The following is a 288358-nucleotide window of genomic DNA, read 5'->3' as shown; positions in this document are numbered from 1 at the left end:
TCACAATTATGCACTTTACAATTGTCTTTTTTTTTTTGAAACACTTTATTTTCAATGTTTTGAACAACAGTTATCAGCAAGTATCCGTAACAATATTTCTCAGTGATAAAATAGCAGGTAATAAAAATCACAAGGTACAATCATGAGAATACTGCGCACAATACAGTTATAACCTTGTCGAGTGCAGTATACAAACTGATATAACATAAAGAGAAATAGAAGAAAGAAAAAGAAAAAAAAAGACAAAGAAAATCATATATGCAGGCTTAGGACGGTATTCCAATATCATATCTAAGAGGAGGGGCAGGTGGTCACTGTCGTGTCAGATACAGTGTGGGTCAATTTACAGGGAAGCAGGAGACCCAGGAACTCCATGTCTCGGTATATGTGGGCATTGAAGTATTACTGAGTGCCGAAAGGTACTCCATACGCTTTATTTCCACAATCTTATTCTGTAATTCCCCCATCGTGGGTTTGTTGGGTTGTTTCCATTTCTGGCAGAGCAATCTCCTAGCTGCAGACAGAATGTGATTCATCAACCTCCTGACTGGCTTAATAAATGTAGTATCGGGTTTCCCTAAGAGAAATGTCCAAGGGTCCTTCCTTACAGTCACCTGAAGGACCTTCCGGAGAAGCTCCCGCACCTCCTCCCAATAGGGGGTAATTACGGGGCAATCCCAGAGTATGTGTGGCAGAGAACCTAATTGCCCACAATTCCGCCAGCATCTATCTGATGTTGTGGGATACATTTTATGGAGCTTCTCTGGGGTATAATACCATTTGAACAGAATTTTATATATGTTCTCCTTGTATTGGACACAAATAGAAGATTTTTTCACATTGTCCCAAATAGCTTCCCAAGTGGTGAGACTCACATCTGCAGGGAATATGTTTTCCCAGTATGTCATGTAATCATGTTTGGGGAAATCTGTCGTAGGGAGACTTATCAACATCCCATAAATATTAGAAATAACTTTCTTTTGTCCTGGACCGTTCCGACAGATTTGCTCAAATGGTGTCAAACCTACTGCAGAGGACATTTTCATTTGGGACCTCAAGTAATGGGAAACTTGTAAGTATTGGTAAAGTGGGATAGTCGTGCCATCTGCTTTAGTTTGTAAAGTCATTAGGCCAAGAGGTTTGCGCTTAGCAACATCCCAGATACTATATAAAAAAAACTTTCGGATGGTCCCAAATACCTTTAAAGTCTGAGTTCTGGGCGGGCAAGAATCCCGGGTTCCCAAGTATACCACGCAGTGGGGAGGTTACAGATTGCAGAGCATGTTGTGATTGGACCACTTTCCATATTTTTCTCGTGAAATCTATTGTGTGTAACGAGCGCGAGACTCTTTGTATTTTCTGGTCAGAACCCCATATTAGGTTAGTTAAATGAAGGGGATGCACCGCTAAACCTTCTAATTCTGTCCATTTATTTGGAGGGTTCAGTGCCGTCAATGAACTATCTGCCGAAGCTGGCAGGCCCTGTAGTAATTCCTAACATCCGGGACTGAGAGACCCCCTTGTGCTGTATGTTTTAATAATACCCCCTTGGCTATCCTAGGCTTACGAGAGGCCCAAATAAATTTGGTGAACATAGATTGGATACAGTTCAATACAGCATTGGGTATTGGTATGGGAAGCGTCTCGAATAAATATAACAATCGCGGCATCACATTCATCTTTATCGTGGCCAGCCTCCCAAACCAAGACAGTGTTCCCTGGTTCCATTTGTCAAGATCTCTCCTGAGTTGTTGCAGTAAGGGGGGAAAGTTGCTTACATATAAACCCTCATATGTTTTTGTAATATTAATACCCAAGTACTTAATAGAGTCTAGTTTCCAAGCATAATTAAAATTTAATTGGAGTGTTTTTAACATAAGGGGAGGGAAATGGAGCGGCAGAGCTTCTGTTTTATGTGAATTTATCTGATAACTGGAAAGAATAACATATTCCTGAAGTGTTTTATGGAGATTTGGGAGTGAAGTGTATGGCTGTGTCAACGTTAAGAGGACATCGTCCGCAAAGAGGGACAATTTGAATGTTTTTTGGTGAAATTGAATTCCCTTAATATCAGGGTTAGTCCTTATAGCCAAAGCCAAGGGCTCTATGCACAAGGCATATAGAAGAGGCGAAAGGGGGCAACCCTGTCGGGTCCCGTTGGTAATCTGAAATTCCTTAGATAAGGAGCCATTCACTTTTACTGCAGCTGTGGGTACATTATATAAGGCTTCGACCGCCCTGAGGAAACTCCCACCAAAGCCCATAAGTTCCAATAGAGAAATCATGTAGTTCCAATCAAGACGGTCGAAGGCCTTTTCGGCATCAAGACTTAGAAGTAGAGTTGGTTGGGGTTCATTGTTGACAATGTCTACTAGGTCAATAGTCCTCCTGGTATTGTCCCCTGCCTGTCGTGTCAGTATGAAGCCCACCTGATCTTCATCTATAAGTCGGGGCATAAGGGGGGCCAATCTATAGGCCAGTATTTTGCTAAAGATTTTTAAATCTACATTAATTAAAGATATCGGCCTATAGTTGGGGTATTCAAGGGGATCCTTCCCCGGTTTGGGGATTAAAGTAATATGAGAAAGAGCCATAGATTTGGGAATGCTGTCACCAGCCAGGAAACCATTGTATAAGTCCTGCAGATGAGGGAGAAGGATATCCTTGAATGTTTTATAATAACCATAAGAAAAACCATCTGGTCCAGGTGTTTTTTTCCCAGTGGCATCTTTGATAATTTGCGCTATTTCGGTGTCGGTAATTACTCTGTTAAGGGGTGAGATATCCCTATCCTGTAGAGAAGGTAGCGTATTTTGCGGAAGCCATTTACTGATCTTTCTTTTAAGCGTCTCCCTGAGCTGAGTCAAATTTTCCCGTGAGTGGGGATCTAGGTTGTATAATGATTTATAGTATTGATAAATGGTGTCAGTTATCTTTTCTGTGGTATATTCCAGTTGGCCCTGTTTGTTTCTAATAGACATTATGCCCCTCGCCAACTGCTGATTTTTCAGTTTCTTGGCCAGTAGTGTGTGGGCCTTATTCCCAAACTCGTAATATGTGTGTTTAGTCCAAGACATCAATTTTTCCACGTGGGCTATGTCCAATTGTTTAATTTGATTTCTATAGTTTACAACTTTAGTTAGCAATGGGATGTTGGGCCTTTTGTACAATTGTGTCTCAGCACGTTTCAGGGCTGCTAGTAATTCTATTCTCTTGGCCGTATCGGTCGTAGCGGTCTTTTTATGATTAGTGGCTTGGGCTATGAACTCACCCCGAATCACGGCTTTATGAGTAGAGTAGAACGTATAAGTTTTATCTACTGGATGTTGGATACGCCAGGGGTCGTACAGTTTCTGGGACCTAATCTGTTTCCGAAAAGTCTTGGCCAAATGTTCTGCCGGGATTGTGGATTTAGTCCTATCCCTAATTGCCGACCAGGACATATTGAAATCCCCTGCCAAAATCAGCGGTATAGCCGAGGCAAAATTCAATTTTGCTAACACCTTCTCGAGATATTTATTCTGACTAACATTTGGGCAATAGACATTCGCTAAGATAATTTCTACCCCTCCCAGAATGCCCTTAATGATCAAGAATCTCCCTCTAGGATCCCTAATGATCTCCAATGGTGAGAAAGTTATGTTTTTGTTACATAACCACTCCCGCTTTTTTGGTTTGACCCGAAGCATAATAGACCTGGGGGTAGAGTTTCGAACAAATTTTATTCGTTTTTAAGTGGGAGAAGTGTGTCTCCTGTAAGAAGACCACGTCTGCACGAAGCCGTTTAGCCTCTCTCAAGGCCAAATAGCGTTTACGTGGTGTGTTGAGGCCCTTAACGTTCATTCAAATCAGCCGTGGCATAATTGAATGGCAAAAGGGGTGGGGAATCCCGCTTCCCCCAGGTCTATTAGAGCTCTTCCCTTAGCCATAACACCACAATTGTCTTTTTAATAATGTGGTTAATATTTTTACACATTTTTTTATATACGATTTTAACACACATCTGGATTTTTCTAATCAGTATTGCAGCTGTTGCTAACACTTAAATGATGAACATGTTCACTGTCATGTCATGACACTTTACACTGAATTTACACTGGATTTCTGTATTTATGTATCATGTGATGACCACTGGGTGCATCCTGACGACGGTTCAGAGAGAACCGAAACGCGTTGATGTGGGGTAGTTTGTAACACTCTAATAAAAGATACTTCTTTATCACTATACCCGTGAGTGCTCCTAACTGTATCTATCTATCTATCTATCTATATATATATATATATATATATATATATATATATATATATATATATATATCAACTAGCAGTTAGACAAAAAATTTAACATGATAGAAGTCTTTCTCTATATATAAACTGCATCCTTTTAATGTCATGCTATAAAGTTGACATGGTAATGTGGCACTTGAGATTGTAGACCCTGATGACTTAACCTCCTTTAAAGTAGACTGCCCATTTGTCACATCTGGGAAAATTGACACGGCATAAACAAAATCATATTTTGAAGTGTGGATTTATGCTTTAGCAGTAACAGTTGAATCGTTTTCTGAAATGTGTCCAAAAATGGTATGATTCTAAGATTGCATGCCTGGAAGTTGAGAGTTATAGACAATCGAAATGCGATATAGTCAGACTGTATGGAATAACATACACTGTAGCTTGGTACACTTCCAGGAATACAAGTACTGTCTACAAAAATGAGAAGTCTATCAAATTTCTTTAAAAAGCAAACACAGTATTTATGAAACGTTTATTTCAGCAAGACGTAAAATGTATTTCAAAGGAGATATTTCAAGCCTGCATATACCCTATGTACATATTATATAAAGTTTAAAAACTAAATATTGTTTTGCTAAATATGTCACAAAAAAGGAAAAAACTTAAAAACGAAGTAACAGATAACGCCCTATAAATTATTTGTTGTCACTTTTTACCAAAAATGCCTTCTTTTTGCTTTGTTCCATTTCCCTTTAAAGGAACAGTTCAGTGTAAATAGATAGGCTGTGCAAAATAAAACATGTTTCTAATATAGTTAATTAGCCACAAAAGTAATGTATAAAGGCTGGAGTGACTGGATGTCTGACATAACAGAACTTCCTGCTTTTCAGCTCTCTAGTCACTTTAAGGGGGGCATGGGAAATAACTGTTCAATTAGATTCAAAAGCAAATGGTTATGACCCATGTGGCACCCCCTCAAGTCACTGATTGGTAACTGCCTGGTAACCAATCAGTGGAATCCAAGAGAGCTGCAAAGCAGGAAGTTGTGTTCTGACTATTATGTTAGACATCCAGTCACTCCAGCCTTTATATATTACATTTCTGGCTAACTATATTGAACATTTTTTTGCACAGCTTATATATTTACCCAGTTTTTATTTTTATACTGAAAAATTCATTGAAAGGGACAGTATAGCCCTTTTTCACCATTGCTCCAATGACTGGTGCTTGTAAAGAACATACATACCTTTTGCCTATTGTTTCAATAGTCAGATTTTACTTCTTAGTCCCCATGAGCAGAGTCAAACAAACCAGCAGCCCACTGAGAATAACAAAAACCATATATATATATTTCTTTTTTAATTCTTAATTAAAACATCAGGCAAAAAGTTGACAAAAGTTGAAAAGCAGCTATACTGTCCCTTCAAAAGTCTTTGATCTGCCGCATTAAATTTTCTATTTGATAACACACAGTATGAACATGTACAAACACAATACCAGAACACATAATACTCTTATGTGTTTGATTCCATAAAACAGACAACTGAACAGAAAATATGAAGAGAAATTACATGATTCTGCAAATCCACTGCCAAGACTTTTATTCATTTGCTGCAACTTGTATGAATAGATATTTGCCAGAGTTAGAATTATTATCGATAAAAGATAACTTTTATTTCTCCACATTGATATTTCAAAAAGAATACTAAAATATCATTATGGAAACCAAAAACTCAGGGCTGCTAACTTTATTTAATATAAAGCCATGTATTTTAACTGTTTATATGTTGACAACGATATACACTTTGTCACCTGCAGAAAATCTCCTCATCTACGGGTGGAAAAGCACCTGAAAATACCCTTGGATTAATTGTAACCACCACCTGGAAAGGGTTTTGCATGCAGCAATACTGGCTAATTACACAATAATGCCTTCTTCTTGGTTGTTAACTAGTAATAGCACAGCACTCTGTACCTATATACATTGCACGCGTCTCTTTTTTTAGCTGACCATTCTACTCTTGAAAATAAGAGTTTATTTGAATCTTATTATACAGCTGTCACGGTCAGCACCCAACACCAGAACAGATGCCAAGCACCCTGGTCTCGGCTCGTACTTCACCAGTTAAGTGACCGCCTTTGGCTTCGGGAGGAGCCCTCGGCTTACTCAGATGCCACCTGGATTTAACGAGAGATGCAAGGCGTAAATTCTGGCAGGCAATGGGGTATGACTGTTTACAAGGATGCTGGAAGATAGGAAGCCACCAGGAAAAGTCAGACAGGCCAGAATCAGGATTAGAGATCGTAGAATAGTCGGAGGACAGGCCAAGGTTTCAGGATTGGAGAGATCAACGTAGTTTCTGGCAGGCAAGGTCAGGATTGGAGAGGTCAGAGTAGTAAGAAACAAGAGTGCGCGGAGCGCGCCTTAGAGGAAACCGGCAACAGGAAGGAAGGAGGAGCTGCGCAGTGGGCGTCCACGCCAAAGGAGCGGCGGTGGACCACGCTGCCCACTAGACCACCAGGGTAAGTCCTGAAATTACCCCCCCCCTCTAGGAGGGGCCACTGGACCCTCAAGCTTACCAGGAGACTTGGGATGGGACTGTCTCCTAAGGTGGTCTACCCTGGCATCAGACTTGACCAGACTTTTCACCAACACTGGAGTAGGACATGATTGTTGGTGGACCTGTATGGCTGGTTTTAAAACAGAAACATGAAACAGGTTAGATAACAGAAATATCTCGGGTAACTCAAGGCGGACAGAGGTTGGGTTCACAATTTCCACAATAGGGTATGAACCTATAACTTTGGGCCCCTGCTTAAGAGCTGGAATTTTAAGCTTAATATTCCCTGTGGATAGCCAAACCAAGTCCCCAACCTGAAATATGGATACTTCCCTATGGGACTTATCTACTGCTCTTCTTTGAGCGGATTTAACTGCCGATAAGGAACTACATACCCCAGAACGAGACTTAGAGCTATGCTCAACAGAAGGGAGTTTCTCTAAGGAAGTATCTGCTACCATTAGAGTGGAAGCTAGACATGAATCTTGGCACTTGGAACCACACTGAATTACCTCCCCAGTTACCCAGTCAATGTGAGGGTTGTGTACCTGTAGCCATGGTAACCTCAGAATTAAAGGGGACGAGGAACCATCGAGAACGTGAAAAGCTAATTTTTCTCAATGCATATTGTTCACACACATGCATAATGCCTTGGATTTTTGGGTTACCAAACCTGACCCCAGTGGGCTTTTATCACTAGCAGAAATCCTCATAGGAGGTGTGAGGGGAACAAGGGGAATATTATACCTTTCTGCGAAGGCAGCATCTAAAAAATTTCCCCCAGCCCCAGAATCCGCCAAGGCCGAAACTGTAACTGAACCCCCAGGCCAGTATAAAACTACAGGTACTTAGTTTTTTGAGGCGAATTGGGGAGAGGAAATTTCTCTACCCAAATGGAGCTTCCCTTCTCCACACAGCTTTCGAGAATTTCCAGGCCTCTTGGGACAATTTTTAAGAAAATGCCCCTTATCCCCACAATACATGCATAGACCCAGGGATTGCCTACGGGCCCTTTCCTCTGGAGACAAGCGTGTAGCCCCAAATTGCATGGGTTCTCCCTGAGGGTTAGGAAGGGAGGGAGTTGACGACTCGTCATTACATGTAGTAGGGAAATCAGTATCCCCCTCAGCTCGTCTTTCCCTTTGCCTCCTATCAATTTGGATGGCTAACCTCATGAGGTCATCCAAAGTGGATGAAGCAGGGTAATTAACCAGGCTATTTTTGACAGAGCTAGAAAGATCCACCCGGAATTGACTACGAAGAGCTGTATCATTCCACCCTGTCTCAACTGACCAGCGGCGGAATTCTGTACAATACTCCTCAATAATTCTTTTCGCTTGACGGAGTTTACGAATAGCGGAATCGGCAGAACTAGCACGATCCGGGTCATCGTATAACATGGCCATGGTATCAAAAAATGCTTCTAGGGATAAACGGGCAGGGTCAGAGAGGGGTAATCTTAGTGCCCAAACTTGTGGGTCACCTTGTAGTAAGGTCATAACGAACCTTACTTCATCCTCACCAGTAGGGAAGTTGTGAGGGAAAAAACTGAGGTATAACTTACATGTCTCTTGAAAAACAAAAAATATACTCCTATCCCCACTAAACTTATCAGGAAAGGGGATTTTTGGGTCATGGGAAAAACCTCTATTACCTGAAGTAACTGACGGAACAGACCCCTCAGGAATCTCAGATTGCTGTGCATCCAACCTCTCGGAAAGAGACCACAGACCTTGAATAATAAAGTTCTTCCCCTCTTGTTCATCAAGGCGCTGGAGGAGGGTCGAAAACAACAGTTCAGTAGTTTGCGGAATAACGGGAGCTTCTTCCATTTTCTTCCGTCTCATGGGCCCATTGTACTGACACGGTCGGCACTCAACACCAGAACAGATGCCAAGCACCCTGGTCTCGGCTCATACTTCACCAGTTAAGTGACCACCTTTGGCCTCGGGAGGAGCCCTCGGCTTACTCAGATGCCACCTGGACTTAACGAGAGATGCAAGGCGTAAGTTCTGGCAGGCAATGGGGCACGACTGTTTACAAGGATGCTAGAAGACAGGAAGCCACCAGGAACAGGCAGGCCGGGCCAGCACAAGCAGATAGAATAGTCAGACAGGCCAGAATCAGGATTAGAGATCGTAGAATAGTCGGAGGACAGGCCAAGGTTTCAGGATTGGAGAGATCGACGTAGTTTCTGGCAAGCAAGGTCATGATTGGAGAGGTCAGAGTAGTAAGCAGGCAGGTAAGGTAAGGATTGGAGAGGTCAGAGTAGTAAGCAGGCAGGCAAGGTCAGGATTGGAGAGGTCAGAGTAGTAAGCAGGCAGGCAAGGTCAGGATTGGAGAGGTCAGAGTAGTAAGCAGGCAGGCAAGGGTCAAACACAGTAGATCAAACAGGAATCACTCAGCAAAAACACCCAGGAACAAGCTAATTGAACCTAACAACGGGCAATAAGCTGAATACTGAATTCCCCTTTTAACTGTTTGAATTTGGCACCATTGCGCGCTGACGTCACACGCCAGCGTCACTGAGCCTTTAAGAAACAAGAGTGCGTGGCGCGCGCCTTAGAGGAAACCGGCAACAGGATGGAAGGAGGAGCTGCGCAGCGGGCATCCACGCATAAGGAGCGGCGGTGGACCCCGCTGCCCACTAGACCACCAGGGTAAGTCCTGACAACAGCAAATAGTTCTTAGGTGATTATGGAGAATTTTGTTGACACACAATTATTTTGTCTTTAATGACAGGTGTTACCTACAATGCAATGGACATTGTGTTCAGTGGATAGTGGAAATTAGATAATGAAAATGCAATGCTGGTATCATTACACAGATTATTCCTTTACTCTTTTGGATGGTACAACAGATAAACTTAATGTTTTTTTTTTTTTAAATATGATTACAACATCAGATTGACATACAGCTTTAACTTCACTTCAGTATATTTTATAAATATCACAATTAACAAGTCCAGATGTCTTTTTCCATAAAAACCCAGTAACTAATTCTACATTACATTTTAAGTGTCATCATATTTAGTCCACCAAACAGGCCATAAATGATTCTACGTACAGTAGTACAGGTTACCAAAGGGCCAACCATAGTTCACAACTGGAAACTTTGACATCTAAGAGTAATATATTAGAAACCTGAACTGTGATAAATGAATGGGTATTACGTTGAGCATACAAAAACATTGGCATGGGGTCCAAACAGACCCCCCCCCCTCCCAAAAAAATATATTTCAGTGACAAGCATTACTTATTCACAAGCTCCAAATTTAAAGGTACAAGGACATAAGCAGTGGTCTGGGCTTACAGAATATCAATGGCTTTATCCTTTAATTATTTTTTTTAAATATTATATTATTATATATTTGCTTATTTATTATTACACAACTGGAGTCATTTACAACCATATTTGCAGTGACAAAGCAAAATCGCAATGTTTTTTATCTCACATTCCAGCATGTTCAGTTAACATTTTCAGTTAATTGCAAGTGCTATTGCAGTTAAAAGCAGTGTTTGTTATTGTGTTCTGTTCTCTGGTTCTTAAGTAGCCAGTAGTGATTTGCGGGTTGACAAATTGCGCTCAATCAGCCCCCATCTCTGATGTCATGGGGCAGACATGTGCCTATAAATAGACGTTGCCAAAAGTGGCACACATTATGGTCGAAGGGCGGCAGGAAGAGCTAGGTCTGAACACATCTTTTGCGCATGTGTTGCCCCGAACCCGACCGATCCACAGGCCCCTGAAGTATCGGGCCAGCCTGCATATCACTGGTATTACATTTCATATTCATAAACTAATGTATACTTTTAAGTTGCTTAGAACTAAATTTTGTATTTTTATGAGGTTCCCCATTAAATCTCAGACCAAACTAATTTTCAAGAATTCGGTACATCCCTTCGTATTACTGTATCATCATTGTATCCTTCTTATTGAATGGATTATTAAACTAATTATTGCAACCTTAGTAATGTATAACCCTTTGATGTACTTAATTCAGTGTAATAATTTCTTCTTTGTGTAAGTAGCTTAATGACATTTGTATACTTGGGTAAAGTGATGTAACATCACATGAAGCTATTCATATATATCTTTGCCAGTTTTTGTATGCCAAGTCTTTTAAGGCTTCAGACAGTGCTGTTAATAAAGGACTGAGATTAAAGGACAAAGAATACCATTGAAAAATAAAAGCATCTACTGCATTGGCCAAAAACAAATCAATGCCTGTTATGATGACTTTCCCTAGTGGATATAGCAAAATCTTTTGAATTTTATGATGAAATGTTACAGTTTATGAAATTATGAAAGTATATGTATATATATAGCAACTTACCCTGGTGTTGGTAATAAGACTAAATAAAGTGACAGTACCGCACTCACCAGGAATCTATACACACACTCAATATAAACTGTATATATAAAGTAGCAACTCCCTCCTATATATTATACTTTTCTTTTATAATTAGACACTTAAAAGATCAGTTACTTATTTGAAGGAAAACATATAATACTTTTTTTTTTAAACTATACTCTGTGAAAGGATCTCTAGAAATGTTGCTTGCTTATTGTATACATTCTACTTCATTTTTTACATTTAATATTATACAGACCTTCTTACAGCTCTCCAAAGACTTAACAATCAGAATAGAACTTGGTTATTGGAAACTGCGCAGAGAATTTATTGTTTGCCTGCCTGGGTCACTTCCTCTCTACCTACATTAATTTAGCATATAGTGCATTGATTTATAATGTTTTCAGCATTAAAGGAGAACTAAAGCTTGACAAAGAAGTAGGCTACAATTACAAAACATCATATTTTGGGTTTCTTTACCAGTCTAAGATGACCATAGCCTTTTATCAGTGAATATTTTATCTTCTGATGATGTCCCCAGTAGAACCCCATCTCCATCATTCTTTATCTGGGCTGCTGTCAGTTGCCTAATCTTAGGGACATAAAGTACTTTCAATATACCATATAACCCTATCTTGGTTACACTTTCTTTTAAATATCGATTAACCCCTTGCAAACCAGGACCCTGAGTTCTCATTTCAAATGAAAGATACTGAAAACTAGTGGGCACTGAGGATCACGTCTGAGGGGAATTCCACTAGGAAAATAAAACACACAGTTTGCAGTAAACCAAGAGAAACCTTATACAGTATAAAGAATAAAGAAAAGAGTAGGCTAACACTAGGAAAATGTGGTTCTGTCTAGTAACTAGCACAGTTTCTCTCCAATCTGGAGCTCACAGAGCTCTTTATTCACCAGGTAGCGCTACTTGTCCTAATGTACCTCTCCTTTAGGAGATAGGCTGTAGCTCCCATGTGGCAGGCTCACAAGAAACACCTGTCCTCACACCAGGGACACACAAGGTTTGCAACTGCCATCCAACTGCTGGGCAGGGCAAACTTTCATTCTAGGCTGAAACTCAGATCTGGCTGCTGCAGCAGGGGCTCCTTTTATGAGCTCTGTCTCTAACCCTGTGCATTTGTCTCTAAAGTCAGGCACTCCCCAGGGTCCTCCTCCTCTCCCAGGGATGCACTGAGGCTCCCAGCCATTGGATGGCTCTCCAGCCTGTAACCGGGCTGGATGATGTCACAGACAGAAAAACAGGGGAAGGACTTATCTGATCCCCTACATAAATACATAATATAAAGATCTAAATATATATTCACAATAACATAGCAGCTCATTAAAGAGTGCATTCTGAATCATTATTGTTATTTCTGTTAGTACAAAGTTCTGAATGTAAAATACAGCATTTCTTACCATGTTCCTTTTTAGGTTTACTTCTCCTTTAAATCACATATGTGTTTATATACAGTGGATAGTACTGAAAATACTACATCAACTAATATTTCTGGTTTAATTGCTATATGCCAGTTTGTATATATTGAATAATTTTTATTGACTACAGAAGTCCTTATTAATACTGGTTGGATATGAAACTGATCATGGAAACAATATCAGTGCCAAATTATATTTAAAAGAAATCTGTATTTTATTGCAGGATTTTGTTCCTTCAAAAAATTCTATTATTTAAATTATTTATTTATTTTTTCTTGCATAACTGCGAATTTGAGTTGAAATAAAATTCAAGTCCAATTCAAGTCAACCCCTCCATATGATCCCCAGTGCATATCTATTATTTCCCTGACACCCAAAAGAGTTAAATCAAAAGCATTTGCAAAAGATTCTAACAGACTCCATTCTACATATGGACTTACTTTCCACTTTTGTTGCCAATGATTTTGGTTGTGCAACATTTATAATCCAAAAAAGTCAAAACATATGCAAAGAATGTTGGCATGATTATCAACACTGACTTCATTTATGAGAGGGCTGCTGGACAAATTACCATAGGAACTCCTTAACTGTAAATATTAACATTTAAAACAATCACATATAGCTAAGTCAAAATACTTTTAAAAGTAATCCTACCATTCAAAAAACCATAGCTTGATTTCACTGTAAACTTAACACAATTAATAGTGTTATGTTAATTCTAGAATTCATTATGCTGCCTCTTTTGCACGAGTGGCAAAAAACCATACTACCAGCCTAACATTTTTAGCACACAAGTCACATGGTTGCACTACCACACAAATTAGGCTTTTGTCTTGATTCATATGGCCTAGAAACATTGATAAATAAATCACTAAAAACCAGAAATAGAACAAACATCCCATATATACACATACTTAGAACTCGTTTACAAATTCACATATTTTTATTAATACATAATGTGATATATATGTCTACCTACCCACTGGCATTGCCAGGTGTAATTGCCATGTGCGTATGCAAGAGTATTACAGAGGATTTAAATAGGAGTGGCACACCAAGGGTATTATTTATCAAAATCCGATATTTTTTGAAAACCACTCCAAAACCACCCCAAATCCGCATAGACTTTCCCTCTCTATTAATCAATACATTTTAACGAAAATTTCTTGTGCGGGAAATGACTAGATTTTTTGGATTATCGTACCCAGGGTACTTTGAGAGCTTGGCTCTATTATTGCCAAACCTAATTTTTCAGGATTCATTGAGGTCTGGCACTGTACAGAGAGACTGGCAAATTACTAATGTGGTGCTGATATTCAAAAAGGCATCTCATTCTCAGCCTCAAAACTATAGGCTGGTTAGTCTGACATCAGTGTAAGGAAACCATTTTGAAGGTGTATTCAAGGGGAACAATCGTGAAAGTGAAAATTTAATATAAGCTTCCTCATACTGAAATAAGAAACTTTCTAAATACAATCAATTAAATATTCTGCATTGCTTCTGAAATAATCAAGTTTATGTTCACTATTCCTCTCTCAGAATCTGTTTCTCTTCATTCTGTCTTCATGCAGCAGTTGGGTGTCAGATGACAGTTAGATCCAATATACCTTATAGGGGGTGCTCCCTTTCCTAGCAGATGTATTAGAGCTCACTCAAATAATTGATTCCAGGACAAACAAAATCTAACATAATAACTGCACAAATTCTGCATGTAGAGAGACGTGATGGCTGATGATTTTAATTGAGTGAGCTCTAATACATCTTCTAGGCAAAATGACCCCCCCCCCTATAAGATATATTCTTCTGATACCCAACTCCTGAATGGATACAGAATGAGAAGAAACAGATGCCGAGAGATATAATAATATAATAATAATAGCAATAATATAAATGCAAGTTATACACTAAATGGCAGAGTGTTGGGAGTTTCCTTAACTGAGAAGGATCTAGGGATTTTTGTAGATAAGTTGTCTAATTTCACTGTGTCATTATGTGGCCACTAAAGCAAATAAAGTTCTGTCTTGTAAAGAAGGGCATAAACTCAAGGAATGAAAACATAATATTGTCTCCTTATAGGTCCCTGGTAAGGCCTCACCGAGAGTATGCAGTGCAGTTTGGGCTCCAGTTCTTTAGAGTGATATAAATGAGCTGGAGAAAGTGCAGAGATGTGCAACTAAACTGGTTAGAGGGATGGAAGACTTAAATCATGAGGGCAGACTGTAAAGGTTTAGGTTTTCTCTGGAAAAAAGATGCTTGAGAGGGATATGAATACACTTTACAAGTACATTAGAGGACATTATAAACAAATAGCAGGGGACCTTTTTACCCATAAAGCCATCCCTTCAGACTAGAGGAAAATAACTTTTATTTGAAGCAACGTAGGAGGTTCTTCACAGTGAGGGAGTGAAGTTGCGGAATTCCCTGTTGGATGATGTTGTGATGGCTGATTCTGTTAATGCTTTTAAGAGTGGCCAAGGCTATTGTTATAATAAAATCTATAGTTAGTGTATGAGTATATATAGTTTACGTGAGTGTATGGAGGGGTCAGTGTGTGTGTATCTATGGATGCTGGGTTTTATTTAGAGGGATTGAACTCGATAGACGGTCTTTTTTCTACCCAATTTAACCATGTTACTATGAAAAACCATTAAATCTTTGGATTATTGAAAAAAACCTAATGCACATCATGATATCTTCAAAATGTCAACAGGACATCTGCCATTGACTTCTACATAATTTTTGCAAGTGTGAGTTGGAGTACTTTTTTATTATGACTTTTAACAGCTGAGTTGAATAAATCACGAAAAAATCTCAGAAAACATTGTGTTTTTCCCATTAAAAGTCTGAACAGAAAAACATTTCCAGGGAACTATGTCAAAATGACACACATTCCATAAAAACTATAAATCTGGGAAAGCAAAAATGCAGTTTGTCTGAATGGGACCGTGACAAAACAGCATCAATTGTGGGAAACCATAAAATCATGGGTATGTAAAGTCAGGATTCTACTGTATATAAAAGTAGGGCATGCTTGTACAAAAATGTGGTCGAGTTTTTTTAGTGAAAAAAAAAATTATTTTTAGACAAAAAACTTACATTTATAGAGATTTCTTAAGCCCCAAAAGCATCAAAAAATCAGAATCTAAAAATATTTCAGATAAAATCTGTTGAATTAATGTAAATGTCAATAGCAGAGGTCCCTTTAAACATTTGAAGAAGTTTTTTGCCCTCAACATTTTTGGGTCTTTTTGGGTTTGACGCTGGTTTTCGCTCAAAAACCCGAATGGTTTTTGGGGCATCAAACTCTACAAATCGAGTTTGTTTGCGACAATTCAAAAAAGTCTCACAATTTGATGCTCTATTTTTTAGATTTTTTTTTGGATCCAAATGTATCGACCTCAGTTATTAGTAAATTAACCAAATTCCTGGGTGGGAGTTGGGTTGAGTTTGTTCTATTCAAATTATGGGAAAAGATTCAGTTTTAGCAAATAACCCCCTTAATGTGTGCTGAACAGTACATTAATACCCAATGCGCTTGGTACCCAATACACCCTGAATCTTTGTACACAGAGTATTACATTTCATACAATTCTTATTGGTGCTAATTTTTCATATATGACTTGTATTACATTTCCCTGTATTTATTTTTGCTAATTTTCAGTCCTATTATAAGCAAAACATTTAGAACCAAAATATCTGAATCTATGATTTCTGTTGTCTTCAAAATGTGATAAATGTGGTCTAATTCAAGGACCTCTTCAATGTTCTGTTTTTAACACAGAACAGAACTTTATGTGACATTATGCTGTATATAGAATTACAGCCCCTTGTTCCTGATATTCCTTGTCATCTAAGCTTTTTTTCCCCTTCTAGCTCCCAGAGACAAGGTACGACTATAGTGTATATATTTTCCCAAAAGGATGAGCAATGCAATAAATCTATGTCAGTAAAGGTATTCTTCTCACAACTTTGCTGGAAAATGTTAGTGTATAGTAATTCATTACTCATTATACCCTATACCTTTCTATACATTCTAGCACCTCACTGACACTAGTTTAATTCATTTGGTTATTTGGGCTGGCATAGGAAGTAAAGGCAGAAGCAGAGAAAAGCTGTAATTTATATAGCACCAACACATTTTCAATAGCACTTTACATATACACAAAGCAGGGTCAGTTTTATCATGTTCTCATGTACCTGCCTATATGTATATACAAACTTTTGCAGTGCCCAAGCCAGAATTAAACTTGAGCCTTAATGAAGTGCTGCCCAGCAAGCCACTCTGCTGCTTATCCAATAGGTTTGGCTTGATGGAGCTGGTAAATAAACTGTAGCTGCAAACAATGAACAAGATGCTGGGATCTTTGATGCTATGGAAATGTATTAAATGGATGGAAATGTATTAAAGGAATGGGGCAGATTTATCATCATTCGAGTTTTTACTGAAGTTTGATGTTTTTTTCTAAAAGGCAACATTTCAAGATTTATCAAGTGAAAATACATTTCAAAATTTCTAAGAGTTCATGTAGAAGTCAATGGAAGTTAAATGTTAACATTTCAAGCTATTTTGCAGTTTGGGTTTTTGGGATTGATACAAAAAATTGGCAGAACTATAAAAAAAATGAAGGGCAGGATGTGATTTCAGTTTTCGATTTTAAAATGTATGGCAGACAAACACTAAGGGGGTTATTTATCAAAGTCCGAATTTATCTCAATATTTTCTGAAAAAAACTCTGACCAAATCCGCACGGGTTTTTTCGCCTTATTTATTAATATACTTTCCTGAAAATTCTGTTTGCAGGGAAAAAAAACCAAAAATTTTGAAAAATGTATGATTTATTGGGATTTTCCACTAGAAAACTCAGATTTTTTCAGATTTTTGCCCAAAAACCCCGAAATCTACGGGTTATTTCATGAAACCCAGCGCAGATTAAAAAATCTTTGGGACTTCTTCCATTGACTTATATTCAACCTCGACAGGCCTGATATGCCGGATTTTCAGATTTGGGCTATTTTCATGCTTGTGGTATAATAAATGCAGAAACATTTTTGAAAAAATTCAGAATTTTTTTTTCCACTAAAAATTCTGATTTTATACTAAAAAACACAAATTTTTCAGGTTATTGGCATTTGGAGTTTAGTTAATAACTAAATTAAGGGTTCTATAATGCAAATGTCTTCTACTGGTCTCAAAATTGCATTCATATTTTATTACATAAACTTATGTTTCAATATTTTTAGTTTCTTTAGGATAGAGGCAAGTATATTGGCTTATAATGAATGAATGTTTCTGTATGTGTAGACACATATGAATTACATGCCTACCATCCTTAACACGTCTACTCTGAGATTTTATCATATACCTTATCTTTGTGCAAATTAAGTTCACATTTCTTTGATACTGTAAAATAAATCCCATCAAACAACAGCCATGCAGATCCGAGAACCAGTGATACCTTGCCAACATTCCAGCACAGACGTGGTTACATGATTGCCTCCTATTTGTAAGTATTTGAAAAGCCTCTTTGTGCTATAAAATGCAGTGTATTATTACAGGCTCCTTGTCTTCAGTCTTCACTTAATTTGAAAAGTTTGAAAGTCAGTGACAGGGAGCATTTTCTGTACACATATATACTGTGCAGGGTGTAAAGAATATGCTAAAATCATCCAAGTATTACTCAAGTAGCTCTTAAAAAGTCTGCTAGTGGAAGGAGAATGTTTAATGTCAGAACCATACACTGAATCTCACAAGAACTGGGATATTACCACATTCACATTCCATTTCATGTATAAAAGAATTCTGATTAAATGAAAGGTAAAGGACACTGCTCCTGAATTAAACTGATGAATTTCTTCTGGGAAATAGTGATAGAATAAAATATATTGAATAAATACTGTAATGTGCATGGATAAAAAATTAATCGAAACAAATAAAAGCACAAGAAAAATATATATTTGAAAAGCAGGCACATGCTTTGTGAATGTGATAAATTATGTTTCTATACACAAGTTTAAAAAAGTGTATCTGTGTAAGGAAGGAAATGTACTCTGCTGATGAATATCCCCTTTGATATACTTGCTGATTTATACATGCTTAAGACAAAGATCAAAATATAAGATAGAACTGCATATAATTTTTCTAATAAGCAGACAAATAACTTATTTAGTTAGCATCAAATAGGAACAGTTACTGTAAATTATCTCTTCACTAGGGGTATAGGGGCAGGGGATATGACACAGAACCAAAGTAGGTCCCTGGAAATAATTTCGACACATCCCAACAGAAAAAACAAAGAACTGCAGTGTGATAAGGCCAACATACAATCCAATATAAAGGATCTCAAGAGTTATGGTTGGCTAAAAGGGAGAATTCAAAACTGAAGTCCATTGAGTAATATGTTAAAATATGTGGAAAACTAAAGCTGAATTTTAACATCAAAGCCCAAGAATATTCAGTTAATCCCCTACCTGACACTTAGGGGCAGATTTACATAGGGTCGAATGTAAATCCTTCGACTTCGAATATAGGCTGTATACAAATGATGAGGTGGCTTGATGTCTTTGACCTTGGAACTCTTGGAAGCCTTTGATAACTGAAAGTGGTTTGTGGTGCTGCAGGTTTCAAAATAGATACACTGAGTTTTCACTCGCATTTTAAACGTTGCTTAACTACGAATGTAAAATTTGTTGAACCCTCATTGTAGCAGGTGCATAAAAATGTCAAACTCTTTAGGTGTCATTGACATTACCTATGACCATAGAGGCCTCCCTTACTACTCCCACATATCATACTGGTTTCATTATAAGAAACATACATGTGCACCCTCTGTAACCCTTAAAGACTTCTCATCCAAGGCCCATGTATAGTACAATATGTGTTTAAATATTACTGCTGTCCTCCAGGGGTCAGATTCTGACTGTGGAATGACTATGATGTTACATCATTTTTTCCCAGATAAAATAGTATTTCTTTAAAAGGCTACACTGTCTATGGGTTTAATAAAAAATAGTTGTAAGGCATTTTTTGCTGTGTAGAAAAAGGGCATTGCCATCTCATACAAAGACATGGGAGTGCTAAAATATCCTAGCTGAGCAAAAAATATGTCAACTATGTAATTCACACAGATAAACAGGTAAGAGACTGTGTGCAAAATAATCTGTCCACAAACATTTAACTGAAGATTTAGAAATATATAGGGGCAATTTACTTACCTTTGAAGTTGCGTCAGCGTTGGCTTCGCTGCACTTCGCCAGGCGAAGTTTTGCCAGGGCGCCGCTAATTCACTAAAATCCGAAGTTGCGCTCAAGGAGGCAAAAAATAGTGAAGTTGCGCTAGCGGTAATTCTTCAAGCAAAGTTACACTAGCGATACCTAATTTGCATACGGAGCCAAGGTCAAGTACAATGGATGTATATGTAGCAGCAAATACATTACACTACACAAGCCTGGGAAAGCTTCATATAATAAAATAGAGTTGTTCTTTTTCCCTATACATGTGCCCACTGTATAGTTTATGTGCCATATGTTAGGAAATGTAGGGGGGAAGGAGGGTGCCCCCAAAAAAATGTACGATCTTTTTCAGCCTATCACCCTTAAAAAAGAAAAAGACGCCAGCGTTTTTGGAACTTAGAAAAAATGTAAACTTTTTTTGAAGCAATCCCTATCTACTCTATTGCACTTTGCCTGGTCTGAGGTGGCGAAAGGCAAGTCTGGCGCAAGAGGTAACGTTCAGTAAAATCTGCAAGTTAGTGAATTAGCGTAGTTACGTCCCTTTCCCATAGCGCAACTTCACCTGGCATAAGGGTGCGAAGTAGCGCTAGAGTAGGTCCACTTCGCCAGCGAATTTACGCCAGTGCCCGTTAGTAAATTCCACTAGCGTTAGCCACTTCGCCATTTAGTAAATTTGCCCCATAGTGTTATTGAACATTACAGGGGTTATTTATCAAAATCCATTTTTTTCAGATTTTTTAAGTAAAAAAAGTCCGACCAAACTAGAATCCAAACTAAGCACAGACCATGATGTTTTCAAATTTGAAATGGGACCTTTGCCATTGACTTCTACAGGCTGGAGATAGAGTATTTTCGGATTCTAACTTTTAGCAGCCTTGGGGTATAATAAATAATGGGAAAAAATGAGTTTTTCGAGGTTTTGGCATCTTGACTTTAATAAAAAAAAACTACGTTCCTCAGTCAGTTCCTCTTTAATACATAAACTTTATGAAGTTTTTGCTTTCAATGAGTAGTTATTGCATTGGGAGTTGTCAGTTTTCAAGTTAAACCAGTTTTGTTTTTTCTGTACTGCCCTGCAAAAGCGTACAATATATGTTTTCCCTTTTTCCTTCATCCATGTCAGATGTGAATTGCTAATCTGGGTTATTAACAATGACACAGTTTTCTGATAATAAAATTCAGAAATCTACTCCACACACGTTTCATTTACAAATCACAAGATTTCATAAAGAAAGGCTAATGTTCTCATGGTGACAACATGAATCTTTTAGTACATCCATAACCTTATTAAAAATAACAGAAATTGTGCTCTTAGGCATCTTTATTACCTGTATCCATTTTAAAGGCAAACAGTATCCACACCATATAAAAAGACTGTACTGTTTTTGCCATGCAAGATTTCTTTACTTGAACAAATATGCGTTGCTCAGAGTTATATGTACACACAACCCTATATGGTTTGGCATGCCTTTCTGTGGAATGAATGCAATTTTATTCTGCCATGAAATGGAATACATCTCACAAATTGCTTGGAATATATCAAAGAAGTATATGTATAAAAATGCATTGTTCTATTATGTGCCAGTTTTTATAGGGATAAAGCATTAAGACTGGACAGTGATAAACGATTTAAAAAATGTTAAACGACTGCTTAAATGCAAGCTTTTCCTGTAATGCTGAACCCGACCAATAATTTAAAGCATTTGAGTTCAATATGTTACATAGATGTCCCCATTTGTAGGTCCTACTTCAGAGCAAACTCTGGTTACGCTTCAGAGAATGAAACTTTGTTCCCTCATTTAATGACTCTGCACTAACAAAGTCATTGAGGGTTGTTTAAGTTGGCTTCACCTAGAGCAGTGGTCCCCAAACAGTGACATTGTGCTCACCAACCCTTGGATGCTGCTGGCTTGGAGGCAAGTTTTGGTTGCATAAAAACCGCATGCACAGAGCCTCATGTAGACTGCCAGTCCACATAGAGGCTACCGATTGGCCAATTACAGCACTTGTTTTGCACTACCCAGGAACATTTTTCATTAATGTGTTGCTCCTCAAATCTTTTTACATCTTGGTTGGTAACCCCCACCATAGCACATATCAATAAATTGATATATTAAAGACTTGGCTCACTCAATATATAATGATATTTAATAAATCTAACAACAGATCTTAAGTGCAATTCAGCATATAACTCCATTTCCGGCATAGTTAGGTTTTAGTTTACTGACTCTGTGGATTATTTTAAAACACTGGCAGCCCCTGGAATCATGTGCTGTCACCAAAACAGGAAACAGAGATTATCACTTATTTTACACAGCATTTAGAGGTAATGAACCACCAAATTTGGTCATAAGAAATGTAAGGTTTCCACAAAATTACCTACATTGTGCAAGAAAAATGGATATTTCAAGTGACTAGTATTGCTGCAGGAGGCATAGCTGATGTTCTATCACTTAATTGTTGTCCTCATTATGCTCCTTATATAAAATGTGAAAGCAAATCAATTTTAGTTCCTTAGTCAGAAACAATGCTAAAGATCCATGTCGCTGTTATTCAAAATTATAATTTTTCTTCTTTCTATAATCAGCTATACAAATTGCCCTAGCCCCCAACAAGGCGTTAGCTGTTTTACTACCAATGGTATTTCACTAAACAGCCCCATAACTCAAAATATCTAATATATAATGGTAGATACAGACTGTAGTGCAACTAAGCAGGTATGGTAAGGGAACAGAGATTCAATCCTTTTTCAGTTACATAGTAAATTTTGGGTTTAACAAAGACCAATGTTCAAAAATACATGACTATTAAAAGAAAGAAATCTCTTCTTGGTTTTTAAGTCTCCAGTTTGTCCATTTCAATAATTACAGCTAACCAAAGTTCTACAGATCTATACAGTGGTTGCTCAAAGAATATTCTGTAAATTTGTACAGTAGCAAGGAAAATGTTAAGCAACTGGGATCATAATCCTACTTACTTTAGATCAGTGGCCCCCAAACAGTGGTTGCATGGAAAGCAGGTTTATGGCCAAACAGAGCCTCCTGGAGGCTGCCAATTCATATAGGGCTACCAAATAGCCAATCATAGTCCTATTTGGCACCCCCAGGAACTTTTTTCATGTTTGTGTTGCTCCCCATTTTATTTTTACTGTATATTTGAATGTGGCTCACAGTTAAAAAAAGTTTTGGGACCCCTGCTTTAGATCCTGACTTATTCATTTAGCTGCAGCTCTCCACATATAAAGACATGTTTCCAAGGGCACACATTTTCCACTTTAGGAAACAGATGCAGGCAGATCTTTTCACACAAGGTTACCTTGGAATTCATCCTGGTATTGGAGGGAACATTACAAAGGATAAACAATGTGTGCCTCATATTTCCCATTAGGTAAGATTCTTTAAGATGTCATTTAATATGATATAACCTTTTGCTTAAGTATTCATTTTCAGGGTAATGTTTACCTTTAATTCTTACTTTGGGTCAGATTTATCAAAGGTCAAATTTTGAATTGATGTTGATTTTTTTGGAATGTACTCACAACTTGATTGGGAGGTTATTTATGAAATAATTTGAACGTCTAAAATATGATAGAATTGTAACGGCCCAAAAATTCAATTTGTATTCTAAAACTCAAATTTCAGGAAGGCTTTTAACATCTTCAAATGGGTCAACTGAACTCTGCCATTGACGTAAATGGATTCGGCAGGTTTTAGGTGGTGAATATTCTAATTAGATCTTTTTCCATGGTCACAGTGTGATAAATCTCACATTCATATTTACATTTGAGATGGTGCTTTTAAATTCAGATTTGTGAGTTTTGACACAAAAATCTTTTCGAAAATTTGAATACGAATTTACCATTCAAACCTTAATAATAGACCCCTTAGTGTTATACGGTGAAAGTGAAGATTATTACAAAAAACGGGATGGGTAAAATACAGAAGAAGCCAATATTTTTCACTAGTAGTTAAATATTTATGTGATATTTTCCACAATTAAATGAACGTATTCTCTTGAAAATTATACAGATATTAAAAATATTAACAATGTGTAAACCACAGAGTACTGATTGTACAAAGGTCAATATTGCAATTTGCATCAGTAGCACAGCATGTATACAGTACAACTCAGGTTTGTTCTTCTCTCACGGAGAAACATCTGACATTTTCTTCAGTTCTGACCACTAGGGCTCAAAGTAATTATTCATGTCTTCTGATATTCTCAACAATTAAGAAACACTTTCCATATTTGTTTATGCAAGGTATAATAGTGATTGTCATTTTTTTGATGTGATAAAAATATGCATAAGATGTTGATACACTTTCAAACACAATCAATAAAATGAACAACCATCAACTTGCTGTTATGCAAAGATTATTTCTTTCAGAACATTTTTACGCCGTTATTCATCATCCCAGCATCAGAAAAACAAGGAACGATTTAAAACATTTAAGACCTTAATTGAGCCTTGCCAATGGAGAGTTAATGCACAAAAGTTATATTTCCTACATTTAAAGGACAAGGAAAGTCTAAAATAGAATAAGGCTAGAAATGCTGTATTTTGTATACTAAACATAAACATGAACTTACTGCACCACAAAGCCTAATCAAACAAATGATTTATGCTTTCAAAGTTGGCCACAGGGGCCTGTCATCTTGTAACTTTGTTAAACATTTTTGCAAGACTAAGACTAAGTGCACATGCTCAGTGTGGTCTGGGCTGCTTAGGGATTGTCATAAACAAAGCTGCTTGAGTTCTGCATGGCTGGTAAGTAAGGCGGGGGCTCCCCCTGCTGTTCATAAGTATGATTGTTTCCCTGCTCAGCAGTTAGGGACCGTCTGACAATTCCTATCCACAGCAGTAAATGAAGGGAGAATTTCACTGCATACAGTCAGGTTTCTTATATAGTATATTGGAGATAGGTTTATTTTTCATTAAAGAAAGTAAAAATGGGATTGTATTTTTTTGCCTTTCCTTGTCCTTTAAAGGGCCTGTAAAGGCAAAAAAATAAAATCCCATTTTTACTTTCTTTAATGAAACCTAAGGCTTGTGGTGCAGTAAGTTCATGTTTATATTTAATATACAAAATACAGCATTTCTAGCCTTATTCTATTTAAGACTTTACATGCCCTTTAAGACCTGAATTGAGCTTTGCCAATGGAGAGTTAATGCACAAAAGTTATATTTCCATAGTTTTCTCAGCAACGAAAAGGCTAACTATTGAAAATGTGACATCTCTCTATTTTAATGTGCTTAAAGTACACAAAGCTGAAGTGCCCTGAACTTTTTCAGGGCAACACGTGTTGGCCTATTTATTAACAGTCTTATTTTAGTGGTTTTAGAGGTTTTTGATACCACGACTAAACAATTTTTTTCTAAAAACACAAACAAAATTTTTTAAGTGATCCAAACTAAAAAAAACACAAACGGGAAAAGTCACAGAAAAGTCGCGAGAACCACAACTTTTTCGACTTGTCTCACAATAAGGATGACATATTTTCGCATAAAAGCCAGTGTCAAAAACACCAGAAAACATCTAAAACTAGGAAAGAAAGATCTTCCAGTTGTAAAAGGGACATCTGGCATTGGCTTATACATGATGTCAAAAGGTTTTAGCAGGAGTATTTTCAGATTCAGGAATTGTGACAGCAGTGCGCCTGGGCCTCACTGGTAATCACTTTCAATTTGGAGACCCTATTCTCAGATTTATTATATAATTGTCACCGTTTTGTTGCAAAATAAATCCTGGAAAAGTCACAGGTTTTTTTTCTGTGGATTTTAGACATCTAACAGCCCGACCTGAAAGTCACCCCCTTAAAGGGATACTGTCATGGAAAAACATGTTTTTTGCAAAACACATCAGTTAATAGTGCTGCTCCAGCAGAATTCTGCACTGAAATCCATTTCTCAAAAGAGCAAACAGATTTTTTTATATTCAATTTTGAAATCTGACATGGGGCTAGACATTTTGTCAATTCCCAGCTGCCCCTGGTCATGTGACTTGTGCCTGCACTTTAGGAGAGAAATGCTTTCTGGCAGGCTGCTGTTTTTCCTTCTTAATGTAACTGAATGTGTCTCAGTGGGACATGGGTTTTTACTATTGAGTGTTGTTCTTAGATCTACCAGGCAGCTGTTATCTTGTGTTAGGGAGCTGCTATCTGGTTACCTTCCCATTGTTCTTTTGTTTGGCTGCTGGGGGGGGGGAAATGGAGGGTGTGATGTCACTCCAACTTGCAGTACAGCAGTAAAGAGTGATTGAAGTTCATCAGAGCACAGGTCACATGACTTGGGGCAGCTGGGAAATTGACAATGGGGTAAATTTATCAAAGAGTGAAGTTCCGCCACTAGAGTGAAATTCCGCAGCTCCCAATTCATTTCTATGGGATTTTGAAAAGCGTATTTATCAATGGGTGAAAGTGAAAGTTCACCCTTTGATAAATACGCCTATAAAAATCCCATAGAAATGAATGGAGAGTGGTGGAATTTCACTTTAGTGGCGGAACTTCACTATTAACTTCACTCTTTGATAAATATACCCCAATATGTCTAACCCCATGTCAGATTTCAAAATTGAATATAAAAAAATCTTTTTGCTCTTTTGAGAAATGGATTTTAGTGCAGAATTCTATTAACTGATTCATTTTGAAAAAATATTTTCCCATGACAGTATCCCTTTAAAGTGAATAGTAATGGACCTCTAAACAAGATGAATATACCAAGAAGACTGTTGTTGATTCTGGAGCTTGCCAAAATTAATCTTTTTATTGTATGCAGATTATTAGATGCATATGATTAGGTTCAGGTCATCTTTAACATTCTGCAACATAAAACATATGTATTTATATGCTAGTAATTAATTTGTTTCAACCACTAATGTCATTATGGGATGGCAACTAGAAATAAGAAATAGAGGTTAAACTTTAAAATTATTTTTTTGGTCCCTTAACTTGGTGGCCCTCAATTAGTAGGAATACGTGCATCTCTAAGAGTCCAGATAATGTAATGACATAACCTAATTGACAGTGACCCCCACATGGATAAACCACAAATACCATATATATATATAAATAGATATCCTTCCGTCTTATGGGCCATAGTTTCTCTACTGGGTTAGAATCCCATTGGTCTACTTGGTGGGTTCAGGTTATGCTTTCTCTTTATTTACCTGTTGGTCAGGACATCACTGCCATTGTAATATTACATCAAGGTTACATGAAAAGCTTGCATCCCACAATCGGTCCAAGTATTCACTTCAGGTCTCACCATAACCAACCTCCAGAAATATTAAGGAAATAAACTAATCATTAACAGCAAGGGGGTTATTTATTAAAGTCCAATTTTTTTTTGCTCCGACTTTTAAATAGAAAAAAACAAAACATTAAACTCCAATGGTATTAAAAGTCTGAATAAAAAAGCACTCCAACTCAGACCTGCGGAGTTCATGTAGAAGTCAATGGCAGATGTCCCGTTGATATCCGGATCTGCGCTGGGTTTCGTTCAATAATATGAACATTTCGTCAAATCAAAAAAAGTCGCAGTTTAAATTTGTAGGGTTTGGATTTTTCCTGTCCAAGAAATTTTCGGAAAAATGTATTAATAAATGGGGGGGGGAGTTAGTGCAGATTTGGTCGAAGTTTTCAGAAAATAGTGAGACATTTAACCCGTCAAATATCCTAATTTGGAGACTGGATCTGCTAGGGGTGGCAGGCTAAAGGTTTTGGAACCTTTGCTTTTGTTTTATTCTACCACAATTGTGGATATAAACAGCTACATCAATCAAAAAAGATTGCAGTGAGCAGGATAAGAAATAACTGTTAAGTAATGAATCAGTAGTATGAATGAACAAAAAATCTTCAAAAACCAGTTAATATAGTAAGTCATTATCAACAGAACCTTGTCATAAAATGAAAAAATAAATAAATAAATAAAATAAAAAATTATATATATATATATATATATACATATTTTAATATATAATTATTTCATAAGTAATCTTGGAAACAAAAGTCATCCCACAGACAAAATAATATGCTTATTATGATTTGCTTTTACATTTCATATTACAGACACGTCAGTGGATAATATATCTGAACATATTGTTTTAATAAAGGTGGACTGGTTTACATTATCATATTATACACCAAAAAAGGAACCTTTTGATACATGACAAGATGGTCGCTCTTAAAGAAATCTTCTTGGGGTTGATTTTTTAGTAATGTGCAATACAGATCTTAATAATCCAATAAAGGTCTGTGCCAACGCTGCATCTCCTGTCTGAGAATTCTGTAATTCTCACAGTAAAGAAGTATCTCCCCTTTCGAAAAAAAATGCCTTCCCTCTAATGCTGTACTACCTCAGGTTGCCAAAAATAATCTCTTCTTTCTGGCACATGTACCTATTGAAATAAAAATGTTGTCACTTAACATATTTAAATTTCTTTTATGCTTTTGTGACTCCCCTACTCCACACAACATCGAGCCAGCAACTGTAAACTGAGCTGGGCCTCTTTTAGCACATTTATATTTTGATGTTTAATGGCATATTTCCCCAGTAGCCTTGGGATCCAGTGCAAAACTCCTTCCATATAGCAGCCTCTGACTAAGAAGAACATCTGTTTTCAAACACTCACAATGCTTTTATGGATTTCCAGAAGCATGATAGTGAACGAGGTGATATTCTTGTCTGAGTGCCTCCAGTATGGTTATTATATTAGAATATTATCATATCAGAATGTAGGCTCTAAAGGCCAGGGACGTGCTTCCATATGGCAGCAAATATTTGTAGTTGTATATATTTTTTTATTTATTGCATTGTCTGTAATGTTAATGTACTGTAAAATTGTACAGCACAATGTACAGTTTAAGTTTATATATATATATAAAATAAATATATATATATATATATATATATACACACCATACTTCACAAAAAATCTGCACTCTCAGGACTTATAAAATAATCATTTATTAACAGAACTTCAATCTGACGTTTCGGCCCTGTTCAAGGCCTTTCTCAAAGTGGATAGGGCCGAAATGTCAGATTGAAGTTCTGTTAATAAATTATTCTTCCTGAGAGTGCAGATTCTTCGTGAAGTATGGCGTAAATATTGATATTTCTGCACCCAGGCATACAAATTGTCGAGATTGCTGATAGCCCTTTGGAAATTGAATCAATAAAACATTTTTTATTGATTCAACGTTTCGGCAACCACACGTGTGCCGTCTTCAGGAAGGTGAAGACGGCACACGTGTGGTTGCCGAAACGTTGAATCAATAAAAAATTTTTCCTTTTTTATTTAAAGAAGACCTAGGAGTGCGGCTTTTTTGTATTGATAATATTTCTCTTTTTGACCTGCACCCAGGCGGTTGGCCATTGGGTTAAGAGTGCACTGGTTTGTGGATGTTTATATATATATATATATATATAATTTTTGGTTGTAGCATGGAGGGAGTTCTATTATTTCTGCACATTGATGAGCATTTCGTATCTATACATGGTGCTGTATATTGATGGACACATGGACGTCTGCGGAAAATTTTCCAGGGGGGCAAGGAATAAAACATATTACACAAATTACTTGTGCAACAACTTTTCTATAAATATATAAAGCAGTAACTGTTACACATGTATAGTATTGCCATTCTATTAGTGTCACAAACTCCTTGTTTGCCAGGACAGCACTTGGTATTTTCTACTTTCTTAGCACAATTACTAGCCAGCGGTTTTAGACTGTTATTCCCTCTAGAGTTCTAGTTACAGCTGGATACATACAGTGAAACCTCCATTTTACATACCCTAATTTTAAGCTTTTCCATATGTTATACCATTTTTTGTGGTCCCACCAATATATAATACATTTCCCTGACATTACACTATTTTTTCTGGTCCCTTAAAAAATGTAAAAGAAGAGTAAAAGTAGATTAACAACAGCAGGGAGAGATTGTGCACAACAACTAGTATATAATCTAGGAGAAAGCTGATTTGTTCCCAAAGTGACAGAAGGGTTAAAAGATAAGAGTTATCCAAAAATAAACGATGAGGTGGATACAAGACAGGAGCAGGAGAGGGGGGTGAGGTGTAAAAATATATATTCTAATATTATATATATATATATTTCTATCTATACAGATATATAGAGTGAGGCAGAGGGTTATTAGAGACAGAGAGGTGAGTCTGGGGGAGAAAAGAAAGGATAAACGGGGACAGAGAAAAGAGTGAGGCCATGGGTAGGTGGAGGATACAATGGAGCAGAGGGACAAGGGACTGTAGGGGTTAATGTGCTTTGTGGCAAACGCAGAGAATGGTTGTAGGCAAAACCCACAGCCAACGTGCACTTATACGATTCAATAATGAATGTAGTTACACAGCTATACACTGGTTAATTTATAGTCTCTATAACTCACACACAGTTTGTCAGACATTCTTAAACACAGTTGGCCTAGCAAACATTAACATTAAGGGGCAGATTTATTAAAGGTTGAATTGAAAATTCAATTTTTTGAATTTGTTTTTATGGTCAAAATTCTCAAAATCGAATTGTGAATTATCCAAACTCGATTCGAGTTTTAATTAGAATTAGAATTTCGAGGTTTATCACAAGCTGGCCCTTTGAAAACTTGCCGAGTTCATGTATAAGTCAATGGGAGAGGTCCAGGGACCAATTTGAACTAGTAGTAGAATAGTAGACTTCCTTACATTCAAGTTTTTTCCGAAGAAGAAACTTGATTCGGGTTTAGTCAAGTTCAATTCTAATTCGATTCGAGTTTTCGAGTTAGTGTAAGTTTAAGATATTTGATTTTTTTTATTAAATAACCCCCCAATCGAATTGCGAGTATATTCAAATTTAATAGAGTTAAAAAAACACACATGAATTCGAAATTCAACCTTTAGTAAATGTGCCTCTAACTGTTAATTTTACACATAGACACAGATTCCCACAAAGACACACACATACACTAGCATTCACACTTAGCACACCTGACAGATTCACACTAACTGCCCTGGGAAAAAAGCTGTTTCATGAGGAGGAGATTCTCTACTCTAATTCTCTCACTTCTCACCCTGTTGAGGAGCAGGAAGCTTCTCACAGAGGGAAGGGGTGGGGCTAAACCAGACTGCTGCTCAGAGCAGTAGGGATTGTCCATTATAAGATGTAAGCCTTTTATAAGCTTATTGTAGGTTCTTAATGGTAGTTTTAAGACATGTGTTCATATAAAAAAAAAAGAACACTATATATACATACAGCAGGAGAATAACCTAATCTGTGGACGCCCATGGATGGACATTTTAAAAGTAATAATACATCATATATAGCTGCTAGTTCTGCACCATATACTAAAGCTACAATGTGATGTAATGTATACATATCAGTGATTTTTGGGCTAATAAATATATGTCAGAGAAGGGTTGGCATTCGATGTTCAGGTGCTTGGCAACTGGTGTCCAACACTAGAAGAAAAAGTGAACTGAGAAGCAGCTTGGGTGTTATTCAGAGAAATGAAAGAACTGTTTACAGAACTGTTTCACTGGGAATAAAAATGTTCCCGTTTTAGATTTCCCTCCTGTATCATCACCAAAACCATAAAAACAGTTAGAAGATGAAACAATAACTGGGATAAATTTCATCAGCTTTCCATCAATGTTAACCACCTTATGGGTAACACAGGAAATTTGGGTTGTTTTGGTGCCTGTAAATTTTAGTAGCTTGGGAGCCAGTGCCAAAACACCTAGGGGGAAATTCACTAAAGGGCGAAGTGGCTAAAGCTGACAAAAAATCGCCAGCATTGTGTTATTTTGGCACTTCGGCGATTTACTAATGGGCGCTGCCGTAAATTCGCTAGCGAAGGAGATAGACTCTAGCGTTACTTTCGCACTCTATTGCCAGGCGAATTTTCTCTGGCGAAAGAGCATTACTATGCAAATCCAATAAGTTTTTGTTTTTACTCAACGTTACCTCTATTCCCAGACTCGCCTTCGCCACCTCAGACCAGGCGAAGTGCAATAGAGAAGATAGGACTTGTCAAAAAAAAGTTGAAAATTTTTCTAAGTCCCAAGAAACAGGGTGATAGGCTGAAAAAGATCGTAAATATTTTTTGGATACCCTCCTTCCCTATACAGTGGGCACATGTGTAGGGCAATATAACAACTCTATATATTATTATCTATTATTTTATTAAGGTTCCCTGGCTTCCCAAAGTTTCCTTGTGTAGTATAATGTAGTTGCTACAGCATATATGTCCATTTAACTTTAACTGCACGCCGTATGCTAATTAGGCATCGGTAGGATAACTTCGAACTGCTAATCGTATTATCGCAAACGCAACTTCGCAAGCGTTCGGTACCCTGTGTGCAACTTCGGATCTTCGTGAGTTAGTGTTGTCCAGTGTGTGCAATGTGTGCGAAGCCAGCACTGGCAAATTTTTGGAGGTAAGTAAATTTGCCCCGTAAATTGCTCCCTTTCATCTCTCCAGCAATTGCCTGCCTTGTCAGACTATTTTCCATTGGCCTGAAAATGCATCTGCCCTTGTTATAATATTCAAGTCCATCATCAAGAATCACAGGGCCCTTTGAAACATGGGAAAGTTATACCACAATATCACCTCTTGATAAATGACAGATGTTGGCACAGTGATTGCAGGGAATCTCTTCGCATGAAAAAAGAATGATTCTTCATGATTTGCCAATAATTATATATATCGATTATTATTAAGTATTGTTGTGTAACTGCTACATACTGAGATTACATTCAATTTATATTTCCTTCACAATATGAGTGCTATATGAGTAATAGGAGACCAATTAAACTATGGGAAACTTTAGTAATACTGTATTTAAAGGAAATAGTAATACTGTATTTTCTCATGGGAAAACATTTTTTTACAAAATGCATCAGTTAATAGCATTCATTGAAATATGTTTTTCAAAAGAGCAAACAGTTTTTTGTAATATATAATGTTGAAATTAGACATGGGGCTAGACATGTTGTCCGTTTCCCAGGTGCCCCCAATCTAGGGTTGCCACCTGTCCAGTTTTGAACCGGACAGTCGGGTTTTTACACCTGCTGTCCAGTTCGAATATACCTGCTCGGTTTTCAGAAGTCTGAAAACCGGGCAAGCCTGTTCCCTGCTTCCTGGGTGTTTTACCCCCTCCTCACCCCTCCAGCAGTTCATCATCAGAAAAATGGAAAGGTACCCAGATAACAGCGCCCTGACACCTGCATTGCTTAAAATTCCCACCTAGTGGTAGATACGAGAACAGCACAGTTTGAAAGCAGTTCCACTGTGCTGCTTCTTTTGAAAATCACTTGACCAGGCAAAATAACCTCAGATGGCTACCTACACACTAATATTACAAAAACACATTTATTACTTTAAGCTAGGATAGGATAAATAATGTGTACTGTGTACAGTGTAATTTAGTAATCAAAACTATACCATAATAATCATGACAGAATCTCTTTAACTAAATGTTTTTATTATCAATTATGTTTGTATATTGCTTGTGATATGTACTGCTTTTTTGATCACAGGGCCCCATACTACTAAGCTAACAGGGCACTCCCACCCAAGGACCTCAAAATATTAACCCTAGATGGAGGGCCCCAATAAAAAAATACAGATAGACAAGACCATGCCCTCGATCCACCCAAGTAACATCCATTATACTTAAACCCCACTTATGATACATGCAAGTCCTTCCCCTTCGCAGCCTGCAACACTCTCATCTGTTTGGGACCCCTGTGCCATGGAGCCCTTGACTTCTGTACCCCAATGATAGTGGCCATGGCAACAAGTATCTTAATAATCCAAAACAAAATGTATTTTATTTAAAGGCTTGTGCCAACACTACATCTCCTTTCACTCACATCTGCCTATCACTGCTCATAGATTTTGGCCTGAAAATGCCCAATTATGGGGTGAAATTTGATATAAGGTTCGTTGTGTCTATTTTATCTATAGATGCTGATTTACATTTCACATTAAGCATGTGTTGATATTACTAAACAGATTATGATATGCAGAAGCAACAACAATATGTTGAAGACCTAGGTAGACAATGAAGCAACCCATCAGAAAATGAGAGTGAGAGACCATTTTAAAGGAATTGTTCAGTGTAAAAATAAAAACTGGGTAAAATAAACAATGTTTCTAATATAGTTAGTTAGCCAAAAATGTAATGTATAAAGGCTGGAGTGACTGGATGTCTAACATAATAGCCAGAACACTACTTCCTGTGTTTCAACTCTCTAACTCTGAGTTAGTCAGTGACTTGAAGGGGGGCCACATGGGCACATGCAGCTCAGAGTCAAAAGCAAACAGTTATGACCCATATGGCCCCCCTCAAGTCTCTGATTGGTTACCCACTGGTAACCAATCAGTGGAAACCAAGAGAGCTGAAAAGCAGGAAGTAATTTTCTGGCTATTATGTTACACATCCAGTCACTCCAGCCTTTATACTGTACATTACATTTTTGGCTAACTATATAAGAAACATTTTTTATGTTGCACAGACTATCTATTTACCCAGTTTTTATTTTTTACACTGAACTGTTCCTTTAAGGGGCAGATTTAATAAAGGGGTTGTTCAACTTTGAGAAAAATTTTTTGTATGATGTAGAGCAGTGGTCCCCAACCAGTAGCTCGCGAGCAACATGTTGCTCACCAACTCCTTGGATGTTGCTCCCATTGGCTTCAAAGCAGATGCTTATTTTTTAATTCCAGGCTTGGAAGCAAGTTTTGGTTGTTTAAAAAACAGATTTACTGCCAAATAGAGTCTCCTGTAGGCTACCAGTCCATATAGAGGCTACCAAACAGCTAATCAAAGCCCTTTTTTGGCACCCCCATGGACTTTTTCATGCTTGTGTTGCTCTCCAAGCCTTTTTACATTTAAATGTGGCTCACGAGTAAAAAATGTTGGAGACCCCTGATGTAGAGAGTGATATTCTGAGACAATTTTCAATTAGTTTTCATTTTTTATTATTTAAGGTTTTTGCGTTATTTAGCTTTTTATTCAGCAGCTCTTCAATTTGCATTGTAAGCAATCTGGTAGCTAGGGTCAAAATTAGCCTAGCAACCATGCACTGATTTGAATAAGAGATTGGAATATGAATATGAGAGGCCTAAAAAGATGAGTATTGAGTATTGTGATGAGCGATGTCCATTTGAATGCTGCAAAGATTCAAAAGAAAAAGGCAAATAATTCAAAAACTATAAAAAAAATAAATAATGAAAACCAATTGAAAAGTTGCTTTGAATTGGCCATTCTATAACATACTAAAAGTTACCTTAAAGGTGAACCACCCCTTCAAGGGTGGAACTGAAAATTTGAATTAGAATTTTCGAGTTTTTATGGTCAAAACTGTCAAATTTGAATAGGGAATTATCCATACTCAATTCGAGTTTTTTAAAAAATTTTAATTCGGTTTTCACGATTTATCATGCTAACCTTTCAATTTGACTATTCGCCACCCAAAACCCGCCGAATTACTGTTTAAGTCAATGGGAGAGGTCCAGGGATCAATTTAGAGATGTTTGCAGCCTTCCTGAAATTCGAGTTTTTATAAAATTCGTTTGAGTTTTATCTATACCTTTTGGCAAGTCGAATTTCGAATTCATTCGAATTTAAGGGAGTTTAAAAAAACTTACATGAATTTGAAATTCGACCCTTGATAAATGTGCCTCTAAATATTGACATTATAGTTAAGATTTGCAAGTGCTCCAAGTCTGTACATATTACATCTGAAATCTTTTCTCGGTATTCACAATGCAAAGTATTTACAAGAACGACTGACTGATCATCACATCATAGTGGAATTTTGAACTAGGCACTATTAAGTGGGTACAAAATTTGTTACCTTTTACAACTCATCATGTTTTCAACATAACGGTCTTTTTGCCACAGTATGCAACAACAGGTTTATGCAATATTTTGTACAAATGTTCCCCTGACTTTCTCCATAGTGACTTGAATCATATAAAGATACTATTTTAATATTTTTTACTATCATATTCTGTGTGGGCAACACAATACTCTGTTTATTTAAAGAGGTTTATTTATGTAACAGTTCAAACTGCTCCACACATAAAAATTCTTTAATAAGGACATAACTATATAGTAGAATTTGCATGGACACAGATGCATGAATACCAGAGGTACAGTGGTGTCCTAAATCTTTCAAGAAACACATAAGAGTTTCTGAACTGTAAAAAAATGTGGGTGCCATCCTAAATGCCAGTTTTATACTCACTTCTTAAATAAATTTGACTATAAAACAAGCTTTCAACATTTTTAAACCAAAAAAGGTTTTCTGAACAGCCTGAGTTGTCTTGTATGTTTGCTATTCGGTCATGGGTGATGTTTTCATTTCTATAAATTCATGAACTCTTTGTAAGTTTTCAGTCAGCTGTAACTAGGCTATTTTCACAACTGCACAAATGCCTTTTTAATTATTATTGTCACACTTCCATCTCAAGAGACATTTATCCAAGCAGTGTTGCATCTACAAACCTTGTTATACTCATATCCATGTTATATTCTATACATTATGTACTATAAAATACATTTTATCATTACAATTTACTGGTCATAGATAACAACATATTTTATTTTGTGCTGCATTTCAGTAACAAAGTCCTTTGGGATTGCAAAAATGCTACACAGCTGGAACAGGGATAGGCAACAGCAATACAAGGTAACGGGATGGTATAATCGAGATTTTTTTACATTTATTACAAGATGATTATTTGGCTTTGCGAGGAGGATTTTGATATGTTTTAGACACAAAGAATCAGGGTCGGACTGGGGGCCCTGGGCCCACCGGGACTGCTGTCCAGGGCCCCCCTACGCAGTGCACATGCATCAAGGTGGCGCTTAGCGCGCATGCAAGTGAATGGCTCCTAAATGGCGCCTAAATTTTTTTTTTTTATAGAAACCGATTGTTGGGAGAAGGGGTCTTGCCTGACGTGGGCCATGAGGGTTGGGGCCTATAGGGTTTTTTTGTCGTTGTCCCACCGGGCCAGTCCGACCCTGCAAAGAATGAACTGCAACATTTATAATGATAAACAGTCAAGACTTAAATGGGTGGTTCACCTTTAAGTAAAATATTTTGTGAATACTTAATTCTCAGCAACTTTTCGATTGCCCTTCATTTTACTTTTTTTATAGTCTTTGAATTATTTGCCTTCTTCTTCTGACTCTTTCCAGGTTTCATATGGTGGTCACTGACCCCATCTGCTACACATATATTGTTATTGCTACTTTTTATTACTTATCTTTCTATTCAGGCCCTCTCCTAATAATATTCCTGACTATATTCCAATCCCTTATTCAAATCAATGCAAAGTTGCTAGGGTTATTTGGACCCTAGCAACCAAATTGCTAAAATTGTAGACTAGAAAGCTGCTGAATAAAAAGATAAATAACGTAAACCCCACAAATAATAAAAAATGAAAATCAATTGCAAATTGTCTCAGTATATCACTCTCTATTTCATACTGAAAGTTAATTTGAAGGGGAACAGTGCCTTTAAATTATAACTATTTCCAAAGGTGAATCAAAAAGCAAAAACAATACTCAACCCCTTTGAAACACTGTTGCTCTGCTTTTATTATAAATTGTGAAGGGTTTTGAGCTTTGTAAAGTGCTAAATGCAATCCCTTCATTGGTGAGCAACAACTCCCAGCAAAGGTTGCAGCATTGCAAGAATACTGAAATTCTAGCTAATGAGATAATAAACTGTCTACAACTCTCACAGCAACAAGTATATATGATCTTGGGTACAGTACTTATTATTCCTGCATACCTTCTCTCCTTTTATTAGCAAATTTCCACTTTTTGTGCACTGACAAAGTATCCAGATTAACACAACAAAATGTGTCCAAAGCAAATGTGGACATTTTGTTGTGTAAAATGTATAATGAAGAAATAGAATTCTTAATGAATCAGATAAAAAGTGAGTGTAGGACTGGCCAGATATGGGATGACTTTGACGTAGTTGGCCATCTTAAATATATTGCAATATATGGACAAACAATCCCTAAGGCATTTCTTAGTAGCATAAGGCACACAATGTCTCAATGTCTTAAATATATTGCTAATGGGTTGAGTTATTTGTCTGCACAAAGCAGAAATAGTAGCCAGGGAGAAAGTACAGTACATGAGGTGGAAAAACGAGGGCATGAGTTGGGTACAAATCTGAAAGAGAAAGTTACACAGCACAAATCCAGATGCACATTAAAAGGAAGATATATTTATTATATGTTTTGTTGTGATACTTTCCTGCGTGAAACTCTGAGGAAGGCTTTAATGTTGCAGTCAGCATGCTGCTTAAGCCTTTAATTGATCTTTATAACATGATATAATTGTAAAGGAAGCCTTTTCTCCACACCTTGCAACTTGAAGAAATTAAGGTAATTAATTTATTAAATCTATGGTATACTGCAGGAGCTGTAGAGTAGTAGGAAGGAAATAAACTTTGATGAGTCTCCTAAACACAAGTAAGGGCAGGAATGAGGTGACGGCTCATTACAATTCCAAAACCGATAGTTTTGAGCCTTTTAGGTTCAAACAACTATTTGAGATTTGGTCACGGCCCACCTTGTCTTATAACAAGGTTACAGAGATATGAAAATATTGCTGTTTCCCAGAATGGCATATAGTTGTACACTCCAAATCTTGATCTAATTGGGCTTCAGGTTGGGCTATCAGATGTGCAGTCTTGAAGAGACATAGGGGCAAATTTACTAAAGGGGCGAAGTTGCTAACTCTAGCGAAAATTCGCCAGCGTGACGTCATTTTGCCACTTCGCCGATTTACTAACGAGTGCTGGCATAAATTCGCTAGCGAAGTGGACCTACTCTAGAGCTACTTCGCACCCTTACGCACCCTTCGCACCCTTCGCACCCTTACGCACCCTTACGCACCCTATGGCAAAGGGACGTAACTACGCTAATTCACTAACTTGCGGATTTTCGTGAACGGATTTTCTCTTGCGCCAGACTACCTCGCCACCTCAGACCAGGCAAAGTGCAAATTTTTTATAAGTCCCAAAAAAACGCTGGCGTCTTTTACTTTTTATAGGGTGATAGGCTGAAAAAGATTGAATTTTTTTTTTAGGGTACCCTCCTTCCCCCCTACATTTGATAACATATGGCACCTAAACTATACAGTGGGCACATGTGTAGGGAATTAGAGAACATTTATTAAGGTTCCCTGGCCTTGTGTAGTTTAATGTGTTTTCTGCTGCATATATGGCCATTGTACTTTAACTGCACGTCGCATTCAAATTTCTGATCGCTAGCGTAACTTCGAACCGCTGATCGCTAGCGCAACTTCGCAAAAGATCGGTAACTTGTGCGCAACTTCGGATCTTCGTGAATTTGCGCAGCCCTGGCAAATTTACGCCTGGCAAAGTGCAGCGAAGCCAACGCTGCCGCAACTTTGAAGGTAAGTAAATTTGCCCCATAGGCTATTCTCCCCAAACTCTACTCTAACAGGCATTTTGTCTAGACACGGTCATATCTTAGAATTTATATGTGCACTGTATAGCCTTCATAAATGTCCTTTTGTGTATCAGTTGAATATAATTCAAACTGTTTGCCAACAAATCCAGGGAAGAAACACATTACCACATCAATAGATATCAATATTTTAAGAATCATACTGCTTCTTCTCATTTTTGGCAGACACAGTCCAGTCTGCTCCACAGGGGTGAATGCATCATACATTATATTTGAACATATTTGTGATAATGAGACTGAATGATGCCTAATCCTATTACTAAGTGACCCCTGAGCATTAATCACCGAACCACAGCTGTGTATAGCCAAAATATTACTGTTTGGTGTGAAAGTCATATTGTCAGATTAAATTTACTTTCTATAAAAATGACTGTAAAAAAAGATAAAGTTGCCTAATGTAAGTGAGAGTTAAAATGGTCAAAGTTGAACCTTGCCTTTAAAGCACTGAAAATACTTTCTGGTGATGATTCACATTAAGCAGAGATGCTTTCAAGTGCAGATTGGCTTCCGTTCAGTCACAGACTAATGGACTATGGAGAGGGAAGCTCAGCATGTTTCTCTGTGCCTCTTTGTACCTCCAAACAGTGCTGGATTAATTGTGCCTTCAGCCTGGAGCTGAGAAATAATGACTGGCTGGAATTCAAGGTTACAGTATGTAACAATGAATATCAATGCTGATTTACTGAAGAGTATCAAGAATCTTGCTTTATGTTGTGCATTATTTAGTCTTCATCCCTCTGCCTATTTTATCATTACTTCTCAGGTCACTCAAGGAGTTTGTCCTCATGGCTTGGGTGATGTGAAGTTACAGATAAAAGCCTAGTCTTGCCACAAGCAAAGTATATCAGAAACATAATGTCCTTGTGATGTCATTTTTTGAAACAGAAATTTTGCTGCTACCATTTGTGCCTGGAAATATGATGTGTCTAACCATTTTGTGTTATGTAACTTAAGAGCAAGGACAAGACAATGTCTCACAGTCCCAAGTTACTGGTAAAACCCCACAATACAGGTACCATACATTTTTGGGTCCATTGCTTGTCCTTTTTCTGTAATCAGCCTTGAAATCCAGCTCTCTTAGTGCCATTCTTGTTAAGTGCATACTCCCATAATTATAAAAAAGTAATGATACCACCTTCATGCAGCTACAGTGAACTACAATTTATTTAAAGAAGATAATGGCCAGGCCTTTATTCCACAAGAATACTGCTACAGCTATGGGATCCATTATGCAGAAACCCATTTCCAGAAAGCTCCAGATTACAGGAAGGCCATCTCCCACAGACTCCATTTGAAGCAAATAATTTCGATTTTTAAAACTGGTTTCCTTTTACACTGTAATAATAAAATAGTACCTTGTATTTGATGGTAACTAAGATATAGTTAATCCTGATTGGGTGGAAAAACAATCCTCTTGAGTTTATTTAAAGTGATACTGACACTAAAAGTTTTCTTCTACATTAAAAGTTACCTATAGGTCAGGTTATAGTTCTGATAGTTCTGCTTTTGTAAGTAATTGTTATTTGAAGTTCCTTAAAGTGGACCTGTCACCCAGACATATGTATAATAAAAGTCCTTTTCATATTAAACATGAAATCCATAACTGTAGTAAACTCTTTTAAAAATCTCAGCTGTCAATCAAATATTGTCTGCCCCTCCTCTATACCTTAGGCATAGAGGCGGGACAGACAATTACTTTCAGTTCTCTTCATCATTTAATTGTGTAGCCAGGGCATGGGAATGGATATCGGGTCCCCCATTCTGGTGCACAAACAAGATTCTGAGATGATGCAAGGCTTGCCTTAATAACAGTGTCCACAAAATGGCTGCCGCCTGCTTGCCATAATTATAAATTCCCAGACTGAAGGAAACAAGATTCAAATATTTTATATAGTTTATTTAAAGTTCATTTTGCATAACTGAAGTGATGAATTAGGATTTTGAATATTTTTTTTGGGTGATGGGTCCCCTTTAACCTGACTGTTTTGCCAACCTGACTGTCCCTTCTCAACCTGTCAGTTAGAGTTTCTAATGCTAATGGAATCCTACTGCACAATTATGGCAGCTGCCTCATAGAGGAACATGGGGTAAAAAAGGTAATGTAAAAGCATTTGGCAAATACTTTTATGACAAAATTATAAACAGTATACTATTATGATAGATGTATAAAAAAAGTTTTTTCTTCTGGTGTCAGTATCTAATGCTTCAATGATTTTTTTACCTACGTATGGTGATAAATTATGGAAAGCTGCATCTGATGCAATTGTGCATTTTGACAAATTGTCAGCTTTGACAATTTCAGAATCAGGATTGCATAGTTTCTGGCACTCACTGTCATAATAACGTCTGTGTATGATTTTTTAGGTGGAAGTCTGCTGTTCCTATTGACGCCAATTGCAGAGAAAAACCCTGAAATACTTATTGGGAAATAAAGGCCTAAACTACAAAGCCGTTTTGTTGATGGTTTCAGATCTACAAAATACATCCTACAAATCAGATGTTATCACATGGGTTAAAAAAATAATAGAACTGAAAAATCTATTGTGGAAGCTACATAGAAGATTTGCCATCTCATACAACAAGCCTGTAGGAAGGGAATGCATCTTCATGCAACGAGATTAACACTGATGGTGTCTGACAGACTTTTTCTTCTTATTGAAATACATTGATTGTTGGATATAGATGCATAAACAAAACACACCATCTGACGCTATCTGAACCAAAATGACATTACATCTGTGGGGATCAGAGTTTGTGTTTTATTGCATGGCAAGAACAGATACATTTGACCCACAAATCCTGATCAAAACCTCCCATGTTGTTTAGCCCTTAAAGGATCAAAGAACATCTGTGGGAGCGAGTACCTTTAATTTGAGGCATCAATTTGTGCCACATCTGTGCCACATCTTAATGGGGCTCGATAAAGGTTATGGCATTTCAAGTGACAAAGCAATTGTAGTAAATATTACTTGCCCTGGTGGTCCAGTGGTGCGGCGGGGACGCCCGCCGCGCCGCTCCGTGTCCGGCACCATCTTGGAGGCTTAAGGACGCGCGCGGGTGCCTCTACATCATTTAAAGGCGCAGGCGCGCTGGCGTGCTGACGCCAGCACGCAATGGCGCCAAATTTGAATAATTTAAAAGGCTCATTAGGGCTGTGAGACCTTGCCCGTGATAGGATCTTGTTCTTGGTGCTTTGTTTGTGATTCTGATACTGATTCTGATTTCTGATTCTGGTTTTGACCCCTGCCTGGCTTTATGATTATCCTGACTTCTATATCCTACCTTTGCCTGAATATCGACTATGCTTCTGCTTAACCCTCCTGTCTGATTGATTACCCGGTTTTGACCTTGGCCTGCCTGATTACGATTGACTTCCGCCTGCCCGACCCGGCCTGAACTGATTATGATTCTGTTTCCTGTTTTGTACCGTGACCCTCGGCCCAAAAGACTCTACTACTTGCCGTGCCCCTCTGCTAGCCAGAACATCTTGCCTTGTACCCCTCGTTAAGTCCAGGTGGCACCCAAGTAAGCTGAGGGCTCCTCCCGAAGCCCAACGGTGGTCACACTACTGGTGAAGCCGAGCCGAGACCAGGGTACCTGGCACCTGTTCTGGTATTGGGTGCCGGCCGTGACATTATCACGGGCCATGGAAGACGAAGGTCACGCCACTGCTGCTGCTCCCTCCACTACCACCTTGCTACAGCGCTTGGAGGACCACTGTAATGGATTCTAACTCACCTTCCAAAGATGGCGTCCAAGATGGCGACCCCCTGCCTCACCGCATGGTTCCTGATGGGCGCAGCTCCATGGTGTCATCGTCTTCCTGCTCCCGGATTGGCCGCCGGCGACGGAATGGACGCCGGCGTCAGAATGGGCGCCGGCGTCAGGACGTCAGCGTGGGGACACTGGCGTCTGCGTCTGACGCAAGCGCGTCAGCGTCTGACGCCAGTGCGTCAACTTTGGCGCGAAACTCAGAGACTACTTAAACCTCTCTCCCCTTCCAGTCCTTGCCCAACTATAGGTTCCTGTTCGTCTGTTCCTGGGTGTGATATACTGCTTTTGATTCTTGTGTACCGACTCTTGCCTGTTATTACGATTCCTGTTGTCTGCTGCCTGGTCTGATCTATTTGCCTGTACCTTGACGATTCTTTTGATAAACCCTCTTGTACCTCGAACTTGGTTTGGTCTCCTCTTTGGTCTACACTATTACTGCGCCTTCGGGCCCCTTACAGTATAGTTGGGCCATGGACCCTTTGGAGGAGACTCATGCTTCGCCTGATGTTGGTGAAACCATTCGAGCTTTGGCCTCCCGAATTGACTCTTATGAAGTACTCCAGTCTCACTTTGGTCAGGCCATTGGCGCAGTTCTGGAGAAAGTGTCTACCTTGACTCCCGTGGCACCAGTCGCTGTACCTGCAACCCCGCTCCAAGTCTCCGAGCCTCGCATCCCCGCACCTCCTCTCTACAGTGGTGATCCTGACGCTTGCAGAGGGTTCATTATCCAATGTGAAATCCAGTTTGCCCTGCTGCCAGGTCAGTTTGTCTCGGAGCGAGCCAAAGTGGGTTATGTTATCTCTCGTCTGCAGGGAAAGGCCCTAGAATGGGCATCACCCTTTTGGGAAAAGAAGGATCCTCTGATCGATAATGCCTGTACCTTTCTCCATGAGTTCCGGACAGTGTTTGATGCTCCTGGACGAGCCATAGCTTCTTCGGCTCGGTTGTTCCAGCTCCAGCAAGGCTCCCGCTCGGTTCCGGAGTATGCCATTGAGTTTCGCACCCTGGTAGCGGAGACGTCGTGGAACAATGATGGTTATCATGCTGCCTTCTACAACGGCCTGGCTATAAGAATAAAGAACGACCTCGTATCCCGGGAAATTCCTCCCCGTTGGGAAGAGTTGGTCGCCTTGGCCGTGAAGGTCGATACTCGCCAGAGGGAGTTCCAGGTCGAGCTAGACCGTGAGCATTCTAAGAGGAACCCTCGTTTCCAGCCTATCCTGGCCTCCCGCTTCCAGAGACCCCTGCTCAACAATCCTGCTTACTTCTCGCCCTCTCCACCTCCTGCGGCTTCTGCTTCTTCCTCTCCTACATCTGCTGAGGAATCGATGCAGATTGGACGGGCCCGTCTTTCCGAACAGGAGAAGTACTGGAGAAAGGCGGCGGGGGCAAAGCTCACTCCATCCTCGAGTGTCCTGTAAAGCCTGGAAAACGCCAATACCTCGGTAAGTTTGGGGAGACTTACCTGGGTGGAGTTTGTCCTTCTCCCCGACCGTCTGGTCATCGTTTCCTACTTCCGGCACAGATCCAGTTTGGCTCCCGGAGGATCCCGGTTCAAGCCTTCGTAGATTCTGGTGCTGCCGGGAATTTCATGGACAAGACTTTTGCCAGCCGACATGCTGTTCCTCTTCTTCCTCTGGCTATTCCTCTGCGAGCTCTGGCAATTGATGATCGTCCTCTGTCTTCTGCCATCATTTCACAGACCACCTCGGAACTTTCACTCAAAGTGGGCACCCTGCATTTGGAGAGACTGTCCTTTCTTCTTATTGATTGCCCTTCTACTCCTATTGTTCTGGGTCTTCCATGGTTATGCACCCATAACCCAGTCATTGATTGGTCTTCTTCACAAGTTGCCCGTTGGAGTCCACATTGCCAACAGAACTGTTTACCTGCTGTGCCCATTATCAAAGTTTCCTCTGTGTCTTCTAAGCCCTCTCTTCCAGTTGTATATCAATCCTTTTCGGATGTCTTCAATAAGGGCTCCGCTGAGACTCTTCCTCCCATCGACCCTACGACTGCCCAGTTGAACTCCTGCCTGGTTCCATGCCTCCTCGTGGCCGCACCTATCCTCTGTCTCCTTCTGAAACAGCAGCCATGAAAACCTACATTCAGGAGAATCTTCAGAGAGGGTTCATTCGTCCCTCATCGTCTCCTGCTGGAGCAGGTTTTTTCTTTGTCGAAAAGAAGGATGGCAGTCTGCGGCCCTGCATCGACTATAGAGGGCTGAATAAAATCACTATCAAAAACCGTTACCCTCTCCCTTAATCTCTGAACTTTTCGATCAGTTGAGAGGCGCTAATCTCTTCACCAAACTTGATCTTCGGGGCGCCTACAACCTCATTCGGATCCGAGAGGGCGATGAATGGAAGACCGCTTTCAATACTCGTGACGGGCATTATGAGTACCTTGTAATGCCATTTGGTCTATGTAATGCCCCTGCGGTCTTCCAGGAGTTTGTAAATGACGTTTTCAGAGATTTGTTGGGGCAATGTGTAGTCGTTTACCTGGATGATATCCTCATTTTCTCCAAAGATCTTCAGGAACACCGTTGTCAGGTGAAGGAAGTTCTTCTTCGTCTTAGAAAGAATAATCTCTTCGCCAAGTTGGAGAAGTGTTCTTTCGAGGTGCCTTCCATCCCTTTCCTTGGGTATATAATCTCACAACAGGGGTTCAAGATGGATCCAGCCAAGGTTACTGCAATTCTTGATTGGCCTCTACCCACCAGCGTCAAGGCTATTCAAAGGTTCATTGGCTTTGCCAATTATTATAGGCAGTTCATTAAAGGCTTTTCCTCCAAGATTTCTCCTATTCTTGCTCTTATCCGCAAAGGGGGCAAACCTCAGCACTGGCCCCCTCTAGCTGTGGAAGCCTTTGAAACATTGAAAGAGGCCTTTTCTTCTGCACCAATTCTGAGACACCCCGAACCTCTTCTGCCCTTTTTCCTTGAAGTGGACGCCTCTGATGTGGGAGCTGGAGCCGTTTTATCTCAAAGGTCTTCTTCGGATGGGAAGTTACATCAGTGTGCATTCTTCTCCAAAAAATTCTCTTCTCCCGAGCAGAATTATGACGTTGGGAATCGTGAACTGCTCGCGGTCAAATTGGCCCTGGAGGAGTGGAGGCATCTACTTGAGGGATCTTCTATTCCTGTGACCATCTTTACAGACCACAAGAACCTTGAATTTATCCAGTCCCTGAAACGTTTAAATCCTCGTCAAGCCAGATGGTCTTTATTTTTCTCCCGTTTTAATTTTATCATCACCTTCGTCCTGGCTCAAGAAATAGAAAGGCTGATGCGCTGTCCAGGAGTTTTGTTCCCGAGATTTCTTATTCTGAAGATCCCGAACCTATAGTGCCTCCTTCCAAGATTGTTGCTGCCTTGTTTCCCTCCTTGGCTTCTGAACTTCTTTCTGCCCAGGCCTCTGCTCCTGATAACATTCCCTTGGGGGTTGCTTTTGTTCCACCTGAGTGTCGCCAGGCCATCCTATCTCAAACTCACAATTCCAAACAAGCTGGTCACCCGGGGATTGAGAAGACCACTGAACTCCTGTCACGCTTGGTGTGGTGGCCATCGATGAGAAAGGACGTGAAAGATTTTATTTCTTCCTGTGCTACCTGTGCTGTCTCTAAAGCTAGTCATTCTTCTCCCAAGGGTCTTCTCCTGCCGTTGCCCATCCCTTCTCGCCCTTGGACTCATGTGGCAATGGATTTCATTGTCGATCTGCCCTTATCCTCCGGCCACACTGTGATCTGGGTGGTGATCGACAGATTTAGTAAGATGGCCCATTTTACTCCACTTCGGAAATTGCCTTCTGCCTCTGACTTTCTGAACTTTTTATTAAACATATTTTTCGCCTCCATGGTTTTCCTGCTGAGATTGTTTCTGATCGGGGTTCTCAATTTATATCCAAGTTCTGGAGGTCGCTATGCAAGGCCCTTAATATTTCTCTCCAATTTTCCTCTGCTTACCACCCACAATCCAATGGTGCTGCTGAACGGGTCAACCAGGCTTTGGAGCAGTTTCTGCGCTGTCATGTGTCTCTGTGCCAGGACGATTGGTCGGATCTTCTTCCTTGGGCTGAGTTCGCTCACAATAATGCGCTGCATTCCTCTTCCCTAAAGTCTCCCTTCTTCTGTGTTTATGGTCGGAATCCGTTGGCCTTTCCTCAAGATCTTCTTCTTACCAACGTTCCTGCGGCCAACGACCAAGCTGCTCACATGTTGGCTATCTGGGAGGCCACTGCCACTAATTTGGAGAAGAGTTCCCTGGCTCAGAAGAGGTTTGCCGATAAGAGAAGAGTTCCTGCCCCTCCATATTCTCCTGGTGACAAAGTTTTTCTTTCTACTCGTAATATTCGTCTGAAATTCCCACTCCCAAACTTGGTCCTAAGTTCATCGGCCCTTATCCTGTCGTCGAAGTCATCAACCCTGTGGCGGTCCGCCTTCAACTTCCTCCGGAGATGCGGATTCCAAATGTCTTTCATGTCTCGTTACTTAAGCCTGCTGTGTCTTGTCCTTCTTCTTCTTCCCCAGCTCCTGTCCTGGTTGATGGTCACCAGGAATTCGAAGTCAAGAGGATTTTGGACTCCTGTTTTTCCAGGGGTACTCTTCAGTATCTCATTGAGTGGAAAGGGTTCGGTCCGGAGGAGTGCTCCTGGGTGAGGAACTCGGACGTCCATGCGCCTGCCTTGGTCCGTAAGTTCCATAGACTTTTCCCTTCTTCTCCTAGTCTCGGTGGTCCTGAGGCCCCCCCTAAGGAGGGGGGTACTGTAATGGATTCTAACTCACCTTCCAAAGATGGCGTCCAAGATGGCGACCCCCTGCCTCACCGCATGGTTCCTGATGGGCGCAGCTCCATGGTGTCATCGTCTTCCTGCTCCCGGATTGGCCGCCGGCGACGGAATGGACGCCGGCGTCAGAATGGGCGCCGGCGTCAGGACGTCAGCGTGGGGACGCTGGCGTCTGCGTCTGACGCAAGCGCGTCAGCGTCTGACGCCAGTGCGTCAACTTTGGCGCCAAACTCAGAGACTACTTAAACCTCTCTCCCCTTCCAGTCCTTGCCCAACTATAGGTTCCTGTTCGTCTGTTCCTGGGTGTGATATACTGCTTTTGATTCTTGTGTACCGACTCTTGCCTGTTATTACGATTCCTGTTGTCTGCTGCCTGGTCTGATCTATTTGCCTGTACCTTGACGATTCTTTTGATAAACGCTCTTGTACCTCGAACTTGGTTTGGTCTCCTCTTTGGTCTACACTATTACTGCGCCTTCGGGCCCCTTACAACCACGAGCGGAAGCAAGACTATCTCATGCAAGGATTCCACAATCTGACTCGCCGGCTGGAGTCTCCGCAGCCTTTGCCTGGTCCAGTTGCTTCTCCTCCTGTGGTTTCTTCTGCTTTGATGGGTAACACCTCTAAAACCCATGAACCCAAAATTGTGTTCCCTGAAAAATTCAGTGGGGACAGAACCAAATTTTTTGTGTTTAAGGAGGCCTGTAAATTATACCTTAGTTTCTTTCCTGATTCATTCACATCTGGTGAGGAGAAAGTAAGGTTTGTTATGACCCTGCTTCAGGGTGACCCTCAAATTTGGGCTCTCAGATTACCCTCCACTGATCCTGCCCGCTTTTCCCTTGATTGTTTCTTTAACACTATGGCAATTCTATGACCCGGATCGTGCGTCTTCTGCCGACTCCGCAATTCGTAAATTACGCCAGGGAAAACGGGATGCGGAGGTATATTGCACAGAGTTCCGCTGGTGGGCAGTTGAAACTGGTTGGAATGACATGGCTCTTCGAAGCCAGTTCCGTATTGGACTTTCTGATGCTGTTAAGGATAGCCTAGTTAACTATCCTCTATCTTCCAACCTGGATGATCTCATGTCTCTTGCCATCCAGGTGGATAGAAGACAGAGGGAGAGAAGGGGTGAGAAAGGTTCTTCCTTTCAGTCTGGGTATACCAACACTAAGTCAAACTTTCCAAATGTGGTGACCAATGTTAAATTCCCTAATCCCTCTGTTCCTCTACCTCAGGAGGAACCCATGCAATTGGGTATATCTCATCTGACTCCTGAGGAAAAGGCCCGCAGGCGATCCCAAGGTTTATGCATATACTGTGGGGAGAAGGGTCATTTCTTGAATCAATGTCCTAAGAGGCCGGGAAACTTCCAAGCCTAAATGGAGAAGGGGAGCTCCATTTGGGTAAAGAAGTTTCCTCTCCCCAGTATTTCTCTAGGATTTTGATATCTGTTAAACTTACCTGGCCTACGGGTTCTGTCAGGGTGTCCGCTTTTGGATTCACTTTGAACTCTCCTTACATGCAACACAAAGGTTCTTAGGTTTTGCCAATTACTATCGTCAGTTCATTAAAAACTTCTCCCTGATAGTGGCCCCTATTACTGATTTGACTAAGAAAGGTGCTGATCCAAGCATATGGTCCCCTCAAGCTATCCAAGCTTTTGAATCTCTCAAAAAAGAGTTCAGTTCTGCCCCCATTCTTCGACACCCTGACACTGCACTTTCTTTCATTGTTGAGGTTGATGCCTCTGAAGTTGGGGCTGGGGCAATTCTTTCTCAAAGGCATCCGGTAAACAACAAAGTGCACCCCTGTGCATTTTTCTCTAAAAAATTCTCTCCTGCTGTGGCTAACTATGACATCGGAAATAGAGAATTGTTGGCTATCAAATGGGCCTTTGAGGAATGGCGGCATCTGTTGGAGGGCGCTAAGCACTTAATAACGGTCTTTAGTGACCATAAAAATCTTTTGTATATACTGTAGAGTCAGCCAAACGGCTGAATCCTAGGCAGGCTAGACCAGGTTTGATTTCGCTCTTACTTTTAGGCCAGGCTCTAAAAACACTAAGGCAGATGCACTCTCTAGAAATTTCGAATCCAACCCCACCGAATCTAGTGAGTGCATTTCCATCATCCCAAGCAAATTAATTGTGGCAGCTTTGGGATCTGACCTTAGTACTTTGTTATCTCATGCTCAATCTTCTGCCCCAGTTGAAACTCCCTCCGGGAGACTATTTGTTCCTGAGGATCTCAGGGAACAGGTTTTGGGTGAAGTCCACAATTCCAAAATGGCGGGACATCCTGGTATCACGAAGACAGTGTCCCTTTTATCCCGCAATGTGTGGTGGCCTTCCTATAAGCAAGATGCTAAAGCTTTCGTTAATTCCTGTCCCGTTTGTCAAAGGTCTAAATCCTCCAGGAATTTGTCGCAGGGATTGTTAAGGCCACTACCCATTCCTGACAAACCTTGGTCCCATCCCATCGATGGATTTTATTGTTGATCTACCCCCTTCTCAGGGGAAAACTGTGATTTGGGTGGTGGTGGATAGGTTTAGCAAAATGGGCCATTTTATTTCCCTTCCACACCTCCCGTCTGCCAAAACCCTGTCTGAATTATTCATTTCCCACATCTTTAAGTTACATGGGTTTCCGGTAAATATTGTTTCTGACAGTGGGGTTCAATTTGTTTCAAAGTTTTGGCGAGCCTTCTGCTCTTTGGTTGGGATTGAGTTGTCATTTTCTACCGCTTATCACCCCCAAACCAATGGTCAAACTGAAAGGGTTAATCAATCCCTTGAACAGTATCTGAGGTGTTATGTATCTGACAACCAATCCTCATGGGCTGAACTGTTACCCTAGGCAGAATTTGCCTACAATAATGCTACTCATTCCTCCACTGGTGAATCTCCTTTCTTTATTGTCCATGGTTTACACCCCAAAGCATTTTCATTTTCTGGTTCTTTGTCTCCTGTACCCTCTGTTAACTCCTCTGTCCAACAGTTTGCGAAGATTTGGTCTCAGGTGCATGACTCTCTTTCCGCAGCTACAGCCGCTCAGAAAAAGGCAGCTGATAGATCCCGTAGGGAGGCACCCAAGTATAAGGTTGGTGACTGTTTGGTTGTCTACTAAAAACATCAAACTCAAAGTCCCCTCTCTCAAGTTGGGTCCTAAGTTTATTGGTCCATATCCCATCTCAGAAATAATTAATCCTTCCTCTGTTCGTCTTAAATTACCAGTCAATTTTAAGATTTCTAACTCTTTTCACGTCTCTCTCCTAAAACCAGCTTCACAGGTCTGTCATCTACCAGTTCCTCCCCCAGTGTTGGTTGAAGGTCAGTCCGAATTTGAGATCCAAGAGCTCCTCGAATCCTGCCTGGTGCGTGGTAAGCTCCAGTATCTAGTTAAATGGAAGGGCTATGGCCCTGAGGAGAACTCTTTGGTCTCAGTTAGTGACATCAGGGCTGACCGTCTCAGGAGACTGTTTCATCAAAAATTTCGTGGGAAACCTGGGGGTCCAGTGGCCCCCCCTAGAGGGGGGGGTAATGTAGTAAATATTACTTGCCCTGGTGGGCCAGTGGTGCGGCGGGGACGCCCGCCGCGCCGCTCCGTGTCCGGCGCCATCTTGGAGGCTTAAGGACGCGTGCCTCTTCGTCATTTAAAGGCGCAGGCGTGCTGGCGTGATGACTCCAGCGCGCAATGACGCTTAATTTGAATAGTTTAAAAGGCTCATTAGGGCTGTGAGACCTTGCCCGTGATAGGATCTTGTTCCTGGTGCTTTGTTTGTGATTCTGATTCTGATTTCTGATTCTGGTTTTGACCCCTGCCTGGCTTTACTATTATCCTGACTTCTATATCCGACCCTTGCCTGAATATCGACTATCCTTCTGCTTAACCCTCCTGTCTGATTGATTACCCGGTTTTGACCTTGGCCTGCCTGATTACGATTGACTTCCGCCTGCCCCGACCCAGGCTGAACTGATTACGATTCTGTTTCCTGTTTTGTACTGTGACCCTCGGCCCAAAAGACTCTGCTACCTGCCGTGCCCCTCTGCTAGCCAGAACATCTTGCCTTGTACCCCTCGTTAAGTCCAGGTGGCACCCAAGTAAGCTGAGGGCTCCTCCCGAAGCCCAACGGTGGTCACACTACTGGTGAAGCCGAGCCGAGACCAGGGTACCTGGCACCTGTTCAGGTATTGGTTGCCGGCCGTGACAGCAATCAATTCTATATTTGACTATACAGGCCCGGACTGGCAATCTATGGGTTCTGGCAAATGTCAGACAGTATAGACAGTCACTATTTATTGGGCCTGTGGTGGGTCTGCTTGGGCCTCTGTGTACTTGGAATGCCAGGGCCTAGTGTGAATCCCAGTCCAGATCAGTTTTTAAACCCATGACTGTGCATATATTGAATACTACAACATTTGAAGGGTTTACTGAAAATATATTTTGAATGTCCTGAAAATGTCTGAAATTAAAAAATGCTGAACAAACACCTGCACTGGCATATCACGTTATAGCACCTGCCAATTACTGCTTGAATTTACATACAGTACAAATGAACCCTGGCTGTTTTAGTTATTGAATTCCATCATGTGAGCTTAACTTTCTGAAATGATGGAGCCCTCATTTAACTTAGTTTAAAGAACTCAATAACATACTTTTTATCTATTTAAAAAGGCAATTCACCAACTTTAAACTGCCAAGTATAAGGGCCATTGTTTTGAATGTTAAGATAGTTGGATGCCACAATGGTATTGATGTAAGCAGCAAAATTGTCTCATGTTTCTGGGGTTAGAGACCTATGTGGGTCTTATCAGGGGGACCTACCCTGGCCCTGACTCACTGATCCACTGACCTGTATTTTTAGTCACCTGGACTAGCTACCCAACAAAACAGCCTCATCCACAGCCCAGCCCACTACATCTCACCCATCATAAAAAAAGTATAATAATAAACTGGTGGTTCAGCTTCATAAAATAATGTATATATGACTTTCTCTGCATTAAAAGAGGCATTTTTGCAATATATATTAGTTACCAAATATAAAGGGTTTAGGAGATACTCTGCTGGATATTTTTCAATTAACTGCAATAAACATTTCTGAAAAATTGTTCAGAAGTAGGGCATTGCCGACACCTCTCGGGCCTCCTTATCAGCTTATATCACATGCAGTTTGGGCACAGCCTTCAAGTGCTGATTCTAATGTCCCCGTCCTTCATCAAACATACAGTATACAGTATGTTGCCATTCATTGGACCATATCAGCACTTGAAGCAGGTTGTGACAAAACTGTGAGCAAAACTGAGTAAAAACTGTTTTATGCTGCCTTACATTGCCATCATGGAGCCTTTGGATATACAGTATCATACACAAAGTAATACAGTAATGTATTTTTATGCCTGTGTGCCAACATTTCTACTAATCACATTAACTAATAATGCTCCACAATTATCTGGGAAAGTTTGTTCAAAATATGAAAAATACATACCTACCACGGAAAGACAAGAAACATAAGCTTTCATGAGTGAATAAACCTCCCTTTGATTCTGAGAATAGCATACATTTGTCTTACAACTGAATAAGTCAGGATATCAATGGTCAACAAATATGGCAATCCTGGAAAAATTTAAACCAGTTATGCAGTACTGCTAAGAAGGAACAGAAAATAAACTACCCTCTTTAGCAACTATAGTTGGTGAAGCTAAATGATATGGGGTGAAAACCCTAAAGAAAGATGAAAGACCACATAACTCATTATACAGGTGGAGCTCCTACAAACTGTTCATTTGGCACACAAAATTTAAGGCAGCTCCATCTGAAAACACTAGATCTAAACAGATGCCTCTTTTGTCCCTAAGAATGCTTTTGAATTTGAATGATAGACTTGAAGATGAGGGCCTGAATAGAAAGATAACTAATAACGTAACAGTGACAATAAAATTGTATCCTCACAGAGCAATATTGGTTCAAAATCAATAACAAATAAAAATTGAAAAGTTGCTAAAAATACGGCATTTCAAAACACATGTAAAGTTAACGTAAAGGTAATGTCATGCTTACCTCAACCAGAAGTCAGAGAGTTGGAGGTCTAAGTGAATGGAGCCTTCCCTAAACCTCCCACTGAGAAATCAGTACCTGGATATGATGACAGGGTGAGCTCAGATGAGGAGTAGCAGAGGTGCTAATAATGAAGCACAGATCTGTAGAGTCCGAAATCAGGTACAGGGGTCAGACAAATAATCAAATCCAAAAGCAGGTAAGGGTCGAGACAGGCAGCAATCAAAAGAACTCCAAAAACAAAGCCAAGGGTCAAGCCGGAGACTCCTGACAGGTCCTGCTGCTGCCTTTTTCTCTCAACTAAGAGAGAACAGGGTCTTCCATTTTATTATGGCTTCCCATAGGCAAATAATAATTTACAAAAGTAACTTTAAATGCCTTGTACCACCTGACTTGGTTTTGGCACTTATGAGGCAATGCCAAACACTGTACTTAACCTGCACCTGTTAACCTCTTGTTTGCATCTGTAGGTTAACACCCACTTAGATTTTAAGCTGTATGTGGTTTAAAAAGGATGAAGTCTCTGCCACAAATGCAAATAATTCCAATTTTCAAAAATGATTAGAAATTATTAAATTCCAGTTTAATAATTCCAAATAATTGCAATTTTTAAAAATGATTTCCCTTTTCTCTGTAATAATAAAACAGTACCGTACCTTGTACTTTATCCCAACTAAGATATAATTAATACTTATTGGAGGCAAAACTATTCTGCTGGGTTTAATTAATGCTTAAATGATCTTTTAGTAGTCTTAAGGTATGGAGATCCACATTATAGGACGATTCCTTATCAGGAAAACACCAAGTCAAAATCATTCTGGATAACAGGCCCCATACCTGTATTAATTTATATTATTGTATTGTTGCCCATTTGTTCCTTAAATGTATTGCTATAATATACAGAACTGCATATATAAATAGTGATACATTAATACAAATATACATGCAAGAGGGGTCCAGTGATGTGATATTTTGGGTGTCATGGGTGACCCTTAATTTAGGGTCTCCTGTGGGGGGGCCAAGAAAATAATATTTTGCGTAGGGGGGGCTAGGATGTCATAGTCCCACCGCTGCCATACTGCGCTTTGAGGTAATCAAAAGTTAGTAAAGTTATATTCGCAACTGCAATATATAAAGTTGGAAAAATGTTATTGTGTTAATTCATGGAAAAAAAATATTCATAGACAAAAACTTTTGTGTTAAAAAAATAGTTTGAATTTTAAAAATACATCTCTTACTGAGTTTATTATAAGCTCACCAGATTTTAGCTAGCAAATTTATTTTGTTTCAATGTCTTTGGTCAACTTAAAAATTCATGTTCAGAAAACTTTAATTCAAAAGAAAAAAATAATAAATAAATAGTACATTGGCATTTCTGATTCTTAAGGCACAAAAGGGTGGGTGCCAGTGATTACTAAAAACTTAAAGTCGACCCCAAAATAAAAATTTGCCTTATAAAAGAAAACATAATGCAAAGCAACTTTCCTATATACGTTTATTACACATTTTCAGTGTTTTATTTGTAAAAGCAATTGTTATTGAAAGCTACATTTGCTTAACTCCTCTTGGTCTTGGTTGCCCAGCAAAGACAGGTCTGTTCATCAGATGCCTTGTCTTACATTTTATCAACAGTCTGAGCCACTGAGACAGAGATTAGAAAGGGACAGACAAACATTGCTTTTAATAGCATAACATATACAAGTAACTTCTGAGGAAGCGTGGAGCACCACGTGAAACGCTTAGAAGAATTAATATTGTGGATTTGGCCTGAATATTTATTGAATGCTGTTTTAATTTCAAATCTTGTGAATATATCCGGTTGGGGTCTCTTTAATTCATAATTAAAAAGCTATACTTCACTATATGGTGTTCCTATCTTTGTTTTATCTAAGGTTGTGAAGATTGAATTAACTTTGTTTGGCCTATAAACCTCTTCAAATCTGGTTAACACGTATTATCTCCAGAGAGGTCTTTTACAGCGCTGATTGGACTTTTCTACTTCTAATTAGCCCACTGGGGTACACAGAGAAACTCCATGAGTGCGATTTCTTGTGGATTCCTCTGGCTCAAACGCCCCAGAATCAACCCGGCAACCATGATCTCTTATATACACCCACACCTGTCATTGCTCCGGTGTCAAGGATTAGGTAGGGGGTGCAGTTTGCAGCTGTCTAGTCTGGTAACTAGAGTCCAAATTTGCCTAGCTCTGATTTGAAAATGAGACTGGAATGCGAAAAAGAGAGGACCTGAATAATGTAACAATAAAAATAAATGCATATGCCTATAGAGCATTTGTTTTTAGATAGGATCAGTGACCCCTTTTTAAAAGAAGGTAAATAATTGAAAGAACTATAAATAATGAAGACCAATTGAAAAGATTCCATTCTATAACATACTAAGAGTTAACTTAAAGGCCCCTTTAAGTTGCCATAGAACAGGGTCTGCAGTTCAGAACAAATAGTGAAACAATGGCTCTTTGACTTTCCTTGAGTAATATGTGATAAAGATCACAAGCAAATCTTACTTGGTGTATTATCGTCCAGTAAATGATAGCTATTTCTGTGTAAGAGGTGCTGCAGGCATCATATTTTGCAGAGAACATGCAAATTCTGATGTTTCAAAAAAAATAACCGAAAAACCGTTGTGAAAATAAAATCAAGGAAATCATCAGCTGGCCTCTGTTTCTCCTTATCCCATTCTGTATCTTCTTTAGCTCATTTCACTAGCATGGTTTGTATTGCTAAGCTAAGCAATGGCTGGGCATTTGTTAACATGAAAATATAAGAACCCAGTTAGCCAAAAACCTGTTCAGTTTATTACACACTGGCATGAGTGTATCGAAAGCTGGAATATTTACATGGCTTTATACAGCTTCGTTACTTTCGCAAGCAGGGTACTGTTTTATTAATACAGAGAAAAAGGAAATCATGAGAAAGATTTTGGGATAAATAGCACTCTATGGAAAATGGCATTCTTGTATTTAAGAGCTTTCTAGATTATGGGTTTCTGAATAACAGATGATATATCTGTATATACGTGTTCACCAGTTTGTAAATTATTTGCAGATGTGTAGTGTTGCTTAAATGTGGCTGATTTTGAGTTGGCATGGAGGGGCACCGCCTGGTCAGTGCATACCATGCTTGATGTGAAAGAAGAGATAGGCTGAAAGGGTACAAATATACCTGCAAGCTTTTTGGCACAATAAGCCTATTTTTACAGTATTTGAACCAACCCTAGAGCCTTAGGCCATAGTTTTTCATTTTACGTGGTTGCTACTCAAATGGGGTTTGTTTCTGTACTGTGTGTGGCTTCCCATAATTTGTACCATATAACATGTTCCACCACACTGCTTCTGAGAAATGTGCTGCCATGCCTGTCCGTGCTGCTCAGTTTACCACACACTGACAGAAGCATATGGAAAGCTTGATCACATGGCCCAAAGCCCTGACATATACCTGCTGCTAACTAGGTGCCGAGGGAGATATTTATAGGGGGGTAACTTCTTTAATATGTCGCTATGCCAGGGAATTGTCAGACACTGCACATCACTGCCGGGGAGTAGCCTAAAATAACCCCTCAGATAGCATTATTCATTTGGGAAAAACAGGAGGTCATGTTATTATTATTAACAAGTATATTAAGAGCGCCAAAAAAAAACCTGAAAAATCACCCAATAAAAAATATGGGTCCCCAATTCATTCCCAGCAATATCAGAGCCAGGTGGATTCCCACTGTTGTTGTAACCTGTTGTATTAACCTAAATTTACCCTCCTCTTGGGAACAGTTTATGAGGCCTTCAATTGGTGGAATAGAAAGTGGGACTTGAGTTCTTCCTAGAGCAAACTCTTTGTCTACTTTACTTTGAAGGACCTGGAGGAGCTGATTTTAGATCACAAATTTTGGGTGAATTCCTCTCTCTAGTTATAATGTGGATCCAAAGGTCTAGATGCTTTCGGCCAAATGTAAGAGATGCATCAGATAGGATTTTGCTCCTGAATTCCATGTCATATTCAGACCAAGCATGACCACTCCCAGATGAATATGCCTCCAGCATTAGATCAATGGAACCTTCTGATTCTTTTGCCTATCCTTCTCCCACTTGTCTCTTTTTTTCTCTATTTCGTTGAAATTCCAAACAGGTCAACAAATCTTATATGTCCCATTGCTTTCTTGGACTTAGGGAATTGAGGTAATTACACAGGCATGAGAATTCCCTACTGTTGCAACCCAAAGTCAGTTGGCAGATCTACCCCTTTCTATGTGAGGAGTCTTTAGTCTGTTGTAACCATTTTTTAAAGGACAAGTAAGGGTATAATGAAAGTCAATTTCATGAGAAACGGCATGGTAACATGCTTAGAGAAAACCTAAAACAACTCTGGATTTTGTCCTCAGTTTTTCTAATCAGTGCACATTGTGTTTTATCCTTTATACATGGTCAATATCACCTACCATCCCTGCTTTGTTAAAACTTCTCTATCCCAGGTATACACAAAAATTGAAGCCCAGGCCCTGCACATGTGTGCTCTTTTGTTCAGGTTATTGGGGTCTTATTGCTGCCCCTAAGGCTCTGCCTCTATCAGCCACTCCACCAATAGGAAACCCAGCATAATGTTTCCTAGGTGACACTAAGTTTCTTAAGCAACACCCACTCTGTTCGATATATTCAACTTTGCAAACAGTAAGAAAGCAACCGGGCCTGTCAACCATTTTTCAGCACAAAAGCAAAGCACTTGAGTGAGTGGGAAAAAGACAATTTTGCACCAACAAATATTTACAGTAGGCTCATCACACAAGCGAGGACATGGCACGGGGGCATGCCACTGAAACCTCATGCAAGCGCATAATGACAAGGATGTGAAGTCACAGTAATGTACGATGGTGGCTGCAATCATTTCAGATACCAGGGAACTTTGAGCAATGTGTATGCTGGTATAGTGAAGATTTGCTACATATAATAATGGCCTTTGGGGAGAATAGGATGTTTCCAATTTATGTATAATGAATTGCCCATCCTTCTCCTTTTAACTGCCGACAATCCCTTTCCTCAGTAGTACCACTAATCTGGAATTTCCATGGAATTGGAAGAGCAATTTCAATCAAACAGACATTAGACTCGTCATTATCGTGTGTAGTCAGAGGTAATTTCTGCTGTTCCACCTGATTGAGATCTGTCTTAGCAGTTACTTGAGACTCAAGCTGCTTGTCCTGCTGCTCTGGTGACCCAGGCATTGCTTGGAGCTGCTCCTGATGTCCTGCTGTTGCTGCAGTCTACTGTCTCATTGGTTGTTGGCTATGTATTTGTACTGATTGTACCTGCAATAAGAGTTAGGTAGAGGGGAAGAGGTACTGCCCAAGGACCCAAAAAACTGGCTCCCATGGCTGATATGGGTCCCATGCCCAGAGAGATCCCTGCTGTCACCATTGTGGTCCCCAAACAGTCCAGGAAGGTGGCCAATAACATGGAGCCTGATTATTCATGGTGAAAGTACATACACTATGGTCCTTGTATGAGCTGCATCAGTGTTAGAGCTGGTGGAGACTGGGTTAACTGTAATGGTAGGGGTTTCATTGAGAGCAGTGGAGGCAGGGTTGGCAGTGATGGGGCTAATAATATGTTGGGTGGGAGTCAGTTGTGTCAGGGTCAGACTGGCCCGGTGGGAAACCGGGAAAAGACCCCTCTCAAGATTGCATTCTACAAAACGGAAAAAAAAAGCCCTTTTAGGCGGTGCACATCGCCATCTGCCATTCACACAGGCGCTCCGAGGGGCGCCTTCACACAGGCATGCCATGTGCGATTGGCGTGTTACAGTAGGGGGGGGCTCAGAGGGGGGGCCCTGGACAGTAGTCCCGGTGGGCCCCGGCCCCCCAGTCTGACCCCCGATTGTGTTATGGGGACATGTACTGACATTTGAGGTGTGGTGTGCTAAGCAGCCTGGGGTAATCTAACATGATGCTCCTTGGGAGGAGAAGATTCAGTGCCATTATGGAATGGAACAGGAGCAGTAGTATTGTTGGCCTGCATAGTGTAGATGATAGTGATATTCTAAAACATTTTTCAATTATTTTTCATTTTTATTATTTGTGGTTTTTGAGTTAGTTAGCTTTTTGCAGTTTCAATAATATGGTTGCTTGGATCCAAATTACTCTAGCCCTTACACTAGATTTGAATCGGCAATTGGAGGAGGGCCTGAATTGAAAAAGGAGTAATAAAAAGTAGCAATAACAATACATTTGTAGCTTTACAGAGCATTTGTTTTTTTAGATGGGGTCGGTGACCTACACTTGAAAGCTGGAAAAAGTCAAAAGAAGAAGGCAAATAATTAAAAAAAAGACCAATTGAAAAGTTGCTTAGAATAGTTCTTCTATAACATAGCAAAAGTTAACTTAAAGTGAACCACCCCTTTAACAACTTTACATGTCGCAATCCTGGGAAGCATGTTGGTATAGCCCAAACGTTTTCCTTCCTAATATTCCTGTAACCTTTAGCAAACCAGGAAAATGATGGTGAAGATTTATATGCAGTAATTCACTTTCAATTTATACTAGCAGCCCATTGTTTCCAAACAAACCCCCCCCCCCAACCAATTTTTGCTTTTCCAGCAGCTGGTTCTTTATATATTCTATTGTTATTCCAGCCTGGTTTGATCCAGCAGTTTACCCACACAACCCTTATTGGGCTTCTTTTCAATTCACTGCAATCCTCGTATGTTCCTAGACCATAGCAGGAGACTGTCTACTTGTTACTGACTTGTCCTGCTGCTTTCAAGCTGCACTCTCCTTGTGCGACTGAAGAGGCGCAGGCAGGCTGAGTTAATATGTATATATATATATATATACTATACAGTAAGCTGCCTGTGTGTACTGATGGGATGGGAAGCAGAGGCTGCCCGACCCCTCCTCTTGAGTCTCCCCCGCCCTCCCTATCCTTGTTCGTCCTCCCCAGGCAGGTCATTTCAGGACAGCCCAGCACCCTGGTGCACGATCAGCTGTAGATCTCCTGTCTGTGTTGCTGCCACTGCTGTTGCTGCTCCAGTTCCTCTGACTGTCAGGTGAGCGATTCTCCTGCTTCTCTTATTCACCCGCATCTGTAGCAGCCGGCCTGCTGCTGCCGGGCCCCAGTCATTTTCTTCAGCTGGAAAATCATATTTATTTCATCTGTGTGCAATTTCCTTCTGCTGTGAGTGGAGAGGAGCCTGTGCCTCCGTGCACAATCATAAAAATAATAATCTGAGTAATGTCTTTAGCAGCAGAGCTCTGACTGCCAGTCAGCTCATGTACTTTCACTTTATCCGCCTGTCTCGTAAGCAGCAGCCTCTTGCACGCTGTCAGTTCTCTAGCACACTCTCACACACACTCACACACAGCTATACACATTCATTTCAATGCTCCCTAAAACATCTTTCACTTTGTTTGTTTGGATCCTGGTGTTTCCAATGTGTGCCTGATACTTCTAAGGTCTGTGGATTTATCTGTAGGAATCCAAAATTGGAAAACATTGCTTGTTATCCTTCATAGTGGATGTTTTTTTTTCTGTTACACTGCAATTTTTCTTCATATTATTATAATTAACAATGTCCAAGCTGTTCCTAAACTACAACTGTCAGTATCCCCCGGGTTGCCTTATGCTGCCAGGGGGTGCTGGGAGTTATGATTCAGCAACAGCTGTAGGGCCTCTTATTGGACAGCCTTGCTGTATAAAAAGTGATTTTCCCTCAGTGTGCATGGTGACAGCTGACGTGAAACTTATATTTGTATTCGTATGGCTTGTATTGGATGTTTGCATTAAAGCTATACTGCACAGGATCCCATGGCTTGTTTTCATTGGTCTAACGTGAAAGGGTAACAGGGATGTATTACTGTAATATTTGCACTGTGTATAAAGCTTATAGAATCAAACAAATCAAGATAAATGCCTCATTTGTGTTCATAGTTACATATGTAGCGTGAATCCTAACTGCCACTTGTTTGTGCCGTCACATGTGCTGTGATCATATGCCAAAGGTCCTGCTTTCTAGGCACCGTGAGTTCAATCAGATCTGCCGGCCCTGAACGAGTGAACAGTTTAGTGATATTAGCTGATTATCTGGATTATCTGAAGCAGAATTGTTTCTCCCTATGCCTTGAGCTTTCCTGCAGGAAAAATACAGTATGTTCTACCAGCAGCAGAAGCAGCAGCACAAGAGATTCCTGCATTCTTAATGAAAATGTTTCAGGGAGAGACAGCTCAGATGCGAGCAGTCTTTTATTTGTGTAAACTAACCTAGACACTCCCATGTGAATCCACCTCCAATCGCCCCCTCCATTCTTTTGTGGGCATTTAGACACTTGGGTGTCTGCCAGCTGTGAAGTTCATGGACTGCCAATGCTACCTTGTCCTTGTCTGAAATGTCAGGCCTACACGCTTCCAGATTTTCCTCTTATTACTGTTCTTTATTATCTCTAATTACAGTCTTACACGTTGATTGTGCCCCCTGTGATTCAGATTTTTTTTTTTCATTTATAAAATGTTGGCAACAGGGTGTAGGTAAAATGTAGTTCAACAACATGTGGAGGCTTTCTGGCTGCCCACCTATGTATATCCTGCTTTCCAGTCCATTAATCTAACTAGGATTAAGCAACACTGTTGCTATGCTTCTGAATAGTGTGCTGGGGAATTTCAGTTCGGTTGCTCTTTTCATGGCTCTGCGACTGTTTAAAAGTGAATAGTGATTTCTTCTTGACAACAATGGAAATAGAACTTTTCACCTGTGTTGTGCTTTTAATGTTACAGTATATTAGTTTGTTTGGCTGTGGCTGTAATTTCTTTCTGAAAACCCTTGTAAAATAATCCCAGGGCCGAAGCAGTTGGTTCTGAGGTTAAAGGAATAGTTCAGTGTGAAAATAAAAACTGGGTAAATAGATAGGCTGGGCAAAATAAAAAATGTTTCTAATATAGTTAGTTAAGCCAAAAATGTAATGTAGAAAGGCTGGAGTGAACAGATGTCTAATAAAAAAGCCAGAATTCAACTTCCTGCTTTTCAGCTCTATAACTCTGAGTTAGTCAGCGACTTGAAGGGGGGCCACATGGTACATTTCTGTTCAGTGAGTTTGTAATTGACCCTCAGCATTCAGCTCAGATTCAAAAGCAACAGATATGACCCATGTGGCCCCCCCTCAAGTCTCTGATTGGATTCTGCCTGGTAACCAGGGCAACCAGTCAGTGTTAACCAAGAGAGCTGAAAAGTAGTGTTCAGACTGATATGTTATACATCAAATCACTCCAGCCTTTATACATTTAATTTTTGGCTAACTAACTATATTAGAAACATTTTTTATTTTGCCCAGCCTATCTATTTACCCAGTTTTTATTTTTACACTGAACAATTCCTTTAAGAATCCTGACTATAAGACTGGATCTCAAGCTAGGGGATATCCCAGTGCCAGGTCCTTGTGATCTTGACCAATTAGCTAATCCTCTGAAGTCCCAGCATACTAAATGCTCACTAAGATGACTGGTTTAAATGCTTTAATACCCTGAGATCGTTGAGAACAGCAAGGTAAATGCTCTGTTGATTGGTTGATATTATTTCTTTGACCTGGGGCAAACTTTGCTCCTGTTTTTATATTATCTATTTATTTAGGGCAACGAACTCTTCAAGTTATTATATGAGTAAATTAGACAGAACATAAATACTAAGTCTAAGCCCATAGGGGCTTATAAAGTAATTTCTCTTTTGCATGCAAACTCGCATAAACATATGCACAAGAGTAATTTGATGAGAAACTAGTAAAGCTATAGGAGTACCTTTTGGTCTGTAGAAGGATACCCTTACAAACATAGGCTGAACATTTATGAGTTTTATATGAGCAGTTGATTCGAGTTCTAGCCACCAATGAGACGTTTACTGTCAAACAGGTGACTAGTAAATGCTGCCTGCTGGCCAGTTGCTATAGGTTATGTAACCCCATCTAGGTTAGGCTAGACCTTGTCTGGCTTAGAAACAGGCAGAGCACTTGTTACATTTGACCATCTCTCCATAGGTTGGGCTTATGCTACTTGAAAGGTTGATGGGAATGGTGTTGTGCAAATACACCTCACTTGTGCTGCATAACTAAATAACAGAATTGGATGCCAGAAGGCTCTTGAACAAAACAAATAGCAACAGTGCAAATTAGGGTTTTATACTTACAATCCTCTGAGGTTTTCACATACATGTCAGGTAACAACATAGCATTTCAGAGGGGTGACATCCCTGTAGAGATAGTGTTCCACACTGGATAGATACACCCTCAGGATTTCTGTACTGTAACCTGGATCCCCACACATTGGATCAGGGAAATCACTAAACCTAAAATCCATAGTACATTCTAAAGCATGTGGGGCAAATGAAGTCTTCATTAAGGGTATCACATAACAGAACCCTTGTGTGTTCTTCTTTCTCTTTATTCTTTTCACCATATGTGGAGAATTTGAGCAAAAGGAAGGACCAGAAGGGAAGAAAAGGAAAGTGCCGTAACCATCTTTTCCGATACTAATAAGTCTGCACCCAGTTTGCACAAAGTTATGTTAAATACAGGAGACATGTCATGTTTTGCCAAATAACTACAGAGTATGTGTTCCTACAGTTGTACAGTAGTAAGAGACTAGCTACCCATTGGCTTTCTGTTTTCAACCACTACCTTATTTATCGATTACTGTATTTTTAGCTATGTATTACTATGTATGTTCTAAGCTTCAGGCCAACAACCCTGTTTAGAAAATTATCCCAATGAGTTATAATTTTGTTCTACACCTAAGGTAACTTACCTCCTCAGGAGAAAGTATAAAATGTTAGTGTATTGAATATATTTGGCAATTATGTTCATGGCTGTGGTTTTTGATATTGTGTCTTTGATATGACATTGGGTACAGTTTTGCAAAACTACTATAAACTACTATACTACTAACTACTATATAGGGCAACCTTATTAATGTTGTTGTGTAATTTTACACAAACAATATTACAGGTCTGCACTTATGAAAGGTTATACTTTATGTGCTATGTTGCTTATCTTCAAGTAAAAGTATACAATGTTCTACAGATATAGCCATGGACAAAAAAGGAACCCATACAACAGAAGGTTTGGCCTTCTATTTAAATGTAAGGCTGGGTGAGCCATCAATGTTGTTGAGTGAAATGACTATATATGTGTTGGAAACAACTGCTATTCATTCAGTAGCCTAAGGTTGCCTAAGGCAAGAGCTTTTATATACTGTAAGAAGGAAATAGAGTTACAGGACTACCTTTGTGCCCTCTTTTGGAACAGTACCTTAAAGGAATACTATAAAACTTATCTCTGAAATCACTGGTTTTGTACAAGTGTAGCGCTGTAGTAAAATGAGTGGCACTCTACTAAGAGGTTAACTATATATATATATATATATATATATATATATATATATATATATATATATATATATATATATTTGTGATCTGAACTTTCTCTCAGGGGTGAAGCCCCCTCAACAGTGTGGAGGCAGGGTGTAGTGGAACTGTTTCAAAGTACTATGCACAATAATTGGGCACCAGTGGTTCTTTATGCTTAACCAGAGAACTTAGTTTATTCAACAGAATAATCCACATAGGAGTTCACAGAATCCAAGAACATAGAGCAACAGATGATAGCATATACTCACAAGCATCAATGATCAGCTTAGTCCAGGGTCAGACTGGGCCACTGGGACACTGGGAAAAAACCCAGTGGGCCCCCGGCTCTAGTGGGCCCCTCTGGCCCAGATCCGCCCCCTGGTTTCTTTCTGCCACAACTGATCGCGGCAAAAAAGCTGTGCGGGATGTGCACGCTGCTTGCTAATGCATGCTGACGCGCATGCGCACATGAGCTAAATGACCGGTCTGTCACTCCAAGAGTGACCTATTACAAAGTATAGCTTATCCCTTATTAGGCCTAATGCACCTAAGTTCCACTACCCATTCCCTTCCTGCCTGCTTGGTAAGGACCTCGAGCACATTGTTACCCAGAACTTTATACTATAATACAGTGCTATCTACTGTACAGTGTGAGAACACCATGGCATAGGGCATAGCTTAAGGCAGAATAATTAAATAGGTTCACCATTAGGACCCATTTAGGCATCTATAACACTGGGGATTTGCCTGCCAATATTAATTAGAGTGGCTAATTTACCAGACCCCTTCACAAGCATAACACATAACACCATTTTTGAAGCCCTATGGGGTCAGAAAGTCTCTGTTGGTATAAATTAAATACTTGAATGAAAGCAAATTCCATTGCTGTGCTCCATCTACTGAATGATAAATATACTTGTCATTTATTCCACAGCAGCATGTAAAGATCAACATAGGTGTTTTACTTGATATAAAAGAAATCAAGGCATGACCTGACATCAGACTGACATCACTGCCTAGACATGAGCTTTTTTCCTGTAATTTTTCATATACAATCTGAAAGATTATGGATACAGGCCCAACATTTTTTTGTTGGTTTTGTAGATGAGTTCCAAGCCAAAACTGAGAGACGCCAGAAAAGCTTACAGACAAAAGTAATAAAAAAAAATCTCTGAATGTTAGGCAATGCAAACTAGGGAAAAACAAAATGATACTTAATTCAGGCACTTTTCTTTTTTGCAAGAGAAAAAATGAAATCCAGTTTCTGTAAACAAGTAAGGGATGATAAAAGTGGCATGTAATCATGTGGGTTTTATTCATATTTCTCATATAAGAAATAGTTGTGTACATGAATTCATTGCAATAAATAATAGAAGTCAAACATTTTAAAACAATAGCACAAATTTTTTCAGTGTAGTGTCGCACATCATGGTTTCTACAAACAGCTTGAGCAGGTAGTCATGAACAAGAACACCAATGGGGCCCAAAATTAATTGCATGCTTTAAAAATTATGATATAATTAGTATCACTGAGACCTGGTGGGATGAAACATGTGACTGGACTGTGAATTTAAATGGTTTCATACTTTTTGGGAGGGACAGAGGGTTGGGAGTGTGTTTGTATGTAAAGCCTGAATTAAAGCCATGCACTAAAGAAATAACCATTGCTGACACTGGTGAGGGTGTAGAATCCCTCTGGGTAGAGATTTTGACTAGGAAAAAGGTTAAAAAGAGAATTATCATCCGTGTATGCTATAAACCACCTCGTATAAGCGACGAGTATGAAGCCCAGCTACTCTTGCAGATACAAGCGGCTTCACAGCTGGGTCAAGTTGTTGCTATGGGTGACTTCAATTATCCAGACATTGACTAATAATTGGGTTGCCAAGACAGAAAAAGCTAGTAGGTTTGTAAATATGCTGAATGACAACTTTTTATTCCAGCTCGTTCAAGAACCTACTAGGACTAACTCTCTTTTGGACTTTGTAATAACTAAAAATACTGAACTCATCTCTAGCATTTGTGTGGGTGAGCATTTAGGGAATAGTGATCATAACATGGTCTCCTTTGAGAATATTCTATAAGGGAGTAACTAAAACACAAAATTTCAGACTTGCAAACTTTGACAGTATAAGGGCATCTCTGCAACATATTAAGTGGGAAATGCTTTTCACAAGGTTTTCACACAGAACAAAAATGGGAAGTCTTTAAAATGCTGCTTAATAAATATACATGTCATGTCCTTGTAAGCAATGAACATCGTTGCAAAGCAAAACCTATTTGGTTCAATAGAAGTGTTGGTGTTGAGGTGTGTACGAAAAGGCGTGCTTTTAAGGCTTTCAAGTTAGCTGGGACAGCCAAATCAATTATAAGGTGCAATGGAGCCAATAAATCATGCAAAAAGCTATAAGGCAAGCTAAAATTTATATGGAAAATGATATTGCAGCAAGCAGTAAAAAGAATACAAAATTATTTTTTAAATATGTTAATAGTAAAAAAAATGAAGCAAGAAGGGGTGGGACCTCTGATATCAGAGGGGGGTCAGCTGGTTGATGGAATCAAACAAAAAGCGCAGATTCAGAACACATATTTTTCATCTTTCTACACAAATGAGGAACCAGTTAATGAAGGTAGTCCAGATTCTAGTAATACAACTAATGATGCATGGTTCACACATGAGGAAATTCAAAAGAGACTAGAACATGTTAAGATAAACAAAGGTCCAGGGCCAGATGGTATTCATCCCAGGGTACTTAGCGAGCTTAGCTCTGTGATTGCCAAACCTCTTTACTTAATTTTTCAGGATAGTGCAGACAGACTGGTGAATTGCTAATGTGGTGCCACTATTCAAAAAGGGATCTCGTTCTCAGCCTCAAAACTTTAGGCCAGTTAGTCTGACGTCAGTGGTAGGAAAGCTTTTCGAATGGTTAATAAAGGATAAGATAGTGGGCTTTATAGCCAGTATGATTTTTTGCGTAATAGATCTTGCCAGACTAACTCAATTTCTTTTTATAAGAAGGTAAGTAGAGACCTCGATTCTGGGATGGCAGTGGATGTGATTTACTTAGACTTTGCTAAAGCATTTGATACCGTACCACACAGAAGGTTACTGGTTAAATTAAGGAATGTTGGCTTGGAACATAGTATTTGTACCTGGATAGAGAACTGGCTAAAAGATAGACTACAAAGAGTGGTGGTAAATGGAAAATTTTCTCATCGGACCAGTGTTGTTAGTGGAGTACCACAGGGCTCTGTACTAGGTCCCTTGCTTTTCAACTTGTTTATTAATGACCTGGAGGTGGACATTGAAAGTACTGTTTCTATTTTTGCATTTTTGTTTCTATTTTTGCAGATGATACTAAATTGTACAGAACTATAGGTTCCATGCAGGATGTTGCTATTTTGCAGAGTGATTTGCCTAAGTTGGGAAACTGGGCAGCAAACTAGAATGAGGTTCAATGTTGATAAATGTACTTATGCTTTTTGGCAAAAATAATATAAATGCAAGTTATACACTAAATGGCAATGTGTTGGGAGTTTCCTTAAATGAGAAGGATCTAGGGTTTTTTGTAGATAACAAGTTGTTAATTCTGGGCAGAGTCATTATGTGGCTACTAAAGCAAATTAAGTTCTGTCTTGCATAAAAAAGGGCATTAACTCAAGGAATGAAAACCTAATTATGCCTCTTTATACAGTAGGTCCCTGATAAGGCCTCATCTGGAGTATGCAGTGCAGTTTTGGACTCCAGTCCTTAAGATGGATATAAATGAGCTGGAGAGAGTGCAGAGACTAAGTGCAACTAAACTGGTTAGAGGGATGGAAGACTTATATTATGAGGGTAGACTGTCAAGGTTTGGGTTGTTTACTGGGAAAAAAGGCACTTGTGAGGGGATATGATTACACTTTAAAAGTACATTAGAGGACATTATAAACAAATAGCAGGGGACCTTTTTACCCATAAAGTGGATCACTGTACCAGAGGTCACCCCTTCAGACTATAAGAAAAAAACTTTCATTTGAAGCAATGTAGGTGGTTCCCCAGAAGTTACTAAAACAGATCAGACTCTATTTACACACAAATTAAGTAAGAAAAAGATGCGCCCCGCCATTTAAAAATTCGGTACAACATTTGTTGTGTGCAAGTTGCACCACATGCTTTTTTGCAGGCACCTACTATTATAATTGAATTCTGGAAAAAAAATTAATTATGCTTTAAAAAAATGTAATTTGCTTCCGAATTTTGCCTACTCAAAATGCTTCTATCATACTATTAATATGTATTGCTTCACATGACCTCTTATTTTTGCATTTTTAAAATCTTAATAATAATAATAGCTGGACAAAAATGTAAAAAAAAAAAGCAATACATACAGGAAGGGCCGCGATCAGAAATCTTGTAGGCTCCCCCTATAAGTTAAAAAATAACAATTGGTGACTAGGGTCCCCCCTACAAGTTAAAAATAACAATTGGTGGCTAGGGTCCCCTCTAAAAGTTAAAAAATAACAAATGGTGGCTAGGGTCCTCCCTACAAGTTAAAAAAAATAGTGGTTAGGGGGCCGGCATAAAAGTTAAAAATCTTCATTGGTGGTCAGGGCCACCCCTAAAAGTTAAAAAAAAATGGTTGCCAGGGTCCTCCCTGACAAGTTAAAAAAAAACATTAGTGGCCATTTACTATGCACAAAATAGCTTTATGTGGAAGACCTTTTTAATGAGAGGGGCATATTACAAAATACTAGAAACTCTAGTGGATGCTATGCAATTATTTTTGAGATATACAGGTGAATGGTTTATTAATGTGCTTTGCCAACCTAATTTTTTTCCAATTGCATACAACTCAGAGCCGTGCTGTGTATTGGTAGTGTATTGCAACTGGCCGACATGTCAGAACTAGCTACAGTAATTATAGCAGGTAAAATCGTTAGTGACTCAGCATGAATGTATTGGATGCTACTGCAAGCAAAATGAATAATTATATGATTATAGCTATATACTAACTGTAAAATATAAGCACGTTATTAAACATCCATTCTAACTTACTGGATTTTTTTAATAATGGCAACAGTGTGTCTGTGAGGAAAGTAAAAGCATGAAAACAAATATAGTTGTGTAGTAGTGTTTTTTTTGTCATTAGGAAGCTCAGATGGTCCTAACAAGCTCAATATCCTTGCCTTGTAAAATGACACCATTTAGTATGTAAATGAGAGTTCTCCTGCCAATTGTGTGCATTTGCTAACGATCATAACATTAGCCAGCTAGCTAATATATATCTATTGTGTGTGTATTATATATAAATATATATATACTTTTTCTTTTTGGCATTACATTAATTAAGCATACAATTTAATTTACAAGCTATGTTAATAAAATACAACTCTGCAAATTGTAACAGATGTGATTATGCCTTTTTACAAGGCTGACACTGAAAATGAAACCTGTATGCTAAAGGGTTACATGGGGCTGCCACATTTGAGCTAAGTTTTACTGTTCAGTTTATGACCAATATGTTTACAGTCTAATGCGGTTTCTCTTGCAGATAATGCTGTGATTGTAAAGAAACAAGAAATTCCTTTTGTAATATACTTGACTTTGGCACTTACGGGCCTATTTATTGAAGGGGTTGTTCACCTTCCAAACACTTTTTTCAGTTGAGTTGTTTTCAGATTGTTCACCATAAATAAAGCCTTTTTTTCTTTTTATTGCTTTCTACCATTTCCCCAAAATGTAAGTTTAATTTTCATGTCCATAATGTTTCAGTCTGGCAGCTCAGTGATCCAGGAGCATCTGAACTGTTGCAATTTGCAATTTCTCAGTAGCATCTTTGGAGTATTAGCAACTATTGTATCAATTCTAACAGCTGCCTTTAGAATTGTGGGGAAGTGGGGAACTCCACAAAAACATAACTTAAGCTTTCTGAAAAGTAAACATAATTTCAAGCAACTTTGCAATAGACATTATTTAAAAAATATGCTTTTCATGATTTGGAATGGGTTCTGACAGTTCCCTAAACCTAGCCCCCTGCTCTCCTGCTAATCTTTCTGACTACTTTGCTGACTACTGTTACTTTGTATCAACAGCCAGCTGTCCTCAGCCTGCATCCTCCAAACCCCACAATTCCCTGCACATGTGAGTTCAATAAGGAAGGGAACATCACAGTGCAATGCATTGTGGGTTATGTAGTTCCTGCATGCTGTCTCTGAGCTGTGGAGTAGTTGTTACAATTTGTAACATCAGTGTTTTATTCCCTCCTTCCCTGCCAGGATTTCAAATTATGCAGAGAAGAACTGTTAAACAGCTGAATGTCAGCGTAGAAAATTGCATTTATTCATACTTTTTTAAGAAACAGGTGATGGGTATATTAATGGTTTCTGTGTTATGTGGGTCTCTTTATCAAATTTTGGTTTGGAAGCCAGAGTTCCCCTGAAACTCAGGGATTCTGCTCAGCAGGGAGAAAGATAACAAATGTATGTAAATGTAATATTGGAAAAACGGTCACAAATAGAAAATAGAAAGTAGTTGGGAAAAGTCTTTATTTCTGGTGAACAATCTGAAATCAACTGAAGCAGCTCCGATTCTGGGGCTGCAGCCGTCTGAGGCAGCAGCCCAGATGCTGTCCCCCTCCTCTCCCGCTCCACTCTTAAAAATTAGCGTCGGAGTGAGTTTAAGGGGGCAGTGTCGCTAGTGCATTAAGCACAATTGCGCTCTCTGCACTAGTGGAGCGAATTTCCGGTTTAAAACCCGGAATTTTGGCTCTTAAAGTAACAAGAGGCGGCTTTTTGCCGCCCCTTGTAACTGGCCGCTTCATGCCGCCTGAGGCAAGGATCTCACTTTGCCTCATGGCAGAAGCGGCCCTAAACTGAAGTGAAAAAAGTGTTTAAAGGTGAACAACCCCTTTAAGCTTCAAATTTTTCAGATGTTCCTTTTCTAATTGGAAGATGTTTTTACCTTATTGATTTTCGAGGGGTTTGGACTGTTTGACACTGACATCCGAAAAATTTCAGTTAAAAAAAGTTGCACAATTCTCAACTTTTCCCGCATGTACAATTTTCATTCAGATTTTTTTAGTAAATCAAGCTAAATTGTGATTGGGAGTTAGGTCGAATTTTTATTTTTTAAATAATTAGATAAATTAGAGTTTTAATAAATATCACCATTATGGGCCTATTTTTTAAGCCTCAAATTTTTTTGGTTCATTTTTTTATGGGGAAAAATCTGAATTTTTCAAGGAACAAAAAATCTCAACATTTTTGAGATTTCTTATGCTCCAAAACTTCTAAAATCTGAAAGTACTCCAGCTTAAACCTGTTGAAGTAATGTAAAATTCAATGGCAGATGTTCCTTATACAATTGGAAGATGCTTTTTGTTTTAGGCTGATTAATGCTAGTTTCATTGGAAAATTCTAAAAATTCATGGTTTTCAGGTGACAATTTGAAAAAGTCATATGATTTGAATTGTCACACAATTTTGTCATGACTTTTCCTGCATATTCAGATTTTTTTGTCAATTACTCCAGATCGTGGTTCAGGGTTAGGTTGAATTTTTAATTTTAAAATAATGAGAAAAATTAAAATGTTAACAAATACTCCTCTTTATCTCCATATAGCTAGTGATACAGAGCAGTTGTTTGCTTTGTTGGTTTCCCTGTGAAAAATATACTGTAGTTCCCTCACTACTGGACTAAAAATCCATGGGATAGATATTCTAGATTTTATCCAAATTGATTAAAAGCTATTAAAAATGGAAAGAAAGAAAAAAACTATAATGTTACCAGCACAAAAGGGAATTTAATATGAGTCAGATTTTTTAGAAAAACACAAGTCTATCTCACAAAAACAGCAATCACACCATTGCTTATTTTAAATGTGTGTTATTTTACTACTACGGTATACACAGTAGGCTGAATTTTAGTGCCCTCTGGCAGCAGATTTCAGAATTCCTTTCTGTGTTTAGTCTTCACTTTGGAAAACATATCAATACTACAAATTCAAAATATAAGAATTTCTTAAGCCTGACTTTTCTCAAAGTCCTAACAATATGCCTTTGAATATAATAAGTGATTTATGACATGGTACTTTTGTCTAAGTTTACTGTTGGCAATCTTAAACTCTTTTATACTTGCAATGTATGAGCTTTATTCATTTTCCTGTAAGTGCAATGCAGAGAACATAAAGTCACAAGCACTCCCTATTTATGTTAAAATGGGTGTGATTGTGTAAATAAGTTTAGTTTGCTGAAAAGTGCTCCTGGCAGAGAGCAGCTGCAGAACACTGAGTAAATAGCATAAATAATAGAAAAATAAATTAAAGTCTGGGTGATTCAAGCACAATGGAATTCAATTCAGTGTATAATGGTTTTATATGTAAGGGAAGCATTTTGGTCACATATACAAAATGGTTTAAAAATCTAAATTAAAAATACTATAACTGCATGAGTTTTTATATATGTAAATCCATATTGGTTATATTCTGTAGTTTACTGTTTTCTTGGAACTTCTTAAAATTGCTACATTGTTCATGTATGGTAAACCTAAAAATGACTGCTCAAACAAAATCTCATGTAAAAGTAGCATCTAAGGGCAAATGCTGACATTCACCCAAATCAATGTTGTTACATCATAGGCATGTCAAATTTAACTTTATTGCAGTACATAAATATGAAATCGGCAGCCTTCCATGTTTGTGCATGCTGTAATTAAAGATAAACACTGGTCTAGGTTTCAGCCAACAACTTTACTCAATGAAGCATTTTACTGAATGGCCCAGCTTCAACACATTGCAGAATTCTAAATGCATTTACCGACATCATAAAACTAAAAAAGGCATCTGAGCCTTCATGTCACTAAACAATCACTCAAGCTAATTCAGTTACAAATTCAGACAAAAATGTATTTCAAAAAGAAACCAGTCAAATTCTAGTTACACATTTCAAGGGAAGATGCAAGTCATAACATTGACCTCCCATTTTTATTGTTAATACGAAGACTTAATATAAAAGTAATAACTGCCAGGATATATAACCACTACAGGTATGGGGTCACATATACAGAAACCTGTTTTTTCGTTTTGTTGCTCTTTTTACTCCATTTCTTTAGAGGGTAGCGTTATTCATCTGTAAAAAAAACAGTTAAATGCACGGTTTGTAGTTTTTCCAGAAAGTGGCAACCCTTCATGTACGGGATGGTAACAATTTCTATAGTGGAGTGTAGTAGTGGAGACCACAGTAAAATGTACTTGATTTAAAAAAAAAATATGTATAATCTATCAGCAAATCAAATGTTTTTTTTTTTTTGGTGGCCATCTGCCACCTGTTTTCTATGGCTATGACAGTCCTGTATTAATGTAACAGTGAATTAGTTTGCTTGACTAAAAATACCTTGGTTCTTGTCCAAAGTGGTTTCAACTGGGACAAGGAAAGTTGCTGTAGCGTTGGCACATACTGAATTTGTTCAACATTTCCACATAAAAGCATAGTTATTGAAACAGGGACAGCAGTTGACTAGGAACTGTAGTGGAAAAACATGGATTCTATGCTTCTATTTTTTTAATCTCAGTTTGCATAATATCCATGGGTATATTTCCACTGGCACCAATTGGTAAGCAGCCCTTGCAAACTTTTTGCAGGCGACAGATTTTGGCAGGCTACTATTTCAGCTATTTGAAAGTGGCGTGTTTGTGGTATCCCATTGCATTTTTCATCACCATTTTCAAAACCCAGCAAATATTAAAGAACCACTGCTGGCTTGGATCTCTGAAGGCAACATGTTTGATCCTACACAAGCAAATAGGCCAGAGAAAGAAATCTTTTCTCGAGTATAGAGTATAGAGGTACTTGGTTATACTGTGCATAATCCACATATTTGTATGTTTTTCTCCTTGGACATAAAAGTATCACTATAAAATATATGGGATGCTATGCTAGTTATAGCTTACTGTGCCATTGCATTTTGTCATAAGTTTCTGCAGTCAATACGCATCATACTTCCTGAACTTCTCTATCTTCTTGCCCTGGGCATAGGCAGAAGAATAAGCCTAAATAACCCCCTCTTTGCTTAGTTTAAGCAAAGATGTGTGGATCACAGATCATCAATGACCCTTGAAGAGCCACCTCTTTTTGTTGACATTGAAATTGGTGCTACTTAAAAACAAACATGTCCCACAGCTCCATAATCCTATGAATGAAAAGATGGTATGATTGTGGTCAGCAGACAGAGAAATCTAATGCAAACACACAACAATCTAATGCCACAAGGAAGTGTAACAGTCAGCTTAGATGGCACTCACCATCTATACAGAATCCAGGCAATTCTAAGTGCTGATTAGTTGTTTACCGTACCGTTAGGATACATAAAATTACATATTAAGAGAACAGAATCAGACAAGTTCATGCACAATGTATTGCCATGATACCTTCCCCTCCCTTTATTTAATTAAACATAATATTCTGGACAGTTGTTTGGAACAGCTGGTGGTAGAAAGTGATTTGTTACCTACACCTGTTCAATTGCCTTGAATATATGCTCTACTTATTGAACAACAGGGACAACAGTGCATCGTTACTACAGGTTTGTTTTTTCATCAAAATTGTTTTATTTGCTATACTCCGTGGATCATCAAAAGTCATAACTGGTTACTCTGTGCTTGAGCCAGCTGACATACAGTAACTACCTCTGTATTTTTATGCCATATCATATCAAAGTTTCTGTTATTGCTATTACATATTTTATTATGTGTTTATTATGTGTTCTTGTTCTTTGTGTTTTATTTGTTTCCTGATTTTATATTTATCATTCACATCTGAATGTTTCTATCTATAGCTTTTTATTTGGCATAAACTTGCGTAACCCTTTTCATGTGCTATTTTTAAGGCAGGATTACATTGTAATATGCTTCTGCCCCATACCACCTGTCACAAAGGCACGGGGTCTACCTGGCTACAAAGTATAGCATAGGCCAGTGATCCCCAATCAGTAGCTCGTGAGCTACATGTTGCTCTCCAACCCCTTGGATGTTGCTCCCAGTGGGCCTATAAGCAGGTGCTTATTTTTACATTCCAGGCTTGGAAGCAAGTTTTGATTGCATAAAAACTAAGTATAGTGCCAAGTAGAGCCTTCTGTAGACTGCCAGTCCACATAGGGACTGCCAAATAGCCAATCACAGCCCTTATTTGGCACCCCAAGGGACTTTTTCATGCTTGTGTTGCTCCCGACTCTTTTTACAGTTGAATGTGGCTCATGGGTAAAAACGGTTGGGGACCCCTGGCATAGGCTATATGATTTAAATAAAAGTCAATAGGGCTCATTGCGCATTGTTTTTGTGTTTTCTGCCCACAATGTAGTTTTTTACTTGAACTTCTAGGATCGCTACAGCCTTGAGGGGGCAATTGCCTGATGTGTTTGAAACTTATGCATTAAATATGTTCTTTTCGACATGAATGTCAGACACATCTGTGCCCAATTTTATAGGTGCAAGTTCACTGGGCCTATTGAGTCAGGCCTTTGTGGGAACCCTGTAGCCCAAGCTACCCACCTTCAAGGGTGGCTAATTATGCTCTTTGGATGTAACCGAACCCATGACTCAATGACTCCTGTTGGGTAATATAAAAGTAATAATAAAAGTAAAAGTCCTTTTCATACAGTCCCTTCCCAAGAATTTGTATTAATCCACAGTTAGAGAGCTACAGTACAGGTATGGGGCCTCTAATCTGGAGACCAATTATTCAGTCCATGTCAAGCTAACAGTTTTCATCATGTACAAATTCGCTGTGAACGTCGTGAATATTTGAGAAACTGCGTCACAAATTTACCACGCTGCAAAAAGATGCGTAACGAAAAAAGCAGTGTGACAAATGCATACTTTATGTCATTTTATCCTTCCCCTCTCCTTCCACATCAGCCAAAGGTATCTGAGCCATCCCACTGTCTTTATAAGGACATACGCATAACTATATGGTTTATTAATTTTAATGTGAGATACAGAGCACCTGGGTATTATATGTTGGTGGTCAGATTTATTATTAGCTGTGCCTGTGTTAGTAAGCTAGTAGTAATATATAATCTATAGTGTACATTTTGCTTAAACAGCAACAATATATTGTAGTAGATACCATTAGCAGTAAACCAGTCATAATGTAAAAAAAATCACAGACGTTTTTAAGAAACTGGCAATATGGGAGCCTAGTGTATAGGAGGTCCTCTAACAATGTAGTGGTGTGTAGCGGTGAAAAAATGCATGTGATTTTGCCCTCCCAATTTTAATTGGTAGCCGCAAAGCGTAAACAATAGACTGTAATATAGTTTTGCTACGCAACAAAACCGTTTCACAATTTTTTTGCCATTTTACGAATTTTCCTGCAGTTTTCCAAGGAAACAGGACAGATTGGCTTATCGCTACCCAACACTTCTTGACCTTGAAATTTTTATGCACCAATGGGGCAAAAAAAAGCAAGACTTTTGCCTTGGGGTGGGTGGTAAATTGTGCACTCATTCTGGTGCATTTCATACGGAGCAGCAAAGACTGCGAAGTAATGAACTACTAAAATATAAATACAACCCACTTTCTTCTGCAACAGAAAGGGCTTTTCTTAGACTAGAACTCATAATAGAAAGACTGCAAAAAGGTTTCTACAGTGTGATGCAGTGGACTCCAATTACATCCTCAAATTTCACTGTAGGTATTTTTTTAACCTATACAGAGAAATTTAGAAATTCACAGTGTAATATAACTTGCACTAGGCTTGGTACGGATATAGTAGCATAGATATCAGATGTACCAGGGTTCTAACACATGCAATACCATATCACTATCTTTACATTTATTAACACTGGCAAGCGCTAGATAGAAATGTTAGGAGCATCAGCACATACTGTATACCATAATTAACTGCTTTACAACTCTGGGACCTTGCAAGTGTATCTCTTAAAGGAAACCTGCTGATCAGTCGGGTTTATCATAACTTTATTTTTATATATTTTTGGCATGGTTTTCAACAGCTATATTTGAATAAAATACCTCTAAAACAAGGCCTACCCGTGTTTTTATTTAGCATGAAATGCCATATGCAGCTTTCGTTGTTTTCAAAATCCACATCTGGTTAGTATTAGACTCCCTGCCTTAGATAATGTATTATTAGCCTTTGTAGATTGCAATATTTAGCCCTGCTACACATACCCGAACCAATGCCATCCCCAGCACTCTTTTTACTTATTCGTGACTGCCAAACACACCTCTTATAAAATATAGAAGTGAGATCGGCTTGGGGCGGGAAAAAATGCCTGTATGGTGGAGCAGCCATAGCTGGAGAGATGTTGGAGGCCAATATGGATAGTTAATGGACAATTTGTTTGTTAGATTTTTTTAGGTCTCTAATGTAGGCAAAAGCAAGCACACTGGCACACAAGGCTGCAATTGCAGGTTAAACCTTGCAAAATTTTTAATGCGGCATTGAAACGTTCGTTAGTACACTTCGTTAATGCATTTACGCTTAGGTCAGTTTGAGTTGGGTAGGTACATAATGGTCATATATATGTCTTTATCAGTGATGTTGGGGAAATTGCTTGAGGTGGCCACTTATTATTATTAAAAATGTGCAAGGAAGCAAAATGAAGGCAAAAGAGATCCTCTAATGTCTTAGACATGAGCCCAGTCTAAAACAAATGTGGCATGACCCTCAAATGATTAAAAACAGTTAACAGTTAGAACTTTTAAACACAATCCCACTTTAAAACATGAAAAATCACCAGCGTTTTGTCTTTGTTTTATAACTTTTCGGCATACAGGATATGATGTCACTGACATAAGACTGAGGAGGATGTAGCTTCATCTTATCAGTTTGTCAGGTCTAAGCTGACGAAGGAAACTCTGGCGAAAGGAGAAACGTAATGTAAAATTCACACTTTAATGTATTTAGTATTAGTAGTGTATTTAGTATTGATCGTTCGACTGAACGAAAATTCGCCTGGCGAAAGGGAGTGAAACTTCGTTAGCAATATAATCTTTTGCTAGCGAATTGTCTGTTACTAAATTGGAGATCTCCCTGCGGACTGTATTTCTGGAGAATTTTTGCTAGGAACGACCACTTTGCCCTAGTAAATCTGCCACACAGACGAGATTAAGCTGACAGAGAAATCAGGCTTGGTTTGAAATCTAGAAATGTAAACGCTGTGTTAATGTATGTTGGTTTGTTCATGGAGCAATGTTTGTAAGGAATATTAAGCACAGCCAACAGACATCATTTGATAGGACTCCCTATTAGTTAGAGCAACAAAAAGGGAGCCCTCACCAAATGTTATAGTTGGCAATATGGAGAACAAGCGCTGCAAACAAGAAAGCTTTAAATGATTGCCAAACTTTCCTCATGAACATAGCCGCAACTTGTACGTAATCACAGGGATATGATATAAAACACATCTGCCAAAGCAGAAATAAATGTGGTCTTGCTCTCCACTCAGACTTCTTTACATTTCATTCATTGCTTATTTATTATGCTTTCAGATATCTTAGCTGCAGACGTTTTCATCTCTACTCACTTCGCTTTATCCTGCAATGAATGGGGCTCTTGATTTGATAGCTTTTTTTTTTTACCCCCTTACATTGGTATCAGTTACTTATTGCTCCCAATACTCTAATATGTCACATTTGTAGTAAAGTGCTTTTCCATACATTGAAATCCAGTAAAATAGAGACTAAAGAGCTTCAACAACCGAATAAAAGAATCTTTTCACTGTAATTTCACTTGTACTCTTTAGAGTCATCTATTTATCCATGTATGTATTTATTTTTTACACAACTCATAACGTATTTCTTAGTCAGAGCAACACATACAATAGTCTAGTCAAAGCTCTGATCTCAATCAGACTTAGGGGCAGATTAACTAAACGGCGAAGTGACTAACGCTAGCGGTGATTCGCCAGTGTTACCGCTTTCAGGCACTTTGCCGATTTACTAACGGGTGCAGGCATAACTTTGCTAGTGAAAGAGACAGACGCTAGCGGTCATTCGCACTCTATCGGCAGGCGAATGTTTGCTCTCGCGAATGGACATTACTCCGCAAATTCACAAAGATGCGGATTTTACTGAACGTTACCTCTTTCGCCAGACTTGCCTTCGCCAGCTCAGACCAGGCGAAGTGCATTGGAGTGCATATATCTTCCTCAATCTTTTGTTACTTACATCATATTTTTAGTGGAAACATTTTCTAAGTCCCAAAAAACGCTGGCGTCTTTTCCTTTTTTCAAAAGCCTGCAAAAGTCCTTGAAAAATTTCTTGGGTGACTGGGCTCCCCATACATTTTCTAACATATACATGTGCAGGGCATTATAACCACTCTATTTTGTTTATTAAGGTTCCCTGGACTTGTATAATGTAATGTATTTGCTGAAACATGTCCATTCAACTTTATAATTTCTACCGTATGCAAATTAGCCTGAGCGAAGACCTCTAATGAAGTTGAGCTAGGTATAATTGAATGCTAGCGCATCTTCGATTTGATTGACGAAGTAACGCTAGTGAAAATTTGTCAGCGTTCGGAGCCCTGGACGTTCAGCAAGATCATTGCGTCTATGGGGAGCTTAATTTTTGCCTGGCGAAGTGCTGCAATGAAGCCATCACTGGCGAATTTTCGCCGCTTAGTAAATTTATCCCTTATAATCTTTGGCACTGTCTGCACAGACATCATCAAATTGTATCAGTCCATAGACACTAGCAAGTCAAGTACGTATATACTGATATATTCTAGATATAATATATATTAATTAGCAGAAATCCAGTGAACGGAAGGACTTTTTTTAAACTATAAATATAGATTGTTACCAAGCCCTTATGGTGAAGGCAGAACACCACCAGAAATGACAAAATATTAACATGGACTTTTTTTCTGACAAAATTTTTTTAATTTAACTCTAAAACCATGCGATACTTTTAACCCTGTTTTCATGTCTAAGGCCTAACCACAAGCATTCAGCTTCGGTTCACTTCCCCACCAAAAGCTCTGGAAATCCCTTTTCTGTGGTTTCTTTGGTCTGATCATTTCTTCCTATTTTCCTTCCATGTATTTAACACTTCATATTTCTTTTGTCAAAAAAACAGCACTCCCCTATTAACACACTTACAAGCAGCATTTGAAGTGGTATAACAGACATTTGTATGGAATTTTACAAACATTAGATGAGGTCATAAACTGGTAAATCTATTTGAAAGGGTTCCATAGGCACTGAAATATAATTTATATAATTATATAACTTGCTTTTGAATTGACACAAGTTTGTTATTTCCAGATTGGCACTATTTTTGTCTATGTGTGTCGCCAAAATGTGGTTAATGTCAGGCAGATTTCAACTGAGGGAACTCGGAAGATAAGACACAAGGGGCTCTAATTTAAGTAGGAAATTAAACAGAACCAATAATCCTAATACTATTAAATGAAACCCTCCTTAAAGCTCATTTATTATGTTTTAAATTGCATCTAAGGTTGTAAATACAATATCTGTACAGTAGAACTCCCTTTTAAATTTTTCAGAGGAACAAGGAAAATTATGCAAAAACTGGGAAAATATAGGTATTTAAAGGCTATAAGTATAGGAGTCAGTTTTACTTAGAAATACAATATTTACTTTGTTAATGACAAAAGTTAAGCTTTGCAGAATTAATATGGGACAGCAAAGCCTTTCTAACAGTCACAGTCTAACAGTCAACAGTCTAAAGCAGGAGTCCCCAACCTTTTTAACTTGTGAGCCACATTTAAATGTAAAAAAGAGTTGGAGAGCAACACAAGCATGAAAAGGTCCATGAGGATGTCAAATAAGGGCTGTGATTGGCTGTTTGGTAGCCCCTAAATGGACTGGTAGCCTACAGGAGACTCTGTTTGGCAGTACACCTGTTTATTTATGCAACAAAACTTGCTTCCAAACCAGGAATTCAAAAATAACCTCCTGCTTGGATACTGCTGGAAGCAACATCCAAGGGGTTGGTGAGCAACATGTTGCTCGCGAGCTACTGGTTGGGGACCACTGGTCTAAAGCAATAAGTGATTGGTGCACACTGCATAACTGTATGAGGTGTTAAAGGGCATATAAAGGCAAAAAAATAAAATATAATTTTTACTTTCTTTAATGAAAAAGAAAACTTTCTCCAATATACTTTAATTAAAAAATATGTGACTGTATGCAGTGAAATTCTCCCTTCATTTACTGCTGTGGATAGGAATTGTCAGACGGTCCCTAACTGCTCTGCAGGGAAACAATCATACTTATTTCCCAGCTATGCAGAACTCAAGTAGCTTTGTTTGTTTCCCTGTAGAGCAGTCGGCGACTGTGTAGAGATTTGTATTGGATTTTATTTTTGCCTTTACATCCCCTTTACTGTTTCCAACTCCAGCTGCATGGACAAAGATCATGGAGCCAGATTTAAACAGATAAACTGGGATTCTATTTGGAGGATTATGTTGCTGCAGCCACTGGTTTTGCAGAGTTGGAGAACGTCTGTATTAAACAATACGAAAACTATAAAATCCACATTAGATTACATGACAACACAGGACCCAGCGCAGTCTGTATATTCTGATTATTAATCAGCCTTGCTGTATCGGCTTCTGGCAGATATAATTTGACTGTGCTGTTTTGATCATTTATGATGATCCCTAAGCAACAGCCCAGACCACACTGAGCATGTGCACAGTCTTGGTCTTGCAAAGATGTTTAACAAAATTACAAGATGGTGATCCCCTGTGGCCAACATTGAAAGCATAAATCATTTGTATGATTAGGCTTGTGGTGCAGTAAGTTCATATTTATGTTTAGTATACAAAATACAGCATTTCTAGCCTTATTCTATTTTAGACTTTACTTCCCTTTAACTAACTAGAGTATTTACAGACAGAACTATAACAATGTATGCATCTGATTCCTTGCGGAAAATCAGGAAAAATCCACCATTGAAATCCATTATAAATTGGTGGGACTACAAAAAACTATTTATAATGTGGGAAAATTTAAAATCAGGGTATGTAAAATTGAGGTTTAACAGTATAGCTATAAACAGTACAGTGTTTAATTTTTCATAGTCACAATAAACCCGCTAAAAAAACAACATAACTTTTTAACATATTGTTTAACTATTGTTTTCAAGTATAAGTACTTTTCATTTTTAAAGGTAGAAGTTATTAAGTAGTCAGTTATTAAGTTTAACTATTGTTTTCAAGTATAAGTACTTTTCATTTTTAAAGGTAGAAGTTATTAAGTAGTCAGTTATTAAGTAGGCAGTTCCAGTACCATAAACTAGCATCTGCCAGTCTACCTTAATCCTTGCTAAGAAGGTTAATTAATTGCCTCTTTAGGCACTGACACTAATGAACTTGTAAAGAATGGGGAAGCAGGTTGCACATGTTTAATAGTGTAGTTATGTCATATTATTGCCTGATTCTTCCATCCCGGAGAAGCTGCAGTAGCAATATTATTTTACTTAATTTACCATATTGCCACTGAATATTCATATGGAATTATTTGACCAAAATAACATGACTGTTTATTAATAATTTAAATACATCTCTGCCAAACTGCTTTGTTGTGCTTTGTGCAGGTAAATGTTCAGGCCATTATTCTATACTAAATTAGGGAATGCAAACAACTGATTAGTTGCGATGGGTTACTAAGCATGTTTTTGTCCATTTCAAATCAACCCTCTATTCTAGTGATTATTATTAGTACTATAGCAACACATTTTTAATTAACATTTGTTGTTTTTTTTGTCTTTAGCCATTTAAAATTTAATCCGGGTAAGATAAAAGAAAAAAAAAGATTTGAATTTACCCATAATGTTGTCATAGTCTTAAAAGAACAAAATAGAACTGCTTTTCCAGGTAAAGAAATAATCAACTGTCCTGTCCAGATTAGTATTATAGTCTTTCTATTTGGCCACTTTCATTTAGTACTTTATGGTTTAATATTGGGAGATCTGCTGCTACAAACTCTGATACAGAGATATCAATAGGGTTCTGATTATTTCAAATTAAAGGCACACACACCAAGAAAAGGGCATTCTCACACCCTGCACAGCTAAAGAGCACACTGCTCTGGCTTGCAAAAGAAAAATAATTGCATTTTGAATACTCTAATTCACTGGCAGAGCTGGCATTTAGTAATGTTGCTGGAGCTGATTATACTGATGTGTAAATGATTCATTAATCATTCCTAGGGAGGTCATTCTGTTTAACAAATGATACCTCTACAACCTAAGAACTGAAAGAAGCTCTTTTAGGTGATCTGATAAAGGTTGGTAACACATGTATGGGTCTGAGATTTTTTATAAGCATGATATATTCTGTAAATTACATTACAAGTATGTTATACCCAGATCAAAATTCAGAGCACACATGGTAATGGATTCCAGTAAGACTACTAAATAGTGATGCATCATTGTGAGTATCTGTGGTAGTAATAGATAGACGCAGGTTGGGATGCAGCATGATGCATTTTACCTGCGTTCAGCGCATATATGAATCTATGTGAGTACAGCCTCATTGACAATAATTCAGTGCGTCTACTGCTGCGCTCGTCTGTAAGAGCCCTTAAAATGGAAAAACACCTTTTTGCCGTAAAAAAACTTGAATTGTGTGTGATTTATCAACTCCTTAAGTACTCCATCAAAGTCATGTAGAAGTCAATGGCAGATATACTTTTTGCAACTGGAAGATATCATGATCTGTGCTGGGTTTCGTACAATAATCCGAATGATAGTTTTCAGGCATCAAATCTGAAAAAATCATACAATTCAGATTTTTTTCCCCACAATTTTATTCAGTCATTTCCTGCACCAGATTTTTTCGAGTAAATTTATAGACAAATACAGTAAATAAAGTGCACAGTGGTTTTAAGAGAAATTTTCGGATTTTGGTAAATAACCCTACATTTGGGGGCAGATTTTTCAAGGGTCGAATTGAAATTTTTAATTTTTAAAATTCGAATTTCGAGTTTATTTTAGTTTAATTTGACTAGGGAATAGTCCTTATTCAATTTGAATTTAAAAAAAATTGGAAATTCGAATTTTGAAATTTATCATGTACTGTCCCTTTAAGAATTCAAAGTTGACTATTCGCCATCTAAAACCTGCCGAATTGGTGTTTTAGGCTATGGGGGACCTCCTACAATCAATTTGGAATTGTTTGGTGGACTTTTTTGTTGGGGACAAACTCGAATCGAATTTGATTTTAATTCGATTCGAGTTTGCAGGTTGATCCTATTCACCCGAATTAAAAAAATTCTAATATTTTAATAAATTTCTATTGGTCGTTTTTTCCCCTGAATTTCAAGTTTATGGGAGTTTTTAGAAACTCCCATAAACTCAAAATTCGACCCTTGATAAAACTGCCCCTTGTTGTTTAGTTTGGTCTTTGGGTGGTTACTGTATTTACCAGCCAGAATTTGCTATCAATTTACAATCAAATTGAGCCTAAATTGATTAGGTTGATTGAATTAAAATTACTGTATTTGGTAGATTAATGCAGATTAGCCATATACACTTGCAGTTGAAGGCATTCTTTCTACTTAAAAGTGGAACACAGTAAAATCCTTGTACCTGTGTGTCATGGAATTTGGATTTCCAAACACATTTTATCTTCACAATTTTCCTGCACCAGAGTTTATAGAGTAAATATATTGATAAATACGGCAAAAAAGTGCTCACTGCTCAGTAGTTTCAAGAGAATAGTGAGCAATTCTCCGATTTTGGTAAACAACACTACATTTGTTGTTGAGTTTGGATGGTTACTGTATTTGCCAGACAGAATTTGCTATCAACTTATCGTCAAATCAAGCCTAAAGGTGGCCATAGACTTAAAGATCCGCTCGTTTGGCGACATCGCCAAACGAGCGGATCTTTCCCCGATATGCCACTAAACTGCGTGGCTATATCGGGGGTAATTCGAGCGTTCGGCCGTATGGCCGAACGATCGAATTACGATGCGCCAAGCGGCTCCGACGGGTCGGTCGGGTAAAAATCCAACCTTCCCGATCGATATCGTGGCCAGATATCGATCGGGATGACCCGTCGGAAGCCCCCATACACGGGCAGATAAGCTGTCAAATCGGTCCAAACGACCGATAACGGCAGCTTTATCTGCCCGTGTATGGCCACCTTAAGTTGACTAGGTTGATTGAATTAAAGCTACTGTACTTAGTAGATAAATGCAGATTAGACACATGCACTTGCAGTTGAAGGCATTCCTTCTACTTAAAATGGAATACAGTAAAATCATTGTACCTGTGTGTCATGCAACAGCCACTTTTCCAATATATACAGCCAAGTTATTTTACTTGCTTCTATACTGTAAGTGCTGGAACTCACTTTCCATGCATTTCATGTATGGACAAGCAGGGTTTCATTATTGACATGCACCCAGGGGCCTGTGCATAGGGCGGAGGTTTTTCAGTGGGCAGCACTATGGTACCTATATATAAGAATACATTTGTTTAAAAAAAACAAAAAATCACCCCCAGCCACAGGAGACTTTTCACATAAATTTGGAAGCAGTGCTGGTGGGGGTGATTGGTATAGGGTCCGCTCATGGTGCCACTTCTGTAAATTGGAGGACGCTGTTAGTTCCGTTGCCTAGGGTGGCGCCATACCTAAATACATAACTGTGTACAAGTTGCATGCTAATATAGTGGTTTGTAATCTCTTTATTATTATCATCATGTATTTATAAAGTGCCAACATATGCCACAGCACCATACAATAAATGGATGTATATAACAAGCATACTGATTACATAAAAAACCCAATAACCTATAGAGGGTTTAGAAAAGGCCCTGCCCAAGAGATCTTGTTTTTCATTTTTGACTACCTTTCCATTTTATCTACCTATGTCACTTTATCTTGCTTGTCGTAGTGAAGCAATATTTGATTGATTCTCTATTCTGGGTTATACTGAAACACTGTTTTGGTAAAATGTCGTCCGAGAAATCTGGTTAAACCTGTATTTTCTTTAGTTGGAATATTTAATCAATGCACTAAAGTGCTATGTTTGTACAACTTTGTCAAACTGTGACAGGTAAGGGAACATGGCCTATTGGAAGGGTGTGATCATATATCACTAAGTCGCTCAGGGTTTGAATAAGCAGCTGTGGACTGGAGTTAGTATTGTGCCCATCTTTAGATTGTCCTTTGGGGAACCATTGACATTATAAAAACAATCCACCAAACTGTCATGGATAATAAAAAAATCGATTTCACAAATAGTTGCTTATTTGAGTAACTTACACTATGATTTTCTCTAGGTGCAACTAAAGAGATTTTCCGCCTGCAGATTTCAGCAGGCTGATTTTGGCCCCTTCTGGTTCCAGCCTAAAAAAACATTTTATAACTGAAAAATGATAAACCCTATTAAATGTGTAAAAAAATTCCAATTAACTTCTACAGTTTAGTGGATTTTTTATAATTTTTCCTTTAACATAAAGAAATACATTACTGTGGGCCCAGGCTTTTGTTGGCTTAGCTATTTCACCTATTCTAATTTTCTATCTACTGATTTCAGAATCTATCATTCAGTATACCAGCGATGGTGTCTAAAAATCTAGAATCGGAATTTAAGAACATTGATGGTTGTAAACAGAACACTTGGAATGCACAGTTCTGTCTTTGTAACATTGTGGTGCAACGCATTATCACAATGTAAATGAACTGTCACAGTATAATCCTGCCTAAAAGTGATACCGACACTAGTTACCTATAGAACAGGTTATTCACTGATAGGTCTGCTTTTGTAAGTACAGGTATGGGACCTGTTATCCAGAATGCCGGATCTGCTGGCGGCAGACAGACAAGGTTCATAAAGCAGGCTGAGGTCAATGGCAAGCAGCAGGAAAGTGAGGTTCGAAGGTCCAAACCAGGAAAGTCCACAGCAAAACAAGAATAGTGTGTACTGGAGAACAGGAGCAAGAAACAAGGCAGGGAAAACAGGAACCAGAAGGGCACAGAAACAATGAATACTGAATCACGGGAATAACAGGTTTGGGAGCTTTAATGATCAAGCAACTGCGAATAGCAAGGGACAGGCTAATATAGTTCCTTAATTACTGGATCATTGGCACATGTTGTTAACAAGGTAGGTGGAGAGTAGCAGTTAGAGAAGCTGGATGCATCTCCTGAATACTGATGAGCTCCAGCTATAAAAGCCCCAGGTTGCTCATAAGATAAATGCAGGTGCTTGTAAGTATTCAGTTCACTGTTCGATTCCAGGTTCTTGACATGAATAAGTTAAGGTAGCACTGGTAAACACATTATTGCCTTGTACTTACCACCTGCCAGCGGCAGACATAGCGGGGGTATGATTGCACCCGGACTTGCACCCCGTTGGGGCCCTACGGATAGTCAGGCAGGCCGGGGTTGGTACAGGAAGAGTTCAAGGATAGTCAGGCAGGCTGGGTCAGTACAGGCAGAGTTCACAGAATAGTCAGGCAGGCAAATGTCAGGATTGGCAGAATTCAGAAGAGTCAGACAGGCAGGGATCAAAACTGGAATACAAATAGGCAAAATCATTTCTCAGGAACTGAACAAGTTAGAGTTTACAATGGGCAATGATTTCCAGCCCAAAGCCCCTTTAAATATTCAAAGTTCGCTCCAAAACACGATGACGTCATGACGATTGCGCCACGAAAAACCCAGAAGTGTGTCCCCACCCACCACTAGACCACCAGGGTGAGTCTTCATAGTTTGGGATACAAGGAATTACAAATAACAGTGTCTTTAAAAATAAATCAACATATTATAGTGCATCCAAAAAAAATCAAATTACATTTTTTACCAAGCAGGAAAATGTTGCTGTGGACAAATCACAGAGAGCCTGCCAGAATGTGAGGTGTAGCATCCAGGGCACACATCTACCAACCTGCCATCTAACTGCATGACACATTGTACAGTTGAAAATTAAAGATAGATTCGATTTGCTCCAAAATTGCTATTTTGCTTTTTTCTACTATTCAGAATATTTCAAACTTGCCAAACGGTTTTCTTTCTTTTTTTGCCGTGTTTAAATTTCAACAAATATTTTTTAAAAGTTACGGGATTATTTACTCGACTTTTTCTCACTCTGTTAGAAAAAAAAAATCAGACCATAAGTTTTGTAGAAAAAATCGGTGCGAAAAAATATTGGGACAAAATCTAACACCAATTCCAATTGTGCAACGTTTTTTAATTGATGCTCAGAAAACTTGACTTTTTCGAGTTGTTGCACAAAAAAATTGAATAATGCGGATTAGCGAACAAAAACCAGAACAAACAACCCAAAACTACTGAGAAATCAAAAGTTAATAAACATGTTCCAAAAGTTTAAGGAATCATCTGCCATTGACTTCTATATGATTTGGACAGCTTATAGCTAGAGTATTTTCAGTTTTTTAGCAGCTTTGGAGCATAACAAATCTAAAAAAATGTTTGACCATTTAAGGGCAGATACTCACATGGCGACAAATCGCCTCTTCTTGAGATGACTAATCTCCCTGAACTGCCTTCCCGCGCCTAGAATCTAAATTGCTGGCGGGATGGCACTCGGAGCACTTTGTTTTCCAAAGTTGCCGAAGTTGCCCCACAAGGAAACTTCGGGCGACTTTGGAAAACGAAGCACTCGGTGTGCCATCCTGCCAGTGATTTAGATTCTAGCCAGCGGGAGGGCAGTTTGGGGAGATTAGTCCTCATTTTGAGAGGCATTTTGTCGCCGGGCGACTAAATCTCCACGAATCTCCACGTGTGTCTCTGCCCTAAAACTCGGCCAGATAAATTTGAGGCTTCATAAATAGGCCCCTTAATAAAGCAGTAAAAATAGCATTTGGCATAACATTGGCAGGGTGGGATATACTGTATAATAATGTTAGCAAACCTTGCGCTGGTTGTATTCAGCAGGGAAAAAATGTTGTTTAGTTTTGTTAATGTCTCTAAGGCTTGCTGATTAGTAGGTGATTTGTAAGTTATCAGACATCTGGTATTTAGCCAAACAAGGTGTGTTTCTGCTTTCTTCTTGATATATGGAATAGCATATGATCCTGTTATCAGCTATAATGCAGGCAATTTCATTTTTTTCTTGATCTTTGGCCTTGTTCTTGTCTCCATCAGCTGATCACTGCAGTCATCATGGTATGTCATATCATGGACCCAGCTTATCTTTATTGCCATCCTTGGTATGATTGCTTACCTAAATCTTATTTCTGGTTAAAGGGATACTGTTGTCGGAAAACAAGCAACAGTTAATAGTGCTGCTTCAGCAGACTTCACTTTAATCTATTTTTCAATAGAACAAACTGATTTTTTTATATTTCATTTTGAAATCTGACACGGGGCTAGACATATTGTCAGTTTCCCAGTTGCCCCAGTCATGTGACTTGTGCTCTGATAAACTCTTTACTGCTGTACTGCAAGTTTGAGTGATATCCCTCCCTCCTTCACCCCCCCCCAGCCCATCAGCAGAACAATGGGAAGGTAACCACATAACCGCTCTCTGGTAGATATTAGAACAACACTCAATAGTAAAAACCATGCCCCACTGTGACACATTCAGTAGGAGAAACAATAGCATGCCTGAAAGCAGTTCCATCCAGAAGTGCTGGCTTTTTCTAAAAGCACATGACCAGGCATAAAACCAATATTACAACTAATTAAAAATACACTTGTAGGGTTAGGAATGGAATTCTATATGGTAGAGTGACTTATTTGCAGTGTAAACAGTGTAATTTAGAAATAAAAACGATACCATAAAAATCATGACAATCCTCTTTTTCTTTTGTTTAATGTTTCTACTTTTCTTTCTTCACAATTTGATGGCGCTTTGGTTGATGACGTTTTTCAGGAGTGGATTATTTGTCTCAGTGTATTTGGTCTCGCAGCTGGAAACAGTAAATTCTGCTCCTTTAATCAGGACCATTTGTTGTGGTTATATATTTATAAATAACTTTGTGTTGGTCATCAGATCCCAATAATATCCACAATAATAATTACCTTTACTCACACAGTCTCATTTAATAGTTTAGAGCTTTTTATTTTCTTTTATGTTACTATTTTTATTTCTAAAGAACAAGCTTTCAACTGTTTTTTTTAGCTAAGTGATTACTGATTTAAAGTAGAAAACAGATTAGCAAGTTATCATGACATAATGGGGCTTGTATACTAAATGGCCAAAGGGAAAAACCATATTTCATGCCATATTTTTATCCACAATGTGCCATTTTCTTCTAGCATTTTGAAATGGTGCCAATCATAAATATTTGTTTTTCCATGGTGAAGGTGCAGAGATTTGTGCAAGCACCATGAAAGGGACGGCATGAGGGTGGGGCATGAACCCCACCTGCATATCCCTAAGGCAGAAGTTAGAGTACAAGGTTTCCTTGTTTTTAGTGCACTGAGCACTGCACCTTGCATCTGCTATGGCAACACAGGCACAAAATGCTCCTATTCAAGATTACATGCTCCTACTTTCTGTAAGTTGACCCTCATATCCCTGGGTGGGTTTTAATGAAGGCTTGGGGAGGCTAAACCCAACACAAATTAATTTTCTACAACAAACAGGATGAAGGTATTGTGAAGCTGCCATGTGTTCTGGGGTTATTATACGCAAAACTGTATTTATACTGCCATACAGTATGTTCTGAGGTAATTATTAATTGAATTAACACTGCATTAATACTACTATGTGTTCTGAGAGCATTTTATATGGAAATTGCCATGTATTTTGGAGTGTAATATATGAAACAAATACTATCTTTATTCTGCAAGGTGTTCTGTGTATTTTATGTGGCACCACATGCAGGGGCGATACGTGGGCTGCTGCCGCTTGAGGCAGCAACCCCGATGCCGTCCCCCTCTCCCGCTCCGCCCTTAAAAGTTTAGCGTCGGAGCGGGGGTGGTATCGCTAGTGCAATGATCGCGCACTGCACTTTCTGCACTAGCAGAGCCGAATTTCCGGTTTAAAAACCAGGGTGCCTAACTTTTGGCACTCCAATTGTAAAATGCTATTCCTTCTCCTTTAAAGGTCGGTTTTAGTGGTTTTAAAAGTTTTTGAAACCACAACGAAACTCACAAAGTCTAAAACTACAATTGTCATTGAATTTATTAAAAGATCTTAGTGTTTTGGACAATACGTAGTAAAAACAAAATCTGAAAACCTCTAAAATTCCGATTGGTATAAAAATGGTCTAAGAGGATCAGAGCACCTCCCACTTCTATAGCACCCGTCAACTTGTACTTGTTAAAGTTTGGCATTAAACGCTTGCATGTTTTTTTCACTTTATAAACCGCAAATTCTAAGAGCTTTTTAGAAATATAGGAAAACCAACAATTATTTGTGATTTGTGGAAAAAATTTAAATTTGATTAAATGGACCCCTGAATTTGGAAAATGTTATGTTCTTAATCAGGATTGGGGATTCATATTCCCATGGAGTTCTCATTTCCCAGGAAGCCACAAATGATGTATAGTAGTTATGTTCTCTGAATTGAGTTCTCTGAATATGAATTGTTTTACATATTTATTTCTGAATTTTACACCATGCTTTACATATCCAATTAACATGTGATTGGGGGATATATGGGAGTTATGCACTTTTCTATAAAAATTGCTTAGTGTAGAGGTTAGTGTTAAGACAAGGTTGCTTACCCATTAGTGTAAAGACAGTTTGAATGTTTACATCAATGAACAGTTGAAGTAAGGGCATCTCACAGTCCATGCACTCAACACATTACGACTTGCAAACCCAAGCAGGAGCAGGTCAAGCCTAGACAGCCCGTCTGGCCACTGCTCTGCAATGATGTTGCATGGGGCATGTGGAGAAGAAGGGAGAGAGGAGCAGAGGGAGCAAGCGAACCCAGACTAGGGGTAGGCAGAAGACCTTTTAAAAAGGTACCTGTCCGGCACCCCCCTTTGTTGTACCCTAGGTAGGTGCCACTTCTGCCTACCCCTAGTTCCAGCCCTAAACCCAAGTGTGAACTATCCTTGCCCAACAAATACTGGACTGTCTTCAACACCAGTTAAGGTGAGCAATTCAGTTTTTGCTCATATGCAGACTACCTGAAAAATACCTATACAGATAATTTTTGTGTCCTAGCTTTAATACTACCAGACATTTTACCCAGAGGGCTCATGTTCTGAGCATCAGAATTTCTGGGTATAAACAAATCATGATCCCTTGTTTTATTAACTCTCAAAAATGGATATTAAATTATTACTTAGAACCTTGCCAGATTTTAATGATTCATGTGGGATGAGGGTTTATTCGATAAATTACAATAAGCTTCTTAAGTAAATGAACAACATTATTACACAGTTAATGAAAGTCACTTAATTGCACTTAATGTCTCATTAACTAAACATAAACACAAGCCATTGGAATACAATCTGCTGTTGGTGTAAGGTTACATGAGCTATGCCTAAAAATAAGAAATAAGGAAGGAAAGCAAACACCTTTGAATACCCTATGGAGCAACCTTAAAGGAAAATATATATTCAGAAAGTTCTGTTCCACTTGATTTTTCCAGTCAAATCATACTCTGATAGGAATCCTTACATACATGGATTTACTGATATAAGAAGGAGCTGTTATTCTGTGTCCCCTGTAGAGAAAAAATAATTTTCATTCATAGATTCAAATGAAGCAGTACCCCAGGCAATAACTTTTTAACTATGCGAGTATGATACATAGGGTGGCAAACAGATACTGTTAGAAAGTGGGAGGGATGTACTGTATATATGCCTCTCATGAATACAGTGCTATATTTATGTGAGAAACGTAGGTCGTTGTACTCCAGAACCTGTTGCCAAAGGAACTGATGGCAGGCCTTAAAGTACAAAAATCACAGTAGCTTGTACCATGCAACTATTTTTGCAAATTGCATCCTTTCCCAGTGTCAATAAATGACTACTCTTGTCTCAACCAGGGTAGAATAAACCCTACAGATGCAGTGCTTCTCAAATAATCTGGGTATTTAGATTTAACAATTCAAACATAATTCAGTTATGCCAGAGAGATTTTTCTACTATTCTTGTTCTATCTGTCTACTATCTATTGTTCTATTCATTTCTATTTCATACTAATGCTGAATATCATGGTAAATCTGAGATATTGAAATTTGTCATACTATAAGTATAATAATAATTTGTTATATTTAAGTTTTATTTATCTGTTTGGGGCGGAAACATTTGGACCTGGCCTGCTTTTTGAACCATGGATACAGGCCTTCTTCTGGCCCAACCCTCATGAATACAGTGCTCCCAAACATCCCAGTTTGTTCTAATATATTGTTCTAATGTAGTACTATAGAAATAAAAATATATACTTGTATGGGCAGGGCTGCCTTCAGAAATTACGGGGCCCTGTATGGAAAAATGCATTATCCACAGTTAAAAAAAAAACAAAAAACTTTGGTGGCCACCCCCCAACAAGTTATAAAAACCCATTGGTGATCAGGATACTCCCCCTGCAAGTAATAAATAAAAAGATGGCCTGCCCACACCCCCCCACAAGTTATAAAAAGCCATTGGTGGCCATGACCTTCCTTTAAGTTAAAAAAAAAACATTGGTGGCCAGGCCCCCCCCCCCCAAAAAAAAAATATTTAAAAGGAAATTGCTTGCCAGGGTTTGGCTCTTAAGGAGGGCCATACTTCCCTTACTTGATAAGCTGGGACCCCCTGCTGTCAGAGTGCAGCAAGCTTCAGAATAGAGGACTGGAGCTCCCATACATGAATGATTTTTCTCCTTCAGTTCTCTGTACCCTCATTGGATAGGCTGGAGAGTAAGTTCCTACTTCACCTATCCAATCTCTGTACAGCTTTACCAGGACTTATCTCAGGGTCGGACTGGGGGGGCCGGGGCCCACCAGGACTGCTGTCCCAGGGCCCCCCTCCCCTACTGTGATGCACTGAACTTAGACACAAAAACCCATGGCCCCGGGACATCTGTCCTCCCTGTGCACCCCTGATGGCAGCCCTGTTATCCAGAATGCTCAGGACCTGGGGTTTTTCCAGATAATGGACCTTTCCATAATTTGGATCTTTATAACTTAAGTATACAAATCCAAAAGGCCGGTTTAGCTTCCAATATGGATCAGTTATATCTTAGTTTCAATCAAGTACAAGTTACTGTTTTATTATTACAAAAAAAATGGATTATTTAATTATAATGGAGTCTATTGGAGATGGCCCTTCGGTAATTTGGAGATTTCTATATAATGGTTTTCAGGATAACAGATCCCATACCTGTATACAATATTCAAACTATTGCAGTACGCAGCAATGGTGAGTGACCAAAGGAAATCATGGTCATTTTGATAGGTGGAAAAACCTTGTATACCATGGGCCTAATTATGCAGAGCATTGAAGCTGAATTATGAGATAATATAGTCCATATCATGACAATTTATTGTGAACAAAAGCTCCAGATATTTCCTGATGCCATGTCTGGGTTATAGCAAACTGTGTTGTTCTAAATCTCTATAATGAAGCCATGCTCTGTTGATGTCCACATTTGTAAACAGGACAAGAAAGTCTGTGGTTGTCTGTCTATGCCTGTCTATTTTCAACACTAGATATTTTTAGGTCTAGCAACTAATTAAAAAAAGTTGGTCATGTGAAAAGGAATTGTGCCTTTAATATGGCATCAGTATTCTTGCACAAAGGGTGGTTTGTAAGGATGACCAGCCTTTAAAATATGTTGGTTCTACATATTGTTTAGAAGGCAATTAAACCAGTAAATGTACTTTCCTTTAAAACTGATTGCTCATGTGTCCTGGCCTGAACCTGGAATCATATCCCCGCCGTTTCTTTTATGACAAAGTCTTTCAAGTTTATCTGTACAAGGCTTGTTTATTGTCATCTTACAATTGCATATATCAGTAGTCTAGACAACATTTTTTCGTGCAGTTTAAACAATCTGCCTGTGGGATGTAGTGCATGACAAGAAAAAATACAATAAAAATGATTGTTGGCACGGATTCCATCCTCTAACTCAGTGTTTCGTAACAATTTATTTTTTTACTTTTAAATCAATAAATTCTCTTAGCAGTTAGGTGTCACTTTAATTACCTTCTTAAAGTGAACTTTATTTGCATTGTAACTTTGTTCACACATGTTCTAGGTTTTAAATATTGTCATTCTTGTTTTTTATTGTTATGCCCTGTGGCAATAACTGACTTTCATGGCCTTGTGTTATGCGGAAATTCCTAAAACTTAGAAAAAGAGTAGTGTTATGCTGATTGTGGGTGGGTAAGAATGGCTATAAAGAGAAGATAATACAGATATGATGAATTGTGGTAAGCATACATTATGGGGGTTATTTACCAAACTCAGAATGCAAAAATCATGAAAAATTGGTGATTTTTTTTTAATAAAAAATCATGAATTTTTCAGAATTTATCAAACTCTAGGGATGTAAAAGTCAGAATCAGAAAATCCGGCATCTCAGACCTGTCCCGATGATTTTTTGATGTGCATTGGGTTTCGTGCAATACCCCGAAGTTTTCCTGCAAAAATCTGAGTTTTCAAATCCAAAAAACCGTGAAAATCTATGATTTTTAAATTTTCGGGAAAATGTAATAATTAATAAGTGTAAAAAACCCAAGCGGAGTTTGTAGCAGGAAATATTGAGATAAATTTGGACTTTGATAAATAACCCCCTTGGCGTAGTGGATAATTTCCCCTAAAGCCCATAGATAAAATAACTACATGGAAATCTGATTCTTAGGGGCGCTTTTTTATAACAATTAAAGTTGTGATTTTAAGTTGATTTTTAATTAACAATAATGGAATACGCAATAAACTTGAATATGCTCACTTATTCATTTTTTTTAAAAAACTTGAATCTCGAAAACTTGATCACCTAAAAACAGACTGGAACACAGAGCAATCACATTCTACTCATAGTGTACCTTTCACATCTACATGAAATCACCAGCTCTTTAGTGCTGATTGTTTTTGCTTTTGATAAATCTCTAATATTGGTAATTTTAGCACAAAAATACTTCAAATTCAAATGTTAATTAATTGGCAACTGTGTGTCTAATTTGCATGGGAAGTCACAGTTGTTAACTAGACTTCATTTAAGTAGGAGCATCATTCAGTTTAGTGGAGTATCATTGAGAATAATCGGTAGGAACTCACTGAATCCAATGACTGGTCGAGCGTCTGTCTGTAAGTTAAAATCATATTATCACTAAGTGCTTGTAAAATGCGTACATCTGTTACTGGCATGTTCCTATGATAAATTAATGACTTACCTGGTAATAGGCTTCTTTAAGAGCCAACTGATTGTATCTGGACAAGTTTTTTACCCTGCTAGGTTTATACTCTAGAATAGATTGTGTTTTTTAAGACAAATTAGTAAGTAACATTTTTTAACATTCATGAAAAGTTGAACATGTTTTCTTGTTTTCTTCCTGTACTTTTTTAAGTCAAGTTTTTTCACACTACCAGTACAGGTATGGGATCCATTATCTGGAAACCTGTTATCCAGAAAGCTTGAATTAAAGGAAAACTATAGCCCCACAATAAATGTTTAAGCAACAGATTCATTAATAGTTAACAGTTTATATCAAATTAATCGGCATATTAAAGAATCTTACCAAACTGGTATATATATTTAAGTAAATATTGCCTTTTACAACTCTTCCCTTGAACCACCATTCTGTGTGCTGCCTCAGAAATACTTCAACTATAACTGTAACAGGAAGAAGTGTGGATGGAAAAGACAGAACTCTGTCTGTTAATTGGCTCATGTGACCTAACATGTATGATCTCTGGGGGCAGCCCTTATTTTTTAAAATGGCAGTTTTCTATTTATGATTACCCAATGGCAAAGACTACTAAAAAAGTATATTATTATGAAAATAGTTTATTTACATGAACAGGGTTTTACATATGAGCTATTTTATTCAATATCTTTTTATAGAGACCAACATTGTTTGGGGGGTATAATTTTTCTGTAAGGGTAGGCAGTCTCCCATAAACTCCAATTTAATCAAATAATTTAAATTTTAATTTCCCTTTTCTCTGTATTAATAAAATGGTACCTTGAACCTGATTCCAACTAATATAATGAATCCTTATTGCAGGCAAAACAATCCTTTTGGGTATATTTAATTTTGAATTGTTTTTTAGTAGATTTAAGGTATGTAAATCCAAATTACGTAAAGCTCCCTTATCCGGAAAACCCCAATTCCTAAACATTCTGTATAACAGGCCCCATACCTGTAAAAGTTTTCTAATATACACTTCGATTGCAAAACATTTACACTGAAGGCCATTATGTAGTCATATTAAATTGTCATATATATCATATATTATAGTCATGATATAGTAAGCATTGTTGCACATTTAGAAAACGCAGTGGACCCAGAAAAAAACTGTTATCCAGAAAGCTCTGAATTAAAGAATGGCCGTCCCGATAGACTCCATTTTATCCATTTGTTATTTTTATTTGCTTTTTCTCTATTACAATAAAGCAATACCTCATACTTCATCCAACTGGTTTTGCTTCCAAAAAGGATTAATTATATCTTGGGATCAAGTACAACGTACTGTTTTATTATTACAGTAATTTTTTAAAAATCTTGATTTTGATAAACTGGAGTCTATGGGAGATGGCCTTCCATAAATTGGAACTTTCTGAATAGCGGGTTTCCGGATCCCATACCTGTATGTTAATTTGGAAGTTGCTGGTTTTGTCACCTATAGGAAATGTTCTTGCACTTTTAAAGTGAAGTGGTGCGAACGTGCTTTTGATCATTTGTTTTGGGGGTTTGCTTCCCATTAGGTATAACATTGCATTTCCTACGCTGGGTGTGATAGGTAAAGCCCAAATTCTGGGATGTACAAAAAATATATAACCTCAAGGCCCAAATCCAGCCCCTCCCTCTGGCTAGAATCTTCACCCTTCAACTGCAGTTCAGGTGCCCTGCAAGAGAGAACAAAGTCTATTTATGGACACTTGCAAGAGACACTCACAACAGAGACTAACTTTATCATTTGGGGTTTTGTACCCTTTATAGCTTGAAGAAGTTTAGCAGGCGCTTATCTTGTCTACAGTTCTCCTACCTGCTCAAAGTTCATATACAGATCTATATTATCGAGGTATTCAACACAATATTATAGACAAAAGCCACAAGTATCCTGTAAATGATATCCTTATAAATGGCTCTTAGAGCTTGATGTCATTTTTGTCACATGACTCACTTGTGTATTATATATAAAGTACCCCTTTTTGGAAAATATGAGGATGCTAGAAGTAACCTCCGAGTTCCATGGCCTTCGGCCTCGTGCTTTTATATTGTCATGGACCTCCTATGTGACTTATAATATCCTTATACTTTACAATAAGAGGTACTTTGTTCAATATATAATGCATATATCCAGGAAAGGCCTATTAAAAAATTGAACCAGTATATCAGGACCAAGGGATGATTATAATATTTTATGGCAGAAATTCCAGTGTAAACAGACAAGGCATATGATTGTCATAGCAGTAACTGTGATGACTACCAGCGCTTGGTTTGCAAAAAATTTTAAAAAATAGATATAATGCACATTAACACAATCCATGCATATAATAGGTATTACTTGCAGGCATAAGGTCAGTGGGGTTTTATGAGGACAGTTATTCAGGTGCCTTTAAGCTGGTTCTACCAGTCTATATTGCACCTGAATGTCTGCAGAATTATGTTGTTATTTCTATTTTATGTATTGTGTTTTCTCCTTTCAGCGTTATTGCATGACCCCAGTTTTACTTGTCTGTTAATCCTCCTGTTGTGTAAAAGCTGTGTGTACATGAAATAAATGCATGTTTAAGTCATTGCCCTGAAATATGATCCTAGAAAACATTAATTCCTGTGCAAAGATATAACTTGTTTCTTGAGATTGTGTGGATAGGGGGTGAGTTGATCAGACTGTCTGGGTATTTGGGTCTTGCATTATTACATCAAGTAGGTACAGTAGGTTTGTGAGTCAATTTATTTACTCCACTAAAATTGCATCACAAGTGAAGTATATATATATATTTTTTTTTTTAATTTTTTTACTGGCCAAACACACATATTTTGTAAGATTTTTGGTTCATGTGTAGTTGCTTTATGATCCAACTCTCTATTAATTAAGAGCCTTTATTCTTGCACCTATAGTTAAATTAATATATTTTGGATTGCCCTCTGCATTGGTTTTTGCCTCATATGTTATCTGTTTGGCTCGCGGCCCAGTTGGTGAATTTACGTGTATGGTTGGCCCAGGTGTGGACATCTTTAATGGCAAAACCATTTGTATAGTTACAAGCCTGTGAGTGTGTGTATGTTTGTTCTGAACATTATTTTTTATTGTTTAGCCCCTTCACGAGAGCTCATGGATCTCATGCATACTTCATCATACTCATATATTTTGCACTGAGTGAAACATTAGGGGAGATTTATTAAAGTGTGAAATTAGAACTACCCACAATTAAAGGGGACCCGTCACCCAAAAAAAAATATTCCAAATGCTATTTTATCAAGTTAGTCAAGCAAAATGAACTTCAATTATACTGTATAAATTTTTGAATCTTGTTTCCTTTGGTCTGGGAACTCATAATTATAGCAAGCAGGCAGGGGCCATTTTGTGGACACTGTTATTAAGACAAGCCTTGCATCATCTCAGAATCTTGTTTGTGCACCAGAATGGGCACCTGATGTCCATCCCCATGCCTTGGCTCCACAATTAAATGGTTAAGAGAAATGGGGGAAAGTGAGGTGGGCAGTGACATCTAGGAAGTGCTGAATGGAAAGTGAAAGTAATTGCCTGCCGCGCCTGTATGCCTAAGGCATAGAGGAGGGGCAGACAATATTTGATTGACAGCTGCGATTTTTAAAAATGTTTGCAACAGCTATGAATGCTTTAATAAAAAAAAAGAATTTGGAATTCATGTTTAACTTGAAAAGGACTTTCATTCAACAGCTTTTTATGTGGGGGGTGACAGGTCCACTTTAAATTCTGCCACTTTTTATTGATTCCTATGGGATTAAAAAAATTCAACATCTGATAAATACACCTCTAAGGGTGGTGGCAGACGGGGTCGCCTGAAGTAGTCCCTTACTTCGGGCGACTAATCTCCCCAAATGCCTTCCCACCGGCAAGAATACGAATCGCCGGCGGGATGGCATACATTTCTGAAGCATCCCAAAGTTGCTTCATGAGGAAACTTCGGAAATCAGAAGCGATTCGTATTCTTGCCAGTTGGAAGGCATTTGGGGACATTAGTCGTCCGAAGTAGAGAAGATTTATCGCTGGGCGACTAGTCTCCCCGTCTGCCACTACCCTAACCATCCTATAGGTATGATTAAGGGCAGAGACGATTTGGGGAGATTTAGTTGACCGGCGACAAAACATCTCTTCTTCGGGTGACTAATCTCCCCGAACTCCCTCCCCTGGCCAGTGGCGTAACTACCGGGGGAGCAGGGGGTGCGATTGGACCAGGGCCTGCACCCGCTCAGGGCCCCCCGACAGCTCGCATGCCACTTATTCCGGCCGGTTCCGGGCGTATGGAGGGGGCGGGGGCCCGGCTGAGTGTCCCCCGCCCCCCCCCCTCTAGTTACGTTGCTGCCCCTGACACTATGAGCGCTTCGTTTTCTGAAGTAGCCTGAAGTTCAGGGAGATTAGTCACTCGAAGAAGAGGCAAATTGTCGCCGGGCGACTTAGTCTCCCCGTAGAGTTTAAACACTGTAGGCAATGTTTTCATCACTATGTGGAACAGTGACTGCACTCACGGTGAGAGTGTAGGGTTTAAAGTAGCAGAACATTTAAAATATAAAAGAAATATGCACCAGAACTCGCAAATTAGTTTTAGAAAAAGTGTATTTTCCTGTCACACTGCTTGCAATGTTTAATTGCTGAGAGAGCGTTTGGAGATGGCAATGTGACAGTGCAGGTGTCTCAGGCTGAGAGGAGGTGCTACAGGCCGGGGTACTGTATATGGAGGGTGTGGTGCTAATTGGGATCTATCCTGGCAGACTGGAAATAGAAAGTAGCTTCATTATCCTGACTGAACACAAGCAGGGATAACGCTGGGAGTGACTGGCATAGCAGGGGCTGCAGGGAGGCACTTCATAATCCGTGCCAAATCCAACGTTGTAGCGAGTGACGAGAATCGTAGAGTGCGCGGAACAGTCTCACGGACGCTGGGGTTTGGGAAGGACGACGCGGCAGCTGTTGCACTACGTTACGTCTAACTCTATAGGTTGGAGAGCTGACGGTGAGTAACGAGCGAAAAGCGGATACTGGGACAAGTTACGTACAGTGTACTCTGACTGATTAGCGACGTCACATTGTGCTCATTTCATAGCAACCGGCAGCCAGAGATATGCTGACCAGCCTGGTCCACACAGCGGGCATAGGGGAGAGCCGACAATGTTTCTGCAACTTTGCTTATTGCCTGTCAGCAGCTGGAGCATAGGCTATATACATTTATTCATTTCCGGGTTCGCCTAAGCCCAATTTGGGAGTGGGTATCTGAAAAAAAGTGTTTGTGGTGATTTTGGGACCTACCAGGCTTACCTGAGCAATATTCTGCCAGTCACATGTCAGGCTTTATCCATTTGCTTGTTGGGGGTATCCTGGATACAAGTCCCTATTATCTATCATCACTCTCTCTCTACCATCTATCTATCTATCTATCTATCTATCTATCTATCTATCTATCTATCTATCTATCATCTATCTATCATCTATCTATCTATCTATCTATCTATCATCTATCTATCTATCTATCTATCTATCTATCTATCTATCATCTATCATCTATCTATCTATCCATCATCTATCTATCTATCTATGTATCCATCTATCCATCATCTATCTATCTATCTATCTATCTATCTATCTATCTATCTATCTATCTATCTATCTATCATCTATCTATCATTTATCTATCCATCCATCTATCTATCTATCTATCTATCTATCTATCTATCTATCTATCATCTATCTATCATCTATCTATCTATCTATCTATCTATCTATCTATCTATCTATCTATCTATCTATCTATCTATCATCTATCTATCTATCATCTATCTATCTATCATCTATCTATCTATCATCTATCTATCTATCTATCTATCTATCTATCTATCTATCTATCTATCTATCTATCTATCTATCTATCTATCTATCTATCTATCTATCATCATCTATCTATCATCTATCTATCTATCTATCTATCTATCTATCTATCTATCTATCTATCTATCTATCTATCTATCTATCTATCTATCATCATCATCATCTATCTATCTATCATCTATCTATCATCTGTCTGTCTGTCTGTCTGTCTGTCTATCCTGGGCCCGGGCCTTGGTGGCCTCTCCACAAATACGGGCCTGCTTTTGCCTACTCCTAGTTCCAGCCCTGTGTCAGTGATATACGTTCTGCACTTCTGCCTATCACAGAGCCTAGTCCTTTCTGACAGGTATTTCTCAGGAATGACTACCACTTCTGCTGAATTGTATAGCAGTCGCAATTTTCAGTAGAAGTACTTATACCAATTCAGTTAAGTGCATTGCCCTTCAAAGGCAATGGGTCCTTGGAGTGACCTCTTCACACTGATTCCAAGTATTAAAACAAAACAAATTTTCTTATTATTCTATGCTTCATTGTTCCCAAAACATTGACTGGTGCCATATTTTTAATGAAACATTTTTGCTTGTAATGTTTACCTGGTGAGCCATTTGGAAATAGTTTGACTGGCAACAATTTGGACAATTTTGAAAAACGGTCCGCACACACCAATATTGCAGTCGGGGATTGTGCCCCTTTTATTAATGCCACCAACAATCAACAATCAACGTTTCGGGGGGACACAGCCTCCCTTCTTCGATCTGAAGAAGGGAGGCTGTGTCCCCCCGAAACGTTGATTGTTGATTGTTGGTGGAAAATATGAGTTTTCGAAAAATTCGTACAATTAGTTTTTTTTCAAGTTTTTTTCCTGCACAGAAATTTTTCAGGAAAATGTATTGATAAATAAGGGGAAAAAACGTATGCGGGTTTGGTCAGAGTATTTTTCTGAAAATAATGAGTCAAGTTCGGACTTTGATAAATGGGCCTCCCCAAATTTGAATAAAAAAGTACTCCAACTCAGACCTGCTGATTTCATGTAGAAGTCAATGGCAGATATCCCATTGATATCCTGATCTGGAGGTTTCAGAAAACTGCCAGAATCATATTATGTAATTGGAAAAGGAGAATATGACAAGTTGGGCCTAACAGGGCAGGCCATTATTTACCTGCTTGTGGATTCACTTTATATATGGTTTATTATTAGTGCTGTTTGCTATTTTCTTTTTGTGGGCACATAATCAAGGGGGTCCAGTTTTGACACCTTGAGGATGAATGATGGCCAGAGGATAGAAAGAATTACACATGATTATTTCAGTAGAAAAACTGCAGATTATTTGTACAGTGATTTACAGTTTTTAAATAGTTTTTTTAATAGTTATGACGCCATTCATGTACGACATTGCAGGCAGGCTGGTTTCCTTGGTTTTATCCAAAAATAAATAGGTGCACATTAAGCAAATGGACAAAGGTTTTAGGAAATTAAATATTTCAATGGACAACATTGCAAACTCCAGGTAATTTGAGGTTGACAGCATCCCAGTAACTATACAGGAACATGGTATGTAGTCACTGTATACATAAAGTAAAATACAATTTATATAACAGGGCAGTAGGTGTATTTATAGGTGGGTAGGGCCAAGGTAAGCTTCTGAGTAAAGTCTATTCTGCTTTAATTTTACAGCAATTTATGACTCAAATAACTTCGTTTCAAGCTGTTACTGGAAAAAGAATCTGGGGATACATGCTGAGATTTGTAGTTCTCTGCTGGAAGCAGAGCCACTATTTGATTTAGCATTCATGAGCTAAAGGTCTGATATAATGTCATTGTTGAACTGTATGTCCAGTTGAACTGTATGTCACAATGTCATTTGGTTCACGCAAGTCAGGAAGCCACATATTGGGTTTTTTTGGCATCCAAATGTAAAATCAGTATTTTAAATTGCTATGCCCAGGTAGGGCTTCCACTATATCTGGTGTTGTAACAATATACACATTTAAATGCACTTTGACCTTTCTTTCTAACACAGGGCAAATGATATAGCTAGACAGCTAGACATGTTAGACAGCTTTATGTCATATCATTGTACAGCCACAGAATAAATGTGATGGCATACACTGAAATTAGTTGGCCAGGAATTATGCCACACCTCCCAACATTTTGGAATTAGAAAGAGAGACAATTTTTTTTTGACCCCATTTGGTGGCCACACCCCCTAATTACCATGTTTATTGTACAAAATGTGGCAGATAAGGAAAGTTTGAACACATTTCTGTGGTTTTTATGTATTACAGTTTTGATTATGAAACTGAATGGCCCTTTTAGCTGCAAGTCACAGTTTCTCCAAGAGACCTGCTTATTTTAATTTGTTACAATTGCTTCATTGCTTATCTTAAATTGTTACAAAATTATCCAAGTGCACCTGGTACATATTCTGAGCTCTCTGCCAAAAGCCAATTAAGTTAGAAACATTGTATCTTTTTCTGGCTGTTCAATGCAGGAGATCAAAGAGAAAGTCTGGACATTTTAGTAACAATCTGGGACTGCGGGTTAGACTGTCAAAATCGGTCCTGCGAAAAATGGGAGAGTTAGGAGGTATGTTATGCTTTGGTTTTTTTTAGTCCCATATTGCCTTGCAGAGAAGAACAAACTGATTCATATGTTCCCACTGGTAATTTACATTATTGCATGTGGGAAAGCATTTGCAGGATATACTGTAAATTACAGACCAGATTTATCACAGGTGACTAATCTCAATATGTGCCATAGGCCTTAGGGGATGTCACTTGGCTATATTGTGCCACTTTTCTCCCATTACTATTCATTTGTTTGCCATTAGGCCACATCTATATACAGTTTTGTTTATAGAGCTTTGGGAGAAGAAAAGATGGGTTTTACATGGGAATAAAACAGTGGCTTCTATAGACAAGACAGAAACAGCAGCCACGAATAGAATATTCTCTACAGAGCAATGACAAGCCAATAACAATAATATAATTATGGATCCTTCTTTTATTTACATTAGAAAAAATCAATAGGAATATCATTACAAGAATGATTCAGTTATAAATGTAACATCAATATTCTCTGTTTTATATAAAGGTAATTAACTATGCTTTATTAAGGAGCCTATTTACTAACATTTGGATTTCTATTTTTTTTCACAAATCATATTTTTGCTCTAAAAATTTGCTTTTCTATTTCTCTAAAAATCTAAAGATCTGTGATGTAAAAACCATGAAAAATTAAAAATACAAAAACTCACCAAGTAAAAACTGGCAAGGTCAGTGGGAGCTTTGCTGATCCTATTGGACCTTTTTTAGGCTTACAGATGTTTTCAAGTTTTCAGGGTTTTTTCCCACTAGTATTTGTCAGAAAAACTCGAATTTTCAGAAGTTTTCATATTTTTTATCACACTGTTCAAAATTTTTTCATTTAAACTTTTTATATCGGATCTTTTAATAACTTTTATGGCATTTAGTTTTAGAAAAATAGAGTTTAATCGTTGTTTCAAAAACTTCTAAATCCACTAAGATTTGACCTTAATGAATAGGCCTCTAACTTTATAGAAATATCCTGTTGCAATATATAAGAACGACACCAATTAGTTCCAAATACATATATAAGCATGAGTTCACTGGCTGAGTACTTTTATACACGTCATGGAACTTTAATGTGACTTCTAGAGGGACATTTATCAATTTCGAATTCATGTTAGTTTTAAAAACTCGATTTGAGTTTTTTTCACTGAAAAAAACTAGAATGTCAGGAAGGCTGTAAACAACTCCAAATTCACCCCTGGATGTCTCCTATTGACTTAAACAGCAATTCACATGTTTTAAGGGGCGAATAGTCGAATTTGAGTTCTTAAAGGGCCAGAGTATGATAAATCTCGAAAATGTAATTCAAATTTTTGGAAAACTTAAATCTAATTTAAATAACACCCTAGTCGAATTTGACAGTTTTGACCATAATAATAATAATAATAATAATAATAAAACTAGAAAATTTTAATTTCGCATTCGAATTTTCAAATGAACCCTTGATAAATAGGAGCATATTATTTTTTATAATTATAATTGATGACATCAATAATCTCTGTTTTAAGAATATATATATATATATATATATATATATATATAGTATCGAAATGCGCCCCAGCACAATAGTGTAATCAGCGTTGATCTCGGTGCACGCTCCTATGGGGGACCCCGTCACGTCCCCACTAGAAATATCCAAATAGAAGAATGAAGCAGCACACGATTCTTTGCAAAAGTGTATATTACAGATATAGCATCAATCCAGCGACGTTTCGGGCAAGCTATATGCCCTTTATCAAGCCATAATAAAAGTGAGCATTATACAAGTGATTTTTAAAAGCAACACACAGGAAATGACTTCATAATTTGCATAATGATTAGTCCACATCCATCACCATTTCATTTTAACCCTATATACGTTTAATCCACTGAAAACGTATATAGGGTTAAAATGAAATGGTGATGGATGTGGACTAATCATTATGCAAATTATGAAGTCATTTCCTGTGTGTTGCTTTTAAAAATCACTTGTATAATGCTCACTTTTATTATGGCTTGATAAAGGGCATATAGCTTGCCCGAAACGTCGCTGGATTGATGCTATATCTGTAATATACACTTTTGCAAAGAATCGTGTGCTGCTTCATTCTTCTATTTGGATATATATATATATATATATATATATATATATATATATATATATATATATATATATATATATATATATATATATATATAAAATGTAAAACGTATCCTTAATAAATAATTTCATTTAAACCCAAGGGTCTTTATGAAGATAACACTGCAATACAATCCAGAATAAAATGTGCTCATCCAGAGACACACCCAGTAACCACCCTAATGTGAAAGTCCATGTCTGAATAGGGAAACCCCATAGTCCATATATCTTCAAATATATTATGCCTCCTAATAATGAAAAAAGATAAGTACATATAAAATCCAATAAAAACTATATAAAATCTCACATTGAGACCCATACAAAAAATAATTGCATGCAAATCTAAAAACTACATTTATATAAGGGGATATCTAGACTACCATTAGAAAACATGCACATATTGTTTGGATTATAGAAATTAAACACCTGATAACATGCACCACTACACATGAAATTTATGTTATAATGTACCCCTGTGGCTTAACATATTTAGGCAAGACTCAAAGATAGAACATATGGGAAATCACAGTCAACATTAAGGGCAGCATACTTAAATGGTAGGACAGATATCCCCTTTTATATACATTATTTGTATAAAGGACATGGGCCTTCAACTTTTCAATTCATGGGTATAGATACAATCTCTAAGTTGTATCTGTAATATCAGGCTAGGGTAATGGAAATGGTACATTCTGAGTGTAGAAGGCACAAGGCCAAGTAAGAAAGCAGGCAGCCAAGAAGAAGAAACCAAGCGTGAAACAATTGATATTCTGTGGAGTACGTAAATTACTGCAGAACAATTTATATACAATGAGTGTTTCATGTGACTTAGATTGCAAAACCAAACAGCAGTGATTAATGAGAGCATTAATATACAGTTATAGTATGTACTGTTTATCCCCAGCTGCTAAATGCAGGCTGATTTAAATATGGTTACAAAGTGGGTTTACAGTGCACAAAATGGAAAGCATTCTATAGAGAAAGGGGAAATATAGGTCTCTTTATGTCCCCAGAAGTGGTAAAAAGCTGCTCAAGAAATTCTTACTTTCATAAGGATCTGGATGATATGAGGCCTGGGCAAAAGGCAGTCTCTTACACCTAGAGAGAGAGTGTTGTGCACTCCTGCAGTATAAGAGCTGAACTTTCTGTCGAGCATTAGATGTTTCATAGATACATTGCCTTTTGGCAAAATTATCTGATCCCCCATGTTCCTCTATGAGGGACCTGCCATATTTGTGCAGCAGTAGTCCATTAGCTTTAGAAACCTTAACTGATAGGTTGAGAAGGGACAGTCAGACTCGCAGAACAATCAGGTTTAGTAACATTTACAATCAACATGACCTATAGGTAACCTTTAATGTACATTAATATTTTAAAGGGTAGTTTTTTTTTTTTATAACTTGTTTTTATTTGGAATTTTACAGCAGTAATGAGTAATACAGTACAGCATGGTATATGTCCATTCCAATAACATTATATAACAACAGTGTAATAACATTATAACAATTGTGCTATCACAACAATTCTAACTCAGCTCATATGATTTCTATGCCAGAACCCTATCAATTACTTTGTAGATAGGTGGCTAACATTCTGTTGACTTGGTGATTCCTGGGGGGTGTGTTGTCTTGTGGTCTTCGATCTTGTTGCATAGTCCCAAGGTGTAGGGACGACTCCAGGGCCAATGGTTGTTCTGTTAATAGTGCCATGTCGTACCATGATGTATATCTAAATGTATGGACTGTTAAGTGTCTAATTTGTTGTGGGAGAGATGCAATATATGCTGTCCAAGAATTGAAAAATTTAGTCGTGTTTTGTTCTTTTCTGATTGTTGCTTCCAACTAGTCCATGTGGAAAAGATGGTGTATCTTTTGTTTCACTATCGTTATGAAGAGTAGTTTTAGTGCCAGTATCTCTTTAAAACCTGTCTAATTTCCAAACTGACCAGTAACCATAGTAAATGGATATTGGTTGGTATTGGCAGACCACCATACACGGGCCAATTACCATACAGCTTTGTACAATTTATTGGTATGTATGACCAACTTTACCAACTGCGTATTTGTATTTCTTTTCCTTATCAGAGTAGCCAATTAATCTGTATAAATGTGTAGGAAGATATAACAATTTAAATGATGAAACGTATCTGTCTTTACTTTGTCTCTAAACAGTGCAGTACTCATTTACTAGTGAATGTGATGCTGGCATGTTATTATCAAAGAAATTGGTTAATATCACTTTAAATACATTGGTGCATCGTACTCATAAAAATAAACTGTTATGTCCTACCTTGTTCATTGTTTACAGTATGTTCATTTAACGTGAGCCTAACACAACAGTGTTTGAAAAACAATTCTTGCGTTTTTATATAATAACACATATTACAACATTGCCTAACCTTACTGACACAGTAAATGCAGAAAAAAGTATTCTCCTCTGGAAAGTTAAACGTGGCTACAATTTTTCTTTATTCTTAATCCACATAATCACATTATTTATTCTGGTCTTCTTTATATACAAATCACAAAGACAAAACAATGGGAAATTGATTTATGAGATTTACAAGGCAAATGTGGGATTGAAGTTGTACCTAGAATTCTTTCCAAAAAATTCTCCTCTTGTCTTGAATCCCATAGGTTTAGGCTCACAGATTAGGCCATTCTTGAATAAATCCCAAAATAAGATCTGAAGCAAACAACATTTTGACATTTTAGATATAAGAATGCATTGTGAGAAAAGCCCACTGGATAGTGGTCAAACGTGATTAAATGATACAATTGAAACCTACAATGCAATGGCATCTCTCGCATACAATTTTTTCAGTCAGTTAAATTGTTGGAGAGTCAACAATACTGTTAATACAGTTAATTACACTGGTTTTCCACTAATTTATTGATTTATAAATCCACAAAAAACTACAAAAGAACAAGAAAGGAGGCTCTTCCATCCAAAATGTTATTTGTTTGCATACACTCGGTGGCCTAATAAATAAATAAAGCAGCATTTTATATGCAGTTGTCTGTGTGCCACTCCTATCTTGTTCTTCTGTTCTGGATTTGATAAAATGCTAGGTATCTAGAGGGCTTCAGCACCGCCATCTACTTGTTGCAACAATGTGTGCTGGAGCTACTCAATACATATACAAATAACCACACGGAGATTTGTATGTGGCACATCAGACTAATACGTTATAAAATTATGACATATCTGTAATTATTATTAAATGTTACATATCTGCATGTCGTCTTTTGATTCCTTAATAGAAAACCAGTTTGTTTAAAGGAACAGTAACACCAAAAAAATATAAGTGTTTTAAAGTAATGAAAATATCATGTAGTGTTGCCCTGCACTGGTAAATCTGATCTGTTTGCTTCAGAAACACTATTATAGTTCATATAAACAAGCTGCTGTGGAGCAATGGCGGAAATTGAAAAACGGCTATATGGCACAGGTTAACAAATGGATAACAGATAGCACCATTAGACAGACAGAGCTTATCTGCTGTGTAACCTGAGCCTTTTCTCCTTTGAATGGTTGCCCCCATTGCTACACAGCAGCTTATTTATATAAACAATAGTAGTGTTTCTTAAGCAAACACAGCAGTTTTACCAGTGCAGGGCAACACTGCATTATATTTTTATTACTTTAAAACACTTTTATTTTTTGAAGTTACTGTTCCTTTAAAGGAGAACTAAAGTCTTAAAGAAGTAGCTAGAAATGTTGTACATTATGTTGTACATTATGTTTTGTGCTTCTGTACCAGCCCAAGTCCTTAGATCTGTGTCTCCAAAGATGCCCCAGTAGCTCCCCATCTTCTTTTCTGCTGATTCACTGCACTTGCTCTGTGCTGCTGTCACTTACTGAGCTTAGGGACTGACTCAAAATATACAGTATAGAAATGTCACAATATAGGGCTGATTAGTAATTAATACAGATACTTACTACATGGCAGCACAGACACCAGTGCAATTAGCATCAGAATTTAATAATCAGCCTTGTATCATCAGCTTATATTACAGACCAACCTCATTTTCTGCTTGATAATTTGCGACAACCCCTAAAAACAGCTGCTCAGCACCCATGAGCATGTGAGTGTCGCAGACACTTTCCAAGATGGTGACCCTCTGTGACAAGTTTGAAGTCCTGTATCATTGCTGCTATTGAGAAGATGAAACTTTAGGCTGCTGCAATAAGTTCAGAATATAAAATATGGCATTTTAGCCATATTCATTTTTAGGGTTTAGTTTTCCTTCAAGGGCGATGACACATGGCACGTTTTGTTGCCAACAGGTAAAAGAATGCCTGAAAACACCCTCACATAGCAGAGGATTAAAATTGCTGCAAATTAGTAAAACCACTTAATCCCATGTCAGGCATCTTAATGCTACTTTACGATTCAAAAACCACCTCAAAACATCCCATATAGTATTGCTATTAAAAAGAATTGCTTTTAAAAGTACTTAAATGTGCTGGGAAATTTCAGTCTAAAACTTACTGTGAATCCTGAAATCTTCAGGAATAAAGGCTTAGCCATCTGCAGAGCAAAGGGGTTCTTCCATTTAGGCTGATTATGATGGAAGTTCATTGAAACAGGATATCAAGTTAAGTGAAAAAACAGATGTTTAAAGACTGAATCAATTTATATTTTATTTATATCTCACTTTGTGGTGTCAGTGTCTGGGTGTGTTGCTGATGCCCTGCTTTATTTCCTGAACATCCTTGAGGATGCTCAAAAATGTGTCTGGTACTGCCATCACATGTGATATTGGCACATAGCAATTGTTGCTGCACTGTTAGTGGTCTCTCAGGGAGATTGTATGGACTATTCTCTTTTTTGAGGCACCGTTCATATACCCAACTGGTTAAAAAAGATTAAATACTGTAATTATTTATTTAGCAATTAAGGCATTTTTGTCCAGAGTTAAGACCCGATTGCCAAATTCAGCATCAGAAAGGAATCTGTTTTTATTTCCTTTCCAACAAAAACATTATACAAATTGGATTCATATGGGCTCTTACATATGTAGCAGGATTATTGGCAATATGTTGAATTTATAAGTTTTTTCTAATAAGGCTTTTTAGATATGTACAGTAGAGGGTACATGTAGCTGTTAGCATGTTCTGTAAATCAGAAAAAACAAAATATGGGTAGCTACTGAACTGAAGCCATTTTTAGAGGCACAGAGATTTAATGGGCATGGGCTGGCACAGAAGCTAAAATCATACGGTATAATATGTGTAAACTAATTATCTAGATCTATTCTTTGCTGAGCTTTAGTTTTTTTTTAAATTCTGTGTCTGCTTCTGCAAACTTTTCTTAGAGTAACTTCTTGCATTCTTAGTTTATTTTATACTGGCAAAATATGTAGAAATATTAAACTGTGATATCCTGGGAGGGAGGGGGAGGTACTGTAATTTGCAAAAATAGACTGTAGTATTTAGGCTGTATTAGGGATGCACCGAATCCACTATTTCGGATTCTGCCGAACCACTGAATCATTTGCGAGAGATTCGGCCGAATACCGAATCGGAATCCTAATTTGCATATGGTTCGGCCCGGGCAGAAGGATTTGGCCGAATCCAAATCCTGGCCGAGTCCCCAAGCGAATCCTGGATTCGGTGAATCCCTAGGCTGTATGCTTATTTACCAAACCTCACAACATATTCAGTTTTGATTTTGATGCTGATTCCCCCTTGGGGTTGATTTACTAACATAGTTGCTTATTTATATTGTTTGTAAGCAATCAGGTATTTATTGTACTATAAGTTAGAAAATGAAGAACAGATCTGATTGGTTGATATGGGTTATTTAAGTGTTGCAACCTAGCAGTTGTATTAACAAACAATTAAAGCTGCTCAGTCCTATAATAATTGAAAATGTAATTAATTTTCATAGGGTGTTAATTATAAACATTTCAAAACGCTAAAAAAAGTATTAGCTTTATCACTTTCTCACCCTATAACAACTATGACCTGGGTGTAGAAACCCCAGGTCCGACGCTTCAACGTAAATCACAATAAATGAAGGCCGCCTGAGAATGGATAAACACTCACCCGACGTATCGAGTGGTCCGGGTGCATCGCCCCGAACCCGTAGCAGTGGGTGTTTGTGCAGATAATGAAGAAAATCAGCAAGCACTCATATGATTACGTATCGTTTAGATACGAAACGCGTCAGGATGTAATGGTTTTAACCTGTTGAAATAAAAGCTGAATTTTATTTAAAGAGTGGTTCCCTGAGTGCTTGCTGATTTTCTTCATTAACTGAGCAGTTGTGTTATTAAATGAGCCCTTCAAGAATCATGCTCTTTTGTTCATTGGACTGCAGACCTCATTTTCTTGGGCTCTGACCTTATAAGCATCTTCGTTATCAACTACAGGTAGTGCATTTCCCTTCATTTAAACTAGCTTGCAAGCTTCATAGGGATCCAGTACAAAGTACAACTTTTAAGTTTAATTACTATTTCCACGTTGTAATAGTGGCACATTTGTGCCATGGTGGTCAGTCGAAGAGATGGTGCAGAGGAGGGCCCTAGCAATGAGACATACAGTATATCTTAATTGTCCCCATTTATCGGAACAGTGCCAAATTATGTGGGTGGAATTTATCTAAGGGGCAGATAAAATTTCCACATTTTTTTTTTGGTCAAACTGGCAAATTAGACTAGGGAACTCGAATTGAGGTTTTTAAAAAATTAGATTTTCGAGATTTATCATAATCTGGCCCTTTTGGAATTCGACTATTTGCCATCTAAAACCAGCCGAATTGCTGTATAAGTCAATGGGAGAGGTCCAGGGAGCAATTTGGGGATGTTTTCAGTCTTCCTGACATTCAAGTTTTTTGCAGAGAAAAAAATTGAATCGAGAAAGCAGTTCAGCTTTTTTATGATCTGACTAGCTATTTTACGTCCTAAAATTTACAGGTACCCCCAATAGATGTGCTACTCAGCAGAAGCATTTCCTGAAAAATAAATTGTGCTGTAAATGTGTCACTAGTGTCGGACTGGGACTGGGACTGGGGGCCCACCCAAAAACCATAGACCAGGGGCCCCACCCAAAAACCGTAGACCAGGGGCCCACCCAAAAACCGTAGACCAGGGGCCCACCCTCAGTACTATTATTCTTCCTCTCCTCACTCAACCTCTATTCTTCTAGTCTCTTTTCTTTACATATTATAACCTATTATTCCATCTATTTAGCCTCTTTGTTCACATAGAAATAGAGAATGGCCATGAAATAGGCCAAATGTTTAGCAACATGAGGGCCCACTGACACCTGGGCCCACCGGGAGTTTTCCTGGTATCCTGGTGGGCCAGTCCGAAACTGTGTGTCACTATTTTATGAGTGATGTGTGTACACGGGTAGCAAAATGAATCCCTGTATATATTGCAACATTGTGCTTATACATTTAGCAACAGCAGACCAGACTGGCTTGCTGTAAGATAAACTGGCCCATGACACCTGTCAGTTTAACTAGGTTTTGCAGTAACAGCTGCGTACAAGCTCCGAAGATTCTTTTTTTACATTTCCATCTTGTTATTTTCTAGGTGCTTTATATTTATTAATTTCACATTTAAGTGAAGTACTCTGTGAGTATGCTGACAAAATATTTACTTTTATGTATTTTATATGGATGTCATTTCATTTCACAGCATACCAGAGTGAATAAAAAACACTGATGAATACAGAGCTGCTACTAAATTTATGCGGGATGGGCTGCGGTTATCACATAGGGATCTGCCCAGCAGAGGGCGGCGACATAAGCAGTCAGGGTGAAAATGTTTGGGGTGGGGGGCAGACCTGTGACATCAATCGGGCATGGGGCTATAATGCGTAAACTGTACTGTTTGGTTCATAAACGAACAGGTGGCGACCCAGTACTCATAGCAGTAAAACACATTCTGCTTAATTGGCACAATTATTAGCTTTTATATGTGACAGTCCAGTAACACCTTCCTGACAGTCATAAGGAATAGTGATAAATCTTAAAATAGATTGAACTACTGGGAACCCATCTGGGTTCCCCAGTTTAATGCTAATACAGGTATGGGATCTGTTATCCGGAAACCAGTTATCAAGAAAGCTCCAAATTATGGAAATGTTGTCTCCCATAGACTTCATTATAAGCAAATAATTAACATTTTAAAAAATGATTTCCTTTTTCTCTGTGATAATAAAACAGTTCCTTGTACTTGGTCCAAACTAAAATATAATTAATCCTTATTGGAATCAAAACCTGCCTTTTGGGTTTATTTAGGGGCAGATTTATCAAGGGTCGAAGTGAATTCGAGGGAATTTTCGAAGTAAAAAAATTCGAAATTCAAGTAATTTTTTGGATACTTTGACCATCGAATAGGATACTACGACTTCGAATTTACTTTGATTCAAAGTAAAAATCGTTCGACCATTTGATAATCCAAGTACTGTCTCTTTAAAAAACTTCTACTTCAATACTTTGCCAACTTAAACCTGCCGAATTGCTGTTTAGCCTATGGGGGACTTCCTTTGTGTTTTGCTAAGTTTTTTTAAGTTGAAGGATTTTTTGGGAAAAATCACACGATCGTTCGATAAAATCGTTCGAATCGTTCAATTTGAAGTACGATTGTACCACGATCGGAATACGATCGTACGATGTATAAAATCCTCCGACTTCGAATTCGAATGTCGGAGGATTCTATTCGATGGTCGAATTTCAAAGTTTTTTCTACTTCGAAATTCGACCCTTGATAAATCTGCCCCTTAAAGTTTACATGATTTTCTAGTTGATTTAAAGTATTGAAATACAAATTACAGAAAGATCCCTTATCCAGAAAACCCCAGGTCTGTGCATTCTGGATAACAGGTCCAATACCTGTAGTATGGGATGAAAGATCCAACTGGTCCTTTTTTCAACATTAAAATGACCTCTATAGTCCCTTTTGAATGCCTATTAAGCATTCATTTCTTTAATTTGAGGAATCAAAGTATTACTTCAGATTGTAATTAGAAACCACCATGGTCAGAATATTAGAAAGTTTGATGTAATAAAATACACTATAAATTAACATTAGCTTCAAAATGACCTTTGGGTGTTTCTGTAGAACTGCACTAGACACAATAAAATCTGCATAAGTTTAATATGTACATTCAATCCATTAGTTTATTAGGACCCAAATCATACAGCTATCAAATCTATGATAACCAAAAACTGTCCTTTTGAACCTTCTGTATTTAATTCTCATGTGTGCCTTATAAAATAATTACAATCATTTTTATCTGTTATCCTTGCACTGCTCTCTGCTTGCCTCGTTTTTAAAGGCATACTAACACCAATATAGGGAGGCCCATTTATCAAAGGTCGAATTTCGAATTTATGTGAATTTTTTTTTTACTATATACTAATAAATTTGAATATACTCCCAATTCGACTGGGAGGTAATTCAAGAGAAAATTTAAATGTTGCTCGAATAGTCCCGACCTGAAAATTCGAATCGTATTAGAATCTTACGAATCGAGTTTTTCTACGAAAAAAACTTGAATGTCAGGAAGGCTATTAACATCTCCAAATGGCTCAATGGACCATAGACAGGATAGGATTGTTTCGAGATGATAAATCTCACATTTGAATTTACATTCAAATAGGGAAATTAAAATTTGAATATCTGAATTTTGACATCAAAAAACAATTAGAAAATTTGAATTTGAATTCGGATTTACTTTTCAGACGTTAACAATCGGCCCCTAAGCTTTGTATATAGCATTTTACATATTTGTACATATTTGGCAATGGCTGTAAACACATACCCAGATATATACATTATCTATGACATTAATCATAGATAATTAAATTCAAACAATTGACAGGCTGGCTTGCTGTACAACCAGAAAAAGGTTCTGGATTTTGGTATTTGCCACTTTAGATGCCCACATGAAAGGGTTTGTTGTGAAAGTGATTGTAAATGGACAGACATGGTGTTTGGATAAGTACCGTAGTTGTTATTTTGCAAGGCTTTCTATGCTTTCAGAAACAAATTACAGTTTTGTCTGGTGGCTGACATTCAATCTAAACCACTGCCTCTGTGTTTATTTGGTTGGAAGGAGTGAGGAGTTCATTTTAATGTCAGTATGTTTTTGGCACAAGACAGAAAGTGAAAAAAGAGAGATAGTTAATGACACCAGTTGTTTACTGCATACATTATTTGTTTATAGAAATCTGCCCCAAAGTTTGTGCTGCCTTTGGGGGCTTTTTATATTTTTGTGTTTTTTTAGGTACTATAGTTCTTCTCTTAACCTTTTACATCCATATGAAATTACTAATGGAAAAGGATAATGGTGATGTTAAGCGATCATAATAAAGGGACACATGGGAAATACTTTGTGTTTAAGTTTTTGTGGGTTCCATTTCTCACTTGGAAATTTAGACAATAACCTGCAATTCAACTGCGTAACCACATTCAAAGGGAACATACCAAATATAAGTCCTGATTGCTTCATCTTACTTTTACTGTTGACCTACTTTTTGACAACTTATGGTGCCAATGAAATGTGCTTAATTATCATGCTTTGTACTGCTCCCACAGCATGCCGAGATCTAAATTTGTCCCTGGTTATTAAGGATTCTGTGTCTCATTAAACGCATAGCTACTGTATGTTAAAGGGCACTGCTGCATTAGACTCACTACAGTAGATACCTATACAGTGCATAATGACATGTAAAGGGGACCTCCGGCTTCCAAACTAAAATTTGATAAGGAGGCCTTAATAACACAGAAACCCCTAATACACCCATTACAGTTACCTGTTTCTTCAAAAAGTATGAACAAATGCAATTTTATATGCTGAAATTCAGCTGTTTAACAGTTCTTTTCTTTCTGCATCATTTGAAATCCTGGCAATGAAGGAGGGATTAAACAATGATGTTACAAATTGTTACAACTTCTCCACAGTTTACAGACAGCATGCAGAAACTACATAACCTACAATGCATTGCACTGTGATGTTCTGTTCCTTATTGAAATCACTTGTGCAGGGAATTGTGGGGTTTGGAGGATGCATGCTAAGGACAGGTGGCTGCTGATACAAAGTAACAGTAGTCAGCCAGCTCAGCAAAGTAGTCAGACAGATCAGCAGGAGAGCAGGGGCCTAGACTTAGGGAATTGTTCCAAACCATTAAAAATCATGAAAAGTCTGCATATTTTTTAATTTATGTATATTACAAAGTTGCTTGACATTATGTTTACTTTTCAAAAAGCTTAAGTTATGTTTGGGTGGAGTTCCCTTTTAAGCTAAGTTCACAAAAGCCGGAAGCCAATGGCCAACTAAACTAGCAACATATTCCTGCATGTCCAAATGAACTAAATTCTGATCATGCAGATGCCAATAGAGCATGCTGGTAAATGCATTCAACTACTGATCTAACTGACTTGTGTATATGAAGTATTGACAAAATAGATTAATGAGCCTCTGACCTGGTCCAGTTGCTAGTGTGTGCTGTTGAATAAATCTTACATATGCAGGAAGGATTGAAGGCCTACAGTGTGCAGGTTTTGGCTGACTAATGATCCCATACAAGCACTGAATCCGGTAATTGTATTGCTCAACTTTGTTGAAATTGCACTAAGGGGGTTATTTAAAAATATTGACAACATTGAAATTATTACAGATTTAGTAGACCATCAAAATCAGAAACGTGCTCCTATAGTCTCCAGCTAAATTGAAGAGAATTGTAGGAGGAATCTGTTTTGAGTAGAGAGTATCTTATGGAATGTGAAGAAGAAGCAGGGCCGAACAACACTCAAACGGATCCACAGGACCAGAGAGAATAAGTTAAAAAATATTTTTATTTATACAAAGTTTAAAAATGTATATCTGCATCTCCATCCACCCTATGCGTTTCGCACCCACTTAGGGCACTTAGTCATGGGCTCATGACCAAGTGAGCCCTGCTTCTTCTTCACATTCCTTGCAGTACCGCTCCCTAAAGCTGGGGGTCTGGTGCTGGTGCACCCGGACAACATTCTCTACTCGTGAGTCATTTACAATTTATTCTGGAACACCGTGTCTTCCCCATAGAGAGTATCTTACACAATCCAGGACAGCAACAATGCAAGAAAACAAAAATGTAATGTTCTCTTTTTTGCACTTTGCACACTGCCTTCTGCAGGCATCTGCACCCCATTTCAGAGCATAGATACCTGGCAATAGGTAAATAGTGCTGGCCTGCAGACCCTGATGATGGGCTGTGCACCTCACTACAATTTTTTTATCCACCATGAGGTGTAGTACATCCATTTTCCCAGACCGTAATGGGCTGATTTATCAATATTCTTTTTTTCGTGAAAAAATGCAAATGAGAATATACTAGTGACTATTCTTCAAACCTTGAATAGTCAGTATTTGTTATTCAAAGAGAATAACGAGTAGCAGTGGCAGTGGGGGGGGGGGGGCAAAGGTGTTACAGGGCTCCATTTGTCCACCAACTGAACTTTTAGGGTGATGCTGGGAATTGTACTTTTACATGGCTGAAAACCATTCTTGTCCCTGACCTAATATATATATTGCGTGATTGGAAACCTCGTTAAAAGGAAATGCAATATTTCACATCTTACTTTTATACTATAGATTCATATTCATATGTTATCATCATAATTGTTGTAATATAATTAGAATAATATAAAAACAATATAATTAGAATGTCCTACTGCACTGATCTCATGACATTAAGTATAACTCCTGAATATATATCATGCCTGAAATGTATGGACAATGAACAACCTGTGCAACTGTTCCTACCTCTAATAGTTTTTAGTTTTTGTTTAGTTTATAGTGCCTTCATGTTTAATAAAGTAGAAACAGCTTCTTCTGACCTCTTTAAAAATGCTTTTTATAAAGTTGGATATCCATATCTAATAGTGCCGCTGCAAATGGAACTTAATGCAACAGAATGTTTTTTTTCCTAGATAAAATTGTCCAGCCAGGAGACTGTGACAGCTCACAGCTTAACCCAAGACTTGTAAGCTGAAAGGTAGTTTTCTTTCCCACTCCTGAAAAGAACTTTAATCATAGTTTTGGATACTCTCATGGTATTTTCCTTTCCTCAGGAAAAAAAGTATTTTCCATTCCCCAGGAAAAAGTTTTTGTCAAGGAATAGAAACTGGTTACTTTTTTCCTCTATAAAGTTCATTTAGGCATAAGATGAAATTACTAGTTCTTCAAACAGGCTGTTCATGGCGCTCATAGTTATTAAAGTTGGTACAGGTATGGGACCTGTTATCCAAAATGCTCGGGACCTGGGGTTTTCCAGATAATGGATTTTTCCATAATTTGGATCTTCATACCTTAGGTCTACTAGAAAATCATGTAAACATAAAATAAACCCAAAAGGATTAATTATATCTTAGTTTGGATCAAGTACAAGGTACTGTTTTATTATTACAAAGAAAAAAGAAATCATTTTTAAAAATTATGATTTTTTTTTTTTGGTTGAACAGGTCAGTTTTCGATCGAATAGGTCCGTATTCGGCCGAATTCGAATCGAAGGAATATCACATTCGATCGAATTAGATTCAAAGTTTTTCCCAAGATTTTTCCACAAGTCCACCAATTGACTCCAAATAGGTTCTAGGAGGTCCGCCATAGGCTAAAACAGCAATTTGGCAGGTTTTAGATGGCGAATGGTCAAAGTCCAGACAGTACACGATAAATTTCGATATTCAAATTTTTGAATTTTTTTCAAATTCGAATTTGGACTATTCCCTAGTCGAAGTACATAAAAAACACCTCGACCTTTGATAAATCTGCCCCTAAATGTCTAACTAAGCATCTATTGCCAGTCTGGGGTGTCATCATTTTATTATTACAAAGAAAAAAGAAATCATTTTTAAAAATTCTGATTTTTTTTTTTGGTTGAACAGGTCAGTTTTCGATCAAATAGGTCCGTATTCGGCAGAATTCGAATCGAAGGAATATCACATTCGATCGAATTAGATTCAAAGTTTTTCCCAAGATTTTTCCACAAGTCCACCAATTGACTCCAAATAGGTTCTAGGAGGTCCCCCATAGGCTAAAACAGCAATTTGGTAGGTTTTAGATGGCGAATGGTCAAAGTCCAGACAGTACACGATAAATTTCAATATTCAAATTTTTGAATTTTTTTTCAAATTCGAATTTGGACTATTCCCTAGTCGAAGTGCATAAAAAACACCTCGACCTTTGATAAATCTGCCCCTAAATGTCTAACTAAGCATCTATTGCCAGTCTGGGGTGTCATCAGAGAATCTGCTAAGATGATGGAGTTAAGTAAACCGTATACCCCCCCACCGGTGACAAATTGCTGGACAATAGCTTTACATTTGCACGTATAGAACACCACACTGAACAGTTCCAAATACAGTATACATATTTATATATGGAAGCACCATACTGATAAAGAACCAGTAACACTATTCAAGAGGGATGATCCTTACCTGTCTCATAACCTGCCTATGATTCAGACACACAATTAACGAGCAGCATAGAACTGCAATGAGGTCTGGGCAGAAGTACTGCCTGAATTAACGCTGAGGGGCGCACTTTTGCTCTTGCTTTTATTTTTCTCATTAAATGCCTCAGCTTAGTGCAGATGCGTTGAACCATATGCGTTAGTTAATTACATTTTTTTTTAGTTTGAACAGGTAGCTGCCCAAATAAAAAAAAAGCATCTTAATAAAATGGTCATATTTGAGCATCTACTTCCACAGAGTTTTGGTTTTTGAGTTGATTAAGCAGTTAGCATTCCAAAATTCTTAGATATTTGGTAACTAATTGCCCATTTTTTACTATCCTGTCTAAAGCAAATATTTTAATTTGAAAGAGTTTTGCTAGTTGGAAGCAAAACTTGCAGTGACCAGGTAAAACCGTGGGAACCTGGCATGAAAATACATTTTATTAGAACATATTATGTACTACTGTTTGTACTACTGATTTTGTTGTTGAACTTACTGGACATTTCAACTGTTACACTAATTAAGAAAGTAAGAATGTGTGGCATTTCCATTCTTGGATCTCTGTGTCCTCTCTCTAACCAGGCAATTCATTTTGCTTATCCCTCAGTATATATCCCTTTCTTTTTATTTATCTTTTTTATTCCTGTCTGTTCCCCAATATCTCTACTCCCCTCTGCACTCAAAACGCTTTTCCTCCTAGCATCAATTTTTTTTAAGCCTTTCTGTATTTCTCTGCTATCTGCCAGTTTTCTTCCCCTCCCTTTTCTCTTCATTCTGTTTTCTTTGCTAGGTTGAAACCACTGCGCCTAGGAAAAATTTGCTGACTTGTGCCAAATACTTCTTCTGAAATGTTACAGATGTAAAAAGAAACTTATGGAAATAATATTGATTGCAAAGTTTTTTTTATCATACTGACCTACTGTATTTCTATATTAATGAACCATGGTCAGCTAAGTACTATAGCCACAGGAAAGGATCTCATTACCATTTTGAGGGGGATGTTTCGGCCCGTGGGTGCTGTGCCACATGTATATGATGCAGAGAATATTCCAAAAACAGTTTAATATTTTCCCTGTTACTATCAGAAAATAGCTTTTTGCTGCATATAATCTGAATCTATCAAATAGTTAACATGCTTTGCCCAACTGGAATCAATCCAGATCCTTGTAATAGGAGCCAGCAAGTCTGATTGTATAGCATTAGCCCTAATCGTGACCCACTTTCTGTACTAAACATATAAACAGCCATTTTCAAATGCAGTGCAGTGTGCAACATGCAATTCTTGGACACAAATTTCTGTTTTAACTACAATGCAGCATTTCTCACCAAATTTCCTATTGCAATTGAACACATTTCATCAAAAAAGTGGAATTTCTTCAACAAGTTCACAAGTCTTGTGAAAGCTGCAGCTAAAGTTTTCAGGTTTCAATAACATCACTTTGGCGCCTCTGCTAAAATGGCATTAACATGTGGTCGTATTGGAGCAAGTCTATAGCGGATATTGACACAAGCTGCTATGGCATCCCTGGAATTACTGCTACATATAAGGAGTGTTAGTAGTCCTTTGGTTCCATAGGCTGAATAGGTGAATTAGTGTATAGTTGAGCAGTAAAGGTGAGACATAGGCAATGAATGACATTTGGCACAAATACTTTATAGAAAATACAAGGGGCATATTTGAACCAAGTATCTTTAAAAGGGTTGTTCACCCTTTTTTCAGTCCCCAGAAATAAAGACTTTTTTCAATTAATTTAAAGGGATTCTGTCATGATTTTATGGTGTAGTTTTTATTCTAACTTGCACTGTTTACACTGCAAATAATTCACTCCACTGTATAAAATTTCATTCCCAATCCAAAAGTGTATTTTTTTAGTTGTAATATTGGTGTGCAGGCAGCCATCTCAGGTCATTTTGCCTGGTCATGTGCTTTCAGAAAGAGCCAGTTCTGCAGCCTGCAGGCTATTGTTTTTCCTACTCAATGTAACTGAATGGGGTTTCAGTGGGACTTGGGTTTTTATTATGGAGTGCTGTTCTTATATCTACAAGGGAGCTGTTATCTGGTTACATTCCCATTGTTCTGCTGATGGGCTGTTGGGGGGGGAGGGTGATATCACGCCAACTTGCAGTGCAGCAGTAAATAGTGACTGATAGTGACAGAGCACAAGTCACATGACTAGGGGCACCTGTAAAACTGACAATATGTCTTGCCCCATTTCAAAATTAAATATAAAAAAATCAGTTTGCTCTGAAAAACGAATTTCAGTGCTAGAGCAGCACTATTAACTGATGTTAAAATAAACATTTTTTTCCCATGACATTATCCCCTTTTTTTTACCATTTTTCCAAAATTTAAGTTTAAAGTTTAATGTTTCTGTGTTTCAGTCTGGCAGCTCAGTAATCCATGAGCAGATTCTGATTCTACATTAGTATACATTTTTCAGAAGCATCTGTGGAATTAACAATTTAGCCTTTTATGAAACTCAGGGAATCTGTTCAGCAGGGCCAAAGATAAGAAATGTATGTAGAAATGTAAATGGATCATTTAGCACATTATTAATTAGCCTCTAATTTAATATTAATAAAAAAAAATAGCCTATAATTTAATATTAATATCTTTCTCTTTAGCCTGTATTGGTACTTTTATTACTACAGAGAATGAGGACTCTAAGGTCAAATAAGTTGGTGTCACATACCATATATGATCAGAACTGGTCGCTCCCATATACTCATAGGTCATATCATTACAGTATGCTGGTTTTTTTTATGGCTTTGCGAATTATGAACCTTTACTGTCATCTTATTGATTGATACTCAACACAGCATTTGATTTTATTACTGTTTTTGTTTAAATGTTTAGCATGTGTTAGCTTTCTTCATTGGTAAACATTTAACCCAAGGAAGCAGTCATTAACATTATGGGTTTGCATCCCTTTGGGACTAATTATCTTACCCCTCATTAAATGGAACAATGTTACTCTACTGTATATTAATGTTTGTTGGTAGAAACAAGTTTTATGGAAAGTGATCTTATTGCCCTATAAGTCATATCACTTAGATAATAAATGTCTGTCTCTTTCCAATATAATATGTAGTGATATCATAAGCATTAGTTCATCAATGTCTGCACCTGACATTCTGGAACCTGACTTACAATAAATGTTAACAATGCTCATAAAGTAGATCTGCTCTTGTAAGGAATATGAGGTAAAGCAGCTGCATAGTAAAGTTGTGAGGATATCAAAGGATAGACAGCTGGGACACAATATTATCAAAGGATCCCTGCTATACTTAGAACACTGACTTTTTCTAGTTACCATGAAAACCCATTAAATGTATTGCATATGGTGCCGTGGATTTCTAATTATTATTTCTGATATACTGGTTTTACAAGGCCTCTGCAACAGAGCATTACAGGCTGGATTTGTGGATAGTTTATTTGCCTGTGCTATTGAATTAATATCCACCAAGCTTCTGGGATATTATCTAGAGGAGCATGTACTTAGAAATGTTTTTGGGACAGATTTTGTTATTTGTTGAGAAACATATCTTCAATTCCAGGTTTCCCCCATCAATTTAGACTTGTGTCTTAGACATATAACTTTTTCCTTAAAGAAGAAGGAAAGCTACCAAAGTAGTTTATTGCCAATAATCACAATAGTGCATGCTATAACAATATATTTATTCTGCAGAATGCTTTACCATACCTGATTAAACGGCACTAAAATCCCTCTCTGTTTGTTTGGGATACAGCCTCCATATTAGCTTGGTGTGACATCAATTTCTGCCTGAGCATCTCCCGGCTCACTTATAGCTATGGGATACAGCAGGGAGGGGAGGAGGGAGGGGGAAAAGGGAGGGGGAGTGGTAGAGAGGAGCAAACTGAGCATGCTCAAGCCCTAGCCCTGAAGGTTTATGCTAAAAACAGGAAGTCTGATACAGAAGCCCATGTGTACACAATAGAAGGAAAGAAAAACTGTTGACAGAGGACTCAGAGCAGCATTACTTCGAGAGTTTACTGTTGTATTTATATTGACCTTTATGATAAATCTTACTTAATTTTAGACTTCTCCAATTTTAGGGGCAAATTTACTTAAGAATGAATATCGAGTGTTAATTAACCCTCGATATTCGACTGTCGAAGTTAAAGCCTTCGACTTCAAATATCGAACGATTAAATCCTTCGAATCATTCGTTTCGAAGGATTTTAATCTATCGATCAAACTATTTTTGTTCGACCAAAAAAAGCTAGCAAAGCCTATGGGGACCTTTCCCATACGCTAAAATTGACTTCGGTAGCTTTTAAGTGGCGAACTAGGGGGTCGAAGTTTTTTCTAAAAGAGACAGTACTTCGACTATCGAATAGTCGAACGATTTTTAGTTTGAATCGTTCGATTCGAAGGTCGAAGTAGCCCATTCGATGGTCGAAGTAGCCAAAAAAAACATTCGAAATTTTTTTTCCTCTATTCCTTCACTCGAGCTAAGTAAATGGGCCCCCTAGTGTAGACTTTTCAACTTTCATATATAGGCAGTGGTCGAACTTACATACAACTCAAACTTACAGAAAGTGCTGTTATTAACATATTATGGTTTGCTTGGCCTTTATTAGTATTTAGCCTTAACCAACCACCTGCCCCAATCCCCTCTGGAGTGTTGTCTAAATAAATGTGCACAGAAAGGTAAAAATAAAAACTATGTTAAGACAGACATCTCTCTAAATTGCATTTAATAAGTAAATGTATATGTTTCAACTTACATACAAATTCAACTAAAGAACAAACCTAGAGACCCTAGAGAGAAAAACTTAACACTATGTTGTTTTTACTGAAAAATGAAACACAACTTTTCTTCATCTTTAAATAACATTTTAAGTTCCTTTTACAGTAATAAAATCTGATTGTAATAAATGTATTTTGAAATCTTACTATAACTTTTAATGCCTTTATAAAAGCAAAGTGTTGGGACAGTTGTCATTACCTCGGTTGGCACAGTGTTAGCTTCTGAAGAGGAATGACTGACTCAGTTTGGAAAGTATTAAGATAAAAGATCTAACAGTGCAGTTCTCTGTGATGAAGCACATAAAACCGCTTACAAATAAGAACTCAGTAGTAGCTCTGTTACCTTTGATTAAAAATAAATATTGGCAATCTGATAGCTGCTATGTTTTTAGCAACTGATATTCAGCCTTGTGAGCCTGAGGCTGAAGTTTTACAGTAGTATTCAGTGGTGCCTCAGTGCTTTTACTTCATTAATTAAAAGGAAATGTTTGTCTATAAACAGCTGGGAAATAATATTTGTTTATCTTTTTATTTGTATGACATTTGTTCCTTTAGAAATTCTCAGGGTCATTTGGGAGTAATCCTTTAGGGCAAGCAAAACAGGTCACTTCCACTAAAATATTGTATGTATGTATATATGTATATATGTATATTTTTATTTATATAGCGCTAATTGAGGGCAAAGCACTGTACAGCAAAACAATACATTAGTAGAAGAAAGAGGGAGTCATTGCAATCATAAGTACAAAAATACAGTACACATTAAATTTAAAATATAGTTACAAAATATATTAAGTGCCTATTGTAAAGAAGACAAAAGTATCAAGGTCCCTGCCCCGTAGAGCTTACAGTCTGAATGGGAAGGTCACGTACAGACACAAATTGGAGGGATTTTAAGTGCTGTAGGTTACAGTGGGTGACATTGCCATATAAGTGCCAGTTCCCAGGTCAGGTGTTATGCAAGTGCTCCAAGAGGTAGTCTTTGAGTTTAGTTCTGAAGACATTCATGGAGGATTGGTATTCCAAATATAAGGAGCAGCAAGACAGAAGGGTTTCATGCGGGACACAGCAGTAGTAGTGGGGGTGCAACCAAGTGGTTGCTCTGAGAGGAGTGGAGGATTCGACCAGGAGCATATAGACAGACAAGAGTTGAGATGGAGTTGCTGGGGAATGAATGGCTTTGAAGATTATGAGGGGGAGTTTGTTATTCTTTGTTTTATGGTAAGCCACAAGAACTTCAGCAGGGAAGGGGACTGTACACTTTTGGATGAGAAGAGGAGAGTTCTGGCAGACGTATATAAAACAGACTGTAGAGGGGTGAGATGGGAGTTAGGGAGGCCAGATAGTAGAATGTTACAGTAAATACAGTGCTGAGTTGACAGTGTTAATGGGCATGCCATCAATCGAGATAGTAAATAGGGCAGTAGGACAAGGCTTAGGTAAAAAAATTATGATATCACGTTCTTTCACTGAGGACAGGTAGGAAGAAGGGAGCCTGTGTACTGGATAACCTGGTGAGTAGAACCATAAATAGGAGAACGGAATTCAGAAGCCATGAAAAAGTAAAGGTTTAATGAAAAGAGGTGCAAAACAGTAACCAGTGAATAAACAGAATAAACTGAGATACCAGCAAGCAAAACAAAGTCCAGTCAACAGGGAGTCGCATGCTAAATCTGGCTGAGGAGCTTAATAATCAAGCAACCAGGCGTTGCTTGTAGCAGACTTATAAAAGAGGCAGGATTGTTAATTGACAGTTGTTGTTGTAGTTAATAAGGAAGGAGGGGCAAGAGAGCAACAGAGAGATAGCATAAGACCATCATAATAACAAACCCACGCTAACTCTAAGGGACCCCAGTGGCTCAGGAGAATGGTGCAGTTATGGTTCAACAAATAATCAATAGTTTGATTCCTGACAGATGATTAGTTTTTGTGAGTTTGAGGTGGCATTGGCTAAACCAGGTGGAGATTGCTAGGAGGCCGTTAGAGATTTGAGTCTCGGTTTCAGCTATTAATGAAGGGGTGGATAAATATATTTGGGTATCTTCAGCATACAGATGATAGTTACAGCGAATAAGCAGATGAGTTCTCCCAAAGACAGAGTGTACAGGGAGAACAACAGTGGGCCAAGTACAGAGCCTTGCGGCACCCCTACATTAAAGGGCACTTATTGGGCAAAAATATTATCCCCAATCAAAGTTGCTGCCTAATAGAGCCCTCACTCTGGTTGGGGGTAACAATAGTTTTTTTTTTTTTAAATTGCCCCCGCCAGTGCTAGGACACTTGCACTGGGAGATCCCGGTGCAAGTGGTCATGTGCAAAATGTGCTTCTGACGTCACGCTCATGTGCTTGTACCGGGAGCTTCCTCCCGACGCAGGTGGCCTAGTACTGGCGGGTGGTGGCAATAAAGAAAAAAAACAAGAAAAATCTACTGTTACCTCCAACGCCAGTGCAGGCTCTATTTTCTTAGAACATTTAATCTATTAGCCCGCACCTTTGGTTATGGATGATATTTTTTCCCAACAGGTGCCCTTAAAGGGCTTGTTCATTTTTAAGTTAACTTTTAGTATGATGTAGAGAGGGTTCGTCTGATACAATTTGCAATTCGTTTTAATTTTTTATTATTTTATTTTTGAGTTATTCATGCTTTGTATTCAGAAGCTCTCCAGTTTGCAATTTCAGCAATGGTCTAAATTATGCTAGCAACCATGCACTGAATTGAATAAGAGACTGGAATAAGAATAAGAGAGTGCCAGAATAGAAAGATGAGTAATAAAAAGTAACAATATTAATAAATGTGTAGCCTTACAGAGCATTTGTATTTCCAAGGCCATAAACGCAGAAGACCGAAGGCCAAATAGAAGATTGTGCTTCTATGGGAAACTAATATTGAGGCTACATATTGTTGTTTCATGATCATTTCACAGTCCCCTTTTCATACTGCTTTCATGAAGCTATGTGTTATAAAATAATGACAAGGAAAAGCTAATTACCAGGCTTTACCCTGCTGCAAAATGTGTATTTTTCCAGAAACCCCATTGTAATTACAGCAGTTAAGTTATTTGTGTTTGAACGTATCCTCTGCTCTGTAATGCATGGGTGGTGGGTTATATAAGTACTAAGGCCTTGTTATGGTTCCCTGGAGGAGAATTACTCTAAGCGCTATGTATGATTACTGTTCTCACTTTCTTGCTTAGATGGGCAGTATGTGAGGTGTCATTTGACTGCTTTTTCTCTTAGCTTTTTTTTCTATTTTGTAGCTTTGATGTCTTTTGCAGAAATATGATATCTTTTTTAACTGCATAAAAGGGAAATATCTAGTACAGGGGTAGGCAACTCGCAGCTCTGATGACTCATGCGGCTCTTCATCCTGCTTGCTGCTGCTCTGGATTTTCGGCTTTGCCTCTCACTCCTGGGATGTCTATACAGCCCTCTCACCTGATGCCGGCTTCTTGAGTGTGAGACCGCGGTAAGCTAATGGTTAGCTTACCACTGTCGCACACGCAGGAAGCCGCCAACAGGTGCGAGGGCTGTATAGACATCCCAGGAGTGACAGGCAAGATTGAGCTGCAGCAAAATGATTCATCATGGTCCTTTCTGCGGTTGCACACTCAAGACAAGAGAGAAGCCTCCAGAGTCCAGCTGCAGCAGGAGCGAGGGCTATAGATGTGGATGTGACACATATTTTAATGACGTCTATAGCCCTCGCCTTTAAACAAATGAGAACACTAGCATTTAATAGGGCTATTCACTGTTTAATTTATTTCAAAGTAGGCCAACACATTCACACTGCACTTTTGTTTGTTAGATTCTATAACAGTAAAAATTTAAAAAAGGTTAAAACTTTTAAAAGTTTATAAGCTGTGTTATGTTTTGCGGCTCCAGGCTATTTTTCTTTAGTGGAAGAGGGGCAAAATGTCTCTTGATAGAAAAGATTGCTGACCCCTGATCTAGTACCACTGAGTTTGTTCCCTAAACCACCGTCCTTGCTCCTTTTCCATTTCACTATCTGCATACGTAGAACCTGAATTGTCTAATAAAAAACAGCTAAGTTATAGTCCATTCTAGCCAAAGAACATGAATTTTATTTTAAGGCCACATTGTTCTGCCTTGTAGAACAAAGCAGTCTAGACAAACATCATTGATCCCTATGGATATGCAGATGCTTGTGTATTTTTGTATTTGTATTTTTGTATTCTAAGTAGTTTGCTAAAAGGTTGGTTGTGAAATAATTGTTAACATAGCAGGTATAAGATCTCTTATCTGGTATTCCAATTTCCAGAAATCTCCAAATTATAGGTAGTCTATTTAAGTTATTTAAAAACAAACAACCTTTCCTGGTTCTCTGTAATAATAAAAACAGTCCCTTGTACTTGATGGTAACTAAGCTGCATTAAAAAAATCCTACTGGGTTTATTTAATGTTTAGATGTTTTTAGCAGACTTAAAGGGGTTGCTTACCTTTCAATTAACTTTTAGTATGATGTAGAGTGTTATATTCTGACAACTTGCAATTGGTTTCCATTCTTCATTATTTCTTGAGTTGTTTAGCATTTTACTCAGCAGCTCTCCGGTTTGCAGTTTCAGCAATCTGGTTGCTATTGTCCAAATTACCCTAGCAACCATGCATCGGTTTGAATAAGAGACTGGAATATGAATAGGAGAGGGCTGAATAAAAAGATGAGTGACAAAAAGGAGCAATACATTTGTAGCCTTACAGAACATTCGTTTTTTCGATGGGGTGTCAATGATCCCCATTTGAAAGCTGTAAATCGTCAGAAGAAGAAGAAGGCAAATAATTAAAAAACTATTTTAAAAAAAATGAAGACCAGTTGAATATTGCTTAGAATTAGGCATTCTATAACATACTAAAATTTAACATAAAAGTGAGCCACCCCTTTAAGGCATTGTGATCCAAATGACAGAATGCTCCATGAATACCAGATTATTCCAAACTTGGAATACACCAGGTCCCTTATCTTTTTGTTTCATTATACCACTGCATCTTTGGTTTTATTGCCTTAGTTAACTCAGTTCTTAATGAACTCGTGGAGGCTTGGCATGCTGAGTAGGTTTCTTGCCGTATTACTTGATCTCACACTTGCTTTAGGCATTGCATTTATATTGTCCCCCCCATCCACAGCAGAGAGTCACTGTACCTCAACAATTTGATGTACAGCACTGAATAATAATAATCGCTCTATATAGGAATAAAGGGCAGCTAATGCCCATAAGTAATGTGTACAATATATCCTCTCATTTATGTTCAGTGCTGTCCAATAATCATCCAGAAAACTGTGATAAGTAGGACAATTCCTGACAGCAGGTGCCAGCAGGCTTTTTGATGGCGAAGGGACCCGAAGACTATGTGAAGGTCCTCAAGATGGCAACTGGGAGCTCCAATGCACTTCTCTGCATTTAAAGGAACAGTTCAGTGTGAAAATAAAAACTGTGTAAATAGATAGGCTGTGCAAAATAAAAAATGTTTCTAATATAGTTAGTTAGCCAAAAATGTAATATATACAGGCTGGAGTGAACAGATGTCTAATAAAACAGCCAGAATCCAACTTCCTGCTTTTCAGCTCTATAACTCTGAGCTAGTCAGCGACTTGAAGGGGGGCCACATAAAACAGCCAGAATCCAACTTCCTGCTTTTCAGCTCTATAACTCTGAGCTAGTCAGCGACTTGAAGGGGGGCCACATGGTACATTTCTTTTCAGTGAGTTTGTAATTGATCCTCAGGATTCAGCTCAGATTCAAAAGCAACAGATATGACCCATGTGGCCCACTCTCAAATCTCTGATTGGTTACTGCCTGGTAGCCAGGGTAACCAGTCAGTGTAAACCAAGAGAGCTGAAAAGCAGGAAGTAGTGTTCTGACTGACATGTTATACATTAAATCACTCCAGCCTTTATACATTACATTTTTGGCTAACTATATTAGAAACATTTTTTATTTTGCTCAGCCTATCTATTAACCCAGATTTTATTTTTACACTGAACAATTCCTTTAAGGGTTCGAATTTTTAAAAGGGTTTTTTGTAACAGTAAAGCACATCGCAGGGAGGGAGGTGGTTTAGTTCTCCTATTAAAACACAGACAACATTCCTAAAGTGGTTGCATCTGTGGCCCATCTGGCAAAACGCACCACCATTACCTTGGCAGATGAAACTACCAAGGGGACATCATTGCATGCTCATCATGCTCATTGCAGCTAGCACAAGGCTATTGCCCGGAAAGAAGACATACTTATAGAAGGCAGAAAAGTTATTGTATTATAAACTGGAAAGCATATATCAGCTTTGTGCAATGCAACAAGTTGTTTTTTTTCAGACATTTGATAGGCTTTTCAAAGTATGACAGCATTAGCATCTCTATATTTTGCTTTTCACTAACGACAGATTATCCTGTTACTATGTGCAAATGCTACTCGTGCTTTAAAGAGATACTGACACCTGAAATTAAACTTTTTTTTACATCTATTATAATATTGGCTTTGCAAGCTACTTCTAACTTTGCCATAAAGTATTTGCATGATGCTTTTACATTACCTGTCTGATCCCCCATGTTCCTGTATGAGGGGGCTGCCATATTTGTGCAGCAGGAGTCCGTTAGCATTAGTAACTCTAACTGACAGGCTGAGATGGGACAGTCAGGTTGGCAAAGTCAGAGTGTCAGAGAGTCAGGCTTAGGAACTTCAACTAACAATTATATACAAAAATAAACCTCTCAGCAAAAAATGATCACCATGACCTATAGGTAACATTTAATTTACATTCATATGCTAAAATTCATTTTTTAGTGTCAGTATCACTATAAGGTGGTTATGTTATTCCCATTTGTTATGCCTTGAACTTATTTTATAGACTTAAGAACATTAAACTAAACTTTTGTACTAATTTACCTAATTATTTTCCCAGAGAATGTGTTAAATGAACAGATACAAGACACCATCCATAAAGCTCCTTTGTCGTTAACACTGGTCAAAGTCTATTTTTATATTATTAAATGCTTGCTGCCATCCCACAGTAGATTTCACGTTGCCTTTTTAGTAAGCTGCTAGCATGCAGACAGAATAAAGGGATTCTGAGAGCTTGTAGCATGAAGACATGTGGAAACAGCTGAAAAAAAGCTGTTATGTTTTTTACATAGTGGAAGAGCCAGCTCTGATGGCTTTGTCAGGACTGTGCAAATGAATCTACAGCCAAAATGTTGCACGCTCAAGTTAAGAGATTAAAAAGAAGTACTGCCCACACAGTCTTTAGAGTATTACAGAGACAGGAGAAGTCTGAGATGACAAATACTTGGCATTTGTGTAAGGAACCTGAGTTAGCTATAAAACAAAAGCGTAGGAGAGGAGCAAAAACTGATAGTCCAAATACAGTGTTTATCTAAGATTAAGACTGATGGCTTTAGGAATAAATATGGAAAAAAATATTAACATTAACCAAGCTATACATTAAATGAATAGATAAGGCTAAGAAATTATATGAAATTCAACTTCAGAAACACTGAAAAGTGTGTATTCTCTGCTATTTCTCTTTATCCCCCAGCCATTTATAGCTCATCCTCTGGCAGCACCAATTGTATGGAGATTCTTGGAATGTCTCCTGCAAAAATTGCAGGGCTACAGTTTGGGTGTGAGGGATTCCTGTTATACAAACATTTGCAATTCTGGTGAAAGAGCTGAGGTGTCCTACAGTGTACATAGATACTGTATTGTTACTCTTCCTTACTAGTGAGACCTGAGACTAGTTGTGGAATTGGTAATAGAAAAGAACGAGACATAGGGAATACTGTATTCACTTCCCTCACTATACAGCACAAGTGATTGTGGACCAAACCATTTGCTCTGACTAGCTTATTCTGATGCATATTCTACCTTTGATTATACTGGGAGTCACACCAAACTGTCAAATGAAACTTGTAATTACTTTGTTATGCTCAAGGGGTAGTATACACCTATATAAACCATTTTCGAACTTATATATAGAACATACGCTGAACATACAATCTGCAAATTCTGAAAAAAATATTCACATATTCACACTTACTAACTCCCTTGTAGGTAGATCACCAGATATGCAATGTAATGCATTGTTCAGTGTCAGTCTCTGCTTGGAGAAAATGGTAGGATTTTAATTAGAGGAATGACTTACAGCTTCATATTCTTAGAGACGTGGCAGGCTCCAAGTCTCACCAGTGCAGCTGTTTAGTTCCTTGATATCCCACTAGATTTGCCTGTCCTGGATTTTGTTCACATGCAGCAGGTCTGTGGGGATTAACAAATCATCTCAGTCTGCCTCACTGCATTCACAGTTCTGTGTGTGTTCCTGTACTGACACTTCTGCAAATAGTTTGGCTCAAGTTTCTTAGGGTTTCAGGATAACTGGCATGTTGGTTCTGAGAAAGCCAGGCTCCAGAGTCATTCAAAAAGGTATGCATTCTACCCATTAGATTGGATAACCTTTTCAAACTATCCCAAAAACCAAATTTTTGGCTTTCACCAGTACAGGGATACAGGACACTTTTTTAACTTCATTTAGGCAAATTAAGCCCAAAGTGCAAAGGCTTTCCCCTGTTGCATCCCAAACACCTTTTGTCTTTTTGTAGAGGGTGCATATAGCTGTAACAATTCACAAGATGTGATCTAACCAATGATTTCTAAATTGAAGGCATTATATTTGTATCCCATCCTTTGTAACAGTATATCCGCACCCTGCACTGCTTCTTCCTTTTGTGGCAAAAACTGGTTGAATCAAAAATTGTGAGAAAAAAGTCAGTGATCCAGCATTACAAACAGGGATAACACAGATATCTACAGATGTGTTGAAAGTTTGAATAAAAAAGTACTCCAACTCAGACCTGAAGATATCCTGATTTGCGAAGGGTTTCTGAAAAAGTTGCGGTATTCAGGCGTCAAATCCGAAAAAGTCGTGGCGCAATATTATTTGTCAGATACAGTAGGTAGGGGTGCCTGTAGCTAGCATTGGCTGATAAAATTAGGTTTGTAGGCTGCATAGCCAACCTCTGTATATGGTTTCTCCATGCAACAATGCTAATTTTTGACACTGTGTAATGGAGAAATCTGAACCAAAGTAACTGATGACTTCTACATGGATTACAGGATGGTTTATAAATTGTATTGCATATGTCCAAACATAAACTTTATTCTTTAGAAATATTAAGATGTATACAATATAGATCAGACTGATTTATTCTCTGGTCTTTTGGTCAGTAATAGGACCATGTGGTGGGCCAGTTATGACCCATTAGGGATTTATTCATGCAGCAGATAGAATTTAGATAAATAACTTATGGTGTGGCAGCAAAGTCAGGCAGCAACCACAAGCAATGTCAAAGTAAAGTGGATGCAATTGTTGAGCCTGACACAATTCATTAAAAGTACCTGTGTCCAAACACACTACTGCACTTCCATATATTTGCAACATGGGCCATTGTGTGCATTTTGCCTCAATCTTGTGCAAGTGTCCTTATTGATGCAAAGGATCTGTGGGGCTACTGCTACTCCAAACATTGTGGTAATTTTAGGCTTCCCACAGCAGGCTCCGTCCATAGACACAATAGACTTGCACCTAAAGAATCCCACACCAACATCATTTTAAGACTGTGCTCCAGAAATTACCCAATCCTCATATAATTGTGGTTGTACAATCCCATGTGTGGCCACTGGAATTGTAGAAAAAAAAATCATGCCACCAACATTTTAGGTTGCAGACTGTATTTCCATTTGTAAATGACCCTTTATTAATGCAAACATTTCAAGTGATGTTTTGCCAATGCTGAGAATGGCTCTTAGCAGTACTTCCTATCATTTGACCCTTCAGTCCAAAGTGGTCTACTGTATATCAGATAAATAAATAAAAAATAAAGAAAATGTCTCCATTGGGCTAGAATGCAAATACTGTATTTAAATTGCTATTTTTTATATATATTTTCCCAAAATTATTATCATTTTAATATTGGTGCTTTTTCAATTTTCTCTGGCTTCAACATCCCATATCCATTTTTGGGTCTTACGCAGAGTCAGTATTAGTTTCAATATTAAAGAACAAGCTTAATGTCATTGGCAGTGGAGAAAACGCCAATCTGCCCCAACCTGAAAGCATGGCGGTTTCTTTGTCAGAAGAGAAAATTAGCCTTCTGAAGATGTGCTCAGCTAACAATAGTGGCACACTCTGCATGATTAAAAGCCACATCTAGTAGCATGAAATATTTAGAGGCTTAAGGAGGGGAACACCCCACTAAAAGAAGTCAGTAACCACTGCATTAGCCATCAACATCATCCTGACTACCTGAGCTTAACATATTCCTATCATTATTTTCCCATTTTCTCTAAGCCTTTATAAAAGCAACGTGTAATATGAAGTCTGGAAACTCAGCTACTGTGGTTTCTTCCACGAGGTGTTGGATGTATTTCCAGTCTTCCCACACAGAATTCATCATGTTTTCAAATAAAGACGTTCTATATGACTTGATGGTTTTAGGCACAGCAGTTTCACTATTTTAATATAACATTTATACTTTATGCAGATGATACATGTGGATACTAATACGAACGGAGATATTACAGAAACTAAGATGCGGATTTTACGGAACATTACCTCTTGCGCCAGACTTGCCTTCGCCACCTCAGAGGAACTGCAATGGAGTGGATAGGACTTCCTTAATTTTTTGTTCCCAAAAAAACGCTGGCATCTTTTCCTTTTTTCTGAGTGATAGCCTGCAAAAGACTGTAAAAATTTTTTTGGCAAATCGGGTTCCACCCTACATTTCCTAACATATGGCACATAAACTATACAGTGGGCTCATGTGTAGGGCATTATAACAACTCTGTTTTATTTTATTAAGGTTCCCTGGGCTTGTGTAATGTAATGTATTTGCTGCAACATATACGTCCCTTCAACTTTCACTTCCAGCCGAATGCAAATTAGCCAACGCTAGCACAACTTTACTTTGCTTGCCGAAGTAACAATAGCGCAACTTCGCCAACGTTCGGCACCCTGGATGCAGCTTTGCATCTTTGGGAATTAGCATTGTCCTGGCAAATTTACGTCTGGCGAAGAGGCCGCTAGCGAATTTGCCCATAAGAGTGAACCCAGAGCCTAGTGGGCTTCAACCAAGGACCACTTTTTCAGTGATCTTACGGGGACCCAGTGGTGGGTCTATGTAAGGTTGCTGACAGGATGTATTTTCAAGTTAAAGCGGAACTTGGGTATCTGTGTTAGGGTGGTGGGAAACAGGTCATTATTCCAGTATTGCTGTACATAGACCCCCACATATCCCACCAAGTGTGGAGAGAGGTTGAAACCGAAGAGTGTGCAGCTATTCTATTTTTATTATTACTTGCAGACCTAATCCTCCTTATCCCTACCTATCTGGTACTGGTAAAAAAATACCGGCCTTCCTAGATTCTTGCCGTTTTTTTCCATTAATAACATTGGCATCAAGCATAATTTTTACTTGCCAGGCCAGTAAAATACCGGCCAGGTGGCAACCCTATCTGGTACTCTTTGTGTACCACTGTGTATGTGTGAAAGAGATTGGAATTTTAGATTGTAAGCTACACTGGAACAGGGACTGAAATTAATGATACGTGCTCTATGGGGCAGGTTTATCAAAAGAGTTTACCACAGAAAAACTCACTCATTCTAATAATTCTTATTAGTGATGTGCAGGCCTGTCCGACATCCACACAGGGTCAGACTGGGGGTTACCGGGGCACACTGGCCTGCTGTTTCAGGCCCCCCTTTGCGCACTCAATGTGTTTTTGCCGCGAACAGCCTGAAGGAGGGAGGTAGCTGCAGGAAGAAGCAGATCTGGGCTGGCAGGGCCCACAAGAGCTGGTGGCCCACTGGGTTTTTTCCCAGTGTCCTGCCAGCCCAGTCTGGCCCTGCTTCTGTGGGCCACGGACTGGTGTGGGCTGAACTTCCTTGTGCTTGCGACCCTACCATGCCTCTCTTCCACCTCAACACTCGTCGGGTTAGAGTCGATTACTAATTCCAATGGGATTTTAGAAGCGTATTTATCAGTGGGTGAATGTTAGGGTTCATTATTTGATAAGTAAACCCCAAAAAATCCCTTAGGGATGAAGAGAAAGTATGTAAGGTTTGTGTAAGCTCTAATCTAACACTTGATAAACCTGCCCTTTAGTAACGTGCCCTGGAATATGTCTGCACTCTTTAAAGGTTAATAATAATATTTGGGTCATTGCTTACACCTAGTAGTAAAGTGCCAAATGTTGCAGATCATACAATTTTGTGGGTTTTTTTTAGTACACAAACATTGCAGATTTCTCCACACTCTTGCTAAAGGTGTATACGTTAGACAGAATAACAGAAGTGATTGATTCCAAACAAGTTTCCACCAAGTATTTATCCTTTGGTGAAAAGTATACATTACAGTCCACAAAAACTTTTAATCAGACATAATTTAGATATATTCTGAATATACCTCATCATGTGCACCAGTGTTACTTAGATTCTTCCTTTTCATGCAGATGGCAGTGAAAAGTAATTTCCATGTGGAATGCTATATGCATAAATCTGAGGACAGTGCATATTTTGTGTTCAAAGGCAAAATCTCCATATTCATCTTTTACCATTCAGCCCTTAAACATGCAGGGCTGCTGCTTTGACAGCAAACCTCAAACTGACCACAATACTGGAGAACTCCTGTATATTCATTCAGAACTTTGTGGTGGTGGTGTTGCCTTTCGTTTTGTGGAAACTCAAACATTCTATTTTTATAAATAGATTGAGTATCGCAGAAATCAAAAAGATGACTAACCAAGCTCAATGCCACAAAATCAACACATCAAGGCTGCCATACCAATAACCTATGCACACAGAAAACATGAACGCCAAATTAAATAGTTGGTCAAATCTGCATGTGTTTAACAAAATACACTGCTGTTTTATTCGCCTAACTTCAGGAAATCCTATCATTATGGGAATCTTCTTAACCAAAGCTGTAACAAGGAGATACAAGCAGGGGAACAAAATGGGCTCCAAAAAGGTCAGCAGTGTAATGAACTAGACAGCTCAGACACCCAGTGGGTTAAACTCCTGCGTGTACACATATCCAGTATGACATGGATTTGCATAATACAAACCAGCTGTGACTGTACTCCCAGCTGAGCTTCAACAGTACAAACATTATAAAATAAAATCTCAGAAAATTATTTTTTTTAAAGATCTACAATTGTACTTTTATAGCAAGGACAAATATACCATTTGTTCTAGTAATGGCAAAAAGTATTGTTTTAACTTGAATCCCCATTTCCCCCCCAGATATCAATTCATGTTAATATGAAGCAAATGAAGGAATGTTATCAGGTCTGGACTGAGAATTAAAATAGGCCCTGGCATTTCAGGTACACACAGGCCCAATCAGCCCACATAGAGGCCCAAACAGCTCCCACCAGCCCACTAAATACTGACTTTCTATGGGACCTTATAGCAGCCCCTCTGGCATCACAGATTGCCAGTCCAGGCCTGAATGTTTCAGCCACCTCTCAAACTCATGTTACCACAGTTTGGTCCTTTACATATCACCACCCTATCCACACCTAGCACCTGCCTATTTATCTGACTCACTGCATTGCACAACTGACCGTATGCTTATGTGTATCTGTATACTGTAGATGTCTGTATGTCCCATTGTATTCATACTGTTTAGGTGTACTCAATGAACCAATTCTACAGAACTAAACACCAAAATATAAATAAATAACCAGATCACTGTTAGTCAGGGGTTCACTCAACATTTTCTTAATCTTTATTACTTTGCAGTTTTTATTTATTGAAATGTTTGTAGCATTACAGGCATGGGGCCTGTTATACAGAATGCTTGGGACCTGTTTTCCAGATAAGGGGTATTTCCCTTGGATCACCATAACCCAATTCTACTAAAAACATTTAAAGATTAAAGGAAAACTATACCCCTGAACAATGTAGGTCTCTATATTGCAGAAAAAATCTCATATGTAAAACCCTGCTTCATGTAAATAAACCATTTTCATAATAATATACTTTTTTTGTAGTATGTGTGATTTGGTAATCATAAATAGAAAATTGCCATTTTAAAAAATAAGGGCCGTCCCCTGGGATACTAAGATTCACGGTGCACGGAAAAAAAAACCCTACATGTTAGGTCACATGAGCCAATTAACAAAGTTGTGTCTTTTGCTTCCATAATTCTTCCTGTTACAGTTAGAGCTGCAGTATGGTCAGGTGATCTCTGAGGCAGCAAACAGATCATCACAAAATGGTTTCTCATGGCAAGAGATGTAAAATGGCAATATTTACTTAAATATATATTCCAGTTTAGTAAGATTCTTTAATATGCCACTTAATTTTATATATTTGATGTTGCTTTCACTTCATTTTGGGGGTATAGTTTTCCTTTAAATAAACCCAGTAGGAATAATCTGCCTTAAGTAAGGATAATTTATATCATAATTAGGATCAAGTTCAAGGTATTCCTTTTTCAAAAATGTATTTTTAAAAATGTTAATTAGTTAAATAAACTGGAGTCTATGGGAGATGACCTTCCTGTAAGATCTGGATAAGGGGTTTCTGGAAAAGGATTTCATACTTGTACTCTGTTCTAGAAAAGTGCTGTGTAGATCCTAAGGAAATAAATACATACACAAATACAAAAATGCAGCATGTAGCTGCGTTAAAATAAACAGATATGCAAATAAATGCAATATTAGACACTCATGAGTACAAATATGCAGAATATAATGCCATTGATCAGGTGATGTGTTTGGGTGTGCTGCAAATAAAATGCACTCACCCACATGTAAAAACATCTCCTAAATTCTTCCCAATTTCCATTATATTTCCATAGGCTTCTCTTGAAAGGATTCACCAATAATTTATGGAATTATTCCATTCAATAAATGCTGGTGTGTATTTTTAAATAGAATTGATCTTGGTACCGCTTAACCAAGATGAAAGATCATGATCTGCAGGAGAAACAGGCATTTAGCAGCAGATCCCTCATTCTTATGATCTTACTCTTTAATAAATGATCCCTTGTCTTATCCAATTTGGTTGGTGTTCCATCAGTATTTTCACCTTTTAGACAAAAGCATAAACTATCCCAACTTTACTCTTGTCTAACTAAATGTGCTAAATTTCCTGTGTGTAATGGCTTGATTTGGATCTGCGGAGCAGTTACATCACACTATTCATGGAAGCACTTTAGTGCCATCAAAATTTCCCTTGATTGGAATGAGAGTTTTCTAATGGATGTGATGTGATATTGCTGGATTTAGCTATCTTTCACAGAAAACATTTATTATTCATACCTGGTGCAGTGAAACTGCCAGGCTTTTTTGAAGTATTTTGTGTTTTGGACTCTTTTCCGGTTTTGTGTTTAAGCTGATAAAGATTCCCATGTGCAACTATAACATGCTATGAACCCCTTGCAGCAGATTGGACTCATTATGTTCTTCATTAGACATTCAGAATAGGGTATTGTGTTCAAGAGGTTCTAAAAACAAATGATAGTATGAAAATTTTAGGGATGCACCGAATCAAGGATTCGGTTTGGGATTCGGGCAGGATTCGGCCTTTTTCAGCAGGATTCGGATTCGGCCGAATCCTTCTGCCCAGCCGAACCGAATCCGAATCCTAATTTGCATATGCAAATTAGGGGCGGGAGGGAAATTGCATGACTTTTTGTCAGAAAACAAGGAAGTAAAAAATGTTTTCCCCTTACCACCCCTAATTTGCATATGCAAATTAGGGTTCGGATTCGGTTCAGTATTCAGCCGAATCTTTCACAAAGGATTCGGGGGTTTGAATCCAAAAAAGTGGATTCGGTGCATCCCTAGAAAATTTGCATATGTATATACAGTACCTGGCAAAGCCATTGTGAGGAGGTTACCTGGTAGGCGCGGGCGCCCGCCAGTGGGGACGCCTGCCACCTCCTCCTGTATGATCCTGTGCCACTTCTGCTGCTTCCGGGTTGTGCGGCATTTGGGAATCTTCACCCTTTTCGGAAGGCCGGTGTGATTTCATCAGCATTAGTGCGAAGTTCAAATATTTAAAAGGCTCTTAGACTAATGTTTATTGCCCAATGTAAAGGTTCCTTTCATACTTCCTGGGTGTATTGATAGTCTGATACATGGTTCTTGATCCTTGCCTGTCCCTGACCTTGCCAATCTGCTGCCTGAACTGACTCCTTGCCTCTGTTGATAATTCTTTGGATTCTGTCTTGGTATTTCACTCCTGATCTGTGTATGACCTTGGCCTGTGATCTCAACCTCATCTCAGCTCCCTGTTTTGGTATTGTGTTGCCCGTCTGGTTTGACCCTGTTCTTGTCTACACTGCCTGCATCCCCCATTCCTTTCATACATGTTTGGTTCCTGTGCTCGCCCAGAACTTTCTCCCTGGTTTTCCCACATTAAGACCTGGCAGCATCTGATTAGCGGAGGGATCCACCAGATCCTTGGAGTCTGTTCTGGGTTTGGGATACCCTATGTTACAGCTACATGCATAAGTGGACTATATACTGGTATGTAAACTTGATGGGAAGAACTAAAGCTTAACTAAAGAAGAAAAGAAGAATTGTTGAACATAATTTTTTGGGCTTCTGTACCAGCCCCAGGCAACCACAGTCCTTTAGTAGTAGAGATCTGTTCCTCCAAAGATGCCCCAGTAGCTCCCCATCTTCTTTTCTTCTGATTCATTGCACATGTTATGTGCTGCTGTCACTTACTGAACATAGGGACCAATGCACCATATACTGAAAAAAAAAAAAAAAATATATATATATATATAACTGTCAAGATACAAGGCTGATTAGTAATTAATTCAGATATATAGTAGGGGACAGCCAGTGGAATTAGCATGATAATGTTATATTATGCCCCGTAGCACCAGCTTATATGACAGGCCAACCTAATATTCTGCTTGATAACTTGTGAAGACTCCTAAACCTAATTCTTCTCAATAGCTGTTCAAAGGCCATTGAGCATGTGTGTGTCACAGACACTTCTAACAGAATCCAAAATGTGGAGCTCCTTTGACAACTGCGAAGGCCTGGATCATTACTTTGATAGAGATGCTCAACCTTTAGGCTGATGTAGTGAAATTCAGTGTATATGATGTAACATTTCTAGCAGTGTATTCATTTTTAGTCTTTACTTCTCTTTTAAAGATAACTGCATTCTATAAAGCTGGTATTTTTTATGAGCCCCTGCAGGAACCTATATGGCTGCTTCACTATTATTCTGCAAGTGAGCTGATTCCTATATACAGTATCTCATAGTAATGTTACCTGTATTGGTTCCTATAACAAGATGGGGACATCAGAAAGATAAATGTTATAAAGACATGAAATAAGTGCCTTTCCATGTCACATTATTTGAAGCTCCAAACAAACTTTTGTATATGATAATTATATTTCTTTTTCTTCACAGATGTTGAAGAGTGATTGGGGTTAAGCAGGCACATACTGTACAAGAAAAAGGTAAAAACCTAATTAGCATGGCATAAAATACTGTAGTATTGTGTTCCCTCTTTTGATTTTTATATATTAAGTTTGTTCAGTTTTTTGCTAAAGAAATGGAAGGTGGTGTTTGTCACAATAATGTGTGGTTCCTATTTTGCTCTTTCTGTCTGCCAAGATATGTAAATTGATGCAGTTTTGCAGTTGGGGTCATTTGTGAGTGTGAGGACAGGTTACATCTGTAGGGTGTACAGAAAATAAGAGAATAACGGAATATGAGATAATAAATAACTGGTTTCAATGAGATAGATAATATTTCTAATATTTGGATTTTAGGAGCTGGTTGTAGTCACATTTGTCTAAAAAAAATGACAGATATGAAACATTTAATAACTGATTTTCTTTACATCCAATAATGTAGCAAAACAGTTTAGCATAATTAAAATTATTTATTGGACTGTATTATTTTTCCTTTAGTTTGAAGTCATGTGGATAAAATAAAATCATTTTGTAAAGTGAATTTTACTGAGACTGAGAAAGACACTTACTTGCATTATGGAAAAGTTACAAGGAGCAACATATAAAGAGTGCAGTAAAACGCTCTCCTATGCAGGGAGCATGTAAATGATACATATCAAGTTCATAAATATAAATTGGATAATTTTTCTGTTACTGCAATTGGTTTATTAAGCAGTGCCTGTTGAGGACTTTTTGGAAATCTGATTTGTGTGATTGTATCAATTAAGATATATATCCTGGAGCAAAATCTGGTAGCTTCGCCATACTTCCACTTGATACAAAGCATTGTAACTCTACCTCCACAGTTTCTGAACCAATATGGAATACATTTTGGGTACAATGGGGTGCAATTTAGCACTTACTACTTTATACAATCACCCACATGAAAGGTCTGTAATTGCACTGACTTTTTGTTGTTGTTGAACTAATACTGCTGCTAAAAGCAATTTCTTTGCTTTTATCTTGTACCTGTTTCTGCCGGCTGAAATAAAAGCCATTTTTCTTTAAGAGACTTTTGCTGTCCTGACACTTACTCTGTGGGAACCTGTCATAATGCTCATGCTTTTTTAAGGAATATAATTATAAGGAAGCAACAGTGTCAGCTCATGGTTTCCTGTGGAGTCTGAGATTATATATATATATACACACACACACACCCAGTGCTGTTCTTTAGTTTATATATCTTTTGTTCCTGAATCTGTTTTATCTGTGTAGGTCTCTAGACAACTTAATACAAATTGGAAAAGTAAACCTTTGTCAAGTGCACATGCTGATGGCTATTAAAAAATGATTTACAGTTTTACATTCCATGCTAGAAAAATGATTTTGATAATGCCTTGAATCCCTTGCAAGATGTGGCAAGCTGTTTTTTGCTAAACATTCCTGTTAGTATTGCAGATTAGAGTGAAATCTTTAGAATTTAGGAACATGTAGATGATATGCTGAATAAACTAACTTTTACTTCTGTGGCGTGTGCCTTTTCTGGCACAAGGTGTGGCTCTCAGTTTAGAAGGACCCACACTCCCATATTAGTGAACCAACATTATTTATTCTTCAAACTTGTACATCTAAACATTATGGTATCAAAATCCAACGTTTTGGCCTTCATTAAGGCCTTTATAACCCTTGAAAAAGGCCCTAATGAGGGCTGAAATGTTGGACTTTGATACAATGCAATAAAAAGACAGATTGGAAGATATTTTTTGTATACGTTATAACTGAGCACCCCTATCTTTAACGTTATACTGGGTCTTGGATTGCGGATACTCACCTGGTTGTTATATATATATTCCCTTTTGTTGTCAACAGGAATTGTTCAGAGGCAATCAGGTGCAAATGCAACATAATGGCACTTTCTCAAGTACTGTAAAACTACAGGATCCCTATCCTGCTGGATATACCCCACTATAAATGAATTTCTAACTGAAGAGAAGCTTATTCCATTTAGCAACACTAATGGTGGTATTCATGGGGCTTCTCTGGTGAAAGTAACTGCCTCTATTACTGCATAGAACTATGAATAAATGGCTGCTTTACTAGTTAATGTTAAACTTGCAAAGTCAACAGAAAGAAAGTTGTAACTTATGTTGATGATTAGAGTCTTTCTGGTCTCTTCCCTTGTGCACTGAAGCTTAGACAGAAGCAGTGAGCCAAGGCAGAACTGCAGGAAAAGACAAGAAGTGAAACATCTGTGTATGAGGAGGAATTTATATCTGAATTGAATCTGGTACAAAAAGGAAACTGGGGTCTCAAAGTAAATACTCCTTTAAAGGGGTTGTTCACCATCCAAACACTTTTTTCAGTTGAGTTATTTTCAGACCAAAATAAAGAAAGACTTTGTTCAGTTGAATTGTTTTCAAATTGTTCACCATGAACAAATACTTTTTTCAATTGCTTTCCATCTTTTATTTTTTTACAGTTTTCCCAAAATTGAAGTTTAAAGGGGATGTGTTGTCAAAAATCCCCTTTTGCCTTTTGGGAATGAATAGAAGCCTTTTTCAAATTGCAATTAATTATTTTTGATAAAAAGAGTTGTGTTTCAGTTTTGAGCTGAGCGCAATCAATTCCCCCACATACCTGCTCTTTCAGCAGCGCACAAAACCTTCAAGGCCCGTGGCTGTCTCTGCTGCTTGGCCCGCCTGCCTCTTCTGCTACTCCCACCTGCCTACCAATGAAGAACGAGTAGAAGAACTAGCAGAAGTAACTAGAACTAGCAGAAGAGGCAGACGAGCCTGTACCTCTTCCCTGTACCTCTCCCATTGATTTATACAGCAATTCAGCAGGTATTAGGTGGCGAATAGTCTAATTAGAGTTCTTAAAGGGCCAGAGTATGATACAGATGAAGCCACTTGGATTTGTGTGTTAAATGTGTCATGACTCGGATTACCTGAAGAAACTATGTTATCTAAAGTCATCTTAACTCATTTTATGCATTTAACCTTTTCATTAGCATACCAAAGCACCATTGTTAACAATTGCGAATGCTTTATTTAGATGGGATGCTGTAACACCGTTTTCTGTGTTAAATGGATTAAATGTGTTTAGATATTCTATGCTAAGCAGGCTTCATCTGTAAATTTCGAAAAACAAATTAGAATTTTTTAAAAAAAAGTTTAATAGAATTTGAATAACTCCCTAGTCGAATTTGACAGTTTTGACCATAAAAATGTTTCAAAAATTTGAATTTCAAATTCGAATTTTCAATTTCTCCATCGATAAATCTGTCCCAAAGAGTCTCTTAGAAGAGAATGTGCTGCCGCTGGTGTCCTAAAAGCTTAGAGAGTAATGTGAGAAGAATTGACAACATTTAAATATTATATTATTATACTTTACTTGCTCAGTGTGCACTGCATTGTTTTTATGCTTTTTTGAGAATACTATTATAGATGAAATTTACTCAAGTGCAATTAAATTTATTAGCCTATATTTTAGCCAGGTGATTGCTCAAGGTTCAGGGTTACTTAGGCATTTAGATACTGGGGCTTATTTATAAAGAGTGGGCAAATTTGCACCTGGGCAGTAACCCATAGCAACCAGCAATCAGTGGTTAGCTATTGTCAGCCATCTGAAAGTTGGGCACTGAAAGCAGATGTCTGATTGGTTAACATGGGTTATTGCCCAGGTGCAAATTTGCCCACTATTTATTTACTATTTTTTTGAATGGCTAAATCTAAGCAACTTTTCAATTGGCCTTCAGTTTTTTTCTTTATAGTTTTTGAATTATCTGCCTTCCTTTTTCTGTTTCCAGCTTTCAAATGTGCGTCACTGACCCATATAAAAACAAATGCTCTGTAAGGCTACACATTTATAATTATTGCTACTTCCTTCAATTCAGACCCTCTCTTATTCATATTCCAGTCTCTTATTCAAATTCTTAAGAGACTGTATGGTTGCTAGGGTAATTTGAGCCCTACCAATTGGATTACTGAAATTGCAAACGGGAGAGCTGCTGAATAAAAAGCTAAATAACCCAAAAACCTCAAATAATAAAAAATTAAAACCAGCTGCAAAAGTTAAAGGTGAACAATCCCTTTAAGATCACCTCGGCTAGGGTATATCTTTTACGGATAGATACTTTCGAAAAAAAATATTCTTTGTTAATTTGTGAGATGAAGAATAGCCTTAAAATTGCATGGAATGACTTTCTTGCAAACGTCCAACACATATTATGTAATCTTTATGCTTGCACTGCCTAGGGTGGGTAGTGGCTACTTGCCTATGTATTTTACTTCAGTATATGGCAATCAGAGTGATAACTCCTTTTATACTTTCATAAAAATATTTTTATAGTTATTGTATTTGCTTTATGATTTAATAGAGTTAGTCCTCTCACTACACTACTGCATATTCCCAAATAGCATTTTTTACAGAGATGGGAATGTACTCTAATTCTATCACTACTACACTCTGATACAGTTGTCATCTGGAGCTTGGGCTACTTTCATTAAAGGGGACCTGTCAACCTGAGAAATAATTCCCAATAGGTTTCTATCATGTTAGTTGAGCAAAATAAAATTTACTTACACTACATTTATTATTTACATTTTCTTTCCTTCTTTCTTTCCTTCAATCTTGAAATTACACAACCACAGCAAGCTGACAGGAGCCATTTTGTGGACACTGTTATTAAGACAAGTTGTGTATCACCTGCCAATCTTGTGTTTGCACCAGAATGTGGGACCTAATGCCCATAGACAGTGCCATACACAATTATAGTGTTAGAAGGGAGGGGGAATGTGAGGAGGGCAGTGACATCTTGAAGTGCTGAATGGAAAGTTAAAGTAATTGGCTGCCCCACCTCTATGCCTCAGGCATAAAGGCAGGACAGGTAATATTTGATTTGCAGCTCAGATATCTAAACACCTTTATAACAGGTATGGATGGTTTAATGAAAAAAAATATTTGGGTTCCATGTTTAATCTGCAAATTACTTTTATTGTACAGCTTTTTATGTGCAGGTGAGAGGTCCGCTTTAAAAAATGGCAAGTACTCTTGATATCCTCAGTTTTTGCGGTTCTTTGGCTTGGAAAAGTTGAGCCTGTTTTCCAGTGCTCTCTGCCAAGGCAGATGTGTCTGTAATATACATTATTCTAAAACTATGCTAAAAAACTCTTCTTTTAGAACTCTGGTTAATATTATTATATTGTCATATGTTAAACTAGTAACATAGTAAGTAAGGTTGAAAAAGGACACACATGCATCAAGTTCAAACTTTTAACTCTATATAGATAACCTAACTGCTAGTTGATCCAGAGGAAGGCAAAAAATCCCATTTGAAGCCTCTCAAAATTCCTTCCTGAATCCAAGATGGCAATCAGACTAGTCCCTTGATTAATTTGTACTATGAGCTATCTTCCATAACTTTGTATTCCCTCACTTGCTAAAAAGCCATCCAACCCCATCTTAAAGCTATCTAATGTATCAGCCTGTACAACTGATTCAGAGAGAGAATTCCACATCTTCACAGCTCTCACTGTAAAAAAACCCCTTCTTAATATTTAAGTGAAACCTCCTTTCTTCTAATCGGAATTGGTGACCTTGCGTCGGCTGGAAAGACCTACTGGTAAATAAAGCATTAGAGAGATAATTATACAACCCCCTTATATATTTATACATAGCTATCTTATCACCCCATAAGCATCTATTCTCCAGAATGAACAACTCCACCTTGGCAGTCTTTCCTCATAGATACATTTTCCATAACTTTTACTTACTGGCCCTTCTCTGAACCCTCTCTAATTCAATAATCACTTGATCACTGGAGACCAAAACAGTGGTAACAATATATAAAGGAGCAACACTCTCAATCTGCATCTTGTTTCTGTTAATATATTTGAAAAACTTTTTGGGGTTAGTCCTATCCTCAGCCACAATGCACTCCTCATTTCCTATCTTTCCCTTCCGGATTGCGTTTTTTCAACATTTATTATAGTGTTTATATTTATTAAATGTAGCTTCTGTCCCCACAGACTTGTAGTTTTTAAATGCCTTTTTCTTCTTTACTATTAACTTTTTTACTTTTATATTACGCCACATAGGGTGATTCTTAGTGCTTATACATTTACTCCTTAAGGGAATAAATTGAGAACAGTAACAATTTAATATTTTAAGTGACAACCATTTCTGTTCTGTGCTTTTATCTGAAAACACAATGCCCCAATCTGTGCTCTGAAGGGCAGCCCTCAAGGCACTAAAATTAGCTTTTCTGAAATTCAGGGTTTTTGTTTTAAGGTGCAGATTTATTAAGGGTCGAAAAGTAAATTTGAATTTTCACATTTTATTTTTGTCAAAACTCTCAAATTTGAATTGTGAATTATCCACACTCAATTAGAATTTTAATTAGAATTTCAAGATTTATCAAACTATACCCTGGGAATAATTCAACTATTCACCACATCAAACCATGTATAAGTCAATAGGAGAGGTCCAGTGACCAATTTGAAGATGTTATTAGCCTTGCTGACATTCAAGTTTTTTCGGAGAAAAAACTCTATTCGAGTTTAGTCGAATACGATTCGAATTCGAGTTTTCGGGTCGGTAATATTTGTTAAAGTTTTAGATATTAAATTTTTTTTTAAATACCCTCCCAATCGATTTTCGAGTATATTAAAATTTATTAGAGTTAAAAGCACCCAAATGAATTTGAAATTCAACCTTTGATAAATGGGCATGTAAATGAGATCACATTATGGTCCCAGTGCTTCAATTACTTGCACATTTGCTATACATTCTGATTCATTAGAGATCACTAGATCCAGTACAGCATTTTTCCTGGTTGGCTCCTCAGCAACTTGTGCCATAAAATTGTCATGCCATAAGTTTGTAAACTTGTTCCCATTAACTGTCCTGGCAGTACTGTTGCTCCAGTCAATATCTGAGTAATTAAAATCCCCAATTATCATTACTTTCCCCAAACTAGCAGCATTTTTGCATCAGGGGCTTAGCCTCCTCATCCACAGTTACATTAGCGGGTCTGTAGCAAACTCTTATAATTAATTTGCTGGACTCTGTAAGGAGCTCCACCTATAAGACTTAAGCTCCCTCATTTTTTTTTAACATTACCTTCTCCTTTAAATGAGCTTTTAAATCCTGCCTAACAAACAGACTTACCCACCCTCCTTTTCTATTGTCTCTGTCCCTCTGAAACAAAGTACTAAATTCGTTTAGCCTCTGACACCTGAAGATAGGGCCCCCAGTAGTGGGGAGGCAATGCAAGACATTGTTTCAAAAAGGGTAGAGAATGAATAAGTACAGTAAAAAGAGGAAATATGCCTATTGAAGCTTAGATGCTGCCTCTGTTTAACAAGCACCACCAAAGCTGTGTTCCTGGGCAGCCAGCAAGACATAACTTGATAACAAAATATTGCAGTAATTCGTTGATGAGTGGCCCAGGGGACAGACAGCAAAGTCTCATTTATCTGTTGGCAAACTGCAAAAAACTTTCTTGCCCTATTTTTACCATGCTTTAGTTCTATACCATATTTCTCTCAAGAGTCAAAATTGCTGCTGCTACCCTCCACACTCATCTATTCATGGGATCCAGGGCTTAGCTTGAAGCAAAAAAATCCCCTCTACTGCAGCTAAATATCTTATTTATTAGTTCCATATTTTAAGTACAATATTTAGAACTACGGGTAAGGAAAATCAGAGGCTTGTTGTGAATCTCTAGTTAATACAAATAACATACACCCACGTTCACTGTGTACAGATGTAGCCATGTTTGTCTGAGTTGGCATAGCTTCCTCTGTTGCACAGATATTGCTTCATTCTACTGCTAGGATGCAAAGTAAACAAAAACAGATACACGTTGTGCCAGTTAAATGTCAAGAGTGCAGGACAACATCGACCAAGGATATTTCTCTTATGATCCAGAAGAATTACTAAAAGTTTGGAAATTGGTCATTGTGCCATTGTTTCAACAATAAGGAATTATTTCCAAGAGAAATTTAGAGTGAATGCAGACTATCTCAAGAGAAATCTTTAGCAGTTACCAAAGCAAAACCCTAGGAGAAAATGTTCTTCTTTCTTGTGAATGTCAAAAATGTTTGCAGTAAAGCAATTTTTAGAAGTTTTCTTAAAGCTTAGAGGCTTTTTCTGGTTGATTTTTGTTGGATAGGCTGTGGTATTTTATTAAACAGGCCACTTATGGTAGTTTAACAAAGGGCAATTTACCTCACACTACCCTCTGGTGTAGAACAGTGATTTGAACAGTGGTCAAAACTTTACTGTCCACCCATCATCTCTCCTTATGCTACTGAATGTAAAGCACCCCATTTGATGCCCACAGAACTGGTACAGACAGGCCTTTGTATCAAGGTCCACTTGTTGCATCCAACAGGGCACGTTACATACAATAATATTAGGTTTGGTGACGGGGGATAGGGTCCTTTTGAGCTTTACTGTGCTCCTCCAGAAGGCAGTGTAAACAGTATTCAATTTGGAGATGGGGATAAGGGTTTTTTAGCTTTGCTGTGCTCCACCAGAAGGCAGTGGACATTGAAAAGCTGTGTGTGCCATTAGCCATAACATTTAGGGGGTTATTTATTAAAGTCCAATTTTTTTTCTGGTTGGACTTTTAAAGGGAATATTAAACTCTGATGGTGTTAAAAGTCAGAATAGAAAATCCAACTCAGACCTGCCAAGTTTATGTAGAAGTCAATGGCAGATGTCCTGCTGATATCCTGATCTGTGCTTGGTTTTGTTAAATAATCAGAGGATTTTCGATTTTATCTGGTTGGACTTTTAAAGGGAAAGAACAACAATCCAAGGCCGGATTTGTGGCAAGGCTGATGAAAATTTAGGGGCGGCATGCCACCCAGCCACATCCCTAATGAGCACTGGGGACTCAAAGCCTCCACAGTGCTCCAGTGATTGAAAATGCACTCGCACATCACGCAGCTGGTGCTAGGACCATGTAGCGCCGGCAGCGGTGGGGGGCATGTGCAACAGAATAGGCCGGCGCTGGGACCATGCGGCCTTGGGGCGCCGCGGCTCTAAATCAGACCCTGTAGAAGTCAATGGCAGCTGTCCCATTGCTGTCCTGATCTGCTCTGTGTTTCGTTCAATAATCCAAAGATTTCATGGTTTCGGGTGTCAAATATTAAACAGTCAGAGGTTTCAAACAAGTTACAGTTTTTGGCAGAAAATCACAAAAATTCAGAGGTTTCAGATTTTTTTCACAATTTTATCAAGTTTTTTCTCCACAAAAGAAATTTTCGGGAAAATTTATTGATAAATAGGTGAAAAAAGTCTGTGCAGATTTGGTAGTAGCAGTTTTCAGAAAATAGTCAGAACTTTATGGATTTTGATAAATAACCCCCATAATCTGCACTATCTCTACCTATAGAAAGTGTTGCATAGTGTTTCATAATCTATTACTGACTGTTACTTGCTTGCCGCTAATAAATCCTGCAACTTTATTAATATACTGCAATAACAATTTTGTTTCAAAGTTTTTGTTCCTCTTAAAAATGAAAGGAACCAACATGTTAAACCATAACTGCCATTTTGGGTGTTCAGTGTAAACTCCACAATAATCTGATGGTGGCCATGAGCTTCATTGGTGGTAGGTGTACTCTATAATTTGTTGGTCTGTCAGAGAGAATTCTGTTTCCAAACTGTCTGGCGTTAAATTACAATGTTCTAAAAATATATATGGTATATAATCTTTTTAATGCATGTTGGTTCATAATGGGTCTCAGTGAAAAGGAAATAAAATACTTTCTTATTTACGTAACAAATTTGCATGTGCAGTAAAAACCCTGCAGTATAATTTAATTACTTTAATAAGAATATAATGTACTTAAAATAGCTTGATAATAAACGTGAGTGGCGAGATTTCAGCCACAACAGCACTTATATGAATTTTACGTTTGGCTTTATCGGTGAGTGGTTTTCTTTTATCAAGAATCTACAGCCAGTGGAAATTCAGCTGTTACTAAATTCCCATATTCGGCATTGAGTTGCTGGCAGGTAAAGGAAGCTGACAGCTCTAATTCAAGTCTGGAGATCTTGGGCTTCAAACACAAGTTGTTTCAAGAAAGTCTTGCAGAGACAGAATTTAGCTTTTGGCTCTTTGATATGCTAGTGATTACATTCAAGATCTAGAGTTGAGGTCTTTTACATTATGGGGTTAAGTAATATAAAGTTTAAACTTGCCCACATCTAGTAGGAACTGACCGCAACCAGAGGTGTATTTTCAAAAACCAGATCAGTAAGTACTACCTGCTGATTGGTTGCTATGGATAAATAGCACACGTTAGACCACTAAAAAATATCCTGTAAGGTCCTTTCATTACATAGTTCTATAGAGAGCCATTCATTCCACTTGATTTGTTTATCTTCCTGTATATTGTCATTTGTAGAATGGATGCTGAGAGCTGTAGTATAGCAACAATCAACAACTAGAACCAGAATTTAATAATCAGCCTTGTAGCATCAGCTTATATTACAGACCAACCTCATTTTCTACTTGACAATTTGCGACAACCCCTAAGCTTGGCTTCTCAACAGCTGCTCAGAGCCCACTGAGCATGTGAGTGTCACAGACAATTTCCAATATGTTGACCTCCTGTGAAATGTTTGATGTTCTGGATCATTGCTGCCGTTAAGATGCTGAGGCTGGTGCGATAATTTCAGTATATAAAATATGGCATTTCGTAACCATATTTATTTTTAGGATTTAGTTCCTCAAAAGTTGTGCATGCTACCTAATAATATAGTACAGATGGATTCGACTGGTTCACAAACTATGACCGAATGTCTTTTAAATTTGTAATAGAATTTTTAGTGCACTTTGCAGGTTGCAGGTAGGGTTTTCAGATGCAGTTATTTTGCAGGTCTTATCTATATTTCTTATCTTATATTATCTATAATTTACTCCTTGGTTTGCAGCATCAGCTGCGGGTCATGGATTCAAGCCCTTTTAATCTTTCTATTCAGGTCCTCTTCTATTCATATCCCGGTCTCTTATTCATATACAGTACATGCATGGTTGCTAAGGTAATTTGGATTCTAGCAACCCAATTGCTGAAATTGAAAACTGGAGAGCTGCTGAATAAAAAGCTAAATAACTCAAAAACACAAACAATGAAAAAATGAAAACCAATTACAAATATCACTCTCTATTATACTAAAAGTTAAATTAAAGGCGAACAACCCCTTTAATATGCTTATCAGTTAGCACTAAGTTGTAGATTTGCTACAGGCTGTGTCTCTGTGCAGAGAGTAAGCATCCAGCTCTGGCTTCTCATTTCATGTGGCCTCGAGGGTATTGTTACCAAGTTATACTTTATGGTTAGCATTGTTAGGTGTTTCTAAGTATTTCTACTGAGGTCCCCAGGGGCATGAACGTAGAGGCCTAAATACAGTCATGTGGATTAAACTTTTATTCCCAAAGCAGCTTGAAAAGGAATATATTTCTCAGGTAACGCTCATAGGTTGCTAGGAGCAAGAGATCACCAGTGCTCTCCGTTAATCTTGTCTTGTTTCAAGCCAATTCAGTTCCTGTCCTGTTTTTCAAGCATGTTTTAGCAGTTATTATTCTTTTTTATCTTGCAACACTCGGTCAAAATTGTCAGAAAAGAATATTTTTGATCATGTTTACTCTGGGAGGGTTATATATTAAAATCTGAAATTTTCTCGGTATTTTCTGAAAACCACTCCAACCAAATCTGCATTAACTCCCCCCCCCATTTATCAATACATTTTCACATAAATTTCTTTAGTATACACCTGTTAACGTGGAGCGCTCACCTTACTGATACACACAGTGTCAGGTGCTGGACTGGAGGACCCACTCCTGTCACTGGGTCATAACAATATGTAAAAAGGAACCAGCAGCACACTGTGTTTAAGTTGCAAAAGTGCACCAAATATTTATTAAGCCCACATCATACAATTAGGCAACGTTTCGGGCCCACATGGCCCTTTATCAAGCCCTTGATAAAGGGCCAGGTGGGCCCGAAACGTTGCCTAATTGTATGATGTGGGTTTAATAAATTTTTGGTGCATTTTGCAACTTAAACACAGTGTGCTGCTGGTTCCTTTTTACATAAATTTCTTTAGTGGGAAAAATCCGAATCATAGGTTTTTTGTGGATTTGTCGCTGAAAACTGCAATCTTTTTGGATTTGACGCCTTAAATCACAAAATCTTTGGATTATTGAACGAAATTCTGCGCAAATAAGGAAATCTTCAAAATGTCAACAGGACATCTCCCTTTGACTTCTACATGAACTTGGCAGGTCTGAGTGGGAGTACTTTTTTATTCAGACTTTTAACACCATCGGGGTTTAATAAATAACTTTAATAATTAACCCCCTACAAGCATTGGATAACTCTTGTTTTTACCATAGGCCTAGCTGCAGTCTATGCACGTATATTTGCCAGAAATCTGGCTGCTGAGCAAATTTAACATCAGATGTTTATTCATTTGTAATACAATCTAGTCTAATAGTTACATAGTTAGATTGGGTTGAAAAAAGACCAAAATCCATAAAGTTAAACCCCTCCAAATAAAACCCAGCATCATGTCCCCTTGACAGTTTACTCTCATAATTTAATGGATAACTTTACCCCCAAAATGAATATTTAAGCAACAGATAGTTTATATCATATTAAGTGGCATATTAAAGAATCTTTCCAAAATGGTATATATATTTAGGTAATTATTGCCCTTTTACATCTCTTGCCTTGAACCACCATTTTGTGATGGTCTGTGTGCTGCCTCAGAGACTAGAAATACTACAGCTCTAACTGTAGCAGGAAGAAGTGTGGAAGCAAAAGACAGAACTCTGTCTGTTAATTGGCTCATGTGACCTAACATGTATAGTCTGTTTGGTTTGTTTGTGTGCACCGTGAATCATATGATCCCAGGGGGTGGCCCTTATTTTTTAAAATGGCAATTTTCTATTTATGATTACCCAATGGCACATACTATTAAAAAAGTATATTATTATGAAACTGGTTTATTTACATGAAGCAGGGTTTTACTTATAAGCTGTTTTATACAATATATTTTTTTAGAGACCTACATTGTTAGGGGGTATAGTTTTCCTTTAATTCTTCCAACCCGTCTAACCAGTTTAGTTGCACGACCCTGCACTCTCTCCATCTCATTTATATCCCTCTTAAGGATTGGAGCCCAAAACTGCACTGCATACTCCAGATGAGGCCTCACCAGGGACCTATAAAGAGGCAAAATTATGTTTTCATCCCTTGAGTTAATGCCCTTTTTTATGAAAGACGGAACTTTATTTGTTTTAGTAGCCACAGAATGACACTGCCCAGAATTAGACGGCTTGATCCTTCTCAGTTAAGGAAACTCCCAACACACTGCCATTTAGTGCATAACTTGCATTTATATTATTTAACCTTGCATTTATCAACATTGAAACTTATTTTACAGTTTGCTGCCCAGTTTTCCAATTTAGTCAAATCACTCTATAAAGTTGTAGCATCCTGCATGGAACCTATAGTTCTGCACAATTTAGTATAATCAGCAAAAATAGAACCAGTACTTTCAATGCCCACCTCCAGGTCATTAATAAACAAGTTGAAAAGCAAAGGACCAAGTACAGAGCCCTGCAGTAGTCCACTAACAACACTAGTACAATTGGAAAATGTTTTAGCCAGTTCTGCACTTAGGGTTGCCACCCGGCCAGTATTTTACCTGCCTAGCCGGTAAAACACCTGCCAAGGCCGGGGCCGGTATAACACATTTACAGGCAATGTAGCTGCCGGTAAATTTGTAATACCCTTAAAGAGACCCCCTCGGCCCGCCCCCCAATTCCCCTGTAAAACTTAGCTTTTGTAATGTCTTCACAGCTCCGCGCCGCAGCCTGCCCCTTTTTACATCATAGTCACGCCCTTTTTGACGTCACACAGCTCCGCACCGTGGCCCGCCTCTTTTTACATCATAGATCCGCCCCTTTTTGCCATCACATCAGCCCCTTTTTGTTCCTGCCCCCCCACCAGCCGGTAACAAAATTAGAAAAAGGTGGCAATCCTATCTGCACTGTATAAAATGATTTAGCAAAGTTAAGTAAATCACATCCACTGCCTTCCCAGAATCGAGGTCTCTGCTCACCTTCTCATAAAAGGAAAATAAATTAGTCTGGCAAGATCTATTACACATAAAACCATGCAGGCAGTGATTTGCATGGAAGTCCTGTATCTCAAAAAGCTTTCCTACCACTGATGTCAGACTAACCTGCCTGTAGTTTTGAGGCTGAGAATGGGATCCCTTTTCTAATACCACCACATTAGCAATACACCTGTCTCTCTGCATCATGCCAGACCTTAGTGAATCCTAAAAAATTAAGTAAACCCGTTTTGCAATCACAGAGCTAAGCTCTTTAATTACCTTGGGATGAATACCATCCAGTCCCGGACCTTTGTTTATCTTAACATGTTCTAGTGTTCCTCATGTATGAACCATGCAACATTTTTTCTGTGTTTTTTTCTGTTCTATTCAACCAGCTGACCCGCTTCTGATATTAAGGGTCCCACTTCTTCCTGCTTCATTTTTTTACTATTTACATATTTAAAAAATAATTTGGGATTCTTTTTACTGCTTGCTGAAATACCCTTTTCCATATTGATTTTAGTTTGTCTCATAGCTTTTTTGCATAATTTATTGTTTTCCTTGTGTCTGTCCCAGCTAACTTGAAAGCCTTAAAAACACATCTTTCTTACCCACCTCAACACCAACACTTATATTTAACCACAATGGTTTTGTTTTGCAACAACGTCCCTTGCTTACAAGGGGAATATACTGACTATGTATATTTATCAAGCAGCATTTTAAAAATGTCCCATTTTTGTTCTGTGTTTAACCCTGTGAAAAGAATTTCCCACTTTATATGTTGCAGAGATGCCCTTATACTGTCAACATTTGCACTTAAATGTAGTGTTTTAGTTTCTCCGTTATAGAGTTTTTTCTGCAATAAAATCTCAAAGGAGACCATGTTATGATCACTATTCCCTAAATGCTTACCCACACAAATGCTAGAGATGAGTTCAGTATTATTAGTAATTAGAAGGTCCAAAATAGAGTTATTCCTAGAAGGTTCTTGAACGAGCTGGAATAAAAAGTTGTCATTCAGCATATTTACAAACCTACTAGCTTTTTCTCTTTTGGCAATCCCATTACCCCAGTCAATGTCTGGATGATTAAAGTCACCCATAGTAATAACTTGACCTAGTTACAAAGCCACTTCTATTTGTAAAAGTTGCTGGGCTTCATTCTTGTTTTATACACGGTGGTTTATAGCATACACCAATGAAAATTTTTTTGTAACGTTTTGCCCAGTTGTTATCTCTACCCGTAGGGATTCCACCCCCTCCCCAGTGCCATCAATGGTTATTTTTTTTAGTGCATGGCTGTAATTCTGGCTTTAATCCCTCTGTCTCTCCTAAAAAGGGTGTAACCATTTACATTCCCAACCCAGTCACATGTTTCATCCCACCAGGTCTCAGTGATACCTGACAAACTCTGTGCATTTGCCAGCATACAGCGGAGGTTACTACTTTTCCTTTTGTAATTTACATTACTTAAAGAAAAATATACCCCCCCAACAATGTAGATCTCTATAAAAAGATATTGCATAAAACTGCTCATATGTAAAACCCTGCTTCATGTAAATAAACCATTTTCATAGTCATATACTTTTTTTAGTAGTATGTGCCATTTGGTAATCCTAAGTAGAAAATTGCAATTTTAAAAAATAAGGGCCGTCCCTTGGGATCGTAGGATTCACGGTGCACACACACAGGGGCCCGCCACCAATGAGGCGAGTTGAGAAACTCGCCTCAGGCGGCACGCCGGAGAGGTTTCCAGGGGAAGCAAAAAGCCACTCCTGGTACCTTTAAGACCCGAATTTCCGTTTTTTAAACCGGAAATTCTGCTTTACTAATGCAAGAGATTTGCGATCTCCGCATTAGTGTTCCTGCCTCCCCTCCCGACATTTAAGCCCTCGAGGGGGGGCGGCATTGCAGGACCCGCCTCAGGCGACGATTTCCTTAGGTCACATGAGCCAATTTAAAGACATTCTGTCTTTTGCTTCCATACTTCTTCCTGTTACAGTTAGAGCTGCAGTATTTCTGGTCATGTGATCTCTGAGGCAGCACACAGACCATCATGAAATGGTGGCTTAAGGCAAGAGATGTAAATACTTACTTAAATATATATAACCGTTTGGTAAGATTCTTTAATACCTCACTTAGGGGCCCATTTACTTAGCTTGAGTGAAGGAATAGAAGAAAATAAAGTTCGAATTTCGAATGATTTTTTTGGGTACTTCGACCTTTGACTACGACTTCGAATCGAACTAAAAATCGTTCGAATATTCGACCATTCGATAATCAAAGTACTGTCTCTTTAAAAAAAAAAACTTCGACCCCCTAGTTCGCCACCTAAAACCTACGGAGGTGCCATGTTAGGTCCCCATAGGCTTTCTATCAATTTTTAGGTCGAAGAAAAATCATTCGATCAATGGATTAAAATCGTTCGATCGAACTATTTGTGGCAAATCCTTCGACTTCAATATAACAGAACAATGATAATTGCTTATTCTGCATGTCTATGTTTATTTGGCATCATTTAGTTAGATTATTATAGTACAGCACTTTGAAACAGAAAGAAAACAATAATAGTAGTTACTAAATATTTAATGTGGCACCTAACAAGATTTTTTTTTGACAAGTGTCATTTCATTTGTTAGTCTTTCATATCTGTAGAAAGGAAAGATTGCATTTCACCACAGCTGTGTAGAAGATCTACGTTGCAATTTGTTGCATGAATAATTCCCTGGCAAGTTACCACCTGCTCTATTGATCTTCTTGCCAAGGAAAACAGCAGTCATGACCTTGTATCTTTTATCAGCACTTGGCACGAATGTGCATCCTGTTCTGTGTATTGTTAAACTGCTGTCAAACCAAGTCTGACAGATAGAACTGTTCACCTTTACATTTACAACATAATATTTAGCAAAATTGGCCAGGCAGGTATTTAACAGAATCCAACAAAGTACAGCATTGAAAGCTTACCAGATATATCTACTTCTTTTTATTTTTTCTTCATATGTGTAGGCAAGAACTAATATTTCTTCCTAATGCATTCTATGGCCTTGAAATAGGTTATCTGTATGGTATTGAAGCACCCCTTTATCATACCTCCCAACTGTCCCTGTTTTCTGTGGGACAGTCCCGATTTTGACAGCTCAGCAGGCAGTCCCGGGATTTTTACTGAAATGTCCCACGTTTCTCTTTGATTTCCTGCACTGATGCCACAAATAGATACAAAGTTGTTGAAACGTAATTAAAATAAAAGGCTTTTTAGCAGAGAGCCCACAACACGGAGCAGCTGCACATTTGTAACAATTTAAGATAAGCAAAGATACAATTGTAACTAATACGATAAGCAAGTCTCTAGGGAAACTTGCTGCTTAAAGGGCAATTTCAGCTTAATTAGCAAAACTGTTATAACACCTAAATCAAAACTCCCAGAAATGTGTTCAAACTTTTCATAACCTGACAATTTTTGTAAAAATGACATGGTAATTATGGGGTATGGCCATACAATGGGCGTGTCCAATACATTTTCACTGTGCTACGCATGCCTGATGTTTTGTTCCTCTTTACATTTTTCAAATGTTGGAAGGTATGCTTTATTAATGCCTGGACTGTTGAGCAGGCATCTCCATCTATTTGTAATGTGGCTTTTACTCTTTGTATTCAGAAAGTGTTCAGTCCCTTTGGATGTAGTCCCTGTAAGAAAAGGTGAAAGTTCAAGGTAGATAGTGATAGCATGAGTAGACTACAACACCAGGACAGTAAAAAGTGGGCAAAACCTAGCTTGTTGGGGTAAATGCTCTTGAGTCAATGGGTGGAGGTTCTAGGGAGAATCCAAGAGATAAGTTATTGTCAAGTTGAAACGTCTAGAAGCAACAACTGTACTACTGCATAGCGGTAGGGCACAGAAACAGATGATCTAACTTCAGTAACCAGCCTCACTAATGCTCTTATAGTTGAATGAAATGAAGTCCTACCAACAATATTCAAAAAAGGTTTTGGAATGTTTTGCTGGATTTAGCCATATAGTATGCTTATTTTGGAAACCTGAAAGTATGAAAGTTTACCTTCCCAGAATGATGTGCTAACTGCAAATCATGTCGATTCATATGATTTATAACTATAAATAGAGTTGTTCATGTCATGGCAATGATTGTTAGGTATCTTTTTAGCAAGGAAATAAATACTTTAGCGTGAACCCTAACTGGGTACTTTTATTGTAAAACCCCAAAAATTACTTAAATACACCAGTAAGTGCCCCAAAACATATCTGTATAGGAAACACGACCAGTACATGTCAGTTGTTTATCACACATGGAGCAGTAATACAAGCACAGAATCCAATATCCGAATTATGACCAGGCCTGAATTTGTGGAGAGGCCACCAAGGCCCGGGCCTAGGGTGGCAGGATTTTAGGGGGCGGCATACTGCCCAACCACGCCCACATTGGTTCAGAAACACTGGAGAGGTGCAGGAGATACAATAGTTTTTAAAATTTCCTGTACACCAATCCCCATTGTTCTGAGGAAAATTTGATTGAATAAAAGGGAGGGGACCAGGCGACGAACGACAGCGGGCCTAGGGACACCTGCTATGTAAACCCTATTATGGCTGTGGTACCATTGCACAGATTACATTGATACATAGTATCACAAATTCATTAGTCAGCTGCTTTTTAATAGACTTCTTATTTGATCTGGGCTGGAACATAAATAGGCCGAGCAGTGCATAAGTTGTTTTGGGGATACAACTTAAAGGAATTGTTCAGTGCAAAATAAAAAATGTTTCTAATATAGTTTGTTATCCAAAGTATAAAGGCTGGAGTGACTGGGTGTTTCACATAATAGCCAGTACACTACTTCTTGCTTTTCAGCTCTCTTGGTTTCCACTGATGGTTACCAGGCAGTAACCAATCAGTGACTTGAGGGGGACCACATGGGCCATAACTGTGTTTTTGAATCTGAGCTGAATGCTGAAGATCAATTGCAAACTCCCAGAACAGTTATGTCTCATGTGGCCCCCCTTAAAGTCACTGGCTGACTTGGTTATTAAAATTCATATTTTTCTAGTTGGACTTCTAAAGGGGAAAACCCAATTTTGTTGTGTGATTTATTAAACCCAAACGGTGTTAAAAGTTTGAATAAAAAAGTACTCCATCGCAGACCTGCTGAGTTCATGTAGAAGTCATTGGCAGATGTCCCATATACAATTGGAAGATATCATCATATGTGCTGAATTTCGTTCAATAATCCCAAAATGTTGTAGTTTTCAGGGCATAACCTGAAAAAGTCACAGTTTTAAAATATGTACCATTCGAATTGTTTCACAATTTTATGAGCCTATTCCTGCACAAGAAATTTTAGTGAAAATTTATTGATAAATAGGGGGGAAATGTCCATGCGGATTTGGTTCGAGTGGTTTTCAGAAAATTGTGAGAAAATTTTGGATTCTGATAAATAACCCCCTAAGAGAATTGCAAAGCAGGACTTTGTGTTCTGTTCTGTTATGTTAGACATCCAGTTACTGCATTTGCACAGCCAATCTATTTACCCAGTTTTTATTTTTACACTGAACTGTTCCCTTAAAGTGCTCTGTTCCATAAATTTCATAAATTTTCGTCTCCTGCTTGGTATCTTTTTGAAAGGTTAAATAATGCAAATCAAAAATACTATTTACACCATGTGACTTCTGTGACAACCATCTCCACAGATCTATCGCCTCAGTCTATGGAACTATACATGTGCCAACTGCTTATCCATAATAACTTCAGTGAATCGTTGTAGCCATTTCAAACACTGCCTTTAACATAGCAACCCAGTACATGTCCATAACTCCTTTTTAAATATACAACCTTGTGTAGTTTTCCTTAGCACGTCCCTTAGGTTTCTTATCCTGTAGGCTCACCCTCTCAGGTCACACTGTAAAGGCCAGAAATTCAGCAATTCATACAAAAAGAAGGTGACCACAACAACCACAGAACTTTGCTGCTACTTTTTATTCCACGACATGTTTCAGATAACATGGACCCTTTCTCAAGTGTCACTTGAGAAAGGTCCATGTGATCCGAAACATGTCGTGGAATAAAAAGTAGCAGCACAGTTCTGTGGTTGTTGTGGCCTCCTTCGTTTTGTATAAATTCCTTTTTAAATATACTGTACACTTATTCCATATTTCAAAGCCATATTAAAATCACCTTAAACCTAGGGGCACATTTACTTAGCTCTAGTGAAGGATTAGAATGAAAAATACTTCGAATTTGAAGTATTTTTTTGGCTTCTTCGACCATCGAATTGGCTACTTCGACCTTCGACTACGACTTTGAATCGAACGCTTCGAACTAAAAATCGTTTGACTATTCGACCATTCGATAGTCGAAGTACTGTCTCTTTAAGAAAAAACTTTGACCCCCTAGTTCGCCATCTAAAAGCTACCGAACTCAATGTTAGCCTATGGGGAAGGTCCTCATAGGCTTTCCTACGTTTTTTTGATCGAAGGATATTCCTTCGATCGTTGGATTTCAATCCTTCGAATCGTTCGATCGCACTATTTGCGCTAAAATCCTTCGACTTCGATATTCGAAGTCGAAGGATTTTAATTCCCAGTCGAATAAAAAAAACTTCGACCACCAATTCGCCACCTAAAACCTACCGAGCACCAATGTTAGCCTATGGGGAAGGTCCCCATAGGCTTTCCTAGCAATTTCTGATTGAAGGAAAATCGTTCGATCGATGGATTAAATCGTTCGATTCGAAGGATTTAATCACTCGATCGAACGAATTGCGGTAAATCCTTCGACTTCGATATTCGAAGTCGAAGGATTTAACTTCGATGGTCGAATATTGAGGGTTAATTAACCCTCGATATTCGACCCATAGTAAATGTGCCCCTTAGTGTAGTGCACCCATATATGCCTCTAACAATGACCCACACATGTTTATGCTTTATCTTTTAAAGGAAAACTATAACCCTCAAACAATGTAGGTCTCTATAAAAAGATAAAACAGCTCATATGTAAAACCCTGCTTCATGTCAGCTCTGTGACAGGCGATCCTCATTTTTTTGCTTGATGATCTGCGACAACCTCTAAGTTTGCCTTCTCTATAGCTGCCCATATGTTTGCCATGTTTGGATGTCTGCACTGAGCCAATAAAGAACACGTTTTATATCACTAAACAAAGACTCGTGTGCTACAGCTAATGTGGAATTGCTATATTGGGACTGGTCAAAGGCAGGAGGCCTGATAGGCTGTTTAGCACCGGATACCTGAAAAGGTTGTATGGAGAACAGGTGAGCACTCTAATTTCTTTGTGTTAAAGGAAAACTATAACCCTCAAACAATGTAGGTCTCTATAAAAAGATAAAACAGCTCATATGTAAAACCCTGCTTCATGTCAGCTCTGTGACAGGCGATCCTCATTTTTTTGCTTGATGATCTGCGACAACCTCTAAGTTTGCCTTCTCTATAGCTGCCCATATCACACTCAGTATGTGCAGTGTTACTAGCACTCCTAACACTCTGGCACCCCTAACAAAAAAATTGCCCCTTTGAGGTGCCCTGTAAATACAATGTACTAAAATGTAACCATTGCAACTCAAAAAGCTAAAGCCCATTGCCTTCCAAAGGCATTCTTTCCAGCAAGCTGATAGCAATCATCTTATGTCTTATGAAAGGAATGCTTATCAGGAAATTCAAATGGGCAGGGAAAAACGATCTGAAGAAAGAGGAAATCTCAGTAATGACCTAGATAACAAAAACTGAAATTAACTGATTAGAAATAATGCTCAATGGAAAGTAAAACAATCAGAACAATTAATCATTTTAAAGACTGTATTAAGTATAAAAATGATCAAATACTTAAAGCAGGGCTTTTCTCCAAATGATATTTAATCAAGATTTTATATGGAGATATTGTTAAGTTCTTGTCATTCAACACTTCCATTACTCCTGCGGTATGGAAAACACAGCCAAATAGTCCAGGGAATGTACACAATATTCCCTTTGATCAATGGAGTAGCCTGTGTCATGTGAGACTTGCATTCGACAAGAAAGTAGTAAATTAGAAAATATGTGATATGCGGTAACATCTTGCTTCATCTCCAGCCTGCTGGCATTTTAACAGGGGTTTTATAAACCACATTATCAAATACAAGGCTGAAACTTTGTAATTCATCATTTAAGAGAAAAGGCCGCTGTTGTATGGAGGAGTCATAAATCAAATGAACATTTCTAAACCTGGACAAAATGTAATACCAACGTAGTATATGATTTGTTATGGAAAATATTGACAGTGAATGCTACATTTTTGTAATCTGTGCAAATATCCTTACAAGACTGGGATTTATCATTAAAAAAGAATAATACATTTAAAAAGAGGGTTTTAAATCTCACATAGGAAGCAATATTAGTACCTAGGTACAAGTAAAATCTAGAAAAAGACTTTACTTGTGGCCTATTTAATAACATTCACATCTGTAAAAATCATGGTTTTCCTATTTTTCTTATAAACTCAAAAAAATTGAGTGTATTAAGTGTAAAAAAACACTAAAAACTATAATCCAAACATTCACCAGGTAAAAGTTGTCGCGTTCCTAAAGAATTCAATGGGAGTTTTTGAGGTTTTCTCTTTTTTCATTAAGAATTGTCCAAAAAATTTGTTTTTAGAGGTATTTGTAATTTTTCTAGATTGTTCAGTGCTTTTTAAAAATTTGGATTTGGTTTTTAATAAACTCCATGGCATTTGTGGTTTTAGCGAAAGTGAGTTTAGTTTAGTCTAAAACCACTAAAAGGAGATTGGTGATAAATAGGCCTAGGGGCAGATTTACATAGGGTCGAATACCGAGGGTTAATTAACCCTCGATATTCGACTGCCGAATGTAAATTCGACTGCCGAACGTAAATCCTTTGACTTCGAATATCGAAGTCGATGGATTTACCGCAATTCATTTGATCGAACGAAAAATCGTTCGTCGAATGATTAAATCCTTCAAATCGATTGATTTTTCTTCGACCAAAAAAACATTAGAAAGCCTATGGGGACCTTCCCCATAGGCTAACATTGACTTTGGTAGGTTTTAGGTGGTGAACTAGGGGGTCGAAGGTTTTTTTTTTAAAGAGACAGTACTTCGACTATCGAATGGTCGAATAGTCGAACGATTTTTAGTTTGAATCGTTTGATTCAAAGTCGTAGTCGAAGTAGCCCATTTGATGGTCGAAGTAGCCAAAAAAACATTCGAAATTCAAAGTTTTTTTTATTCTATTCCTTCACTCGAGCTAAGTAAATGGGCCCCTTAGTGTTGTTTTTTTTCATTTATCAGTGTTGGTTATTTATCAAAAACTGAAAAGTTCTCACTATTTTCTGAAACCAAATCCGACCAAATCCGCACAGATTCCCCCCCCCCACATTTATAAATAATGTAAATGTTTACGAAAATTTCTCATGCAGGAAAAAACTCGATAAAATTGAGAAAAATCCGAATTGTACAAATTTGTTAAATTTGTCGACAAAAACTGCAACTTTTTGAATTTGATTCCCAAAACCACAAAATATTAGGATTATTGAACGAAACTCAGTTCAGGATATCAACATCTGCAATTGATTTGTACATGAACTCGGCAGGTCTTGGAGTACTTTTTTATTTGAACTTTTAACACCATCGGAGTTTCATAAATCACGAAAAATCTAGGTTTTTTTTCCCTTTAAAAATCCACCCAGAAAAAAAATCAGACTCAGAATCAAAATCAGAAACCCCCTTAGTATGTGTTTGCTTTTGTTTCTATAATAATGTCAATTTGCTTTTGTTATAAATTACTTCTGAGAGTAAACAGTGTTATTTGTTTTGTTTTTTTTACTTAAGAGATCTTGAGACTGTACTGCATGAGTTTATAGCAATGCTTTGATGGGGCAAATTTACTTAGATTGATTTTTTTGTTATATCTGGCACCTTGCAACACTCTCACTCTGCTGCTTCTCTCCTAGCACTTCCTCTGCAGCACTTCCTTCCTGTCAGCTCACAGGGGTGGGGCTCCTGCCACAGAAACAATACAGAGGGAGAAATACAGCTTGTCCAGTACTATTTGCAAAATGCTTCTGTGTTCCGTTCTTGTCCTGGAGGCGTATATTGGGAGCACTTACATACTGAAATCTGTGCATACAAAACTACTTACAGGGTGCTTCACATTTGCATACCTCTCAACATTTGGGAAATAGAAATAGGGACAAAAAAAGTTGCCGCGGGTAGCACAGCAGGATTTTTACGACCATGCTGATTTTGGTGGCCACTAATTACCCTAATTACCATGTTCATTTTACACAATTTGGCAGGTTATGAAAGTTTGAATACATTTCTGTTTTTTTCAGTTATTACAGTTTTGCTAATGATGATGAAATGCCCTTTAAACTGGGAGTCTAAATTTTCCCTAGAGACATTTTTATCTTAATTGTTACAATTACTTATTTGCTTATCTCAAAGTTGTTACAAAAGTATCTTTGTGCACTTGGTGGCTGTTCTGGGCTCTCTGCCAAAAGTCAACTAAGTCAAAAACTTTGTATCTGTTTCTGGCAGTTCAGTGCAGGAGATCAAATAGAAAGTGGGGACATTTCAGTACAAATGGGGGACTGCAGATTGAGCTGTCAAAAGTGGGACTGCCCTGCTCAAAACAGGACAGTTTGAAGGTATGCATTTGTGTGCCTTTCATAAGTTGGCTGCTTGCCTCAGTATAGATGTAGTTTGGTTGATAGGATAGTGACAAGATATAGAGTCCTGCGCGGGTCCATTTTTTGGGACCCGTACCCGCAACCTGCAATCCGCAACCCGGACCCACAACCCGCATTCTTACTCGCTTGGACTCACTACCCTACCCGACCTGCAAGTACCTTATCCACAACCCGGACCCACGACCCGCTGACCATCAAGAATCAGGAAGTGCTGTCATTTTAAACTGGAAGTGATGTCATCAGAAGTAGCCATGACCAGAAAAAAGGAGAAGTTAAGACCCGCAGCCCGACCCACGACTCGCAAACCCGCAGCACTGCCGACCCGCGTCTATACAAGCACCCGGAACTTCTATCCGCAACCCGCAGGGTACCGTAGGTTTCTGCGGGTAACCCGCGGGTACCTGACCCGCTGCAGGACTGCAGGATGCTGCAGGATAGTCAGAGCTTTACCTTCAATAGCTCGCCCTTTCACTTTTCAGCAAGCTCTCATAGAGAACCTACTCTGTTCTGTGTCAGAGGTCAAAAACGTGCACTAATTAGTGCTCACGTGTTATAATTAGAACACAAACATTTTGAAAGTGGGGATGGGGATCATTTGCAGCTCACCAATGTACATGACTTTTTTTAATAGTTTTTTTTTATTTAAAAAACATGTACAAAAGCAACAGAAGTATCTCTATGTATATCGTTATTACAACTTCAATGTCCTGCAAAGGTGAAAAAATGTACGCGTTTTGGGATATAATCCCTTAATCATATGGGATTGATGTTTATGAAAAGGGATTATGTCCCAAAATGCGTAAAGTTTTTCACCTTTGCAGGACACTGCAATAAATCTGCCTCTCTTTTTACCGGAGTGCCGTCTCCTTCTTGGTTTGGTGATATATGTGCACTGGGGACGCTGGCAACAGAGCACCCGGGAAAGAGTTTAGGAGCAGCCATATGGGATAAAGAGATTGGAGCGGTTTCTTTGGTTGAGGTTGGAGTTTACAATAGCATAGATACTGTAGGTATGTTTTGAGAAAGCCAAGCCGCAAGGATGTCTTTCACAAATGCACCCTTTCAAACATGGCATTGTCTCTGTTAAGGTAATGGCAACCATTTTGCTTGATAGGCATTTAGCCATAAAAACGGACTTTATTATGTAAATAGGTATAATATTATATGGTGATGTGATTTGTTTTTTCTTTTTTTCTCTCTTCTAAATGAAATTGGGTTCTGGTTACATACTAAACATGGGCCTTGGGACTATTAATTATGAGACATAATAAAGACATACAATGCTGATGCATTTATTGATGCAGTACCTGGTTGCATTCTTAACCTTCGCTAATATGGTAACTGGGTTAGGATTAGTGGCCAAATCCACCTTCTCAGTTTGATAGTTACTACTTACTACTACAGGTTTTTCCTGTAGTATTCATTAAAATTGTCATGTATGTAGGCCAAGCCACAGAGAAACAGAACCCTTTTCCTAATACTGTAGTTTAAGCAACAAGGGATAAAAATACGTCTTGACAATTAGTTGATTATCTGAAAGGTCTTTACCTTATGCCATTTTGTTGCATGAGATAATTTCCACAACATTATTATAGGTCTCTCCTGCTACTTTCCTGAATGCTCTGAGGGGACCCTTTTAGTAAATAGTCATTAATCTGAAAGCTCAGCTGAACATTCTACATGTAAGTAAAGTGCTGGTTATGTAACTATTCCCCTAGGGCACACCCAACGGGCCAGTAGTTAAGGATACACTTGATTAAACAAAGGTAAACTAAGAAGATGCACCCAGGTGCTTGGACATATTAATTAACTCACCTGGGTTTAAGTAAGGATAGGTTCCCAATGATATAGTGGTTTAAATCGCTGATGTGGAGGATTGATTCCATGTATTCAATTACACTTCATGGTCTAAGCAAGAGTCTTTGTAAGTAAACATATCCCATTGTAAGGAAGCCTTTCTTTTCTCACTACAAAATAACTAAGGATCTCTAAATGGCCTTCAGAGATATTTTAATTATAACATAATTTTACAATTTTATTTTTCTTACTTTTTTGAGATGGTACTTTATCAGATAAAGATATTAATAATATATTTTTTACTTCTCTGGATGCTTACATATAGTTGTAGAGGTACAGCAGGTCAAAGTTTGATGCTGTAGCATTAAGTAGACCATACAGCAGACAGAAAAAGTAACCCAAATGCTTAAAGAATTATTTTTATACACACGACTATTAAGGCCATTTTTTAATGCCTTTTATCGCGGCCGATCTGGCTTGCAACTGCTGCACCTCCCCATGCTCAACTTTTTTTGCACTAAAGGGGGACCAGGTGTCCAGGGTGCTAACGCAGAAAAGTGCAATTGCGCTCTCTGTGCTAGAAGAGGAGGCCTGTAAATGACATTTGGGTTCCTAACTCACTCCTCGCCCACAAAAGAGTCACGGGTAAATTGTGTTATTACCATACGCCAAGGGGATCCCCAATCATGATCTTTTAGCTTATCCCCTTCTGATCCAGCCTGTCTCTCTCTCTCTCTCTCAATGCCTTCTTCAAGGTCATGCTAACAAGACCGGATCTCATCTTTTCATGCCCCTAGGCTGCCTGGGTCAAAATGCCTGCATGCAAACGTGCGCACCTCCCTACGAGCGCATGCCATCTTCTTCTCTTCGGTAATCTTTGTGAAGTAAGTGTCATATTGGCGCATGCGCAGTTGGAGCAGTATGCCATTTTTTAACAACTGCACATGCACCAAAAGTCATGGAAAGCACCGGAAGCAGACCCGAAGATTACTGAAGAGAAGAAGATGCACCGTGAACTCTTATGTGCTGAATCAGCAACAAGGGGTAAGTAAAGCGTTAGGGGCATTTACCAAAGGTAACAACTAGGCTGGGGGGAGCAGGGAGTGAGGTCTATGTAGGGTAGGGGATTTTAAAATAAAGGATTTGGTTCTCCTTTATGGCACAATTGCTGCACAGATATGGCACCCCCTCACAGAGGAACATGTGGGTAAGAAAGGTAAGTAAAATATAAAAAATTATAAATAGCATTCAAAGACAATGTTGTGATAGATGGAAAAAAAAAGTTAATTTCTGGTGTCAGCATCTCTTTAAAGGAAAAGTGACACTAATGGTGAGATTTATCAAGGGTCAAATTTCGAAGTGGAAAAAACTTCGAAATTCGACCATCGAATTGGATTACTTTGACTTCGAATGTCGAAGTCGAAGTTTTTTTGTATCGAATTTGGCCGTTTTCGGTCAAAAGAAAATCGTTCGATAGTACGATGAAATCCTTCGTATTTAATTATTCTAACGATTTCATCGATCGATCAAAAGATTTTCCTTCGACTTCTAAAGACTTAGCCAAATGTTGGCTATGGGGTCTAGGAGGTCCACATAGGCTATCATAGCAATTTGGCAGGTTTAAGATGGTGAAGTGTCGAAGTCGAACTTTTTTAAAGAGACAGTACTTCTAATTTCCAAAGTCGACCGTTTTTACTTCGAAACAAAGTCGAATTTAAGCCTATTTGATGGTGGAAGTACCAAAAAATTAGTTTGAAATTCAAACTTTTTAAATTCGAAAATTCACTTCGACCCTTAGTAAATCTGCCCCCAAAATTATTAATTTAAAATTTTGTTCTTTGCCCCTTTAACTATACATCTACTCTGCAAAATGTTTTTTTATTTTAAGTGCATAATGTAAAAATACCATAATAAAGGTCCTCTTCCTGCTGCACCAAAAGGTGATAGGGCTAGTTGAACTGTGCCAGATAGTACATTATGTTGTGCGCTCCCCAACAGTTTCTTAAACCTGAAGCCAATTCCTGCAGCTCTACTCAAGATTTCCAGCCCTGTGTAATCTTTCAGTTTCTTTTTACATTCTGCTGCAGTATTTAGGATTCAGGGCAGAGTGCACTTTAACATTGTCACTTTCTTTGCTGTAGTTTACTGTTGTAAGTGCTGCAAGCAGTGAAGGAGTGAGCCAAAGGAATGAGCCCACTGACAGTATGGATTTATAGCTCTATTGGGTGTCTCCTTTGCTGCTCGCAGCACTTGTACAAATAAATCATGCTTGAGGAACCAATGCGGCTGATTAAAAATACTCTGTAGAGCTGCAGCAAAATACTTCTGGTTTGAAGATGAGATGTTGGGAGCTGCTGGTGAGCACACACTTAGGGTCTGGCAAAGCTCATTTTGGTACTGCAGGAAGAGAAATGCAAAAAAGCAAAATAAAAATCATTGTTCAGCATAGGGTTATTGTTAAAGGGGCATAGAATAGATTTTTAAATTAATAATTATGTTGGCTTTGAAAAAGCCAACATCTTGATCTACTAGTTGTTAGTGTTACTTTTTCTTTAAATAGTCCTTTAAATAGGAGTGGCTAACAAATTCCACATCCCATGCTAAGGTACAACTCCCATGATGCTCAGGGCAATAATGCTCAGTGCAATAGATGTGCATTGCAATTGTGAAACAACAAATTGGGAGGGGGTGAAATGATGGGTTATAATAAGTGTTATCAAACAATACACTGTGTCCATAAAATAATCCACAAGTGCAACATTACATAACATGAAGATAAACACTTGCAGGTCAGTCCTCTGTAACCATTACAGCCTGGTTGCCTGCATGCAAAGGGCTTGTCATTTTGGCAGAGCTTTAGCTCCCATTAGGCTGTTTATTCCAAATAAACACAGGTTCACCAAACCTGACTCTCCACGCAGGTATTCAAAATGGCACCACTCCCGCAGTAACTCTCCTTCTACCCCTTTTCCTGCTTCCTTAAAGGAAATGTTCAGTATAAAAAGAAAAACTGGGTAAATGGGCTATGCAAAATAAAAAATGTTTCTAATATAGTTAGTCAGCCAAAAATGTAATGTATAAAGGCTGGAGTGACTGGATGTCTAACATAATAGCCAGAACACTACTTCTTTCTTTTCAGCTCTCTTGGTTTCCAACCAATCAGTGACTTGAGGTGGGGCCACATGGGCCATAACTGTTGCTTTTAAATCTGAGCTGAATGCTGAGGATCAATTGCAAACTCACTGAACAGTTATGTCCCATGTGGCCCCCCTTAAAGTCACTGACTAACTCTGAGTTAAAGAGCTGAAAAGCAAGAAGTAGTGTTCTGTTCTGTTATATTAGACACCCAGTCACTCCACCCTTTAGACATCCAGTCACTACACCCTTTATACATTAAATTTTTGGCTAACTAACTATGTTCGAAACATTTTTTATTTCGTGCAGCCTATCTATTTTACACTGAACTGTTCCTTTAAAAGAGGGCTTACCTCCCCAAGGAGATGGCTTATCATTCACAGCACCTGTACTCGTTACTTCAGCCTAATTGCACACCGCCTCTGTAATTCTCCTTATTTGATGGGTCTCGTAGAGCATTCTGGGAGATATATACATTCCCTCTTTCCTAGTCACTGTGCCACACACTGTAATAGTTGCAAAATGTGATTTAAAGTTATAATTCAGAGATTATTTCTATATGTAAGAAAAAGACACTAAGGAACAAACCACAGCCGTAATAGCACAATGTAGCGGCAACTGAGATGCCTTGCTAAATGATTGATTACAAGCTCCCATGTCTAATATTGCCCAATATCATGTGTCTGAAAACCTTTGGCTGCCTTAAATGTATTTTTAATAGTGTGAGAGGCAACAAATATACGTTTAATCATTTTTAGTCCTTTTATCCAGTTAATATAATGACTTCTCAGGTATGAATTTGTAGTAAATGTTTCTTCACAAGATATGTTGGCATTTAACAGAATCGAAAGGAGTTGTTCGCCTTCCAAACACTTTTTTTCAGTTGAATTGTTTTTTGATTGTTCACCAGAAGTAAAGACGGTTTTCAATTGCTTTCCATCTTTTATTTATTTATTTATTTACAGTTTTTTACTTATTAAGTTTAATGTTCCTGTCTCTGGTGTTTTAGTGTGGCAGCTCAGTAATCCAACTGCAGAATTCTAACAGCGGATTTTAATGAAACGCAGGGATTCTGCAGGGACAAAAATAAAAGATGTATCAATAATGTATCAGTTTAGAACAATTACAGTGCCCCCCTCCCATCCAAGAGCTGCTTTAGAAAGACATAAGGTGAAAAATGAAACTTCAGTATTAGAAAAATGGTCACAAATGGAAATTAAATGGAAGAAGTCTATTTTTGGTGAACTATCCGAAACCAACTGAAATGAAAGAAGTGTTTGAAGGTGAACAACCTCTTTAACTCTGTGAGTGCAGGCCATGAACAACGACACGTATTTCTAGGCAATAACACTTTTCGCATAGGAGAACATAGCACCCTGTAGAATCAATGGTATTTGCATGGTGCTTCCATTGTAGCGCCATATTTTATTTGTGATCTGCAGCAATTAAAGAAGCACACACAGTAAGATATTAAAGGAAAGTAAGTGGATCAGGTGTTTCTTATTGCTAACATAATTCATAAATCAGTGTTCACATTCATTCTGACTAGTCCTCAACCATTTGTTTTTGTATTTGATTAGTGCAAAGCTTTAGAGATAATGTATATATGTGTGATAACAAAATGAATGTACTATGTAATGTAGCCCCAGGATCCAAATACTGTACATTCATCTTATGGAGGGCTATAACTGTGAAGAAAATGCAAGTCCCTTGTGTAAAACTTATAAGCTAGTGCTCTTGTAAAGGGGCTTAAAAGACAATCAAAAACTAAAGTCACTGGAGGTGCCAATTTATTAGGCAAAAGTGACGTTAATTGATTTCCTGGTACATTTTATAAAGTCCTGGACTGCATATGTTTCAAGTCCTGGTTGTTGTGATTTTTAATAAAAAGGAACTTTGGCCTGGGGTATCGGATGTGATTAAAGGACATGTAACCCCCCCCACCACCAGTATTGCCTGCTTTCCAACAGGCAATACATTAAATGGCTGGTGGGCACGAATCAAGTCATAGTTAAAAAACAGGCAGAGTGTCAGGAGCGCCCAATGTCGCTCCAGTCTCCGGCGGCACTGCTCCCAAGATGGCGGCTTTCATGGCCAGCGCAATGACATCACCCGGCCGGCGCGAAGATTTGTAATAAAAAGGCGCAGAGGTCACGGGTTCAATGACCGAATATAGGATTTCCTGTGTGGTTTCCGGGTGCATCTATTATTATTGCTGATTGATTCCTGAACCTTTTGACCCTGCCTGAACTTGGATTTTGCTCCACTTCTGCCTGCTTTCTGATCTTTTGCCTGTAATTGACGACGACTAGTCCTGATCCCTTATTGATACCGCGAACTTGGACTTTAACCCTAAGCTTCCTCCTTGGTCCAGACTACTCCTGCTGGGAGCCGATCAAGGTCTTTAGGCGGGCAGCAAGGATCGTAGTCAATGAACAGGTAGGAGTCAAATACCAGGAGATAATACAGAAAAGGCTTTAGCAGGATCTAAGACAACCATAAGCCAGCTTGGGCAAAGAGGGAATAGCAGAACAGGTATAAATAATGAGATTTGGCGCCAAAACAGCAGAAGGAAGTATAGTTTTTATTTTAACGTGTGGGTCTCCATGCTGTTTAGAAATGATATCCACAATCCCCTTTAGTATAGTGAAGTTTATTCCTACAATAGAAAATTCTAATTAAAATATGGTTTTGTGACTGATTTCAATTATTGGGTCATGATGCTGATTTATGTATTTATTATTTAATTTGAGACTCCTGAGAGAAGGATAAAGAAACACTGGGACCTGTTAAACAAGGACATTGCCACCAAAAAGACAATGGATACATTTGTCAATGTACCAGCAGTTGTGCCAATGTTTACATTTAACTTTATGCATTGTTTTAATGTTACGTCTATGTGTCAAGTCAATTTCCTACAGGATTTGGGTTACAGCCAACACAGCATCAGGGTCAACATTATAGGATGTGTATCTAAATAACGTATCTTTTACTAATCCATCATTCTTTACATTTATAATATATATTAATTCGTTTAAACGGGTGGTTTGAATTTAAGTTAAAGGAGAACTAAATAACTTCCAAAAAATCTCCAAAGCATGCTGAAAAAGTACAAATATATTACATCTTATATGGTGATTTTTTTTTAAGTTATTTGGCTGTACCACTGTTTTGTCACTAGAGGACTCCAGCATGCTATTGCTATGTTTACTATGCTCTATAGTCTATACCCACATTTTTTAAACAGTTTTGAAAGGAGAAATAAACCCTAAAAATGGATATGGCTACAAATGCCACATTTTGTTTACTGAACTTGTTGCACCAGCCTAAAGTTTCAGCTTCTCAATAGCAGCAATGATCCAGGACTTCAAACTTGTCACAGGGGGTCGCCATCTTGGAAAGTGTCTGTGACACTCACATGCTCAGTGGGCTCTGAGCAGCTGTTGAGAAGCTAAGCTTAGGGGTTGTCGCAAATTATCAAGCAGAAAATGAGGTTGGCCTGTAATATAAGATGATGCTACAAGGCTGATTATTACATTCTGATGCTAATTGCACTGGTTTCTGTGCTGTCGCGTTGTAATTATCTTTATTAATTACTATTCAGCCTTCTATTGTGACATTTATGTATAATTTACTGTATATTGTGAGTGGGTCCCTAAGCTCAGTAAGTGACAGCAGCACAGAGCATGTGCAGTGAATCAGCAGAAAAGAAGATGGGGAGCTACTGGGGCATCTTTGGGGACACAGATCCCTGCTAAAGGGCTGTGGTTGCCCCTGGCTGGTACAGAAGACCAAAACATAATGTAAAACATTTCTAGCTATTCTTTAGTTAAACTTTAAATCTCCTTTAATCTTAGCCTATGATTAAGGGCAGGGAGCCCGAAACTCATAAGGTGTGGAGTCTGTAGTGACCCACTGAATATGGACAGAATACTCCCTTTCAATTATTAATTCACTTTAGATGTTGTGGACTTCTGTTCAGAATTATTATTTTTGTTCTATTCTGCGTAGCCCTGGCCTTTTTTTAAAAAATTCAGTTTCTCAAAGTTTTCAAATTCAAGTTTTATGAAACCTAATTTTAATATGTATCAATTGAAAAAGTTGGGAGACACAGGGCATGCACAGTAACACTAGATACTCATGGTTACTTGGGCCCTTATTTCGGGGCCCAATATTGATTTTTTTGTGGGGCCAGTGTCATCTAGTTACGCCATTGTCTAATCCCTTGGGAAAACTCTCTCTGTACGAAGTCCCCAACAGCAGCTATTAGCTCAAGCATGTTCTTGTTTTCTGTCTCACACTCCCCACGCTTTTGCATTGGGACAGCAGTAGCAATGTAACAGCGGTGATTACAGCTTCCATAAAGTATAACATTCTGACATATTTATTGTCTTTTTTTAGTAAATGGGACTTTGTGGCCGTAGCCTGGAGTGGGTATGGTTAAAAGGGGAGTGTTCAGAAAAGTAGGCATTGTTTAACAAACCATTAGTGCAATATTCTTTTTGTGTAACATGGCTTCTTTTTAGTTTGTTAGTATATAAAATAAAAATGCATTTTATTGAAGTGTTTTCTACAAAAACACAGCTAAATGAGCTCATAAAGAATTGTGGCTATAATATTCATTTAATCTGTATTGTACAACAAAGTTTTGTTTCTGTATATTAGTAAAAGAAACACATTTTACTCTCAATGGATCTCTTTTCATGAGATAGTTTACTTTTAAATTACATTTTATTGTCTTATCGTATGTTCTGTTCCTACCAACATGACAATTTTTTAAAAAACTTTTTAATAAAGTTTTTTATTTACTTGCCTTCCTTTTTTCACCATCTTGTAATTTAAATGCTATCAGGCTATTGGGGATGGGGTTACAGACCCCAGCAACCAAAAATCTACTGATCTGTTAATGGCTAATGTTTTATTGTTACTACTGGTATGGGAGTCGTTATCGTAAACCCATAATCCAGAAAGCTTTTTTTATCTCTATCTATTAATAAAACGGTACCTTGTACTTGATCCAAACTCAGATATAATTAATTATTTATGTTAAGCAAAACCAGCCTATTTGGTTTATTTAACATCAGACTAAAACCCAATTTAAAGGTGAACTAGCCCTTTAAGTATGCTTTTTTTATATGCTGAACTCAAATTATTGCCAGGGTTCGTGGTAGATTCTTTGTGCTAAAGAGGTTTATTTCCATTAAAACAGTTAAAAGAAATCTCTACACAAAAACTGTTTCTAATAAAAGAAAATGTAGCAACTTTTCAGTATTAGTAGTTAAACATTTTCAGGGGTTCTAAAGTTATTAATAAATGTAAGAGCCGTTGAAAGCAATATACAATTGTTTATATTCTCTAAACTAATGATTCTTTCTCCTGAAACAATGCAGTAGAGTAGAACTAACTTTCACTATATTGATTCAGAACCAGAAAAGCATAAACAAATACTGCTTTCACTTGCTATTACATATACAAATAACTTTAAAATCACTGAGAATGTGTGATTAATATAAAGTGAAAATTGCTTAGAATGGCCTTTATTTTGGCAAAAACAGGTTTTGAGTGGAGCTAAAAAAAAGTGCAAATGAGCCTGAAATACTACAAGATCTGTGAAGGCATGAAAATGTTTAATCATTGCACAATCATAACATATTTTCTAAAGATTAATTATCTAGAAAACTGGAGTTTGCCTTAATAAGCTTGTGTCTGATTATATGTGGCTAAATAAGCCCTAAACACACACAGTTTTGCTCTTCACAGCCAGTGTTTTATTGCTGATTTCTGTAAGAGATTTGTCTAAAAGGTGAAGTAAAATGAAATGTTTTGTCATGCAAAAGAGAGGAGGTTAAGCCCAGTAAAACAAAGTAAACTCTAGTTTAGTGATCTGTTATAACAATCTCTGTTTTCTATTACATACTCCACATTAAAGGGGAGGACCACCTTTAAGTATGATATATAATAGCCAATTCTGAACAACTTTGCATTAATCTTTTTTTTTTTTTTTTATAGTTTTTTTTAATTATTTGCTTTTCTCTTCTGACCCTTTAGTTGTTTGAGGCTGCAATGCTATTATTATTACAGGTATGGGACCTGTTATCCAGAATGCTTGGGACCTGGGGCTTTCTGGATAACAGATCTTTCCATAATTTAGATCTTCATACCTTAAGTCTTCTGTAAAATCATGTAAACATTATATAAAATCAATGGGCTGGTTTTGCCTCCAAAAAGGATTAATTATATCTTAGTTGGAATCATGTGCAAGTTACTGTTTTATTATTACAGAAAAAAAGAAAATAATTTTTGAAAATTTAGATTATTTGGAGAAAATGGAGTCTATAGAACACAGCCTTTCTGTAATTCGTAGCTTTCTGAATGGGTTTCCAAATAACAGATCCCTACTTGTTTACTTCTTATTGCTTATCTTTCAATTCAGACCCTCTCCTATACATATTCCAGTCTCTCATTTAAACCACTAACTGGCTTCTAGGGTAATTTGGACCACAGCAACCAGTTAGCTGTTAAAATTTCCACACTGCTGAGCTGCTTAACAAAAAGCTAAGTAATGAAAAAAACACAAATAATAAAAAATTTAGAGCAATTCTACATTGTCTCAGAATAGCCCTCTCTACATTATACTAAAGGCGAACACCCCCTTTTTAGACACACGAAGGGGGTTATTTATCAAAGTCCGAATGTATCTCAATATTTTCTGCTACAAACTCCGATCATATCCGCTTGGGTTTTTTACGCTTATTTATTATTACATTTTCCCAAAAATTTGCTTTGCGGAATTTTTTTGGATTGTTTTTTCCGATTTTCACGAATTTCATAAAAACTATCCAAAAACTACGCAAAACCTACCGTACATCAGAAAATCATTGGGACTTCTCCCATTGACTTATATACAACCTCGACAGGTCTGAGATGCCCGATTTTCAGATTCAGACTTTTCACCATTATAAAATCCAGTGCTAAAAGACATTTCTCTTATATAAGGAAGCACTAAAGGCAGTGTGGCAGTTTTCTTATTTTCCTATTTTCATATAAGAGCTATTGCTTTGTTATATATTTTATATATATATGTGTATACACTCATCACTCCCTAATGCCAATATGAATGACAATTCATGTTAAAGTTTAGCAAATTAATTTTACAGTTTTTATATCAGGACCTATTACTATTACAGAGAGCCAGAGGTTCATTTCTTGTGTATAACAATGTTTCTTAAGCTTCTCCTCTATTTCCCATCGTATGTGCTGAGCTGCATGCACTTGCTCTCATGTCTGTATTCTGAATGAATAAACTCTGCCTGAGTGCTCAAAGGACATACAGTAGTTTAAAACAGAAACATGGGAACATTTGCATAGTATTAGCTCTTACTCCCCCCAGTGGTTAATTTACTTAACACACACACATATTCTCCTAGTTCTGGTAAAAAAATAATAACATGGTTTCTAGGGTGACTAATCTGGCCACAACATCCTCTATATGAAGAATATTGTGGTTTTCTTAACCTAATCAGAGAAAGAGTAGTTCCCAATGGCTTTCTACTGGGTATTATTTGGCTCATTAATTTATGCTGGAAAAAGTTATTAAGCCAAAGCACCCAAACAACAATTTACATCTAGTGTAAAACAAACAATACAAGTACATTTCTGATTCTTAAGGGTTACTAAACTGTTGGCAATTGACTTCAGTGTTAATAACTATGCCAGCAGTATCATATGAAGGAGAAGGAAAGGTATAATAGTAGGCACCCCCCTGGGACAGAGCACCTGTTTGCTGAAAACTGCCCTGACCCAGGTTACTACTGTAGGGCACCATGTCACAATCTTCTTCTTTCTGGATCTTCTCTATGATCCAGACTGGGTGCACCAGTACAGTAGAGTGAAATGCCGAACTAGAGGAAAAAGACAGGTTTTCACCCTATTGTGCATGTGTACTGGCCCGGGAAGCAGCAAAATTCAAAGAAGCACAAGAATATTGCAACCTATAGAAGTTTGCTGCATTTTTCTGGGGAAAGGAGCATGGGTGTAGGGTTTGGTCTTTTAATCCATATGTAGCATTTGTAACTATCCATGTGTAACTAGTTTTGCAACTTCATGTCAAGCAGAAAAAGTATCAGAGGGGGGAATTGTTACTTTTCTGTTCCAAAAGGGTACTTGAATCAGTCCCTGGATCAGCTTTGTATTAAGTAACCCTGTATTTCTTACCTTGCTAAAAAGGCATCTGTAAATTAGAGTATGGGATCCCTTATCAGGAAACCCATTATCCAGAAAGTTCCGAATTAATGAAAGGATGTCTCCCATAGACTCCATTATAATCAAATAATCAAAATTTTTTAAAATGATTTCCTTTTTCTCTGTAAAAATAAAACAGTACTTCGTACTTAAACCAAACTAAGATATAAATAATCCTTATTGGAAGCAGAACTAGCCTATTGGGTTTAATAAGTGTTACATGATTTTCTAGTAGACTTAGGGTATGAAGACCGAAATTACAGAAAGATCATTATCCGGAAAACCCCATGTCCCGAGCAATCTGGATAATATGTCCCATACCTTTAATTGCAACGAAATGTAATGTAACACCGCTTGTACCACTGAAAACTGCCATAGCAGGTGATTGTATTATACTTTATGCACCCTCATTATGTGCCTGTAAAGAACAACAACAATGTTAAAGGGGAAGAAACACTTTTTTATGAAACAATCATTTTGTTTAGCTTTTAACAGCTTCAGCTTTTAACATCAGTACAAATCATAGGTTGTGGTGCTTGTTAGCTGCAGTTAGAAGGAAAATTTGAGATCAAGCATATGAGATACGTACTAAGGGGAGGATTTTTGTATAGTAAAAACTCACAAAACTCACAAATTTGAGTTGGGAATAATCCAAATTCGAATTCCAGATTTATCATACCTGGACCCTGGGAACATTTGGGTTGGGAATATTCATTCGAGTTTTAGACGTTCAAGTTTTTTCTAAATAAGATACTATATTTGACTTTATTTGAATTTATTAGAGTTAAAAAAAATCCACATGAATTTGAAATTCGACCTTTTTTAAATCTGCCCCTAGGTGTGCTGTCCTCCAGTTGAATAAAGCATATCCCAGAACTGACAGTCCCCTCCTTTTAATCACCTCTTAGTGAACTCACACAGAAAAAAAAGGAAAGTAAAAACTCATTCACATTCATGATGACAAAACACCTAAAATGACGCAATAAGGATTGGAAACAAGTAATTTTCCATATCTTGTTGAGAATATTTTTTTTCCTACAAACACTTTGTTTCTGCAAACAAAGCTCTGACAGCTGCTCACATACAGACACACTGTCATTTTGCTTCCAGCTGTGGTTCTGCAGGAAAGAACAAACAATGCCCAACAGGAAACGCAGCAAGGGGCAGGTTAATCCAGTAATCTGGTGTTAGCACAAACTAGATTTCCCTTTTAATTGAGGCATGGGTGGATGGAAACAGCTGGAAGGGACCCTAGGCTTGGGTACAGCAGGGTACTCATTTGTTCCAATGCAGTAACCCTTTTCATTTAGCCTGGAATATTCTATTACAGTCAGAATAATGAAAAGAAAAGGCATACTGTACAGGTGCAAGTGTACATTGTGATCTATGTCTATGAGCCACTCTGTAGAGTCTATAAGCATATACCATAGGGGGTCCTTTGCCATAGTAACATAGTATGTGTAAGACGCGCCGGGAGATCTGCTCCTTATCTTACCTCCCGGTGCGTCTCTCTGCATCGGCAGACGCGCACTACATCCCACGGGTTAGGGGCTAGGTGACTCTGGTGTTTGACGCCTGCGTCAGTCACCAGGGGGCGCCAGATTTGAATTATTGGCGCCAAACCTTACTTAAAAGGCCAGTCAACCATTTTGAGAATACCCAAGCTAGGCTTCAGTTTACTGCTCAAGCATATTTTGTCTTTGATAACCTGTTTTTTTTACTCCTGCCTGACCCTTGACTACGATTCCTGCTGTCTGCCTTGAACCCTTTGCCTGAACTTTGACCACATCTTTTCTAAATCCTTGCCGGTACCTCATTTACAGACTTGTTGTTTATTCACACTTCCTCCTTGTTGGCTTCCGCAGCAGAAAGCCTGGGGACCCGAAAGGGCGTCGGTGAACACCGGAACCCACAGGGTTCCTGATAACGAGATCATTACAGTTTGTTAGGTTGAAAAAAGACACACATCCATCAAGTTCAACCTTTTAAAACTATTTTAACCTGCCTAACTGTTAGTTGATCCAGAGGAAGGCAAAAAAAAACTCCATCATCTTTGGCAGTGGCCTCATTCTTAAAGGAGAACTAAACTATAAATATGAATACAGCTAAAAATGCCATTTTATATACTGAACTTATTGCACCAGCCTAAAGTTTCAGCTTGTCAATAACAGCAATGATCCAGGACTTCAAACTTGTCACAGGGGGTCACCATCTTGGAAACTGTCTACGACACTCACATGCTCAGTGGTCTCTGAACAGAGGTTGAGAAGCTAAGCTTAGGGGTCGTCGCAAATTATCAAGCAGAAATGAGGTTGGCCTGTGATATAAGATGATGCTACAAGGATGATTATTAAATTCTGATGTTAGTTGTACTGGTTTCTGTGTTGCCATGCGGTAATTGAATGTATTAATTACTAATCAGCCTTATATTGTGACATTTATATTCTATGTGTACTGTATATTGTGAGTGGGTCCATAAGCTCAGTAAGCGATAGCAGCACAGAGCATGTGCAGTGAATCAGCAGAAAAGAAGATGGGGAGCTACTGGGGCATCTTTGGAGGCACATATCTTCTGCTAAAGGGCTGTGGTTACCTCGGGTTGGTACATAAACCCAAAACATAATGTACAACATTTCTAGCTTACTTCTTTGGTTAAGCTTTACTTCTCCTTTAAGAGGCATTACTCTTTTGCAGAGAACCATGCCAGTTTAATGGGATTGTTCTTGTCTGGACAGGAAAGCGCCTGTAATATTAAACTTCAACCCTCTCCCAGTATTAAGAAAACTAGAGTCAGTTTGAGTCCGGTGCTTGTGCATTGTCCACTGAATACACTAGCTAGGGGAACAGCTAACTTGTATAGCAAAGGGCATTGCTGCATTCACAGCCACACGCCTTGGCTGAATTAATTAAAACAATCATGGCTTCAAAGCAAATTACGCTTACGGCCTGCCACTTTTTAAGTCGTTACATAGAACTTAAGAAAATAATGTATTAAGAGACTTTAGAGTGTAGCATTCACATGACAAAGAAGGGAAGATTAGTGATTAAACCTGCGTGGAAGCTTGCTGGCTGCTGTTCAAGTGCTTGTTCACTTGGCTTTTACAATGGAAAAATAAAGCATGTCTGATGAGGAATGGATTTTATAGTTCTGAGCTTGGGGAAAGAGGAGCAGAGCATTTTAAAGGGGAGATTGTTTTATGACTTTTCTGAGTCAGCGAGATAGATGTTGCGTGGTAAGACTTGTCCAGAGTGGCCATGGGGGCTCAGGGCAAATTAACGTGCTTGGGATACCAATGTTTTTAATACAGATGTGCCTCTTTTATTAAAATACAATTATTTACTTATCCACTGCATAAAGCAGCAGACATGAGAGCCCAATAAAGTGCAGTCTCCCCTGAAGATCATTCTGATGATGGGATCTTTTAATGGGTGGAAATAAATACCATCACCACTGATACTGGAGCAGAGTCAGCCCTAGTTCTATATACTATATTTACTAATGTTCAGCACACTCTGTTAAAACTACTTAGGTGTGTGCAAAGCCACATTTTCTTGCTAGGCAGGTTCTGGGGACCTGTCAGAAACTGTTTCATTCATGTGGTAGAAATCATCAGCTCTTTATAGGCATCAGTGCCATGAGCTATTAACTCTTAATGCTTTCTCTGTTCCGACTCAACATAATATCATCAGAGCCTTCATTAAAGGTAGAACCTACAGCATATCAGGCTGTGAACACATGACACATAAAAAAGGAGGGAAATGGTTGAGTTTGGATGCAGTACATGGCTTCCCTCTTTACCCCCAAAATGAATATTTAAGCAACAGATAGCTTATATCATATTAAGTGGCATATTAAAGAATCTTATCAAACTGGAATATATATTTAAGTAAATATTGTCTTTTTACATCTCTTGCCTTGAACCACCATTTTGTGATGGTCAGTGTGCTTCCTCAGAGATCACCTGACCAGAAATACTGCAGCTCTAACTGTAACAGGAAGAAGTGTGGAAGCAAAAGACAGAACTCTGTATGTTAATTGGCTCATGTGACCTAACATGTGTGGTTTGTTTGTGTGCACTGTGAATCCTACGATCCCAGAGGGCGGCCCTTATTTTTTAAAATGGAAGTTTTCAATTTAGGATTACCCAATGGCACATTCTACTAAAAAAGTATATTATTATGAAAATGGTTTATTTAAGCAGGGTTTTACATATAAGTTGTTTTATGCAGTATCTTTTTATAGAGACCTTAATTGTTTGGGGGAATAAAAGTAAGAGTTCTCAATATTGAGCAAACTGTTAGATGTCTCCTATGATGTTAAATGTTTGAAGGTTCATGCCGGTTATAAGATATGGCGCTCATTTATTTTTATTTTAATATAAAGGGATTACATGCTGTTTGCTTGTTACATGCATGTTTTGAATATTTGAACTTATGAATATGCTTAGGAGCTGCCATAGTACACTGGCTGGGACCTTCTCCACAGATTTTAAAGACTATACTCAAGTTCTATCGCACAGATGTGTCTGAAGCAAAAATGTCAGCTCAGTGCCATCTGTATTCATCCAAATAGTATGTATTCTGTGTGTACCATAAGCTGAGCACTTGTTTTCAAGAGCTACTATATGAAATCTGCGGATAAAAAGATTGTTGCAGGAAATACTTCATGGCAGCAAACTGACAACAATTGAGCTGTGCCAAACTATAATAACAAGTACTTGTTATTTCAGATTTGTCCTTTCATATTGAATTAGTTGAAGCCATTAGGGTGGGTGCATGAACGCCTTCATTTGGCTAAAATGTGATGGTCACTGAAGCTGTTTGTCTTTCTCACTCTTTGTTTAAAAATAAAGTTTCTGACCTCATTATTTGTTTAACAGCTGTAAGTAGTGACCTATTCACATTTTGCTGAAGTACATATCCAGCTTTTGTCTTGCGCATGACAATGCCGTGTTTGTAAATTGTGCCGTGTATCCTTTGAGATTCTTGGACGCGGCTAGTGGCACTTGTCCAATCCTGTGCAAAGTTCGAAGCGAGCGCTTGAGGCAAGTGCCAAATAAAATATCAAGCGTCTGATGAACAGGCTAGTTTATATTTTCATGGAATAACTATGTTGTTGTGATCAGGTACAGAAATGCTGCCTGAAATCTGAACGTATTTTAGAAACATCTGCTCACTTTCTCTACTGTTATACCAGATAACCATTGCAGTACTTTTACTATCTCACATTTATGTATTTGGACATTCTGATTCATTTGTGATTGTTATACGTTACTGAAATATTGCAAAAGATGGATATCAGATCTGTTGTAGGCTAGCTTCTTGTTTGGTTAAATAGTTAAATCGGGTTGAAAAAAGACAAAGTCCATCAAGTTCAACCCTGCCCTTATACACCCAGTTCTATGTGTGCCCAGCCCACTATTAAGCTGACCATAGATGCAAAGATCCGATCGTACGACTCATCGTACGATTGGACTTTCCCATCTCCCGACCCGCCACTAACCATTCAGATCAAAGTCTTACCAGTCAGATTAGTTAAAGAACAGATCAGCAATGTTCTGCCCCTGACAGCAATCGTACGATATCTATGTCCAACCAAAGCTAGTGACAGTCTCCCACTGAAAATCGTACGATCGGCAATACACACAGAGATATTATCGGCAGGCGTCAGAAATTTTCTAACCTGTCCGATCGACCAAACGACCGATCTCCGCCGGACGAAAAATGTCGGGACTCTCCACACACGGTCCGAATATCGTACGAATCCTCGATTCGTACGATCAGATCTTTGCGTCTATGGCCAGCTTTAGTTGGGGTTTAGATTGTAGAGTGATGATGAGGCAGACTGTTGTTACATTTACGGACTTTCACCTTGATATAAATGTGGTTGCACATGCTTTTAAAGCATGGTATAAAACGGCCTGTTTTTGGTGTCCCTTTCAGGCAAGTAACCCACAAATTGTTATAAGTTCGTAATGGGGCAACTGCCTTCTATGCCACACCTTACTAACCTCAATGTATCACCGACCTGTAGTGTGGGGAGATCCTCCACTAAAGACACACGCAGCAGAGAGTTGTAGTCATTGGTTATGGCTTTCATCAGAACAGCATACCATTCACAGGGCTGTACCACTCGGCTTTCTTCCTGTGACTCTTCCTGTGGCTGCACACTACCAGGGAGGACTTGCTTTCACAGGTAACCCTCTTGGGTCCTGGCCGACTCCTTTCGGCTAAGCCTCTCCATTTAAAACCTGATTGGCGGGTTTCCCGCTGGGCACACTATGCCCACTACCTCCTCATGGGGGCCACAGCTGCCCATGCTAGTCACCTAACTTCCTTCTGCTATGTAGAGCATACTGGTTTCCACTAGCTCTCTCACTGACTAGGATCAGTAGCCCTTCCAAGAGATAACTCTACTGCTATAGCGTCTGCTGCTCCTCATTCTTCCAATTACGCCTCTCCAAAATGCCTGCCTACAACCTTCCCTTTTATAACCTCCTTTCCTCCACCCACTGGGGATTTCTCCCAACAATAGTGATCCTTTCGCTCCCCCTAGTGACACACCTGAACATATCCGTATTAACCATAAATTATACAGTTGCATTAAACAATTAGAGGCACATTTATCAAGGGTTGAATTTCAAATTCATGTGCTCGGACGAATAGAATCTACCCGAAAACTAAAAACAAATTCAAATTAGAAAAACTTGAAAATTTGATTCAAATTCAGTTTGAATTAGAAAAACTCGAATTCGAATCGAGTTAGAAAAACTTGATTCGAGTTTTTTATATCTAATTTAATGTCAGTAAGGCTACAAACATCACCAAAATGACCCCTGGCTCTCTCCCATTATTATTTTAACAAAATGCACAAAATTGGCAGAAATGCATAAAATGCTTCCTTCCTATCAGAGCTGCTAAAAATCCAAATCTGAAAATACTCCAGCTAAAACCTGTTGAAATCATGTAGAAGTCCATGGCATATGGTCCCTTTAACAAATGGAACATGTTTTTTACTTTCAGGGTTCCCACTAGTTTTAGGCTGTTTGTGCTGGTTTTATTCAATAACCTGATAAATTCGAGTTATCGCGGCAAAAAAAAAAGTAAATCGATTTGAATTTTCTCCCACCAATTTTTTAGCAGAAAAATTATTGGTAAATTAAGGGGATTAGGGTTTGGGAGTTCGCTCTAATTTTTTTTTAATATAGTGAGAAAAAGTCGAAATTTAGTAAATAGTCCTCTAAGCTTTTGGTAAAAGGGTTTTTGATTAGAAAATATGTTCTATAGAAAAAAACAGGCTACAAGTTTGTACTAGACAGTTGCTAATCCTTAGATCTTTCTATTTTTCCAACTAAATTGTTTCAGCCTTAAATGCTTCATTCCCTTGTCATTTTAATGGTTGAACATGTTAAATTGTAAAATACTGCACTTCATTTTAATAAAAACTGAAAAATCTGCAAAGATTTTACATTTTAATAAAAGTACATCTAGCTCACTCTACATGCTCTTCCCTGTCAGGTTATGAGCTAGGTGGTTCCTGCACCTATTTTATTTCTCTAGAGAGCTGGATAACATTACCTAGACCCTTTATGAACTTATGCCCCTTCCACAAATATAAGCCAGTCTTTAGGGAATGCACATATAAGTTAAGCTTCCCAGTTTAACATATTTATTAGAAGCTGGGGTATAGGGCTAATAATTATGAGTGTTATGTTATCCTGTAAAATGGTAACTTGAGTGCAAGAACCCCCCTGCACATAAATAGTGATGTCAGTCAGTGATGTAATAACCCTGTATGGCCAAAATTCATCATTACTGTCAGTGTTAAAATTCAAACAAGCAAAGTTTTCTTGCTGAACAACTGAACAAGAAATAATGTTAGAGAAATATATGGAAACCTTATTTTGTATCTGTAATGCAAGTTTGTATATCAATTTGTGTGTCTGATTCTCTTCCTGATAAATCTTGAGTTGAGAGTCACGCACCCTAATGGGAAAAAGCCAGATCCTCTAAAAAAATGCAATCATTACTTCATCAGTGCAAGAAGAGTTCACACTAAGGGCCTCCCAGTCGAATTGGGAGTATATTCGAAATTTAAAAAATTTACATGAATTAGAAATTCGACCTTTGATAAATGGGCCTCCCAATGAAGAGTAATATTAAGATAAATCTACAGTCTTCAGTATAAATCTGCAAACCTTCTAGAATATAATGTGTATTTTTTTGGAAGTGTTTGGGTGTATTGGTTTAGTGTTGGGGCAGAACTGAGGCATAATCAGGGATTGGGCCCCCTTTTTCTTACACGTTTAGCTGGTTAGGACTGTTGATAGCATTTAATTTTGTGATGATTACTCCGTTTTCTGTCCTGATATGAACCTATTCCATGAAATCTGGAGCCCTTAAAGTACATGCTCTATTTCAGTTTACTATGTACATCACCATAGAAACCAACCAGATTATTTGGTTAATTTTCTGTAATATTTGCTGTATCTCCTAGGGCAGTGCTATACTTAGCACAAGATGCATTAAGAATCATGTACCATAATATACAAGGTATAACTGGAATAAATCATCATGCATAAAACTCACTTAAGCAACTGAAGCAAACTCCTGTATAATAAATAAATAAATAAATAAATAAAACCCGACATTTACTAATATTCTTCTTTTTTTTCATGAGCTTTATTATGCCAAGAAAAACTCTAATAAAGAAACTTGTCAGATAAAAGCTGTCAGGATCCAATAGAAGTCATTGTGAGCTGTGCTTGGAACATTATATCGGACCATTTTTTATAATTTTGGACTTTTAGAGGTTTTATGATTTTTTTCACTGGTAATTTTCAGAAAACCTCACATGTTAGAGGTATTAGAGGTATATTTTAGTGCATCGTGAAATTTGTTTTACTTTTTCTATTTGGATTTTTTAATAACATTCATGGCAATCGTGATTTTAGAGTAATAGGATTCAAAAACCACTAAAATTCCACCTTTGATAAATGGTCATCCCAGTTTCTTACTTTTCCCATAAAGCCAAATGATTCCAATAAACAAGCAATTTAAAAACTGGATAGAGATGATTTTCATTCAGTGCTGTATTTTAATACACTTCCCCCATATGTAATATAAGACACTAAGGGCCACATTTACTTAGCTCGAGTTAAGGAATAGAGATGATTTTCATTCAGTGCTGTATTTTAATACACTTCCCCCATATGTAATATAAGACACTAAGGGCCACATTTACTTAGCTCGAGTTAAGGAATAGAATAAAAAATACTTCGAATTTCAAAGTTTTTTTTTGGCTACTTCGAATTGGCTACTTTGACCTTCGACTATGACTTTGAATCGAACGATACGAACTAAAAATCGTTCGACTATTCGACCATTCGATAGTCGAAGTACTGTCTCTTTAAAAAAAACTTCGACCACCTACTTCGCCACCTAAAACCTACCGAGCATCAATGTTAGCCAATGGGGAAGGTCCCCATAGGCTTTCCTAGCTTTTTTTGATCGAAGGAAAATCGTTTGATTGATGTTTATACTTTATTGCATGTGATTTGCTGGCCTTGTGTTCCTTTTTTTAAAATGAAGGCATTCTAGGGATGAATAATGTATGTGCAGGTATTAACCATTGAAATAGTGCTCTGATGTTTCTCTGTTGTGTACTGTTAAAAGAATACTTTTGCTAACATTGTATTAACATCATCCTTGCATTTCCAGCTACAGGTTTCCCTCAAGCACCAAGAACGAAAACCAGAAAGAATTTGCAGAGAATTTTTCAAATGAGGTAAAAGTAAAAAAAATCATATTGGTATAATGCATATTTTGTTTTATTAAAGGGGAACTATCGAGAAAATGAAAATTTAATATAAGCTTCATCACACTGAAATAAGAAACTAAATACAATCAAATAAAAATTCTGTATCATTTCTGAAATAATCACGTTTATCATCACTATTCCTCTCTCAGCATCTGTTTCTCTTCATTCTCTCTTCATGCAGGAGTTGAGTGTCATATAATCATTGATAGTATATATGGGGGGCTACTTTTGCCTAGAAGATGTCTCTCTACATGCAGGATTTGTGCAAAATGCAGTTAATTTTGTTTGTACTGGAATCAGTTATTTTAGTGAGCTCTAATACATCTGCTAGGAAAGGGAGCCCCCTATAAGATATATTGGATCTAACTGTCAATGAATATCTGACACCCAACTGCTGTATGAAGAGTAACAGATGCTAAGAGGGATAGTGAAGATAAACTTGATTATTTCAGAAACTATGCAGAATATTTAATTGACCGTATTTAGAACGTTTCTTATTTCAGTATGATGAAGCTTATTTTAAATTGAAATTTTCGCGATGGTTCCTCTTTAATAAACTGTAAATGTCAATGCATCTGAGGGAATAGTAAAGTCAATTTATCTTTTTTGGCAAAGACTGTTAAGGTAAATATGGCTTACTGTTCTCTTTATGTTGTGCTATTCAGGAAGTATATTGGTTGGCCTAAAAAAAAGAGGAAGTGCATTCATTTAATATTAATGTACAAACGGAAGATATAAAATTCTAATATTTCCTAATAGTTTCCTGAAATTGTCATGTGATTCTTTTATATTTATTGAAAAGAGTGCTTATCTTCTGAGGTATCTACTCCGATTCAATTTTTAATGTCATCCTTAATATACACCATGGTTGTCAATGATGTAAGGGCTGAAATATATATCAATAGCTGTACAGCTCTTATCAAGTGAGGCTAAGGTTGCTTGGAGCTAAGGGCTTTATGGGTTATAAGCAGCTCCACAGAAAGGTGTGGGCTGCATCTATCTCTACTCACGCTAGGATTGACATAAAATTTGAGTTAGTAAAGGTATGAGATCCGTTATCCGGAAACCAGTTATCCAGAAAGCTCCGAATACAGAAAGGCTATCTGCCATAGATTCCAAAAAAATATAATTTTTTAAAAATCATTTCCTTTTTCGCTGTATTAATAAAACAGTACCTTGAACGTGATCCAAACTAAGATATAATTAATCCTTATTGGAAGCAGAACCAGCCTATTGGGTTTACCTAATGTTTACATGATTCTCTTATAGACCTAAGGTATAAAGATCCAAATTACCTGTTATCCGTAAAGCCCCTGGTCCCGAGCATTCTGGATAATAGGTCCCATACCTGTATTAACTTTTAGCAAAAATGTGGTTCACATAGAAAAGTAGTAAGAGCCCAGGGTTCTTTTATTAGCCTCCACAATGTATGAAAACTTGGCTTACTTAAAAATGACATTTCAAACTCAGGAAGGATGACAGAAGATGATTCCGTGTTACACAGATGATTCCACAAAGGCAGTTTAGCTTTCTTTAAACTGTTAGATTCATCTGCTTTCTAATGACTCTAAGCCCAAGAATTTCCATATTGCAAATCTATAAATTGAATGTATTTAAAAAAATAAATCCAGTTTAAGATAGTACATTGTATTGTGACTTTCTTAAGTCATCTCCTTTGTTATTCTGCACAGGAAAAAAATTAGATAGACAAAAGACTAGTTTATTCTTTGCCATTACTGTACAACCTAGGCCTTTCTATCATTACGGTATATTTGAAAAGTTGCCAGGGCCAACTCTGCTTCTGAGCTCCTCAGTCTCCATTTATTTATTGCTTTTCAATAAAGCTTGGACATATTTATGGTTTGCTAAATCACGATTGTTATTTTTGTATTAAGCAACTTAACAGAATTCACATATGTGTAGCATACTTGTGTCTATTTAATAGTCTTTAGAAGATAGACATTCCACATTTTATATTCAGTTTGGGGATTTTATTTAGTACAAGTTAAATGCAAGATGGAACATACGTTTCCTTTTGTTAAGTTTTTTTTTTTCAAAAACATATCCATATGCTAGAATCATGAGTTTGTGGTAGAATCATAGCATGCTTCAAATGAAATGGGAATGGGATGCTGAGTGTGTGCCAGTAAAGTGAAAGTCAGACCCAATACATGCTGCAGTTACAGTACATAGACTGTACAATGCTAAAAGAAGCTTTAATTATGCGGGTCATTCTAACCAGGAGGAGAGAGGCCACAAATAGAGGTGAGTGCTAATGGTGTAAAAGAAGAACGAAAATGTTATAAAGTAAGGAAAGAAAGGGAGAAGTTTAGATTAATAGTTGATTGCTGAATAGTAGAGGAAAGGGTTATAATGATTGCAAAAATAATAAGTTTAATAAAAAATATTATTTGTGCAATCAAAAACTGTTGTGATGGCCAACCAAAGGAGTCTGGTAATTTGATTTGTTAATGGAAAAGGTACAGTTATTCATTTATTTAATTGCTTGCCTTTGTACTGTATGATTTTTTTTTAATTTTTTTTATGTTTATTGAATAGAGATTTACATGTCTTTTGAGGGATATAGTAACTGTTAAATTAGTCATTTGGCATGCTTATTAAACCATTTTAAAACTTGTAAAATAGATTTTTTTCAAGCTACTTGCAAACTAGTGTGTTGCCATACATATCCAGATTTGGTTGGGTAATTTGGCCAATTCCAGCCATACTATCCAACCTGTGGATGGTTGGCCAGTGTATGGCCACCTTAAGCCATGTATGCATTGCACAGGTATAGAATCTGTTATCCAGAAATCTATTATCCAGAAAGCTCCAAATTAAAGGATGGGCATCTCCCATAGATTCCATTTTAAGATAATAATTCAATTCCAGCCATACTACCCAACCTGTGGAGGGTTGGCCAGTGTATGGCCACCTTAAGCCATGTATGCATTGTACAGGTATAGAATCTGTTATCCAGAAATCTGTTATCCAGAATGCTCTGAATTACAGAATGGCCATCTCCCATAGATTCCATTTTGTGATAATAATTCAAAATTGTAAAATGTGTTTCCTTTTTTTCTGTAATAACAAAACAGTATCTTGTACTTGATCCCAACCATTATGTAATTAATTCCTATTGGTGGGGAAATAATCCTATTGGGTTTATTTAATGTTTAAATGATGTTTAGCAGAGATAAGGTATAAAGATTCAAATTATAGAAAGCCCCCCTTAACTGAAAAACCCCAGGCCCTGAGCATTCAGAATAACAGGTCCCATATCTTTATAGGAAAGACTAGTCTGATTATGGGCACACTGATTATACAGTAATCATGTATATGGTTTTACTCCTCCCAATTCAGAACCAATGGTCCATAAAGACAGATCTATATTATTAGGTGTCTTGCAACTTCTGCAACTCAGTTTCTCTGTATGTGAAGGTTCTGAATTCTCCAGGTCATGGTGTATTGATAGTAAAAAGTCAAATCAACTGACTTGTTGAATTTGTTTATCTTAAATACATTTTGATAGTCAGTTAAATAACCTGGAATTTTGCTCCAATCATCATCTATTTTGCATGACCAACATGGGATCAGAGACCTCACTGATGGGCGAATTTATTTGCCAGGCACGAATTTGCGGCAAATTTCCGTGAATCTCCCCTGAAAATTCACCGGAGTCAAAAAAATTTTGACACGTGTCCGAAAAGTCGATCACGTCAAAATTGACGCACGTCAACACTATTCTGACACCCATTGACTTTAACACCAGCATCAAAATTTACGTGAGCGACTTTTCAGACGTGTGTCCAAGATTGGACACAATTTTTTCTCTGTTTCGCAAATTTTGCATTAAATTCGCCAATTTTACGGCAAAACGGGAGAAATTCGCCCATCCCTACTCACTGCGGTAAAGTGTAGTTGCTAAAACCATTAATACCTTAAGTCCCTGAGGTCTCTGACCCCATGCAGGTTATTCTAAAAAAAGGTCTCCCTGCTGTTAGTTGCACAAAATAGCCGGCACCAGCATTTACTCCTTGCACTTGCACGTTCACATAGTTCTACATATGTCATTTTTGCTGTGGAAAATACTCCCAACAACCTCAGCCACATAAGGCACAGGCAGAATTGTGGGGACATGATGCATTGGGGGTTACAAATATAGCAATTGGCCCGTTTTCATTTTTTTGTTAAATTCACTGCAGAAAAGTATGCACACTTTTGATATTACTGGCTTGTAAAGTTAAGGCAGCATTATATATCATAAGCAATTAACAAAGGGCATTTCCAGAATTAATGTACAGTAACAGTATGGGGCACATTTACTTAGCTCGAGTGAATGAATAGAAGGGAAAATACTTTGAATTTCGAACGTTTTTTTGGCTATTTCGACCATCAAATTGGCTACTTCGACCTTCGACTACGACTTCGACCAGGCCCGGACTGGCAATCTGTGGGTTCTGGCAAATGCCAGAGGGGCTGCTATAAAGTCCAATTGAAAGTCAGTATTTAGTGGGCTGGTGGGGGCTGTTTGGGCCTCTGTGTGGGCTGATTGGGCCTCTGTGTACCTGAAATGCCAGGGCCTATTTTAATTCTCAGTCCCGACCTGACTTCGACTTCGAATGATTCGAACTAAAAATCGTATGGGAAGGTCCCCATAGGCTTTCCTGCCAATTTGGGATCAAAGGAAAATCGAACGATTTTTCTTACGATCGATCGAACAAATGAAATAGGGTAAATCCTTCAACTTCGATATTCGAAGTCGAAGGATTTTACTTCGATCGTCGAATATCGAGGGTTAACCCTCGATATTCGACCCTAAGTAAATGTGCCCCTATATGTAGAAAAAACTGAGGGGCAAATTTGCTTATGGTCGAATATCGAGGGTTAATTAACCCTCGATATTCAACTTTCGAAGTTAAATCCTTCGACTTTGAATATCGAAGTCGAAGGATTTACAGCAATTCGTTCGATCGAACGATCGAACGTTCGAACGAAAAATCGCTTGATCGAACTATTAAATCCTTCGTATTGTTCGATTCGAAGGATTTTAATCCATCGATCGAACGATTTTTCTTCACCAAAAAAAGATAGCAAAGCCTATGGGGACCTTCCCCATAGGCTAACATTGACTTCGGTAGGTTTTAGGTGGCGAACTAGGGGGTCAAAGTTTTTTTTTAAAGAGACAGCACTTCGACTATCGAATGGTCGAATAGTCGAACGATTTTTAGTTCGAATCGTTCGATTCGAAGTCGGAGTTGTAGTCGAAGGTCGAAGTAGCCCATTCGATGGTCGAAGTAGCCAAAAAAACTATCGAAATTTTACGTTTTTTTTATTCTATTCCTTCACTCAAGCTAAGTAAATGGGCCCCTGAGTGTTCAGTGACACAGTCTCCATGGCGTACAATAATAAGAATAATTATATATAACATTTAAATGGCAGTAAAGTGTTTTGTTGCCCTAAAACTTCCTGTATCAGGGAACAAGAAAACTGTGATCTTTTGATACTTTTTGAGTGTATACAATCGTAGGTGTAATTAAATGGCTGAATAACAAGAAAAGGTTGAGTCAGGTGAAGATCTTGTGTGGCCTGCAGCCCCTACACATATTTTTCACAAGTGGTTTTCTGGGGAATTTTTTACACCAGCTTGCAAACTTTCACAGCTTACAGTAATGTATCTGAGATGGCATGATTTCATTTTGGATGTTTATACATCTTGAAGTGGACCATGCAGAGAGTCTCTGTGGAAGGACTGCTTAGTTATTGTGTGGGAGGTTCAGCACATTACTTTGCATGTGTCAAGTGAGTGTTGGAACAAGCAGCCATATGTCTATGAAAAATATAGCTCAGTATATTTCCATGAAATTTAGTATCGGGTGCTCCTGTATGAACATCTTTACAACCCCTTATTTGATCGACCAGAAGAGGCGGCTTGTGGATTGTGAACAAGATAAAATGAGTTAACTTCAGTTTTCGATTTTTTTAGTTAAATCAAGAGATGTGCTCATTTTTTACAATCATGTACTACTTTTTATAAAGAAAGATACTATTTGTGATGCGAAAATTGGTGAACACACAGTTTGTTGAGTGGTATTTTTAGTACTAGTGCTTTGGATATGGCAACCAGAGCATGTGTCCAAGCCATTTGTCTCTAGGGAGCCACACATTATTGGATCGACATGATTTCTTTCCCAAAACAGGCAGCGCAGGTGTAGGACAGGTGACAAAGGGCTAATGTCAACTCCCCTTTAAGATGCATGATGACATTTAAATAAAATGAGCAGGGATGATGCTCCTCCTCTTCCCAACAATAGCCCATTCTTTTTCAGCTTTTTGTTACCTTAGGAGGTAAGTTTTCTCGTTATTTTTTTTAATATTCCTGTGACTAGGCATGCCTGGTTGCTGTCAGATACTTAGTCAGGCCCCCATGTCCACCTCATTCACTTCTCCATTAGCTAGGCATGCTGCTGGCTCATATCTATATGTTCCAGTACTAGGCACTGTTTTATTATTGCAGAAAAAAATATATATTAGTAATTAGAATTACTTGCTTAAAATGGGCTCTATGGGAGATGGCCTTTTGTTAATCAGAGTGTTCTGGATAATGGGTTTCTATAAAAGGCAGAGAAATTCTATACCCACACCCAACCCTAACCTGCCCCCTTCTCAACCTATATATATGAAATTTTGTAAAAATTCTTGGCTTTTGCAGCTAATTATATATTTATATATTATCACATATTTGCTGGTTGTTCACATGCCTACGTGGACATAATGAAATCCCCAGAATATTCAGTTTATTACCATATTTTACAAGGCATTTAATGTGTATTACCCAGTGAGTTACCTTTACAATTTATGATGTAGTGAAAAAAAGGGTTTATTGTCTGAATTGAGCTGGGATGTTACTATGAAATAAAATATTCAGGAAGGTTATGGTTTCCTTCATATTTTTTTTCCTTTTGAACAAATACAAAGTATGTCCTGGGTATTTCTGAATGTTTGTCTGAATGTCTGAAAATTAGTTTTAGCTGCATTTCTAGCTAAATAATTCTGCTTTTCACATTGTACATTTTATTTTCAGCTAGATGCCATGTAGTCCCCATTGCCAGCATTAATTACAGCCCTTTTCAATATTTTTGCAGTATCAGTCCTTGGGACCCTATAGCCTGGGAAGGCACAACTTTTTCAAATTATTCTAAATTCAAATTAAATCGAAATAAATGTTCCGGAATTTGGAAGAACGTATGCTTCCTCATATAGCACTTTTTTCCTTCTGCTCTTAAGGTACCCAGATTATCACTCAGAGGAAAACTAAACCCTCCCACTAAAAAGTCTGGACTACTGCAAGCCAAGATACAAATAATAATAACATACTTATTGTGCTTTTTTCTTTTGGTCTCTTCATACATTACTGATTGATGACTTGTTTCTTATTGCACTTAAAGGAGAACTAAACCCCCAATAATAAAAAACCCTACCCACTACCCTACATAGCCCCCCTCCTTGCTCCCCCCCTGCATAGTTGATTACCCCTGAAAGTGCCCCTAATACATTACTCACGTATAGATGCAGCAGAGCGCATGGGTGCTATTTTCTGTCTCTTTTGTTTTATTTGGGTCTTATTCCTTCCCTTTGCAATTTCCGCCACTTTTGGCGCATGCGCATGTTGCTGTGAATCAGAAGACTGCTCCAACTGCGCCAATCCGGAAGAGCCAGAAAATGGCACTTATGAGCTCCGCTGTGCTTACTCTACACCTATACATTAGTAATGAATTAGGGGCACTTTCAGGGGTAATCACCTATGCTGGGGAGAAGCTCGGAGGGGGGGCTATGTAGGGTAGTGGGTAGGGGTTTTTATTATTGGGAGGGTTTATTTCTCCTTTAACTACAATAAAAAACAAGTCATCAATCAGTAATGTATGAAGAGACCACGGGAAAAAAAGCACTAGAAGAATGGTATGATTATTTTTATCTTGGCCTGCAGTAGTAGACTTGTAGACCACAGTAAACCCACACTGCCTCAGAATCTCCCCATGTTAGGTTGCTGCCTGTTATTTTCTACTGGAAGTACAAGCACTTTGACTGCCTAAAGAGATGTTTAGCTCAGTTTTTTGGCCATTGCTGCACTGAAAATATTTACTTTAAAAATAATATTATGTGAACTGGGGATGGCAAGGACAAGGAATGGTTAATTCACTGGGGTGTGCCAAGATGTTAGGCACCGCATAGTGAATTACATTGCTAATGTTTGTCAGTGCTTTTTTTGGGCAGGAAAAATTAACTGGCATGTGTGTAATGGGCTTGTACTCTAATGCTATGTTTAACAGCTTATACAGGGTTAACTTTCACTACTGAGACTTTCACCAGAGACCAGCAGCTGCAACAGGGTTAAATTTGTGTAATCATACATGTAACACTTGTGGTTGAAATAGACCTAGTGCTGTTGATCAATCTTAAAGCGTTACTTTTTCGTTTGCCATTTTGAAAGCCATCCCCTTCATTTGCTTCGTTGGCATCTCCACTATTACTCCATAAATAATTCTGATGCTACAGCCAGTACTATATTTCTCTCATTTGCCTTCACTCCCAGGGGCCTCCTCCACATTCCTCCACCATACCAGATTTCTCTCATTGGTAAATTTAAATGAAATATAAAGGAAATATTTTATTCTCATAATTTTGAACCTGCTAATTACCACCCAAATCTAATGAAGTAGCTACTAATTCTGCAAAAGTTGGGGTCTGGGACCTGTCCTAATACAACCTCTAACAAAGTGCAGTAAGTATATGATGTTATGGAGGTGATGTGATTTGACACTTTTTAATTTGTTAAAGATTACACAAAATAGCACAGTGTACATTGGCATTGTTAGTTCTGATTATTTTTCTTTTAAAGAGCCAGTAAAGCCCTTAATACAGTTATGCAAAATGTTGACTTAATCTGCACATTCAGCCATGAATTCTAGAAAGCATGATACTTATCTGAAGTAACTGCTTTCACTTTGTAGAGCTACGGTCATAATTATGTATTGTCTTGATATAAGGAATTTGAAAGTAAATGGGAATTTGTTTTTGAAAGAGATTAAATATGGCTCCAAGCATCATATCACAATTAAGCAACACAAAAAAAGAACATAGGTATGTCACTTCTAAAGAAACATTTTAACATATTGTAATATCAGAGATAATACCTGTGCCGTGAGCAACTTTTAGAAGACAGCTGAAGTTTAGGGAGATTATTGCATGGCCGAGAGATTGGTGTAGGGAGGAGGGCTTTGGGTTTCTGGAGAACTGGCCTGATTTTTCAATCGCTTACAGGCTCTTTGCCAGAGATGGGCTGCACCCCAATGATGATGGGGCAGCTGCTTTGGGTGAGAAGATGGCTAGAGGGTGGGGGGATAGGTGCAGTAAGGGATTCCAGGTTAGATGGTTAGATGAGGTAGAGGGCATAGTAAGGTAAGATAAGGGAGGAGATTGGTTTGGGGTAACTGTTAAAATCAGGGAGGACCACATGCTGTAGTCTCATGCTGGTACCAGTTATTTTTATCCAGCCTCTAATTTTTATCTTCTCTCTTTCATCTGGTAAGTTATTGAAGGAAAACTGATGTAATTCCTATATTTAACAAGCGATTATGATCTCAGCCTGGCAAGTGTAAGCCAGTAAGTTTGACATCCATGGTGAGCAAATTATTTGAAGGCTTGTTAAGCAATCATTTTGTCCCGGAGAATGCCATTTTGAGCAAAAATCAGCATGGCTTTATGAAGGATAGGTCATTTCAGATGAATTTTAATAGCTTTTTATGATGAGGGAAGTAAGATACTAGACAGAGGGAGAGCAGTAGATGTGATCTATTTTGAATTTGTCAAAACGTTTGATACAGTGTTCCACATACGACTGCTACTAAGGATTGTTTTTACATGGATAAGAAACTGGCTACAGGATCAGGTACCAAGGGTGGCTGTTAATAGTACATTTTAGACTTGGAGTAAGGTTCTTAGTGGGAACCCTCAGGGCTCTGTATTGGGTCCACTTTTATTTCAACTGTTCATTAATGACTTAGGGGAGGGTGTTGTAAGTAATATACATTACTGTATCTGTATTTCCGGATGACATAAAACTATGCAGCCCAATTAAATCCATCCAGGATGTGGCATCCTTGCAGCAGGATCTTGACAAACTGGCAATCTGGTCAGCTAAGTGGCAGATGAGATTCAATGTGGATAATGTCATGGACCTGGGATGTAAAAATATCCAAGCCACTTATCCCATTAATGGGACTGCACTAGGCAAACACAAAACGGAAAGGAACCTTGGAGTCCTTGTAGAGAATAAACTTGGCTGTAGCAAGCAGCTTCAAGGGAAACAAGGGGCATAGATTTGTGGGAGGAGGAGTGCTGGGAAAGTCCCATCTAGAATATGCTAGGTAGAAAAGCAATCTTTTGTGTGTATATTGCTGGACATGTATATATTTATGTATATATATATAGATATATATATATATATATATAATTATTTTCCTTATTGTATTCGTTATTTTTTCTGTACAATGCTTAAAAATATTTCTTCAATCTATTCCTTATTTATAAACTCTTTTACAATATTGGCAGCCTGTGACCTGCATCTTCATACAGGGCAAATAGCCTTTTGTATTTCCATATTTAAAAACTCAGGTACTGTATGTACAAGTTGTAAATTTATATATGTTTTTGTCTGCCATGATTTTGCTGCTGTAAGGGAAGGAAGGGTTTTGGTCTTTGTTAGAGGACACAGCTTCACAATAGAATAGTTGTTTCCTATATTTCTAAAAAACTCTAAAAATTTGAGATGTATTAAGTGATAAAACCATGAAAGTCATGGTGCTATAGAAGTCAATGGGGGATATGCTGATCCTATTAGACCATTTTTAAACTAATCAAAATTAGTATTTTTTTGCTTCAAATTGTCCTGAAAAATCAAATTTTTTGAGTTTTTTTAATATAGTTCATCACTTTTTCCGTTCCTACTTTTTATGGAACTTTTAATAAATTCAGTGACAGTCCTGGTTATAGATTTTGTAAGTTTAGTCGTGCTTTTAAAAAGCCCTAAAACCACCGAAATCCGACCTTTTATAAATAAGCTTCCACATATATCATCAAGAATTAATTTGTTTTTACAGGAAATATTTTATGATTTTAGTTCTATGTAAGGACATTGATTGAAGTCATTCATCCATAGTCATTCTATTTGGAAAATTCTATGTATTATGTACACAGCTCTAGTATTTTTGTGTTAACTGTGGCTGGGGGTATTCTTAGATAGAAAGAATATGATAAATGTCTTATATCACCAGCTCCTTGTATAGCTAATAACCTTGCACAATATACCAAGGGGCCGATTCATGAAGCTCGAGTGAAGGATTCGAAGTAAAAAAACTTCGAATTTCGAAGTGTTTTTTGGGCTACTTCGACCATCGAATGGGCTACTTTGACCTTCGACTACGACTACGAATCGAACGATTCGAACTAAAAATCGTTCGACTATTCGACCATTCGATAGTCGAAGTACTGCCTCTTTAAAAAAAACTTCGACCCCCTACTTCGGCAGCTAAAAGCTACCGAAGTCAATGTTAGCCTATGGGGAAGGTCCCCATAGGCTTGCCTAAGTTTTTTTGATCGAAGGATATTCCTTCGATCGTTGTATTAAAATCCTTCGAATCGTTCGATTAGAAGGATTTAATCGTTCGATCGAAGGAATAATCCTTCGATCGTTCGATCGCAGCATTTGCGCTAAATCCTTCGACTTCGATATTCGAAGTCGAAGGATTTTAGTTCCTAGTTGAATATCGAGGGTTAATTAACCCTCGATATTCGACCCTTCATACATCTGCCCCTTAGAGTTTATTAATGGAGACAGATCATTTAAATAAAAGTGTAGGCATATTGGTGTAGAACATTTAAGTATGGATTTTAATGTGCAATAGTTGTGCATTCCTGCTCATATATGCTTTAGGGGTGTGATTGTATAGAGTTAATTTATTGTAATAGATGACTATCTTGTCTGAGGGCTTCCATTAATGTCAATTACACATGATTTATTTTAATAGCAGAGTGAAGCTTTGCTAAACATAGGAGCTTTTGTTAGTTTGGTTAAACATCAGAAAATCATTGTGATCCTCATTTTATTTTTTTTATCTTTCTTCCCGAACACTTCACAATCACTTACACTAACTGCCTGTAATTTACTGCAAAGTTTTGTACAGAACCAGTGAATACCCATTTGTCCAGAAAATGAACTCGTTTTTGGAAGGCTTTATATGCATTGTGTATACAAGTAAATAGTGTTTTTGATATATATGACAGTGTTATTGTAATATTAGTGAAAATGTTAATACTAATGGGCAGATTTACTAAGGTTTGAATGGTAAATTAGAATTAGGATTTTAAATTATTTTTTTTGAATGTGCGATCTATCACACTTCGACCCTGGAAACAGTTCTAATTCGACTATTCTCCACCTAAAACCAAATTCATGTAGAAGTCAATGGCAGAGGTCCCTTGAACTATTTGAAGATGTTAATAGTAGCGATGAGGTACATTTTTGGCAAGTTTCACTTTGAAAATGGTGCCCCATAGACTCTAATGGGAGAAAAAAATGTTGCGCATCAAAAAAAAATTGACGCGTAAAAGCGGAGGTAAACTCAATTTGAATTTGATTCAAGTTTTTGGGTCAGGACTATTCAATCACATTTTAGACATTCAGATTCATAAATAACATATTCAAGTTTTGAATACAATTGAATTTATTAGAGTTTGAAAAAAATTAAATTACTCTAAAATTCTACCTTTGATAAATAGCCCCCTAACTGTCATATTTGCTACACCACAGTCTGAGAGGCAGCTTTATCAAGGGTCGAATTTTGAAGTTGAAAATATTCGACCATCGAATTTAAATACATCGAATTCGAAGTTTTTTCAGCGAATTTGGCAATCGATCGATCGAATTAAAACTGTTCGCTCGAACGATTAAATCCTTCAAATTGAACGATTCTAAGGATTTCAGCAATCGATCGAAGGATTTAAATTCGATGTGTAAAGACTTGGAAAATGTTTGTAGAAGGTCCTCATAGGCTAACATAGCAATTCGGCAGGTTTAATTTGGCGAAGTATTGAAGTCAAAGTTTTTTAAAGAGACAGTACTTCGATTATCGAATGGTCGAATATTCAAACTATTTTTACTTCGAATCGAATGCAAAGTAAATTCAAAGTCTTAGTATCCTATTCAATGGTCGAAGTATCCAAAAAAAATACTTCGAATTTCGGATTTTTTCGGATACTTCGAAAATTCGAATTCGCTTCGAATTCACTTCAACCCTTGATAAATCTGCCCCTGAGTGTGCTCTACAAAACCACTGCATTATTGTGTGGGTGGTGATAGTTTAGACTTGAATTTTCTCATTGTTGAAAATCAAGGTTATGGATGTTTTTAGATGTTTGCCGAGTAAAAACTAGCTTAAAAGAGTTACAGGCCTAATAATATTTTCAGCAAAAATTTTTATTTTTGGGCCATGTCTATACAAAGATATTTTACCTTAACTATAGTACAAATATTTAAAATGAAAAATAATGAAAATGATGTAGAGACATTAGCATAACTATAGGAGGAACATAAGGTCCCAAGTTCATCCCAAGCCTACTGACTTTACCTACATGCCAACAAACAGCCCAGGGCTCGGGATTAATTTACATAAACATGGGTTAACTACCAAAAGCACAAGTATTTTGGACGGGGGACATCAGGGGCTGCCAGACAGCAGCACCAATGCCTCCCACACTTCAATCCAACACACTTACCTCTTTAGTCTGGGAGGGGGTTGAGTGGGGTTGCATTATCAATTCAGCACTTTTTTTTTTGCTCTTAAAGTTACCATAGTAAGGTGCACTTTAACAGAAAATCAGCCAACTGCAGTTAATTAAAATAATTCTAAAAAAGGTCACAGAATTGAATCACTATAAGGCAAAAAAATGCAATGTGCCTATGAGAAGCTTTTACTGTTGATACATATTGAAATATACATTTTATGCATAATTAAAACACATGAAATATAAATGCACTTATCCTTGTAATGCTGATATATAGCGAATAAGTACCAGATGCTTATCCATAGCTACAAAATTAGAAATGTGTTGTCCTGAACCTACAGCATATCAAAGTTACAAAAAATGTAATCTTTTACTTCTAATACTAATAATATAGAACAATATGAATGTAGGTGTTCTGTAGAAAAAAATCAGGGAGCTGTTGTATTATAATGAATATTAAATATAAACTAAAAATTATTCTCACATTTGATAGATAGCTGTATAAAAATATTTTCACTATAAGCACAGAGATTACTGTTGTACACTCCCAGCTGTCTTCCACATTTTTTACATATAAACATCTCCCAAACACTCTAAAATTAACAGGGGTATGGAATTCACCAATTGGCAGTTCTTTGGTGGATAGTGTGTGAACACCACTGATGGGGCATATGCTCTGCATCTCTTAAAATGATTGTTCGCCTACAAATACATTTTAGTATGATGTAGACACCGATATCCTGCATCGACCAGGCAGTGGTTTCAATGAGAGACTGGAATATGGATATTAGGGGGCTAACTTGGAATTTAAGTAACAATAATAAGAATAAAATGTTAGCCTCACAGAGCAAAAGTCTTTTTGGGCTACTGGGGCCAGTAACTACCATTTAAAAGCTGGCAAGAGTCAGAAGACAAATCATTCAAAAACTATAAAAAAAATCATAAATAATGAAGGCCACTGACAAAGCTGCTAGGAATAGGGCATTCTATAAAATACATGAATGCTTATTTATTGAAGGTTGAATTTTAGTAGTTTTAGAGGTTTTTCAAACTATGATTAAACTCTAAAACCACGATTGTCATGGAATTTATTAAAAGATCTGAATATAAAAAGTGCAAACGAAAAGAAGCACCGAAGGATGAGCTAAAAAAAAAATACCTTGAAAACCTAAAAAAAAATTACAACAATTCCTAGCGAAAAAAATTCCAAAAACCTGAAAAGTCTGTTTTGATTTAAAATGGTCCAATAAGATCAGGACAGCTCCCATTGACTTCTATACGACCCAGATAACTTTTTCTTGATGAAGTCTTGTGAAGTTTTTCATGTTTTTTTTTCCACTAATACATTTCTAATTTTTAGAGCTTAGAAATATATGAAAAAAACTCAAATTTTTTCGAGATTTGTAGAAAAAAAATCGTAATTCAATTGTTCGTTAATGGCCACCCCAGAGTTAACATAAAGGTGAACCACCAATTTATCCGCACACCACTTTTGGTCGTCTGCACCCCTGCTCATGCACCTACTGCCAGCACACGTCAGTAACATAGCTATTCCATATTATATGAATATTAGTTGTGGCATTCTGTAACATGACTTGTGGCTTCATATGGTATTAAAGCCTGGGTGGTCAGTGTTTTGGATATGTAAACTTAAAATATGTCATTTGGAGTCTTTCCGTGGGTGGCCACACCACTTTAATTCTTTTACGGCCAGATATACAAATGCCTCTGCTCCTGTGTCAGTATTTGCTGTGTTGTTACATGTATGGTATGGAATTGTAGAACGAGTCCAAGAATATCTGAGCTATAGCAAGGAGCCAAGATACAGCCCATGTGCTCCCTCTTCAGGTCGTCTAAAAAATTTAAGCCAATAAAGGATCTGTAACATTTAACAGAGTTGAAACAGATCTTAGAGAAAGGTAAGGAGATGTTGTTACGTACGCTGAAATTGCGGGACAAAGGTGGTCAACCTGTGATCAAGGGAATGGTTTTGCGATGTAGAATTAGAACGTGGATAAAGGCAAATATTACAGTGACAGCTTGAAAAATTTGAATCTGATCAAAAGCTACAGATTAAAAGATCAGTGTTCCAATATAAATGGCTGGCAATGGTATGGTAAAATATAGCTAATTTTATTTTTACTAAAGCAGCACAATATAACTTTTATGTACTGTACTTAATATTAGCTCATGCCCAGACATAGTATAGCATAGTTCTGGGAAATTATTGTGATTATCATCCCTGCAATATATAAACATCAGTGTGATTTTTGTGGACATGCATTGATCTGCCTACAGATTGTCACACTTCCGTTTCTTGAGAATTGCCAACAGACCTTTACATCATGATCCCCTGAACAAGACCCACTGCCTGCACTCCAACCTCATAAACCCTACTGCCTAAAAGACAATTGTTCCTCTGTACATTTCCATTTGTTTCATTTATTTCTTTTTGGTAAATATTTGGTAACCAACTGGTAGGGATTGTTATTGTTTTCATAGTGTAAGTATGTGTACCTGTGTGAATAAACATTTCAGGGCAGAAAGTTGCTCCTTATCGTGCTATACTTTATGCTTTTGTTACCGTATGTTTGCCCTTAACGCTGAGCTGTCTTAACAAATGTAGGTGTAAGCCGAGGAACACAGCTGGGCCTTCAGTTTAGACTAGAGTGGAATGTGCATTCGAAGGCTTTAAATATAAAACCACAAATATTTCAAGTCAGTGTCCCAGGTTGTGCTGGGAAAAGGATAGATAAAAGTCACATCTGAAAGTTGTACAGATTTGCAGGTAGAATAATCATCTTAAAATAGGATTGCTCCTATTGGCACCCTTGTACTTTTTTACAGATAATGTGGCAGTAATGCAAAAAATAAAAATCTGTTGGCATTCACATATGTATTATTTTTGTTTGCAGTGGAACAACACAAAAAAGCTTGAACAAAAAAACCTAAATCTAATTTTATTCCACATAGAAACCCTAAACTTGACTGTATGAAATTAAACACCTTTTTGAAGATGTAAGAACTATTTGGATTTCTAACATGTAACTCTCCTATATTTTTTGAGTTAACCTGCAGTTTGCTGTAGATTACTGCAATGTAAGCAGACCCTTTGTCGAGGGGGAAATCAGGAGTGTAGAGGGCCCAATGATTTCAATATATCATAATAGAAATAGTCAAGTTAAGAAAATTTTGGGACCCTTAATTGAATTTGCTAAGAGCCCATTAACATCTAGTTATGCCACTGGCATCATTGATAGGATTCAAAGCTAAATCTGGGGTTCTTTTCATTGGCTGACATTCACTTTGATTTTACCATCAGAGAGCTTTAAAGGCAACTGCTGTGAAAATTAACATTTAATGAATTGCATATAATATAAAAAGAACCTTTTTAAATATAATCACTTAAAAAATGATGTAAATTATGTTCTGAAATAATCAAGTTAGTCTTCAGTATCCATCAATCAGCAATATGTGTCTCTTTTGACATTCTGTGTAGACAATGTATTAGCGCTAACTGTCTCTTAATATATCTGACGCCAACAAAAGCTGTATGTAGAGAGACAGGAAAATAGTGATGTGTACTAGAACAGCATTTTTACTGGATTATATGTTTTGTATTTCTATGAGATGAAGTTCACATTACATTTTAATTTTCCTTCAACAAAGGTGCCACTCTAACATCTCTAATGTTTGTGTCCCTGTTATAACCTCATTTTAAAGAAAGCATTATCATCTTCAGTTCAGTTACACAAATTGATTTCACTGTACTTTTTGCATTGTTTACATCCCTGGCAGGCATGGGGTATTTTCAGGGACAACAATTTCCAACAACAGAGAATCCAAATCAAGTTCCTGCAAAGTAGGGACAGCGGGTATCTATCCTTTTAGTGAATGACACCTTGATAATTTGAGTTCTTGTTGTGTGCACTATACTGAAGGCATGCTTACTTATGGAAGCTGCTGTTGAATGTGCTAGAATTGAGGTTTTCAGACCTGTACAATGAAAACAAATTTCTTGGACCTAGTACCGTTACGCAGAGGTGCATCATTTAGTCAGGGCTCCTCTTAGATCATAAAACTGTTACAGATAAACTGCATATAAAGGTTTTGCTGCATCAGTCATTCAGCCATATTTCAAAGATTAGGACAACAATAAGAGAGCTTCCTCCATAATTGCTGTCTATAAATGTAAGTTCTTGTTATTTTAATATTAATGCTTTTTATCAGTATGACATACTGTTTCGCAGTCATGGAAAATAGAAACTATACAATTTTAATTCTACTTCTTTCACATTTTCTCCAAAACGGATTTTGCCATAATTAGATTAATAAAGCACTATACAAATGATTTCTCCATGAGCACTTTTCTTCTGCATGAAGTGCATCATACTGGAAATTGCTGTCTCTTTGTAAGTAAATGCTAATAAAATACTTGTTTTCCATTTTGCAGAATAGCTCACAGTATTATTTTGCAGAGTGCAGTAATACAACAATAGAATGTCTGTATCTTTTCACAGAACTGTATTATTGGACGCCGAACCAATGCTCCATCATGATCCCGCTCTCATATAGTATCACCAGGCTGCATTTTTCTGTTTTCAAGTTCAAATCACATGGTGATGTGAAAAATAGCTCCTTATATTAGTCACAAAATAATATATTCCTTTCTGTTACATTTGCTGTTATTTGCTTTTTGACAAACTTTCAAATATCAGTATTGAAAGTGTCAGCAGAGCAAGGAGAGTCGCAGAACCTGAAAACCTGTAAAAAAAGGCTACTGGTTCTGTACCTCCCAAATGTCCCATTTTTCTCTGGACAGTAACGATTTTGGCAGTCCCAGATTGTTACTGAAATTCCCTGATTTTCTTTTTGATCTCCTGCACTGAACAGCCAGAAAATGATGCAACGTTTCTAATTGGCTTTTTCTAATTGTTACAATTTAAGATAGGAAATCTCTTGGGGAAACTGTGACTTGCATCTTAAATGGCAAAACTGTAATAACATAAAAACCACAGAAATGTGTCCATACTTTCATATCTTGCCACATTTTGTAAAATGAACATGGTAATTAGGGGGTGTGGCCACTAATGGGATTGGTCAAAAACTTTTGCAGCATTTTATCCCTCTTTCTATTTATCCCTCTATGGGGTTCTTTATACACAACTAAATCTGCACCCTTAAATAGGGAATGATGCCTCTGCATTTTCTTTTTCTTAGAACTGGTGGAGTGTAATCTGGTTGTTGGGTTCATAGACCCAGTCAAAAATAAATACAAGTTCACCTCTATGTAGGCTATGTAGGAAGACAATTGGGAGAGACTGTTGCATAGAAGTGGTGCATAAAAGAAAACATATTTTCTTGAATAAAAAATTGCAAGCTTTCGGTGGTATGGAAAAAAATAGTTAAGTTAAAGTCTTTTGCAAAAATATATTTTAGCTGCAATTCCCCTTTAATGTAAATCCTTCTCAGCATTTTTAAGACAAATGTAAACACTTTGGCTTTTGCTTTACTTTGGCATGGTACTTGGAAAAAGAGGCCGGATAGGGTTTAGAGCATTATAGCATGGTTTGTACAGTATAGCAATTAGCCTGAAAAGGGCACAGAAAATGCTTGCATAATCACTTTTGTTGATTATTGGGTTTTTTCATCATGAAAAAATGTTTTTCTTCTTTGTTATTAAAATGTACAGAGAAAAGTAGACATAACGAGGATTAATTGTTGATTCGGTTTCAAGGCAAATAGCATTTCATCAGTAAATTCTTTTGCAGCTATCAAAGATTTTTCGTATTTGACTGTGTGCCAGATTCACTTCATCGCAGGATTGTTCCCCACAAGTACTCTTGTGGTAACGCTTTGTGAGAACAAGACCTGCTGAGCAAGTCAAGTTTCTTTGTATACATTTTTTCATATATAACAACCTTTGTCATTTAAAGAATTGACACATTCATTGTTGTACTGCAATGTAAAGTTTTATGCTGTGGGAAAGTTTTATATTTTGCTCTGGGCTAGTGCAGGTGTAGACAAGCTATGACTCGAGCAATTACTGGATACTCATTTCCCCAATCCGATTAAATCAAGCTTTTTTAATTATAAATAAGATCAAGTTTGGTCTGCTGCATATTCGTATTCACGGAGACGTGGCTCGGCGAAAGAGTCCCAGATGCCGCCATTCAACTGGATGGGCTAGTCGCGGTTCGAGCTGAAAGAGTCGCTGCTCTGAGCGGTAAGAATCGTGGTGGTGGTCTGTGTGTTTACATCAACAGGAACTCTGTGCTTGTGTCCAGCCACTGCTCACTGCTGGTGGAGTTTGTTGTTGTGAAGTGAGACCCTTTTATTGACCCCGTGAGATTGCCTCCATTCATATTATTGGAGTTTACATTCCTCCCAGCACGAACACCAAAGATGCGCTCTGGGAGCTGTACAGCGCTATCATGGACATACAAAACAGTCACCAGATGGACTGATTATCATTGCTGGAGATTTTAACCATGCTAATCTCAGGTCAGTGCTTCCTAAATTCCATCAGCATGTGGAATTTGCTACAAGAGGGCCAAACACGCTGGATCAGGTTTACACAAACATTTCCAGTGCATACCGAGCAGAGCCCTGCCCACAATTCGGATACTCAGACCACGTCTCTGTTATGCTAATTCCAGCATACAGACCACTCGTCAGGCACTCTAAACCAGTTCTGAAGCAGGTGAAAACATGGCCAGCAGGAGCCATGACTGCTATTCAGGACTGTTTGGAGTGAACTGACTGGAACATGTTTAGGGAGGCTGCAACCTACAGCGACTACATCAACTTGGATGAGTAGAAGTCATCTGTAATCAGCTACATCACAAAGTGCATTGAGGATGTCACTTTCTCCAAGTGCATCACTACACGCCTCAACCAGCCGTGGTTCACTGGAGAGATACGTGTGTTACTGAGGGCCCGAGACTCTGCTTTCAGGGAAGGTGACAAAGTCGCCCTGAGAACAGCGAGAGCCAAACTTTCCTGTGTCATCAGAGTAGCTAAGCACGCAATACACAGCTTCTTCCAGGAGAATGACGACACACGGCACATGTGGCAGGGCATCCAGGATATCACAAACTACAGGTCAACACCATCTGCCTTTAACAGTGACGCCTCTGTTGCAGATGCGCTGAACGACTTCTATGCGCGGTTTGAAGTACAGAACAACACAGGAATGAGGAAGACCGTCACTCTGCCTATTGACCAGTGCGTCTGACGGTGGCTGACGTGAGGATGACTCTGGAAAAAGTAAACCCATGGAAGGCTGCAGGACCAGACAATATCCCTGGAAGAGTGCTAAGAGAATGTGCAGATCAGCTGGCAGATGTTTTCACTGACATTTTTAACATCTCCCTGAACACCTCCACTGTACTGAAGTGCTTCAAAACCAACAACATTGTCCCTGTGCCAAAGAAGTCATCAGTGTGACTACCGTCCTGTGGCACTCACCCCCATCATCATGAAGTGTTTTGAGAAGCTTGTCAAGAAACACATCAAAACCCTGCTGCCACCAGCACTGAACCCTCTACAGTTCGCATACAATCAAAATCGCTCAACAATAGCCACCACCCTCCATCTGGCCCTCTCTCATCTGGACAAAAAAGACACCTACGTTTGAATGCTGTTCATATACTTCAGTTCAGCATTCAGCACTATCATTCCTCATCATCTCATAGAAAAGCTGAGCCTACTTGGACTGAACACCTCCCTCTGCAGTTGGGTTCTGGACTTCCTAACCGACAGACCTCAGTCAGTCAGGATTGGAAACATCATCTCCAGAACCACCACACTGAGCACTGGAGCCCCTCAAGGCTGTGTGCTTAGTCCTCTACTGTTCACTCTGCTGACGCATGACTATGCAGCCACGAACCGCACAAATCACATCATAAAGTTCGCTGATGACACGATCGTGGTGGGTCTCATCAGCAATAATGACGAGTCACTATACAGAGAGGAGGTGCAGCGGTTAACAGACTGGTGCAGAGCCAACAACCTGTCTCTCAATGTAGACACATATATGGATGGAATGACAATAAACTCACTCTTGACTTGACTTTTTAAAATTAAATAATCAGAAAAATACGATTTTGATAACCCCAAAAGAGTAAAGAAATATATTCAAACCCCCCTTCACACTTGGGTCGAGACTAGCTAAAATGGCTTTTGTCTTACAGTCTTATGGTTAGTGAAGGGCGAATCTGACCCATTTTGCTTCACCGAAAATTTGTGAAATAGTGAAAAATTCGCCAAAAGCTTTGGTTTATGGGTGATAATCTTTTTGATGCTCAACATTTTTTTTGATAGTCTCCATGATACAGGAAAAATATGTTTAGTAGTCAAGGTCATAATGAAATTAATCTATATTTTACCCACTTGGCTTCAAGGTCATATTTTACTGCAGCTTGGAAAGGATAGTGTTCATAGCCATGGCCAGACCTTCTAGATGTTATTGGGTTACTGAAGCAGTAACTGGCAGATGACAATAAAAACATATTTAATATGAATAATATATTTGCTGGATTATGCTGCGGGGGCATTCTTGTATACATAAATTATAACTATCTTAAAATGATTTCATCATTTAGTCTATAGAATTCCTGTTTCTTTAAAGATCATTTTCACATAAAACAAATCCTAGACGTTACATAATTTTGTGGGGTATGCCATGCCTGCTTGAACAGCAATTCTTGAATTTCTTCAGAGATTCTGAGTTTAAAAACCAGAAATTCAAAACATTTCAAATAATAAAAGGTACAATCACTTGGAGGTGAGTGGTTTTTCAGGGTGGATTGCCATCTCCTTCCCTGTTTCCAAGCATCTTTTGGTATGTTGCATATGCAGTATAGAGCTTTTTTGGACATTAATCTACTTTGTATGAGCCAAAACAGCATAGGGGACAGACACAAGGTTGTTGGCAAGTAGATGTCAGCAATTCACTGTTCATGAAAGAAGTGTGGACTGCTTTGTTTTGTGTTAGAATTTCTCTTTTTATGGGGTATGGCATACAAAAATAATGTAATATTTAGCACCACTCATGCTGGGAAATAAGGTGCCGGGAGCCAAAAATTTTAATATCAGTATGACTATGATAAATGATCCCCAGATCAGTTCTGAATGCTTTCAGTATTTATACAAAGTATGGAGGGTCAGTAAGTGCAAAAGATAAAAGCTTATTCAGAGTGTTGCTAACATAACAAATTAATAGAAAGGAGCATATATCTTTGAAGGAAACATGTTGTTTTAGCAAGCCTAGGCGTGTAATGGGAATGTCTTTTGGTAATGACCTTTTATAATCATTGTGTATACACAAGTGTGACAGAGTGACTGTTGAGTGGATCTGCATATCATGCTATGGTTCTGCAAAACTAAATTTGGAAAGGGTATAAAAGGACTAATTTACTATCACTGAATTGCACTAGTACTGCAATTACCCTTAGCAACCATCTAACAATTAGTTTTGATCAACCAGCTACCAGGTAGAAAACTAAAGCACAGATCTGAATGGTTGCTATGGGCAACTGGAATGGTGCATTTAAGCACCTATATTTGTAAATTAGGCTCCAACTTTTAACCTCCAAATTTTAACCTTGTCTCCAAAGAATTAAAAGAGCAGTAAAGAAGTAAAGAAAAATTTAAGCTGTAGACTGAGTTGACAGCTGCCAGTGTATTGGCTCACACCAATGCAGTCCACTCCCTAAAGACTGCATTGGCAACCATTAGGATCTGATTGTTGGCCCAAGGGTCAAACTTTTGGTCTGGCACCTAGGTGGCCATATTGGGGAAGATATGCTTATTTGTGACCTTTCTATTCAGGTTTATGTCCTTTCTTAAAGATATTGATACCCAATGGAACACTACAACGTGCAAGGTATACATGTATAACTTCTCCCTCTCTATCACACCACAACCATTATACCCTTGAATGTTTTGCAGAAGTTACAGGCTTCTAGGTCACACACTCAGTTTCTAGAGGTTTGTAACACAATAGCAGATTTATTGAAACTGATGTGGAAGACTGCTGACAGACAGTTTATGACAGAAACGTCAATCTTATCTGGTACATTATAGAGGTGTGTAGAACAAAAACAAGAGTGCATTTACCTTGGTATGTCTCCATTAGAACCAAGTGGTAATCATTAGATGCCTATGACTAGGGATTGTCTCACTTGATGTACATTTTTTATAAAGACTCATTTCAGCATAGGAGGTGATCATATGAATGCACAATTAGGGTTACAGCATATTTTAATTACAGAATACAATCAATAATATTTTAGTTATAGTAGTATGTTGGTTGCTGCTGTTTATTTTGCAATTGCACTTCCTTGCAGGGACTAGTATACACAATAATAGAGCAGTAGGTGTATATTAGTGATGTGCAGGCTGACCCAAAACCTGCAGTGACCTGTGGGTTGATCACTGGTTGGGCAGGTTGAAATTTGGCCAATCATTGTGGGTTAAGGTTGAGTGCAGGTCAGAATGGGAAAGTTCATTCCTCCACTTCTGAAGGTTACCTGGGTTGAAATCAGTGGCACGCATAAAGTGCATAAAGAGTGAGAAGAGGCGGGTACGGCTACTACAATGGCAACATTTTGGGGGCTAGGGTTGGGTGCGGGTTCAGTTTTGCCTGACCCAAATATCACTATTGTATATACAGTACCTCTAACTGTCCCTATTTTGTGTGGACAGTCATGGATTGGATTACAAACTATGGCCAGAGAGGAACCATGGAACTCTGTTGATTATTCTTTGAAATCTAAAAAAAAAAGCACTAGAGTAAAGCAGACAGAATTTAAAGAACAATACTGAAACAAATGAAGTCCCTAAACTTTAGGGCCTAAAGCATTACATCCAGAGACCTGTTCTGTAGTGTAAAAAGAAATTGAGAAAAAAGAAATAATACTTTTAAGAGAATGTCAACCAAAAAAATTTTTTTTGCCTAATATAAGAAATCAAAATTCTGAGCAGTTCTGCAATATACATTCGTTACAAATTTTCTGTGTTTTTTCTTTATCTGTATTATTGCTACTCAAAGCAGTGTGTGCGCGGTAAAAATGTGTGCCCAAAATATAGGCAAATTTGTCGCCAAATATGTTTTCGGCAGTTTACTAACCTGCGGTAAATATAAATTTGCAAATTGTCTTGCGCAAAAATAGGTTTTCGCATTCACTGAAAATAATGCTACGTACACATTAACGCCTGGTTTCCTAAACAGTGAAATGTGCAAAAGACAAAATTTACGCAAGAATTTTCGCAAAATTTTACTGCCACCTATTTAGTGGCGTAAAAGTATTTTTTCGCCAGAAAATTCTCAAGGGGCAGGAAATATCCCATAATACTTTTTTTTACCCATCATTCTTTGCTGACAGGAGAGCGATCTGTAGCTATTGCTGACAGGATGTTTTGGCTTCTGCTTCTATGTGTTGCAACAGCAGCAGTTTCAGCTCAGAGTCGTATTATTGGCACCGGACATCACAGTCCAAGGATTTGTCAGCCTCTACGCTTTTTGGTTTCATTGTGATTGGCTACATTAAACTGTGCATTTCTATGAAGCAAAGATATTGACTGGTATCATTTCTTGTTCTTATGATTCTATTGGCAGAAGGGTTTATATGATGCAGACATGTTTGATTGGTGTTACTCTGGTGATGTTGTTGGATGGTATAATCATCAGTCAATAAAGTTTATGAGTTTTGAAGATGCATTTCTGGCCATAAATGTCACAGTAAAAATTGCCATAATAACCGCCATAAAACCAGACTATATATAGCATAAATATTCGCACAAACGTAATTTGTCACCAGAAAATTTGCAACTCGCTAAAATTACCGCTAACGTAAGCTGGTTCATTAACGTAGTTACTGCAAGTGATCGCAATGACTTCTGAGCGCATCGCTGTTTAGTAAACTTAGTCGCTGCGAATATTCTGGCGGAAAAATATTCTCAGCGATAACGGAATGCGGAAACTTAAAGTCAAATTTACCGCACTTTTGTAAACGGACCCCACTGTTTAAAAAGTAGCAACCAGGAGTAGATATTGCTTTCAATAGCAAATGTTTTTAAAAATGATTTTGTAGTTGTCCTTTAAAACAGGGGTGTCCAAACTTTTGGCTCGCAGGGCCACATTGGAAAAAGAAAAATTGTCTGGGGCCACACATGAAATACACAAACACGTTTGATTTGTAAAAGTAAAGAAAATACACAGAAAAGAATTACAATGCCAGTTGGATAACCAGATGGAGCTATACATTGGAATATGGGACACCTGGATATTAAATAGACTTATTATTATATTATTATTACTAACTGGGCAATCGGCAGAGTCCCTCCTCCTCATATAGCCTTTGCGACATGATGTCTCCTCGGGAACCAAGCTGGGCCGCATTCATATGCATCCTGGGCCGCATTTGGCCCTCGGGCCGCAGTTTGGACACCCCTGCTTTAAAATATACATTGATGCCAACATCAAATAACCAAGGAGTCTGATAGCCATACGAGTTGATCAGAAAATGATCCAAAAGAAAATATGTACATTCTTTTAATGTAATTATGTTATTATTACTACACTGCATTATGGTACGTATATGAAAGTTAATTGCATTAGTGATAATGAGTTATAACCTCTTTCTGTAAAGTGCAGCTTTTCTGCTTGATGGAGAGCCCAAATGAATGAAATATATCCAGCAGAATGTGCAGATCTTTAGACCAATAACAGGAATTGTATGTGGCTGTGCAGATTTTAAATCACAAGCAGCCTTTAGTCTTTGCATGTTTACATAACGTGCACAAGCTAAATAAGTACATTCTGTACTCAAATGGAAAATATCAACGTATATTGTTTTTTTTTCCACAGAACATAGGGAATGTTTTTTTTTTTTATCTGTTGCATTTCTGTTTTAGTGTGGTGACATTAAACATGGTTTTGATTAAATAAATGTAAACGTGTTCCTATTGTTGTACAAATAGTTCTACTAAAAGGAGCGCTTTCATACATTTTGGAGCATTGCTTTTACATTTCCATATGATGTTAATGGGACCCATTTGCCATAATATGTCAGTGCCAATCCACAGAAAACTGTATACAGATACCTGCCAACCTTGTCTTTGATCCAGTAACCCATGGCAACCAGCAGTTAGCATTGCTTGTCTAATGCAGCTGAAATGAAAACAACTGTGTGATGGAAATAATTGCCCACAAAATGGCTTAGGCTTCCTCTATCAGATTAGAATATGAGCTATTATTATTATTATTAATAACATGTATTTATAGAGCACCAACATATTTCACAGTACTGGCTGCTAGCTTTATAACCGCTAGAGGTCATGTTTTCCAGTGCCACAGACACAAGTGCTTGAGTAATAACTTTGCAATGCAAGGTGCAGAGCACAGAGCTTTCAGTCGCAAGGGTGCCCTCAGGCCAGTATTGGTTGGCATGCCAACAAAGGCCTGGGCCTAGGGCGGCAATATGATGGGGGCGGCAGCAACTGAACTGGTCCTCACCTGGCACTCTGAACCCACCCGCTGCTGCATCTGAACCCGCCCTCCAAGTGCGGCTATTGTGAGAGTTGGGAAGGAGGTGAGCGGGTCTGGGGTGAGCTGGCCAGCGGTAGGGGGACGAGCAGTGGGGGGTGAGCGGAGTCAGGGGGTGCAGCCTAGGGCAGCACCTTTTAGAAATCTGGCCTTGGGTGCCCTCTATTTAACCCTTGCCATAGGCATTTATTAAATACTTGGGATGCACCAGATTTTGGCCAAATACCAAACCAAATCTGAACCCTAATTTGCATAAAAAAGAATTGTGCACACAGCACACTTAGAAAACCTTGCAATTTCCTTGTGCATGTGACGAAAAGTCATGATTTCAAAGATTTGGATTTGGTTTGGCCATCTGCTTGGATTCTGCCTTCTAAAAGCAGCTGAATCCCAAATTAAATCCAGGATTCTTTGCATGCTTAATAAATGTTAGACTCCCACTCATTTCTTTCCCGAGGTTGCTTACAAGCCTCCCTCTCACTATAGTCAAGCTCCATTCCAAAAGGGCAGTGAGTTAGGGTGCAACATGCACATCCAGGTGGGATGAGGTGCAACGTGACATTCTAAATTTGCACCTTGCTCATAACTGTAAAGGGGAACATCGCGAAAATGAAAATTTAATATAAGCTTTATCATACTAAAGTGAAAAAACTTTCTAAATACAATCAGTTACAAATTCTGCATTATTTCTGAAATAATCAAGTTTATATTCACTATTCCTCTCTCAGCATCAGTTTTTCTTCATCCTGTCTTCATGCAGCAGTTGGGTGTCAGATGATCCAATATATCTTACAGTGGGGAGGGCTCCTTTACTATCAGATAAATTAAAGCTCACTAAAATAACTGATTCCAGTACAAACAAAATCTAACAAAATAACTGCCTTTTGCACAACTTCTGCATGTAGAGAGACATGATGTCTGGTGATTTTAATAGAGTGAACTCTAATACATCTTCTAGGACCCTCCTATAAGTCATACTGGAATCAGTTATATGAGTGAGCTCGAATTCATCTGCTACGAAAGGAAGCCCCCCTATGAAATATATTGGATCTAAGGGGCAAATTTATCAAAGGTTGAGGTGAATTTTCGAATAAAAAAAATTCAAATTTCGAGCTATTTTTTGTGTACTTCAACTAGGGAATAGTGCAAATTCGATTCGAATTTGAAAAAAATCCGAAAATTTGAATTTCGAAATGTACTGTACATGTACATGTACATGTACTGTCTCTTTAAAATTTCGACTTCGACCATTCGCCATCTGAAACCTATTTCGGTTGGTCTTTTTGAATTCGAATTTCAACGTTTTTTCAATTCGAAATTCGACCCTTGATAAATATGCCCCTAACTGTCAATGAATATCTAACCCCCAACTCCTGCATGAAGAGAGAATGAAGAGAGGGGTAGTGAATATAAATTTGACTATTTCAGAAACAGTACAGAATATTTAATTGATTGTATATAAAGAATGTCTTATTTCAGTACGATGAAGCTCATATTCAATTTTCATTTTCGCGATAGTTCCCTCTTTAATAAATGAGCTGTTAAATTTTCATCAATTTCTATTGAGAATCTCTGTCTGTCTCTCTCTCTCTCTCTGTCCTCATATATATATATATATGTATAGCTATATATAGCTATACTGTATATACAGTTTATATATAGATAGATACAGTATATATACACATACACATACACAGAATAGAGCATGCTGACATGTTGGTATCCTTTATTCCTAGTAGTCCTTATCTGAGACCCATTTCTGTTACTTGCTAATGATTTTGGCAATTCAGTGGTTTTGTTCTGAGTGTACTTTTCACCTGTAGCATTTGTTCAGCCTTTTAACATTAATAGTGATTTTTCCATCTGCATATCAAAATGTTGGCAGGATCATTCATAATATTAATCATGGTTTACAGTTTATCTGGTAGCACGCTGCTAAAACATTAGTCTGTATGGAAAAGCATAGTCTTGTTAATTTTTTAATATCGCTAAGGGAAGGGTTTTACATTTCCATAAATCATTTTGTTATTTAATGCAAACTGTTGTCAGGGAGAAGTAAAGGTCAGCTAGGATGGGGTAGTCAAAATAATGGAAACCCCTTTCCCAAAAAATAAGTGTCTGTGTCACAATAAAAAGGATTCGGTGGGCCATGTTTACTACTGCATATATAGAGCTGGATGAAAATGGGTAGTTTGCCTTATTTTAAAAGGAGCTTTGTCACCCAGTTTTATCTAGCCTTATATTTTATTCCTAAATTAGTAACAAACTTGAATTTTCAGTTTGTTAACCAGAGGGCTGGTTTAAGAATGCTTGAGCCTTCTTTACTAAAACCATGTTTGAGTTTCTAAATTCTTATGTGGTTTCTTAATTTGAATACCTCTGCTTCCTGCTGACCATTTTTTTTCTCCAAGCTGGTTTTTCAAAAAAATAAAAAGATTGGCACCTAAAACCTGCCAGGCTTTTAATTTTTTTATTGGGAAAACAAAAAATTGATCGACATGAAGCCAAGGTATTCAAGCATTTAGGAATTCTCACGTGGTTTTAGTAATCAAATGCTCTTGCTAGCCCAGAGGCTTGAACATACTTAAATCAGCCCCCACATCTTAACAAAAAATGTGCATATGCACAAATAAGCATTTTTCAGCATTTATAACATAAAACAGATATGAATATGAAAGGCAGCCATGCAGATAAGAACAAGACTATTGGGAATGTAATATTTGTCGCTAACAGAAAAATTGTTTGCAAGAAATGTCAAGAAATTTGTTTTTGTAAACTTTGTAACTTTGCCTCTAGCTCGACAGTAGGATAGTGATTTATGTCTGTGGTAGTGCGCAGTGTATGTAATAAAACTTCTAAAAATTGTTACATTTGCTCCAAAAGTTTACACCACCTTTAAGCAGGTCTTAAACGTTCACAATGCTCAATTTATATTTTCAGTGCAATAAAAGCCTAATCCGCAAATTTGTTCTCTTTGCAAATTTTATTACATTTCTCGGTAAGAGTTTGGTCTTTTCCAACTGGCACATAACTACTTTTCACCACCCCAAAAGCAGAGGGTCCCCCAGCTGTGTTGCTGAGCCCTCAATAACGGCCAGTTAGTAGAGATTTGGTAAGAAACCACATTTGCAGCCCAGCTTGAAGTTCAGTTAAAAATTTGAATTGTGTAGTAAAAATTACTCAAATTTTTCCAGTTTTTGGCATTCCTATATATATAAAGGGGTCTACAGTATAAGGTTAATCACCAGGAGATACACATGGACAAGGGTGCATCTTTTTTTGGGACTATCATTTGGAACTGATTGGGACATATTTTTTATGTATTATTTTTTTACGCACTATTGGGAAGCTATTAATTGAATTTTTGGTTTTAACAGTTGATTTATATATGCACAATTAGATACAAGTAATTAAGTAATAAAAGGAAGCGGGGCTTCAAGTTCACGGGGTGATATGCATATTAATTTATGAGATTAATTGCTTGATGGATATTTATGAAATGGTTGTGCCTTTAGATTTAATTCACATTAACTGACACCTGAGTATTTAGTTATATTTTAGGTATAACACATAATCACGGCACATAGTGAACAGCTAGAAATAATACAAAATAGAATATAAGATGATACGGGAGCATCGTAGCCACATTGATCCAGTGGGATACCCCCCACTAAAAACCTGATGATGAGATCCACACAGTATACTGCCGCTAGTTAACATACAAATCAGCAAGATGGTTTATAATCTTTATAGTCGCACAGACCACTGGGATCCTCATAGTTCTGCCCTTTGTCATTAGCGAAGACGCCAACAGTATAAAGCAGAGTATGAAATAGTGAAGCCAATGTGAAAAATGGGGGAGATGAGATATATATATATTGAGTTAGATATCAAATAATTTCTCAGTGAGTGACACATTTGTAACATTAATAACAACATGTAGCACTATTAGATTGATACAAGTAATATAAAGTTACAGTGTGTCTTGTTTTTAGCTTGGGGTTTGTAACTTGTTTCTGACTTGGGTTTTTATCTTGTACTTGTATAATGTATTGTGGGTATATTGCGAATGAATGTGTTAATGAGTAATTGTTTAATTGATGTTGTCTGTGATATGGATGACGTGAGTTCATTGTAGCTGATGTTTCCCGCCAGTGAGTGGATTTAAGGCATGTCTGTGAATTATTTGGCACTTTGAGAAAGGCCTTGTGGTAGGCCGAAACGTCAGTCCCGTGTAACTAATAAATTATTGTTTAACTATACTATACTATTGTTTAGCTATAAGACCTGTGCAAATCCTTCGCAATGGATGTATATCTATATATATATATATATATATATATATATATATATATATATATATATATATATATATATATATATAGATATATAGATATATATATATAGATATATATATAGATATACTGTATATAATCCCCTTTGTGTAACTGCTGTGTTTAGTATCTCAGAAATTGCATTATAGTTATCATTAATAATTAATCTTACATATATTGTGGAACGTTATTTTTGACTGCTACAGTGTAGTTTGTTAATTTGGTAATGGACAGAATTAAATATTGCCTGTATAACTGGTTATTTATTTTGTCCATGAGTGGCCATAAAGATCCTCCTCTCCATGGAACTCTTTCAATGTATCCAAGCTCATCGTTTGCTGTCTGGAGGAAAAATATATACAAGTATGTGGATAAATGCTATTTGTTAGAGAATAAATCACAAAAGTAGCAAAACCATCATAGAACACCCCCTCCCAAGCAAAGTGAATACACTACAAAAAAAGTTTGAGCCAAAATATTCAGCACAGGTCAAACAGCTGTTTTATGTGTTCATAGGTACAGCAGATGTCTTGAACATATATTGCCTGCACTTCCTCAATGTTTCTTGATCTATCTTTTCTCTACCCTCTGCAGATAATAGACTAGTTGCTGGTAAAGGTAGGCTTGCAGCTCACATTGAAAGGGAGATAGTTAAAGTTTGTACAGCACTATACAAGAAACTGACAAAATTAGCAAAACATGAGCAAAATAAAGATACCAGTATATTAAAAGCAAATGTTTATACACAGTTGTAGCGAAAGTCTCAGCAAGCCAGGTGCCCATTACTACCATAGGTGGAAGAAGAAGCCTCGATGACTACATACTGTATTTTACAAAAAATAAATGTGGCTCAGGTGAACAAGGGAACCTAAGAAAAAAACATCAAAGGTTAAACAAATTCAATCAAACAGTGATGCAGCCTAGATGATGGCTGGGTGAGAAAATAACTATAGTATGTAAAAAAAGCCTTACACAATGCCATACCAGCAAACTACTACTGGCAGCATTTTCCTAGTGATATCTTATTGACTGCAATACTTTTTTGAAAACAAGGTTGTAAACTTGAAATGAAAGCACTGCATTCTGAATAATAGAGCCTATACCCATAGTCGTTTTTGAGACATCAGTGAAGATATCACCAGGCTAATTTGCCAGAACACCTCTTTTATCAGATAGACCTATGCTAAGAAACATAGATGCCATATGTCACATGGGATATTAGCAGGTTCTTAAGTTATGGGATCTATTATCTGAACATTAACTACACACACAGTAAGAATAATATTTTGCCAACAAAATGGATTCACACAGCTTAGTTAGGCTTAAATACAGTACAAATTACTGCTATATTATTACATAGAAAAAATAAACAATTATTAAAAATTAGAATTATTTGTTTAAAATGAACCCTATAATAGTTGGTCTACCCTTAATTTTGAACTTTCTGAATAATGGGTTTGCAGATAAGGGATCCCATACAGGGGCGTAACTACAGAGGAAGTAGACCCTGCGACTGCAGAGGGGCCCGGGTTATAGGGGGCCCCATGAGATCCTTATTAATGATCAATGTCAACATATATTGGTAAAAAAGGGCAACCTCTCGATATGTTGGGGGCCCTACAATGAATTTGCTGTGAGGCCCAGTAAAATCTGATCCCATACTTAGAACTTAGAACGTAGAACTGGACATTAAATTATCATCTTATATACTAACTTAGATTTAGGGGTTCACTATAACACTCTGCCTTCGATCCTTTTACTTATAAGAATGCATCAATCCTCTCAAAGTTACCAGTTTTCCAGTAGGCATTAATCAAATAAGAGATGAGGAGAGCACTCAAGAAGCAGGAACTGCTGTGATCAGAGTTTTTTTAATGCAAGACTACATAGTTTACATACAACATGTTTCGGGCCTTGCGTGCCCTTTCTCTTATATACTACACAGGAAATCCATTTCAATCATGTAGTCAGGGCCGGAGGGGCACTGGGAAAAAACCCGGTGGGCCCCCGGCTCTTGTGGGCCCTGCCGGGCCCAGGTCCGCACCCACATGTGGCTATTAATGGCGCAACCCCCTTTATCAGAGGTCGCAGAACAAAACTGTGTGTGCATGCGTACAACTACCGCGCTGCGTGCATGCTCACAGACGCCGGCACTACAGGGGCGTCCGGAGGGGGGCCCTGGGGCAGCAGCCCCGGTGGGCCCCAGGCCCCCCAGTCTGACACTGCATGTAGTATCTAAATAGAAATGCAGGTTGATTCGATGATCTACAGTATATAGAAACATATAAGAGGGTGCAGTACTGTACTTTGAGTCTCATTTGATAATGCTTAAGCCTTTTTTCACATGAGCTTTTGGGTTTAAAAACAATGCAAGAGTTCTCAAACTCTTGCATGGTTTCTTGATTCAAATACCTCGACTTCCTCGACCAAAAAATAAAAAGCTTGACAGGTTTTAGGTTCCAAGATTTTTATATTTTTGTATTTTTTTTTTTTAAAAAAAAACCTGCTCGTTACTGGAAGCTGAGCTATTTGAAGGAAGAAACCATGAAATTGTTGTCCGATTGACTTAAACAGTAATGCAGCAGGTTTTAGGTGGCGAATAGTCGAATTCTAATTCTTAAAGGACAATAGTTTGATAAATCTCAAAAATCTCAAAATGAGGTTTGAATTTTTTTAAAAACTCAAACCGAATTTGGATAACTCCCTAGTCGAATTTGAAAGTTTTGACCAAAAAAAGAATTCAAAAATTTGAATTTGAATTTTCAGTTCAACCCTTGATAAATCTGCCCCTTAGTGTGATGGGCAGTATGGTCAAGATTGTCTAAAATGGTTATTCAGATTTGGGCATGTATGGACTTCTTTGGGTTCAAAAGAGTGGGCCATCATTCTTCAGGGTTATGGCAAATAATGTTAGGCTATAGATGGGATGACATTTGTTTCAAAGTAGCATCATCTTGTAGTTTAGAGCAGACAAGGGCAGTGACTTTTCTTAGAGAGAATCAAAGGTAGAATGCTGGGAACCAGATAACAGAAAATTAACCAGCATTATCTATAATCCATTGAGTGCAGAAATACTGCTGGCAAGCAAATCTTTTTAGAACACTTGGACACGCAAGCAAATACATTCATGTTATGATTAACATGGTTTATATTAGGAATGTATTTTAATTGCAGCCATTCCTGGACTAAGAAATGCAGCGTTAGCAAATCCTTCACCGAACTCATCATCCCAAGGGCAGCATTTTTGTGTGATAAGTAATACTAAGTCATTGTTAATCATTTTTGTTGGCAAACAGATATTTTTCAAGTTATTATACCTTGAACTTGCTCATTTGGGGACTACTCTCTAATTACGCAGTCAGTGCTCCACTTTGTACACCCAAAACTGAAAAGGTTTGGCTATTTTCAAGTGTAATGAATTAAATATTCTGTAAACATCATTGTTTAATCAACTCTAATCATGACGTGTATCTGGACTGAACACCAATTAACCCCAAAAAAGGCAGCTAAAATGATCTTTCTGTCTGCCGTTTGACATTTAACTGAGACCCATGAAGTTTCTCTGAATTGTGTGACAATTTAATGGCACTCAAATAGTTTTTTTCATCACTTGTACTAGCTTTTATAGACTAGTAGCGATTTTCTCTTCTTCCCTGTGAGAAGGTTTTAGTCTGAAAGCTTTTTCATATGAAGTGGCACTTTTTCCGGCCAACTAAGAATCACTTCAAATATATTGTTATTGTTTGTCTATCCCCAATAAAATCCTTTGCCATGGCACTCAGACTTTACATCATTAGGATTTTCAGTTACAGAAGAATGAATTACAAGTATGGTACCTGTTATCCAGAATGCTTGGGACCTGGGGCTTTTCAGATAACTGATCATTCCAAAATTTGGATCTTCATACCTAAGGTCTAATAGAAAATCATGTAAACATTAAATAAACCCAATAGGCTGGTTCTACGTCAAATGAGGTTAAATTATATCTGGATGTAAAGTATGCCAGTGATATTGATGTACAGGTATGGCACCTGTTATCCAGAATGCTCGGGACCTTGGGTTTTCTAGATATTAGGTCTTTCTGTAATTTGGATCTTCATAATTTGTCTGCTAATTAATTAATATTATAAAAACCAAATTGGATTTTGTTTTGCCTCTCGTTAGGATGAATTATATCTTAGTTTGGATCAAGTACAAGGTACTGTTTTATTATTACAGAGAAAAATGGAATCATTTTTAAAAATTTGGAGTACTTGGATAAAATGGAGTCTATGAGAGACATATTTTCCTTAATTCTGAGCTTCCAGATAATGGATCCCATATGTAGTAGTCATGGACATATCTAACTTTATACAGTATCACTCACATATACATTCATATGAAGTGTGTGTGTGTGTGTGTATGGGATGCACCGAATCCACAAATCAGAAGAATAGGTGCACACTGGGATTTATAGAATTATTAAAAATGCAAGACCCTATGTAACGTAACATTGTAACATTTTTTACTCTACAGTGTGCTGGTCCTACCTACAAAACTATATATATATATATTATTTTAGTTTTTTTGCACAAGACCTGTTCTTTGTGGGGCTATTACATTTGGGGCAGATTTATCAAGGGTCGAAGTGAAAATTTCTGTGTACTTCGACTAGGGAATAGTCCAAATTCGATTTGAATTTGAAAAAAAATCGAATACTCGAATATTAAAATTTATCATGTACTGTCTTTAAAAATTCGACTTCGACCACTCGCAATCTAAAACCTGCTGAATTGTTGTTTTAGTCTATGGGGGACCTCCTAAAACCTTTTTGGAGTCAATTGGTGGACTTCCGATCTAATGCGATGTTACTTTGATTTGTATGATTTTAATTATAATGAAAATGGCCTATTCACCTGGAAATACATTTCGGTTGGTCTTTTTTATTCGCATTTCAAAGGTTTTTTTATTCGAAATTCGACCCTTGATAAATCTGCCCCTAATTGTTACCAGGCAGACACAGATATTTTTGTGAGTGCACAAAAATTAAAGTGACACACCACTAAATTATTGGCAGCTCTACTTTTTTGACAATAGTCTGAGCGACTAGTGGTGACTAGCGATGGGCGAATCTGACCTGTTTTGCTTCAATGAAAATTCACCTAAATGCATTGAAGTCTATGGGTCGCGGGTCCGGGTTGCGGATAAGGTACTTGCGGGTCGGTTAGCAGGTCCAAGCGGGCAAGAATGCAGGTTGCGGACCCGGGTTGCAGATTGCAGGTTGTGGTTTCCAAAAAATGGACCCGCACAGGACTCTACATTATATTGCCATTCCTTTAAAATTATAAAATAAAAAATTATTGGCAGCTCTACTTTTTTGACCATAGTCTGAGCGACTAGTGGTGACTAGCGATGGGCGAATCTGACCTGTTTTGCTTCAATGAAAATTCGCCTAAAAATGCATTGAAGTCTATGGGTCGCGGGTCCGGGTTGCGGATAAGGTACTTGCGGGTCGGGTAGCAGGTCCAAGCGGGCAAGAATGCAGGTTGCGGACCTGGGTTGCAGATTGCAGGTTGTGGTTTCCAAAAAATGGACCCGCACAGGAATCTACATTATATTGCCATTCCTTTAAAACACTTTAATTTTTTGGTGTTATTGTTTCTTTAAAAAAAAAAAAAAAGTCAGACCAAACTAGAATCCATAGTTGGACCGTATTTATTATTTAAAAAGCACGATTTAATCAGATCAGGGACAAACTCGATAAAATTGTGAAAACTCGATAAAATTGTGAAAACCCGAAATGTATAATTTTTCCCCGAATCGCTTGATTTTTTTTCTGGCTTTTTCCCGACTAAAAATTCAGTTTTTATAGTAAAAGAAACTAAATTTTTTCAAGTTTTTAGTATTCTGACTTTAATAAATAACCCCCTCAATGTCAGTGCTTAGTCAAATAGTCTTGTACTGTATGTGTCCAAAATCTAGAATAAGATTGCATACAGTGGGGCAAACAATTACACTGTAGTGTATGCCCATACCATAGGAATTATTTAGGGTATAGTGGGCCTTTAAATCATCTTCTTTCATAAAATCTCATTTCTGCTGACTCTTCTTTTTCTCTGCTTGTTTTGTCTTTAGACAAACATTCAGTATCACTAACAGTGATCTTCAGTACTCTTACAGAAGTATCAAAACAAGTTTAGACTCCTTTTTCCAAATAAACTATATCCTAAATCAAAGAAAACCTTGATTAATAATTAAGTTCATCATCAGAGATTGGTCAACTTCGTCATTTTCCCTTTGATTTATAACTCAAATTGCTACCAGCATTCGCTGACTAAGCCAGTCTTAATTTGACCTTAAAGGAATTGAAAGAGAAAACGTCTTGTTTGTAAGCTGTGATTTCACATTATTTGTATGAACATTTTTTGGTTAAAAATGTAATTTTATTTATTTGTAAATAAAAAACTGAAATGTGAAATATGCTGCATTGATGCTAATTAAACAGCATTCCAAAAATGATATCTATAAAATCTAGCAGCTCTGGCAAGTTTGGTTTCAATTTTTTCTTTTATTGATTGGTATTTACCTGCACACTTACAAGAAAAATGTCTACAATTTTATTAGACTTGTGTTTGGTTTAAGGAAAAGAACATAGCATCTTCATGAAAAAGTATAATTTTAGTTTAGACTAGTTTGACCCAAATGCCAGCTATCTTGATGATCATGGTAGTTACTACTAATAATGTGCGGACGTCTTATGGTGGCTGATCTTTTTATTCTTCAGGGGCAAACAGATTCATTACTCATATGCATCTTCACTTATTTGATCAGTTTAATTTTCCTACCACAGTCGTACACATACATGTAGGGGGTTATTTATCTGAAAACTATTCCGACCAAATCCGCACAGGTTTTTCCCCTTATTTATCAATACATTTTCCAGAAAATTTCCTGCTCAGGAAAAAACTATATGAAGATAATAATATGAAGATTTCGTGCAAAAATCAGAAAAATTTGTACGATCAGAATTTTTCCCGATCTTTGCCCGAAAACCACAAAGGATATCTTTGGGACTTCTCTCATTGATTTATATACAGTACAACCTCGGCAGGTTTGAGATGCCGGAATTTTGGATTCTTTTTCCATCCTCGGGGTATAATAAATCCCGAAAAATTCAAGTTTTTTTTTTCCACTCAAATTTTTTGAGTTTTTGGCATTCAGACTTTAATAAATAACCCCCGTAATGTACACACACATCGGGTCAATTTTATCAGATAAACAGAAGTTTTTACAGAAATTAAACTGTGTGATGGCCTGTCAAATGAATTATACGGAGTAAAATATTGCTTAGGTGTGGTTATTTGGGCTAAATCAGATATTAGAAAAAAAACATTTACCATGCAGTCTGGCTGGGCAGTGTTTCTCTTGGGCTTATTTATGGTATCACTTGTGGACTAGAGGATGTTAGTACAGGTGAATATGATAAGCAGTTAGACTGTAAGTTCCACTGGAGCAGACACTAATGTCAACTTCTGTAAAAAGCAGTGGAATATGTTGATGCTATATAAATACAGGACAGTATAATATGGAAACAAAATGATTTCCATTTCTATGTTTCTAATAGAAATTCTACACAGTCCCACTAGATGGCGCTATATTTAGTTTTTATTTGCCTGTAAGTAATAGAAAGAGATTATTATAGTCTTAAGTACTTCTATTTAATGTGGTCTCGTGGTTTCTGTATAGTGCTGCCAAAGATGCAATGTGTTTTTAATTCTGGCACTGATCTATGCATTTAACAAGCAGCTTTTCATCCATATATTTTCCCTGCTTCCTTTATGTACACAGAATTTGTTATTTCTAAGGCTACAGTTTACAGGAAAATGCCAGATCTGCCAAAGAGTGACTGTTTTCTAAGAGAAACAGTAATGGTGAAAAGTTACAAAATGTATATATATCTATGTGTATTAACATTAAATGATTACACAGCTTTTGCTTAGTGCCTGAAGGTAAGAAGGAAATGCATGTGATTGAGGTGTGCATAGACCATTCATAACATGCAGATATCCAAAAAGTGCCTATTTATGTATGTATTTATATTTTTATGTATATACAGTAAAGTTGCTTATGCTCATTGCACTGTACAGCTGAGCACGAGACCAAACATGGCCAATACAGTAATAAATACAAAGTACATTTACATTAAAGATGAAGTGCTAGGTCTTAAAGTAGGAAGCAGAGGACCCATAAAGCTCACATCTAAATGGGTGGTAGATATTAAGTGCTGCAGGTTACAGTGGTTGTCATTAAATCATAAGTACCAGAACTGGGCTCTATTAATAGATACCATGTGCATCCAAACATGCATTTCTTACACAAGTGCACTTTTTTACGCAGGGGGACCTGGAGCTACTGCTATTCTAAAAGTTCCCACTGTGAGTTCTGTTGATGAAGGTGTAGCAACATTGTCATTGATTTCAGTGTGGTTTGCACTAGGGAATAAGAATTTGCCATGCGATAGTGTTCAGTGCTGAGCATAATGATCCAATATATCAGAAAATGTCAATCGGGGAACATAGTCAAGCAACCAGTCGATCCACTAGATCCGACACAAACATTGTGACATTAGCTGCTCTTTGGAAATAACTGTTTTTATACAAGATGGGGCAGTCCAAAATACTAGAGCAGTTATAGTGGCCGCCATTTTTTCTGTAGATGGAAAGTAAAACTAAAGTTTGCAATGAACAGGCAATTCTGGCTTTTGACTATTATACTGTAAGTATGTAAGACCTAAGTGATAAAAGTTTGAGAAATATAATGGTGGGAAAAGCCACATGGAATATGGAAGGATATTAAGGAAATTATTTGTCCTGAAAGGAGAGAATGTGAAAACTGGTGAATAGGGAATCATTGGCAGCATGTTAGAAAGTTTGTCTGTCACCAGCAAATATCTAACATGTATAATGCAGTGCTTAGGGAAGAGGTCTTTCAGCACCAGACGTCTAATACACGTATAATGTAATGCTCGCATTGTGATGTTCCATATATTCATTGGGCCATTCAGATAGATAAGTGCATTGAGTGGCTACAGCACTCTGTGGCAGCAACTACACTTGGCACGACATGAGTTCCCAATGGCAAGCAATCACCCAACGCACACCAATATATGTATATATATATATATATATATTTCACTGTCTCCATATTTTTAAAACAGGATAAAGTTCAATGACATCATGCTCATATGTAGACTGAAATTTAATAGGAAAAAAAATATTTTAGGCTGTATTGAAACCATACCAACACATAACGTTATTTTTATGATTTAAAAGATAAGGCCTTATACTTGTTTGAATTTTCAGCAGATGACCTCATTAAAGAAACACAATGTATGTATCCATAACTCCTTCCAACCAAAACTATTTAATTTCCACCATATATATTTAGCCACTACATTTTTCCAGTGCAATTAGAAAATGCACAAAATGTTTACACTATTCTTTAGAGCAATGATCCCCAACCAGTGGCTCATGAGCGACATGTTTGCTCCCAGTGGCCTAAAAGCAGGTGCTTATTTTTGAATTTCTGGTTTGGAGGAAGGTTTTGGTTGCATAAAACCAAATTTACTGCTAAACAAAGCCTCCTGTAAGCTGCCAGTCAAAATAGGGGTTACCAGTACTCAATCACAGCCCATAATTGGCGCACCTTGTTTTACCATGCTTGTGTTGCTTTGAATGTGGCTCACGAGTAAAAAAGGTTGGGGCTTTCTGCTCTAGAGACGTATATATTTTGTACTACAGCCCTTTTACTGTCTTAGTCACATTTTACACATGGTGTTGTTTTTTTCCCCTGTAGGTTATATGTGATGCTTAGAAGAATGAGCAGACCTTCCAATCCATAATGCCAAGCAGTATGTCAGGTAAAGATAATGTTTTCTGTAATTGCATATTTTATAGATCTTGAAAACTGTTTCCCCCAAAATGTTGGCTAAGAGGCGACATGTGAGAGATGGATATACCTTCTGATATACTTTAACTAAAATGTTCTTAAAATGTTGGCCATATACGCATCAATGTTATTGTACATAAAAAGTTTGGTACTATATTCGGTGCGTGTATGGTGGGAGACAAGCAGAAGACTTAGATTTTGGTTGGCTCGTCTATCTGCCCTGGTGGAAAAGCTGGAGAGTGCTGAATCGTCAGATACAGATAGAATTCTATTGTTTCTACCTATATACTGTATCCGATGATTCAGCTCTACACGTGTGTATTAAAACATACAACCTTTCTTGGAAACAACATTTCCATGAAAGATCGTAATTGTTATGTCTATGGCCACGTTTAGGCCTCCAAACTGTTGGGCAATTTGTGCTTGACTTATTAACTTAAAATGGATTTTTTTACAGTAGAAGATGGTGGCATTTACACTGACTTCCCTAGTAGTGTGCAACATGTAACAATGCTGAATATGTTTTTTAAGTAGGGGTGCACCGAATTCCAGGATTCAATTCGGATTTGGGCAGGATTCGGCCTATCTCAGCAGGATTCGGCTTAAACCTTCTCCCCAGCCGAGCCGAATCCGAATCTTAATTTGCATATGTAAATTAGGGACAGGGAGGGAAATCGTGTGACTTTTTGTCACAAAACAAGGAAGTAAAAATGTTTTCCCCTTCCCACCCCTAATTTGCATATGCAAATTAGGATTCGGTTCGGTAATCGGACGAATCTTTCGCAAAGGATTCGGGGGTTTGGCCGAATCCAAAATAGTGGATTCGGTACATCCCTAATTTTAAGTAGTACATATTAGTGCCTTTCTGTACTCCACTGCTCTAGCTGGAGGCCTGTGCCATGGGTCTATTGAGAAGCTAGAAAGACCCTTGCAACAATTCACTTACAATTAAGGACTTAGACCTCTAAGGGCACTAGCTCATGGGATGATTCAGAGCCTCACCGGGATATAAACCACAGCCAGGGCATCTGTCCCAACAATAGATCAATTTCACTCTTATTGGGCCTTTTCTATGTAGTACACGGGTTTCTGATCAGCATATATAGAGACAGGGAAATGGATCCAAATCAAAAAATATTAGAAGAAAATATATGTTGAGACATCTCATTTTCTGTTGTAGGCACTGTTTGATTAGAATAAATCTGGAATTTAAAAAAACCCAAAAACATTCAAACACTGTATTATCATCATTGATAAATGGTCATCCTACAGAAGTCTATTGTTTTGCTGTATTATAAAAGCATTAGTTTTAGGTATGTATTAATATTTAAACAGCGAGTTCCACGCAGCAATACTCTGAGAGCCTATTGTAATAAAATGCTTCTCTGCTCAACTGATATATTTTCTCCTCTCAAAAATTCTGGAGACTGCTGAAGTGCAGATCAAAGTTACAGGTCTGTCTGCATTAGGCAAATGGAACAGAGCATAACTTCTCCCAGTAGAGAGCCCCCCCCATTAACAGCATTATAAAAGCATTTTGCAGCTATGACACTGAACCTTAATCATCTTCCTAGATTTCCTATTAATACTTTAAGATGACATGGGAAATACATTTTCAAACCAGATTTTGAGAAGATGAGAGCTAATTTACTATGTATACCACTAATAGATTACTTGTAGAGTGGTATAATTGTCACTCTGCACCATGCAAGTCTGGTGACCAATGCAAAGTACAAAGGTGATCCATCACTAGTGCAAAGCACTGAGAGCATCCCTCACTAGTTCAAAGAATAGAGAGCATCCCTCACTAGTGCAAGGCTTCTAATTGCACATTATTTATCCTGAGCGCTGCTAAATGGAGCCCTTTATTTATAGCCTGCCATGAACAATCATTAAGTACAAGTCTTCTAACAAGATTATACAAAAATAGGCAGTGTTCACGGTAAGTTAAATGAAAAGCTGGTTGGCTTTTTACTTAACCCCTTTCCCAAGAAGGCTTTAAGTACATGACTCTGAATGTCTCTTGCCCCTGCAAGTGCTCCAATTATCCTTTGATATGAAGACTAATTATGTTTGGACCATTCCCATGACTATAAAATGGATGCAAATATACATACTGTAGGTACTTTCAGCAGTGCAATGTTATACAGACACACTATTTGCCCAGAGTAGCACAGACAAAGGACATTTAATGCACTTTTAAAGGATGTTGAATGCATAACGACCTTTGGTGTTGTCCAAAAAACTGAGACAAAGCAACATTTTTTGCACTTTACCTATTTTTTTGCACTTTACACTTTTGTTTATGACCTTGTATGCGAGGATTTGGCAGTTATGGGTTGTTCCTTCGTCATATTTCTTAGGAGACTCCATAATAATAATGCACATGAAAATACAGCCACTCTATGCTTTGTTTATGGAGTTGGTACATTGTGTTGGTTACCATTGTTGCCTACAAACAACTATTTTGTAGCAAAATCACTACTCTGGGGCTGTGCTAGCGTGCGAGGGAAGTTTTATTCCAACATCTCCGAACTCAGTTGGCTATATGTGTTATGCATGTTTGAGACATTTGACATCTTTTTTTTTTATTTAAGTGGCAGTGTGAATGTGTTTGATCCTTAATTGCTTGATTAAAGGGGTTGATCATCTTTTTATTTCCAGTTCAGTTGTTTTCTGGTTGTTCACCAGAAATAAAGACTTTTTTCCATTACATTGGATGACATTTATGTCCATAAGCAGGTCCTCAAATGAGGCTTTGAAAGTGCAGTACTATACTATTTCTAGACCAGTGGTATGTGTATGAGAGTCATAAGCCATTTAGCCAGCCAGGCATAACATGGGACCATACGCCTGCAAGGTCAATGCAAATCTCTCATCCATATACAGCCCTGGTCAATCCTGATTTATGGTCAATCATTTCAAAAAGTGGCTAGAGCAGTTAAAAAAGCCCAAAGATTTTCATTTTTAAGTGCCACTATTAATTGTACCAATAACATTCTTGTACAGGTGAATATGCGCAAACTCTTATGGTATCTAGTAATGGTTGATATAAAAATGAGATAAAAGCAAAAAGACTAGTCTCAATTACATGCTTATTAAGATATGGGCATGCTTAAAAGGAATATAAACCCACTATGCCCCCTATTGCTGTAAAAGATGTGGAGCAAATTAAATTAGATATGCAAGAGAGTCCGTATAGCAAGCATTATGTAGAGTTTACTGTTCAAATGTGGCTACATATACACGACATACAAACAACCAAAAAGAGTGTATACTGTGTATGTGTTTCCGTAATAGAAAAACAATGACTTCAACTTTAAGGTTTCTGCACAACCATTGATAATATGATACAGTATGTTGTTTGTAACATACAAAATTTGGGTAAATTGGCTGATCAGCACTGTTTACGTTCAGTACTTTTAAGACTATAGTGTGGGTTTTCCTGCTGAGGCTTTGTTGTTACATTGTTAATTTAAGTTGAAAAAGACAAGTGATCATCTCTCTCTATCTCTATCACAAGCAATGCAGAAGAACGGCACTCACAGGACTTGCTGAATCAATCTTACAAAGGTTTATTTTGCTCAACGTTTCGGTCAGGAGTCCCTTCGCTAAGAGTCCCTGTGGGGGACTGAAACGTCGAGCAAAATAAACCTTTGTAAGATTGATTCAGCAAGTTCTGTGAGTGCCGTTCGTCTGCATTGCATATATATATATATATATATATATATATATATATATATATATATATATATATATATATATATATATATATATATATATATATATATATATATATATATATATATATATATATATATATATATATATATATATATATATATATATATATATATATATTAGGGATGCACTGAATCCCCAAATCCTTGGTGAAATTTGGATTTGAAAGGAAAAAGTGGAAAAAATTCTTCTTTTGTGACGAAAAGTCATGTGAAATTAAGATTCTGATTCGGTTCAGCCAGACACAAGGATTTGGCCGAATCCGAATACTGCTGAAAAAGGCTGAATTCTGGCCAAATCCCAGATTTTTATTTTCAGCCAATTTTTCTGCCTTACCAAGTTGGCCTCTGCAATTCCTGTATCTGCAGCCAAAGGCATTGTGTCAGTCACATAAATCCAAACTCACGTGCTTCCATGTTGAAATCTGCTCCATGAGGGCCGTGGCCAGCAGATCGATGAATTTGTGGATTTATAATTTGAAATGTGTAGTTTATAACTGAATGTGCCAGTACCTTCTAGTTATAAATTAAATGCAAACTCCTTTTGATCTGCACTTCAGAACACAAAAGAGTTAAAGAGAACTGTTATTTGGGCCTGGAAAATAACATTTAATCCTGCATGGAGAGAAGGGAAAGGCTAAGACCAAATGCGTGTAAATATGTCAAACTGTCAGCAAGAAACTGTAAAAGATGTACTTATCCAGGGAAGGGATACAGTTTTTGGCAAAGCTTGTTACTGTATATGATGACAAGAACAGTATTGTTAAAAGGACAGCTACGTTTCATCTGTCCTAAACTGAAGTTTACTGCTATAGCCCAAATAAGTAAATCTATTCATGCATTTGTATAATGAATTCAGTGCTATGCAAACTTTTAAAGGAGAGTTTTTTAGTTTGGGGATGCCAAAAGTTAGACACATCTAAGAGAATGTATTCACTTACCTGATACCCTGGGCCAGTGCTCATATCAGCAGAAAACTGCACCGGCCTGTGGCTCCTCTAGTGAGCACCACGCAGCCATCATCTCCATCTTTCTTCAAATTTCCTGGGGTAGACATATTGTATAAGAGACTAATAAAGTTTGAGACTAATGAAATTCCGGCTTTTTTGTTAAAGTTCGGCTTTTCACTGCATCTGCCGCACAAAGAAAGAAGATACAGGAAGGGGATTGCTGTGTGGTGCTCGCTGGAAAAACCCAGGGCCGGTTTATATTGATAGGAGCAGTGGCCCGGGTATCAGGTAAGTGATTACAATGACTTTGGGTGCCTAACTTTTGGTATAAAAACTGTATCTGTAATTCTGTATCAAAGATAAAATAGATTGTAGTGCAACACTTTTTTTAGATGTGGCCCTGTTGCTGTTCACCCCTGCTGTTGTGAAAAGGTGTAAAAATTTCAGCAGCATACCTCCCAAATGTTCCACAGGAGGGTCTGGGACGTTACCCTTTAGTTTTTAGTGTTGACAGACTTCAGACCCGTGGCAAACTTGAGAACTTGTAGAGATGAGCTTGTAAATGTCATTGAATGTGATGTAAAAAGGGGCGTTTTCATGAATGGGAACGTTAATCAAGAAGGCATGGCTACAAAGTAGGCTTGGTTTTTCCATGCTTATCAGATGTCCCACTTTTCATTTTTAAAATATTAGGAGGTATGATGAAGTGAATTACTTTTATGTTACTGGTTAGAGCTACCATTAACAATTTTTACCCACTGCCTTTTATTCCTGTTCTCAAGAAAGTGTATCAGCAGTAAGTGTAACTGTGTTTGGGATGTGACTTTGATTTGTCACCATTCCTCCCCCACAAACTCTCTTTGTGGGATCTAAGCATGACCCAAAATATAATTAGGTACAGTTCAAGCAGCACTATAAGCAGTGGGATGGTAGCTTTTTTAAAATGACATATATTTTACAGACCAATTATATAGGTATAATTTGGTCTGTTTTGCACCAATAGATCCAATATGCAATCCATTATGATTGGACCCTAATAATATACTTATATCTGTACAAAGTAATATGCTCTTTATTAGTCTCTTATACAATGTAAACAAATAAAACCCAATAATCATGGTAACAGTCTTTTGTAGTTCCTGGCATCAATTTGCTAGTAGTAACTACTTGTATTCAGTCCTGCAGCTAGACAGATTTTATTGGCTTACATTAAACCAGAAGGAATCCTGGGAACATATCCCAGTTTCACTCTTAAATGGTCCAATTCTTCCTAAATATACTGTAGGCTTAAGCTTATCCACAGGACACTTTCTGGTCAGATCCCAACTACTACCCTTCGGTCACACCAGGCTTTTTTTATGGCGTTTTAAAAATGTCGAACGTAAATACTTCAATGAAACCACATCATGCGCATGATAAGGTGTGTTTTTCAGCCTGTAGTTTTCCCGACATGCATTTCTGGTTTTTCTCATTCCACTCTTCCACTTTTTTAGAGAAAAGCCAAGCGGGAAAAGCAATTTACATGCAAAATGTAGATGGACTGATCAATGTGCAGCGTAATTACGTCACCAGCAGACAACGCCACAAAATACGTATATGTGCATTCCATCTCGCAAGAGTTTGGCCATTGTATTGAAACAATGTATTTCAGTGAGATGTATAGCCAAACCTGAGGATCCCATAGAGTTCAGTAATATGTTTTTTTCTTGGGTTTCTTGGTGTTTTTTCCTGAAAAACGCAAATACTGGCATCTCGTGGCCAGGGCAGCCATCAGGGGGGGGAGAGTTGTAGGGGGCCCCGAGGGTAAGGGGGGCCCAGCCATGGCACACTTACTTGATTATCTGGTCCCTCCATCTTTCTGAGAGCTGCTGACTTCCGGAAGGCGTGGACGTTTAAGGGGTCCTGGCCACCAATTTTCTTATAATGTGGGGAGGGGGGGGCCTGGCGACCAATTTTTTTTTCTCATGTGGGGTCCAAGCCACCAATTTTTTTTAATAGGGGGGCCCTGGCCACAAATGTTTTTTATGGGGGGCCCAGACCACCAATATCTTTTTATTTTTTATTAACATGTGGGAACCCTAGCCACCAATATTTTTTTTGTTTTTTTACTGTGTGGTGGGAGGCGGACCTGTGGGGTGTGGAGGGCGGACCTGTAGGTGGGGCTTGCAGTGGGCGCAGCCCAGGGGGCCCTAGGAAATTTTGTCGTATGGGGCCCTGTGATTTCTGATGGTGGTCCTGCTTGTGGCAAACACTCTCAAATACCTAGTGGGAATTGATTTACTGCATATTCCATTATTTGCACGCCTTTTTATGCTGAACCTCACATATTTAAAAACACAATGTGAAAATGCCCTGCTTGACCTCACCTTATAAGCTTCCCTTTCCTCCTATGCAAAAAGAAGTCTGCAAAACAGAGGAAATCCTGGGCAAGGAACAATTCTATTTTCTAAAAACATAAAATATGAAAATCATAAACTTGTACCTGTTTTGTGCTAGAATTCTGAGAACTGTCAGCATTACATGCATTTTACAGGTCTTTAATCCGCTTGCTTCTGCTACATTGTTTCAAAACTCGGAACCAGGAGTGAGTACAGATAATAGCAAGGGGCAGGCAAATACTGCTTTCAATAATAGTGGATATCAGAATGTGGCATAGAATTAAAGGTTCTTTCATTATGTTTCATTTTACTTTTGGCTTTACAGTACATTACCTTGAAAGGGGTTGTTCACCTTCACTTTTTTCAATTCAGTTGTTTTTAGATTGTTCCCCAGGAATAAAGACTTTTTTCAATTACTTTCCATTATTTATTTTTTACTGGTTTTCCAAAATCTAAGTATAAAGTTGAATGTTCGTGTCTCTGGTGTTTGAGTCTGGCAGCTCAGTAATTCAGGTGCATATTCTGAACTGTTACAATTTTACAACATTTAGTTGATACATTTCTCAGCAGCATCTCTGGAGTATTAGCAACTACTGTATCAATTCTAACAGCTGCCTGTAATGTAGCCCAGAGATTCTGCTCAGCAGGGACAAAGATAAGAAATGTATCAACTAAATGTATCAATTTAGAACGGTTTACAGGGTCGGAAAGCAGAAAGTCATTGGAAAAAGTCGTTATTTCTCGTGATCTATCTGAAACCAACTAGTTGTTTGAAGGTGAACCACCCCTTTAAGGAGTGGTTTGCCTTTCAGTTAACTCTTAGTATGTTACAGAATGGATAATTCTGAGCAACTTTTCAGTTGGTCGGCATTCATAGTTTTTTAATTATGTGCCTTTTTCTCTCTCTGCTTTCAAAAGGGGGTCACTGACCCCTTCTAAAAAACAAATGCTCTTTAAGGCAACACATTTATTGTTATTGCTACTTTTTACTACTCAGCTTTCTTTTCAGGCCCTCTCTAATTCGTATCCCAGTCTCTTATTCAGATCAACGCATGGTTACTAGGGTAATCTGGACCCTAGCAACCAGATTGCTGAAATTGCAAATCGAAGAGCTGCCGAATAAAAAGCTAAATAACTCAAATAATAAAAAATGACAACCAATTGCAAATTGTCTCGAAATAGCCCTCTCTACATCATATCAAAAGTTAACTCACAGGTGGACAACCCCTTTAAATGATGTGTTATTTTTCTTGGTACTTGGGAGTGCGCGGTAGCCCATGGCAGTGAACGGCAGAGAGAACATCTTAATATTGCTTTCTTGTGCATCGCATCAGTATGCAAATAATTTACGCCATCTGGATGTTTTTAATAGCATAATATAAAATCCAATTCATCTTTCATTGTATTGCGCCAGCACCTAATCCAGGTCAGCTAAGGTAATATTTAAATGATAGTATGCACTGAGAGCCACCATAAAATGAGAAGATATTACGTCAAATCCCAGTCATTTATTTCAATTTATTGCAGAGTGTAGATGTCTCTGAAGGCATTAACTGTACTATTTGCAATAATTTGATTAAGACTAAGGACATCCAATTCATATTATAATATTTTCCCAGTTTGCACAGAATGGCACATGATACTGAGGCAATGATAAAAACACCCATTGTTATGTTTTCCTCTCTACCTTGTGTAACTTCGTTCATAAAAAAAACCTTAAGAAATGATGTATTTACTCTCAGAGACTCTATGATTTTTGCATTCCACAATGCAGCAGTTTTTCCCCACAATTCCAGCGTAATTGGTAGATGCACGTGACACAATTGCAAATAATGTTATATAACTTGTGCAGTTGCACATACACTTTGCTACAACTGTATTGCCATTGTGGGGATGTCATCATTATGAAAATGGTGCTGCACCCAATTCTATAGGCACAAGTTTGTGGCAGCAAATCATGCAGGCTGCTGTGGGAACCATGGAGGTGGTGGTAGCTCCTAGGGTCACCTACAGTATAACATTAGGAGCCCTGGCACAATATTTTTGTGACAAACTATACTATGCTGTAGTTCAAGGAGCAGCTTTAGATGCAAGTACCTTAAGGGGATGTAAAGGCAAAACAATTAAATCCCATTTTTACTTAATATCTATCTCCAATATACTTTAATTAAAAAATGTGTACCATTTTTATAATAACCCTGACTGTATGCAGTGAAATTCCCCCTTCGTTTTACTTGCTCTGACTGCTGCGATAAGGAAAGTTCAGATGGTCCCTAACTGCTCTGCAGGGAAAGGATCATACTTTCAAATGGCAGGGGGAAGCTTCCCCCACATTACTTCCCTGACCTCAAGCAGCTTTGTTTGTTTCCCTATAAAGCAGCCAGCGATTGTGTAGCGATCTGTAGACCCAGTGCAGTCTGCATGTTCTGATTATTAATCAGTCTTGCTGTATTGGCTTCTATGGCAGATATTGTTTGACTTGTACTATTTTGATAATTTATGAAGATACCTAAGCTTAACCTCCCAACTGAAGCCTAGACCACACTGAGCATGCGCATAGTCTTGCAAAGATGTTGAACAAAGTTACAAGATGGTGATCCCCTGTGGCCAACTTTGAAAGCAGGTTTCTGGTGCAGTAAGTTCGTGTTTATGTCTAGTATACAAAATACAGCATTTCTAGCATTATTTTATTTAGAATTTAGTTTCCCTTTATTGAATGCCAGGTTATTTTTTTGACAAACTTTGCATTTGCACAATTGGCCTTGGTGGTTGTGAATGAGCCCTATAGATTTCCACTTGAGGGTATGCCTGGGCGGGCAGTAATCATTCCCTTGGGAAGTCTGTTTCACTCCTGTATAGGATGACTGCTATACATGGCACTTGCTGAATCTTGGTGTGGCCTTCTAGATATTTGTAGCTTTTACTTGTTTTTAATTGGTCTTTATTTTTTTATGTTGCATGTTTTTTAAATTAATAGCCTTTCTATTCTAATTCTTACCAGCCCTATCTGCCTGTCTGGGTTGTTGACCCTTGAACCAATAACAGATCAACCTGATTGCTTCATTATCCCCATTTTTCTAGCTTATCTTTATAACTTCCAACTGCTGAGTGGTTGTTGGGGTAATCATGCCAGAAAAAAATGTCTAACTGCAAATCATCATCAATACCACTGTTAACATAATATTAAAAACTAATATTACGATGTATTATTCCTTCATAAATCAACAATATATAAACAAAATTACAAAAAATAGCAAAAGCCTTAATCGGAAATGTGATAAAGGGGACAATGTTTGCTACTGGTTGAATTGCCTAAAGCAATCAATCAGTATGGGTTATGGGTTACTGCACCTGGGCAATCCCTGTCTCTAGTTTCATTGTTGCAGGAGCAAGACTAGGTAGATACACAGGACAGTTGAGACAGGTATGTAGCCCTGTTCTGCTACTGCAGGAAATCCTGCCCTTATTTCCTTCTTTATGGTGCTACAGGAGTCCTGTATCGCTGCTACATGGGAGAGCAGGCACTCATTTGCCTCCACGCAGGATCAGGACAAACTGGACTCTAAGAGTAATTTGTTATTTTCCACTAGATTGTAATGAATGCATGGCTTAGGTTTGTATCCATATTTATGGCAAGTCGATGTGCATTGCTATGGCAATGCGGATGACGTCAGTGAACTTCCCCTTAAAGATGACGTCTATTCAAAACATCCGGCCACTTGAGAAAGCCGAGTTGTCAGCAGAACTGTGGTTGAGGCACTGACATATCCACTGGAGTGTGGGCCCCCTCTGGGCACTGGTGAAATGTATACATTTTAGATTTAAGTTCTAGGCACTTAATACTATTGGTGCAATATAAATGACTAAGGTGAACTTTTGCTAGAATTAGTGTCTCTTATTTCGAATATATATAATGAGAACGGTGATATTGAGTTTTCTGAACGATTCTGACTTTATTTTGTGGACACTATCCCATAACTCTATATCATTCAGTTCCGTAACTAGATGTTACTGGGCCCCAGGGCAAATATATTTTAGGGCTCCCAAAATATCCAGAAGTCGTCCTCTTTTGCGACTATTTATTGAAATGTATCATTAATTAGGGCTTCATGGGGTCCCCTATACCGCCTGGGCCCCTCTGCAGCTTTTTAACGTATTTAGTGATCTCCACTGTGTATTATGACCTAATAACTAACTAGGGGTTAAGTCTCTTTACAAAGTGGTGGTACTCTACAGCACTTCCTTCCTGTCAGCTCACAGGGGTTTGGACTCTTCCCCCCTGTGTTCATAACAACACAGAGGGAGAACAGACATTCATAGAACTAAGAAAACACATTCCCCCCTTAAACTCTATCTTTCAGCGGGCTCGAGTCTCTAGCTGTTGCTAGTCAGAGTTTTTGGCTGGAGAGCAAAGTGATCAGAATTCAATTTTCACTTGGAGAAAATATTTCCTGGCTCACAGCAATGACAAGCAGTGGGAAGAGCTGTGTACAAAGATATGAGTCAGCAATCGAAACTTCATGACTCTTCTCATAACTTATTTTCTGAACTGCTCCCAATAAAGAACAAATATATTTTTGAGAGCTATTTTTTGTCCTAAGGAACTGCTGAAGGTCAAGAATTTGTCCCATTTTCACAAGCATTCTGTTTTACTAAAAATTGGTTTATGCGGTTTACAGCTTTTATTCATCATAATCTCTCTCTCATAAACTCTAATCCCTCTTACTACATCATAAAAATTGTCTAAAGCACAAAACAATTTTATGTGCTCACAATTCTGTAGTGTCCAAAGTGAATGCAGAACTATAGCTCACCAAATGGTAGAGTTGACCAGCTGTGGAAACCCCAGGTCCGACACTTAGGATTAATCAATTCAATTAGACTTTTTGTGCATTGAAGTCAACAAATATCGCACTCACCGAATCCGGCAAATGGCCCGGGTGCCATGCCCCGAACCCGTAGTTTAGGTGATATCTTAATCAAAGAATGTACACGCACTCCTGCAGCCAGCCGATGAAGTAAAAAGAAGGTTTATTCCATATTGTTAAAAGCTACACGTCCTAACGCGTTTCGTACAGGCTAGCAACGTCCACAGTTGCCCAGATAAACTCAATCTCATCCCAGAGGAAGCCATCTAGAACTTGTAAAACATGCTTGGCGTCACAAAGATAAGAATCCAGCCTTTTAACCAAAGGCTGAAAAAACATGTCAATTAACTCAGGTTCTCCATCAACGAACTTATACAGGAGACAATGGGCCTTCCTTCTGGGGGGTGCTTGTTTTTATGTACTTTAGGTAAAATATGGAAGATTGGTATACTGGGATTATCAGGAATCAAGTAACTTTTAATTCTATCGGTATAAATACCTTCACGCCTACCCATTTCTACCAACTCCACCAACTTTTCCTTAAACAGATTTTGGGGGTTCGATTTAAGGACCTCATAGGAGTCTGCATTATTCAACTGTCTCTAAACAACTTGTAGCGCAATTTTCACAAAATATGCAGATTTGCTTTTAGTAATTATAACAAATGTAATAGTTTCCTTTTGGTAGATCCCCTGTTTTTGCTTTTTTTGAAGGTCAGTATGACTAGCTTTTAGATTGAATGCATGCATTGCATTCAATAATGCCTCTTCCCTCTGCAGGGTGACCCCCTGTTTTAATAGATGCTGTTTGAGTTTCACTGGTCATTAGACAGATGGGAAATAGGGCATATGATAGAGGCAACTATTTAAAGGTATTAATGAATAGAGCTAGTATTTTGAAAGGAGGCAAACTGAAGGGAAATTTTTTACAAAAATACTTGCCCAGAAATGTTTCCTTTGCTTAGGGATGTACTTGGTAATTTACGTATAGTAATATATCATTGGTAATTAACTGATATATATTTGTCCATGCAGATATCATGTAAAATGCTCTTTTCATAAGAACTTGCCTTTAGCTGCTCTCATCTGGATCTGGACAATTCTACCTGTTTTACAGACAATGATATTGCCCTGATATTAATATTATACTTCATAATGGCAAATGTACATTTTAAGACCTTCTTTGCCACAAACTGCTGCTACATGTCTGTGTAAGAACATCATAAATAACAGTAAAACACTCACTGCCAGATCAGTGATCCCTGTGAATGCCACACTTAGGTAACAGGGAGTGAACCAGGTCACTCTGTGGTAAGAACAGTCATACAAGGCTGAATCCTTAATGTTTTGTGTGCTAAGAACCTAAATATTGTTCACGACCAGGTCCGACCTAAGGGACCTTAAGTGATCATGGGGGAAGCTCATAAATTGTTGAGGTCTTCTTCCTGGCCCAAGGTTTTATCTTCTAGTGATGAAGATGCCCATTCAGGAGCACCTACACTGGGAGCTCTAGGGATAGTCAACATCGATGAGTCATATAGGTTATATCTTAAAGTTGGCATGATTTAATTTGTAAAGTAAGCAGATAATGCAGACATTTAACAAAGGGCTTCAAGACCCCAATTTCCTTTTATCCAAAACGCCCCTCCTGAGCAAAATCCTGAACATGCCTCCAGCATACCCCAAAATATTTTTGAATCAAGCGCAAGGTCGCCTACCGGTATGGGATGCAAAAACCAAATCCTGGTCAAAGGCTGAACACTGGAGTTTCAAAGAAGACACAACTGAAATGAATGTATATAGAAGCAATATTAAATTAGGCAGACAGCACATGCAGAATCTGCGTGGATTATACTGGACTGAACCAAGTTTTGCGGTGGAGTTGGATGACCTGGGTGCCAGTTTTAAATGTGACCTGCAACAGGAGGACAGGAAAGGTAAACAAATGTATTTCAATAAGTTTTCAAAAGATTGGAAATTGCACAATTTCCAATCTATTATTTATTCGATATTTGATTAATGCGGATACGACGGTTGTTTGTTTTTGTTGCATCTTAGAATTTGCTTATTATAAATTCTAAAATGCACTTCTTACTTTGGTACTTGATAAAGATAATTAGGCTTTAGGATCTATTATAGATCCCATAAGCTTTTGTACATCCTGTTCTTTATAAAAAAAAATTCAAGTGTGAAGGGGATAATTTTGTTTAACCTTACCACCGCAGTGTAGATACAGTTCCCATCTTACAAATAATATTAACCGCAAAGTATTCATGTGGCCAGGAGGTTTTATGGTGGCACTTTCTCTCAAAGATTTCGTTTAATAATAAGCAATAGGTACCTCTTCCCCCCCCCGGCAAGGTTGTAAATGTGAATTTATAATTATAATTGCCTTTTCTTAAAATACACTTAGAATTAGATCGATGATGAACAGTTCCTCACTGGTAGCAGACTGCAAAGGTGCAGAACTGGAGCTTAAATCTTCTGTATAATCTTTCATATGGATAACAGATAGTTACATGAAAATATTTGAATTTCTTCTGTTTTTTACTTATTTTATTACTAAATATTACTGTGATGAATGTGCTATTAAAGCTCATGGTATACGTGACTGCATGTACCTTGGAATTACTTTATATTCTCCTCTGCTAACATTTGCTGCCTTTCTGTAGAATAAAATCTAACTTTAGCCTAGTCACAACCCATTTTCTGTGAACACTGTCTCATTTTTATTTTAACCCTCCTCGAGCACTCTTTTCAGAGACCTGTTGCACTAATTAATCACAAGCTTATTTTCTGCAGCGTGTTGTGGGTTTTCAAAGAGTCCGAAAATGCAGAAAATCGTTAGCAGGAGATAAGGGGCCTGCTAAGTTTTTTTTTGTGCTTGGGTCACTTAAGCAGGGATTAAAGATTCAGGAGGCTGTCACCTTACAAAAAAGTTAAACTGGTTTAAGCACTTTACATCTTTTAGAATTAACTGTTATTTACCTCAGAAGGCCCCCATGCAGACAGCTGCTTTGTGCTTCCAGCTTTAACCTCTGAGTGATGTCTGGAGCTAGCAGACTGCTTGGATAGAGTCAATCAATAGCATGCTATCTACAATAGAAACACACTTTTAATTACATATTCTCAAATGAGGATGTCAACCCTCCCTGGAAACTAAAAGCTTCTTCTTTCCATTAGATCAAACACAGTGGAGCAAACCTTTTACATAATACACTGAGAGATATAACTATTGTGGTCAATAGAAGATAGAATAGAATTAATATAAGGATAGCAACAAATAACTACAGTTATATACAGGATCTGTTATCCGGAAACCTGTTATCCAGAAAGCTCTGAATTATGGAATGCCGGTCTCCCATAAACTCCATTTTATCCAAATAATCCAAATCCAAGGTGATTTCCTTTTTCTCAGTAATAATAAAACAGTATCTTGTGCTTGATCCAAACCAGGGGTGCAACTACAGAGGAAGCAGACTGTGCGGCTGCAGGGGGGCCCATGTAATATAGGGGCCCCATGAGGCCCTAATTTATATAAAATTTCAATAAATATTGGTAAAACAGGTCAACCTTTTGGGGGCCTGAAAAATAATTTGCTGTGGAGCCCAGTAATATCTAGTTACACCACTGATCCAAACTACAATATAATCTTTATTGGAAGCAGAACCTGCCAATTGGGTTTATTTCATGTTTACATGATTTTCTAGTGGGGTAAGATCCAAATAACAGAAAGATCTTACATCTGAAAACCCCAGGAACTGAGCATTCTGGATAACAGATCCCATACCTGTAGTTAAGATTACCCTTTCATTTCTGGTGACAAGCCTTGCATCTGCACCTTTCACTCAGTAGTATTATAATCATTTAAAGAAATACTGTAAATACAGTTGTATTTATTCCTAATTTATTGCTGATCAGGGAGCAGGAACTGTAACAAAATAAAACTCCTTCCTTCATCATAACAAAACAATGGGTTATTGCAATAACAGGTGCAGCGTTTGTTTTTGGTCTGTTAACCCATATCATCTGATACACAGGTAATATTTACTGATCTGCTGTATAAAAACAGACATGTGCTTCTGTTCTTATTTGTTGGTATGTTTACACAATTAAACTTTGCATCGGTAATTAAATTACCCAATTCCAGTTGTTCATGAAATTAGGTTTATTAGTTACATATTTTATACTCCTTGTTTCAAAATGATTTGGAGCCTCAAATGCAACATAGCATGACTATTTAAATTAGAATATTGATATTCTGAGACAATTTACAATTGGTAATTTTTTAAAGTTATTTATATATTTCCCCTAGCAACCAGGAAGTGAATTGAATGAGAGACTGGAATATGAATATGCAAACAACTGAATTGGAAAATAAGTAAGAAAAATAACAATAAAATTGTAGCCTCCGAGAGTAATCTTTTTTTTTTTTTGTCTGCTGGGGTCAGTGAAAGCAGAAAGCAGAAAAGTAAGGCACATAATTACAGATCTATAAGAAATAAATAATGGAGACCAAATGCAAAGTTGATAGGACATTCTGTAACATTCTAAAAGTTAACTTAAAGGTGAACTATAAGGCGTTATTTACTTATTGCACTTTAGGGCAATTGCCATGTTTTTAACTTACAATTTTGCTAAGATGCCAGTGTAATTGCAGTCCCCAGATGAAAATGTTAGTGATGCAGTTGCAACTAATGTGTTCAATTTTTCACATTATAGCAGTTCGACACAAAAGTGATGGAACTGCACTGAAAATTTTCAATGCTCAGTAGGCTTCATATTCAGCAGAGGGGGGTGATATCAATCCAACTTGCAGTGTATCAGTAAAAAGTGACTGAAGTCTATCACAAGTCACATGACCTGAGGGCACAAGGGAAACTGACATATGAGATATGTCTAACCTCATGCCAAAAAAAACAAAACATGAGTTTGCTCTTTTTAAAAATGGATTTCAGTGCAGAATTCTGCTGGAGCAGCACTATTAACTGATGCATTTTGAATATGTTTTCCCTTTAAACAGGTGTATCAAACAACAGGTGTGCAAAGTCTATTGGGGGCTACAGTTAGTAAGGCTTCATCCCTTGTTAGTGTATTAGACACGGACAACAATCTGAGTTGTAGACATTGGATTGGAGAATTTTTTTGGGAAATGAGCTTGGAGTATGATACCAGAGAATTAGAAGTAGGTTGTCACTGAATGTTTTCACACATTTATTCTATTCTGCTTGTGACAAATTCCTGAGATACTCATGTCCTTTTCATTTTCTTGGGTTAAAAATATTATAATGTGTTTTGAAAATAAGTTTATTATAGTTTATTATAAATAAGTTTATTAGATAATAACTTTTTTTGGTGGACCTCCTAGTTTTTTATTTAGGCATTTCAATGGTGATGGGCATTCTGTTGTATTTTTAGCAACTCATTTAAAGTAACTATTAGGGGGTTATTTACTAAACTCTGAAAGCAAAAATCAAGAAAAATTTGTGATTCTTATCTTTTTTATAAAATAGGACTTCTCAGGACATCTCAGACCTGTCGAGGTTGCATATAAGTCTATGGGAGAAGTACCAAAGATTTATTGATGTGCGCTGAGTTTCGTGCAATACCCCAACGTTTTCGGGTGAAAATTGCCAAAAAAACTTGAAAATCGTGAAACTCAGATGAAAAAACCCCAAAAAATTGTGAAAATCTGATTTTTTACCGCAAATCTAATTTTCGTGAAAATGTAATAATAAATAAGTGTAAAAAAACCCGAGTGGATTTCATTGGAGTTTGTAGCAGACAATATTGAGATAGATTTGGACTTTTTAAATAACCCTCTTAGACTTAGATTATTTCTTCAATAGGCATTTTGTCCTGATTTATATGGAGGCTGTAATAGTTCACATATGTCAATATTGTACTTAGATACTCTTTGTGGAAAAAAAAAGGCTCAGATCTCCTGGAGCTCAGGGCATATTTCACTTTACACATTTACAATTGTTGTTGGCAGCTTTATTTCAACAGGCATTTGTAACTAAATCTTTGAGCATATTATAAAGCAGGGTATGTTTGTACAAGTTACAAACTGATAACACTACAGCATATGTGAATATTAAGGACCCTGTGCCTTCCTTGTTGTAATTTTGGATTCTTAGGGTAGGGGCACACGGGAGATTTGTCACCTGCGACAACTCGTTCGTTTTGTTGCCAGTCATTATGCACACAGCACGATTTGAAATCACCTGTAGTTCCAAAACGCACTGAGACCCTTTTTGGAGCGATTTGTCAGAAATAGCATGTACATAGAGAAGTACTGAAATCTCCTGCAAGCACACACACATAGAGATTAGTAGCCGCAATAGTATGCAAATTCTTAGACGTGCGCAATAGTGCAGTTACGTAAGGACGCTAGCAAAGGGAACACCATTCTTTTACCAAATGCTCGAAGCAAGACACAGAGGAAACTCCTTTGTGTGTGTGTGAGACTATATCATTTATACCTATGCGTATCTACAAAACAATGAGCGAAAAACAACATAGAACACAGTAGCTGTTTTCTGTTTCCTCCATGGGAGGAGAAAGTAGAGCAACGCACTATGGGATACAAATGGCTCCAGAACAAAAGTCGCTTGAAATCTTCGCTTGCACAAAGACGATCGCCTTGTCACAGAGACTCGCTACCATTAAAGACTACAATTTTTCGTGTGTACGCTGTTAAAAATAATTGCTGTCCATTGTACTGTTCCATTAATACTCTCAGTTGTCCAGCTAGTAAAATGGTTTAATTGTGAGTCATAAACTAATCAGTATCACATTTGTTAGATATGTGCAGTTACATCATTCCTTTTCATGTGATGCGCGTTCTGTCATGTAGCAATCCAGACAAAACTAAATAAAGTTATTTATCATGGGTATCTGAAAATCTTATAAATAGTTTTATATTAGCACATTTCAATTCCATTAGTTAAACCTTCCACAGAAATCAAGCACAGGGTTAATGGTGTCTCAGGAAGGGCACTTAACCAGGGAGTGAAAGTTCCTTCTGTAATAGTCATTTCAGAAAGAAGAAATCACATTAGAATAGCAGTAACGTGTCAAGCTGTCAGTTGTACATTAAAATGTCAAATGTTTGTAATCTTTAATCAAAAAGCATTTTCTTCCCAGGACAGAAAGTATTATTCTGACTACCTGTCAATCTCGTCGTCCCTCTGTTTGTTCTTGTTGCTCATAACATATTCAGTTAAAAAATAATCTGCTGCTTTTTAAAGGCTAATTTGTTTCCGTGACAACAAGTGACCTGTCTCCTAGTTGTGCAAAAATGATCCTTATCTTTTATTTTTGGTATAGTCTAGATGCTGCTGGATAAGACCTCTGAGCTTTACTCTCACCTAAAATCTTCAACAGATAGACCTGCTTTGTGTATCCTGTATCTTATAGCTTTTCACACAGGATGTAGTGTAGTTCTGCATGTAGTGATAATTATGCTGGAACAACTGGCATCTTTAATATTATTTACACAGAAATATCTTTTGTTTTTTCCATACTTCTTTACCAATTGCATGATAAATAACTAAGCTTAAATTATTCATTCATATAAATCAAGGGCATTGGTCTTTCAGCTCCTGCTTTATAAACTTATCAGGGAGGGTAAGTCATGCATATACACTTTTGAATGATTTTGACCTGCCATGTATTATAGCTTCACCTAATGCCAGGGAACAGGAGATAAAGAAAAAACACACAGCAGCCTCAAACAAGCCCTATGAATGAATGGAACTGCACTCTTTTAGTCTGTGCAGGTCTCTTACAGAACTTTTATCAGTGTCCCTGTTGTGCTACAATGATGTTTTAACTACACTACATTCCTACTAAGTTTAACATCAGAAGCTTTCAGAATGTGACATATTAAGCAGAAAACCATCTGCCCATTTCCTTTTTCTCAATAAACGACCATAAATGAGGCATTTTACCTGGTTTACAGCTCACAGAGGAAGAACAAAAATTGCACAGATCCATTCCCAACTAAAGGTGGCCATACACAGGCAGATTAAAGCTGCCCCTTGTGTGGGGGCTCCCGACGTGTCCTCTCAATCGATATCAGGCCAAAAATCAGCCAGATATCGATCGGTCAAGTTTGATTTTTTTGTACCATCCAGGACCGCATCGTCTAGTTGATGCGGCCCTGTGACCCGTCAAAGCCCATTCGTAGTATTGTAATCCAATCGTTCGGATTCATCCGATATCGCCCAGCTGTTAGCAGGCATAACGGGTTAAGATCTGCTCGTTTGGCGACCTTGCCAAACGAGCGGATCTTATAGTGTATGGCCACCTTAAAGGCTATCTACATCTACAAATAATGCACCACTGCTGTGTCTCATTGTTACAAAAAGGACTCCATCCTACAGTATCTCAGTGCTCTGAAGAACCACTGCGAGTGGTCTATAGCTGGCCATAGATGCAAAGATATCTTCATTTCATATTATTTTTGGATCGTGTGTGGAGTTTACCGAAATTTTTCATACCATGACAAACTGTTGTTTAGTCGATTGGACAAGTTAAAAGATTTATGTTGGCTACCGATAAGATCTTTGCATGCGTTGCTTATCTGACGATATCAATGGGTGACTGTCACTACTATTTGTCGAACATAACTTTTGTATGATTGCTGTCTGTCAGTTAATGGCCAGAACATCTCCTGATATGTTTTTTCTACTTATATAATGTGAATGGTTAGTTGTAGATCGGCAGACTGACACGAACGAGCGCTCAAAGAAGAAAATCTGTACGTCTATTCCCGGCTTAAGTCACGCGTTTTTGTGCAGGTTTTTGGATGGATAGAGGAGGTGGAAATATAAACTGATGGTGTATTGTGTTGTGGATGATTAAAGCAGCTAAAGAGAGGGAAGTTTTGAAACAAACCTCTTGCTTTAATTGTCGAGGCAAATGACAGTGGTGCAATGTTTGCAGCACAGAGATACTGTAGAAGAACTGTTGTTGTGATTAAAAATCCCCCAAATATAGCAGGCATTTATTTATTTCATTAATTAAAGGTTCTGTGAATTTTTACTTACATTTTTTTAGATACAGATATGGGGCCTGTTATCCAGAATGCTCGGTTTTCTGGATTTCCGTAATTTGGATCTTCATACATTAAAGAGATACTGACACTAAAAAACTACTTTTTTAAAACATGAAAGTACATTAAAAGTTACCTATAGGTCTTGTTGATAATTTTTTGCTGAAATGTTTGTTTTTGTAAGTTATTGTTAGTTGATGTTTCTAAACCTGACTGTTTTGCCAATCTGACTGTCCCATCTTAGCCTGTAAGTTAAAGTTTCCAATACTAACGGACTCCTGCTGTACAAATATGGCAGCCCCCTCATACAGGAACATGGGACATCAGACAGGTAATGTAAAATCATCCTGCAAATACTTTATGTAAGTAGCTTTTAAAGGCAATATTATGATTGATGTAAAAAAAAGAGTTTAATTTCTGGTGTCAGTATCTCTTTAAAGGGCATGTAAAGTCTAAAATAGAATAAGGCTAGAAATGCTGTATTTTGTATACTAAATATAAACATGAACTTACTGCACCACAAGCCTAATCAAACAAATAATTTATGCTTTCAAAATTGGCTACTGGGGGTCACCGTCTTGTAACTTTGTTAAACATCTTTGCAAGACTAAGACTGTGCACATGCTCAGTGTGGTCTGGGCTGCTTAGGGATCGTCATAAACAAAGCTGCTTGAGTTCTGCATGGCTGGGAAGTAAGGTGGGGGCTCCCCCTGCTGTTCATAAGTATGATTGTTTCCCTGCTCAGCAGTTAGGGACCGTCTGACAATTCCTACCCACAGCAGTAAATGAAGGGAGAATTTCACTGCATACAGTCAGGTTTCTTATAAAAATGGTACACATTTTTTAATTAAAGTATCGTGGAGATGGTTTCTTTTTCATTAAAGAAAGTAAAAATGGGATTTTATTTTTTTGCCTTTACATGCCCTTTAAGGGGGTTATTTATCAAAATCTGAAATGTTCTCACTATTCTCTGAATTAATCCATCAATCGAAGGATATTCCTTCGATCAGGAAATTGTTAGGCTAACATTGGCCTCAGTAGGTTTTAGGTGGCGAACTAGGGGTTCGAAGAATTTTTTAAAGAGACAGTACTTCGACTATCGAATGGTCGAATAGTCAAACGATTTTTAGTTCAAAACGTTCGATTCGAATGTCGTAGTCGAAGTAGCCCATTCGATGGTCGAAGTAGCCATATTCGACCATTCGAAATTCTAACTTTTTTTCCTCTATTCCTTCACTCCTAAGTAAATGGGCCCTTATATCTCAGGTACTGTTTTATTATTACAAAGAAAAAGAAAATAATTTTTCAAAATTTAGATTATTTGTATAAAATGGAGGATAACGGGTTTTCAGATAACAGAACCCCTACCTGTATTAGAGGTCTTACTTACTAGGCAACCCTTTTGAAACAAAAAATAACAAAGTGGTATAAAGGTGATACCTTTATTGGCTATCTAAGATAATCATAGCAAGCTTTCAGAACATTTTAGTTCCTTTTTCAAGCTTTTTCAACCTACTGCTTATACAGGTTGGAGAGCACTCCAACAGGTAGATTAACCGCTAAGGTGAGGTTTATTTCAGACTAACTGGCACAGCATGTTTCAGGCCCAGAATGGTGCCCAACACTTGAAAAAGGGCACCATTCTGGGCCTGAAACATGTCATTTAGTCTGAAATAACCTTATTGTTGAATCTGCCTGTTGGGGTGCTCTCCTTTCACATGCATTAGCACTATAATAATGAAACCTATAGTGACACCACATTCATAAAACAAAGAAACCACTCTGAAAATAACGGTTTAACGTAAATCTGTATTGTAATTCCTCTTAAAAACTCATGGCTGTGTTTTTGCAATGCAATCTAGTTTAAAAACAAGCCAGTAGTCTAAAATACCTTTGTTATCTTAAATCACAACACTGCAGCCTAATGATCTTTCATACAACATAAATAGAGGATTATAAGAATAAAAACTAAATCATATGACTACAGTATGCTTTTGCTATGTTTTTCCAGCCTATAAAACAATCATTATTAATTTCTATGAGCACTATTAATGCCTCATTTTCTGCTACAGAGAAAGCCAGATTCCTGTGTCTGGTAAGTATTATTCCCATATGATAAAATAATAAACGAAACATTACAACATTACAACATTACAACAGCAGCTGCTTACATTTAAGGTGCGACATTAATTACATAAAATATTGCTCTCATTTTATTAAAAGGGGCATTATAAAACTGAACCAATATACTGTGTAGTATGTGCTATTGGATAATTCCATATAAAAATTTAAAAACTACAATTTTAAGCTCTTTGGACTAAAGCTTACCTCTGTCTTACATACAAACCAGGGGTTCACATATAAGAATGGACAGAGCTGTATATTTTATTCCCCCACTCCTTCCTTTTAGGATAGATGCTGCATTAGGTGACCAGTGAGTGACACAGAGATCACAAGTAGATCAAGGTAAAATATTTACTGATCTACAGTATATGTGACAGATTCATAATATTGTTTAATATGTTATATATTATATAGACAAGAGCCATGAATTGTTTGTTAAAGGAAAACTATACCCCCAAAATGAACACTTAAGCAACAGATAGTTCATATCATATTAAAGGGGACCCGTCACCTAAAAAAAATATTCAAAATCCTATTTTATCACATTAGTCAAGCAAAATAAACTTTAATTACACTATGTAAATTATTTGAATCTTGTTTCCTTCAGTCTGGGATTTTAAAATTATAGCAAGCAGGCAGCAGCCATTTTGTGCACACTGTTAATAAGGCAAAGCTTGCATCATCTCAGAATCTTGTTTGTGCACCAGAATGGGTGCCCTGGCTACACATTTAAATGGTAAAGAGAACGGGGGAATATGTGGAGAGCAGTGACATCTAGGAAGTGCTGAATGGAAATTGAAAGTAATTGTCTGCCCCGCCTCTATGCCCAGGGAATAGAGGAGGGGCAGACAATATTTGATTGACAGCTGAGATTTTTAAATAAGCTTACAACAGCTATGAATGCTTTAATAAAAAATAGAAATTGGATTTCATGTTTAATTTGAAAAGGACTTTTATTATACAGCTTTTTGTGTCTGGGTGACAGGTCCACTTTAAGTGGCATATTAAAGAATCTTACCAAACTGGAATATATATTTAAGTAAATATTGCCCTTGAACCACCATTTCGTGATGGTCTCTGTGCTGTCTCAGAGATCACCTGACCAGAAATACTACAGCTCTATCTGTAACAGGAAGAAGTGTGGAAGCAAAAGACACAACTCTGTCTGTTAATTGGCTCATGTGACCTAACATGTATGGTTTGTTGGTATGTTTGTGAGTACAGTGAATCCTATGATCCCAGGGGGCGGCCCTTATTTTTTAAAATGGCAATTTTCTATTTATGATTACCCAATGGCACATACTACTAGAAAAGTATATTATTATGAAATGGTTTATTTACATGAAGCAGGATTTTACATATGAGCTGTTTTATGCAATATCTTTTTATAGAGACCTACATTGTTTGGGGGGGTATAGTTTTCCTTTAATTATATTTTTATATGTCCTTATACTATATACTTCAGCATTCTGTGGCCTTCTATACACCTCTTTGACATATAATATCCTTATATTTTTCAGTAGGTTGTACATAATTCACTATATACATGATATGTTCTGTTGCTTAATCTTTCATCCAGAACATATAGTTTTCCTTTGAGCAATATATGTTATACCCTATATGCAATAAAAGGCACAACGTTTGCCCAGGTTGCAGCAGCTGATAGTAGCCAATAAGACATGCTATTGTATGATTGGTTGTTGTTTAGACCATTGCAACCTGCCCATCAGTGTTCTCTCTAAGGCAGTGTTCCCCAACCCAAACAAGCTCGCGAGCAACATGTTGCTCATCAACCCCTTGGATGTTGCTCCCACTGGCCTCAAAGCAGATGTTTATTTTTGAATTGCTGGCTTAGATGCAAGTTTTGGTTGCATAAAAAAACAGATGTACTGCCAAACAGAGTCTGGCTACCAAACAGCCAATCAAAGCCCTTATTTGACATCCCCATGGACATTTTCATGCTTGTGTTGCTCTCCAACTCTTTTTTACATTTAAATGTGGCTCACAAGTAAAAAAGGTTAGGGAACCCTGCTCTAAGGTGTGTGCTCCTGCAAGCGCACACAAATTTTGATAGCAGTGTACACAATAAATTGTGGTGCACACAAAATTTTGTATTAGTACTGACCTGAGCAAGATTTTGTTGCAGTCCCTGATTTAAAATAAAACAACATTTTAACAAAACATCCCCTTAAAGGCAGATCAACCCTTTTAATCAAATAGAAGACTTTTACAGCATATGTTGGGTGTACAGCACTGTATATCATATTATCCAGCATTAACAGATTAGGATATGATATGTATGATGTAATTTACTTTGATTTAAATCCTCTCAGGCAGATACTGAGGGGGTCAATTACTAATGTCCTTTTTTTTATGGTCGGAGTTTTAAAAGGAAAAACACCATTTTTGGTTGAAAAAAAAACTTACACCCCAACTTACACCCGAATGCTACTAAAAGTCCATATAAAAAAAATACTCTATCACAAACATACAAACAAGAAATGAGAGGCTTAAGGTGATTGTGCCCTTTAGTATGGGGCACAAAACCTACAGCTACCTGGCAAACCAGTTCAGGTGTAATAGTGAAATAACTACAAAATAATGAACAAATTAAAACGTAGCCTTTAATATATATCATTAAAACCAAAAAACCAAAAAGTATAGGGCCATGCCCTCAGCATCACAAAACCAATACAAATGTGTAGACCCACTGCCTCAAATCAGTATAGACAGTGCAGGACATTAGCCTTGAAAAACACAACAATTAAAAGCTGCATCAGGTGGTACACGGTGGAGTGAAAAACGCCACAAAGTAAGGCGATCAGTTAAAGTTTAAGGCAGCCTAGTTCCACTCATTTCACCCTCACCTCAATTTTTTTCCATTCCCCAGAGGACAATTCTGCCTACCTACGTTGGGAACGAATGGGAGCTTCTCCCCCACCGTCCACCTATGCTGCCCGACGCGTTTCGCCGTAAAAACGGCTTCTTCAGGGGCATAGGTGCTGGACTCGTGTCTGTGATCGGTTTAAATACCTTTCCGGTAATTTTTCTGCAGTTGCGCATCCTATTAACATCTCTTCCGGTCGCGACTACCTGAATGCGAGCCGCTAACCGGAAGTGGTCATCCGCGTCTGCCCATAGATGCGCCTCAAGCAAAATGCGCATGCGTCAACAGAGTTTTGCCAGTACACGGACGATCTGGGCAGAAAGTGATTATCTATCCCCAACAGTTAAAGCTTGTCATGCTAGATGCGCATGTGCCAATGTGACTTTGCCAGTACTTAGGCTATCTATGTCACTGGCTTCTTTCATGTTAAGTATCTATTTGATTAGCTGTCTAGATTACCTGAAAATATATAGAAAGGCTCAGTTACATATATTTAAAGAGGTACTCATTAGATAAAAAGTAAACACAATAGTAAATAATCAGATTTAACTATTATTTTATTGAGCTACCAATATAGATAATATTATATACAATGGAATCAAAAATTCAGGGTAATGTATATCAGAGGAAGGGTAAGAAAGTAAATCCTTCATTTAGTCCCAACGGGGCTCTGCTTTTCATAGAATAAATCCATTCTGCTTCCTTACATAGCAGTTTTTTGTCAAAATCACCCACTCGTGTGGTATGATTAATTTTTTCAATACCTATGAAATGCATGACCTTAGTATCGCCAGCATGTACTTCATTTATATGGTTGGCTACTGATGTGTTCCTTTTGTTTCTAACATCCCCAACATGTTCCATAACTCTCCGTTTCAGTTGTCTGATCGTTTTACCTATATAGTCCATGCCACACTCGCAACGCATCATGTATATGACACCTTCAGTATTGCAGTTAATGAAATTATTAATATGATGCTCACAGTTATGACTATGGGTAAGACTGTCACGAAGATTTCTACTTCGTCTAAAGGTTATGAGTGGTTGATCTTAGCAAACTTAGTGCCTTTAATTACATATGGGGGTTAGTGTCTTATTTCTCTGTGCTCTTTGCTATAATCTCCAATAAGTCTAATGCATCCTGAACTGCTATTTTTTGACTGGGTAGTCTTCCTTTGACTTGTTAGGAGTAAGTTGCGGTCTGATTCAAGAGCTCTTTTATATGCTTTTTTTAGGGCATTGTGGCTATACCCACGTTCTTTAAACCGTGCATACAGTTTTTTGGCCTCTATTTTATATTCCTCTATTGTGCTGCATAACCGTCTTATCCTTAAGTACTGTCCAACAGGTATTCCTAAGATTGTATTTCTTGGGTGTTGGCTGTTTGCATGGAGCAAACTGTTAGTGGCTGTCTCTTTCCTATATACTGAGGTCACTAAATTATTGTTGTGAACCTTATCACGAAATATTCGGATATCCAAAAAATTAACAGTATTGGCGTCAATTTGAGCAGTTACTTTTAGATTGATGTGATTGATGTTAAGCTTCGCTACAAATTCGTAAAATTTATGACTGGTACTAGTCCATATTAATACTATGTCATCTATGTATCACAAACATGCCAAGGTCATGTAGAATTCAATGGCAAATGTCTATTTTACAATTGAAAGATGTCACGATCTTTCGTACGATAATCCTAAGAAAATGTAGGTTTTCGGGACTCAAATCCAAAAAAAGCAAATGATTTAAAAATTCTTCATGATTTTATCGAGAGTTTATAAAGTATTTTCCTGCACCAAATTTTTTCCATTATTTTCTTTATAAATAAGATAAAATTGCAGAAGGGAGTTTGGTCGTAGTTGTTTTACTAAAATAATGAGAACATTTTGGATATTAGTAAATAATCCCCTGAATGTAGTAAATTGACCACATCAATTATCCTCTTAAATTCACAGTGCACTGCACTGATGGTTTGGATTGCCTTAGAAAAGATAGAAACAATATTCATATTTGTGCATGTATTAACATTTGATTGAACTAAAGGTGGCCATCCATGAGCAGGCTATAGGATTATCCAATGGTAAAATACTGTGGTAGTGTTATTTTGTCAGAAAAGGTTTACTTAGGGCAGACTAATCCTAATGTCTACAAGTCATTGACTTTATTATTGTTTTCTGTACTAAGTGTATTATTATTGAAGCTTTACATATAATGGAGATTGTGAACTTTTTAAGTGTGGTGCAGAGCTACATGAAATGGGCTAAAGGCATTATTAAAAAGTTAACTTATTCTTAAAAAGAAAGAAAAATAGTTTGGGTACCTACTCTGATTGCCATCTCAACCCAGTCTCGTACTGGATATGCCCTAAAGTAGACTACTGCAATTACATCTATATTATATCTCTTACTATGTCTACAGTGTTTGGGTCATTAGGCTAAAAGATGCTAATCTCATCCATGTTTATATTTAGATGTTTTGGCTGCTGAGCTACATAAGCCTATTTTGTGCTACTACTCCAGAAGGTTCAATTCATTTTTTTTTTCTCTATTTATTAAAATTTTCCCGACAGGAATATATTTAACATTACAATGAGTCATGTATCAATTTTCAAGTCATTGTTGTGAATATAACTGTAAAATGAAGGCATTTTAGTTATGGAATTCCCTACTGTGGAATAAACAATTAGTTGGTAAATTCCTCAGTGGCTAAATATGCTGTTTGAAAAATGTTCAGAATTGAAACCGTTTCAAATTTGTGGTAAAATATAAAAGTACGTTGATTCTTTCATTAGGCCTGAAGGGCATCAAATCCTATGGAGGACAACATCTGTCCTGTATACCTCCAGCTGGGCATCACTGACAAGATTTATTACAGTCCATCTAAGGGCTATTGAACTGTTAGGGGTAATGAATGAACAGCCACAACATTTGCTGCAGGTCTTGTAACCTTCTGTTTTACCATCAGTATGGATTTATGCAGCTTAATAAGGATAAAGTACAAAGCACTGTTTTATTATTACAGAGTCAAAATAGACTCTGTATAAGCTTTCTGTAATTTAGAGCTTTCTTGTTATTAGGTGCCTAGAAAAGAGATCCCATACCTGTACTAGATTGCCATCAGTTGAAACTCCTGGAGAAGCTTCTGCACTTTCCATTGGCTATGTCTTTATTATTTATACAATTCGTATAGAATTAGACTCTTACCTTTTTTTTTTCCACTGTGCACTGGAGCAAACTATAAAATTTGCAAACCTTCTTGGGATTTGCAAAAGCTATATAAAATTTGTTCAACTTTTCAAATAGCGAATATTTTTTTTTATGCTACCAACTTTTATTACATTCTTCCATTGAAGATAAGAAAGCAGTGAATAGTGATATTTTAACTTTTAAATATCTTTAATTTATCAGACCTACAGGGGTAGTGATTTGTCAACATTAAAGGGGCAAATTTATCAAAGGTCTGTGAATTTTTTTTAACCCTAATAAATTCGAATGTACTCACAACTGGAATGGGAGTTTATTTATGAAAAAACTTGAACGTCTAATTTTCGATCCAATATGAACGACCTGAAAATTCTAATCGAATTCAAATCGAGTTTTCCTCCAAAAAAAACTTGAATGTCGGGAAGGCAATTAACATCTTCAAATGGTTCAACTAAACTCTGCCAATGACTTGTAAATTAAATCGGCAGGTTTTAGGTGGCGAATATTAGAACTGTATCCAGGGTCGAGGTGTGATAAATCTCACATTGGAATTCAAATTATTAGAGTTGGTGAATTTAAATTCACATTTTTGACCAAAACAAATTTGGAAAATTTGAATTTATCATTAGAACTTTAATAAATCTGCCCCTTAAATGTTTGGCATATAATGTACAACTAGAAATAGAATGCATTTCACATGCTGTCCACACCAAGCACAATTCTCCCATTTCAGCTGTTGCAGCAAAGCTGGCACCTAAATAGCAATCAATTCTCTGTGCCTAAAAAGCAGCTAATGTTGTAACGCCAAATCAATACAATCAATAAAACGAGCAGCAGAGTAAGATGTTAACACATTTATCTTTTGTGTTCTGTTATGGGTCATCTAGGTTCTACTATTGGAAATCTAAACGGATATAGTTAGATTCTGGATTATTGATTTTAGGATTTACCATAGCCCTATGTCTTTGCTAGGCTTTTCCTTTTGGTTGTCAAATAAAGTATAAACACTCATATGTCACTGTGACAGGGGTTGAAGAGAAGTTTGTAAAGTTACAGTATAGTAAAATCGTATTTCAGCACAAGATTGGTGTTAAGCTAGCCTTGTGTTCTGCCTCTAATGCTCTCTGCTACCTGTCTGTTCTACCATCTTCACCAGGATTTAGCCTGCAGATTAGGACTTTAAACTGTCATAAATCTCTTTTCCAACATGTTTGGCTGCTGGAGTTGCTCAGAAGCATCCCAGATATAAATAGGATCTTAGTACACAAGGTGCTGCTTCAAGGAGAATCACAGTGTTTTGAGTCAGCTTTTAGTACCCGTTGTATATTCATCACTCCATTCCTGGTTCTATGTCTATGCATGCAGCTGGCTGTGGTGTATACGTAAGGTAGAACTTTTGACCGGATAGCAAAATGAACTATTGCATGCAAGAATTCTATGATGTGCACCAGACTGCTGCTAACAACTGCTGCATGCAGCCTCCTGATTATTGCACATATATTGAAGGTAGTCAGAGCTACAGCAGTTCTGAGGCTCAGGTCCTATCCGACAATAACATATATATGGAACAGGCCTGGGCGGTGAATCAACCTTATACTTGTAGTTACCCTGGAAACATGTTTAAAAGCGAGTACTCTGAAATGGACCTGGCCCTGAATCAGTACAGCCAACCTGAGTATTTCACTGAAGAAAAAAATACTTTTCCACAAAGACAGTCTCCGATGTACTTGCAGAAAAAAGGTAGGGGCAAATCTATACTGGGCTTCTTTCTCTTTCTATATTAACGAAGAGCAGTTACTTTTGTGCATGTGCATTCACCTCCATCGCTGTATAAGGTCGCAAAAGTTGCAGCTTTTAATACACATTTTTATTTTGAAGCTTGTCTCTAATCAACCCAAAGCTGTGATCCAGGTTGCTAGGAGATTAAATGATTTTTTTTCCTCCAGGCAATGGGAATTTTATACTTTTTATTTTCATCTTGCATGCCATTTTCTTTATATTTGTAGTATTACCCCCTTCAGAATTAGGAATCCTGTATAATAACCTTGCAAGTATATGCTTTGTACCAAGCTGAAATATAATGCCATTGTTTTCTATCAGTTTATCTTACCTTTTTTGTGAAATCTGCAGTCATGACCTACAGATTTGGGCACCGTTATCAGCACGAAGAGAGACAACATTTCTTGTCTTGAAATGAAGAAAGGTGCAATTATAGTGAGCAGCAACCTTTCTCTCTCTGTGAGCAGACAATACCGATGGAAGCTATTCCTCAGCCTGTTGCATTTCTTTTACATTTCCCCTATTATAGTAGTTCATATCACAATCAATCTAACAAAAGCAGCTAGCAATGTAGCAGAACTGCAGGCTATTTCTTACCCTTGATTTAAATGTGTTGCCGGCTGTTATAATTGTTACTGCAAGCATTATTTTGATTTTGGCAAAATAATATTTTGATTATTTGCCATGAAACTCCACTTTCGGCTGCTATCTTCAATCAGAAATGTTTTATTATACAATTCCTAGCAATATATTTTATTAGCAGCAAGAGGTACTTTATGTGTTCACTTATATTGGTTCAGGGAATTGTGGCAGATCAGTAGAGTATAAATAGTGTCAGTGACTCATGGATAGAGCTGATTGTACAGTAAATTGTTGAAAAGGCTACAGTATTGTTATATCACACTCAGAGACCAGACTAAATTAATAAGACATGACCTTTTCCCACTAAATTCTCAAAAAAGTTCTCTAGAAAATTCCTATAGCATTGAATAGGGCATTATTCTTTTGCTATGAATTTTTTGCTATGAAGTTTCCCCTGATTTTTTCTTTATTCTTTTTTTATGCATATATATATATATATACACGTGTTCTCTTTGATTTTTATTTATTTTTCACCACTATAGAAAATATTTAACTATTGAACAATGTATGTTTTGCACTGTCACAGTAATTCTGTAATTCTTTGTTTCTCTTATTAGCTGTCAATAGACTATAGACTATATACATACTTATATTATTCACCAGTTAATTCAAAGCCACCAATTCATATTTTAATAGTTTCTGCTACATTTAGAAATTAGATTTGCTATAAATGTGTTTTTATTTTGAACATGGTTGAAAAAAATATGAATAACATTTTATTTAACTGCTTATTATTATTAAACGCATTGCTGTATATTCACGGCAGCAGTGAATATATCTTTGTTGGCTATATTTTGCTTTTGTATATTATTTTAACCCTTGTTACGTAAGTTTCAAGGATGCAACAAGTCTTGTAGAAACATATATTATATGAACTCTACTTAATTGAATTTTCTATAGAATTCAATTCATCCTAGGACAGAAGGTTCCACAAAGGACATGCTTTGGGCTTATTGATCAAAACTGATTTGACTTTAATGAAGACTCTATAGCAACTTATTAAATGCAATTAAGAAAATGAACATTTTTTTTATTATTGAAGCTGTGTCTTGCTTACAGTCACTTCAGAAAAATACCAATTGTTTGAATGTAATGTCTAGGCAGCCCAAGCTGTTTCCAGTAAAAACTGAGCTGTTCTCCTGAAAATATTGTTTCTGTACTCTCTGCTACTTACTTTGTATAATCAAATGTCTGAACTTACCTGAACAAAATAATAACAAAATGTGTTTTCACATAAAATTAGATTATATGCGACACTTTTCATATTTACTGGATACTAATATTTATTCATAGTTCCAGAAGAAATGTATCCTAATTTCTTAATCCCCCCTTTTCCACTGCTCAGCTATTCACTTATTTACAATAATGGAAGTTGCCATGATCAAGGGGAAGTTCACGTTCCAAACACTTTTTTTTAATTCAGTTGTTATTTGATTGTTCCCCAGAAATAAAGACTTTTTTCAATTACTTTCCATTATTTATTTTTTACTGTTTTTCCAAAATCTAAGTTTGAAGTTGAATGTTCGTGTCTGTGGTGTTTCAGTCTGGCAGCTCAGTAATTCAGGTGCAGACTCTAAAATGTTACAATTTTACAACATTTAGTTGATACATTTCTCAGCAGTATCTGTGGAATATTAGCAACTATTGTATCAATTCTAACAGCTGCCTGTAATGAAACTCAGGGATTCTGCTCAGCAGGGACACAGATAAGAAATGTATCAACTAAATGTATCCATTTAAAACAGTTTACAGGGTCGGCGTCCCAGAGCTGCTTTAAAAGGTGAAAAATTACACTTTACACTTCAATATTAGAAAATAGAAAGTCATTGGAAAAAGTCGTTATTTATGGTGATCTGTCTGAAAACAACTAGTAGTTTTAAGGTGAACCACCCTTTTAAAGTATTTCAGTGTTCCTTATCAGTGTATAAATATATGCTTACATTTGTCATCCACAGTATACACAGCAGGAAGGTTTCCGTTTTTTCCTTTAATTATTGGCATTTATGAAATGTACTGAATGCAGGGCTTACTAAGCCTCAGCACAGTTTTATTTATTCTGTTTTCTTAAATCAAGATACAAAGTTGCACAGCCTGCACAGCAGCATAATGTTTAATGTTAACTGACAAAGATTGTGCTGTCATTTGTGATGGATGATATATCTTTAAAAGTTTAAAAAAAAAAAAAATAGTTATAAAAAGAAAGTACTTTGAAGAAAGTCATTTGCTAAACTAATGCAAAGTGCAAAATATTGGGGCGAGCTGCTATGTTTTCTACCCATGAAGCAGTGTTTACCCCCAGCATTTCTTTGTACTATTCAATATCTATTGTATAATAAATTGCCATTGATAATATTAGTTGTTTTAAGAATTGACAGTATTCTAGCAGATTCCTAGCTCCCTGCTAAAATCCAATATTTGATTGTTTGGCATATATTATATTGTGAGATTTGTATCCTAAGCCTTTTTTCATTATTCTAGTCCAAGAGTCAACCCTACTACATTCAAATACAAACAGAGTTGAGGAGCAACACAAGCATAAAACATATTCCTGGGGGGGGGGTGCTCCACATAGGTCTGTGATTGGCAATTTGTTAGCCCCTATATGGCAGCCTAAAGGAGACACCTGGTTTTTATACAACCAAAACTTGTCTCCAAGCCTGGAATTAAAATATAAGCACCTGCTTTGAGGCCACTGCAACATCCAAGGGGTTGGTGAGCCACTGGGCATGGGCAGTATTTAATGAATTCAGGTATTGAAGTATCCAATTGTGATTTGTGTATCAAACTATTAGACATTGATACTAGTAGATGAAGAATGTTTAAACCCCCTCCCAACTCCTACCTGAAATATGAGCATGAACAGCTCGTGTCACTACATTTGAACTGCCGAATAAGGACAGTATGAGCATTTTCGCTGGCATGTCTACACTAGAAGAGAAAACACAGTGTCTGACACTGCCCTTGATGCAAAGGAAGATAGCAGAGAGAGGAAGGACAATATTTTCTAAAGAAAATGCAGTAATGTTGTTAAGACATTGTTTGTTCCTTTGTTAACTTAGAAAGTAAAACAATACAAAACACTTTGGCTTAATTATAAGAAGATTTTCCAGCATCTCTGTCTATTATATACTTTTACAAAGCTTTTTTACTATCAGGAGCATTTTCCAAACAGTCAGGAAGATATTTAAAGAACTGGAACATTTACCTGTGTCAGAATGCATTTGACTTTCGATAGGTGAACTCCATTGTAACCTGTAGAGTGATAGTGCTTACAAGGGTTTGTTAAATTGACCTCATATCATTTTCAGATCATGCTAAGTACAATGTTCATATCAGTGATTCAATTAGACAGGTATGCTAGTTTTTAATAGTAATCTAGTTTGTACTTCCATTACAAAAATAATTTGAAAAAAGTTGAAGTCTGTTTCTGGTATAATAAACAAGAATTGCATTTTATGTTTTATGTGCTCTAAATGAGAAATCAATTCTACAAAATACAGACTAATGCTGGTTTAAGGGCCATTGAACAGCAAAACACAATTAATTACACCGTGTCTATCTTAAACAAATATTCTTGTAACAGTGGACAGGAATATTTTACAGTCAGCAGCCAATCAGTAAACCTAGCCCTATGAAATACAGCAAATGTTTGGCATCATTTTAAAAACTGCAAAACAGGGAATTAAATCTAAAGATGATATTGAGATATATTAGTATGGAAAAAATATGATTTATTAAAAAAAATATAAAAATACCAAATTGCAGTTTGATTAAAACTGTTTCACAAATAGTTTTGTTTTGATATTTCATGATTTTGTATTTTTGATATTTCATTTTTCACTTGCTTCAAACAACAACATCTGCATTCAGTGGGTCACTAACTGGCAGCTTCCAGCATGCGGCAGCAATTTGCAATGCGCTACAGGCACACAGCATGGTTTAATTGTAGCCAGTAGACAAAAATATTTGTTTGATTAATCACACTAAGAAACGATCTTCTGTAATTATTTGCTCCAAACATACTGTGCAGGGTGGGGGAAATGGCTCTGTGATAGCACAACAGTCACATTACTTTTAATTTCCCCCCCACCCTGCATGTTTCTTTTCTTTATAATCCTTGCCCCCTAAAAGTAGATGGGAAAAGGGTTCCCACATTCATTTATCTTGTTCATAAGTAGCACTGGCATCCTGTATAAGACATATTGGGGGAATGTAATAAAAGTCGCAAAAAGCAAAACAATTTGCACAAATAAGAATAAAAATGTGCACTTCAGTATGTAATATTCTTCTTTAAACTGTTATTGCATTGCGAATTTTCATTGCGCATTGCCCACTTTTAAGAAGTGCTTGAAGGTGTCGTAATCTTTTAGAGCAAACATAACAACTTTTTCAGTAAGAAGTGTTATTACATTGTCTGCGCACTGGAGCAAACAATTACATTTGCAAACGGTCTTCCACTGTTGGAAGTGGTCGCTAAACAGTTTCTGGGTTTGCAAAAGCTATATTAAATTTACACAAAGCAAGATTTGTTCGCACAGAGGGATAACATTTCGCATTGCTAATATTTTTTCCGTTACCAACTTTTATTACATTCCACCAATAGTTCAAATTTTAATGTGTAGTTTATATGGTACTGATCTTCTTGACTGCATTATATTTGAAACAATATGCAGACATTTGGACAGTCTATAGATCTATTCTCTGGCCAGGAAATGTGGGAAGGACAATAAGTTATGGGGTGATATTAATTATTTAGAAAGCAGCAAGTGACTTACAAGATAAGAAAATAACATACAACTGAAACCAATGTATCTCTGAGTCAAGCCATGTTACGGACAAGTCCCATTTGTATAGCAGGTCACAACGCTGGTATTTTTTTACAGAAAATGTTTAATACAGGTGATAGGTATACAGACTTGCAGTATACAACATTACTCATTACTGTTCATTTCATTTTGGCTCCTGCATATACATTAGTGCTGAGAGGTATTACAATGTAAAGGAGGGGGTTTTGCTCTTGCAGAATCCCCGAAAAAAGGTTGGACCCCTACTGGGCTCTCCACTATTATTCAACCTCCCAGCCCTGTGGGAAATAAAATCACCTGTAATTCTAATATCCTTAAGGGGAATGTAATTAAAAATCACAAGTGTTATTTGAATGGTGTTTTTGTGAATGTTTAGCGCTGCTCGCAATGTAAAATAATTTGCTGGTGAACATTGCATCGCTAAGAAAACGTTGGAGGCACATTTATCAAAGGTCGAATTTCAAATTTATGTGAGTTTTTATAAACTCCCCTAAACTCCCATAAATTCAGAATGTATTAGAAAAAAATCTAATTTTTTTAAACTCACATAAATGGAATCGACCCGAAAACTCGAATCGAATTCGATTCTAATTTTAAAAACTTAGATTTGAGTTTTTTCTTCGAAAAAAATTGGAATGTCAGGAAGGCTGCAAACAACTCAAAATGGACCTCCCATTGACTTAAACAGCAATTTGGTGCTGAATAGTCGAATTCAAGTTCTTATAGGGCCAGAGTATGATAAATCTTGAAAAATCTAATTCAATTTTTTTAAAAAAAAACTCGAATCGAATTTGAATAACGCCCTAGTCGAATCTGACAGTTTTCACTATAAAAAATTTATAGTGAATTTGAATTTTCAATTCGACCCTTGAAGTTGCGAATGTTCGCAAAAGCCATTTGGTCACAAACTTTGCAAGATAGCGGGTATGGGTCGGGTACGAGTATTAGAAAATAGACCCCTGCAGGACTCTACTGCAAGGAAGGAGAAGCATTGTTTATTATCATTAAGGGGCAGATTTATTAAGATTCTTATAGTAAATTCAAATTTGATTTATTTTTGGTGTCAAAATTCCTACATTAAAATTTTAATCCTCCTATTTTAATGTAAATTCGAATGTGAGTTTTATCACACCTCGACCATGGAAACAGTCCTAATTCAAATATTCGCCACCTAAAACCTGCCGAGTTAATTTGCAAGTCAATGGCAGCGTTCCGTTGAGCCATTTGGAGATGTTAATAGCCTTCCTGACTTTTGAGGGTTTTTTTCGAGAAAAACTCAATTCGTACGAATCTAATACGATTTGAATACAATTCGAATTTTTGGGTAGGAACTATTCGATTGAATATTGGACATTCAAATTTTTTTTTAAATAACCTTCCAGTCGAATTGTGAGCATATTCGAGTTGAAAAAATTCACATGAATTTGAAATTCGACCTTTGATAAATGGGCCTCCCAATGTCTGATATTTTCAGAAGAACACCCTCATTCACTTCTCTCCTCACCTTTTATAGTGTACAACAACCATACATAAATCCACATTTAGTTACAGTTCTGAAGTTAATATCAGTGTACAAACAACTGGAAATTCATTTTGCAGTTTTAGATTCTATTAGCATGAGACTGCATTTGTGCATATGGAAAGCTTTGGGGGGCACCTGATATGATTGCAGCAGTCATTGTTATGTCTTTGGTGGTGCATTTATACATATTGCCCAGTACAGAAAAAGTTTTTAAAAATACTTAATTTACAAAAGATATAAAAGGGTAATTAAAAACAAAAAAAAACCCTCTATTATTAACAATGGTTTGGAGCTATGATTTTTATTTTTAAATAAGCTAAAGAAAGATATTTTCAAGATATAATTATAAAATATATTTTACAAATAAATAACATAATATAATCATACTATATCTATCTATTCTTTCCTTTTTCAGGGTACATACCCAGCTACTTGGATAAAGATGAGCTATGTGTGGTATGTGGAGACAAAGCTACAGGGTATCACTATAGATGTATCACCTGCGAGGGCTGCAAGGTAACGTATTGGAGACTGACTCACCTTAGTGTTGTTGTTCCACTAGAGATTAGGTATAATGATATCACAAGAGTGTAGTAATTATTATTATTATTAACATTTATTTATATAGCGCCAGCATATTTCACAGCGCTGTAAAGTAAATGTGTTTATACAACTAAATTACATTACTTACATACATAGAACATATGGAGTTACATACATCACAACCAATACCAGTACAAAAGGTGAGGAAGGCCCTGTGCAAAGGAGCTTACGATCTAAAGGGAAGGGAATAAGACACAAGGTGTGGGAGTGGGCAAGATCAGAATTGAGTGGGTGAGAGATGTGGTACTGTATGTGGTATTGCATTTGGTAGTTAAGCAGAGTGAGGGTAGCCTTCTCTAAAGAAGTGCATTTTAAGAGATCTTTTGAAAGCAGAAAGGTTGGGAGAAAGTCGGAGAGACTGTGGGAGAGAGTTCCAGAGGAGGGGTGCAGCCCTTGCAAAGTCTTGAATGCGAGCGTGTGAGGAGGTAATGAGAGAAGAGTTGAGTAGTAGGTCAGTAGAGGAGCGTAGTAAGCGGTTGGGTGAGTATATAGAAATGAGTTCAGCGGTGTAGGGTGGGGCAGAGCTATGAAGTGCTTTGAATGTCAGGGTCATTAATTTGAATTTTATTCTGAAAGGTAGCGGAAGCCAGTGCAGGGATTGACAGAATGGCGAGGCAGAGGAGGAGCGGTTGCTGAGGTATATGAGCCTCGCAGCAGTGTTCATTATGGACTGGAGAGGTGACAGTCTCTGGAGGGGAAGGCCAATTAAAAGAGAGTTGCAGTAGTCTAGACGTGATATGATGAGAGAGTGAATAAGAATTTTGGCAGCATCTTGGGTGATAAATGATCGTATTTTGGATATGTTCCTTAGGTGGAAGTGACATGATTTAATAGTTGACTGGATATGGGGAGTGAAGGACAGGGCAGAATCTAGAATAACCCCAAGGCACCGGGCCTGGGGAGATGGGGTGATAGTGGAATTGTTAGCTATGATGGATGCAATAGTAAAGTTAGTTAAGTTATATTTATATTGGCACAGTCTAGATTGTGATATAAGGGTTGCCTTTATGCATGTGACAGAACTTCAAGCTGTTGGCACAATATTTATTAGTACTGTAGTTTATTAGTACTAAAGGTTTTTGTTAGGACTGATAAAACCTTATTGCATCAATGGGGTTGGTCTTTCAATTATAGAGCATTAAATATGCTTTGGTTTGATCCCTTGCCAATCTTTTATCTTTCAGGGCTTTTTTAGAAGAACTATTCAGAAGAACCTCCACCCAAGCTATTCCTGTAAATATGAAGGAAAATGTGTTATAGACAAAGTAACAAGGAACCAGTGCCAAGAATGTCGCTTCAAAAAGTGCAAAACTGTTGGAATGGCAACAGACTGTAAGCAAATCACAAGCTATATTGAGTTAATGGTTTTACAGCTACAGTATACAGATAGCTAGACTCTGCACTCAACTCATCATCAATATGCTAAGAACATAAAAACATTTTGTTAATTACAAATAATAATGAAGTAGGAGAATTCTTAATTAAGCAGGCCCAGAAAGCATTTTGCTTTCTGCTTTTCTCCCTTCATTGTTTTTAACTTAGTGAAACCCTGTAAACTTTTCCATGTTACAACTGACTATTGTACTTCTGGATTAAAAACGAATGGCTATATCATTGTTGTACTCCATAGACTGGCTATGTTACAGTGGTATTTGTATAAAGCACATATTCAGTGGGAATACATATTAGCATTTGACTGTTATTACATACAGCATATTCTCTTAATAAACCTAGAAAGGATTTAAGGATTCCAGCTGGTCTGTCTGCCAGGTTCTGTGGCCTCTAGTATCCTACCACCATACCCAAAACAGTAGGATGACAGTATAACTGATTGTATTTGTTTTGCACTCGACAATAATATTATTGCTTGCTGATGTTTTGCTTCCCTTCCAGTGGTTTTGGATGACAGCAAACGTTTGGCGAAAAGAAAGCTCATAGAAGAAAACAGAGAAAAAAGACGGAAAGACGAGATACAGAAATCAATTGTTCAGAGACCGGAACCAACACAAGAAGAATGGGAGTTGATACAAGTTGTCACTGAAGCACATGTGGCCACCAACGCACAGGGAAGCCACTGGAAACAGAAAAGAAAATTTTTGGTGAGGGTCACGGTATGATACTTTGCTTCCTTTGACTTTGAAAAATAGAATTCCTTTAAAAGCCCTAGGGCCAGCCATTAAAACAGTCCAACATGCAGATGGCACAATTTGGCCCAGATTCACTTGTTTGGTGTTCTTGCTAAATCTTTACTCCTTCTTCACAAATCCAGCAATTAACAGTTGGAGGAGAAATAAACTGATGTTTAAACTGGATTTATAGCATATGGTTAGAGATCCATATGTGGTCCTCAGGCTTGTGTTATGTTTGTTGAGAAGCCTTAGTAGTGTTAAAGTACACTGTAATATTCTTATAGATTTTCGTTCCTGTCAGCATAAACACAATAATTAATAATATATCTGTTCTTTATCTGTGGTTGTACAACTCCAGCCAGAGGACATTGGACAAGCTCCCATAGTTAATGCGCCTGAAGGTGGAAAAGTGGACTTAGAAGCCTTCAGCCAGTTTACAAAAATAATCACCCCAGCAATTACAAGAGTGGTTGATTTTGCCAAAAAGCTACCTATGTTTTGTGAGGTGAGTTTTATTTACTAGTCAGTTGTGCATTGAGAACATACACTATACTTACATTTATCAAATATTTCTTCAAATGAATGCATCTGCCATTAAAGCTGCCTGATGGAGAGAATTCCACAACCACAGCTCTCATTGTACAAATACCTTTTTGCACTTACAGTATGAAATCACAACCACAAGGGGTTAGATAATAGATAATATAGGAGGTTCTACTAATAAAAATTCATTAGAGGGTTTATTTTATGCTCTAATGATATATTTGTACATACAGTAATCATACCCCTCCCCTAAGCACCTTTTCTAAATAATCACAACCAAAACAGCCTTTCTTCATAACTGAGATTTTTATACCCTTAGTTTAATTGCCCAATAATGTACATTTTGATCACTTGACACCAAAATTTGAACTACAAATTTTAGTTGGGGCTTTACCAGGTTTTACTCTTTGCTTGTGTGAACTCCTACCCCTTTTAATATAAAAAGATAAAGTTATACATAAATAGTCCCCCAGTTGCTGCTCTGATACTGTTTTCTGCACTTGTTCACAAGTTGAAATACCAAAGGGGCAGACATCTCCAGGCTTTATCACAAAAGAGCCAACGGCTAAGTGGTTATTACAATGAGGCATGTTATATTTGCCACGTTGTCATAATATTCCTATTCTGATCTCTCATTGTGTGATTTCTTTTTTTTTCCACTTAAAATGTCTACATGAACGTCAGTAATAGCACGAAATCCAATGTTTCCCCACTACATTTCCTAATAAAATCACACTGCATATCTCCAAATTTAGCCAAATAAAGCTGTAATATCTCTCATCTCTTGTTCCTTTTGGATGCTTAAGTACAAATACAGGCGAATGGAATCTTTTTTTTCATGTTGCTATAGTTACTGTAAGCATCTGAGGGGTTTTAAACCTTTTGCTTCATTTTGATTCAAAATAGAAATGCAGATCCTTGAAGCTCAATACAATTTGCTATTCTATTTCCTTACAGAATTATTATATTGCATACAGTATATGTAATGTAATATTTTCTGGGGACCTGTGTAGGTTAAGTTATGCCTCTGGGTGAGAGAGAGTGAAGACACCTCAAGGCACCATCCAAGAGATGAACATGACTACAGTATGCTAGTGTCTTGTTCCCTTTCATGTGTATAAAAACCTGCCTAAATGCTTGCAGTTTTATGCCACCATCTTGCTCTTTCCACCCGGCCTGTGAACAGTGTAGTACTTCTAACTGGTAAAGTGGTTCATCTCTCAACCTGTAGATTACACTATTACAAAGTACTTTTCTCACTATATGCATTTTAGGTATAAACCTTACAGCAGAAAGGGATGTAAACAGCTGAGAAGAGATATATATATACATATATAGGGTTGTTACTGTGCAGCCACCAATGATATGTCAAATATTTGCTTTTGTTTCTAGCTGCCATGTGAAGACCAGATCATCCTTCTTAAAGGCTGTTGTATGGAGATCATGTCCCTCCGAGCAGCCGTGCGGTATGACCCCGAAAGTGAAACTCTAACGCTGAATGGGGAGATGGCAGTGACAAGGGGGCAGCTAAAAAATGGAGGACTCGGTGTGGTCTCAGATGCCATCTTTGACTTGGGGGTGTCGCTTTCTTCATTCAGTCTTGATGATACCGAAGTCGCCTTGTTGCAGGCTGTGCTGCTTATGTCATCAGGTTTGTAAAGGTGGAATGTAATAAGAGTTGTAAACAAAAAATTAAGAATAAATAAAATTATTTATTATCGCAATTTAATATATTACTTCACAACTTTTAAATAAGACATTTCCTTTTCAATACCTGCTTAAAGGTGGCATGTTTCTCATTACAGATTTTATTACATACACTGCGCTCACTGGTTCATACTATAATCTGAGCATATATAGTATGGCATTTACCAAATACACAGAGCATTGCTTATACAGTACATGGGAGTTTCTTTATTTGCTTCGCAATTACCTTTACAAATAAAATATAATTACCATGAGCCCTATACAGTTCCTAAGGTCTTAAAGGTGCTGTATATATATATAGATCTGTATATTAGTTATGGAGGCTATAGTAACAGCTCAGAGGCTGTTTGAATGTAGGCTATATTAATTCAGATTTGGCATTACAAGTTCTATTGTGACTCTCCAATTGCATTCTCCAGCTCTTGAAGAAAGCAGCCCTAACTTAAATGGAGATGCAAGAGCATTTTCCAATAAAAGTTCTGCTTACTACCTCTACAATACTCATCATGCTGGTGTATGATTTAGGCAAATTACTGTGCCATCTTGGCTTACACATATTACATTGTAGTGAAACAACAGGAGAAAAAAATTGTGTTTTCTGCTTGTAGCTCATGAATAGAGAGCGACGGGTCTGTAGAGCAGACAGGATTCACACTGGAGTTTCTGCCATTATAATTTGTCCTGAGAGCTCCAAAGAAGTTATATTGAGCATGGTGCCTTAGCATTCACCTTCTAGTATGTTTCCCCCCTTAGCAGTATTTGAGTATGGTTGGAAATGTAGATCAGGAATGTATGGATATGAAGATATGAATTTGTCATATATTCATCATCTGAAATGGTTCTCATCTTTCCTCTACTGCAGATCGTCCTGGTCTCTCTAGTGTGGAGAGAATAGAAAAGTGCCAGGAAGGTTTCCTCTTGGCTTTTGAACACTACATTAATTACAGGAAACACAACATTGCACACTTTTGGCCAAAACTGCTGATGAAAGTCACCGACCTCCGCATGATCGGAGCATGCCACGCCAGCCGGTTCCTGCACATGAAGGTGGAGTGCCCCACTGAACTGTTTCCCCCACTGTTCTTGGAAGTGTTTGAGGACTAGAACAGACTGTGCTTCTGGATTCTCAGCACTTCTGGGGGGTCTCCCCTTCCATTCCATTGCCTCCGTCACTTTTTATTTTGTTCTTGTCCGTTCTGAATAGACACTTGGATGGAAATGTTCCTCTGATGCGGGTACTTGTGACTGACGTGTTTTCCTTAATCTGTCCTTTTGATGTGAAGTTTATCCGTGGAAGTTCAAGCTCTTTCTTACTGAAGAGACATGTCTACATATTACACAAGCGATGTGTTTGGCTGTCCTTCCAGTTCTAAAGCGGTTTTGGGGGTGGGGAAAACAAAACAAAAAAAAATGTAAATGATTTTGCATTCACCAGCACTACGGATCCAGCACAGCAAAGGTATTCTCAAATATTGTGCCTGCGGCTACCATCCCTACCAACCATCTCCTGCAACGATCACTCACTCGTGCAATGTGGGGCAGTCATTACCATGTGTTGCTACAGTATGCTGTTTCCTCCAGGATCAGGGCAGATATTTGGTTGCAGATGGTATTTTTTTAATTTATTTTTTTAAAGCAGAATGAACCACCCATTGTCTGGCACTCTCTGTGTGCTGAGGATAGTTGCTAAGCATATTTACTTAGTTGTTTGTTAGGAGGAGATTTAGTCTGGTAATAGCCCTAATAATCATACCTTTATACTTTAAAGAAACACAATAAGCCTGAAAAGAATGTATTTTTTTACTCTAGCTTTTCCGTGTCCAGCATCAACTTATGTTTTTTTTTTTGTACTAAAAGAAATGCTCTAAACAGAAATAGATATTTAGTAAGAAACTACATTTGCTCACTTTCGTATTATGTAGTCTGTGTTGATAGGCTGACTGTATAGAATTAGTTCTTTAATTCTGCACATTCCCTTCTCAGGTATTTGGAAGTACACTTTTCTGGAATGCTTTCTGTTTCACCAGTATCCTAAGCCCTCCAATTCTCTCTGGCGGATGAATCATGACACATTTTATTGTCTTGTTCTGTAGCCTGGATACATCACGTGCAGTCCACCATCTGTAGCTGAACTACCAATCAGCCGCAGTTCAGCCGCAGCTGGAGGATTCAATGTTGAAGATCTGTATACGTCATATATGGGAAAATATGAGATTTGGTAACATTACAAAGCTATAAACCAAGGTCATAAATCGACAGCATCCAAACTCTTGGAATGTGATAGACAATAACAATTTGTAACTGTAGCGCTACCTCCTTTATTGTCAGAGTTCTAATAGTGCCTAGGTATGGAGCAGTGGCATCATTTTCAAGCTGGTAAACAAACTGCTTTATCACCTTATATGTACTCACTTTATCAGGCTACTCATAAACTGTGTTCATCCAGGTTAATATATATATTAATTCAGGTTCTTATCAGCTGCAAGGTTATTATATTACAGAAAATATATTTTTTAAAAATGTTAAATTAAAAAAATGTCTAAAAAAATAACAACATTTTGCCAATAACTAAAAAAAAAATTCAGACCCATGAGAATTAGATAAAAAACAAAGAATTGAGTAGGAGGTTTCTGGAATAGGAAGTTTCGGTTTGAAGTATATATATACTGTATATACACATATGTAACATTTTGAAATAGTGTGGTCTGTGCTTTTTTTTCCAGATGATCTAGTTTAGCAGTGTTTTTATACTCAAGTTTAAACCTAAATACAAAAGATTTTATTTTATATTGTAAAAATTCTATAAAATCTGAAAAAGTTTTATGAAACAACTCGTTTTCACAGATGTTACTCCCAAGAAAGATATTTTTCTATCAAACAGGAAAGGCCTTTATCGTCTACATAGGGTTTTATAACCAACCCACCATAACTGCATATACTCAGGAAAACTATCTTGCCAACAGTTCACATTTACAATGAAAACCACTTTTTCATTAATAAAAATCCTTTGCCCTTAATGAGATCAGTGGCCTGTCTCTTGACGAATTGTTCTTTCCCAGACTAATTGTTATGTGCCCCTTTAGTTTAATGTGGGCAGGAATTGCATTTGGTAGGCATTCTTTGCAATGGTATTCTCTAGCTTTTTATTATCTTATTTGCTTTCATCCAGGGCAAGGCATACACATTACTCTCCAGATCATCAAACTCTAGGGAACAGAGACATACACTTTTTCAACTGGGGAATCATGAAGAATTGACACATTTATTAGAGCACATAAATGTGTTATTTCCTCAAAGTGTGTTCAACTGACATGAGCGGTTGAACACCATTTAGTAAAGTGTTAGAGCTGACACCCTCCAAATCCTTATAACCCAGTGCAAATTGCAAGCAGGGATTACTTGACTATTGCCACTGCTTGGTAAAAATATACAGATTTATAATAAAGCTGCCCAAAATGTTTTCCTTTCATAACTACAAATGTAATTTCTTGCTAGAAAATCTAGTCCAATTTAAATATGACCAAGAAATTCCAGTTCTATTCTTAGGTAAGCATTTACTTGTAGGAAATAAAATAAACTTGTATTAAAGTTGCACTAGTAAAAAGCATAAATTATAAGAAGGGAGTGGAGAATTCCGTTCATTTTAGTCATTTGACTGTATTTTATTGCAGTATTGCAAGTGGATGCCTAAATGACATAAAAAAATCACTAGTTTATAATCCCTTGTGTGATGTATGTTGTAGGAATTATTACAGAAGGGGGCCTGTCATTGATGTAAACATGAACCCAAACTATAATTAAAGGAGAACTATTGCTATTTACTAAAACTCGGTTTTTCTACAAATTTGGCATATTTACTATTAATTTTAGTAGAAAAAATCAGATCAGATTTTAAAAACTCAAAAAATTTGAGTTTTAATCGAGTCAACCACCAGAATCAACCAGAAAAACTAAACATTTTCGAAGGAAGACCCCAAACTCTTAAAATTTGTGAAGGTTAAAAACATTTTAAAATGGTTAAACGGACAGCTGCCATTGACTTTGGCATGAATTTGACAGGTTTTAGATGGAGTATTTTCAAATTCAGACTATAAGCAGCTTCGGGGCATAATACATGTTGAAAAATTTGATTTTTTTTTTCTTGAAAAATGTGACTTCTTTTAGTGAAGAAACTCAAATTGTTAGGAAAAAACATTGAGTTTTAATAAATAACCCAAAGATTTGGAAAACTCAAATGCAAAACATTGCCATCTCTAAGCTGTGGTGTTTATGCAGACGTCAATGGGAGCTTTCTATGGCAAATTTAAAGGGTTTAAAAGTTTTTCGCATTTTTGACCCATTAAAATTTTAAATTTTAGATTTTTTCCATAGATTTTAGTATCAGTGCTACATAGCATAAAAACATCATCCTAAATCACATTTTTTGACAATGTTCTGGACAACAATGTTGTGTCCTGTATTCTACATTTTTTATCAATTTTGTTTTTTTGTATTTGGATTTTTTTTTTTAAAAAATCCAAATACCCAAAGTTATACAAAGTTAGAGTTTATTTGAAGTAGGGAAACACTCTACACAAATTATTATTTTTTTTTTTTTTATAAATAAGCTCATTAAAGCTTGAACACAGTATTAAAAGTAATGAGAAGAATAGTGTTCAGTGATATTCCTGTGTCCAAACCAGTCTTACCACTGAATATAGGTCACAGAATGGAGGGACTGCCATTTTGACATAGCAGATAGCTATAGAATACATGTGTATATGACATTTGTTTCCAAAAATAGTTTATATAGTACGAAAGTATAGTATTTAGGTTAATGGTCTGTATTGTGCAAGAGGAGTGGTAAGTTCCCAAGTAACTACAGCATAAAGGTAATGGCATACAACATGATCCATTGCTTTTGTGTGTGGTGAAGCTCAGCCAACTAAAACAGCAAGTGATTTGAGACAATTCCAATGTCTTTACTGTGTAGGAAGAAGACAGATTGACAAAGCCCCTTATCTGCCAGTAGAGTTTGGTGGTGCACGAGGAGTTTAGTTGGTTGAGTCATTAAATCCGAGACCAAAACTGTGAACAATTAAAGACTGGTATGTATCAGAAAGATCAAGTGACATACATAATAATTATCCATTACACTCTAGAAATCCTAGAAACAGGTTATTAGTGTATTGTTGGATTACTCACATGTACAAAATGTACATCCAAAAAGAATCTATGCCTTTAATGTTTATCATTGAACGTACAATTGCCTTAAACCTTGAACCAAATGTATTTTTATTCAGGTATTTCCAAAGATATCATTTGGATACACTCCATAATTACATGGCTTTAAGATCTTTACTATACATTTTTCATTCATAACATAAAGGACAAACTGTTTTTCCATTTCTGAAGTTTCATATAATTCACTGATTTCCAACCAGCAGCAGCAGGACATTTTCTGCCTTCAGTCAGACACTATGATATCAAAGTGGTCAGATCACTATGTGAAAGTTGTGTTACATAAAGGAGAACTAAAGCCCAAAACACAGTACTGCTAGAAATGTTGTATTATCTAAACTGAACTCACTGTACCAGCCCACAGGCTTAGCAGCCCTATGATATTAAAGGAGAAGGAAGGTCTGTTTGCACTTGGGGGTGCCAAATGTTACGCACCCCCAAGTGATTGTATTGACTTACCTGAAACCTCAGGCCGGTGTTCCCATCAGCAGAAAACTGCACTGGCCCGGGGTTTTTCTAGCGAGCACCACAAAGCAAACCATCATCTTCTTTCTTCAAATTTCCCAGTGGTAGACACTCAGTAGAGCGAAATAGACGAATTTTTAGTTAAAGTTCGGCTTCTCATTCTACTGCGCATGCGCAACCGCGCGAAGATAGAGGAAGCACGAAGAAGATCTCTTCGAGTAAGTCAATATAATCACTTTGGAGTGCTTAACATTTGGCACCCCAAGTGCAAACAGACTTTCCTTCTCCTTTAATCTTGTATACCTCCAAAATTGTCCACAGCAGCTCTCCATCTTGGACCTTGTTAGGCCATCATTTGAGTGTCAGTGGCACTGTATATGCTCGGTGTGCTATGGGTTGCAGAGAAGCTAAGCTTAGGGGTTTTTGTAAATCATCAAAACATTACCAAAAATTGAGGTTGTGGTGCAAAAAACATTGCTTTATGTGCTGCCATGTAAAATAATTCTGAACTAATAACTGATCACCCTTGCATTGTGACATTTATATTCTATATATACAGTGTGGGTTCCTAAGCTTTAAGGGCAGAGACACATGTAGAGATTTGTGGGAGATTAGTCGTCCCGTCACAAATCGCATCTTTTTCGGACAACTAATTTCCCAGAACTGCCTTCCAGCTGGCTAGAATCTAAATCGCCAGCAGGATGGCACTTGGAGCGATTCATTTTCCGAAGTTGCCTGATGAGGAAACTTCAGGCGACTTTGGAAAACAAAGCTCTCCGAGTGCCATCCCGCTGGCGATTTAGATTCTAGCCAGCGGGAAGGCAGTTGGGGCGACTAATCTCCCCGAATCTCCACGTGTCTCTGCCCTCAAGGAACAGTAACTCCAAAAAGTGAATGTCTTTCAAAGTAATGAAAATATAATGTACTGTTGCTCCGCACTGGTAAAACTGGTGTGTTTTCTTCAGAAACTCTACTATAGCTTATATAAATTCTGCCCTGTAGCCATGGGAGCAGCCATTCAAAGCTGAAAAAGAAGAAAAGGCACAGGATACACAGCAGATAACAGATAAGCTCTGTAGTTTACAATGGGATTTTCCAGAACTTATCTGTTATCTACTGTGTATCCTGTGCTTGAATGGCTGCCCCCATGGCTACACAGCAGCTTGTTATATAAACTATAGTAGAGTTTCTAAAGTAAACACCCCAGTTTTACCAGTGCAGGGTAAGGCTATGGGCACACAGGCTGTTCGCAGATCTGCTCAGTGTCCCTGCCCCATTGATTTGAATCTGATCAGCCTGTGTGCGGTCACACATAGCGGAGCTGAAGCTGAGGTCAGTATTTGGAAGGACCTGAGCATGTGTGTGGGCACATTCAAATCAATGGAACAGGGGCACTGAGCATTCCTTTAACACTTGTTTTGGGCGGTTTCTGTATTTTTTTTTTTTGGTGTTACCTTTATGAAAGTGAAAGCAATTCAGAACATGTGCAGTCAATCAGCAGAAAGAACACAGGGAACTACGTGGGGCATTTTCAGTGGCACAGAGCTCCACTAAAGATGCTTTGTTGGCCATTGCCTGGTACAGTGGCATTTCTAGCCTAATGCTTTGTTGAACTGTAGTCCTCCTTTTAGTATGCTCTTGTATCCACAATTCTGCACAATCATGTATTCCTTTTTGTAAGTGACAAACACCACCTAAATTTAAGGATGCACATTGGCATCAGCCAACAGTTAAGCAGTCGCATTAGCACAAGCTACTGGCTCTTCATAGCAATATCTCCATGACTCTGCACTACTCCCCTTCTCATCCACTGCACACAGTATGTTGCACCTCTCATAACATTATAGATACAATGTTAATCCAGTCAGTTCAGTTCAAATAGAATTATATTATATATATGGTCAGACCTTGGTTAATTTCCCAGGGCCCTTTCATTGTCACAGCTCTCCTGTGAACTGATCTGTTCTTTTGTACTTTATTTGATAGGAATGGTTAGTGGCATGTCGGGAGATGGGAAAGGGATCAGATCTTTGCGTCTATGGCCAGCTTTAGCCATATAAAACGATCTTAGATTTTCAGCTCTCCTATATTTTTGAATTTTGCATTTAGAGATTGCCCTGTGATTGGAATACATCTCTGTATAATATAATTATATACTGTGGGTTTTTGTAAAAAGGTGTGTAATTCATACAAAGATCATGCAATCACATTCAGGAATTGTGCTGCCGATGTAAAGTTACCAAATCTCATACCAAGTTATATTTTCCTAAGTACTGCATGCAGGAATCCACTTTGTTTGTCATTGTGTGCATGAGAATCCAGAGAACGACGGGGATAGGCAATGCTATCAAACGCCCCTCCAAACTGGCTATTGTTAAAGGTACATCAGCTCTAGTGTTCTTTCTGTTTATGCTATAGAAATATATGAAATATGTATATAATTGCTCTCTAGCTGCATGCATCACTCTTCAAATCACATAAAGGATATTCACTTTTGTAGAGGCTAAACCTTTTGTTTTTAAAGGTGACTATTAAATATCACATAAGAAATTATTAGAAAAAAAAATTGTGACAGGGAAAAACACTGGTGCAGCCTTGTCTGTGCTGAAGTGTGATAACAAATGTGGCCACATTGATGTGGATAAATCACTTAAATAGCGATTCCAGTGGTTAAACCGTTTCGCCACAGTGAATTGTGCGGTGCAGCTGGGAATGGCCCGGTTTAAATATTACATGAAATGAGTATAGAGCTTTCAAAACCTCACATGGTTTATTATTTTTGTCCAGGGAATAAGAAATCTGTGCGGTGCTGAAAGGCGTCTCATTCATTATCATTTAGTTGTATTCTAGTGCCCATCCCCAGCTCAGTGTCTGCCCACAAGTCACATGTGCTGCTCCGTGATTCAGCGGCACAATTCAGATTCGGCTGTGTTTTTATAATATGCATTATGGGAAGTGAAAAGGGAAGAGAAATTCACTTAACTTTAATAGTATGTATGGATCTCACCAGATTTCTATCCAAAACTGTTGCCATATTACTCTAGACAAGCACTTTTACCTCAAAGAGGCGACCGCACCCTGGTGAAGATGAGGGTTTTGGTTTAAAACTGACAGAACGAAATGTTTACTGAAAGTAAAATGAGAGTCGTAAGCAGAATCAATCCTTAAAGGAACGTACAGCACCTTGTCCAAGGCGAATATTTTTATTCTGAAAAGAGACTCCCTATAAAGAATAATTTTTTAAGAGAAAGATTATATTATATTATTGCATAGATATTTATTTTCAGCATTGCATCCCAAATAATGGCAAACTTATTTTTTACTATGCAGATATTGACTGAAACGAATATAGAGAATAACTGTAAGAGGTTGGGCCTTTCCACAATGTGTAGATTATGTTGTCATTAGAAACAACTGTGTTTAGATTCCATACAACACAGTTTTATTTGCTCGCTGATGGGGTTCTTACAGGAGACAATGAAAGACAATTGAGGATGGTTTTGGAGAGTGAAAGACTCCCATTGGGGAAATCGTTAGGGATCATTGTGATACGTTAGTCTGGAGAGGATCATGGCTCATTTTTCTCTATCTTCAAGAGTAACCTATAACCCCATGAAACCCCCACATTGTAAAGCCACCAGCTCCACAAAGCTCCTCCAGCAACAAGTAAAGCAAGACGGCCTGTTGTATGTTGTTTTACTGTCTCACGATTTGTCTGCTCAACAGCATCAGAGTCTAATTTTGCACAAGACAATCACATAAAAAAACAGTTGTGGATAGTTGAGTTTATATGGAGATTGAAGTACACTTAAAAAGAATTGTAGACATTACTGCTGTCTCTGAAAGTACCCAAGTACCACATCTCTTGTTCACAGCTCCGTTCTATAGACCTGTACAGTCTACATCTAGTCACCTTCTGTTCAGCAGATATTCCCCATGCCTTTAATAAGCAGCCTTGTAAATCCAGCAAACTCCAGGCCCTCGCGCTTCTTTTCTTTCGCTTTGTTCTTCATTTGCCTCTGGGAAGTGCAATTCTTCCCATGTATGTAATAGAAAAAACTTGCAAATGTCCAGCACTATTAAGATATGCAAATAATTTAAAGAAGAAAACAGGACAGAGCCATTTCTTCTGGGGGGGGGGGGTGTAATACATGAGCACACTCAGCTCCTAGGTCAGAATCCAAAGCATTTCATAGGTTAAGTTTAGATCTACCTTTCACACAGACACTCAGCTCTCCATCATTACGGTCTCATCTTGGACTTGGATAAGTCAAAATAGCTACATTTTATAAAGAGACCTACAATACATAAGCTTACAGCCCCCGAGTGCTAAAGAGTGAGACTGTGTGAACAAGTAGGATATCACTGTAGAAAGCACAAAAATTGTGGTTTTTTTTGTTAATGTAGACAAGACAATAGGTTGCAATTCATGTAACTCTACATTTTATATGTTGGCTTCACTTCTGCAAGAAAAGTGACAACAGATATCTGTGACACTGACCGGCTACCTCCCAAAATATAGCACTTACAGCAGGTGATAGACTCATCACAATCATATTACTATGAACGGTTTTGGATACGCATTGATTTCTATAGATGTAAATGCTACACACTTAATTGCGAGACATGATGAAATGTTGCTGTACTATAATTCTTTCTTTCAATGGTGCATTTTGCAGTTTGTAAGTACATTGACAGACTCTATGATGGTTCCAATATGGTTTTCAAATAAAGACACAAGGTGAAAAGGAGCTTAAGCTGTATTTGTACATGTATAAACCACATTCAAGCTCATACATAGGCGACATTTTGCAAACAGTGTTAAGTTATACTGCTAAGATTGTCATTTTTTTGTAGCATAACAAATTAACAAATAAATATATAAATATATTCAATCATCTGTGATTCCTGATATCTTAACCCAAGCCTGAGGCTCTTGATTAGGAGGAAGCATTTTATTTTCTATGGACTGAGATCCATTGAGACTTAGGAGTACTTAAGTACTTCACATTTTTCAAGTTTATAGGCTTTAAAAACCACAAATACCTTGAATGTATATCGCTTTTGAATGAAAAGTCTGAAGTCTGAACTGGAAACTTGCCTTTACCCTTGGGGGTTCTGGCTTCATCAGTGGGGTAACTAGGCGTTAAGTAGATGTTACTGGATCCCACAGCAAAATAATGTACAAACCCTTACATATTTGGAAATATTTAAATTTTTATGAAGCTGCTCATTAGTCAGTACCTCTCAGAGCCCCCTATAGCCATATACCTCCTGGGCCCTTCAGTAGTAGCAGAGTCTGCTTCCTATATAGTTACATCCTGGTGTAAACCTTCCACAGTAAGAATGATCTCCACAAGAGAGGCAAAGCTGACGCCTGCATGCTGGTATCTCTCACAAGCCTTCAGC

General features: G+C 37.7%; 1 protein-coding gene across 4 annotated transcripts; it reads left to right on the top strand.

Annotated features, from left to right (window-relative positions):
• The first annotated feature begins 60818 nt into the window (after positions 1-60818).
• On the top strand, positions 60819-281801 carry thrb.S (thyroid hormone receptor, beta S homeolog). Of its 4 annotated transcripts, none has more exons than XM_041567090.1 (10): positions 60819-61005; positions 144842-144891; positions 192570-192636; positions 234232-234295; positions 272698-272798; positions 274070-274217; positions 274779-274984; positions 275373-275519; positions 276950-277208; positions 278127-281801. In XM_041567090.1, exons 4-10 carry the CDS (start codon positions 234277-234279, stop codon positions 278366-278368), a joined length of 1122 nt encoding a protein of 373 aa, XP_041423024.1. In that variant the 5' UTR covers positions 60819-61005; positions 144842-144891; positions 192570-192636; positions 234232-234276; the 3' UTR covers positions 278369-281801. The 4 variants fall into 4 exon arrangements, with proteins under 4 accessions (XP_041423024.1, XP_018124100.1, NP_001081250.1 ...); XM_018268611.2 differs by lacking the exon at positions 60819-61005 and adding an exon at positions 102091-102569; NM_001087781.1 differs by lacking the exons at positions 60819-61005; positions 144842-144891; positions 192570-192636 and adding an exon at positions 239180-239302 and having other exon boundaries at positions 234277-234295; positions 278127-278378.
• Positions 281802-288358: the final 6557 nt, after the last annotated feature.

This window comes from Xenopus laevis, chromosome 6S, assembly GCF_017654675.1.
Source record: "Xenopus laevis strain J_2021 chromosome 6S, Xenopus_laevis_v10.1, whole genome shotgun sequence".
In the NCBI taxonomy this organism is placed as follows: domain Eukaryota; kingdom Metazoa; phylum Chordata; class Amphibia; order Anura; family Pipidae; genus Xenopus; species Xenopus laevis.
This window is presented reverse-complemented; position numbering and strand designations above follow the sequence as displayed.

Coding starts and splice junctions, on each gene's coding strand:
- thrb.S (XM_018268613.2), top strand. CDS start 264,947: ATGAACTATTGCATGCAAGAATTCTATGATGTGCACCAGACTGCTGCT. Junction 274,218..274,778: donor TGTTGGAATGGCAACAGACT/GTAAGCAAATCA, acceptor CTTCCCTTCCAG/TGGTTTTGGATGACAGCAAA. Junction 277,209..278,126: donor TGTGCTGCTTATGTCATCAG/GTTTGTAAAGGT, acceptor CCTCTACTGCAG/ATCGTCCTGGTCTCTCTAGT.